A 288,358-nucleotide genomic window follows, 5' to 3' on the forward strand; every position below is an offset into this window, starting at 1 on the left:
ATATTAAAAATATTAAATGTCTGGGGTCAGGGTAATAGCTCTATTAGTAAATACTTGTTTAGCAAACATAAATACCTGTGTTTAATCCCCAGAACATATAAAACTGTCAGACTAGGTGATACATGTTTGTAATCCCAACACTGGCGAGGCATAAATAGAAGAATTTCTAGGGCTTACTGAAGGGCCGATCTGACCTAATTAGTGAGAACCAAGACAATGAAAGACTCTGTCTCTCCAAAGGTAAATGATGTTCCTGAAATGATCCCAAAGTTATCCTCTGACTCCACATGCTCACCTGCACATACACACACATGCCACTGTATGCACACATTAGCATGAGTGTACATGTGCGCGCGCGCACACACACACACACACACACACACACTCACACACACACATTTCTGAAAATGAAGTTTTTAAAGAAAATATTCTAGATTGAAGTGTTATCATTTAAAATTGTATTTGCAAGTATATTTATGGCTAGAAGTAATGATAATTTATTTCCTGAAAAAAGAGGGAGAGCCCATCTTACAGCTACTTTATTTTGTAATTAAAATGCATGGAAATTTCAAAGAAAGCAAATTAAAGTATATCTTTGAAGGTTAATGTTGAAAAGAGCCTCTACCCTGGATAATGGAAAATAACTTATATTTTATATAACACAATGGTTTTTAAAATAGTTCTTTGCCATAAGTGACTCCATTTTACAAGTCTTGACTCCCTTTTGGAGATGAAGGATGATAGATAGCAGTCTCTGACAAAATCCAGAAACTGCCAGTAACCATCCAGCATTGTCTGATAAGGTCTAATCCCTGGAAGTGGGAGGTGGGAGGGGTAATCCTATAAGTATACTGGGAAGAATTGAAACCATGGGGCTATGTGGTGATATTAAAAACAAATCAGGGAAACCAGGTCCAAGAATGTATTAAGCCCACCAGGGAGGAAGGGAAGGAGGGAGAAACAGAGGGGATAAGAGAGATGAGAAAAGAGAAGTAAGTAGAGGGGGAAAGAAAGAAGGGGAGAAGAGAAGAGAGGGGAAAGGGAGAGGAGAGAGGAGGGGAAAGGAGAATAGGAGAGGGGAGGGGAGAAGAGGTGAGGAGAGGGAGGGGGCACAGGCAGGCAGGACGGATATGCTACTCCCAAGTACTTATTCACAATACTCCAAAGGGAACACATCACAGAGACACTTGCATATCCAGTGCTTACTGTAGTACTATTCACAATAGCTAAGTAACAAAGCCTACTAAGTAAGTCTGACAACAGACAAGTGGATGAAGAGAGTTTGGTACATGCACAAAATGGAGGGGTTTTTTTCAGACCTGAAGAAGAAAGCCATGTATTACGTTGTTTTGGGAAAATGGATGCAACTGGAGATAATATTAATCAAATAAAGTCAATCTCAAAAAGACACATATTACATGTTTTCTTCTATATCTAGTTCCTGGATTTTATATAGACACGTAAAATCATATATGTACATATCGCATAGAAATAGAAGTGAATCTGCACATGAGTCCAAAGGAGTAGAGAGCGGTAGGTGTGCTCAATGCATTCTATATCTTTATATGAAATGTCCTTATATAATATAATGTATGTAGTACTATGTATTATATAATCTACCAATATGTGTATGTGATTACTATGAAAGGATATAGTTTGGAATAAAATATTATGATGATCCAGGTGTGTAGTGCATAAAGCTAGAAGTTAGGAAAATGAGGCAGGAGACTCATCATACATTTGATGTCATCCTAAGACATAGAACAAGACTCTGTTAAAATAAAAATAAAATAAAATACAGCCAAGCCAACAATAGAAAATTATAATACTTCAGTTTTTCTAAAATAACATTTTATATTATCTTATATTCTTGGTTTGGTTTGGTTTGGTTTGGTTTTCTGTTCTAATTTACTTCTCTGTTGTTGTAATAAAGCATTCTAACCAAGCACAGTTTGAGGAGAAGAGTGCTTCTTTCACTTCTAGGTAATAGTAACCGAAGAAAGTCAAGGCAGAGAGCAGGATTGACCACTGCTTCTTGGTTTGCCAGCCCTGGTTCATGCTCAATCTACTTTCTTATACAACCCAGGACACCTGCCCAGAGGTGGCACTGATCACAGTTAGCTGAGACAATTATTGATCAAAGTTTCCCACAGATGTGCCTACAGACTAATCTAATTGAGGTAATCCCTAAATTGAGGTTCCCTCTTCCCAGATGACTTTAATTCATGTCAGGTTGACAATAAATCCTAAGCAGTGCAGTACCTAAAATATCCCCTCTGGCCTCCCATCTTATTCAGAGAAATGAAAAATGCACATCAAGATGATCAGGACCATGGTGTTTCTAACATGATTTCCTGTCATTTTCATCACCACACACGGTGCTCCCACTGCACTGTTCCATATCCACATTGAAAATCTCTTACCTCAAGGAAAGTTCCTGCTTCCCAGATCCACTTTGCTTTTTTCCTCTTGTCTATTGAACCTTAACTCAAATGTCATTTTATTTTTTAAAAACTTTACTCTTCCTGCTCCATCAAAACTAGTAACTCAGTCAGGCAATGGTGGTGTATGTCTTTAATCCCAGCACTTTGAAGTCAGAGGCTGACAGATATCTGAGTTCCAGGCCAACTTGGTCTATAGCTCCAGGTCCAGGACAGCCAGTGCTACACACTGAAGCCCGGTCTCAGAAAACAAATAAACAAATAACAGCAACAAAAAACCTCTAGTAACTTCTATTGTCTTCTGCTCTTGTGGTATTTACTTATCTTCAAAGCATTGTTCAAATTTTCCCACAGATGTGCCTACAGATCAATTTAATTGAGGCAATCCCTAAATTGAGGTTCTCTCTTCCCAGATGAAATGAGAACCTAAAATGTTTTCTGCTAAAATATTTCCCTTGTTCAGGGCCTACTCATCTTTCGCCCATTCACAACACAATTAGAAGAAAACAGGCATTTTGTTGGTTCTGTGAGTCATTGTGTTTGTGACTAGTTAACAAAGAATCTGATCCAAAATGTTTTGGACTCATAAATGAATAAATGAATGCACAAAATGTGTGACACTTGTATTATGTAAAGAAAATTTTAAATTATAGAATTCCTAGTGCTGTATATTACAAGAATGACATATCTCCATTCCATAAAAAAAGTCCTGAATGAACCTGACAAAAGCAAGCTATCACAGTATAGACTTTAATCAGTGTCTCAAAGCCCATACCTCCCAGAAGAGCACCATGTGGAAAAGAAAGAAACTGAGTCCCTGTCTACACTGTATACAAAAGTCAACTCAAAGTGAATGAAAGACTTAAGCTATAGAACTACTAGAAGAAAATGTGGAAGACAGAAAATTATATCACATGAGAATAAAAACTATCTTCACATCAAAGGAAACAACAGTGAAAAACAATGTGAATTGGGAGAAAATATTTGCAAGACATAAATATGATAAAAGATTTTTGTGTAAAATATAAAAGTAACTCGAATAACTTTATAGAAAAATAATCCATTAAGAATGGAAAGGGAACTTTAATAACTCCTCAAAGGAAATACAAATGGTTAACACATACATGTGAAATATGTGTTTAAATGCTTAATGTCACTGACAATCAGGAAAATGCAGAACAGAACCAATATAGAGTATCATCCTGGTTAAATAGAGTGTTAAGGAGCAACAGGTGGGAGTTACTGGTGGGGATATGGAGAAGAAAATAACTCTTGTATACTTATGGTGATGTGACACAAAGTTAAATTTACAGAAATGTAAAATTACCTTAATTTGCATTACATAAATGTACCTTTACAGAAAGTATAATAAAGCTCCTTAAAAAACAAAAATTAGAATGTTAAAGAGGAAGCAGAAACATGCATATTTTCCTTATAGTGAATAAAGCAGCAATGAACATAGCAAAAAACATTAAAAAATAAAAAATGGACCCAACCTAGCTTTCTACCAACAGATGAATGGATAGTGAAAATTTTGTCCCTCTGGGAAATGGACTAGGCATCAGGCTCCAAGGAAAAATAAAATCATAAGATTTTCAGGAATAATAAATGAGGTCATACAACCTCAAAAAGAAAAATCTTTCAGTTCCTCTTCATATGCAGAGTCTGTATTAAGATATATGTAATAAACAATCAAATATGTGGATGCGTATAGTGTGTAGAGAGGAGAACAGGGAGGGGTACCTATCGGGGGATGGGTAAGGACTCGATGGGGATAACGGACACATATGTGGTGAGAGATGATACAAAACCTTTTCTAGTTCTCTGTCATGGGATTGTCAGGTTGGGCAGAAGATAAATGCATATAAATGTATTTGAGGGCTGGAGAGATGGCTCAGCCGTTAAAGGCTAGGCTCACAACCAAAAATAAATGTATTTGATAGTAAAAATGTAGAGTCTAATTTTTAGTTACACAGCTTCAAATGGCTATTTTAACTGTACTAAAGTACATTTGAGATGTACAGGTTTTAGCTAGGTTAATTTTGCTGTGTGTGTGTGTGTGTGTGTGTGTGTGTGTGTGTGTGTGTGTGTGTGTGTGTGCGCGTGTGTGTTTGCAAGTTCTTTATAATAAAGATTTAATATGATAGATAGATAGATAGATAGATAGATAGATAGATAGATAGATAGATAGATAGATAGATAGAATCGTCTACATGTCCATCTTCACTGCAGTGCTATTCATAAGAGTCAAATCATGGAATCGGCCTACATGACCATTAAAGGATAAGTGGATTTTTTTAAGGCAGCATAGAAATGTGATGATTTGCATTGATTGTCAACTTGACAGGATCTAGGATAACCTTGAAGCCAACCCTCTTGACACGCCTGTATGATTAATTTAAATGGGAAGCCCAACCCTAATTGTGGCTAGAGTCCTGGTCTGCATAAAAATGAGAAAGTTAACCTTCATCTTTTCTGCTTCTTGACCCATGCACGTACCACCATGTTGCTCCCCTGCCTCCCTCACCATGGTAGGCTTCTTGAACTGGAAGTCTACTATTTCATTAAGATCCTTGGATCAGGTATTTTGTCACAGTCACAAGAAAAATTACTAACACAATTTACAAGAGAAGGATGCTCAGCTTTTAAAAATGACAGGCTTGGTCATCTGTAAGAGTATAGATGAATCTCAGACACTGAGCCAGCAACCAGACAGCATACAGGAGCTGATCCGAGGCCCTTGACACATAGATACACTGCTGAGGACAGCCTGGTCTGGCCTCAGCGGGAGAAGATGCACTTAACTCTCAAGAGACCTGAGGCCCCAAGCCCTTAAGAGACCTAAGGTCCCAGGGAGTGAGGAGGTCTGGCAGGGGTATGGGGATGTGGAGGAATATCCTCTTGGAGATGGGGGAGAAGAGATGGGATGAGGAACGCTAGGAAGGTGGACCCAGAGGGGAGTAACAACTGGGCTTTTTAAAAAACAAAATACTGGAGAGAGAGAGAGAGAGAAAGAGAGAGAGAGAGAGAGAGGATGGAGCCAAGGAACACAGAAAACATAAATCAGTCAAGCACAAATGCTCTGTAATCTCACTCACACGGAGACAACAATCAAAGCTACAAAAAAATAGAGTAGTGATTGCCAGAGGCCCAGGAAGGAGATTATGATCAAAAGATATTAAGTTTTAGCTAGACATGAAGAATAAATTTGCCTCTTTTTTTAACCTCAGCAGCTCACGATGCCAGATAAAGCTAATAAGTGAGTATTTTACATTTTAAAATTGCTGTGGCAACAAATCCTAGTGTTGTTCCCACGAAAATGTTAAATATTAAGGTGACCAAGATGCCAATTAGCTTTAATCATTTCATTCTGTGTTAAAAAAATCAGAGCATCACTTTGTTCCCCAAAGCATATAAAATTACAATTCATCAGTCTATAAGTAAATAAATAAATGAATTATGAAAACATAAAATCAGCTGGCTATAATTTGTGCAAGTGGCTATAGAAAAAACTAATATTGGATATTAAGATGCCAATCAGAATGGAGTGGTCCAGCTACCCTCTCAAGATGCCCAGTCTGGGTATTTATTTTGTTTAAATTAGTTAAACTATACTGACCAACTTTGAATTATTATTTCCATATTTTTCCATTCATCTTTTCCAAACTTTTGTGATTTAAATGTCATTTGTAAGGAAGATATACCTACTTATAATTTTTGTTTTGTTTCGTGAGGGTTGTTCTTTGCTTAGTTTCACAGTGCTTCCTTCTATAACTCTGGCTGTCCTTTGACCTCACTCAGTAGGCCAGGCCGGCCATAAACTCAGAAATCTGTCTGCCTTTGCCTCCAGATTGCTAAGATCAAAGGGTCATTGTGCCACAATGCCCAGCCCTTGCTTTTGTAATGTTAATGTAGTTGAAGTCATTGATTTCTTTTTTTTTTTATTAACTTGAGTATATCTTATATACATTTCAAGTGTTATTCCCTTTCCCGGTTTCCGGGCAAACATCCCCCTCCCCCCTCCCCTTCCTTATGGGTGTTCCCCTCCCAACCCTCCCCCCATTGCCGCCCTCCCCCCACCAGTCTAGTTCACTGGGGATTCAGTCTTAGCAGGACCCAGGGCTTCCCCTTCCACTGGTGCTCTTACTAGGATATTCATTGCTACCTATGGGGTCAGAGTCCAGGGTCAGTCCATGTATAGTCTTTAGGTAGTGGCTTAGTCCCTGGAAGCTCTGGTTGCTTGACATTGTTGTATTATTGGGGTCTCGAGCCCCTTCAAGCTCTTCCAGTTCTTTCTCTGATTCCTTCAACGGGGGACCTATTCTCAGTTCAGTGGTTTGCTGCTGGCATTCGCCTCTGTATTTGCTGTATTCTGGCTGTGTCTCTCAGGAGCGATCTACATCCGGCTCCTGTCGGTCTGCACTTCTTTGCTTCATCCATCTTGTCTAATTGGGTGGCTGTATATGTATGGGCCACATGTGGGGCAGGCTCTGAATGGGTGTTCCTTCAGTCTCTGTTTTAATCTTTGCCTCTCCCTTCCCTGCCAAGGGTATTCTTATTCCTCATTTAAAGAAGGAGTGAAGCATTCACATTTTGATCATCCGTCTTGAGTTTCGTTTGTTCTAGGGATCTAGGGTAATTCAAGCATTTGGGCTAATAGTCACTTATCAATGAGTGCATACCATTTATGTCTTTCTGTGATTGGGTTAGCTCACTCAGGATGATATTTTCCAGTTCCAACCATTTGCCTACGAATTTCATAAACTCGTTGTTTTTGATAGCTGAGTAATATTCCATTGTGTAGATGTACCACATTTTCTGTATCCATTCCTCTGTTGAAGGGCATCTGGGTTCTTTCCAGTTTCTGGCTATTATAAATAAGGCTGCGATGAACATAGTGGAGCACGTGTCTCTTTTATATGTTGAGGCATTTTTTGGGTATATGCCCAAGAGAGGTATAGCTGGATCCTCAGTCAGTTCAATGTCCAATTTTCTGAGGAACCTCCAGACTGATTTCCAGAATGGTTTTACCAGTCTGCAATCCCACCAACAATGGAGGAGTGTTCCTCTTTCTCCACATCCTCGCCAGCATCTGCTGTCACCTGAGTTTTGGATCTTAGCCATTCTCACTGGTGTGAGGTGAAATCTCAGGGTTGTTTTGATTTGCATTTCCCTTATGACTAAAGATGTTGAACATTTCTTTAGGTGTTTCTCAGCCATTCGGCATTCCTCAGCTGTGAATTCTTTGTTTAGCTCTGAACCCCATTTTTAATGGGGTTATTTGTTTCCGTGTGTTCTAACTTCTTGAGTTCTTTGTATATTTTGGATATAAGGCCTCTATCTGTTGTAGGATTGGTAAAGATCTTTTCCCAATCTGTTGGTTGCCGTTTTGTCCTAACCACAGTGTCCTTTGCCTTACAGAAGCTTTGCAGTTTTATGAGATCCCATTTGTCGATTCTTGATCTTAGAGCATAAGCCATTGGTGTTTTGTTCAGGAAATTTTTTCCAGTGCCCATGTGTTCCAGATGCTTCCCTAGTTTTTCTTCTATTAGTTTGAGTGTGTCTGGTTTGATGTGGAGGTCCTTGATCCACTTGGACTTAAGCTTTGTACAGGGTGATAAGCATGGATCGATCTGCATTCTTCTACATGTTGCCCTCCAGTTGAACCAGCACCATTTGCTGAAAATGCTATCTTTTTTCCATTGGATGGTTTTGGCTCCTTTGTCAAAAATCAAGTGACCATAGGTGTGTGGGTTCATTTCTGGGTCTTCAATTCTATTCCATTGGTCTATCTGTCTGTCTCTGTACCAATACCATGCAGTTTTTATCACTATTGCTCTGTAATACTGCTTGAGTTCAGGGATAGTGATTCCCCCTGAAGTCCTTTTATTGTTGAGGATAGCTTTAGCTATCCTGGGTTTTTTGTTATTTCAGATGAATTTGCAAATTGTTCTGTCTAACTCTTTGAAGAAAGGGATTGGTATTTTGATGGGGATTGCATTGAATCTGTAGATTGCTTTTGGTAAAATGGCCATTTTTACTATATTAATCCTGCCAATCCATGAGCATGGGAGATCTTTCCATCTTCTGAGGTCTTCTTCAATTTCTTTCCTCAGTGTCTTGAAGTTCTTATTGTACAGATCTTTTACTTGCTTGGTTAAAGTCACAACGAGGTACTTTATATTATTTGGGTCTATTATGAAGGGTGTCGTTTCCCTAATTTCTTTCTCGGCTTGTTTCTCTTTTGTATAGAGGAAGGCAACTGATTTATTTGAGTTAATTTTATACCCAGCCACTTTGCTGAAGTTGTTTATCAGCTTTAGTAGTTCTCTGGTGGAACTTTTGGGATCACTTAAATATACTATCATGTCATCTGCAAATAGTGATATTTTGACCTCTTCTTTTCCGATCTGTATCCCCTTGATCTCCTTTTGTTGTCTGATTGCTCTGGCTAGAACTTCAAGAACTATATTGAATAAGTAGGAAGATAGTGGGCAGCCTTGTCTAGTCCCTGATTTTAGTGGGATTGCTTCAAGTTTCTCTCCATTTAGTTTAATGTTAGCAACTGGTTTGCTATATATGGCTTTTACTATGTTTAGGTATGGGCCTTGAATTCCTATTCTTTCCAGGACTTTTATCATGAAGGGGTATTGAATTTTGTCAAATGCTTTCTCAGCATCTAATGAAATGATCATGTGGTTCTGTTCTTTCAGTTTGTTTATATAATGGATCACGTTGATGGTTTTCCGTATGTTAAACCATCCCTGCATGCCTGGGATGAAGCCTACTTGATCATGGTGGATGATTGTTTTGATGTGCTCTTGAATTCGGTTTGCCAGAATTTTATTGAGTATTTTTGCGTCGATATTCATAAGGGAAATTGGTCTGAAGTTCTCTTTCTTTGTTGTGTCTTTGTGTGGTTTAGGTATAAGAGTAATTGTAGCTTCGTAGAAGGAATTCGGTAGGGCTCCATCTGTTTCAATTTTGTGGAATAGTTTGGATAATATTGGTATGAGGTCTTCTATGAAGGTTTGATAGAATTCTGCACTAAACCCGTCTGGACCTGGGCTCTTTTTGGTTGGGAGACCTTTAATGACTGCTTCTATTTCCTTAGGAGTTATGGGGTTGTTTAACTGGTTTATCTGTTCCTGATTTAACTTCGATACCTGGTATCTGTCTAGGAAATTGTCCATTTCCTGAAGATTTTCAAGTTTTGTTGAATATAGGTTTTTATAGTAAGATCTGATGATTTTTTGAATTTCCTCTGAATCTGTAGTTATGTCTCCCTTTTCATTTCTGATTTTGTTAATTTGGACGCACTCTCTGTGTCCTCTCGTTAGTCTGGCTAAGGGTTTATCTATCTTGTTGATTTTCTCAAAGAACCAACTTTTGGTTCTGTTGATTCTTTCTATGGTCCTTTTTGTTTCTACTTGGTTGATTTCAGCTCTGAGTTTGATTATTTCCTGCCTTCTACTCCTCCTGGGTGTATTTGCTTCTTTTTGTTCTAGAGCTTTTAGGTGTGCTGTCAAGCTGCTGACATATGCTCTTTCCTGTTTCTTTCTGCAGCCACTCAGCGCTATGAGTTTTCCTCTTAGCACAGCTTTCATTGTGTCCCATAAGTTTGGGTATGTTGTACCTTCATTTTCATTAAATTCTAAAAAGTTTTTAATTTCTTTCTTTATTTCTTCCTTGTCCAGGTTATCATTGAGTAGAGCATTGTTCAATTTCCACGTATATGTGGGCATTCTTCCCTTATTGTTATTGAAGACCAGTTTTAGGCCGTGGTGGTCCGATAGCACGCATGGGATTATTTCTATCTTTCTGTACCTGTTGAGGCCCGTTTTTTGACCAATTATATGGTCAATTTTGGAGAAAGTACCATGAGGAGCTGAGAAGAAGGTATATCCTTTTGCTTTAGGATAGAATTTTCTATAAATATCCGTTAAGTCCATTTGGCTCATGACTTCTCTTAGTCTGTCGACATCACTGTTTAATTTCTGTTTCCATGATCTGTCCATTGATGAGAGTGGGGTGTTGAAATCTCCCACTATTATTGTGTGAGGTGCAATGTGTGTTTTGAGCTTTAGTAAGGTTTCTTTTACGTATGTAGGTGCCCTTGTATTTGCGGCATAGATATTTAGGATTGAGAGTTCATCTTGGTGGATTTTTCCTTTGATGAATATGAAGTGTCCTTCCTTATCTTTTTTGATGACTTTTAGTTGGAAATTGATTTTATTTAATATTAGAATGGCTACTCCAGCTTGCTTCTTCTGACCATTTGCTTGGAAAGTTGTTTTCCAGCCTTTCACTCTGAGGTAGTGTCTGTCTTTGTCTCTGAGGTGTGTTTCCTGTGGGCAGCAGAATGCAGGGTCCTCGTTGCGTATCCAGTTTGTTAATCTATGTCTTTTTATTGGGGAGTTGAGGCCATTGATATTGAGAGATATTAAGGAATAGTGATTATTGCTTCCCATTATATTCATATTTGGATGTGAGGTTATGTTTGTGTGCTTTCATTCTCTTTGTTTTGTTGCCAAGACGATTAGTTTCTTGCTTCTTCTAGGGTATAGCTTGCCTCCTTATGTTGGGCTTTACCATTTATTATCCTTTGTAGTGCTGGATTTGTAGAAAGATATTGTGTAAATTTGGTTTTGTCATGAAATATCTTGGTTTCTCCATCAATGTTAATTGAGAGTTTTGCTGGATAGAGTAACCTGGGCTGGCATTTGTGTTCTCTTAGGGTCTGTATGACATCAGTCCAGGATCTTCTGGCCTTCATAGTTTCTGGCGAGAAGTCTGGTGTGATTCTGATAGGTCTGCCTTTATATGTTACTTGACCTTTTTCCCTTACTGCTTTTAATATTCTTTCTTTATTTTGTGCGTTTGGTGTTTTGACAATTATGTGATGGGAGGTGTTTCTTTTCTGGTCCAATCTATTTGGAGTTCTGTAAGCTTCTTGTATGTCTATGGGTATCTCTTTTTTTAGGTTAGGGAAGTTTTCTTCTATGATTTTGTTGAAGATATTTACTGGTCCTTTGAGCTGGGAGTCTTCACTCTCTTCTATACCTATTATCCTTAGGTTTGATCTTCTCATTGAGTCCTGGATTTCCTGTATGTTTTGGACCAGTAGCTTTTTCCGCCTTACATTATCTTTGACAGTTGAGTCAATGATTTCTATGGAATCTTCTGCTCCTGAGATTCTCTCTTCCATCTCTTGTATTCTATTGGTGAAGCTTGTATCTACAGCTCCTTGTCTCTTCTTTTGGTTTTCTATATCCAGGGTTGTTTCCATGTGTTCTTTCTTGATTGCTTCTATTTCCATTTTTAATTCCTTCAACTGTTTGATTGTGTTTTCCTGGAATTCTTTCAGGGATTTTTGTGTCTCCTCTCTATGGGCTTCTACTTGTTTATTTATGTTTTCCTGGAATTCTTTCAGGGATTTTTGTGTCTCCTCTCTATGGGCTTCTACTTGTTTATGTTTTCCTGGAATTCTTTCAGGCATTTTTGCGATTCTCTCTGTAGGCTTCTACTTGTTCTCTGTGGGAGTTCTTCACGTCTTTCTTGAAGTCCTCCAGCATCATGATCAAAAATGATTTTGAAACTAAATCTTGCTTTTCTGGTGTGTTTGGATATTCCATGTTTGTTTTGATGGGAGAATTGGGCTCCGATGGTGCCACGTAGTCTTGGTTTCTGTTGCTTGGGTTCCTGCGCTTGCCTCTCGCCATCAGATTATCTCTAGTGTTACTTTGTTCTGCTATTTCTGACAGTGGCTAGACTGTCCTATAAGCCTGTGTGTCAGGAGTGCTGTAGACCTGTTTTCCTCTCTTTCAGTCAGTTATGGGGACAGACTGTTCTGCTTTCGGGCGTGTAGTTTTTCCTCTCTACAGGTCTTCAGCTGTTCCTGTGGGCCTGTGTCTTGAGTTTACCAGGCAGCTTTCTTGCAGCAGAAAAGTTGGTCTTACCTGTGGTCCCGAGGCTCAAGTTCGCTCGTGGGGTGCTGCCCACGGGCTCTCTGCAGCGGCAGCAACCAGGAAGACCTGTGCCGCCCCTTCCAGGAGCTTCAGTGCACCAGGGTTCCAGATGGTCTTTGGCTTTTTCCTCTGGCGTCCGAGATGTGTGTGCAGAGAGCAGTCTCTTCTGGTTTCCCAGGCTTGTCTGCCTCTCTGAAGGTTTAGCTCTCCCTCCCACGGGATTTGGGTGCAGAGAACTGTTTATCCAGTCTGTTTCCTTCAGGTTCCGGCGGTGTCTCAGGCAGGGGTCCTGCCGCTCCTGGGCCCTCCCCCACGGGAGCCCAGAAGCCTTATACAGTTTCCTCTTGGGCCAGGGATGTGGGCAGGGGTGAGCAGTGTTGGTGGTCTCTTCCACTCTGCAGCCTCAGGAGTGCCCACCTGACCAGGCGGTTGGGTCTCTCTCTCACGGGGTCTGGGAGCAGAGAGGAAGTCATTGATTTCTAACTACAAATTTTAGGACACATCTCTATACTTATTGTGTTATTTCTTATTTCATCCTTGATATTTGTAACATGCTTATGTGGTTTACTGGTGCAGACAAGAATCCTACTGGCTGAGCATCCTTCCGACTAAGAAACTGAATCTTTGCTTTCTGGTTCCTTTGAGGTTCTTTGCTTGTCTTATAAATCGTAATCAAGTGGGTTATATTTTAGTCACTCTTAAGTATTTAAAGTGACTTTATTTCCTTAAGTTCTTGAGGTATTTTAAAATTCAGTTGTTTGTTGAATCTACTAATTCTTTATGTGGATTTCTTTCCTACTATGTTTTTATAGTTATGTACTTAAACCTATGTTTACTTTCACTTTATAGTGAGTAAGGATGATGGCTAATCTTGGTTGTCAAGTTGACTACACCTAGAATCAACTAAAAACCAAGTAACTGGAAGGTGTGTGATGGATTTTCTTGAGTGGATCATTTAACATGGCAAGACATACCCTAAACTGGTCTACACCTTCTTGTGGCAGCTCTCATAAAACAATGTGGAACAAGGAAGTTTTTTGGTTTTGTTTGCTTGCCCTCACTCTTGATGGCCAATTCACCTATCCAGTTCACTAGTATTCAACCCTACTCCTTTGGAAAAACTCTAGGACTTCTCAGGAGATTGGCACTGCTGAGACATGCTGTGTGTGTGTGTGTGTGTGTGTGTGTGTGTGTGTGTGTGTGTGTGTGTGTGTGTGTGTGTTTAGGGATTACATAAGTGATGGTACTGTGTTCAACTACAAGAATTCCATGTTTAGGGACTGGAGAGATGGCTCAGTGGTTAAGAGCACTGGCTGTTCTTGCAGAGAACCCAAGTTCAGCACCTACATTGTGGCAACAACTGTCTGTAATTCCAGGTGATCTGATGCCCTCCTCTGATTTCCATGGGTACCAGGCATGTATGTGATGCATCCATACATAAGCACAGATAAAATATCCATACACATAAAAATAAAATAAGAAAATTTGAAAAAAGAACCCTTCATTTACTGACTTTTCTGGCCACCAAGCCAGAAAAATTGGCAAGCACTGATCAACTTTACCATAAATTCTTGGTTCACAAATAATAAAATCATACAAGTATTTTAATAGGCCCATTTAAGGATACTTATAATCATATAGTCTTGCTTTTCCCATTTGGTATCCAAGTCAAAATCACAGAAGCAATGTTTTTATCAAACCTTCCTAGGCTGGCATGTTTGCATTTCCTTATGGTTGATTTCTTTGCCCAATATGTCTTTTACTTGGCCCATTCCCATGCAGTGCCTACACAGAGAAAGGCTCGGTTGCTCTTTCACACCCTCTCTTTACATGGTTGAGAGTCAGCTTTTGATATTAAAAATATATGCCGAGCAACTTTAGAACCAATGCCTTACCTCCAGGCCAACCAGACAAATCACCTTCCCCACCCCAGGAGTCACTCACCCTACCTCCCTCAGTGACCTCCTCATCAGTCCCCAGTGTTTCTTTGTCTTGAATGTTCACATCGTCATTTACAAATATGTTTGTTGATTGATTGCGTGTTGGCAAGAACGTTCTGCTACATATAGCCCTCAAGGCTGTCATGGGACAAAGATCCTAAGGACCATTCGACAAAACCAGAGTCCGAAGTTGAGAGTCTCTATTAAACCAGTGACTACCTGTGGAGATGAAGTTCTCACAAGGCAGCCCAGACTGCTTTCAGCAGGGAGTTTTTAAAGCAAAAATCATATCGTGTTGGCAGTTATAGGAGGAAGCAGAGCAAGCTAGCAGTTTAACAGGAGCAAAGAGCAGCAGTTACCTGCTTGACTTTAAGTCTCTGGGATGGGGTTGGGCAAATTTCTAAAGGACTTTTTCCCCATGGGAGAGAATGGGATGGAGATCAGCTCTGAGTCAGAACTTAGATGGCTGCAGCAGGGTCAAGATGGAGGAAAATTAGCCATGTCACAAAGCTATTATTGCTATGATTCTTTTGTCATTCGGTCTTCTACATTTTGCCAGAAATTGAAATCCCACTCAATTTTTATTAAAATCCAATATATTAGTCTCCCTCATAAATTTTTTGCTGTTGCAAACTTAAGTACTGATCCTGTGTAATTTCCTTTCATTACTGGTAGAAATGCTTTTGTTTGTGGTTGTGGTGGTCCAGTCACTCAAGTTTTCTCCACATGCTACTCTCAAAATGTGGTCTCCTTTCCTCTCCGTCTTCCTTTGTACGCAGCAAGCCTCAGCATAAACTCTGTATCAATCCTGTTTGTCTTCTGTGGACTGTTTCTCAGTATATCTCTGATAATGGCTAAGTCTACCTCTCTACTCAAGAGACGTGAAGTTTGCCTTTTTTAGTTACATGTGCCAGTATCTCACGTAACATTCACCTCTGCTTAGATTTTTAGTAACTGCTCTCACATTCATGTTTCTGAGAAGATGTTACCACCCATTCACCAGGAATTGAATGTTCCAAATTCTGATATAAAGAACCTACGGATTATAAAATATTCAAGGTCAGTGTTATTATTGTGAGATTCTTGAATGTATAGAAACTCATGGCAAGATTAGCAAATTAGAGCAGCCTTCTAGAAGCCCCCGTGGCAGGGTATGGGAGAAGCATGGGGAAGCACAGCTTCTCCAAAGAGGAAAGCTTTGAGCTGTTTGTCCTTCCTGAATTCTCCACACTAACTACCAAGGGGAACAGAGAGAGAAGGCCATACTTTCCTTTCAGAGCTCCTAGTATTTCTGAGTCCACACCCAAAACACAACATTTCCTCAAACACAGTCATTAGGAAGATTTTTCTCAAAACTTTGCTAAGTTATGTTTCAAGGTAAAATGTTAAATAATGTTTTCATAATTGTACAGTACTGCTTATATATTCGCATATCCCACTTTTCCATTCAGTTGAGGTTTAGATACTTTAATTGTTAGCTTTGTCTCTGTCTACATTATCCTGTGAGTACAGGGGATACAACTGTAGTTCTTTGTCAGAACAACACTGGAAATCGTCAAGTATAATGGCAAGTGAAACAAAAGGCTAAGAATTGCATAGTGGTGCACACCTTTGATCCCAGTATTTGAAAAGCAGAGACAGGCAGATCTCTGAGTGTAAAGCCAGCCTGATATACATAGCAAAAGTCAGGACAGCCAGGGCTACATAGAAAGACTCTGTTTCAAACAAAACAAAAACAAAAACTACTAATAAAACAACAACAACAACAACAACAATAATGACAAATTACTCACTTTCCACCTAATTTTTTCACTAGATATCTCCAAATTTGAACTGTTTTAAAAAGAGAATTGACCGTTTTATTAGATGGAAAAGCAAATCTGAAGTAAAAGAATTCTTTTTTATTTTATACATGTAATTTAAATTCACTTTCACATAAATTGATTATATTTTCATATTATCCACAAATGTTATCCTTTGCTGGGAAAGTACAATATCTATTAGTTTATATACAATTCAAAAAAGATACTCAATAAAGTAATCACATAATTAAATTTATTTCCTGATGTTAAATCATTTCAATATTAAACTGCCATATTATCTAATTGACTAATTTTGAATTAGAAGAATGCACTTTTAATTGAATAAACAAGAATTTAAATCTCATCAGCATGCCCAAATATGGATAAATAAAATACAAAAATAGGAAGGTGTAGGGACTAAGAGTGTTCATTAACCTTTAATATTATAATGAAACAAATGTTTGTTGGGTTTTTAAAAGTAGAACACCACCAAAAAGGCGTTAAGCATATTTTCAAAATTCAGCAAAAGAAAAAAAAGATAAATGCACTATGTAGAAGTCTCTTTTTATAGTCTTCAGTTCAGGAAAATATGTAGCAAGGTAATCTTAGCAGTCATAGTATTTCGGTTAAGTTCAAGGTAAATATTCACTATGGTTGCAGTATTTAGCAAATTATTTAACATAGATGAAATGAGATGCAGTCTAGAGTAAAAATACTAACTATAGTGTAATATATGAGATACTTAACATTAATCTTCTGAATATTCATGGATTCTCTTTTCAAATTTTCCAGGCTGGACTGAATTCTAGAGTTTCCCCTGACTTAGTAAAGTGAGAGGGCAAGGAAGTTATCCTTTATGTCACTGTAAGGGAGCTTCATTTCAAATATTCCTGGATGTGTCCTTCCCGTGGGATCAAGGTCAAACTTGTGCGTTACCATTGAAGATAAAAATATTGAGTAGGGAAGGAACAAAGTTCAAGGCCATAGAGAAGTTTCAACATTTAAATAAATTCAAACAATGCTCCTAAGCCCACAGAAATTAGCAGAGGTGAGTGACAGATGTGAGGATCTTCAACATTCAAGGAGTAAAGGGACTATAAAAATGACAAAATATAAGAGTTCTCTGATGTCACTTTTAAGTTGAAAAGTAGCCTGTTCTTCAAAACACAAGAGATGGGGTGGTAGAGATGCATGTTACAGGACTGCATTAGGAATTCAACATGGACTTATGGGAGGGGAAGGAAGGGAAAGGCAATGTCAATAAAAACATACTCAAATTCTTGTTTATTTGCCTTTGATCTCAAGACTGATAAGATTGAGTAGAGACCAGATGTTTACTAACTCATGGGCAAATTATAACTCAGAAATTCTGGTAAAATCTATACATATATACAGAACAAAATTATTGTAGAATTCCTTTTGGGATTTTTAATGTCTCCCTCAAATCTCATCTCTCCATCTTGTGCTTTTGTAGGGAGGTTTCTTGTATCATACACACAGCCTTCATTCTGTCTATGACCACTCTTTCGAGGGGTTGCAATCCTTAAGAATTCCCTGCTTCAAAGGGCCGTTGGCCATGTTGTTGAGTGGTTGTCATCACACAAAACAGTTAACACTTTGTATCCATGGATTCCACAAGCAGGGATTCAACTAAATTCCAACTGAAAAGATTTGAGGAAAATAAATTGTCTCCACTGGACATACACAGATGGTTTTTCCTTGTCACAATCCCTAAACAATACAGTCTAACAACCACTTGCCTTGCAAAAATAACCTAGTAGGCGCTGTGAGTAATCTAAAGATGACGTAAGTGCAGGAGCGCTGGGTGTCAGTTACAAGCAAGGCATTTCGATATCTGGGGAACATGTGTCCTAGAACCAATCAGCCTGAGGCACCAAAAGGCAGCTGTTTATCTTTATTGACTTATATAACCAAATGATTGATCATGCCATTTTCCCTTAATTCTGAGTCAAGCACAATCTGGAGTATGAATGCACAGTAGCAGAATTCAGTAAGGCTTTATGAAAGATGAACTACTGTGTCTCCCCTTGTTTTCACACTATATGGGGGATATAACAAACTTTCATTTCTCTTTAAACAGAACTCTCTACATGCCCTTGTAAACGAGAAAAACAAAATTAGAAGATGGGTACAGTTCTGTTTATTAAGTCATTCTTATTGATTATTTTATTTATTTACGTTTCAAATGTTATCCACCTTCCTGGTTTCCCGTCTGCAAACCCCCTATCCCATGCTCCTGTTTCTGTGAGGGTGCTCCCCCACCCATCCACTCCTGCCTCAGTGCCCAGACATTCCCCTACTCTGGGACACTGATCCTTCACAAGACCAAGGGTCTCCACTCCCACTGATGCCAGATAAGGCCATCCTCTGCTACATATGCAGCTGGAGCCATGGGTCCTTCCATGTGTACTCTTTAGTTGGTGGTTTAGTCCCTGGAAGCTCTGAGCTAGGAGTCTGGTTGGTTGATATTGTTGTTCTTCCTGTGGGGTTGCAAATCCTTTCAGTCATTCTCCTGACTCCTCCGTTGGGGTTCCTATGCTGAGTCCCAAGGTTGACTGCTAGCGTCCGCATCTGTATTGGTCAGGCTCTGGCAGAGCCTCTCAAGAGACAGTTATGCCAGGCTTCTGAGAGCAAGCACTTCTTGGCATCAGGAATAGTGTCTGGGTTTGGTGGTTGCATATGGGATGGATCCCTAGGTGGAGCGTCATGTGTATTCAGAGGTTTTTGCCTAATATCCACTTATCAGTGAGTACATAACGTGTATTCTTTTGTGTCTTGGCTACCTCACTCAGCATGATATTTTCTAGTTCTATCCATTTGCCTGCAAATTATTTTAAATTTCCTTACTAGGGAGGCAGAGAAGAAAACATACTTAGAAAACACTCTATTTCTTTGAGCTTTAAGGCTTTTATTGATCTTTTCATCTTATTTTCACTATTGTTTATTCCTAATTCCCTTAAAGTAGTCAAGTATTGTTTAAAATTCTTAATGTGTTTTAAATTTTTTAATAAATACTGACAGGAGAACTAGCTTGTGTAGTGATATTAATAAACATTAAATTTGGTCTTTCAAACATGTTTCCCTTTCTTAATAAGCAATATCATTTTGCTTCAATTTCATCAGCTGGTTCCAAGAAAATGAGAAAGAATTTTCCTCTTAGAATAAATCTCCTTCTTATTGCCCTCAGGGTGGAACACACAGCCTTGTGGCTTGTTTGCTGCTGTATATCTTTTCTTATGAAACTTTTTTTAATTGTTTGAGTTTAGCTTATGCTCCACATAAGCTGGACCTTAGAAAGACCCAAAGCCCAATACAATACAGATGCCCGGTACCATGAAGAAAGAATTAACACAGAGCCAGCAGTGCTCTGAGTGTAACATTCATCCACATTTTTTTTCTCTTTGCATATTTTGGGGTATAAAAAGAGAGGATCTTCTCGTTAGGTTAAGTCACTTTGATGAACTTTCCACAAATTGAGAAAACAAGTTTTAGTATAATGTTTTTTAGGAGAGTCATGGAGTCATCATGAACGTAAGTAGGCGCTGACACGAAATAAAATCCTCCTGTGTTATGTGTGGAAGGTGGGCCCAGAACAACAGAAATACCGAAATATGAAGATGCTCAAATCTTTTACTTCAGTTGTCATGTGTTTGAAAATCAACTCTAGCTTTCTTTTAACACAAGATACAATGAGAATGTCATACAAGTAGTTGTTAGGCAGTACTATTTACCAGATAATGGTAGGGAAATAGCTGAACATGGAGACAGAGACAACATGATTGTTGCTGTTGTACTTGCATCTTGCAAAGAAACGAATGTGTGCCCCTAACCACACCAGGCCCTCATTCTTGCCACAGCCTTCCATCACGAAGCTTCTGCCCTTCTCCACTCCAGCAACTTCACACTCTTCCACCTGCCCGTGCATCTCTACCAAACCAAGTGACATCAGCTGTTTCTCTTTGCCACAGCAAGCTCTGCAATGTTATGCTCTGGTTGCTTTTATTTTTGTGTTGTTTTTCCATACTGAAAAAAGAACAGAGCAAATCCAATGGTCAAACTGTAGAAGAATTTATAAAAGACAAAGTAATTTGGAAATCAAAAAGACATAGCATGAGCTGTTTACCTAAATTCAGTATACAAGGTAAGAAGCTCCCCTAAACACTAGGAAACTCATTTCCCAGCTCCTCTGTGTTCTTAATACTAGGCTTGAACCCAGAACCTTGAGCCAGCTAGCCTAGTGCTGTACTGTACGATTATGACCCCAAATTACTTTTAGATACCTATTTTTCTACACAGCTCTCCACTTTTTGATCTTCACTCAATGCATTTTTAGCAAGCATTCCTAATGTGCTAATACTCATACATATATTTTACATACTGGATTTTAAAACTTTAAAGTCTAAAATAAAGTGAAATAAACTTGTAAAATGTCATAAACCATGGTGAGTTCTATCCTGCTAGTCCATTGTTATGAGTACAAATGTGTGTGGTTTACTGATTATCTGCAAGCTTTCTGCCCAAGAATTCAATGACTGGTTGTTATTCTTTTTGCCTCTGAAATGACTAAACATAAACTCATCCTGGGGTAGATGAAATGTCAGTTATTGTCATCTTCATCCGTTTGTTACTAAGTGCAAGGTACCGCTATCTGGAAAACTGCCCAAAATGCCGGCTGTCAAAAAGAGAATGTTGGGACTAAAGAGATGGTTCAGCGGTTAAGAGCACCGACTATTCTTCCAGAGGTCATGAATTCAATTCCCAGCAACCAAATGGTAGCTCACAACCATCTGTAATAGGTCCAGTGCCCTGTTCTGGTGTACATGAAGACAGCGACAGTGTACTCACATGCATAAAACAAATAAAATCTTTTTAAAACAGTAGAATGTTAGCCTGGCAGTAGTGATGTGTGCCTTTAATCCCAGCACTTATGATTTGAGACCAGCCTGGTCTACAAAGTAAGTTCCAGGACAGCCAGGGCTACATCAAGAAACCCAGTCTCAACAAAACAGCACAAGAACAACAACAAAAATACTGTTAAATGCAAACAAATGGGCAATCTTCTATCACCACTCCCTTGATAACCAGTAAGCTAATATTAGCAAACAATTTATTTCCGATATTGTATTACCATATTAATAAAATAGAAGTTCTACCATTATTTCTCCATCTTTAATAGATCCTTCCATGGAGATATGCTGTAGAGGGTAAACAACCTACCATGATGGGTCCTTCACTTCAGGAAACAAAACATCTTTTTTCCCTTTTCCTTAATGTGGGCAGGACATAAGATAAAGTATGCCTGTTTCTTCATCTAAAACTCACCTTAAGTAAGGAACTTGGTTAAATCTTTTCTGACCTTTGACCTTCTGAGTTAAGAGAGAAGTGAGCAGAAAGAGCAGACGAAGGCACAGAGCATACATTCAAATATTTATTTCCCCCCTCTCTCTGCTTTCTTTCTTTGGAAGTTAGAAGTTGCAGAGCTCAGTGCACTTAGATATTTCGGTCATGCTGCCTCAACACAACTGTTAGATAAAAATTATGCATTCTAAGTAATTTAGTAAAAATAAAAAAAAATACATTAGCATTGCTCATGTCACCCAAGAGGAGGCACATCAGCCAGGTTTTCTAATATATCTAAGTTCAAATTCCACAAGTATTGACCATCACTTACTGAATATTTTTACTGGGCATGTTTGCAAATGTCTTCATTATTCATTTGGTGACCTAAATGTCCCCTTGTCCTTTCTCAGGTAAATACAGAATTAGACATTAACATCACAGCCATTTTAGAGGCATTTGTGTTTATGCCCATCTCTAGAGATCACTGAACTTGAAAAGAAAAAAAAAAAAACCTGCCATCTACTTCTTCCCTGATATATTTGTAAAAGTCCCATCACCATTATCTCCCTCTGCTAATAAAGTCCATTTGCTTTTTGGCTATTATCTTTTGCTTGTCAGTCATAACTAATGGCACAGAATCTTGTTTAATTTTTCCCCATCTATTATATTCCTGTCAGGCTTTTATTTCCCCCTACATACAGGTCTTAAAAGAAGTCAAAGAAACTAGTTCATTAAAAAATTATTTGAATGCTTCTCACAGCACACGGGCTTTCATTTTGATGCCAATTCTTCACCTCGTTTTGAATTCTCCCAATCAGGTCTTTCTTCCAGCACAGAAGGGAAGTCTTTAAAACAATCTTTCTGAAAGTCTGATATCCACTGTTATGATCTGTAAAGCCAATTTGTATGACAGTCAGCTTTAAGTTAGCCAAGGTAACTGGGGAGTTATTGGCCTGTTATAATTAACTGAACATTCTCAAAAGGAGCCAGAATTCAAGTAGGGCATGGCTCTTTACCCTTCACAAAATCTGCTTTTAATATTTATAAATATTTGCAGCCAAGCAGTATTATGCTGAAATTCTTCATGTTTTTTTTCTGCTGAGCATACTCATAAACATTGAGCCAATTACAAAGAAAAGGTCAAAACCAATCACCAAAACATGGGGAATGGACCACTGATCTCTGATTGTAAAAAGAGTTCTTTCCAGGAAAGGAGGTATGTGACTAGCCAACCAAGTAAAGGAGATAACTATTCAGCATCATATCCTTTCTGTATCAATAAAATACTTTGTGGAAAAAGGTGGATTTTCTATAATGCATAATAATATAAAGAGGGTAGTAGATATATTAAAATATAACATGGTTAATTGCTTGGTTAATCCATGACATTACATTATATGTGAATCATTAGCTATTTCAATACACAGACTGCTTGACTTAACCATGAATATCAAGCACATGGGCCCCACAAGACAGCAAGTCACCTGAACATCTGGCCAGAGGACAGTAAAGTCTGAAGATAGAAAATTAAGTTAAAATAATCAAAATTTACAGAGACAAAATTGTATGTTTTCAACGGGCCGGCTACTTGAGACTCATCACTGAAAATGCTTCGAATAGTCACCCAGAGTCGTTGCCCAGACTTCTTCCCTTTCTCAAACAAAGCAGACATGTTTGGAGCACTCCTGGTAGGGATGTGCTACTGCTAGAATTCAGTATACCCTGTGCATTCATGGAATCAAAGAGATGTTGTCTTCTATAAACCTGTTGTAGATAATTGATATAATTAACACATACCACAGAAGACGTTTTATCCTTCCTTCCCTCCCTCTCACCTGCTTCTCTATCTTGAGACCCATTTTCACTGCATAACCCAGGCTGTCCTTGAACTGGAGTTAATCCATCCCTAGTCTCTCACTGCTCAGATGACAGGTATGTATAGACATGTCCTGATCTTTCCTGGGAGATTTTTGCAAAGTAAATTTAGGTGAGGGAGACACTGGTAAGAAGGGGAGGAGCACTTTCCTACTGGCAACAGAATATTTAGAAAATTTTCTTAAGTCATATTGGACGTAGTCTCTGGACCAAGTGCTTTGTGGCACATTTTTAAAGTAAGAATGAACCGTAAGTCAGAAGTGCTGCAGCATGAGGGGGAAGCAAGTCTTCTTCTGTCAAAAACTGGGGTTCTGGCAAGTCTGTAAATTCATCTTTAACATGACATCTTCATTTTGATTGAGTGACAAATAACAGTTTATGAATTAAAGCAGAATTTATGTATGTGCTCCCAGAATTAAATTGCTCAAAGTATAACGTTTGGTAAGAAAAAAAATGATGTGTTTCTGGGCCTCAGCTTCAAGCACCTAACAGTGTTCTAAGCTTGATGGAATGTGCCTTCATAGTCTTAGGTAACAAAGAGAAAATTACACAGCGGAGTCATCGGGAGGATGATGGGTAAGTGTTCGGCTCCTCTGATTGATATGAAAGAGAAATGGGACTGACATAAAAAACAATTAAGATGACACCTCTCCAACTGAGTTGGGTCGGTATTTAAAACAGGACTGACTGGGAGCACACGGAACACTCGGCAGTTAACTCAGGGTCGAGAAACTCTCAGGGAGTGAAAATGTCTGCTCCATGTTACCAGCAGCTGCAGCAGCCTTGGCCCCTGCCTGTGTTCTCTCTTCAGGTTTGGCCTGTGCCTTTGTTTTCTCTTTGGGTAAGTCTATAGACTTACACGTCTATGGGCAGTATATCACGAATTTTATATGATCCTTACACGTAAACCTGTAAGACAGGTTTGGGTGATAATTTCACAGATGAAAATAAACAAACGAATAAAACTGGAGACGTTAAATACCTATATGTAGTTAATTAAGTGGGATAAACATAAGAAAAACTCCTTAAATGCAGCCATGTTTCTCTTCCCTGACAGTATCTGAGGCAGATTCAATAGTTTCCCGGTCATTTTTAGGTATTAGAACAGTTTCATTTTTTTCAGATGCAAGGTACAATCTTTTCAAAATCAAACCTTCAATCTCTGAACCAATGCAGAACTCCGTTTCTGTTCCCATGACAAGTTCAGGCCTATAGCCCTGGGAAGGAGAGTAGGCTTAGAGCCATGGGAAGGGAGGAGGGTATATGACCATACAGAGGGGAGAAAATGTTGTCTCTTCCTTTCCTCTGCTTGACCCAAGACTCAAACACTCAGTTGTTCATGATCAAGTAGATAGTTGGTAAAAGAAAACAACTCATAAAATTCTTTAGAGTCAAGCTTCCTATGTGAGTTACAAATCTTAAGAGTCTGCTCCATGTGCCTAATGGACCGTACACAGCAGCCTCTCAAATCCTGACTTCTGTGGGGCTCACACTACATTTCTCCAACATGTCTTCGGTAACTTCCTGGTTCTTCAGTTCTTCCTCCATTCTTGGCCTTTGTTTGCATACTGCCTGGAATCACTTTTCCCTCAGGGATCCATCACCCTAGAAGATGTCCCTTTAGCACTGAGCTGTCCCAGCAGGGCTCAGTCCTAGATGCCCTGCTCCTGGTGAATGTCACCTCCAGTAAAACTGACCTCCAGTAAACACTGATAGACTGTCCAAGTGAATAATTGAAGTTCAGGTCTTTTCTGGTGTAGCTGTGTTCTTCAAAAGTAGGGAGTAGGCTAGAGGCTTACTCGTCTGTACAGGGAGCTAGGATCCCAAGAAATGAGAGCAGGCAAGGGAGGGGAAACAGAAGAAAAATCCAAAACAGTATGTATGCTTTAGGAACTGGCTCTCATTAGGGCCAGCAAAAGCACAACTCCAACCTGCAGTGAATGGAGGGAAGAGGAAAAGTCCAACCCCAGTTTCTCACCTCCAGCCGGCCCTGTGGCTGATCCAAAGTCCTTATTATTTCAAACCGAGTAAGAACAATTCCAAGGTCACTGCCAACAAACTGTAGCCAGGAAGTGAGAACTCTGCAGTCTGGGTCTAGGAAAGGTTCCTGTCTTCTCATTGTGCTGCTATCAAGTAACAGTAGCAACTGGGACAGCGAACAAGTACATAAGAGGTGCCCGGCACACTATTCCCCCTGGTCTGTTTCTCTTTCCAAATGCTCTAGGATAATTAATTTTTCTAAAGTATAAAAATCATAGATCTCACGACAATATAAAAATCAGCTGGCATCCAGATAATCTTTAACTGCCTGTGTGATAAGGGAATAATATGATGCAAAAGCAGCCTAAAAAGAGAATTCCAAATGCAAGTGGCTGGCAGGGTAGCTCAGTGGGTAAAGCAGAAGCAGTACAATCCTGATAACCTGAGTCTGATTCCCAAAATCCATAGCAAGGCAGAAAAAGAGAACCAACCTCTAAACATCTTGCCTCACTAGAAATGTACACACACACACACACACACACACACACACACACACACACACACACATACATCCTATATATGATATATGCAGACACACATACAGAACTCTGGTGATGGCAGAAAAAAAAGTCATGGCTTACTGACACAGAGATAACCACAAACAACAAAAGAAATATCCCTCTTTCCTGGTCTCAAAGGATTTCACATTTTCTTAACATGGCTATCCAGAAATATCCTTATTTTTATTTTCTCAAATGATCATCAGCCATTCGGGAATTTATTTGTAGTTTAACCTAAAGAAAAACAAAACAAAAATATAAATCCTCTGGTTGAGGACCAGAAAACTATGGCCCTTGTACCAAATGTTACCAGTGTGATTTTTTTTTTTTAAATATAAAATTTAATTTGAATCCAATCACGTTTGCAAGTACTTTCACTCAGCAGCAACAGACCTCAGTGGTTGTAACAAAGAGCCACAACCCCAAATAGCTGAAATATTTACTGTTTGGGTCTGTACAAGAAATGTTTCTGAGTTCCACTTTGGTCATCAAGCAGCGGCAGCGGTGGAGGCGACAGCGGCAGCAGCAACAACAGTCAGCATAAAACAGTGGTGCCCCTCCCCTTCTCCAACCACAGTCTGGGGAAGCAAGGATCAGGACAGTGGGTGACACACCTAAGGACCCCCGTTCCGAGAGTCCTTTCGCTCTACTTCATCACCTGAAATGACAGAGCCCCGTAGTGCAGGCATAGCCAAAAACTAGGCAAGCCCTTCCCGAATGAAACTGGGCAGAAACATTCATCTTTCTTCAGACTGTGGGTGTTTTCACATTCATATTAATGAATCTGCAATGAAACGCCAGGATTACACCCTCCAATACTGTCCACGGCAAGCTGCTCAAGAGCTGAGATTCAAAGCCAGGACTTGTAGTTCAAAGCTAGCTTAGATGTCAGAATGGGCATGGATCACAAATTCAGAGATTCTGCTTCCCTCGCTGTTGTCCTGGCTTCACAGGCTTAAGTTATCTCTTTCGGAGCCATTTGCTGCTATTTTAAAAGATGTTAGATAGGACGAGAGCACGAGGGTGAGAAAGAATGTTTGGGGCAGAATGCTTGACACCTCCTTACTGCTTCCCCAGCATCCAGATGGAAGAGGAAACAGGGTCGGCTTCCACACCAGCCTGGCAGAGGAAATAGGCATCTGCCTCAGGACGGTATTTCTTACCGCAGATAGCAGCCAGCAGTGCTTTCAGATCCAAAAGAAAAATGTGCCTCTGCTAAGAAATGCGAGATTAGAACCCAACCATATTGAACTCAGCTTTGAATGCCTCTCTCTCTCTCTCTCTCTCTCTCTCTCTCTCTCTCTCTCTCTCTCTCTCTCTGTCTTTCTCTCTCTCTCTGTTCTCCCTTCCTCTCCAGCCCAACAATAAAAACAACAACAAATCTTCACACTGCAAAGTGTCCAGTAAGATGTTAAGAAGCTTTCACCAGACTCCCGAGAGAAAAGCATCAGGAGTCTGGCTACCAGAGGAAGAGCAATGTCCTCAAGGGTAACATATTCCTAATCATTTAGAATGGTCCTTCCTGGAAAAGCACAGAAAAGCCAGACATCGGTTTCCCCTTTCTTTGGCTTCAATAGGAGAAATAAGAGACTCCGATTCAGCAGCGATTATCTTTTGGTGTGAGTGGGGATTTTTCAAGCTGAGAGTTCAGACAGTTTCTCAGACCAATGCTTGAAGGCTTTGATGTGCTTCCCTTGTTTTCCTTGAAGGTATTTCCTATCATTTCTTATCCTTAGGAAGGTAACACTTGCAGCAATCATGGGGTTAGCTTACCATATTCTTCCTTGGGTCATTGTTAAACAAAATAAGCAATGACATTGTACTGAGTTTGATGTGTACAGTATATAGGGAGAGGAGCAGCGCTGGGGTTCAAATTGGGGTGCAAATCTTGGCTCTGCCTTTAGCTTGCTGAGTGACTTGGAACGTATGTTTTCTCATCTGTGAGTCCGGGACAGCGTTGTGTTGAGATTTAAGTGAGAACTGTCATGGATACTGGCAGGCATTTCTATGTCTTTGCCCTGCCTCTCTCTCTCTGCTATACTCAGCAGTACATGCCTGTGAGCAACTTTGATATTGTCCCCGACTGATGCTACACTCCTCTCTTCTGTTAGTTTCCACTGTTTTCTCTGCCAAGCTCCTATCACAGATACTCTTTTTTTCTGTTCAGAGGAGATGAAAACTTCTTAATGAAATCAAACCAACCCAAGCCAACAAGGCCACTGTCATAGTTAGAGCTGACCTAGTAACTACTTGAATGTTTAGTGCCAAAAGGTCCCTCAGGGAAAAGAAGGTCCCAGGGGAGACTCAGTGACTGAGGAAACATGAAATAAGAAGAGATGCTGAACTTTACAAAGTTTGCTGTGTCAGGCCACCGAGTACTTTCACGAAAGGTAATCTCAGAACAAAAGTCCTGATGGTGTCTTAAAATTCAAAGAAAAAAAAGTCTTCAAGAACATGATCACAAAACACCCAAACATTCTAGAGGCTATCGTTGACGAGATGCCACACCCCCCACCCCCCGTTTGGACAGATTCCCTTGAAGTATGGTTGTACTATCTGAATACATAAATAACGACTCTGGTGGGTTAGGGTTTATGTCAATTTTAAGCCCTTCGGTGGATTAAAAGTAAAAGCTATGTAGCAATTTTAAATGTGCTTTCTTGTATTTTCCAAACCAAATAATTTTGCAAGATACATTTTGAGTGGAATTGGTGGATGCCGAGAAGGTCCTTCAGTACAACGCATAGATGGTATAGTCTGTGCCCGATATAAATAACACCAAAGGCACCCGCTTTCAGCTGTGCGAATGATTTTAAGATGTTTCTCCAGTTATTACTCTGGAATGTATTCATGTTAACCAATAGTTCCAGCCCAAGAAGAAGTCATTCACGATACTCCAGGGTCCAAGCTTGCAATGATCCCATTTACAGCAATTTCTGAGAGCCAAGAAGATCCATGGAACAAGACAGTACTTCCTGGTCTTTCCTCTTGGCACCTACCTTGAGCATTTTTTCTGCCATCATAGAGAACATTCCAATTGCATCTGACCCAATGTCATATGCATCAAGAGGAAAAGTATTTTCTCACCAATTATGCTATTCCAATCCCATGTATAAACAGATACTCTCTCTAGGGTAAGAGGGGTGGGAAACAGGCTGACTCCAGCTTTCAAGCAGTTGTTACACTTTGCTACATCCTCATCATCTTCAGAACATGTATTTTATGTTAATCTATATTTACATAATATAGTGATTATTGCCATTTGTAAAGAAAATTCACAAGCGTAAAACCACGAGATAAGCTGTAATTGTATCCCTAATGCTTTTATTTTAAAATTTTCTTTAGTTTCGTCACTGGAAATTGAACTCAGTGCCTTGCACATGCTAAAATAGTGCTCTATCACTGAACCACACCCCAGTCACGAGTTATTTTAAAATACATACATTTGTGATAAATCTATAAAAAGAAACTTAAGGCAATTATATATGCAAAGGTCTGGATAGCCATTAATTCTAAATGACATAAAGATCAATACATATCACATAGACAGATACAAAAGTATTTGTAAAGACCAACATGGATACATTGAACTCTTATAGAATGCAGGCACTCAGAAGAAGCCAAAAAATTGTTTTCTGAGTCAATGAGAATAAATATGTTTATCCAAGGGGGAGAGGTAGGTCATCTAGAGAGGGAGGAGGGAGAAAAAACAGAAAATATAGGGAGAAAAAGGAAAAAAAGAAATGGGACCTTGGAAGTCACCACCAAAAAAAAAAAAAAACATAATCGAGGGGAGGGTAGAACAAAAAAAAAAAAAAAAAGTTACCAGTAAGACTAAGTAGAATTGAATGAGACAGAGAAAGCCCTCAAAAAATGAGAGACTCTGGAGCAACAAACTATAGACAGTTTGGGAGCAGGGGCCACCATTACCCTTCCTTACACTCTTTCTGTTTTCCTCTTAATAAGCAAATACATTCATTTTTAAACTAAGCCTTCATTCTTTTCCTTCGTATAAAGAAATTCATTCAATGATTCGGCTCGAATAATAACATAAGTAAAAGTAAAATAGAATGAAAGGAAGGGGAATCACAGACTGCTTGGCTCATCCTTGATAACATCTAAGTCTTTTCTATTGAAAGCACCTAAGTAAGACAAGTTTGTTCAAATAACAGGGTGGATGCTGCTTCACCCCGCATGCCTCCTTGAAAGTCACACAGCATCTCTTCCGAACGCTCTCTTTGTGCAAGCAGTCCTAAGGCCATCTCTCTGCGAAGAGAGAATTGCACTCAGCTTTGGAAAAGCTAGGAGATGAAAACCATGGCTATAGTCTTCTCTGGGAACTACTGTCTGCCACAGGGCTTTCTGAAGCTCCAAGTAGAGTCTAAAGTCTATAGCAATCTTTTGCTACAGTCGTACCCCTGATGCCTTATGACCCCAAATTTTCCAATCACCAGTTTCCTGCTCAGCTGGTTTCTTTATTTAATGTCCTCAATGTGAGTCCTCTTCTAACTACAGGAAGAAAAAAAAAGCCTTCCTTTTCCACATACACAGATAGTGGAAGAAAATATTGCCATGGACCCAAGATTCTTCTTCTAAACACAGAAGGCCTAACTTCTCCTGTTCCTGCTCTTAACAGAAGCAGCCATTGCTCCCCTAGAGCCAGTTCTGATTAAACACGGTTTGTCCCTCCGAAGCATCCTGTTGAGCTTTGCTGCCAATGTAATTGTGTGGAGAGATGATGGAGACTCTGGGAGGCATTTGATGTCACAGGGGATCTGCCTTCATATGTGGATCAATGCCTCTCGGTTGTCCGAAGCTGGCCCTTTTTGTTTCATTGGCATGTGCTCGCTTGTCTTCTACTTTCTGCCCTGCGTTAAAGCAGCACACAGCTCCAAACCAAAAACTGCATAGATATTGGCATAACGTACGCGGGCTTCCAGAAAGATAAGCCAAAAATAATGTTACAGAAACAGAAAATAGTCCAAGGTAGTGTAGCACTGTGCAGCTCTTGCAGTTGTCTTACCAAATTGCACTGCAAAGGTTTCGTGCATTGTAGTCTTCCAAATGAAGCTAATTCACTCTTGAAATCAAGGTGTCTCGTACTTCTTCACATGCTCAAGCCTGGCCCTAGACAGTCATTTCTGTCTTGACAATCATAACATTACACTGAAAAAGGCCTAGTTTGGACACCTGAACTTTGGGTTCCTAATCTGGTTCTGAAATTGCCAGCAGGATGACACTGGCTGAGTCATTATTTGCCCAGCATTAACGTGGGGGGATCTAGAAACCTGGTCATCGTGTACCAAACAGCAGTACTTCTATGAGTCAACCCAGGCTAAGCTGTGAAAACAAAAGGCACTATTTTCAATATATAGTTCCTAAATGTTTTCTAAATATGTAGATCTATAGATATTTAATATGTAGATAATTATTCTTTATAAGTAAAACTTGTAAAAAAAATTTAGTACCTCATATTAAATATTTCCTCTGCTCTATCAATGTGCCAGATTTGATACTCTACTGACTTTAAACCTTTAGTGTCATAAATCTAAACTGTTCAAAATATAATTATTAAATGCACATTTTGAGGAACAAAGTAAAGTTTTAAAACACACATTGAGTGGAATTTTAATTCTAAGCAGGAAAAACATCTAAAGAGAAAACACTGCTGCAAGGAACACTGAGCAAACAGAACACACTGCCTCCTACAACATCCTTAAGAAACAAGGTATCCTTGGAAGCTTGCTTGGATATTTACACGTGGATAGTCTTAAAAACACTCGTCAAGAAAACATCACCCCCCCCATCACGATTTTTTTTTCAGAGAAACTTAACAAGTCTCCCTCAAGCTAGTGAGTATTTGTTACTGCAGCAGCAGTCAAAGCAGAATAGCTTCCTTCTTTCATATCTCACTATTTCCTTGAAACAAACACTCAGATATCACTAAAAAGTGAGGTGCTGCACTTAACAAAAGTATGCTTGGAATTCTGAACATTTCAGAATATTCTGAAATACCTTTCTGGAACATCCTAGAGTATTTGGAGAGATGTTTAACTCAGAAATGTGAGTCAAATACATTGTTTGCGATCTTTATCTCCAACGACTAGACATCTTAATCAGAAATTAAAATATAATGGACAGAAATTTTTTAATAATTATGTACAACTAATTTTCACTTAAAATCTTCGGACCATTCTTCCTTTTAGTGGAGGAAGTTGTGTGTCCCTGCAGCATATGAATAAACTTCTAAAGGAACCAGCTAAGATCAGTTCACCACCTCGGAAACTGGTTTGCATGAGGAGTATCTCTTGTTCTCCCAGGATTCCCAGAATTAAGAGCATCAACACTGATTGCACAATCTGAGAACCACGACTGGAGCTGCCTCCTGCTTGCCTCCTTTCTGCTCTTCCTGTGTCTTTCCTTCCCAATCTTCCACTCCCATCTGACTGTTTGGCTCTGTACTTCTTGCTTCTAGTCTCTTCCCTTCCAGACTCCATCCCTTCTGCCTCATCGCCTTTATACTATACCTTAATGGTTTTAGAGATGACATATCTAGTTTTTAACTCCTTGGAACCATGAAGGACCAAAAGATGAAGAAATGTATCATGTCTGTAAAGCAGAAATCTTCAAAAGCATTATAAGACTATTGTGAGAACAGAGGTCACTTGAATAAGGAAATGTAACCATTAACTTTCCTCCAAAATATATTACACAGGCAATGTTTTGTTTCTCAAAGTAAAATCCATGATCACTGCAAGAAATCCAAGAACAGAGCACATGCAGATGTGGTGATTCTCAGGGAAAAAAATTCACCATGGGCTAGATTGTTCTACTTGCTCTATTCCTAAATCTTTCTTGTGTAACTTGCACGGCCTCCCAGGGTGAACAAAGCTGCCCTCTCCCTTTGGGATCAGCCATATAGTCATTAAAATAAAGCATAAAAATGTAAATTTTAGTAAATAAAAACACGAGGTCCCCAGATGGAAATGTGGTGTTCTCCATTGCAAGGCTAGACCCTAGGGGTCCTAGCATATTTCTGTCCACTGTTGCGCCTCTCCCAGATTGGACAAAACAGGAAACAGAACCAGAGAGCCACACCAGGTACATCTATATCAGTTTAAACCTATATTATCTTCATTCATGCAAATGGCCCCACCAAGATCTCACTGACCCTTGAGACATGAGAAATAGACATAATTTCTTATATCCCATTGAATCCATGGTTGCTTGTGAGATGCATTTCCCTCTTGAAAGGTAGTCAGTACAGCCTTCTAGGGGAAATATGTCAATATAGAACATAGAGGTGTGCTAACTGCAGAAAGAATCCTAGACATGCCTCTAAATGTTTATTAAAATGTATTGTCCCTTCCTACCTCATCCTGCATATTGAAATACATGGAGTGGAGAATGTTTTTGCTGTATATTTTTCCTCTTAATACAGAAAGCCAAAAAACCCTTGCAACATGTCTGTTGCCCTTCACATCACTGACTCCAAGAATTATGTAGACATATTAGCATTTTTTAGGGCTCCTAATGAAGGTCAGATTTATTCTCTGGTTTCTGGAGATGTCAGCCCCAGTAGCATGTTTAATATTTCTGAGAAGGGATAGATTAAAGGTGCATAACTGTCTAATCAGATTTGCTCACCGAAGCATGTGAGAAGTGAATTACTTCAGTCTCAGCTTCCACTGGGTGCAGAGAACTGACGCAGCATACGAAGATGAGTGCCTTCGCCTTCATGTTTGGTACCTAGAGGAAAGAGCTCCAAAGTATGGTTCCAGGAATCTTAAGCCTTTCAGACACAGAACAAATATGGAAGATCAGAGAAGTGGGGAGAAGTTGCCAGGTTTGTCTGTTGTTACTGGAGATGCTGTTGGCACTGAATGCTTTGCTTTAGAAGGGCTGAAGGATGATCGATGACAGCCATGCTTTCCATTTCGAATGAGTGGACTTACTAAGCTTAAAGCAAGCAAAAGCAAAAGAAGGAAGGGTAACCAGCAGAAATGGAAGCAGCAGACAGATAGCAGAACACCCAACAGAAAAGACCGGATAACCTGACTTGGAGAACAAACAAAGGTAACACCATCAAACAAGGGCTTACAAACACTGAGCAAAACTCAACTGGAGAAGCAAACAGTTGTGCTGGAGTAGCCAAGGATCTTTCCTATCCTCTTCACAGACCCCCTTCCAACTTCCTCTTCCCACTGTAGACAATTTGACACAATGGGATAAACACTAGCAACATCTGTTGGAATGTTCTCTAGCAGTTCTCAAAAAGACATACTGTGTCTTAATAACCTTGGCTGCTTGCTGTTTGCCTCTTTTTTCCTATCAAAACGGAGGTGGGAAGGGTTGGGCAACCTGCCCTAGAACAAGGTGATTTAGAGAACACTTGAAATCTAAGTGGACTGGAAGAACCAATGAACACTGGTATCCACTGACGTCACCCACATGAATGAGTGGTGTTGTGCGGCTCTGAGCCTCCCCTAGTCTTCAGAAGTGGAGAAGAAACCCTTCCTGAGGTCAGTACATTGTATCTCCATTTATATATTGTAAGACTTGCCACAAGAATGTTCTAGTGTGGTAAAAAGCCAAGCTCATCTGAGTAAGTAGAGGCGATGAAAAATAACATCAAGAGCTATGGATAAGGGTGCTGAATACTTTATATGGCAGAAGTTACAGATATGGCACATTCCCTAGGTCCCAAACCAGATGTCCCAAGAGAACATTTGGGCAGGAAAGAAGGTTCTCTCTGCTCATTTGCCATTAGACCCTACTCTTAGATGTACAAAAGTCATTTTAATTGTCAACTTTAAAAGAGTCAATGTGAGTTTTGCTTTGGGGATGCTAAGACTAAGCCACACCCTGAGGACATTAAAGGAATTTCCATTGTTTATATTACCCCATCTTTTCCTGGCACACCACCGGTGACATTTTGCCCTGTGGAGAGAGGAGGTCAGTACTGCATTCCAGAGGAAACCTCACAAGAGGAGAGAGGCTACAGCTTAAAAGCACTATTGGAGCCTTTTGTCCCTCACAAACCAAGCTATGCTAATGTAAAGCAGGGAGACTGGGAGAAAAAGAGGGCAGCTCCGTCATCTCGGGAAATTCGAGAGGGATTATGGGGTGGGGATGGGGGTTGGGGGGGGGCAATGAGAAATTGACTCTACAAAGATCAATTGCTCAAGGAAGGAACAAAGTAAAGTGGCTTGTTATGTATACTCACCCTCCCTGGAAGAGCTCTCTTAATCCACTACACGATCTGCTCTCTTGCAAAAACATTTCAAGTTCCCAGTTCAACCTGGATGACGGGAGATTTTTAAGCTACTTCAATTCAACAAGAAGTTATTAAGCATCCACTTTGTACAGGGCACTGTGCCAGGTGATACGGAGGCAGTGATGATGAACAAAACATGGATTCTGCCCTCAGGGAGCTTTTGGCCAAGGTAAGACATGAGCAGAAATAATAAAGGTAACTACAAGATACTTTGGTGTGTGCTCTAATACAAGAAGCACAAAGAGAAAAAAGATTAAAGGTAGCTGACATGGAAGATGCAAGCAGGATGCTTGGAAGCCTCATGAACCCAGAGGCCTCAGAAACGCATGCTGGGGGTGGATAAAGGAACCGAAGAAGTGAGGAGAGGGGGGAGTTGGACCACAACCCCTGGTTGGGCTGCCTAAGAATAACTACTAACATTTCCATCTTCATGAAACTAACCATCTCAAGAGGCCAAAGGTACCAGGATGAAATTGAAAATGCAATGTGTTGTCAAGGATGTCAAGGATGACAGGCTAAAAACAGGACGGGGGAAGACTCCCTCTTCGTTTCCCACCTGCCTTTTCCAGTTGTCCTAAATGACCATTTCCTTGGTTTATAAGAGTTCGGCACGGTCCAGCATAGTTCCCCTGTAACCCTTGCCTATGCTAGTTATTACTAAAACAAACAGGACAAAAGCAGAGTGTCGATGGTTGGAATTAACAGGCTGAATTTTGAACCACTTGCCTCACTCAATTTTATCTTTCCTCCAGATCCTCACCAACTCCCTTTGCTCCAGTTTTTAAGCTATCTATTGGCATCTGACGTCTAGTTTATCATCACAATACAGAATCTGACATGCTTTGGTAATTACATCATGTCTCTTGTAGCTTCCAGCTCCAGGCATCCTACCCTGCATACTGCCAGTTCAATTTGAAGCAGATTCTTCTGGGTTCAAAGGGATCTAAAACGCATCATAAAAGCTACTCCTATCCTTCAAAGATTATTAATGATGGCCAACGGGGCAATTGGGCATTTAATTGCATTTAGAAATCGTTTTATTTATTTTTAAGGTAATCATCCCAGTGGACAAAATAAAACGCGGGGTTTGCTGCACAAATGTATTCACACCGAATACACTGCTGGGACCCCTTTAAAAAATCCTTTAGAAAAGTGCATGTTGATGTTCCTGCTTTAAAAAGAAGCAAGACCTGGCTACCGAGGTGTGCTCTGTGTAAGTACCACCCAGGCTATGGGCTGCATGGCGTGCAATGGTCAAATATAGGTAGGGCTCCCTGTGGTACTCACCAATAGTCTATCAAAATAAACATGCTAATTGCTTAGTGAACAACTGGCTCTAGCTAGATCATTTAGCAAAGATCTGCAGAAATTGCTATTTTCTAGTCAACAGCTGCAAAACTGAAGCAAGTACTAGTGATGGAAGGTTATAAAGAAAACTGCCTCCCTCTGCCTCAGTTTCTTCCTTTGAGTAGTGGGGATAAACAACGGTTGCCTTAGGGAGGTGCGGTGAGAAATGAGTGCACTGGGTTTTGAATGCTTCAAAGCACCATTTCGTGCACAGTGAGCACTGAGTCAGTGCAGGACCAGTGTATGAAAGGCCAGCCATCCATCTCTCAGTGGCAACCCAGGTCCTGGACTCGATCCAAAGCATGCTGTTTGGGAAAACTGTTCTAAAGAAAGAATCCTTGGTTGGTAAAAGCCTCAGCCTTCCTCCATCCAAGCCCAACCCTCCCAAGCCCTTGAAACCTTAACCACAGCATAGTTTTGTGGCTTTTCAAATGACCACACACATCAGGAATTCTTTCCATGGCTGACCAGGCCACTTTCCTCCCTATAGGCAGGCAGACAGTAAGATACCAGCAGCTGTTGGAAATTTAGACACTTCACCTCCAGCCACTTCCCAACCTTAGGTCGGTCACTTCACCCTGGATCAGAGCATGTGGGAGAGCAATGTAGCATTACCCTGTCTGCTTTGGGGAATGAACTCCTCACAAGTCAATAAGCTTCAGGAAGGAAAATCCAACTGCACTCTTACTACATGTGAATACTCTGTTTTGCCTCCTCTTCCTTGATTTCCTAGGAACGTCTGTGAAGATCTACAGGTGCAAACACAACTATCAGACCCTGTAGAGGATTGTGTGGCAAGGGAGGAGAAGGGAACAACCTTGCCAGACCTGTACTGTACACTAATTTCAGTTAAGGCTTTCCTGGTGTTTAAAGCACAAGAGCTAGGTTTTTATGTTGGCCTCCCTTTCTGTTTTCTCAAGCAACTCTGACATACAGAACACTTGTCCATCCTTATAAACACATATGGTTTGAAGTCTCATGGCTTCTGTTGGCTCTTGCTGACTCAACTGATAGAGTGTTTCCTTCACAAAGACTCAATGTAGTTAAAACTCAAAGCAGTCACAGTCTCACTCACATGTTGTAGGTAATAGGTTCTTGCTTTCCAGTATATCACACTCCCTCCATCCTACCTCCACTGGAATCTATGGTCAAATGTGGATGGGGGAGACAGAACAAAAAGTAGTCACCAGGGCTCACCTGCAGGGAGATCTGTCACTCAAACACTTAGGTGAGGCTCTACTGGTCATTTTTGGAGCAGATCTGTCACTCTCCTTTCTCTCTCACTCTGTGTGTGTGTGTGTGTGTGTGTGTGTGTGTGTGTGTCTGTCTGTCTGTCTGTCTGTCTGTCTGTCTGTCTGCGTACACATACACTTTGTCCAATGTGAAGATAGAGGTGGGACAGGACCAGCATCACAGTGACTGGAAGAAAGTTAGTGAGCTAAGGTTTCGAGAATGAACAAAAAGGGCTGTTTTTCTCCCAAGTAGAAGCAACACTGGCTGCCCCAAAAGAAAAGCAAGTGAAACTCCTGAAGCTATCACACCACAGGATACTTGGACAGACCCAAGAAGCTGTAGGTAGGTTCAAGCTCCCTGATCTGGTCACAAAGTAAACTGACAGATGAGAACACAGTGCACGAGGAACCTTGGGAACAGAGCATCCTGCACCCTGTGGATATAAAAGGTGTTTGTGGCAACATCTGTATCAGTGATGCCATTTGTCAGATTGATTTTTTTTCCTCATAGATTCATCTTAGAGTCCAGGCAAAAGGTTTGTCATCCCCATTTTTCCTGGGAGTGGAGATCTCAAGAGCCTGAACTAGGACATGACATTCTGGCGATGGTACTGAGAACATCTCCAGCTTTGGTTTTCCAACCTGGTGTGGAGTCACTCATTTACCAGGACTTCTCCTCCCGTGCAGCTCCAGGAAGCAGCATGAGGCCATGATACAGATTGTGAAAGTGGATTTCTCCATAGATACATGAAAAAAGGAAGATGCTGCCTTCTAACACAGGAAGCTAGCTCTCCAGCTTTTCATGACAATGCACCTCCTAAGGACTCAGGATGTAAATGTAGTCCAAGCCTGGTCTCCCACTAGAGCCTCTTCATCTACCCTCCATGTCGTGAGATGTTAAAGGTATTTACTGGATATCTGACCATCTTCAGCAACTGGAGGCCTGGCCTTAAGGGCTCATAATTACTTAGTTCCAACCTTCTGCAGCGTCACAGAAATTCTGTAAGAAGCCAAATTGCCTAGAGTTAAGACTTTTTATAATGACGTTAAAAATACACAAGACATAAAGCTGTAAAGTACACAAGACATGGACTCTGGAATAGGAGGAAAAGGATCTATGTGAACTAAGCTAACATGTGATAAGGAAGAAATACAGATGGTGTGACCTTGTGTGAACTGGAAAGCCACTCCATTCCCTTTACTTTTGCCTTAGAAAACATTTCTGTTATTTTCTCAGGATATTCATATTGATTATCTCCTTTTGCTTGTTTTGCTTTTTCTTTTGTGATGCTGGGGATTTGAACTCTGGGCTATATGCCTGTAAGGCAAGTCCCCCTGCCACCAAGCTGTATCCCCCAGCCCTTATCCTAACTATTCATGTCAACACAGTTACACTGTAAAATTCCATCTATTTCATTTGGACCCAGGAGACACTTGAGCCCACATATCTCACTTTATGTAACAAATGGATTTTGTGAAAATTTGAAGTAAAAGAATTTGGACATAGTGCTATCAATGTGTAAGGAAATGGCACCATTTAAGAAATGAATTTCAGCAAATCATTAGGCATAAACCAAATGATTCTGAAAAGGGACCATACTTTTACAGAAGCATGCTCGTTCTAAATGTATCTGTATTTTCACACACCGAGGTTTCCTAGGATGAGGAAAGACTGCCCTTTATTGTCTTATTATGTCTGATTGGCTTGATATCTTTAGAGTCTTGTACAATTTGTACTGCTAGTGTGAGACATGAGTATATGGGGCCTGACCCTCTAAGTGAAAAGAGAACGAATTGGAGGCCACTGGGGTACAGTTTGCTATATTAACTCACTCCGCATTTAAATTTCAGGCTAATAGAATGAAGTCACAGTTGGGTGGAGAGAAGACTAGTTTCCTGCCGGTCTGTGTAGCTGCTGAGTAAGGCGACAGAAAGGCTAGCTGTTCCCCAGCGAGTAATAACATAATACTGAGCATGAGCAAAACAGCTACATGTTCCCAGATCATATACAACCACACAGACTCGCAAGCACGCCACGCCCACTGTGTTGCTTAGAATGTGAGTTAGTGTAGATAACGAAACTCCAAAATCACAGAGGCAATTAAAGACTGCCCGTAGCTTCCAGTTTGGGGGAGGACCTGAGATTCTTAGAGACTGTCTCTCGTCCATCACTGGGACAGGGTTACCATTATCCCAGTGCCAGCATATGGTTCCAGATGGATAATAGCAACCATTTCCCTACTTAAGCTAGCTTTCAGAAGAATGCTTGTGGACGGGACATCAAATTATTATATTTGCTCCTCTTCATCCAATTAATAGAAGCCACTTGAAATATTTTGTTTGTTTGTTTGTTTTTGTTTATTCGAGTCAGGGTTTCTTTGTGTAGCCCTGGCTGTGCTGGAAGACTCTGTTGATTATGCTGGCCTCTAACTCCAAGATCCCCCTGCCTCTGTCTCAAGGGCTGAGATTAAAGGCCTGTGTCACCAGTATCCAGTTCACTTAAAAAGTTTGAAACTATCGCTTCTCGGCCTTTTGGCTAAGATCAAGTGTAAAAAGTTTGAAACTTCACGTTTCCAGTCTCTGTTTCAGTGAGAACTTCCAGGCAAAGAAATATGAGCGACAGAGACATGTCCAACTTCCTGACAGTGTCAGTAAAACTTTGTTACTGCTCTGCTGCTTTCTGCCTTCCCACTGTCTGGGACCATGAACCTACCCACCCTCAATAACTAATCAAGTCTCTTTCAGTGGGGTAGTTCTGTTGCTATTCACAGTGGAAGTTCTTGGACATGCAATGACTTCTTAAACACCTTCACACATATGTATTAAATATGCTTTTTATATTAGACTAGAAAGCCATTTTAAACACACGAAGCACTAACATGAAGATCTATCCCACTTCTAACTTTCCACAATTTTTGTACAACTTTGACATGCATAGAAGCAGGAGGTTTCCTTATGACATTTTCATATGTGCTTGGGTTTTCTTGATCCTCCATTTACCCCTGCTCTCCCTCAATTCCCCCCTTCCATGGCCATCTAAACCCACCCAGCCCCTTATTCACCCTTTCATTTTTACATTGCATGTCTTCTATCACTCATATCCCCAATGCCCTTAATGTCTCCTCTCCCCTCTCTCATGGGCACCTTCCTAGCTCCTTGGCATGTATTAACTCCCCTTCTTTAATGTAAGATGTGCATATATAACAATTGGGTCCTGGGAAACTCTTGCTTTCCTGGCATCTGGGACTTGCTGGTGGCTACCCCCAGTTCTCCATCCCCCATTGTCACACACCTCTGTACAAAAGGCATGATGGTGAGATTAGCTGAAATGACCAACAAAGGGGAGAGAGAACCTGTAGAGACCATATCTGGAAGTTAGGCAAGGACCCTATTTGGGGAATGGGACCACCTACTCATCTCCAAATTTTTAACCCAGAATGACTCCTGTCTAAAGGAAATACACAGACAAAGTGTGGAGCAGAGACTGGAGGAAAGGTCATCCAAAGACTCCCTCACCCAGGGATTCATCCCATATACAGACACCAAACCCAGTCACTATTGGGGATGCCAATAAGTGTTTGCTGGCAGGAGCTTATTTTAACTGTCTCCTGAGAGGCTTTGCCAGAGCCTGACAAATACAGAGGCAGATGCTCACAGCCAACCATTGGACTGAGGATGGGGATCTCAATGGAGGAGCTAGAGAAAGGACTCAAGGAGCTGAAGGGGTTTGCAACCCCATAGGAAGAACAACAAAATCAACCAACCAGACTAAACTACCAAGCAAAGAACACACATGGAGGGACCCATGGCTCCAGCCAAATATGTAGCAGAGGATGGCATTGTCTGGCATCAATAGGAGAGGATCTTGGTCCTATGAAGGCTCTATTCCCTAGTGTAGGGGATTCAAGGGTGGTGAGGTGGGAGTTGGTAGGTGGGAGGGGGAGCACCCTCATAGAAGCAGAGGGAAGGGGATTCTAGAGTAGAAACCAAACAGGGAAAGAGGATAACATTTGAAATGTAAATACATAAAATATCCAACAAAAAAGGGGGGGACAATTGGAAGCCATTTTTATCTGACTACTTGGGACTCTAGTTCTTTTTCCTTTCTGCATGCATCTCTCACTTTCCCGCACATAAAGTTATATCTAGATCCTTTTGGCTTATGAGTATCATTTCTAATTTACCCTGAAGCAAAAAAAAAGAAAGAAAGAAACAAAGAAAAGAAGAAAGAAAGAAAGGAAGGAAGGAAGGAAGGAAGGAAGGAAGGAAGAAAGGAAGAAAGGAAGAAAGGAAGAAAAGAAAAAGGAAAAAAGAAAAAAAAGGAGTCTGGACAGACATTTACAGAATTAGTACACCAACTCTGAAGTCATATCACACTTTCTGCTAAAAATACTCAGCTCTTAGTATATCATTTGCAAAGGTAAGCCAATTTTCAAAATTACAGACTACCAGAAAATTCTTACATGAGATGAAATTTTTAAAATCAATGAGGCATGTACGTGTTTTCAAATTATAATACCAAATCTGGATGATCCCTCACCATGTGGGTGAAGTCTGGCTTGCCTAACCCACTTTAAGGCTTTCTAGAAAAGATGACAAGACATTCTTATGCACCAGAAAGACTTGTCCCAAAGAACTATCTAAATTCAGCACAGCAGAGGACCTTGCCAGCTGTAGCTTTGAAGGGCTGCGATTCTTCGCATGACTTATGGTTACCTAACACTAGCTGATAAAATTAACAACTTCTGGATCATTGAAGCTCCACAAAAATCCAAGTTTATTTCCTGCCTGTACCTTCATCCACTGGATTTCGGCAGCCAACCTTTAATGTAGTCATTAGATACTCAGACTCCTAGCATATGGTGTTTTCTCAGGGTAGTTGCTCCACATTGTCACTTTATGAGGAATATGGATATTACAGTATGCCTACTCTGTCCCGTTGTCTAGAGCACACAGCCTTAACCTGAAGGAAAAGGGATACAGAAGATATAGTTCTTCATTGTGTCCCGAACAAAAGTAAAAAAAGGGACCAGAGATGGAAGAACTAGACTCCCCCTACCCCCAGTTCACAATGCTGATGTACATTTTCCCACCCATTTTACTACATGGGTACAGGTGCACCTCTGAAGATAAACGGTCTGCTCCATCTGATACCCACAGAGGAATGGGGAACTCTTGGCCGGGAACCGTAGCGTCTAGTTGCTATGTTGGACTACTGCTGCTATGTTTACCAGGCCACCTCTTACACCACCGTGACATGCCTTTCATCAGTTCTGGGAAGGGGAGTGGTGAGCCTTTCCTCACCACAGATAACAGAGAGAGTCCAAGAACACTTACCCTGATTAGAAGAGTTTAGTTGGTGTGTATTAGCTTTTCTTTGAAATAAGAGCATTCTACCTCCAGGAGGGATTCCTTCCCAAGACCATCAAGAAAAAAAACCTTTCAACGCAGGATTTTAATTTTATTTTACAAAATCAGAGCTGTGACAGCAAAAACCCTGGGCTCTTCTGGACCACTAAATAAAGCACACAGTAATAACCTCAGCATTTCTCAACCTGGCTGACTCATCATGCTTCCCTTTTCCCCCAACTTACCCCTGTGATGATCTAGAAGTACAGCAAGAGTCACAGCAGCACTTTTCTCTGGCATCTCTGCCTGCCCAGGTCCTAGAGTGGCCACAGTACTCAAAAACAAGTAGCATGAGAGAAAAATAAATTTTGATTCCTTCACAAAGCTACTGAGAATTTGAAGAATAACCTACTACAGCCAAATAGATACTGGTTCCTTTTGAATGCTTCCGAAGCCACTGTCTTTTTCTATGTATTGGCATTATGTTATAAAGAACTTCATGTTTGCGTGTTATATAACTCATTTCTGCATTTTTTCAGCCATTCCCATGTTTTATTCTCTTAAGGTACCAAAGTACTAGTTTATTAAGAAAACATACTTTAGTGTAGGATATTTTAATGCAAACAACAAAGCCTAAGAAGTCAATAAAAATCACAACTCAAATCCTAACATTTTTACATGCTACCATCTACTATGAAGGTCAATCTCTAACCATAAAGTACACTTGGGCTATAGATTCTGTCTACTTGGAAGGCTACAGAACATAAGTAATTAAGCCTCCTCAGCAGGCTAAGCCACAAACTGGGCACTGGTGAGTGTATGAACCACAAGTTTCCATAGGTAGAAACATTTCTGAAGATTCTTTTAAGCTCACCATTTCAGATGCTTGATAGTATTTATTTCATCACGAAAATTCCATATATGAGGTAGTTGTACAATTCTGGAATGACAATCAAGAAATACTTTCTGCTAGAGCACCAGTTCTTAGGAAGCAGCAGCGTCATCCTCTGCAATGAACTGCCTGAGCTCTTTCACACAGCGTTCACTTATTTCATGTAAATTCTGCCTAAGTGCAAACTGAATGGACCTTTCTAACGAAGGGTCTTTTTCAACTAGCATTTTCACCACCATTCTGAAGGTCTCACAGTCTTGGTAGTAGGTTTGTTCAATTTCCTTGGTTTTTGACACTATTGCTTTACGGCGATTGGTTACTTGGTCATCAATAAACTCTGTGTGATCTGTTTTGTTTGACTCGGGTTTTTGTGTTTGCTCCATAACTTCAAACTCAGAAATTTGAGGTAAGTCACTTTCCTCTGCTATCTCTGGCTTTTTGACAGCTTGCTTGCCTGCAGCTTTAGGAAGTCCCTTTTCACCAAACCTTCTGAGTTTGTTTAAAATTTCCAATGAAAGAACTGCTGAAGAACTTTTTGGGTATGTGTCTCTTGATGTTTTCAAAGACTGGCCAGGCCTCTTTTTACCTCCTTCTGGCTTTTCTTCACTGCACCATTTGTAGGAGGAATGAGCATGCTTGGACTTCCTAAGCTCTGAACCATGGGAAGACTGCAGTTTGCTTTGTTTTGTAGAGCGTCTTCCACTGGATCTAGATCTGCTGTGTGGGGAGGTCTTTCGATCTACACCTGATTTTCTGGAAAAACAAGAAGCCCCTTTATGGGGAGACTGTTGTTTTGGATAATGGGAAGAGGAGGAACATTCTCTTCTATGGTCATCTTTCTTATCCCTGCACGCATGCTGTCGGCTTGCAGAAAGATCATCTCTTGTTTTCCTCAAGCCAGGCTCACCACTGGAAGCATTCTGAGGACCTTCATCATATGATCTGTTAGACCACATCTTGTCTCTTCTGTACACTGATCTTCAATGGTGACCAAGGAATGGAACATTGGGCTAGCCACAAGTTCACCAAGACAATCCCAGCAGTTCTTTGATGGTCACTGAGACACTAGCCTCAAAATGCATCTGCACTCTAGATAAGCTGGACTCTAGGAGACTTGGGCTTCAGTGTAAATTGATGGCTCCAGGTTCCAGGATGCTGGCATGCAGGCTGCCACAAGAGCAGTTAGAGGTCTGGTTGCGTGCGCTCACCACTAGTCCTGGGACCCACTCTGTCACCACCACCCGCCAGGATCCCGCAGAAGTAGAGGACCTTAATTCTGCATTTTTAAACAATGTCCATATAGTCACAGGATTTCAGAAATTTGCACAGAGCTGACACGATGGCGTATGTTTTTAAACCCAACATTTAGAAAATAGAGTTTGGGTCAGTCTGACTACATAGCAAGTTCCAGGTCAATCAAGGTGATATAGTAAAAGGCTGATTCAAAGGGGAGAGGCAGGATAGGAGGATGGCTCAATGATTGTCTTATTTTAGGTAACTATTACGCTGATGAACTACCATTACCAAAGCAACTTGGGGAGGAAAGGGTTTATTTGATTTACATTTCCACACAGAAACTCAAACAGGGCACAGCCTGGAGGCACAAGCAGATGCAGAAGCCATAGAGGAGTGCTGCTTACTGGCTTGCTCCTCTTGGCTTGCTCACCCTGCTTTCTTAAAGAGCCTAGAACCATCTACCTGACCCACAATGGGCTGTGCCCTCTCTGATAAATCACTAAGAAAATGTTCTACAGGCTTACCTAGAGCCCAACCATATGTAGGTACTTTCTCAATTGGAATTCTTTCCCCTCAGATGATTGAAGCCTGTGTTAAGTTGACATAAACTTAGCCAGCACAGTGGTTAAAAGTGCATACTGCTCTTGCAGAGAATCAGAGTTTGACTCCCAGCATCCACATCAGGCATGTCACAAACACCTATAACTTAATGCTCAAGGCATGTTATATCTCTATCCTCTGTGGGTACTTACCAAAGCATTCACAGACACACACAAATATATAATTCAAAACAATAATTAAATCATTGTTAACAAATGGACATGGTTTCTTCAACTCCACTGTGTGGTTCTCCATCTTTGCTGCTCTCTTCCCCCAAATGTAACCACTCTCTCATTTTGAGTTAACAATAATAGTCTCTTCATATTATTTAATCATCTTATCATATGGCCATATCTTTCTTGGTTTAGCTCATTATTTTAATTATTTAAAATCATTCAAGTGAAAATTTCTCATATGTAGTTTTCTGGAACACACTTTCTTAACCTTTTTTTAATTATGTGTATATGTGTATCTGCATTTGTGCATGCTATACATATACTCAATGTATGTGCAGGTGACTAGAGAGTCCAGAAGAGGGTATTAGATTGCTGTTAAACTGGAGTTACAGGCAATTGCACTGCCAAACATGGATACTGGGTCCCAAACACAGGACCTCTAGAAAAGCAGGAGTAGGATCAACTCCTATATTATCTCTACATTATATGAACCAAATATCACACAACAGTCATTTGGAGTTTCTTGTGAGCATTTTGATATTAGAAATTACATTAATGAAGAGATTCTTGATGCTCTTGGAATTTAGACACTCAAATCTGGTGGGATTACATCATGTTTTTACTTTGAATTTCCTTTAAGGCATACTTTAATCATATATGAATTCAACAAACCATCCTAGAAAAACAATTTATCATCCCTTAAGAACCAAGCAAATTCTCTTCTTAGAGAATAGGTATATATCTATCTTTAAAAAAAAAAAGTGTGTGTGTGGCGGGGGCAGTAGGAAAGCCCTAATTATTCGTTAGACTTTAGCCTTAGAAGACATCAGAGGCCTTAGGCTACTATTTGTTAGATAAACAGCAGTTCTTAAGCGGCTCCTTTTAGTTGGTCACAGTATTAGCCAAAGCCATGGGAAAAGCAAATACATTTCCGAGGAATCGTAAATATTTCTTTTATCTTTCCAGATAAAGACATTTAGTATGAGTCCTAATGCACAGGCTGAGCCATACACAATTTATAGCAGAAGAGCGCTTGAAACACTTTTGTGTAAACAAGCGTAGATAGTTTTTAAAGGTTGCTAAAAGGCCCCGTGGCAAGGGAGCCGCTCCCTGTGAGACCAGCTCTGGTCAGTGTCAGAGCCCTTCCCACTAGCGAAGCTGCTCCATTAAGCCCTGTTCTCATCTCTGTAACCCTTACTTTCATGTAATGTTTACATCATTGACACCTCCTCTTAGTGAGTCCCTAATATAAACAGAGGCTGTAACAAGCTGTAATGTATTTAACAAGATTTTAAAAGACCCGACTCTGGAACAAGGACAGCCAAACGGGGAAGAGATTAAAGCAAAAGTTTTACAACATTTCTGTCTCCTGTGACAAAAACAACTCCACAATTTATGTCCAGGAGAGAGAGAGACAGTCTCCTTGTGTTTATTCATAAATTAAAATTTGATGGACTCCAAATGTGCTGTGTCCAGTCAAAGTTGGCAACCTAACCTTTTAGCAGAAAATTATAAACCCAGATTATAAACTCGGGAGATGTGAGAACAAACTTGGTTTAAAATCCATATCAACACGCTAGCGGGAACTATGCCAGAATATGTGGCAAGTAAATCGCTGGAATTCACTATCTTGAAAGAAAAAAGAAAATGAACTATACAGATTAACACCTTGCTTGATGAGGTTCAGCTGAAGGGGGCAGTGTACTATGTGTGCAGTAACTTTCTGACCAATCAGGATGCAGATGTGACTTCCGGTTGACACTGCCTTGAGTGAAGCTGCCTGGAGCTCAGGCATTGTGGGTCAGAAGTCCAGGGCACTGGAGAGGTACCGTCGAGGTCAGGGCTTCTCAAAGGAGGTCTGTGGACTGGGTGTGGGGACGACACTTATCAGCCTCTGATAAGAAAGGTTACTGAGTTCAGAAGACTTGTTTCAGACTTGCAGAAATTGGACTCAGCTACAACAGACCAGAAAGCAAGCAAATCACTGGATTTGCCTTGTGGAGGAACCAGAAGCTTTACAGAAGGTTGCAACGGAGAAAAGATTGTAAAAGTGAGAAGGAGAAAAAGAAAGGGTATCGCATTCTATGTCTCTACAGTCTAGAAAGCAGAAGCCCTGTGTTCTTGTTAAAATGCAAGCATTTTTGTTTTTAATTGACAAAATTGTATATATTTATGGGGCACAATTTTTGTTCATATATACTGTGAAATGATAAAAACAAAGGAACTAATAGATCCTCTTACTGATTTCTGGTTGACACCATTTAAAATCTCCTATTAGCGCTTTTGGAATATTCACAATTTTCTAAACTCTGGTGAGCTGGCTACACGGTAGGGCTTGACCTGAGATGTGCATCTGCTGAACTTCGTGAACACAGCCCTTGTGCCTCCCTGAACTCTGCTGACTGCATTCTGCCCTCTCCCACTCCTAATCAGCCTGTTTAGGTTCCACAGAGACTCGCAAGATACCCATCTGTCTGTGCCTGGCTTGTGTCATCTAGCTTCATCCAAGTTGTCCCAAAAGATGAAAAAGATTCTCTTGTTTTTAAGGCTGAACACCATTGCGCTGTACGTATGCTCCTGGTTTATCAGGTTTTCCACCGATGGGCGCCAGGCTGGTGATCCAGTTTGGCTGTTGTGCATGAGGCAGTGGATACGAGTCTAGATGAGAATTTGCCTGTCAAAGATTCAGATTGTGCTGCTGCTGCTGGTCCAGACTGTGCTATGAGGAACACAAGTCTGTACTCAACAAAGCTCAAATCACTCCCCACCACCTGGCAATGATAATTAACTAAACTGGATACTTCTCTTTTGTGATCCTAGAGAATAACACCTATAGCTATCTCTAATTGACAGCTCTGGCTTTCAGGAAAGTGCAGAAGTAATGTTTGTTGTCCTTGATGGATTGGCTGTGTGGGCTTGTCCACCTTCTAGCCTTATAATTAAGCCAGGCTTTAAAGAGTTGCCTGTCCACTAAAGGATCTGCCAGTATTTGCCACACAGAATATGTGGAGGCTTACAACGAGTGCAGGCAGCATTTTCTGGAACAGATGTGGATTCTGACTAACTAGCAAGAGCGAGTTCTGACCACAGCTTTAACATGTTCTCATAAAAGGAGAAAGCTTTGGTCACTGGTGCAGTGGGCAGTGTTGCCTTCCCATCCAAGAGGCTAACTTGCATTTCTCTGTTGCCGTTTCTGAATACAAGCCATCCTCAAAACAAATGGAGCTCTCTCGCAGGATATTTGTAGTCTCTGTGCATTGGTCACCTTCCTTCTTCCTACTGTGGCTTTCTGGAAAGAGCAAGGAAGCAACTCCTGGGGGCCTCCAGCCTTTCTAATCTCTACTATACAGACAATTGCTCTGTGCCTGTCTGCTGGGAGGAGTAGACTTTTGGAGCAGGTGTTCCCACTCTTCTGAATAAAATGGACGAGCTTCCATGAGCAGCTCCTTTAACAAGCCCTTTGCTGTACCACAACTATACCCTTCTTGGTGAGTTATCTAGTTGCATCTGCATTGTTTAGTAAAACATTGACGTTCTCGGAAGGGATGCAGCTGACTGTGCCGCTGTACAGGAAACCTGGGCCAGGGTACTCAGCACATTCTCAAGCACAATGCTTGAAACTGATGCTCTGAATGAAGCGGTTTACAGACAGCTCCAAGAAGACTAAGTTTAAAATTCAAGACTATACACTGGCAGAAATTCCTCTACTTCGACATCGCTGCTCCTAAATATTTGTTCATGGGCCTCTGTCTCAGATCGTCCTGTGTAACGTGAGACAATAATAGTACCCATGTATAGGGTTGTGGTAAGGATTACATAAATTAATAAGTGCTGAGTCACAAAAGTAGTTCCTGGTATGTAGTGAGTGTTGAGAGGTTTGCCAGTGACTCAGTACACTGCCCTTCCACCCTACACCCATGCTCACATTCACTCCAAGGACCCTGGGAAGGGTACTGACTGACTCTGTACAACAGAAATAAAATGTGTATAGACGATGTTAAAATATCTTAAAAGTGGAGAGGAGTAAACCTAATTTTTAAAAGTGTGTGTGTGTGTGTGTGTGTGTGTGTGTGTGTTTCCTAGTACATGCCAGAAGAGGGAAGTGAGTCACCAGATGTGGGTGTTGAGAACTAAATACTGGTCTTCTGCAAGAACAGCAAGTGCTCTTAATCACTAGGCCATCTCTCCAGCCCCAATAAAAACCTTTTGATATTTGAAATTTTAGCCCAAAATATCCAAAATCTTAATCATTTTATTAATATAAAATTTATCAATACACTTTACTGTTCTTTACTGTATTCCAAATGTGTTTGTTTAACACTTACAGTTGAGCACAGTGCAGATGCTGTTTTCAACAGAAATATTTATTCTCAAATTATGGAAGATAGATTTACTTACAAATACACACACACACACACACACACACACACACACACACACACACATATTTTTCAGTACACCCCTGGAGTTCCCCACGAAGTGAGCTGAGTATCAGGTTTTCAGTTAAAATTTAAATTAAATTATACCCAGGCCTGGTAGCACACGCCTTTAATCCCAGCACTCTGGAGGCAGAGGCAGGGAGACCTGAGTTCAAAACCAGCCTAGTCTACACAGGGAGTTTCTACATAAAGAATCTCTGTCTCAAAATAACAAATAAATGAGTAATAAATAAATAAATAAAATTATAAACTCAGTTCTTCAGTCATATTAGCCATATTTCGAGTGCTCAAAAGACAAATGAAATGTTCACAAGTTAACACAGGGATAGCCTGAAAATACACAGACCTAACACTGAGGCTTGGTAAAACTGTTTGAGCAAATCCCTAATTAAGGAGAGAAAAATAATTTATTATAAATTGTTATCATCCAGATTATAAATAATATACCTAAAATACATAGACACTGGTCAGTAAATGATAGAAGATCGTCAATAAATAGGAAATAATTTTTGCTTAATATTTAATTAAGGAAAACGTCAAAACATTGTTAAATCCAAAGCCATAAACTGACTCCACATACCCATACCACTGAGATCTAAACAAGAGTTAACACTGAGCTCGTTTGTCTTTCTAGTGTTTTTCATGAATTTCAAACGTGTGGACATATATATCTTAACCCTCAAAACTCCATCAAGAGCGTGTAATAAACAAAGTTCAATATTTAGTATTCTCTGTCTCTGTCTCTGTCTCTGCCCCTTCTCTCTGTGTCTCTCTCCTCCCCCCTTCTCTCTCTTATCCCCTCCCTTTTTCTTTTTTTGTCTTTCCTTTCTTGCCTCTTCCTTTTCCCTCCCTCTCCCTTCTTCTTTGTTTACTAAGGGGTAAAATGCACATACAATAAAATTCACGTATACTAAGTAACCACTGGATGGGTGCTGGCAGAGAACCTCTGGCAGAGATTTGGCCTCTCCAAGCCAAATCTTGGTCAAGATAATGAATATTTTCTCTTTGTTCCCAGCTCTCCCCAGACTATCATTGCTCTGGTTATCCCTGATAGATTAGTTTAGCTTAGTCTAGAATTTTAAGAAAATGGAAGCAGACAATATTTGGCCTTCTGTAGAAGCTTCTTTTACTAGGTATGTTTTTGACATACACCTATGTTACTGTATCCTCTCTCTCTCTCTCTCTCTCTCTCTCTCTCTCTCTCTCTCTCTCTCTACTGAGTAGAAAGTATATTTACTTGTAATCTAGGAAAGTTACAGTATGGACACTCAAGGTATCTATTCCATTCTGTTCCAGCTTGAAGCCTCTTTAGTACTGTCAGTCCCAGCTCAGCTTTGATACTTCTTCAGCTCCCTAGAATTAATGAAACAAACGTGTTTTCATACAGCAAATTTAAACTTTACCTATATTTAAGTTCTTCTGAGTCTTCTATAAAGAAGGTAAAAAAAAAACTTACCAATCTCTTCAGGTTTTTTTTTAATTCAATACTTTTCAATTCTTCAAGTTTCTGATGTTTCCTCTACTTGTGCTCTTGAGCACAAATCCTTAATTTATAATAATGTGTGTTCTTAGTCATCGAGTATCTCCTATATTGATTTATAAGCTCTGCTAGACAACACTGTCTATTTTATGTGTACCAAAGCCTATTGCTCAGCAATTAGAAGACTATTAATAAATTTCTGTTGAACAATATCTGAAGGAAAGATCTCCTCAACCACATTAGAACTGGTCTCTACTCGTTTGGGGTGGTGGCCGATGTGGAAGGTGGGTAGATGCCCGAGTTAGACTCGAATGTAATTTCCCTCAGATTTACCTCAGGACTTGCAGCAGGTGAATTTGGTGGCTTCCTTTTTGGCCGGTAATGACCTGAGTTGCCATTTCCAACTCCTTCCTTGTGAGCCAAATGAAATCAAACCTGGAGTTTCCTTTCACATTTAAAATTGCTCAGAACTAGCTGAACTTGTTTCTTAGCTCCCAAACCACTTCAGCCTCAAAAATTAAGCAGATGTTTCTCTGTATATACAAATCCTACTGTGTCCCATAATGTTTTTAAGTATCTTTTTTCTTTTAATTCTTCTTGTATTGTTGTTTCACCTCTTTCCAGCAGATACTCAAATATTTTGGTTTTGTTCTCTGCTCTGGAGAAGTTTGTGACCCATAACAACCCAAGCTTCCTCACAGGAGGATTGGCCTAAGAGTTATGTTTTTGCAAAAGCACAGGATTCCTGAGGGAATCTCCCCATGGATGAAGAGGGAGGAGACACAGAAGGAAACTCTAAGAAGCAGAGACTTTGTCCTTAGATTGGAAAAGGCACCAGTCTCAACTGGTGGATCCAGACTCCTTTGGAGACAGACCAATCTTTCCACAGAGTCACATATCAGACATCCTGAATGTCAGAAACTTAAATTACTATTCGTCACAGTAGCAAAATTACAGTTATGAAGTAGCAATGAAAATCATTTCGTGGTTGGGGGTCACCACAACATGAGAAACCCTATTAAAGGGTCACAACCCTAGGAAGGGTAAGAACACTGGGTTAGGGGTTGGGTGTAGCCAGATTGTTGCAACCAGCCTGGAAGGTGGCAGGATGATATGTATGCCAGATCTGGGTGAGTCTGGACTCTTGACAAGCTCCCAACAGCAGCCTTACAAGTCACAGGAGTTCTTATCCTAGAAGCTTGAAATATGGGGATTCAACACTCAGTCTAATGCCTGTAGGTAAGAGGGCCAGCTCCTGATTTCAGTTTAAAATTACTGATTCTTATGTGACCCCAGAAAAAAAAGAAAAGAAAAGGATTCTATTCTCACCATGACAAGGAGTAAAGTCTCTTGCTCTTCAAGAGAGAGAGAGAGATGAAGGCAATGAGATGCATTTGGTTTAATGTTTAAAAGTAAAGAAACAGTATACTCTTAGACGCTTGACATAAGGACAAATAGGAAAGAAAGGGAAAATGAGAGAAACAACCAAGTATCACAGAGCGAGAAGGGAAGTGAAGGAAGCAGGTTGTAAAGGGAAAAGTGCGGAGAAGTAAAAATGTATGCCCACGCTGGCATAAATGGCTACAGATAAAAATGAGCTAAGAAGCCATAAGTAACAAACTTTCTATTTCCTTCCCCACACAAATATTTGCTTTCAGGATGATGGAATAAAATCTGCACTTAATCCTATAGTTTTGCATGACTGAGACCAGCTACCTCTCCAAACGACTCTCCTTAATTATATTACACATGTCTGCCTGTCTCCTTGATGGCCCACTGATGCTTGATAGCTATAAAATAATTGCTATTAATTCACAAATACAGCCCATAAAAAATTTAGTTTTCTTGCCTTTGTTTCAGCAACACCAATTATGTTATAATCAACACTTTTGCATATCTTACATTCAATTGATGGCAATGCCAAAATAGGCATTTTTCTTCAAATATCATTGTTGTTGAGTTTTTGATTTATTTTTATTTTTAATATTTCTTTTTTATTTTGAGAGACTGTATTCTGCTTGATACAATACCAAACTAAACCCATCCACAAAATTATCTTATGTACCATGTTCAAATATTGTTTTGGGGTCATGCATAGTAGACAATTTTACCACTGGTAAAATTACACACTCTTTTCATCTCTATATGAATATAGAAAAAGATACTTTCACCGTATCATAAAGAACATCTAGAGCTGTGTACTGAAAGCTACAGCTTCTCACATAGATATACAGCTACAACTTAGGAGAATTTAGATTATTCAATAATGGACAATGTTCTGCAGATTCCTTGCAGTTGTGTTCCAAATTGTAGGTGACTTGTAAATGCCTATGCACCAACAAACATAAATAAGAAAGCGGTGGCTTAGCACTTGGAACAATAGTGGATTTCACAAGACACTTTTGCATCCTTGCTCTGGGGGCAAAACAATTTGACAAGTGAATCTACCTATGTTTCCTCTGACCTAAGCACCTCTGCCTTTCAAATCTTCACACACTCCACAGTGGGTACGTCTCTGATGCGGTAGCCTGAGTGCAGTTCCTAAGTCTTCAAAACTTGTAAGTAAAGGTGGGGATTGGAAAGTAGTTCTCAGAAGTCAGCACAATGTTAATTATTTGGGTTGTGGCTTAAGGTTACTGGTTCTTCAGTCAGCCCCCCTTGGTCTCTGTGATAAGTAGGGCTCCCTAAGGTATGAGACTAGAAAATCCAGCATCACCTAATCGTGGCTTAGTATGGAGAAGAAGGAGGGAAAATGAAGAGAAAGAAGGAGTTTGGGTAGAGGAGAAACAACTGAAACTACTTTCCACATGCCAAAAGATTAAAACTTCTGACTTCTGATACGAACAATCTGCCTGAAGAGCTCTAAGCACTTCAGCTATCATGAAAAATGATAGTTGATCTGCGTGCAAATAATCTTCATAATACTGAATATATATATAAGACATCCTCATGTGTATGTATATACATAGAGTAACAAGCACACACACACACACAGACACACACAGATACACACACACAGACACACACACACACACACACACACACACACACACACACACAGGTTCTCTTTGGCTTGTCCTGCTTGTTTGTTCTGCAGCAAATCAGGTCATTTTCTTCTTTCTAGTCCCTTCTGTTCTTATATCCCTATAACCTCTCCACTAATGAGGTAGGCAATGTTGGTATAGGATCGTGAGACAGCAAACATCACATTTATAGTTGATCATTTGCACAGGAGGAGGGCAAATAGGTCATTAAAAGCAAACATTAGCTGTCTGCTGTCTCCATCGGGTATAACAAAGACTTTTTATGTTGGAAAAATAAATAAAATGCAAAGGTTTATTTTTTTATTTGGAGGTAAGGTCTCCTTATGTACTCAGGCTGGGTTTGAACCCAGTGCTTCTTTTTAGCTCCTCACTGCATGGATTACAGGTGTATGCTACCAGCTCAAGCTGAAATTTATTGTTTTAATTAAAAATAAATAAATTCTCTCTCTCTGAAAAAAAAAATTCTGTTGGCTCACCTTCTCTATCCATGGTTTCCAACACAAAGAGAACAAAGATATTTCTAACATATACAGACATCATCAAATGGACTAAAGGCCCCTTCTTTGAATTATTAGTTCAAAAACCTTATTGCTTTTTGTTTTGTTTTTATAAAACTCTTTTGCTTATTCATATTCCTTGCAGAGCTAGAGGAACAGCTGATGCTCTCGACCTCCAAGGGCCCAGGTCCAACTCAAAGTGCACCTTTTCTCTAGGAGGTGAAAGTAAAGCCATCACCCTGAGCAGTGAAGCCAGGGCCAAATCCAACACAAAGAGATCTGCACTAATCTCTTTGCTCTCCTAACCCTTGGTTTTCCCTGCTAACACCAACCACACAAAGTCAAATGTGGCTTCGTGATAAGGGCATGTTCAGAGATCCATGTAGTTCAGTGACTCCATCACTTAGTGAAGATCGTAGAGTGGACCTAATGAGCCAAGGGAGGTACGCTGTGTTTAGCAGCAGTGGCACTCTAGAAATCCAGTGAAAGGTTGTAGATGCTTTGGCTGGCCAGGGAGTTTCTCTGTAAACCAGGCTGACCCTGAACCCATCTACCTCTGTCTCCTGAATGCTGGGATTAAAGGTGTGCACCATTACCACATGACTTCATTTTATTCTTAAAAAATGTTATTATTTTGGTTCGTGTGTGCACACGTGTGCACAGGTGCATATGTGAGGGTGTGTGAGCACATATATGTGAATTTGTGGAAGCCAGAGGACAACTTTATTTGCTGTTCCACGGATGCCACCCACCTTTCTTAAAAAACAGCAATCCTCCTTGGTCTAGAACTCACTGATCAGTCAGGCTGACTAGTCATGAAGATCCAGGAATCTGCTTGTCTATTCCTCATTGTTGGGATGACACTGCCTATTCCCATAACCAGTCTTTTTAATGTTGGTTTTAGGAGTTAAACTCATTGGAGCTGTCTTCTAACTCTTTAAAAATTATTTTAATTTATAAATAAAAATAGTAATTGATGATGGACAGCATGTTTTGATGCAAGTGTGCACTGTAGAATGGCTAAACTAAACTCATAGTGTAATTATCACTTCATAGGTTGTTGGGTTTTGGACTCAAAACACCCAAAAGCTGCTCTCGTACCTTTATTGTTTTTAACAGCATATCAGTATTAACTATAGTTATTGTGTTGAAGTGTCTGCCTTGAACTACTCTCTCTTCTTTGTTAACTTAGATTTTACCCACATCAGATTATTTATTGAGAACAAACAAACAACAACAAAACAAAAGACAAGACAACAAAAAACAAAATCACTGTCTTATGTAGCCTGGGCTGGCCTCAAATTTGAAATGTAGTTCAGGCTGGTCTTGAACAAGTGACTTTCCTGTCTCCATCTCCCAAGTTTTCCACCATGACTGACTCAGGTCACACCTCATGCTTGGTTTATCCATTCTGTCACAAATGACAGAAACTTCTTGTCTTTTTAGGGTTAACTGGTTTTCTGTTGTGCATTTAATCACATTTTCTTTATCTAGTCATCCACTGATGGATGCTTAGCTCAATTCCCTTAGGTCACGATGATCATGACCATTGTGAATAGTACAAATATTGGCACATATTTCATTTCCTCTGGGTATAAACACAGTAGTGGGATGACCTGGTCATGAAGCCCTTCTACTTCTCATATTGGGAAGAACCCATGTGCTGTTTTCCATAATGACTGTATTATTTTCTCTTCTCTAAGGTTATTTTCCCACTTAAATATGATCATACCCTTATATTTTATACCTATAATACAATCCTCTCAAACTTTCTACCAGCCTGTAGTCTTGTAAAATGACTACCACTTCTGCAAGATAGCTACAGACAACTCTAGGGTAGTGTGGTATCTAAAAGTTCCCTTCTCTTCCCTAACAGAATTTGGAGACACTTGCATGAGGAAGCCATGAGGATTTCTGCCTCTGGAAACATCCTAACTCCTCTAGGGAGATCACTGGAGCATCCCTAGTCAGTGGGCCCTCTCTTCGTTCTATCACTACTTGCTGGCTCATAGCAGCCATGCTGTCCCATCAAATACACACTAGCTGCCCTCACACACATGCAAAACAATCAAACAGATGCTCCCCCTCGATGGCATGAACCAAGTTCCTTCTATTTATAAGCAGCCGCCCAACAGACCCACTCGGTTCTGTAACTTGCAGCTCTCCGCAAGCTGTACCAGAATAGAGATGTGTTCGTACTTTCCAGTCACCCAGATTGCCACTTCAGAAAGAGAGTGATAGACAAATAGGCTGCAATCCGTTTAGAACATTTCCCCATGTTTAACTTCCAAATTTGAGAGTCTTAAGACGGTTGCCAGAGCAAGTTTTTCTAAATGCAGTTTTTTCCCCCTTGGTCTCTTTGTAAATGGTAACCGAATATTTTCCCCCCTACTGTTTCTTTTCAGAGGCCAAGAGTTTTTTTCACTCCTAGTCTGCAATACCCTGCCTGGGCTGTCGCCCAAGTGGCTTTCACACCTAAAGTGAGAAAGAATTAAGTGCTTCTGCAATTCAGAAATGGTTCTGTCTGCCTGGGAGCTGCAAAGCTCTCTTGACTGAACTATTCCTTTTAGACTCCGAAGCTAAGAGTATGAAGGAACCCACAACGGTGCCAGGAAAGAAGCGAACGAAAGGAGTCCAGTCTGTGATCTTTCTATCTGGAGCTCTTGGAAAGGGGGCGGGGTGTGGCTCACGGCTGACCACTGGCTTTCACTCAGTATGTTAAGTGCAACCTCTCTTGCTTGGATCTTTCCCTGTATTACACAGAATGAATGTGTAAGCTGTTTGCTGACGTTATTTTCATATTAATTAATTAACACTGTGCCCAATTCACCATTGTGCTTGAATAATGGGAGAGGAAATGGGTTAACACTTGCCTTCAATTATTCTCATCCAGAGGTGTCTCTTTACATCTCAGACCTGTATTTTGTCCTACTATCTGTGAAAACAGATCTCAGACAAAGCAAGCTTACCAAAGGTCAGAAATGGTTCAATAGATATCCTTAAACATCTAACTGTCTTGCTATTTTTATAGGTTAAGTTCTGCTATGTGGAATGGTTCCCATACACACTGTAGACATTGTTTAAGGCCCGCCCTTCAGCCTGTGAGTGACAGGCTGGGCTGCTGCTCTTGGGATTCTGCAGGCCTGAAAGACATCATAAATCATGGTTTCTGTTATCACGTTTTCCTTTTCTTAAATGAACTGGAAAATTTCAACCATTGTTTCCTTTTGGTGTTTGTCCCTAGGTAACTTCAAAGCAAGGTTAACAATGTCTTTCACGGCAATTTAAGAGATTGGGCCGGGAACAGTGGGTATACTAAAAACTGGTTAAAAAGTAGAGCGATCTCTATTTGAAAAGGCTGAGAAAAGGGACTGTCCTGAAAATCACAGGGCAGTCAGTCTGTTTTCATACCTGGAAAATACTAGAACAAGTCATCGGAAAAAAAATCAATTTGCAAACAGCCATAGGATCACAGAATACCAGGTAATAATCAACGCTGCTTTGTGAAGAACAGTCTTGTCAGAACATCTAATTTCCTTTTAAAACAGAGTGACAGGCCCGCTAGATCAGAGGGATGGAGTAGATATCACTGAGCTTGAATTTTACAAAGCTCTTGATTCTCTCTTCAATGCAGTGCTCATCAGCGGGTGACTTCAGAGCAGATGAACTCTGAGGAGATAGATTTCAAAAAGGCACAGTTCACATGTGTCTGCGCTGACTTGACAGGTAGGCCCTGGGGAGGAGGAGACTTAGTTTAGCTTTCCGATGGGAATGAGTAGTTCCTTAGGCCTCTTAGAAGCCTATTGGCATCAAACAGAGTCCTAGCACATACTACATGCTCATTAAAGCAAAGAAAAGGGAAGTAGTGGCTGAGAACATTGTCACTACTCTATAATGAATGGCAGAGCAGAGACCCAGCATTGGAGGAGAAACATGTCCCTCCTTTCTGAAGAGTCAACTCCCCAGGGAGCTGAAACTACATTAGGTAAAGGCTCCACATTGTCTGCCGTAGATTTAGTTACAGATTATTTTGAGTGGTTTCATACATATGCAAATACAGTGGCATACCATTTATGTCGGATTAGAAAGAAGCTATACAAGTTCAAGCTTTATAAATGCAAGAGGAACGTCCTATGAAATGCTGGTTAAGTCAAAGGCAGGCCACACAAACCCTTAAGACATCTTGGACTGAAACTTTAAAGAAAGGCTCAGTGACACAAAGGACCCTGTGTTTTGTAGGCAGGGCTTGACAACGTGCTCTGGTAGTATTCATCAGTATGATTCTTTGCTGTGAGATGTTGGCTTAGCCTTTATTAGGTTTCCCCAGTAGATACACCGGTTCTCCTAAATCTTAGAGTTGAAATCAGAAAGAACATGCATGCACACACAACACCACCAGAATGTGTGTTTGTTTTGGTAGCTATATACTAACAGGCACCTGCCCCAGTGTCAGCCATATTGCAGAAAGGTGAAAAATAATAGCCCCTGCCCTCTATTCTCATGCAGGTGAGTGTACCCAGGAAAGCTCCTGATCACAGCTTCAGTGACATGTCTGCCAAGACCTTTTCTTAGTACATTCAGTCACCCCTGCCTAACTGTGGTCTATCCCATGCTTATTATTTACACATTTTAGACACGAGTTTCATTTAGCAACTGGCTAATCAGGTTGGGGGAAGGGAATCAAGTGTTTTGCTACAGCCTACTCTTCCAGCTTGTCCGAGTGACACCCTCGTTTTTTGTCACCACACAGGCTCCTCTCAGTTCCTCTGAAGTGGGCACCTGAGCCGAGACTGGAGCAGCGCCATCACAGCGTACTTACATCAGTGCTGCCGTAGCCCATTTTATCTTGCCACAACAAAATATCTGAGGTCAAGCAATTTATACAGAGTCCAAGTTTACTTATCTTGTGGGTCTAGGGCTGGGGAATCTACAAGCACAATGCTAGCATTTGAACAGTAGCAGGTAAGGGCTTCTTCTGTAGCATAACATGGGGGAGGGCATCACACGGCAAGACGAAGCCAGCTGCTAACTCAAATCTCTTGTCCTATTATAAAGCCACCGAGGCCATCATAGGGATCACACCCTTATGATTTCAGCTTGTCCCAAGTACTTTTCAAAGGCCCCACTCTCAGAGCTCTTTATAGTATGCATTTGCTTACTATTGCTCCTGGGGATGGATATTATCGCTCCTGAGGGAGCTCCTAAGGTTCCACACATGCTAGGTGTTCTGCAACTGAGATGCACCACCCACCTCTTGTCACTTTTTATTTTTAGACAGGATTCCACTAAAGTGTTCACTCACACTCCAGTCCAGGTAGGTCCTGAACTTGTGACTGGATCTTCTGGCTTCTGTTCTTCCGAATAGATGAAATTTAAGGCTAACGGCAAGAAGCCTGGTTCTCCAAATGTCATTCACATAGGAATCAGGGTTAGGCATTTGATGAAGGAGCTTTCTGGAGAGTACATGCAACCTGAATAGTAGCCCTCGCATCCAACCTTCCACCTCCACTGTCTTTTGTATGGAGTTGTTTCTGAGTTAGAACTGAGAGAAGTTGCGAGTAACTTCTCTTTTGCTGATACTGTTCACTAAAGTAATATTTCCCACCATGAGGATGAGCAGAGTTCCAAGAAAGCAGGAGACAGAAAAAAAATGGGATGAGATTAGTAGTATTCAAGCCTCTATTTCAATTGTTCCAGACAACAACTTGTACTCTTTTAGCTTAGTTCTCCAAACTCTACAACCCCAGGCTCTTAACTGTTATTATTTAGAGCTAGGTTCCAGTTTTTTAAACAAAAAAAAAATTTTTTTTTCTAAAAATCTTTGGCTTGGCAGGTATGGGGTCACACACCTTTGATTCTAGCTTCCAGGGAAAGAGGTAGGAGGAACTCTATGAGTTGTAAGCCAACTAGGACTGCATAAACCTTCTCAAATAAGACTGTTTCAAAAAAGCAGACAAACTAAACCAAGCAAGCAAGCTAGCAAACAAAAGCCCACCTTTGACCATACCCTCAAACACATCAAGACAAAGAAAAAACATATTGTTCCATCAAAGTTCATGGAGATTCGTGAGACTGGAACACCTTCCAAAAAGTTTTGCAAAGTTTTACCCATTTTAACTCTCATCTATAGTCCTGAAAATGTCTAATACTCATTCCTTTTAACAGTGAAAACATTTTTCCCTGGTTTCTTGAAATTGTGTGTGAAAGAATTCTCATTTTGCTTCCCCTTGAAACCTTTCTCAGTTCTCCTTTGGTGCATTTTTCCTATTGTTTTGAAAATCTATTTACATATAAAATATTTTAACATCTTTTATTGCATATTGCAAATGATTCACATAATTTTGTTATTTTCTTGGTTGCTATGCCCTTTACAAGAACAAATTAGAGGTTGAATTAATAATCATATCTATTCCTGACTTTTAATATGTACTAACATTCCATTCAGGGAATTCAAAAGCTTTAATATTCACTAATTCTTAAATATCATTAAGTAATTTAATCAGCACAAAATCGACATTTTAAAGCTTTTTTTTAACCATTGAAAATCCCTAGATTTCATCTCTTTTCCTACCCTTTTGAGGAAAAGTGATGCAGCCGCCATTGAGCGGATTCCTTTGTCTCAGAGGGAAAACTCAGGGCAAGCAAGCTTGCTGTCTGGTCTTAGATCTTTTCTTTGGACAATTCTTTCTTCTTTCTAGAAGTTCAACTTTCTTGGCCCTTCCTTTTCTCCGTTATGAGTGCAGTGTGTAGCATCCTTTGTGAGTGATACAACCAGGAGACTCCCAAGAAGTTAAAGTTATATGACCGTTAAGGAGAAAGTCAAGAGTAAGCATGACTAAAACTTGACAAGCAAACCTGAAAGCCATTACTGGTTTAACGATTTGATGGAAAGCCAAAAACAACTAGGTTACTGATTGCTGGTACTATTGGAGCAAGATATTGATGAGGCCTGAGTTTCCTGGAAGCTAAACAATTTCATTACGTCACTTCCACTTTAAGACAGCAATATTCTCTCAGTTTCTATGCAGTGAGATGTCCACTGTCCACATCACATTTAGCACTATTTTAAACTATGCTCCAATCAGAAAAACTGGTTAAGCACTGCTCACAGTATTCAATGAATGGTTTTTCCAGCCCCAAGTTCCAAACTCTTGCATATTTCTCGAAAACAAACCAAACAAACCCACCAAAATGACAATGCTCATCCAGAAGTTGGCTTTTCCTCTCCAGCTGTGCTGTCCCTGAATAATTCCACTTGCCTTGGCAGCAACTTCTCTTTTTGTTAACTTTTTTCTGTTGTTGTGATAAAATACCATGACCAAAAGCAACTTAATAAAGATTTTTAGTTCACCATTCTACAGGGAGAGTCCACAAAGCGTGTAGCACAGGATTGGTGACTGCACCCATTAACAATTCTGTGCATTTGATTAGATATGAAGACATGACATGATGTTTCTTTAAAAGTTAGATTGAAAATCAAACTTTCTTTTTAAACTTAAAAAAAAATTGTCATAGTTGTCAACCTGTGTCACTACCATACTTTACACACCACCTTTTTTAAAAATTGGATATTTTATGTATTTACATTTCAAATATTATCCCCTTCCCCCTTCTCCCATACCCCTTCACCTCCACCTATTCTATGAAGATGCTCCCACTCCCACTCAACACCCTGATTTTCCCATACACTGGGGAAACAAGCCTTCACAGGACCAGGGCTTCTCCTCCTATTGATGCCAGACCATGCCTTCCTCTGCTACATATGCAGCTGGAGTCATGGGTCCCTCCATATGTACTCTTTGATTGGTGGTCCTCCAGAGCTCAGGGGGATCTTGTTGGTTGATATTGTTGTTCTTTGGGGTCCCAATGCTCAGTCTGATGGTTAGCTGCAAGCATCCTCATCTGTATCAGGAGGACTCTGGCAGAGCCTCTCAGGAGACATCCATATCAGGCTCCTGTCAGCAAGCACTCCTTGGCATCAGCAATCATGTCTGGGTTTGATGGCTGCATATGGGATGGATCCCCGGGTGGGGCACTCTCTGAATAACCTTTCCATCAGTCCCTGCTCCACTCTTTGTCCCTGTATTTCCTCCCTTGTCTAGTCCCTGGTTTTAGTGGGATTGCTTCAAGTTTCTCTCCATTTAGTTTAATGTTAGCTACTGGTTTGTCATATGTTGCTTTTACTATGTTTAGGTATGGGCCTTGAATTCCTGATCTTTCCACGACTTTTATCATGAAGAGGCGTTGAATTTTCTCAAATGCTTTCTCAGCATCTAATTAGATGATCATGTGGTATTTTTCTTTGAGTTTATATAGTGGATTATGTTGATGGATATTGAACTATCCCTGCATCCCTGGGTGATCATGGTGAATGATCTTTTGATGTATTCTTGGATTCTGTTTGCAAGAATTTTATTGAGCATTTTTGCATTGGTATTCATGAGGGAAATTGGTCTGAAGTTCTCTTTCTCTGTCTTTGTGTTGCTTAGGTATAAGTGTAATTGTGACTTTAAAAAACGAATTGGGTAGTGTTCCTTCTATTTTGTGGAATAGTGTAAAGAGTATTGGTATTAGTTCTGCTTTGAAGGTCTGATAGAATTCTGCACTAAACCCAGCTAGTCTTGGGCTTTCTTTTTGGTTGGACTTTTAGTGACTACTTATATTTCTTTAGGGATTATTGGACTGTTTAGATGGTTTATCTGATCCTGATTAAGTTTTTTACATGGTTCTATCTAGAAAATGGTCCATTTCCTCCAGATTTTCCAGTTTGGTTGAGTATAATTTTGTTGAGTGTAGTAGGATCTGATGATTTTTTTAAATTTCCTTAGTTTCTGTTGTTATGTCTCCCTTTTCATTTCTGATTTTGTTAATTTGGATACTGTCTCTATGCCCTCTGGTTAGTTTGGCTAAGGGTTTATTTATTTTGTTGATTTTCTCAAAGAAGCAGCTCCTGGCTTCATTGATTCTTTGTATAATTCTTTTTGTTTCTACTTGGTTGATTTCAGTCTTGAGTTTGATTATTTTCTGCTGTCTACTCCTCTTGGATGTATTTGCTTCTTTTTGTTCTAGAGCTTTCAGGTGCACTGTCCAGTTGTTAGTATATGCTCTCTCCAGTTTCTTTTTGGAGGCACTCGGAGCTATGAGTTTTTCCTCTTAGCATCCCTTTCATTATATCCCATAAATTTGTGTATGTTGTTCCTTCATTTTTATTAAATTCTAAAAAGTCTTTAATTTCATTCTTTCTTTCTTCCTTCCTTGACCAAGTTATCATTGATTAGAGCATTGTTCAGCTTCCATGTTTGTTTGTCTGTTTGCTTTTGTTGTCATTGTTATTAAAACCAGCCTTAGGCCATGGATATCTGATAGGATGCATGGGATTATTTTAATCTTCTTGTGTCCTTTGAGGCATGTTTTGTGACTGATTATATTGGTCAGTTTTGGAGAAGGTACTATGAGGTGCTGAGAAAAGGGTATATTCTTTTGTTTTAGGATCAAATGCTCTGTAGATATGCTAAATTCATTTGGTTCCTAACATGTTTCACTGTGTCTCTGTTTAATTTTATTTCCATGATCTGTCCATTGATGAGAGTGAGGTGTTTAAGCCTCCACTATTATTGTGTATGGTTGCAATGTATGCTTTTGAGTTTTATTAAAAAAAATTTTTTTATGAATGTGAGTGCCCTTTAATTTGGAGCATAGATGTTCAGAATTGACAGTTCTTCTTGGTAGATTTTTTTTCTTTGATGAATATGAAGAGTCCTTTTTATTTTTTGATAACTTTTGGTTGCAAGTCAATTTTATTTGATTTTAGAATGACTACTCTATAGTTTGTTTCTTAGGACCATTTGCTTGGAAACATTTTCCCCAGCCTTTTACTCTGAGGTAGTGTCTGTCTTTGTCACTGAGATGTGTTTCCTGTATGCAGCAAAATGCTGGATCCTATTTATGTATCCAGTCTATGTCTTTTTGTCAGGGAATTGAGTCCATTGATATTAGGAAATATTAAAAAAAAATAGTGATTGTTGTTTCTTATTTTTTTTCTTTTGTTGTTAAATGTTTGTGTGGCTTTCTTCTTTTGGGTTTATTGAAAAAAGGTTAATTTCTTGCTTTTTCTAGGGTGTAATTTCCCTTCTTGTGTCGGAGTTTTCCATTTATTATCCTTTGTAGGGTGGATTTGTAGAAAGATATTGTGTAAATTTGATTTTGTCATAGAATATCTTGGTTTCTCCATCTATGTTAATTGAGAGTTTTCCTGGATATAGTAACCTGGGCTAGCTTTTGTGTTCTCTTAGGGTCTGTATGACATCTATCCAGGATCTTTTAGCTTTCATAGTCTCTGTTGAGAAGTCTGGTGTAATTCTGATAGCTCTGCCTTTATATGTTACTTGTTTCCTCTTACTGCTTTTAATATTCTTTCTTTGTTTTGTGCATTTGGTGTTTTCATTAACAGGAGGAATTTCTTTTCTTGTCTAATCTATTTCGAGTTCTATAGGCTTCTTGCATGTTCATAGGCATCCCTTTCTTTAGGTTAGGGAAGTTTTCTTCTATGATTTTGTTGAAGATATTTACTGGCCGTTTAAGTTGGGAATCTTTGCTCTTTACCTATTATCCTTAGGTTTGATCTTCTCATTGTATCTTGGATTTCCTAGATGTTTTGGATTAAGAGCTTTTTGTGACTTGCATTTTCTTTAATTGTTATATCAATGATTTCTATGGTATCTTCTGCCCCTCAGATTCTCTCTTCTATCTCTTGTATTCTGTTGGTAAGGCTTGTGTTTGACTCCTGATCTCTTTCCTAAGTTTTCTATCTCCAGGGTTGTCTCCCTTTGTGATTTCTTTATTGTTTCTATTTCCATTTTTAGATCCTGAATGGTTTTTCTCAATTCCTTCCTTATTTAGTTGTATTTTTCTATACCTCTTTAAGGGATTTTTGTGTTTCCTCTTTAAGGGTTTCTACTTGCTTACCTGTGTTGTCTTGTATTTCTTTAAGGGAGTTATTTATGTCCTTCGTAAAGTCCTCTATTGTCATCATAAGATGTTATTTTAAATCCAAATCTTGCTTTTCTGGTGTGTTGGGATATCCAGTACTTGCTGTGATGGAAGAACTGGGTTCCAATGATGCCATGTAGTCTTGGTTTCTGTTGCTTAGGTTCTTGGGCTTGCCTCTTGTCATCTGGTTATCTCTGATATTAGTTGGTCATGCTGTCTCTGACCGGAGCGTGTCCCTCTTGTGGGTCTGTAAGCCTGTGATCTTAGGAATGAGAGCACTCCTGGAAAACTAGCTCTCTCTACCAGGCTTTGGATCTGGAGGGCTGTGGGACAGCCTTAGCTGTGGGCGCACATGGAGACTGGAAGGATCCTGTCCCAGGTTGCTCGGCAGTTCCTGTGCTGTGTGAACTCCTGGAAGGTCCCTCTTTTGACAGTTAGTGGATCGAAAGTAGGGTTTCACCTGTGGCCTTAGGAGTGAGAGCACTTCTAGGAGACCAGCTCTCTTTGGGCAGGTTTTTCAGTCCGGAGGTCTGTGGGACAGGTGTAGCTCTGGGTGCAGATGGAGACCAGAAAAACACTGCAACTTTTATTCACAGGAGTCAAATAGTTACTAGAACAAATATCTGCTGAAGATGCTGTCTTATCTAACAGCTGGAGAGGAATAGCTAAATCAGGGGAAAAGGGAACATTTACTACTGGCTGACATTTCAGTCATTGGCATATGGTTATCGCCAAAGGGAAAGTAAGACTAGCCACGGGCCAGCATTCAGTTCTGGATATGACACCTCCCTAGATTTGGCAGAATTTATTTCAGAAAACATTTTACAGGAGCCACTGAGGAACAGGAGTTTAGGTGTGTGATAAACCTAAAAGATGATGCCTAATTCTCCTCTTGGGAGCCAATTCTGCATTTATCTAAACAGCCTACATCTTGTACTAGCCTTGCTGTCCTCACAGGAAAACAATTCGGATAGGAATTGAGTTGGTTCAGTTCTGGGATGACATGTTAACTAAAACCACAAAGTTATCTCTGCATTGCTGAAGAGTTTCTTTTTTAGTGGCAAAGAAAATGAGCTGGCTTTATTTAACACAAGTGTGGGATGCTAAGCTCTAAGGGAGCATAAATTTGAACCACAGGTAAAAACACCCCTGGGCAACCAGAATAGTGGCTTTCAGGTCTGCAAATAACCATGTCCTTTGCCTTGAAGCCCACCAACTCTTTGAGCATAGGACCTCTGTTATCTCAGAAACATTCTAATGTGACTCAAACAATTCTGTGTGTTAACTGTCATGGTGGCCCTTCTATGAGCTCATGAATCAAAGCCCAAAAAAGTCATCAAAAGTTCCAGGGTGACCCATTTCTCAAATAAGAGTATTGGACATGTTACAAAGTGCAAAAACATCCCCAAAACAGAAACCAAAACCAACCAAAACAACAACAAACCAGAACAGAAGAAAACACACTATTTATCAAGACTAATATAAACTTTTAAAAGAAAATCTACCACATTTTGAAATTTGGATGAGAAAAAACAAAACAAAACCAAACCAAACAAAACAAAATACACATTTTTCTACCAGAAAATTTGAAAGAAACTTTTGATGCCATGTATGTTTAAATGTCTTCATCAATATGAAAGTATATGACTTTTAACAATAGTACCTGCCTATATATAGGCTTAGTCATGTATTTTGGCTTTAGTTACAGGCCATCAAACCTTTCAGAGTGAAGACAGTGTCTGTGGTAAAACCCAGACTTCATTTAAAAGAAATATTCTAGCAGCCCTATTGGTCACTGAGGCACATAGACTAAAGCAGAAAGGCTATAGTTCTTTTCCAGGCAAGCTTCTATTAATTCCTCTTGATCATGGCACTTAACCTCAGTACATCTGGTACCTCCTTAGCAAAATAGTCTAAAATCCCTTCTCTTCAACTCCAAATTAAATATTGAAGGGTCACTGGAAGTTTTTCACGGTTGGGGACAAAGGTGACCAGTTCTGGAGCTGTAGGTTTCTAGTCAGTGCACACCCCATTTTGTAGACACAGTTGGGTGTCCTGTCCAGGACAGTCCTGTGCTTGCCTATAGAATGCTATACTGGCTGGTAGGCAACCTAAGATGCTACATCCTGTCTGTCTTCCTGGTTTGGCTTTGTTTGAGGCAGGGTTTCTCATGTAGCCCAGCCTGGTCTCGAAGCTCATGTTAGTTGATATGGGATTGGACTCCTGAGCTTCCCACTTCAACCTCTAAGTGCTGATTACAGGTGTGTGCCATCATGTCTGGATCATCTCTTAAAAGATCTAAAGCATTCTATGCCCTTAAATCCTTGTGGGCCTAATGATTTAAAAGCTGTTTGAGACCCTATTCCTTCACCTCACAGGATTGGAACAGAGACAGGAACGAGGGGAGTAAAACATCCTCAGTTGATGGGCATCGTGGCAGCTCAGTGCTTATCACTAGTACTGAAAAGAATAACATTACAGACGCACCGCACAAAATCTGATAGCTGTTTCTTTGGTTTTCTGCCAAGGGGACACTTCTAATGTCTTTTAAAGGGAATTAAAGGCAGGGGACAATTCAGTTCAGGTTTTTTTGTTGTTTTGTTTTTGTTTTTGTTTTGTCAAAGGTCACACTTTGGTTCTTCAGGAAGCAAATGGCAATTTTATGGAAATTTTAATGTCGGAGAGCATTTCACTCCTGGCAAAGGCGTAGCTGCCTGAGGTGAAAGGTACAACAAACCACTCCCATCTAAAACAAGACTTCAAAACATTAAAGAACCCTCCAGAAGCCGAAGCAACCCATATGCCTCATCTCATTTTCCTAGGCAGTACGTGCTCAGGTCAGGAACTTCTGAGCTTCATACATGTAATAGGATGTAATAAAGCACAAGTAACAAGACCCTTCGGTCCTCGTGTTTTTGAAGATTCTGGGTGTAGAACCCCAAACCACAACATGTTGTGAGATGGAAATGGTACAGAGTCCCAAGAAGCCAGGTGGAGTGGGGTTAATAGCTCCCACTTAAAGCTGAGGTTGCACAAAAACCAGTGTCTGCTGAGCTCAGACCACGTCAGACTCCTCCCACTCCACGGTAAAGAAAAGGTGATCTGACATGGCGCACACCCTCTGGGGGCTGCAGCAAAATCCGTTCACTGCTGACCACCCAAGCCCCCACTAACACTCACGGTGGAACTATGCACACGGCATCAAAGGGCATTGCTTACAATAGAGATTGCTTACAACCAAGGTCCAGCAAGTACCTCAAACTTCCTGTACTCAGGAATGTTCTTGTTCTCACAAACCATGGTGCCAAAAATTGTCATGGAGAGGGATTGACTACCACTAAGGAAACCATAACTAATTTTCCTGACCAAGCCATAAAAATGGAAATCAGATTTCATTAACATGACTGCTTAGAAGAAGCATGAAAGCTACTAACATGTGATTGATATTTAACCATAAGCTTGAACAGCTGATTTCAATGCATCTCCAAAGCTTTGCTTTTGGGGAGGGGGCTGCACTTCATTCAGTCACAGCTGCTGTACCTGGCTTCTCCTTATTAAGTTAAACTCTACTGGAATTGAAGTATTTTCAGTCCTTCAAGTTATGGGAAGTTATAACCTCTGGGACAAATCTAGGGTTGCAGGACACTAGCTTTGGCATCTCTCTGTTCCTTGCTTCCTGAGGGCATCTCTTCTGGTCCATGTTCTAGTAGCCTATGATGAGGCAAGTCCGTGCATCACAAGTCTCTCATGATGGGTTCCTAATGAGTAGTCCTTCTAGAACCTCAAGGCCTCCCAGGAGGAAAAATAATCAATCCTAGCTCAACTGTGGCCAAGAGTTTCCTAAGAGATACCAGAACATTTAACCTGCGTTGGGGTCACAGCACAGGAACTATAAAAACATCTGTGATTGATCAAAGGAGTTTTCAAGTTGTATGACTTGGGTGACACAGAGCAATGCGCAAATAGGAGGGGAGTGGAACTGACGCCTCTTCCCATTCCTGCTCCAGTTCTGCTGTACACAGGGTGATTCTGGACTCAACTGCAAACCAGGAAAACTGTGGTTTTGATCAGGTTTTGATTAGTCTCCAAACTCACACTAGTTTTGGTAAATAGTGTTTCCCTTCTAGTCCTTTCCTTTCTATGTAAACAGAACTACACCATTTCCTCTCTCCTTGCTGGGCCTACTGTGAAATCAAACAGGGCCCCTGTGCTCTACAGTACTCTAGACTAAGGTCAGTCCTGTGGGAATTGTCTGCAGGCAACTACGACAGCTGAGAATTCTGTAGCTTAGAAAGGCAAGCCCTGCTGTCCTGTAAAGTCCTGAGATGTACAAGATTCTATCACCCACATTACTCCTATTGTCAAACACGCAGTCAAAAGGAAACAGACATTGCAGCTTAACAGGGAAGAGTTCAGAACTGTTTGAACACTCTCATAAGACCCTCTGTGCTGTATTCAGGCTATTGAAAAAAGTCATTTCCACTGCCAATTTATGTTAGCACCCCAAAATGAATAAATGTAATTAGCTTGGAAGAACAGATAGCTGTTGGCACTGTTCTATGGCAAATCGCCCCCCTCCCCCGCCTCCTCCCCCAGAAGAACCTGAGACACGGCAGAACCCAGGTCACCACTGAAACTCCTCTGGAATGTAGCTGAATTAACACCTTTTTTTTGCACTGATTTTTGTAATTGCTCATTCAAGGATGGACAATGAATCTCAGGACTAATTTTCTTACTACTGCCAGAAATCAATCAACAAATACCCTAGTCAGTTTTCAGTACAGCACCAGGGCAGGAAGGTCCACCAAGGCACCCAAAAAGTAACCAATCCTCCTGGCTGATGTTCAGATTGCTTCTCAGGTTGGTTGGCCTGGGCACCACCTCTGTCCGGAATGCCATCCTTTGTTCTTGGTTGTCAGGAATTTTGTGATTGTGTGACGGAATTTGAAGGTGGAGTTTCATTCCCAGCACTTCTAAGTGTGACAGGCACATATGACATCCCAGGTATATCGCCCCAAGAAACCGTTTGGCCAAGTATCAACCCATTTGGCCAAGTATCAACCCAAAGTGAGGTGTGCAGCTTTGAAATCTTGAGGTCTGTCACTTTGTGCCGGATCCCCCCGAGTGTTAGGAAGGTCCCATGGCTCCTTTGACCTGACTCTTCTATTTACTGTTTCTACAGCTAGCACACTACTCTGTCCTCCCATTTTCACTAAATTTTCCCTTGCTTTGGGGAGATGCATCATCATTGTTCTTCAGACTCCGCAAGCACCACACACACAGCAGAATTTATGGTAAAAGCAACAACTGAGTCTCAGTAATCACCTCTCATTTTCCTTCTTTTCAGTGATACCAGGTCATTAGCATTCGCCATGCCACAAAGCCATAATCTCTGCCCCTTAAAATTACCTTTATAGTTCAACAATTGTGGCCTAACTTCTGTGCACATTAGGACAGGCCTCCAATTTATGCGCTCTATTCCCAATTTGGCAGTGGATTTCCTCTGGACTGTCACCCAGTCTCTAGCTTTTAGGGCTGACTCCCCAGCTGGTAGTAGTATTTAGGGGAGGCAGTGGAGCTTTTAGGAGCCCTAGCAGTAAGAAGTTGCTAGAAGGCACTAGGGAAGGGTCTTGGAGGCTATAACGTCCCTGTGCTTCCCAGTCAGCCCCATGTGATTAAGTCTCTGTCACCATGCCTTTTTTGCTGGGCTGAGACATCTCTGCAACAGTGAAAACAGCAACTGAACAAGCGACTTCCCCCCACCCCCCAAAAAGAACCCTACTCCCTTAAACTGATTCCACCAGATACTTTGTCACCGAGATAAGCATGCTCCTATAAGCCCCATACTGGGGAAGGGATAAGCTCTCAACATTATTTAGAGATATTAATTGCCACAGTCTGCTTGTAAAGCCAGTTCTCTGTGCCTTTCTGGCTAACCCCACCAGACTTGGACGTTGTTTTCTCATGTGCAGACTTGTTTTTCCTTCTGACTTTCTACGTTGTCTGAACCATACCGACGAGTAAATAACTCGTTAGTATTACTAATGAGTAATAGAAGAGAAGCTCGAGGCCCTCTATATATCCGTCATTCTTCCTTCCTTCCTCACCCAACAAAAACAGCATCACCCCGCCTAGCGTTGTCCTCTGTGGATGGCCACTTATTATCTAAGAAATATCTTAGTTCTCAGCAGCTTCAATGGATTTGCATAGCATCCTGCAATGCAGCCAGCTTATGGCATCTCACTGGACTTGCTGCTTTGGTCTACATGGGTGAACAGCGCTGAAATCCACTCACTTAGTACTGGGTCTCCTGTGGCTGATCACTGCAGATTACCTTGGTGCAGGTATCACTGCAGGTTCCCAAATCCTGTCCCACAAATTGGGATTCCTTTAAGTTCTTCCTTGCCTGAGTCTTTTTAAAACAAAAACAAAACAAAAACAAACAAACAAACAAAAACAAAACAAAACAAAACAAAAAAACGAAAAACACTAGCACAAGATGCTTCCAGAAACTTGTGAGTCTTGGAAAGGCCAAACCCCAACACTTGGCAATGGTCCAATCTGCCAAATTCTGAATGCTGTGTCAGCTCGAGAGCATTCACGACAGTGAGAAACATTACAGAAACCTGTGAGGTCCAGTACAATAGCTGTTAGCTCCTGTGGGGCTATGGAGCACTTGAAATTTAGTCCGTGTTACTGGCAAAGACTTCTGATATTAATTACTTCCAAAAGTTAAGTTTAAATAGCTGTAGGTGGCTAGGGCTCCAGAATGACAGTATACATCTAAATGGTTCAAATTTGAGTTTTCAACAGCTTCTAGATGGAAGACTTTCAACAAAATGAGGGGCTCAGGAAACATCAACTACTTGCCTTCTATAACTTTGATCATGCTTACTGGGTTATCTCAAAAAGAAAAAAAAAAGTAACAATTCAAAGCCCATAGTACTTAAAAATCTGACGAATATAACTAATGATTTTAATATAGAGAATGGCATAGACAAAGAAATTAGTAAAAATAATTAGAAAATAAATAAACATTCTAGAAGTTATTTATGTTTAATGCTTAAAAGTCTGAATGCACAAACAATCTACCATCATAGAAGTACTGGTGGCCAATACAATGCGTTAGAACTATGTACAATGCACAGTTTAGTATCAAAATCTTTCTACACTGTAGAGTTTTATGAAACTGTTAATGACATCAAACACTAAGCACTTAAGACACCATTTTTTTTTGCTACCACACAAAGAACGTCAATGACAGTCCATTTCAACTTGCAGCATCCACCCAATTCTAGTATGAAATTAAGTGATTTTTCTACTTATACAATAAAGTTTATCTACACAGTTCTTGATTTTGATCCATAGCAGCAAAGGCACTGTACATCAGCAGATCCACAGACTTAAAAGATCTTTTTAAAGCATTCAAACAAAAAAATAATAATAAAAAAGGAGTCACATGTTATAGTTTAACAGCAACAACAACAACATAAAAGATAACACAATGTTTCTGGCACAATGGCACAGCCTGTGTCCATTTCAGGGACATCCAACTAAGACATGGAAAGAACCAGAGGTAAATAAAGCAAGTCATCATCCCAGGAGAGTCTCTTCTTTGTGACTTTCAGAGGATGGGCTCTGCAAACCCTCCTCTGCTGGCCTTTGTGTATGTGTGTGTGAAAGACTTGCTTTGCACAGCGGTAGGCAAGCAGTGCTCCTGTACCTGCAGCTCCTACAGAGCATGCCACAAAACAGCCTGCCATGTCTCACAGCATCACAACTGCCCAGAGACACACAGCTCCCTCTGCCAGTAAATTTGGCAAAAATATTAGAAGAAATTAAGTTCTCTCTTTGAGGCCCAATTTTTTTTAATCTGTCTATAATACAATAAAAAAGGAATTAAAAACATATTACAAAGATACTTGTCAACAAGTAAAAAAGAAAAACATCAATTATTTTTGTTGAATGTAATCTAAAGTTATAGACATATTGGTTAAAGTTGCCCAAATAGACTCAAAGGAATAGTACTTGGCCTGTTATATTCTACTTGTTCAAACAGCCAAATTTCCAAATGTTTTTAATATAAGTAGAAAACAAAACAAAACAACCTCATAACAACACAGCAACATATTGCTTCCATGTGTAATTATACATTTCACATCTCTATACAGTCAATAGTCTACATTTAGTGACATTTAAATCAGTTATTTTAAACCTTCCTTTCCCCTCCCTTACCAAAAGGGAGGGTGGAGCATCAAATACAATGCACCTTCATTATCAATGCAGGAGCGGACAGCTTTATTTAGTCAGTCATTGTTAGAAAGCCTTCTTTAAACAAAATAAATATATTACAGATATAATACATAATTAAAGATTCCATTCACTGTTAGGTATTCCATGTTCTTCCAAGTCAATAGCTGAAGATTTGGTATCACAGGTTCTTAATGAGTATTCACAATTCAATAGCAAGGAGGACGTGGGGCTATGGAAGGGGATTAAACTCCACAACTGCAATGAGTATTGGAAATCCTTGGTTTTAGAATGGGAGAGGGGTGAACAGAAAAGTACAACAGCGCAAAGTGCTATGAGGAGGAGTCCAGTTTGCACGAAGATTTGTCCTTAATAAATAACTTCATAAACCGTAGCTTTCTTGTCCCCAGAGCCAGTGACAATGTACTTGTCATCCACAGAGATGTCACAGCTAAGCACCGATGAGGATTCTTTGGACTAGGGAAGAAGCATATCAAGAGTGTTACATACAGGAAGTAAGAAGCAGGACTGCTGGGTGCAGAGCAGGTACACAGTCCAAGTGCTCCACAGAGCATCCAGAAGAGACCATGCAGATACAGGGCAGTGCCACATTCCTAGACATGGCAGTACTACATCATCCCTAGCATAGGCTAATGATTCTTGTCCTAAGGCATCAAAGAGAAAAGTAACTTAATGGTCAGAGTACCCTGCTAATGAGGCAAGACCCTGTTCTTTACATTTTACTCCTGGGGCTGGAAAGAGCTCACTGGATAAGAGTACTGAATTCTCTTCTAGAGAACATGGGTTCAATCCCCAGATCCCACATGGCAGTTTACGACTATTTATAATGCCAGTTCTAGGGGTACCTTGAGTACCAGGTATGAAACATCTTGGAGACATACAGACAATAAAGTAAAAGGAAAACAAAACAAATAAATAAAACCCCTCTATTCTCTAGAAAGTAGAGTAGGACATTCAAGAAATGAGAAGACTTCAACTGCCACTGATAGGTGGCCTGGATCTCTGTGGTGCCACAGAGCTGCAAGTACAGCACAGGTCTAACAGTGGCAGACAATAGTAAACAGAGCCTCCACTACTAGCATAAAACATACATGTAAGAGGAGTTCAATATTTGGAAAAAGAAACACATTCCACTAAAGAGGGGTATGGGGTGACACAAGGATGAGGGAAGATTGCACACACAAGGTTTAAACCAGTACCGGAAGAATACTTGGAACATCTGAAACTATAAATGTAAGACGAGTACCTAATACACTGCATATCTAACTTTTTTATTGTAACTGTTAATAAAATACCCATGCCAGCATATACCTAAGATACAATACTTGTATTTAATAAAAAAATACCCAGTCTCATGGTTTTTTTTCTTTCAGTTTATATACCTACAAGGTTACAAAATCCCCAGTATTAAAATATAAGCTTCAGCCAGGCATGGTGGTGCATGCCCTTAATCCCAGCACTTGGAGGCAGTGGCAGGCAGATCTCTGTGAGTTCCAGTCCAGCCAGAGCTACAAAGGGAAACCTTGGGTTATATAAAGAAAGAAAGGGGAGAAGGGAGGTAGAAGTGTCATGACAATGACATCAGCTACTTTGACATGCCAAAAACCTTATATGGTGGTCTATTTTGGATCCACACAATTAATCGGCTCTATGATGACTTGTCATTTTGTTAAGGGTCCTGACAGTTTGTTATATTAGTCTGAAACATGAAACAAAAGATAAGAACATTCTAACTACAAATTAAAATCAAAAGTCATTAACTCAACTTTAAAATTCACACAAATCTGTTTTTAAAAAAAGAACTGGAGAGATTGTGTGTGCATGTCTGTTTGTGTCATGTCTAAATCTGGTGGTTTTTTTTCAGATAATTTCCAAAACTATACAAAATTCTATTGTGCCACTAAGAAGTTTATAAAATTAATCCAGTTTGACTAGATTTTTCTAGCAAATTTTTGGGAAAAAGAACTGATAAAAAGAAAGCGAATAAAAGAATTGGAAAAGAAAAGAACTGATACTACTCATGAAGTTATTTACACAAAATGCTCAAAATTTAAAACAGAAAATGTAAGCATAAACACAAAAATGCCACAGAAGACCTAAAACCCCTAGTTGAAATATAAGAGGATTGAGTCATGGGTAATTCAGGATCAGCTGTGACAGTAAGATCAGAAATCTCAGCAAATGACCCTTGGGCAACTAATCCTCCTCCCTGCTTCAGGCAGGGTCTTGCTCTGCCTGACAGAAATGGTGTCAGGTGCCCCAACATAATTTCAAAGCACTTAAACAAGTTCACCACTCATAGGATTCTCGGAAATGACACGGCTAAAGCCGGCAGGCAGGACACACCGCTGACCATCAGCAAGCAAAGCGTTACCTGGAAGATGCTGGCCCCATAAGGTGTCCTCCAAGCATTCAGAAGGTTGTCCTTTCCAGTGCTTACAAACCATTTGCCTACAGGAAGAGGGTACTGTGTTACTTTGTCATTTGCTTCATAGAGTGTTGAATTAATTCGTTCCACTGATAACTAATAAGACTATCTTTTCACTTCAGAAGTAAAGCCCACCCACCTTCTGGATTTCATGAGTCATTGATTGTTGTGATAAGAAATAAAGTGGATTAAAACCAAGAATTTACAAAGCTTGCTAGGAAAGCATGCTTGGTTAAGTAAATTACATAGTTGTGAAGAGAGACACATTAACAAAATAAAAGACTCAGTTTGGAATGAGTCAACAGAAGAACCAAACAATCATTCTAGATGACAGAAACTAGAATGGGGGGCTTGCTTACCACAGTGGGCAAACTTGAGTGACAGAACACAGCTCTCATGAAGATGCAACTGGTATTTGTCTGGCTTGGTGACATGCAACACTTCCACATTGCTATTCTCCATCCCCACTGCAAGCCACTCTCCAGTTGGGCAATAGCCCAAAGAAAAGATCTGGAATTAAAACAAATGATGGTCACTGAAGAGGACAAGGTCCTATTAACCAGGAGGTTTGCTCTTAGATATAGAGGAAACCAACAAAATTCAAAAACTACAGAAAGAACCAAGTCTAGGCGATGATCTCCAAGAGACCCACATTCAAGTCCAGCATGTTTTTTTTACAGCAGGTCACATTACCCACACAGTGCACACCTGAGAGGTGAAGTCGTGTTGCTGCAGTTGCCGCCCTTCACGCAGGTCCCAGGACCTCACAGTGTTGTCCAAACCACCTGTCCAGAGCTTGGTGCCATCGTTAGAAATGTCAATACAACTGGCTCCATCTGTGTGCCCCTGGAATTGCCTGAAAAATGAAAAATGGAGGGGAAACCCTTGAAAAGTTAAATTATTATTTGAATTAAATTAAGAACTTTTTGCTGCCAGTGGAAGGGGAAGCCCTGGGTCCTGCTAAGACTGAACCCCCAGTGAACTAGACTATGGGGGGAGGGCGGCAATGGGGGGAGGGTTGGGAGGGGAACACCCATAAGGAAGGGGAGGGAGGAGGGGGATGTTTGTCCGGAAACCGGGAAAGGGAATAACACTTGAAATGTATATAAGAAATACTCAAGTTAATATAAAAAAAAAAAAAAAAAAGAACTTTTTGCTGATCAACTTCGGTGACGAGTTATCTACAGCTCTCATTTGGTTTATGCTAATTACTCAAAATAATAACAAAGCATATCACGTATCAGTACCAGCTGTGCAGTGGGGAAAGGCCACTGTTACAAGCAACGTCTAATGGAAATACACTCTCTGTGTGATCTACTGCTAGGGACACTTCTGGTAAAATGTATATGAGACATGAAGCAAAGAGTTCAAAGTGGGTCCTCATTTCATAGTTGAAAATGATCTTGAGTATCTTAAGTTTACTCTAAAGCCACAAGAACAAATATTTTGCTTTTGGAATTGCAGCCCTTCAAAATAAGAGTGCAAATGGCTCTTCTCTTCCCATACACCCCCCTGCCTCACAGCTCAAGTTCCCACTCTTCTCACACCCTTTTCCAAATCATACTGTTTGTTATTTCTATAACCCTGCTGTCCACTTGTCCTTCACTATGAGAACAGAAAGTTTAGGCCATGTGAACAGAAGCAGCAAACCACCAGGACTGGGCCCTTGGCAAGAGGCATAGAACCACTGCTGTAGTTGTGACCCATGCATCGCCTAAACTGTAACCATACACTGTGGCTTTTCACCAGGGAGTAGAGGTGATGATGGGGGTTAGCAGGCAGAGTTAACAAATTACAGACATCTAATGAGCCCCTGAGCTCCTGACAACATTCATTATGTAAAAATGACCTTCACTTCATAGTGTGTGTGTGTGTATAATGAAATAAGATATAGTGCAGAAGCGAGATATAAAATTGGTTATTATATCTAAAATGCATCTAGTTCATAACATTTTTTAGAAAGTAGCTGCATTCTACCCAGACAGTCAGAGACAAACCCACAAACCCACAACCCCCCCCCCCCCCCACACACACACACTAAGGCAGATCCACACAGAGCCATGAGCACCATGTGGTAAATTAGCTCTCTCTTTCAACACAAAAGTAGATTCAGCTGACCTACCTCACCAGAGTCTGGTTGTGCAGATCCCACACTGCGATGTTGCCATCACTGCAGCATGAGAAGCAGACCTTGGAGTCGGGGCTGATGGCCAGAGCATAGCAGGCAGGGGCTGAGGACGTCAGCTCTGCCTTGATGCGTGGGGTTGGAGCTGCCAGGTCCCAGATGGACAGTGTACTGGCTTCCCCTCCAACAATTAAGGTGCGGCCATCAGGGAGCAATCTGCAGGAGCGGATGTAGTTATCCCTGTTCTATGGAGACAAGAGTCATTGTGAAATTACTCTGAGGAAAAGAGAACAGCACTGACATGAAAGCAGAATCCATAAAGTACTGTGTTCCCTTCTGGTTTAATGAGCCATGCACACTTATGACAATGATAAAGTAGATTAGTGCTACAAAATTACATGAAATTAAGGAAATATTTAAAATTGATCTACAAAATTTAGTATCAAGATATTCAATCTTAATTAGCACCCAAATGCAAAGATCTAGCTCCACTCCCACCACCAAATTACACAACTGTGGCTGTAATCTGAGCATGCAGATCCATATGGTCTATGCACACACCACTGCAGTTCTCCATACTCTGAAGCCCTGGCATACTCTGTGCTGAGGACAGAGGGTATTGGTATTAAAGCCACATCAGTTAGTCACTTGGCAGTTAGCTCTTTCGGCCCAGCCTTGCTATGTGTGACTAACAGGCATTATGAGTTCAATGAAGTGCCAACAACAGATAGCAAGACAGGAAAAGAAACTGTCTCCCCTGTTCATGAGTTTGTGGAAATTTTAGGTATACTTAATTAAGTTAGATTAAGTGATGCAGTAAAAGATGCTTCTGATATAAGGGAAGAAAAGTAGGCTTCAATTTCCTGTGTGACCAAAGACAAATGGTAACACACCAGTTAAGAGCTTGGTAGCCACATGAATAGTTGGACTTCAGAAAGTTCTCAGGTATGCGCGTAGAAACAATGGATGGAACTCTTATAATTTCTGAACCAAGTGACAGGGTGAATGCAGATTGTACAGGTAGATATAACACACATAAAGAACTGATCACTCTGAGAGAAAAACCCCACTTATTCCCTTAGCACTGCTATGATTTTCTCACAATCAGGGTCTTTGTCACTTGCTCACTTACCAGACAGTCCAGCTGAGAGACTGGGCTTTTGTTGCCAGGATGGCTGATGTCCCAGACCTTTACACAGCCCTTGCCACCTGTGTACACGTGTCTTGTGGGGTTGCTGATGGTCACTGCACACACTACTTCCCCATGGTTAAGGGTGTTGATCTGTCGGGCATGTCGGGGGATTCCCGGTCCAATGAGCGCATCAGGGGGAAAGGGGACCGGCTGCATCTGACCATCGGCACTAACGTGAAAGGAGTATGCTCTAGAGTATAGGAAGAAGGAGAAATAGCAGAACAACAGAGAGCATTAGCTTTTGCTTGTTTCCTTTTAGATCAGGGTCTTATGTGTGCATGGCTGTTCTCAAATTCACTATATAGTGGAGGGTGGCCCCGGATACCTGACCTGCCTAACTCTACTTATCATGTCTGGTTTAAGCAGTGATGATTAACAAACCCAGGTTTCATGCATACTAGAAACACACTCTATCTACTAAACTACCTTACTTGAAAATATATTAAATTGTCCAATATAACAAGACAGAGAAAACCCTTTCAGTGCCACTTGAGATGTGCATAAACAAACAAAAAGTAAAAAACATCAAATACTCTGGTACAACACAGTAACATTAACTTTCAAGACATGGTGCTAGGTTTATTAACCTATTGGTTGTTTAATAGCTATGTGACATCAGTAGTTACCGAGCCTCTTTGAATGCAATTCTATTCTAACTTCAAAAAGAAAGGACGAGTCTATAGTTTCCAGACAACTAAGTAGGATAGCTAATGTCATATGTATGGCTGTATGGCTGTATGTATGTATGTATGTATGTATGTATGTATGTATGTATGTATGTATGTATGCATATGAGACCTATTTTCTTCACCTAAATCTTCATTGCTTTGTATTTTCTGCAGTTCCATGGCCTATAGGTAACAGATTTTACCTATAGATGGATTCAGTCCAATCAAATTGAGTTACTAATAGAGATCAGTAAGCTAAAATTATAAAGCCCTGAAGAATTCAGATTCTGTGGTAAACAACACTGAAAGGGTATATGTAAGAAAATGGTTTTAAAACATTGATCAGACTCAAAAATCACAAATTCTAAAAGATATAAAAGTAATGGGACTTGAAAAGTGTCCTGTCCTGTCTGACAGCCCAAGGCCCACCTTACTGTATATAGCACTTCCATTTCCAGTTCACAGCCTTAAAAACCTATAGTTGTGAAAATATTAAATTGGACCTGAAGTCATCATTAAAGATTCTACTTTTAATAGACAACTGTTTACATTAGCAAGGGCATACATAGTGAGGCTTCTGGGATGCAGATCAACTTTAGGAGGAAACAGATCCCAATAGCAAGTGGGAAGGAGCTAAGATTTTCTTGGTAGCTCTTAGGGACTGAACCACAGCCCTTTTTGAGAAATATGTACCATACCAAAAAAAAAAAAAAAACCACATTTGTGGGTGTATGAAAAATAGGAGCTTGGACTAACTCAGGCACAGGATCAGAATCAAATAGAATCAGATAGTGTGGTGGTTTGAATGAGAAACACCACCCCAGGTTGTCAAGTACTTGACTATTTTTGTTATCCAGCCAGCCAGTGGTGCTACTTAGGGAGTTTTAGGTAGTGCATCCTTGCTGGAAGAAGTATGAAGGGCTTCGAAATTAAACTCCTCCAGCCACTACAGCTTTCTCTCTGCTTCTTACATGCATTTGAAGACTATGCTGTTAGTTACCTGCTGCAGCCACTACACCAGCCTCTTGCTGCTTCCCCACTGTGATAGACTCTTAGCCCTTTAGAGTCATAAGCCAAAATAAACCCTTCTTCCACAAGTTACTGTTAGTCTCAGTGTTTAATCAAAGCAACAGAAAAGTAACTGGAACTGATAGTTTATAGTTTCTTACTGCAAAAGTCTAAGCTTACAAAAAGTAAGTCCAGCATTGTGGGCATACCACAGCTGTTGAGGGAAGGTTGGGAGGCTGAGAAGTGAAGAGACAGATGGTATTTTCTCAGTCAAATAAAGTGGACTTGGAGACACACCAATGTGTGACCTCAACAGCGTGAACTATGAGGACTGGTGGGAATGCTGGGAGCAGGAGTTGTAATCACAGGACCTGGCTTGTAAAGTCAGCTAAGACTATACTGGATAGGACGTTTGATTGTGGACACAACATCTGGGGTGATGAGAGCTTTGAATGTAAGTGACTGAAATTGAGCAAGGCAGATTTTCACTAGAGATGATCCTGGAAACAGAAAAACCACCAGGGGCTGCACTTAGAGTAGACACTAGTCACACTCTAAGTCTCGTGTCTGATCTTTAAGGGAAATACCATCAAGGTAGAAGATAGGGTGGATTCAAGTAGCAGAGGTCTGAAAGAAGCATGGTTTTCACAGAAGCCAGAAATCTAACTCATCAAGAAACTGCAAAGGAAAGCACTTGAAACACCATTGGACTGGTGGTGGCCTGCAGGTTTTGAGTAGTCCACTTTTCCGGGGGAAAAAGGGGTGTGCAGAGGAAATGTTGATTGCAGGGAAGCCAGGTTCTAGTTCAGGCTTGTAAAGAAAGCTGGCACTCTGAGGATGGCCGAGAAGGCTAACTGATGTAGCAATCAAGGGGTCACAAAGACTAGGTCTTATAGAAAGGAAAGGAAGGTTAGTCTAAGCTCAGATACTGTTATACTTTTTTCTTCCTTTTTGGTTTTTCAAGACTGGATTTTGCTGTGTAGCACTGGATGTCCTGGCTGTTTGTGAATTCAGTGATTTATCTGCCTCTGCCTCCTAAATCCTGAGATTTAAAGGTGTGCACAACTAATACCCTGCTATTATACATTTTCACCCCTCAAACTATTTATTAATAAAGGGTAATGATCCACACAGATTTTATCAATATCCCATATCGATAAAAACTCAAGGCAAAGGCAGCCTGGGGCCCAAGCCCTCACTTACTGCCCAAAGTCTTCTTTCTTTGCACTCCTCCACTCCCTGTTTTCCAGCTGTGGCCAGCATGTCAGCAAGTGTACAACCTCTTCCACTATGCAGACCCTCCAGCCTCCCACCTAGAACTGATGCTGAAACAGCACTTTCACACCTTGTCACCCGCCAACACTGGGGGAACACCCTCTCACTGGGGGAAGGGTGCTCCACACTGCTGGGTGAGGCTCCCCAGGAAGGTGGAAAGTTGACTTTTCTAGTTGGGGATAGCTGCTAAACCACAGCCTCTGATCCCAATGTGGCAAGACTGACTTCTATCTGCCAGAGCCTCCTGAGGGGTTCCCAGCAACGATCAGGGTCATACTCCTTACTTCCTTACTGCCTGGGGGCTCCAACTCAACAAGGAAGGAGTTAAAGGCCTTCTCCAAGTTGGGACATTGTAGACTGGGCCCATTGTGGTAGGCAGCTACACAGAGATGTCTGGGAGTATGGGAGGAAACACCCTCAGAATGGCCCATCTCCTTGCTGTATCCTTGCATCTTGTCATATCCTGGTCCTCAAACAGTGTAATTTGTGTCAGCACATGTAGAGAAGACCCACTTGAATGTCTGCTCTTGTTCTCTCTGCCTCCAGTCAAGTCAGTGCAGAGCAATCCAGAGCTGGAGAGTAGACCTGAACCCTCTCCCTGACACAGACAGCATCCTGGTGACCAGTATCCCTATTTCTGTGCACACCTGGTAGGATGGGTCCCAGCAGAGCCCAGGCTGTGCTGAGTGTGTGTATCCTACATCTCCTGGTGACTGATGTCTGCTTGGCTACTTACTGTCCATTTGTCCTGTACCCACCTCATGTCCTCTCTGGCCAAAGAGTCTGTGTGATTTTGGTAGCAAGGACATGACCATGGGAAGTTAAGACTTGGTGCCTCCTTTCTGTATACAATGATTCAGAAGCTGAGGTGACCCTAACTCAAAGTGGTCACAGCGCCCCAGACAGACAGAGGCTGTCCCAGCATCAGACAGCATGTAACTTTCCAAGGCTATTTTACCTTCCTGAGGCTGGAGGTTCCAGAATTGTCAAACCAAGTTCTCTCTGTTCTTTCTTTTGTTTCTCTGAGCCTGCTTGCCTGTCATCAGCCTTGGAAAACCTGCTTTGAATGTACCTTGCCCTCCCTCTCCCCAGAACATGACAGCTAACCACCAGATCAATGAGACAGCTGCCAATGAGGACAGCCCACAGGCTATGACAGGCTGGTTCACTCACAGGCCCTGGGACATAGTCACCCTAACTGGGTTTCAGATGGATGTACATATCATAATGCAGCCACCCTCCAGTGAATGCCTGTACCTAGACACTCCAGTGACCAACAGCAATGGGTATATCTCCTACACCATTACAGAGACATACTGCCTAGAAGGCACACTTCTACCTCATCAAGATGGTGGTCTGGCATGTGTCTTTGGTGGGTCAAGCAGAGCAGGGCCAGCCTCCTGGGTATAGGAGGAGGTGAATGGGGAAGGGGTGGGTGGGTGGGTACTCTGGCTGGTTCTGACGAACTATACCTGACAACCAGGGAGACCATACTCATGCTCACAGCTACATCTGTGCTTCCCCAAGGGCACAGTTTGTGGTCTTTAGTATTAATGGAATTTTTGCTGTCAGTGTGTCTATCATGGGTTGTATTCCCAAGGTGCACACAAGGACTATGGACATGGTTTGCTGAGTGGCCCAAAGGGGCCTGATGTGAGCTGAAGGCCAAGTAGAAGAAGAAACATATTACACAGTACAGCCTTGAGGACCTGGTGCCATACTGACTGGTGTGCCCTTGAGCAAGCTGTTGTCATGCCTTATGCCAGTCCAGTTCCAAGGATGTTTCTTTGAGGGCACCTAGGATACCTGGCACAAGCTCAGTTATCAGTGAGGTTTTAACACTATCATTCACTGTTGTCCAACCCCTGGCCAAGATATACTTTGTATGCAGTGTTAGGCATCGGACCCTGGGCCTCACTCATACAAGGCAGTGTAAGCCCTCTACTGTGTGTTACATTCTACTTTTCCCTCTAAATTGCCCAGACTGCCATGAAGTTGCCATCCTCCTACCTCATGATTATCTAGGATGAGGGCAGCTGGCTCCACAAGACTCATCTGAAGACATACTTTTCAGAGGCTCAAATGAGCTCTAGCTGGGCAACAGAGAGGAAGGCTTTAGAAGAACATGAACAACCATGGGATACCATGCTTGCCCCTTGCCTACACAAACACTGTCAAGACCTAGGGTACCTCATCGTCTATGAAACCGGCCAGCCCCACATGGCCAGCCCCACATGCAGAAGTAGTGGCTGGCTTAGCACAGCTTCTCACACAACATGGTGTCCTTCTGTGATGGCCCGTTGTACAACCTGCTGTGGTGCAGGGCTAACTTCCTGAAGCTTCTCATCTCTATGATATATTCTTACTGACAGTTTCTTTTAAAAAGAATCCCCCAAAGCTTCATTAAATGGGCTTTAAAGAACTTGAAGAATTTAAATAGTTAAAAAAAAAAAGATTTATTTTTCTTCAGGGTTTTTAGTAAAATTTTCATCAATACAATACATTGAGTACCTACAATGTAACCATCTAGAGCCCAACTATAATGAATGACTAGGAAAAACAAAACAACAACCTCTTGTATATTTATTACCAGAAAAGCTAAGTTTGAGTTCAGGTTTCTGAGGAAAACATGGCAGCTGTCCATTTGCAGTGGTAGTGGAAACCTGTGGTGCTTAGTGTGAAGGAAGAAAATCAAGCACAAGGCTCATAAATATGGTGAGCCAAACAGACTGTAATTCTACAGTGGTCTAACAGGTACAACCCTTAGACCAAGGGGGACACTGCTTGTTTAAATATTCCAAACACTCCTGGGGCTTCAAGGTTGATCTGTACCAAGAACTCTCAACTTATCCACTCTAGTACCTCTAATGGTTACTTACTTGGTGCCCATCAACAGTGCCTGAAGAAAGGACTGTACCTCTTCCCTACAAGAGCCCTTCCACCTCCTCTCAGTTCATATGGAACTCAGAGGCATTTGAGCTGTTATTTGATTAATCCCATGACCTTGTTATTTAGTCACTGCCTGCAATAGACTAATCTTTCACCTTCACGGTTCTTGGTCAACAAAACTTGTTAGTCAGTCAATCACTATTTGCAGAGCATACACAGGTACATAAAATTTTATGGTAATTGATATTTATATCTTCAACTCTCAAGGAACTCAAAGTCTAATTTGCCTTGTTTCCCTTATTAATAAGCCAAATATTTACTGAACAACTTGGCTTATGGAGCCAGCACTGTTTGATGCAACTGGGACATTTGGGGTAGTCTGTAGTAAAGTTAGGTACAGAAGGAAGAACCTTGAGTTTTATTCAGCAGGTAGAAAACAAAAAACAGAGTCAAGGTCAGTCAGGTATGCTTACCACTAAAGGGCAGGTGAAATGGGGAGAAAAAGAGCACAAGGAGACACTAAGGTGACAAGCAAGTACCTATGTAACACTGAATTCACAAGCAAAGGAAACTAGAGAAGACATTAGCGTATTACATCTATTTACTCTTCCAATAAATAAACTTGCATTGTGAGCATCAACTGTGAACTATGCATTATTTAAGGCACTGAAAGTTACATCTTTGTTTGCTTCTTTGTTTTTGAGACAGGGTTTCTCTGTGTAGTCCTAGCTATCCTAGAACTAGCTCTGTAGACTAGGTTGACCTTGAACTAAAAGATCTGCCAGTCTCTGCCTCCTAAGTGCTGGGATTAAAGATGGATGCCACCACTGCCCCGCTTTGGAAGTTACTTCTATTAATGAATATTCATAGTTGGTGGGGAGTACTAACTGGTTCAGCCACTGGAAATTATTGTGAAGGTTCCTGAAAAAGCTGATCTATACCACCACTTTTGGGCTTATACCAAAGGGACTCTACATCTTACTACAGAGATACTATTCATCCATGTCCATTTCTGCTCTATTCCTAACAACCAGGAAATGGAAACACCCTAGGTGTCAATCAGTGAATGATGGATAATCAAAATGTGGTACGGTACACAACGGACTATTTACTCAGCTGTTGAAAAATATTATGAAAATTGAAGGTAAATACATGGAACTAGAAACAATCATCCTGAGTAAGGTAACTCAGACACCAAAAGATACAAGTACTGCAGGTTTTCTCTTATATATGAATATCAGTGTTAACATTTTAAATGTGTATGTGTGTTCTATTCAGAATAGCTAGAGTTAGGTAACTAGTAAGTGACTAAGGGTCTTCCAAGGAAGGGGAAATAGAAGGGAAAGGAATAATGGGGAAACTAGGAGGGTTAAATGGGGAAGGTGGTGGGAGGGCACAGTAGAAAAGGGAATATTGGAAGGGATAATTAACTTTGAAGGTCTTTTTATGTGCACCATATAAAAATACCATATAGAAGATTCCTAAATATATAAAATATAGAAAAGGAATTTAAATGGAGTCAACCATACGATAGCGGAGACAATGTTGCAACTAGACATTACATGCTTCCAAACAAAACCTGAAGTACCAAGAGTGGGTGTGCAACTTCTTGACTAAAGGTACCATAGTCAACTCCGCCCCCTGCTCAACATTAGAGGTTACTGTCCATGCTATTCGCTAGGCTTCTACAACCTGATGGGTAGACCCTATTGCTGAAGTACTTGTTATCACAACCTTAAAAATATGGAAAAACTGAGCTGCTATGCAACTAGAAGCTTCACCTCCTATTGATTATTGTTCATAATGCCGGAAGGCACTGTACATGCCGCTGAAGGAGAAAAGTAATCATAGACCTCATCCAGCTACAATCCCTTTGCACTGGAATGGCAACTTGCCTGAAAAATATACCCACTGATATGACAGAGGCACAAATCTGGTGGGAGTAACCAACTACTGTCTGATTAAAGTTAAGGTTCACACCAGAAAATGATCTCAGACCTGAAATTGTTGACATGGCCAAAAATCTAAAATGAGAATGGTCATGAGTCTTAGGGGAAGCCTACTAGTTATTTTGCTAAATGAACATAGCAGTAAAACGTCTCCTAAGGACATATTGTTATATACCCACAGATCAGTACATTGCTCAGCCCTCATCAGAGATGCTGTCTTGTACCAAGTGGTAACTAACATAGAGACACACAGCTGAACAATGTGCAGAGTGTGAAAGACTTTGGCGTGCTCAGGTGTCTGTATCACACCCCTTCCCTCAAGGCTCAAAATCTATGTGCAAGAGGCAGGAAGATTCTAAGAGCCAGAGGTAGTGGATGATTCCAAGGGAGCAGCACTTTGAGACCCAATAAAGCTGATAAGCATATGAACTCAGTGACTATGATGGATATGACCTGCAAAGTTCAACCCAGATAAAATTCCACCATGGAAAAGGTGAAGTGGGCACAGGCCCACAACTAAGTAAGATGCTATTTATAAACAACAACTTACAAAAGAGGAAAAATCGTCAGTGGAGCAGTACTAAGTGTAACAGCCATTTCTGCAGGGTGGGCTTTGTGCTCAGAAGCAGTTTGGCCAATGTAATATGGAATCTACATGCATTTGTATATATGTGTGCTTTCTTTTGTTTGCTTTGTTGAGAAAGACCATGAAGTTGGGTGGGTAAGAAGGTTCTAGGAAGAGTGAGGGAGGGCAAGATTATGATCAAAATGTCCTTTGTTTAAGGGGGCGAGGCAGCATCAGATATGGTATCTTATACCAACTAGACTTTTCAACCCCACAACTATAATCATTATTTCTGAACATTATACCAAAAAAAAAAAAAAAGGAAGATATGTTCTGCTTCTATTCTTACAGGACTCATATTCAAATAGAAGAGGCAGACAATGGCTATAAGTAAGCTTTCAAAAGCTGGGCATGATGGTGCCCCTCTCCAACACCAGTCTCTTTCTTAGGAGGCAGAGGTGGGACGATCAACAACTTCAAGACCACTTGGGGTACACGGTGAAACTCTATCTCAAAAAAAATTAGAGGAAAATGACAACAGGGAGGGAGGCAAAAAGGGATGTGACTTAATGACAAGAGTTATCAGGGCAGAATGCTCTGTTATAAGGGCATCTAACGAATATGTAAAGTGAGACAGTGAGTCACAGAAAGTGATAGAGGAGGATCAGTGTGAATAAATGTCTAACAGCCAAGCAGCCAGGGCAGCCTCTGGGAAAGGGATACTTCTGTGGCTACTCAGTGAAGTCTGGATAGTGCAGGAGACTGGGGATGCAGCTTATGTGTGGTATGTTTAATTTAAGGAAAGATGCCAATCAAAGGTTTTGTGTGTGTGTGTGTGTGTGTGTGTGTGTGTGTGTGTGTGTACACCCGCGCATGCGCCCCTGCCCCCGCATGCGCATCCCGCCCCCGCATATATCAAGGCAAGAATGTTTTCTAAGGGGGAAAAAAGTTCCTTCCTTCCTTCCTTCCTTCCTTCCTTCCTTCTTTCCTTCCTTCCGTCCTTCCTTCCAAGATTGAAATACTACTCTAAAAGTTTTCTTTTCCAATTTCCTAATCCAATTAGAACTGTGTTTAGGCGGTGAGAACAGAAGAGTACAAGTATACCGAAACTAAGACTGTGGAAAGGATGTGATGAAATTAGAATATACAAAGAGGCTGGAAGAGGTGTGTTGTACTTGGTCTGTTATCACTCCAGGGGAGTGTGAACAGACATTCCAAATGCTCAGCTCAAGTAAAGAAGCCAAATGAGCAAACTACCTTTTCTAGAAATAGAACGGAACAGAAGACTGTCCTGATTTTTTTGAAGTTTTAGCGTGTCTGTTCTTTACATGTTCAAATTCTAATCATGTAAGTTTGCATATAAACATCACACTTTCTGAACAACTGCCTTAAAATCAGCAACAGACAGAAGCCTTGACTGCCTGAGTTGCCTTCCCAACTTACATTTTATATGAAGGCTTGATTTTTTTTTTCTAAACAGGACACACAAAACTAAACCTTATTATGCCTTATCTTTTGCTAAGGGAAAATGAAAACTATTTTGACACTACTCAGCAAAGGCCCAATTCCAAAATGAAAGCAAGTACCAGAGCTTTGTAGACAATGAATCCAAAGGGACGTTCTTTGCTTCTCTGCTCTCTCCCCTCTGTCCCTGTCCCTTCTCTCCCCATCTTCCTCCCACCCTCCCACCCCCCGCCATGTGCCCATGTCTGGCCTCATTTAAGTACCCCACCCCCTTTCCACTCTTCTCTCATTAAACCTTTCCACGTGGGGAAAAAAAGTACTCACGGTTTTCCTCCTGGAATGCCTGTCAAGTTTGGAGGTATTGCTGGCACACGCATGTGATGGTGTGGATCAAATCCCACCTAAAATTATTCCCATGCAAAACAACAAATAGTTAGATTTATTTGTTATGCTTTGGACAATATGGTACCTAAAGCTTAGGATCACAGATAATTTGAAAATACAATTTCAAATTTCAGCAGTATCTATTGATTTAAAATGACAGGATTTAGTGATCCTTAATTCAGAACTGGAACATACAAAAATGTACTATTGATTATTGAGACTTATGACAGAAACAAAGGCTTTATTATGTTTATTCTCTTATGTGGTCGAATTTGGTAGTTTCAAATTTCAAAATGACCACGAAATTTTAAGAAATCATAAACTTTCTCATCCTCCCAAAGAAAATAGATCAAAACATAATCACATGTATCTTTATAACACTCAACCTTTTATAAATATATAGGCAACATTAAAAAGAATGCTGTGTGTTCTGAAACTCTAATTCTCAGAAGCATGTAAACCCACCACAGGTGATCTTCCATAGGCTGCCGCTGCCGCTGCCGCTGCCGCAGCTGCACTCATCTGTGGGGAGATGTTGTGAAGCCCAGCATAGGCGGCTCCAGGGCTGGTCAGCTCTCCATTCATCCCAGCATGGGGCACAATCCCAAAAGGGGTTGGATATGGACAAGGTACAGCCATTGGGGTCCTCAGGCTGGATGCTGAAGAGAAAGTCAAGACCACAGAAAATAGCAGTTGCACCTTCTTCAGTTGGTTAACAATACAAGCCATAGTTCGAATGAACTGATTTTACTATTCTCAAAATCATTCAAGCCTTTGAGGTGGTTCAATCATTTATCCCATTTTTTTTGAACACTTAATAACCTGTTAGACATGGATGGGGCCACATGCTTGATTCGGAATACTTACCTTCTCCAACATAGTCAGTGCTGGTCATTACTACTTTTAACAGATTGCATTACTTAAATTTTTAAAAAGTATAAATAAATATACACCATTTTTTCCTTACTAACCTAAGGGGTCCACACCTGGTGGCTTTCCAGGTACAGGCCTCAGTCCGGGAGTAGAGTTACTGCCAGGGGTAGGTGCATCAGTCCGTGGAGTAGGGGTATTGGACTTTGAAACAGGAGTAGTAGACTTTTCATTCTAACAAGAGATAGAACATATCAGCCATGAGAACATGATTTTAAGAGTTACTTTTATATTAAAAGAGCAAGCAAATCAAAACAGAGAAATGGGAGAATTTCTTTAGCTTCTCATATCTCAGTTATAAGATATCTCAGTCTTATATCAGTTAAAAGTAGCTGGCAAAGAACCAAGAAGACACAGTTTAGGGAAAATTGAACTGAAGTTGAACTCAAGAAGTTATTTATAAGAACCTGGTCCCAATCGGAGGCCAAAGAAATTCAAACATGCATCCCAAAAGTGGGCCATGGTTAAGTCAGGTCCCTAGTACACTGTTCACATCCTAAGAAGTTCCATACCTGACTCACTGCTCTCAGAAAACCCACACATGAATACCATAGATCCCAGAGGAGAAAGGAGAGGCCATAAAAAGACAACCAGAGTTCCAGAAGAAAGGACAGAGGTTGAACCCAAACCTCAATCTAGCCTTCCATCCATTCTAAACACATATATTCTTTATCTGCACACAAACTGAAGAATCCCCTGATCCGTCAGCTGTGAATTCAAAAGGTCACTGAAAAACACATATGGCTTTTTAAAAAATGAAAATGGGTGGTGAGGAGAAAAGGGGATTTACGACACACAAATGCAATCAACTCCACAGCCCTGTACAGGAGGAAGTGTGGGAAGATATGCAGACTGCTGGGAAGTTCAGTCTGGCATTTGTGTTGAGTCAAAACAGCCTATATTAGCGAGAGAGTACTTAGGCAGAGGCTGAGACTACTGCAGCTGTGTCTAGCTTGGCAATTCAAATGAAGCTACTAATAAAATGACAGTTAAATTCCAAAGAGAATTCACCACAAACCACAGGCAATCAGACCATCACACTAACTCCAGTGTGTACTTTTCAACTTCACTATAACATTTTCCTCTTATTTTCATCCACTTATCTTTCCCTTAAGCTTACAGACTCAGAAGCAAATACCATCAAGTTAGTAAACCTTTCTGGTCCAAACATCTTTTCTAATTAAGCTAGAAATCTAAGCCCCAGAGATAAATGGGAAATAAAAAAAAAAAAAATGAAAACCCAAAACCCAGTAACTATTTTGGAAGTGGTAATTGTGGTTAGGGAGTAGCTTACAAGGCTAAGCTCTTTGGATTTGGAGGAAGGAGTACTGCTGGAAGATGCAACAGAAGCAGGGCTGATGGGAGCATCTTTCTTGAGGAGGCGTGTCTTGTCCAGGCCATTCTCCCTTGGGGAATGTGCTGGGCTTCCTCGAGGGGAAGATGGATCCTACAAAGACAAACATGTAAAAGACTGGTAACTGACTCACAGCACTGAAGAAGTCCTTTACTGGGGACACTTCTAACTAAAAGCACTTAGTAACTTGCTTAAAAGTACAAAACTGAACTTTAATGAATTAAAGTTAATGAACTTAAAGAATTAACTGAATTTACTAGAGGAAACATCTGGTATTGAGGTGAACAAAGCAAAAATCATAAACTCCTTGAGTCTGCAAGGAATATCAATAAAATCAGTAGGATGAGTGGTGGGAAAGGACAGTGTCCGCTGGAAGGAAGGAGCAGCACTTTTGAAAGCCCAGCAATGTATAAAGTCGGTAGTAATTTCTCATAAGCACTCTGGACACTTGTCTTTGTCATAGCTGCAGAGGGCTAGCCACAAACATACCTCATTGGACACATCAACTACCAAGTTGTCATCACTCTTCTCACCATCACTGTCCTGCAGAGAGGATTGAGAGGCATCATTTCCAGCCCCAGGGAAAAAAGTGCTATCAATTTCAGCTCCATTATGTGTCCACACGAGGTCCTTATGTTTGATGAAAACAGTACCCAACACTTTATGCAAAGTATTCTTCTCTTTATTTTTCATGTTTATGTTAAGAGCTAGGTAATGATTCCATTCTCCATTTTGAAAACTGTAGTACAATGCCTTGCTTACTACTCTAGAACACAGAACACAAACTTCACGCCCACCTATGCACATCCTACAATGGTGGAGTGTGATTTGGTCTGGCAGCTTTTAATAAATCTGAGTAAGTCACTGTGTGGTTAAGCTGTAAAGTAAAAACCCAGTTTGAGCTTCTTGTGAAGCCTGCAGTCCTGCAGGGAACAGAACAACGAACACCTGCCTCCACACCTCCTATGCTGCATGTTCTCCCTTCTCTTCTGACCTGCTCAGACAGCAGAGGAAAACCAGATTCAAGTCACACCCAGGACACATCTGTACATGCATCTTCCAAAAATTTTCTCCCTTTTCTCAATACTCTAGGTACATCCAAACTTCTTGGGTTTTCCATTATTTCTACATCTCTAGCTAATCACATAAAGTTCTACCTACCCTAACAGAATTACCTAGTAGCAGTCTTAGATAACCTGCTACAGGAAAGCACTGGGGTCTTGCATACACATGTACACACACACGTAAACACAGATAATTGATGGGGAGAGCTTGATACACCAATAAAAATACAGTAATTCTTTTAAAAAAAATCTTGTAAAGAACAGGTATCCTGTATTCTAAAATTGTATGATAATGGTTAAAATTACCAATTGATAAAAGAACAAGACAAACTAGCCTCGCCCAAAGAAAAGGTGGATGAACTTACATAGCGAGCTGCAATTTCCTTCTCTTCTGTTTTCTGCTTCTTGCTCTCTGAGGAATAGTCTGTAGAGTTCCTGTGTTTCTCAGAACCTCGGAAACTAGCTGATGGGGATACGGAAGAGCTCTGGAATTAAAAATAGAACCAAGACTGAAAAAGATCATCAGTTAACAGAGCAGTTAGATAAATCTCTTTCTTCAGTAGTGTATGCCTAGAAAGCTAAGAGGAGACCGGAGAGACAGGAGATGAAAGGAGAGCACAGATAGAGAAGGAAAGAAGCAGAGAAAGACAAGGAAGGGCAGCAGGCTGAGCACAACTCCAAAGGGCAGAGCAGGTCGCAAGCACACACGCATGAGACGCTGTTCAAGGCTTTCAGGGAGTTGGGGAGCGGAGGGAATACAATAGAAAGCAGAGGGAAAGACAGGATGGTTTTCGTGTTTATTTTGTGTCATAAAGTTTACTGGTCGACAGAGAGTATACATTTGAAACTCCCCAGAGAAATTTTCCAGAGGAACTGAATACAGTTAAACATAAAGGATAATCAATAATTTTTCAATTAAAAACTAAAATAAGAGTAAAACTAACCATTAACGATTTGAGCAACCAAGTACGGTGGCCATGTGATATACAGATTGTATGACCTTATTCACAGAATATTTTATTCAGCCTACATCAACAGTCCAGAATATTCAGAAGTTAAAAAAAAAAAAACCCTTGCAAACATTGACTATATTTCTGCATATTCTTCATAAGCATACTCATTTTGTTTCTGGAAACCTTAAACTCACTGTGGCCAGAAAAAGGAAGAGGGCTCATGCCTCAGACTTCACGTTTGTTCTTTCAACACACACTTAATCTCAAGTGTCTCCATATTGGTGACAGGATTTGAAGCCTGATAAAGGTGGTTTTTTGTCATGAAAGTCAGCACATGTATGAGAGCTTAAAGCCATGGTTGAAAATGTGAGAAATGAAACTATCCTTCTATTTCTCATGAGTCATCATGTACGGCATGCTAAACGTTAAATGATGCTTTTGGGGGTGAGTTAGAGGGAGAGTAATATGAACCACTGAGTAAGGAGGTGATCACTGTTAGAGGCTGCCCATCCTAAGCCCGCCCTTACTCTAGGCACCCCTGCTGGGGTTCAGATGAATGCTCTGTAAACTCTATGTACTAGTTCCTATTCTAATATTCAGCAAACTATATTGCATAAAATTCTCAAAGAACAAAAACCACATTAGACACATTGCAGAAGGTCACTGAATGAATCCCACAGAAAATCATTTGAGTAAAACAGGCTGGGGTGCCTTGGAGAGTAAAAGGAAGTTCCGTGCTTTCTTCATCTTATTTCTTTACAACAAGATGTGTTTTCAGACTAATGTGGTGTCTTCCAATGAAGTCTGTGGTGGAGAAGTTGGGGGGTGTGTGTGTGTGTGTGTGTGTGTGTAACTCTGTTTCTTCTGATACTCTACTTCCAGTCATTTTCACTTTTATCAAAAGAGGAAAAAGCAATTTCTAAATAATTTTGAACATATCCTCAAATATTAATGCTAAAAGGTAATGCCTGTTCAGTCTTAGTACTTATTTACTGGCATATGTGTAAAATCAAATAGCTTTTTTTTTTCCTCTTAAGGTTGTCTCTCATTGTAAGGACAGCTCTTCCTTCCTTTTTGTGTTTGTGTGTGGTATGTGTGTATACTTGTATATAAGCCTGCATGGGTGGGTACAGGTATATAGGCACATGGCATGTGCTGTTGATGCTGGCTGTCTCCTTGATGTCTTCAGTTTATTCATTAAGGTAGGCTCTCTTGGTGAATTCAGGGCCTGTCATTTATGTTTGTCTATGTAGGCAGCGTCCTCTACAAATAGGCTGTCTTCCATCTGAGTGTTAGGATTACAGAGGGGCTACCATGACCACCTTTACCAATATGTGGGTTCGGGGGAATCTGAACTCGATGGACTGAGCTATCCATCTCTCAAGGCCCCTGCCAAAATTTTATTGGAGAACAGAGTTACACATTTGATTTTGCTAATAGTTGCTTATCACCAGCATTTCAAGGTTAAGCTGTGCAATGAGTACTGAGGTGATCAGTGATACCCAAGTAACATAACAACTCTAGAGTTAAACTTCACTGCAAAGCTTAGAAGTCCAGCACTCTGCTATTGGATGGGCACGTGGGTTTCCTGAGCATGAGAAAGATTTAAATGATGAATAAGACACTGGAAAAGTTTATTTTCATATCTCTTTGGTTATTATAAAAGTTTAGTTAGGTTGGTTATTTTCATAGTTTACTACCTAAGGCACTTATTGGAACTCAAATGTGCCACTGTATATATCTAAACATTTAGGCTTATTCAGAAAAATATTTTCATTACAGTTTATCATAATACATAAGCAAATACGTTACAGTGATCAATTTAGAAGCCAAAGATACTCTGGATGTTATGATTTTTTAAAGCTTTCCATTTTAACAAAACAAACATCCACTTTTCCCAAGAAAAGAAACAAAATGGTATGTTTAAGGGGGTGGGGAGAAATGGCAGCATAAAAAGAACCCAACAGAAAAATACAAACTTTTAAGTTTCATATGAAAACCCCAACTACACTGGCAGTACAAATGCATTTCAGATATGCCTAGTATTATAAACCAGGCATTTTTAAAAAAGGGAAAACTCCCAGGCCTTATTCTGAAATCCACCTTAGATTTTACTGAGGCTGTGGGCAAATCAACTGTAGAAGTAGCATCTCCAGCAACTTGAAGTGGGTGGCCCACACCTGTCCTCCTCCAGATCAAAGATGGCCATGTATGGGAAAGAATTCTATAAAGTACTTTCTAAAGAAAGCCATATTAAGATAATTAGCTAATTTTAATAACAGGGATACGGTAATAGCAGGCAAGAGCATCTCTCTGGAGTCAGTCAGACAGTATGGAGTCTTTAGGACTACAGTCAGCCTTGTAGCCCCAGGAAAGATGTTAACTCTCACCCAGTCTCTTTGTAGTTTGGGATTACAAGATACCATCTCCATCTACTCTGGGCTTCTCTGAGGATGAAGAAAAACAATTTATATAAAGCTTGAGAAATAGTCTTAGGCACACAGCCTAGCTCCTCAACTACAGTAACACTGCTGAGACATCATTGCACAGTGTGGGTCAGTCCATTCTATCTACTACACATGAGGAAAAGGAAGGTTCCTGTGAGGACTTATTCTAGGCACTTCTGTAGTGCTTCCCTTCAACATAGATATTTTAATGGTCCATAATTATAGGGTTTCAATGAACCAAAACACACCTCTCAACAATTATAATAAAGTTTTGATTCTACACTGCAGAGAAAGGACTATAAATACTATATTCACATGGGATTTTCTAATTTGATTTTAAATGTCTACCAAAGTAATTCTCCTTTCTATTCACAAAGGTACTACAGATAGATACCCCTGTCACTTGCAGATTACAAGCAGAAAGAATATGCTAAAGTTTGAAAGCACATCCAAGATAATGAACTAAAAGTGTGCCTTGGCAAGAGAGGTCAGCAGATAAAAGTGCTTACCACTAAGCCTGAAAACATGTGTTTTGATTCCTGGAACCCACATTATGGAACATGAGACAGTACTTCTTCAAGTTGTCCTCTGATGTCCTCTGTAGCAAGTATGCACCCCCTCCTACCCCAAACAAACAAACAAACAAATGTGGATAAAACTTCCTAAAACTCATTGGCCATTATTGGTATTGCCTTCATAGCTACTAGATATTAAAGAGCAACTCAGTTTCTTGACACGTAAACAGGGATAATGAAAAGCCAAAGGACACCATGAAAATTAGAGTTTGCTGTGTTTTCTAGGCTTTTATTCTCAACAATAATCATATAAATGATAAATTACATGTTACTCTAACTGCAGTGTAGTTTCAACACTCTAAAACCTTAGTATGAATGGGTCATGTAAGTTTATCTTAAGAGAAAAAAGAGAGGGAAGGCCAAGATACGCAGAGGTCCTTTACTGATGCTACAATGGAAGTCCTGAATCAACATTTTCTCAAACTGAAGACTGAGGCCTACACCAAAAGCAAACAATGCTGACTTAATTTCTTTCAAAAAGATTAGTTTTTAACTTACAAACATGAATGCTTTGCCTGAGGGTATGTATTACACTGAGATATACCTGGTGTCATGAATACCCTGGAACTAGAGTTGTAGATGACTACAAGCCATCAGGTGGGTGCTGGGAACTGTTCCCAGGTCCTTTGTAAGAACAGTAAGTTCTCTAAACTTCTGGGCCATGTCCTCCGGTCGCTGAATTCAGAAAAGCCATGGCTTTACTGTATCTCAGCAACGCAGCGCTGCACACTCTACAAATGCTTCTAGAGGCCTTGGAAACAAAGGCGACAACAGCCACAATAAATTCATGCACACCAGAATAACATGGAACCATATGCAGTAGCATTGATTAATATTTTTATTGAATACTATTGCTCAAAATGTTCACATTCTCATTAAGACTGCAAATGAAAATAATTGTCAATCGTGAAAAACATAACACCTTAAAAATAAAAAAAATGGTCAAAATACAAAACTCTTTCATGCCAACTCAAATCACATGTAGATTTATGTAAATTAACTAAAATCAGAGTATATTCTTGTTGACTGTGGCAAAGCTCGGAATCAGTAACTGGTGTTGGCTTACTGCTTATTACACCAAGACTTTTATTTAAATGGCCTGCTTGATTAAGGATGCCATAAAAAAGCATACTCTGCAGACAATATCACAGAATTTGCTTTTTCAAATTAACATAAATCAAAACTCACCTTCAAAAATGACTGAACTTTCTAAGGACCGGCCCTTGTTAAAAAGAATTCTTTAATACAATCTTCACATAATAAAGTCTATTGTTATCACAATCTTTCATCTTTGTAACATTTCCTTTGTAACATTTTAAGAGGACATACTCTTAAAAACCATTTGTTACTGTCTGTCTCTCTTCTGGTAAGAAAAACTTGACTCAAGACAAAGTGTACATATAGTCAAAAAACACCAAGCCAGGGAGAGCATTTGGAGTCAGAACCATCAGTTTCAGTGTGGACATAAAGTCAGACAGACTTGGGTTCAAGACCAGCCTGTATCACTTCTGTTATTATCTGGGACAAGCTACTAAAATTTCATTTTCCAGAGGATGGGAATTGGGTAGAGGCATGACTCTAAGGTCTCTGTAAGAACTGAAGACTTCATACTGTGAACATGGTACTTAGCATCTGTTGTAATAAGCCTGTATGAAAAGCCAGTCCTCAAGGACAGTGGTGGGAACTACTGTATAGTCTTCACTCACTGATGGGCTCACCCAACAACAATTTATGGAATATAATCTAAGTGAAGAAATAAAGAGGGAAATGAATTTCACAGCTTGCCCTTCCATCAGAAGTCAAAATATTTAACACAAAAGAGATATATACTTTTTTCCTTCATGAAATAGAAACAGTGCTTTGCTATGCAGTCTCTTGTGCTTTGTTTCTGTGGTCTTGGCATTTTTGGTCAGGATAAAATGCCTAATAATTTATAAAGTATCAATACAATTGATTTTAAATTAGAACATTATCTTAATGTCCTCTTGAGGTTTCTTGACTGCTATTTCCTCTTTCTGGAATAAAGCTGTTGGCTTTGCACCAGAAATTTCATTAAATAATTTATTTGTTCTTGCAAGTACAGCTGCAAGAACATGATACTTTGATGCTAAAGATATGGGTTTGATCTGTATACAGGTGACTTAGCTTCTCTCTCACTTGATGTCACTCTATATGTGGACCTAGTTGTGAACTGCATGAGGAAGCAGTGGTGCAGAGGGTGTGTGTGTGTGTGTGTGTGTGTGTGTGTGTGTGTGTGTGTGTGTGTGTGTGTGTGCGCGCTTTTAAATATCAATATAATTCCAACAGCTGCTTTAAAAAAAATTAAAGAAGGGTAAAGACTGAGCACTAAGCTTTGGATGGCCTTACCTTTTTCTTGCTCTTTCCATGTTACTATTTCTCCAGTAAACTATTTTAACCTATTTGAAGGCCTAACATATTTTTCTTCCAAGATTGTTAACTCCAAAGAACTTCATATATATGTTCTGTGGTGTGCATGCAAATGTCTAAACAATATCTGACAGCATTTCTGCAGGAACACTGAAAGAAATAACAATCGACCAATTTAAAGACCAGCTGCCTACCTAGTAGGTAAAATTGCTAATCTGAACTCTGGTCTTCATGTTGAGACAAAATGGCTAGTTTTCAATGATACAGCTAATTAGATTTTTCAATAAAAAGTGGGTTGTTTCTCAGAATAGAATTTGTCAATATAAATATAATATAGCCACATATGTATTTTATCTTTTAGTAGTCATAGTAATAAATGTAAAAGACCCATAAAATTAATTTCAATTACATACATAATCCCAGACATAAAAAAATACCATATAAATATAAGCAATATAAAATGTTTTGAGATATTTTATAATCTCTCTTCTTTAGAACTAAACTTTCAAAGGTTGGTTTGCAGTTTATACTTATAGTTTACCTTTTTTTGGACAGGCCATATTTCTGTTGCTTAAAATATGTGTATGGCTATATGTGGCTATCATAATTAGTCAATACAAATGCAAAAGTCGTCAAAGCCACAAAACAAACACCCATTAACACTTCAAGTCCCTAGCACTTAGATAAGACAGATGAACATGTCTACTTCCCTAATTTTATCCAAAAGTTTCTTCCTTAGAGTAAGCACCTAAGTCTTTTCCCTCTAGAGCAGCAGTTCTCAACCTGTAGTTTGTAACCCCTTTGGAGATTCGAATGACCCTTTTCAGAAATCAAATGGCCTTTTTTTACAGGGTGGCCTAATACCATCAAAAAAAAAAAAAAAAAAAAAAAACACTGATCTTTACATTATGATTCATAACAGTAACAAAATAAGTTATGAATTAGCAAGAAAAACAGTTTTGTGACGGGTTGTCACCACAGCATAGGCACTGTGCAGTGAAGAGTCAAAGCATCAGGAAGGTTGGAAAGCACTGCTCTAGAGGCTGAGGCAAACTCTGCCGAGAAGTTTCTTCTTTGCCTGTTTTTCAGTTTTTCTATTTCAGCAATATTCTGAGGGTTCTTGCCCTGTGAGAGCAGGCCAGGACCCACAGTGAATCCCACCTCAGCCTCTCATGTGCTCCTTTCCTGGCCTCAGTTACAGCTGATACACAAACAAGCACAGACCAAGCTCTTGGTCACATGGGATCTTCATTATCTAGACCAGAAATTATGTCTGTGTGGCAGGAATATACCGTTTGACCATATTCTTTTTGGATTGTTGATATTCAATATAATCACTCTGTCATCTCAATAGTTGGTGTGTGCGAGGGAGTGGGGTGGGCAGAAGTTTGTGTACTTACACACCAAAGAATGCAGGCTTTCAAAGGTGGTGATTTTGAAAGTGAGTGTGACAAAGGCATGAGACTAAAAAGGTATTAAAAGCAGAGGCAGTGGAAATCAGAGAGCTGAGATAGAGGTAAGAATGGTACTTAGACCACATAGAGAGTGACACATCAAGTAAGAGAGAAGCTAAGCCACCTGTATACAGATCAAGCTGATATCTTTGACATCAAAATATCACTCAAAGATATTTAACCCCAGAAATTGGGTTAATTCCCTATAAAGTCTGCAGGTTATAATCTTTATGTCTATGTTTCAATATAATTCCTATGTTGACACCTAAAACCTAATGTGTTTGTACCTGGAGGTGGGCCCTCTAAAATGCAATTAAGTCAAGAGTAGGGCCTTAAGAGTTGAATGAGAGATCTTATGGAAGGACAGCTAAAGCAAGCGTCTGTTCTTCCCACTTATATGAAAAGCACAGCCAGGTACTGCTTATGACTCAGGAAAGGTCCTTCCTACAGATTCTTAATAGGAGTTAACTTGACCATGACTTCTGAGTCTCCTGAACTGTGGGAGATAGCGTTCTACTGTTTAAACTATCCAGTTTATGTCATGGACTAAGGCAGCCAATGACATTACTTGAGAGAACTACATGAAGAGGCAGGTATACTGTCCTTTCTCTTTTGCTTACTTCTGGAACTTGTCCTGAAAGGCACAGGCCACAAGCCTGGGCCCAGAGTTCACACTGGGCAGCTAGAAGCCAAGAGACCTGCTATGAAAAGGTAAAGAGAACTGGAAAAGAACCCCTTATTTTCTTCCCCAGATGAAAATATCTGAAGGATGGTTGCACACTTCCCTTGGTGTTTCTTTCAGTTCTCCCTTCTCCTCATCTGGAGAACTCATGTTAATTGTGCCTCTAGAACAAGGTAACAGGAATGTGCCTTACACCTGGCACATCCAGCTTCATAGAACTTGACGAACAATTGTAACAAGAAATCAAGTACAATGGGAGGTGAGAGGGAAGCTGCACTACCTTGCTAATTATAATTAGTGAAGCCTATAGATTGCTAATGAGCAGGCATTCTGCTGGGCCCAATACAACAAGAAAAAGAACAGGCAAAGGCTCTTAATTAGGAGATATAACCTAAGTTATCAAAAAAGTAAACTAAAATTACAAGTGCAAACATTCTGTGCTACACACTGAGATACATCAGAAGGTGGAACTGAAGCACATGGAGGGAAGAGTGGGGAGGGCATCAGAGGACAGTATGGAAAAGAGTGGTGAGGCCTGGGTTTTATTCGACATGTCAATGATAGGCAGTGAAGACACTCTGATCTTAAAAATGAGTTTAAGATCTTGGAAAAGATTTAAATTCTCAATCATTTTCATCTGCCTCCTCAGTTAAACTAGAGTAAGAATTTTGAAAGCACTATGAACTGATATCTTCACAAACACCTTTTGCAATTAAAAATAAGAACAATTTTAAATGTACAATATAAATTTTGTATGCAAGTTTATTCATGTTAAGTTAAGTTAGCAAAAATCAGAATATCATGCAAGATGGTTTTAGTGGCTGAAGCAGGCTTGCGGTCAGCAACTACTACAGCTGGATCACAGAACAAGAAGGATGAGAAGACGGATCAGAGAAGGATGTCAGAGTTGATCTAAATGACTCCCTTTAGAGAAGTATGTATGTGAACACAAAACCGGGAACAGGTTGGTCAGTTATGCCAGTTTCATGCATTTTAAATAGAGAAGGAGTCTGAAGTACTTCATGAGAATACTCCTAGCCTCAAAGAGCTTATAGAGCCATAAGTCATGTGACAAACAGCATCCTTGCATTATCAGAGAAGAAAGAAAAAAATTCAGCGCAAAGGCTTACAACCACACTGGTAAAATCAAGCAGAATGAATTTTCACAAAGTAGTATGTATGCTAAGTATGATGCTAAACTATAAATACTCACCTTGCATGTGCACATGTGCACTAACAGACATGCACACATACATGCAAAACTTGAAAACATTGAGAAAAGGCTGTATTTTTTTTTTGGTCAATAGGAAAATGATGATAAGAACATAGTAAAACGGTGTTCTCAGGCTTCTAAAGGTGTAATTTAAATTTCCTATGGGTCAGGCACTCTAAGCTGGGTGGATAGAGTACTAAATCCTGGATTAAGGCTCTGTTAGGCATATGAAGCAACTGGGCCAAGTTTTAGAGGTCTAGAATGTTAAGACAAAAGGTTTTCTTTTGTTTAGGATCAGGTCATGGTGAAAGTAAGACAAGCTGGTAAGGAATACGCAATCTGAGGTCTCTCTACTGGCTCTCAGCCATTGCAGCCCGTAAAGAGAAGAGAGTAGGAGGGAACAAAGAGGGAGGGAGGAAAAGAGGGAGGGGAGGGTGTGTTGTGGTGGGGATGACACTCTGGCCCTATCCCAGAGCAATTATATTTACAAAGCTCTGGGGTGATTCTATAGTTGAGCACCTCTGACCTAAGGCAGAGTAAGCTAATGGCAAGCCCTGCTGATTGCTATCAATTAGAATGCCTAATCAACTGGAACTGCATACACACTGGCATGAGATCACCTTAGGGACCTCTGTAAGAACACAATTAGCTCAGGGAGTTCCTAGACTTTCTCACCCTACAGCCACTCCTGCCATTATGAATAACAGATAAGAAATTGCAAATTCCAAAGTCATAGTTCAGAGCTGTGAGGGAGCTTCAACCACAACCCTGTCCTGAGATAAAGTGAGGCACTCTTGCCCATTTCTGAATGCCTGAATGGAACGTTCCTATTACATTGTGTCACTCGACAATGCTAACGAAGAGATATATTTTGAATGTGATAATTAAAACAATAATCTGAATGAAGTGGGCATTATGAGATAATTGGCCATCCTCAGATTTTAAGCAAACTGTGATAAAAGCCAAGGACACTTATCATCAAGGTCAATTACAATAATTGCTTATCTGAATTACATTATTGCTATTGTAAATCCTTATAGGGGAAGGAAAAAAAAGAAAGAAAAACACATACTGGACTGGAATGACCTAGAAGGGGTAGTTCTTGTTGCTCAACTACTGTTAATTTAAAAATTCTGACAATCAATTTTTCTGAGCCCCCATTCACATTCAATGCATGTAAATACAGGATTCCTTAGCTAAAATGTTGAAATACATGCCAACACAGAAAAATGAAGTGGCTCTAACTTAACAACACTGGAGACTTAGCAGAACAGAAGTATGGTGATTCAGAGATGAGCTGACTATATCCTTGTTCTTTGGCCCCCAGTACGATGAAAGGTTGTAGGACCATCAAGAGATCAGACTTAGTGCAAAAGTAAATAGGCAGCAGAGAGAAGGCTGCTCTTTTTTTTTTTTTTTTTTTGGTTCTTTTTTTTCCGGAGCTGGGGACCGAACCCAGGGCCTTGCGCTTCCTAGGCAAGCACTCTACCGCTGAGCTAAATCCCCAGCCCCGAGAAGGCTGCTCTTAAAAGGGATTATTACACTTTGTGTAGCCCCTGAATCCCTCTAGTTTTCCACCTCACCCCATGTATGTTCATGCCACTGTCATGAACTCCCACTAAAGATGACAAATAAACCCACTCCACTTAAGGTTAGCCTCTAAAACTGTGAACCAATGAAATAAATCTCTTTCTTTTTAAAATACCTAACTTCAGGTATTTGTGACAGCAGAGAACAGAGAAATATAATCCATTATTATGTCTCAGCCTCTAAAACTGTTAGGCTTAAGAAACAGTTTTGTTTGTTTGGTTGCTTAATACATAGTCTTGCTGGACCATAGTTGTTTTATGCCTTTTAATCCCAGCACTCTGCAGGCAAAGGCAAGCAGAGTTCTGTGAATTTGAGCCAGTTTAGTCTAGAGTGAGTTCCAGGACAGTCAGGGCTACACAGAGAAAGTCCGTCTCAAAATTAAACAAACAAACAAACAAACAAACCCTAGCCTTGGATATTTATGGCAAGAGAAAAATAATAAAACCCATTATTATATGAGCTACACTTATTTCCCATTAGCATTTCTAAAAGCATTCATGGCTGTCTTTTGTGGAAAGTGGGTCTCTCAAGGAGACTCAATTTCAGTTTGTAGAAAGATGTCTTTTTGTCTTCCACATGCCACTTTAGCTTGTCTAGATTAACCTTTAGGCTCATGTACCAAGTGCAAACAGAAAATCATCTGGTAAAGCTTTGAAGACTAGAGAGGGGGAAACAAAATCTTTGACCTTCCTTCAGCTAATTGGAATGTGTTTGGCAATCGAAGAGTGTTAAGACTTTAAAATTGTTATTAAAATCAAGTCTTTGATGTTTTATATGGTATTCTTCCCCGCTATACTAATGAAGTTAATTAGTGGGGAAGAATGCCGTATAAAACATCAAAGTCTTGATGTTCAGTGTCGACATCAGTCCACTAACAGTAATAAAAAAAAATTAATTCTTTAAAATGCATTACCTTAAAAGGGCCACTTCTGCTTACACACTCAAACTATACAATAGGGATGTTTTCAAAATAACCCAAAGATACTATCCACACAGCAGTTCAATTGTTCTGCAGCAAAGTATAGCATTTAATGTAGTATAATTAATACCCAAGATGTCACATTGAGCAAAAGGACTGAGACATCTTACTATAGTTTTGTAGATGGCTTTAAGTCACTACTGCTGTGGGATAAAAGAACATGAAAAATACAAAGCAAAGAGCCATAAGAAGGAAACATGGGAAGACGGAATCTAAATTATGTATTACTTTAGATAGCGTGTTTAGTTTCAGCCTCAAAGCATCAACACCAGAAGAAGACAAAAAAGAAATCAGATGAGTTATAAAACAAGAACTGCAAGTAAGAGGTTTTCTCAAGCTCTAAATGCAGTTTTGGACCTTTTATATGCAGTATAAAGAGATGGAGCTACTGGACTATGAAGACAGCTTAGCTTGGGTAGGACTTCTCAACAGGAATAAAGCTTATAGTTCCAATGTTTTCCACTGAATGGCACAGGTAGGTCCCTTCTTTATCTGGGAGGGCCCAGAAAAACCATCTAGTTTCAGAGCGTGTGGTCCGGGCCTGTATTTCAGTCACTTGGGAAGCTGAAGCAGGAAGACAGCAAGCCAGTGTAAGAACTTATTAAGATCTCTCATCCCCATCACATTGTATGTGTGAGCACACACCCCCTCCACACACACACACACTCACTCCCACAAGGGAGTATAGCTCAGAAGTAGTAATTTGCCTAGCACACGCAAGCAGGGAGGAGGAAGAAGTGGGTTGGTGGTACAAACTTTCAGCAGTTCCCTATCATTGACTAAATTAGCATCTGTGCTGTAACCAAACTGTTTGGTTATTTATCATTCATTAAAATTTGAAAAGCATCTGTGAACCTTCTCCTTTTATATAGAAGGAACCCAAAATTCCTCAAATAAGCCAATTCATGTATAACTATAAATAAATGGCTGATAACTTCTACTCAAAAAGTACTACAGGCATTGACAACTTTTCATGGCAACAGTAACCCAGTCGATGAATGCCCAAAGACCACAGGCAAGCTCACTGCATCACCTACAGTTGGAACCAAGTGCTTCAGAAGAAATGAAAAATATAGTCTACAAATAGCTAAACTGAGGGGATCTGCTATAGGGAGAATTGCTCACAGGATGGTGCATACCTCCCTAGTGAAATGTGAATTGTACAATGGCTGGTACTCCTTGACCTTTTTACCACTTTTTATACATATGCTCAAATCATATGGAGCCTGCACCCAGCTCAGCACAAAGTGACAACTATAAAAGCTTTAAACATGTATCATTTGTGGTTTATTACTGTAAGTTAGCACCAACAGCAATTGCTACATTAATGAGACAAAACTGACAGATAAGCCTCACTCTTCAGTGTGACCAGCAAGATCCTACATCCACGTCACATTCACAGAGATCAGGAGTCAGAATTGTATGCCATCTTTTTGATGAAAGTAATTTAACCCATTACAAGAGCCAACATTATGTATGTAATAAGCTCCAAGTTTTGGTAATCAGTCTTTAAGCAACAAAGTTCTTGACAACAAAGAACTTAACTTGAAAAATGTTCTCACTTACATATGTATCTCTCCTAAGAGTGACCTATGTCACATGTCTTAGCACTTCCACTTCTAGACTGTTTTGCACACATGCACCAGCTTCAGAATCATGGTGGAGCTTAGGTCAAGATTTATGTACAAGTTCTGCCTTTCCTCTCATTCCTGCCGCATGTCTTTCTGCTTTGGAGGAAACAGAAAATTCAACTTGTATTAGTTCTTCAAAGAAATAAAATTTATATTGAAAACTTAGAGATGAAACTATCCAAAATATCCTGATTCCTGGATGAAGGAAAAGAGCAGCAGACAGGATGTAACAGACCCACCACAACAAAATTAACCAATTTAAACAAACAAACAAACAAAACATAAATAGCTTGAGAGATGAGCTGTTAGGTTGAATATGAAGAATGCCTAAATGAGCATTTTCCTTAAAAAAAAAAAAAAAACAAAAACCTAAATGGTATGATTGGTGTTTAAGTTCTTAATTGTAGTCAATTTCTGAACTCAGTACTGTTTCAATCATAAGATTATCTTTCATTTGACCGAATTTTTAAGTAGTAAACAAATAAAACATTTTTAATTCAAATAAGGTAGCTAAGAAATCATGTTCCCTTACATCCCGATGTCCTGGCAAGCAGTTAGGTGTGATAACTGACATTCAGACACATGACCTTCTGTTCCAACTTAAATGAGTTATATCTTTAGATAGTCTGTGATGACTATTCTTATGATTTAAGTACTGCATAATAAAATCCATCTTTCATTTGCTTTGGTTCAAGAAAGGCTTAAAATTCCCTCTCCCACAGTATTCTGGAAAACACTCTTAAATTATGTAATTCACCAGGTTCAACTGTGCTGCTACAATCACTTTCAAAAAAGATAGTTATAATACATTATCATTACAGCTATACAATCCATGCTGAATGTTCCTTGGCTGAATTCCTAACATTTTAATGCTGAAATTGATCTGTTTTAAAAACATCATGTGAAGGGTTTTTAAATACCATACAGGCCCAAGCTCTTTATTTTAAATGCCTTAGAAATGAGCTTGTATAAACAGGAAGAACAAACCCTGTTCTCTAATCTAGCATTAAGCTTACTTTAAAGAACAACAGGCATGTTTCCAAACAAACTACTGTGGTATACAAATTACTCAGCAGGAATGAATGTAACAATGCTTCTTTTTTGAAGTTTTGTTTGAGTTTTAACAACCAGAGAAAGCTGACATTTCATCAAAGTTGTCTTGGAAACAATATTCTTTGTGTTATCTCAAACATGAGAGGTGCATGGTTGGGCTCAAGCTACATCTGTGAAGCAGTCAAGTGCTGGCACTGCCAATGTTCCAATACAATGGCAGGGAATGGGAGGACAGAAGCACTGCATCCACACAGACATAAAGAAGAGCACCATGGGGGTTGGGGATTTAACTCAGTGGTAGAGCGCTTGCCTAGCAAGCACAAGGCCCTGGGTTCAGTCCCCAGCTCCGGAAAAAAAAAAGAAAGAAGAGCACCATGACTCACAAACGCTGAACTCCAAGCTGGTTCCCACTCAGGCACATACTCCCCTGCCTCCAGGATCACTGTGGGATATGGGCTGCCCTGGCATCCAAGACTTGTGACATTTACCTAGAGTCCATAGCTGGTAGTGCCTTGCCACACCACATGTTTTGGTCAGTAATCCAAAAACAAACCTAAGGCTAACCGAGTTTCTTCTAGACTACTGACAAAAGAATAAGTCTTAGCTAGCTGGCTGCTAAGGGGGTAACAAAAAGATACACAGGGACAATTATCATTTGAGACGAAGACATTCTAGACAGAGTTACACGAGCGAAGTCAATGTAGCTTAGCATAACCTGGATAAAATCTCTCACTCACACTCTCAGCTAACTGGAAGATTGCTGAGATTTTCCAATACTAAATTTTAGAAAGAAACTACACAATTCAAACTGACACAGCCATTTAACTTGGTGAATGCATTACCAGACTGTATGCCCCCTTTCTCTTTGTTAAGCATCGATACTAGGAACAGGCAAAAAGATAAAACTATTATAAACTTATTACTGTTTTCCCAATGCCTTCCCCATGTTATCACCATACATAGCCTGTTGCACAAAACTTAATTATTTGAATATTAGTATTATTATATTAGTGATTAAGCTGTAAAACTAGTAAGATTAAGTGGCTGATTAAGATGATAAAAGCTAACTAGGGATGAAATGAGTTTTAAAACACTGAGTTTCATATTCTGGATCCCAAATGATTTTCACTAATACCTGAACAAAAAAATAGAGTAAAATGACAAAGTCAGTCAGATTATCTATAGTTTTACCTATTCATGGACAAAGCACTAGAGTTTTTATAAAGCTATATACTGGTATAACTGACAAAATTTAGAAAAACTGCCTTCCTGTCTGATTTCTGAATTACGCTTGTCGCATTCCAGGATTATATAATCTAGGTTTGTAAAAAATAACATTTCTTTAAAGAGTAATGAAGTGCCTGGTATTTTGAAAATAATTCTTGGTAGTCAAAACATGTACAATTTTGTAAATTAGATGAACTCAGGAAGTAAAGGTACCAGAACAATGAAAGCTGGAAGTTGGCGGGTCAAACATCATGACAGCTCCATCATGGGGCTGGAGAGATGGCTCAGCGGTTAAGAGCACCGATTGCTCTTCCAGAGGTCCTGAGTTCAATTCCCAGCAACCACATGGTGGCTCACAACCATCTGTAATGGGATCTGATGCCCTCTTCTGGTGTGTCTGAAGACAGAGACAGTGTACACATATAAATCAAATAAATTTTAAAAAATTGTTCTCTCTATATTTGATAGTAATAACTGTTTAGGTTCAACTTAATTATGTATCTCATTTTCATTTACATTTTCCTTTGAGCACATTTTATATAAAATTACATTATCATATAGTTATTATTTTGTGAAAAAAGTAGGCCCTCTAAGAATGAAAAGTCTTGAAGACTTGAAGAAAAAAGAGAACAAGCATGCAAAAAGAAAAAATTAGACTGGAAGACAGAGGAATATAGGTGAAAATAAGTCAGTGATCTACATCACAAGCTGACATTTTTTCTGTAAAGACCTGACAATATTACATTTAAGGCTTTGCAGTCTGTATCATACTCAATGCATTTCCCATCCTGTACCTATACAAAAGCTTTAAGAGTATAAATCCACTCTCTCTTTACAGGCCACACAAAAAACAGTAGCAGTAGATTTGGTCTGAGGTCACCATTTGCTTCTTCCCTGTTTACACAACTGAAAGAGTATCATGAACTTTATATTTTTAAATAATCTGAACTCAATCACCATAATAGCTCTGTCAAATTGCCAGCACTATCTAGTTCATAGGACATACTCAGCAGAACCTCAACAGGTAAGATTCTGGCTGTTCTAAATATGGTGTCACCCAACTCTACCTTGACATACTACATACTCTAAGGTTTAAATGCATGCGGAAGGTCTTAAATAACCTTATTTATCAGACAACCAACTGTTGTGGCTTAACTTACTCTAGACCGGAAACTCCTGACTAAATGGTTTGGAGCAGCTGCCCGAACTTTCCTCCTTATCCTCCCTATTTAATAAGTGCAATAAGTAAGTACTGTAGAAGACAACTGTCACACAATACAGGGGTGGGAAAAGCTGAAATGGACAGGATTTGCGTTTTCTTTAAGACAACAAATGAGCAAATCCTGCGGCTAGACTTGGAGAATGCAAACCAACAAAGCCTTAAGGATCACATGTACTTTTTTATAAAAATTCTAGTATGCTCGGGGATTTGGGAGGGGCTAGTATAATCCATTTATTACAGCAGGGTCTAGTGTTAACAATCTATATTTTTTTTTCCTTTTTTTACAGAGCTGGGGACTGAACCCAGGGCCTTGCGCTTGCTAGGCAAGCGCTCTACCACTGAGCTAAATCCCCAACCCCAACAATCTATAATTTAAAGTTAGTATTTTAAGTTCTTTCAGGCCAGGTTCAATTTTTTACCAAGTAAAAGAAATACCAACATCTATGTTGTGTTAAAAGTTAATATTCACTTACAATGGTCACTTTAATATAGTAACCAGATATCTAATTCTCAAGAGAACACATAAAAACTAAGGAAGGCTAGTATCTTCCAAATATCTCCTACATGAGTGCTATCATTCTGGTAAGGGCAGTAGTGGACTTTCACCCCTACTGTAAGGTGCAGGACTATTTGCTCTATGATAAAAACGGTACACTGATCAGAGACTTGACTGACGATGACTTCCTTTCACTATAGTAGTTAAATCTTAGTCTTTAGCTGTTATACAAAGCTTAGTCTACTAGTTCAGTATTGAATACTAGGTTAAAATGGGAGGTGGGTCTTGTCCAAGGCCCTGCAACCAATAAGAGGTAAAATGATGCTGTGTCTACTTATGACTGCAATGGAATTTTCCTGGTAAGCACAAGACATCCCGTGCATTTCTTGGATTTTGATTGTAGAATGCAATTCTTACATTTCTAATGCATCAGGTTAATCATAAAGTTAGAGTCAGGATACAAAGGCACTAAATATCAAAAGGGTTTACACATATAAATTAAAGAGCATCATCTGTGGACCGCAGCACCATCAGAATTTTATATGTTTCTCCAGATACATCTTTTTGCCCTTGCTTCTTACGTTTTATAATATATTTTCCATAACAGAAAGACTGTATAAAGACAATATAGATAGTTCCCTGATCTATTGTGATAAGGATATGTGTATAAGTACATTATTTACTACTTGAGAAAAAAATACAGCAAAAACACTCACTGATGAGGTATCAAGAGTTTGGTGATGGATTAACCTCCTAGACAGCCCATTTCTGATTCACAAGCAAAGCATAGCATCCATGGTTTGATGGCATGCATACTATAGATAGAATGATGGGCAAACCTACAAAATTCTCAAGGACAGCTATGATGATGTCACTTCTTGTTAGTATTAGATAGTACAGTCTCAAGTTTGTTTTCAGAAAAAAAAACACCCATTAAAGTTACCTCTGATTAGATCAAAATACAGAAATGCCTTCTAAAAAGTTTAATGAAAAAAATTATATTAATTGCTGGTATAAAAATGACCAAATTGGAGACTACAGAAAGAGGGCCTAATACAAAGCACAAGGCCTCTGGACCCACAGTCTCCCTATTAATGTTTTTCTACTATTGATGAATGTACAAAAGAATAGAAAATCATCAAGATGTCATAACCTGGTTCATGCTAAGAACTTTAGCTTTCAGCACATTAGCCAGAGTACTAACTAGAGAAAGTGCTACTTACTGAGAAGTGACTCTGATGCTGGGTACTCTGCAAGGCAGTATACGTAAATCATTAAAGTAACAGAAATACAAGATGTATAGTAATTTGCTAAGTCCTCACTTCCAGCTTATAAAAGACCTTGTATAACCACTTTCTACTCTGTCTAACATTTTCTACTATGCCATGGTTAATTTGTGAACAGAACTTGTTTTCACATAAATTTAGAGGAAAGCAAGAGGAGGTAAACACAGGAGGTAACTGAAGTAGGGTTTGTATGTCTGAAGTAGCTCTCATTACTTCCAAACGGCCACATGAATAAGAGTAATATTTATCTTAAGCCGAGACAACAGGCTTATAAACAACAAGATAATTTTTAATACTGAATACTAAACTAGCAAATGTGCAAAAGGCTTCATCATGTGATCCAGCCCAGAGTCTAGGCTCACAAGCCCGATTCCTCAGAGAACTGTAAACATGCACAGGCTGAAACAGTGATGGCAGACACTCTCCATCCCAGTCTAGTGCTCTTACCATTCTACTTCTGGTTGACTTCTCTAATAAGTTTTATTAAAAATAACAAGCAAACTCTATCAGATTATAGTCGTTGAAAATAAAAGCAGTAAGTAATTCATTTACCTTAAAATAGTGAAGAATCCCACTAATTAAAGCTGCATCTAAAATGAGTATCAGTGGGAATTAACAGACTATAAAATATAGAAGTTAGAAAAAAAGACATAAAATAGCATTCCCTCTATTTCCATTCAACCAAGGCGGTCTAGCTTCAAGAACTCACTCTCTCTCTCTCTCTCTCTCTCTCTCTCTCTCTCTCTCTCTCTCTCTCTCTCTCTCTCTCTCTCTCTCTCACACACACACACACACACACACACAACTTTAAAGAGGTTGTAGAAATGGCTCAGTGGTTAAGAACATTGGCTGCCCTTCCAGAGGACGCAGGTTCAGTTCCCAGGAACTAAACCTGGTGAAAACCATCTGTAAGTACAGCTGCAGAGAGTTAAGACGCTCTGATACCCTCTTCTGGCCTCCAAGGGCACCAGGCATATATGTGGTGCTCCGTAAAACATTCATACATAAGGTAAAATTAGAAAGAAAGAAGAAAAAGACTTAACTTGAAAAATGAGGACCTCATATATGAAAGGTAGGCATTCTACTACTGAGCTGTTGCCCCAGCAATTTTTCCTTTTGTTTTTAGACAAGGCCTTGCTAAGTTGCCCAGGTGTTCTTGAATTCACTCCATAGTCCAGGTAGAGCTTGAACTTGGAATTTTCTTTCTATAGTCTTTCAAGTAGCTAGGATTACAGGCATGTAGCATGAGGTCTGGCATAAACCTTAATTTCTGTCTTAATTTGTTGGGAATGGATGCAGAAACCACCCAAAAGTGTTTGTCAAGCCACAGGCCTCAATTTGGTATTTACGAAGTGAAGCTCGTCCTTTAGCTTCATTCCTGAAGGCATTCTCCATAAACGGATACAGTGCTGGATCAAGCATTTCCCTTTGTCTGCCACTCAACTATCCCATCTGTTCTTGTTCTATTCTATGTGTATTAAGATTTTTTTTTTTTTTTTGGGAGAGACAAGGAGGTACCAGAAGGACAGAAAGGAAGGGCTCTAAAGAAAAACTAGCAACAGTATTTATCACAAGTAGTTGCTACTTCATCTGTGCCCTAAATCTCCATAAGTTAGCGAGCAGAAAATAAGAGCAAAAATGCTGGCAGCATAGATATGTGCTCAGCATTTAAGGAAGAGCGGAAAAGTTGAACAGACTTTTGCATTATGAGTAAGTATTGATACTCAGGTTATAAAGTATCACCAGTGAGTTCAGCTAATGGCTATACTTAAATATCAAAACAACCATCTTTAGTTGTTCATGAAATAAAAATGATACCAAACGATAAAACCCAAATCAGGGAGTTCTGTTATTATACAAACATTGCTTTTAACCTCCAACAAATTGATAAAGCTACAAGTTAAATGCTGTCAAGATTTTTTTCATTAGCATAAATTTTAATTAATCAGATAACAGACTCTAAGCTGCAAAAGAAAGATACATCTGCTGGAATGAAAAATATAACAGAAAACACACAAGGCTGTGTGATGACATTCTAAAATGCTGTAAGTAAAAATGGTCTTCATTTACCAGTTTGAGAGGTCCTTATACTATGAATTACCCACAAGATGTGTTAAAGATCAGTCACATAGAAGGAATACATTATAGGAACACAATCAAAAATACATGAAAGCAGCATCTATTTAACTTGAATTTTTGTTGATGTGACAAACATGAAATGGAAGCAGCTCACATAATAGTAAGTAAGTGCTTTTCTAAATGGCAGGGCCTCCTGGTGTCTTTAACTTCCACAGCCTAGGTTATGGCTCATGGAGATGAAAGTTTAAACTGAGCAGAAATGATGATGACAGACTGTACTTCAACTCTCCTCACTTGCCATATGTGCTTCATGACAGGAATCTCAAATGTTAACTGATGCTATTCTGCCTAATGGAATAGGATTGTGTTCAACATTGCTTTAAGTGGACAATGGGTTGAGGTCTAGAAATTACTTACGATAAATAGTATTTGTTATTAGATTTTACTTGCCTGTCTCCCAAAATAAACATTTAATTTCTAGATTTAATGCCAAACAAAACGAGCTTTTTAAAATTTAAAAATTTTCCATATGGGATCAATACACTAGACACTTCTCTTTGGCATTTATCCTATTTTAGGGATATATCCTCCAGGTTTTTGAAGGCCAAAGTTTTCTATGAGCAGTGCCCTTTTCACTGGCTGTTGACATTTAAAGCATGCTTTCACACATCTTACAAAGTTCTAAGTCTATCTAAATTGATTGGAAATACGCTTTTAAAAATACTATATTTTCATCACCTTACTTATTTATTTTGTTTGTGGGAGTGCATGCATGTACTGGTCTTCTTTCCTTCCATCATATGGGTCCTGGTAAATGAACTCAGGCTGTCAAGTTTGATGGCAGGTGACTCATTCTGCTGAGCCATTCCACTAGTATTTCTTACCTGAATCCTTGGGCTGAATGCTTTCTCTACTCTACCTACTCCCACTTACTCACCTTGGTTTATTTCCCGCCAAACTGTAAGGTTATATAAGGTTTCCACTTAATCCAGTCCGTCCTCTAAGTATTTCCTGAGCTAGCAAGGTATGATTTAACATAAAGCATATCTCAAAGAAACAAAATGGGTGCTTACTTTGATGACTGTAGAAATATGAATCCCTTTTAATAAAATTCTGAATTTTAGCTAAGCGTGTAAACTAGCATTCCAGGTAGTAGAAAGCACAAAACACAAAGATCTTTTATTGGGTGTTTTGGTGGATCTAATTTTCAAAAAAACAAGAATCTAGTGATTAGTAAGAAGAGGCTGCCCCAAATATGACCTGATGATTCTGATCCTTACCCAGATTATCCATGAAAAGGGCTTTCCACTTATGGATGAGGAAATTCTCTAGAAAACAGATCTTTGTTAGAACAATCCTGGCTTATGTGGAAAGACAAAAGCCTCACAATTCAGGAGCCTCTGAGAATTTGACCACACTAGAAAATTCAGTTACATCAACCTACAGTCTTAGTTCTCCTATCTGCCAAAGGCAAGTACCTCCCTATACCCAATATTCTATTTTCAAGAGCTCTGGCACTTCTATTAAGAAACATGGAATCAGCTATACCCCTGTTGGTTTGATCAATATGATTTTACATTTTGGTTATCCCGTATATGACAAATGCTCTCTCTCGTTCTGTAGCTGTGGATAATAGCTTCATAGCACAACAGTGATAACTAAAGGGAACACATGCTGACCCCTCAAAACCCCACAAGACTCCCCCTCCCAAACTCACATGTTACTTTTTTCACATAGACTTGTAATAGAAAAGTGAAGCTATGAGGTTACCTGGGAAAATATTCTGTGAAAGAAGGAGTCAGGATTCAGATTAGGATGGGGCACAGCCTTTAGTCTCCCCTGTTGGATCAAAGTCTGCTGTCCCCAAATGCCCTAAATGCTACAAAAGACCCCTTCCCTGCATAACACCATAGCTGATTCTTAATGCCTCAGGAGACTCCTATGTTAACTCAGCCTGAAGAAAAGGAGCTGCAAATCAATCAGTATTATAGTGCTGGGATGTGTGTTCCTTCCCCAAACAGCCAACCTTGTTGACAGGGATTAGGTGTGTGAGTAGTAAAATAATGAGAAGAGGCAAGAGTCTCTTCTGCTCAACAAGCTCTGCTGGGTATGCTCCCTCCCCACACAATTAGAGGAAGGAGGCACTGTGAAGCTTTACAGCACTAGAGGGACAAGTCCATTTCACAGATAATCTGACATGAAAATAAAAGAGGTACTCTGTAAAACACAAGGTAAACCATACTCCTCAGCCACTCACTTATCTCTTGAACAGGGAGTTGTTGGCCTTTCCTAGCTGAAGCCACATACAGTGCTAGCACAGAAGGTGAAGAAACCTTTTAAACCAAGATTTAAAATGCCAAGAAACTACAAGGTTCTCCCAGTTTGATATCTGATTCCATGTATTATGAGTGGCAAGTGATCTTGCTCTAAAACACATAAAAATCATGATCTTGCCAGAGGCTGAATGATTCTGAAACACAAAATTCTCTTACGAATTAAATAAGCACTCAGATACCTACACTTAATTATATACCATCAGCACCTAGAAAATCCATTTCATAGATTTGTTGTACCAAAATTTAATCCCAAAATAATTTCCCACACAGCCTCACACATTTCTAGTTTGCTTCTTTCTGCTGTCAGTCTGCCTGTGGAACACAAGCTAATTTAAATATTCCAAAGAATAAAGAAAACCAATTTATTTTTTAACTATTTGTATGGTATACTGATTTATCTTTAAAGAGTAACAATAAGCACGTGCTAAGAGCAGACACTTTGCCTCTTGGTTGTTACAGCAAGCATCCCTCCACTGCCTTCCTCACAAGGGCTGGCTATAGAGTTTACACCTTGACACATTCACAGAAGTAGACAGGCCCCAACATGTCAGCCAGCCGCCCACCCTTCAGAAACCAGGTTCAAACAGTATGTAAAGAGTTTCCTTGAGTCACTCTTTACAAGGATGTTATTTTAGCTTTAAGAGCAAAGCAAGTATGAATACTTGCTTAAGTAGTGGGAAAGGAGGAGGAGGAGTATCAGGAAAAGCAGCAGCAGGAGGAGGAGGAGGACTAAGCCTACAGAGAAGGCTGTAGAGTCTCTGTGAAAACATGCTTACCCTTGCAGTCCCAGTCACTGCCTTAGGCACAGTGTCCCAATCTATTTGTCTTGGCCTAAGTACATTTCCCTTGAACTCATTCTTTCACTTGTGTGTCTTTTATTGTGTTTTGCCTAAGGTCTCTCATAATTTTGGAATCTGGCTGAGGCAAGCATGTGATGTTTCGTATCCTCCTACTCTTATTTTTTTTAAAAGCTTGTTAAGGATGATAAAACTCATCTTGGTATTTTTCCTTCAAATTTTCTTTTTCTTTTTTCCCCCTTGAATACTAAACTTGGAAGAAATGATAATTCCTTAATCTCAGAGACAGTATTCCTACTCAATATATAGAACTCCAGGATCCTTTTGCTTCTCATTACTGGAAGACGAAACATCACCTGAGAACCAGAAGCCTGTGAGCTACATTTTATACCACTTTCTAGTAAACTGGCACATAATGTTCACCAATATTTACAATCAAGTCTCCAACCTTCAGCTGACTACTGATCTCCAGGACTGGATAAAGTGCAGAGCTGCAAGGTCCACCTTGATATGCCCAGTCAGTCAATACTCATACTTTCTTGACTAAAGATTTGATCCATGAAGTAAGTTAGCCAAAACCTCATTACAAAAAGAAGACAAAAAGATACAATCCTTTTATACTGGTAGGGAGTAAAACGCAGTATCTGAGGGTGGAAAGGAGAACAGGGTAGAGAGTCTCAGTTTCCCCCTTGCTCTAGAACGGAGAATAACAGTATCAACAAAACACCCTCTTGCTAGGACTAGAGCACCCTGGACCGAAACATAAATATCCAAGTTAGGGCTTAACTTTTTTTCACTAAAATATAATTTAGTCAATTTGACAAGCATTACATCATCAAAGTGTACTCTCCAGGAGGTATTTTAATTCCCTCAATACAGTTTCCATTTAGGTGTGCTAATGTTTCATAAACATTTTTCTGGCCTCACTAGTTATTCTAAATAAGAAAAAGATCTGTACAGTTTCCATTCACTACACTGTGGTTTGTTTTGCAGACCAATGCTTTTAGACTACATTCACAAAATTTCTGACAAGAATTTGTGAGCAGGGTTCCTTTCTCTAAGGATGATTCACCTCCACTGACAATCTGTGCCCTGAAAGCAAACTCATTGGCTTGTGAGCAAACAAATACTCAGAGCCAAAAGGACTACGTACTGGATTATGATAGGGAAAACACATATACAAAGAAGCTGGAGAAGATTTATTCAAAGTGAAATCTTAGAGCAGAAGGATGGTGTCTTCTCCAACACTCAATCATTTTCAGTCAGTCACACATGCTGTCCTGTAACGTGCATTGATAATTCCTCATGAATAAAATGCCAACATTATCATCTGCAGCTATGTTGTTGACATGCTTTTGCTATTTCACTAAAAATACCATTAATTTTCTGACTTTTTAACAGCTGAGCTACTCCACATTTGAATATACAAAAGAGTATTTTGTTTCAACCAAATTAAAAGTGTTTCAGCAAATGACTTCCATTTTCCTGGCTATACTATTTTAGCATATATGGTTCTTCCTAATTCCCCCATCATGACATCATGTCTGTCATCCCCCAATCCAAAGAACCTTTGCTATTAAAATAAAAAAAGTAATGATATGCCTATTGTTCAAGAGGAGTCCAGAAACTATTTCCTTTGCATGGTTACTGGTCAGCAGCACCTGACAGGAAGGTGATATAGCATTGTTTTAGCGCTATAGCACTGGTGGCCTTCTTGGTTCTATGATCTTTCAAATCATTTTCCAGTTTGTTCTCTAAAACGCATTATATATAAATATAGTATATATTTATATAATACACACACACACACACACACACACACACACACAAGGTTTCCCAGTTAGGTTCCAGCATCCTCCTTTAAGTCAGGATAAAACCTACAGCTCCCGCCAAGCCCTCCTGGCATCTCACCACTTTATTTGTTCCCATTTGTATCTAATGCTTTTGTCAACAGTTCAACAAAAGTCAAAGCAAACAACCCACTGCAAACACCAGGGTAACAGCAACAAGCAGGAATCCTTCACAATTATCCAGCCCAGCTGCTCAGAGAGGGCAGGAGCTGCTTTCATTTACAACAATGTCAACAAAAGGCTGAAACCCAATAACTAGATGGGTCAATACCACCACTGTATACCCTATGGAGGAAGAAACACTGTTCACCTTCTTAGCTGCTTCAGCAAACATGTAGCATAATTCAGTCAGATGGACAAGTCCTTGTCTAATCATTTGCTATGTGAATAATTCAACAACTTCCCACATAAACTACTAAACAAGGATCTTCAAATATTCCTGTGGCACTTCTAACTAGCCAACCAAAGCAGAGCATAAAGGAAGAAAGACAGAGGAAACCAGAAATCATGACCCCAGCTAGTTCTGAGTGATAGTCTCTCTTCTAAGAAGCCCAAGGCTTCATGGCTAATCCTTTTAGGTCTAACCTTTGCATGGCATTCTCACCACTGTCTAGAAGCAGGTGTCGTGTGTTGGGTAGGATGGGGTAGGATGGGGTGGTGGTGGTGGTGGTGGTGGGTGTGGAGGGTGTGCTGTGTGATGGTGTGTTTGTTACTGCGGAGTCCCAGAGAGCTCCATTCAACTGCCTCCTCTGTGCAAGCACTTCTGGATACAGCATGAATTTGGGGTTTGAAAAGAGTATGTTTTTAATCATAGTTAGATTCTGTTAACAAGCTATAAGTGTAGTTTAAAAGTACTGTTTCCTGAAGGTATCTTAGAATTCTCTGGCCTAGTTTTCATAAAAATGATGTTTATTCAATAAAACAGTATTTCAAGATGCAAAAGCTCCCTTTTTCTTCCTGAAGGGTATGATTTGTGAAATATAATAGAAACCAAAGAACCTGGCAAAAAGGCTCCTGACTTGAGGTAGGGCCCTCTGCCAACTGAGCACTTCCTGCTACCACGAAGACAGCATCCCCCACAGCCTTTGTACACAAAGATTATGCCCTCCAAAACTACAAGTCTGGGTATCATTTCCAGGATTTATGCAGTCCCCTTCTTGAGGCCTCCCAAATTGCTGGTTTGAGAGCACCTAGCCTTTACAGCAGTATTTAGGGTATAAAAATACTGCGAGGAACTCAGGTTTCTCTAAGAAAATATAAGAGAGTCCAACAGGTTCCAGTAAAGTATATCCTAAAAAAAGGTATAGTTAGTTGATAATGAGATACATAATTTTAAAATGCTTACACATGTGGCATTAAGATTTCTATTGATATTTTACCCTGACTGACAAAAGTTAAGGGCAGACTCAGCATTGCTGATATAAGTTTTCAGAAACCCATCTTAAAACACTGAACTCTTCCACAAAACAGTTCACCCAGTGCTATACGAGACTGTTTAAAGCTTGGTGGTAGAGCACTTGCCTAACACACGCATGGACCTATATTCAGTGTCCAGAATGTCAATCAATCAATCAACCAAGCAACCAATCAATCAATGATTAAGAAATAAGGCTGTTTGTCAAGCTAACACTAACAAAAGAGGTAAAATATCTAAATGTTAACCAAATTTCTACAGTGGTATTCTTTTTTTCTAGTTCTTAAACCTACAGAGCACTAAATTATACTTTTAAAGTACTCTGTCAAACTGAAGTGAAGAAAGCAGTAGAGATTCAAATGTATTGCCTGCCATCACTGTCACTAAACTGAGAGCTTGCTGACTCACTGACAGGCGCCAAGTCCATTTCATTCTGGGGTTTTCCTACTTACCACAAGGTACTACAAATCTATAGAGGTTTTGGCATAAAGAATTATGCCTAAACAGTAGTCTAGGACACAAAAGCCACATTTAAGATTTCTACTTCCTTCTAATGGTATCTTCTGGTTCCTGTAATTGTTCTACTTTTCAGGCTGGTTTCAAGTCAATAACTAAAGTTGCTCACTTTAGAGAGAAAGAAGAGGTCATCTGAACTACAGGCAGATAAGTAAGGAAGCTACAATGGTTACTCCCCAAACCCAAACTTAAGCAATCACCTGAAAGTGACAATGATCAAACACTGGCAAACCAAACAATAATAATTCCTTTAAGTCTCCACATTCCTCTTGTTTTGCTGATTCTACAAAAAGTTGATTTATGGAAAGAGTATCTCTAATCTTTACTAAGTAAAAAAAAAAAAAAAGCCAATAAAAACAGTACAGTCTTGTTTGCTAGATGGCAAACAATAAATAAATAAATAAATAAATAAAGTAAGAAAGAAAGAAAGAAAGTCAAGTTTAACTCTTAATATCAACAGGTTTCAAAGGTCAGGAACTGTTAAAGCAACTTTTGATCAGTTGTCTAAGCAAAATAAAGACCTTATCTCACTTAAGCATCTTTTAATACAAGATATTTGAACGGAAAGAATTAAGTAATTCTCTCTCAAATATTCTTCAACAATGCTAAACAAGTCAAATGGACTTTGAACATTCTTGTCTTCATGTATTTACTAAAGGTTTTACTCTCAAAAAAAAAAAAAAAAAAAGAAAAGAAAAGGAAAAAAGAAAGCCTACCTCCATCATGGTAGTATTTCCTGACACAGCATTCTCTTATTTCTCCCCAGAAAGAGAGCCATAGGAAAGGCTGTGGAGAAGGAAAGAGGCAGAGGTGGCAAACAAGGAAGAGTGAAAGGAACTGACAGTGACCTGGGTGCAGAACAATTTACATGTGAGCAGTTGGGAAGAACAGGAAGAGGGGTCTGAGGGGCAGACCAGTGTCAGCAAGGTGGGAGCAGTGTGTAAAAAAGAGACTGAAGCAGTCGATCCTGATGGTTGGTGGAAAACCTAATCTTGCTTATAATTTGTCCTCCAGTGGGCAAAAATGTCACTAGCCTATTTTGAAATTCTTGAAAATAAGGCCACACTGGGTACCAAATTTTATTATTAAAATAAATCCCAGCCTAACCATCCAATTGAGAAAGCTGATTTAGACCACTAATAGTCCAATACTGGGGCAAAGGCTAAGCCAAGGATAAGGTTATTTCAGAGCTTTCAAGTCACCATAACTAGTATAAACACAAGTGATTATTTTAATTTTCTCTGTAGATTATTTTTTTCAGGGCTGCCCAATAAACTCATTGATGTCCAGATTTACTAGCAAAAAAATTATTCAACTCCACATGCCACCAGGAAGTAAGCTAATAATATCCCACTGAGAGTGCTGTCAGGCTAAATCCCTCTACTCCTGCATGCACTACCTGGATAAATCTCCCTCACTCTTCATTCCACCACCCACTCAGGGCAAGGCCCTAGGGACAGCTCCAGACTACCCTGCACACTCAGTGTCACAGGCCCAAGCCCAAGTGGCCCAATCAGTGCCAAGAAAAGAACAAACCAAGAAAGATTAATTCGCAGATGTTCATGCATTTCACATACACTGTGCCCCATGGTCCGTTGCTAGGGCAACAGGAGACCACCAGTGTGAGCTTTATTGGCTTTATGAAGTGCATCTCAGGGACTATAGTCCAAGAAATGCTGCATAATAATAGTGTGACTTCTCTGAAGCCTTGTTGTGTGTTTATCCATGGTCAACCTTATAAGTATTATAAAGAGCACCCCTCCCTATAACCTCCGGCACTATCCACCCTCCATGCCATAGATTTCTATCTTGAACCATGAAAGTACATCTGCTACAGCTCGATTTCAGGAAGAATGCCTTTAAACTGACCATCCAATCTCATGGCCGAAAATGTAAATAAGTAAAATACTATACCAGTTTCGAGATCACCATATTAGTGCAGCCCACCACACCAGCACTGACCACCAAAGCCAATACACATATAGCCCTTGTCCATACTCTGGGCTGCCTTTTGCCTACCTTCCTGCCTGGCTTCCTCCCTCTCTCTTTCTCCCTCAGTTCTGTCCCCTAAGCCCTCAAGCCTGCCAGGCAAGTATTCTCTATCACATAGCTCCAGCCCAGCACAGCACAGCACAGCTTTTACTTTCTATCTTGAGACAGTCTCTCTAAGTTATTCAGACTGGCCTTCAATGGGGTGAACCTCCTACGTCTCCTCAGACAAGAGTCGGGTCTCCATTACCAGGCCCATCATGGTCCTTACTGTCTATACATCCAGGGAGACCATGCCTTTAAATATCAGCAATCTGCTTCAGCCAGATGGAATAACAGGACCAGTAAGCCTAATCAAACCCATCTCTTCAGTGTCATTAAGGGAGCTTCCTGCAATGATGTGTACTCTGTGTCTCCCCTGTTACAGTCACTGGGCACTTCAAATGTGACTAGTGCAACTACAAACTTGGGTTTTATATTCTTATTTTAACTAAGTTTTTTAAAAAAGCTTCATGTGGCTATAATACTGGACAGTGGAGCTTCATAATTCAAATATTGCTTAATTCATAAAAATATAACTTCAAGTACATATATATAAGGTCAGTCTTTCTGTTTGCAGCTGGTGCTCACAGTGCTGGTTCCAAGCAGACTTGAGCACTGAGTCCATCCAATTAGCCTGGCTCTTTGTAAAGCAGGCCTAGGAAGAAAGCTGCACTTCCTCTTTCAGGATCCCCCGCCACCCCCCACCCCCAACCTCACCCCCAACCCCAGGCTGGGAGGTTAAAATCACAAATGTCACAACTCCCAGGGCAGTAGAACAGATCAAGTGTTAATCTAGAGGGAAGTAGTAGGTGAAGGGGAGAATATGGGCTGGCAGGGACAGGGAAGATCTCTAATGAAGAGGAAAAAAAATAAAGCCAGTGAATAGATCAATAGAAGCAACAGCTTACATTCAGATTCACAGGAGAAAAAACACAAGGAGACAATCATTTCCTGGGAAAAGCTCAAGCCTAATGAGAATTTACTCTGCTCCTTTATGTGACAACCAGCCCTTTTGTGGCACAGGCTTCCTGACTGACAGGAACCCAGGGCCCCTTAATAGGATTTCCATATTATTTCCAACACCTGCCCAGAAGTTATTTGTTTACATTGAAGGAGGCAAGATTCTCAAATCAGACATCTGCCTCTCGTTCAGGCATATCTTAGGAAACCATCTAGAAAGCAGCTTTGTTACCATGGTGACATTTTTATTTTTTTCCTCCTTAGCTGGCTCAAAACATTAGCATTTCCAATTTTATTTTGTTTTTCAAAGGGGCAAATGTCACTCAAGACAACAGAAGTTTTTTAAAAAGCTAAACAGAATTTTCACAAATTTCAAGAATAATTAAGATTACCCTGAGGAGGCCTAAATACAAAGTGGTGTTATTAGACCGCCAGAGGCACTTTCTAAGGGTGACATCCAAAGCTTGTTTACTCTGCCCTCAACGGCTCTTTTCCCCCTCAAGTCTGGACCATCAGGGGCTCAAAAAAGTACCAAATTAAAGAAAAAAAAATGAAGAATTCTTCAGGATGTGATGCAGTTATATAATGAGCCCACTTCCATGTGAAAGGGTTCTTCACTCTTACCCTATCCACATTCTGAAATCTCACCTACAAGAACACTTAAGGATTTTTATGTCCATCTCACTGCCTGTAGTTCAGTAAGGAGTGAGGTAAGGAACACAGAAGCTTTGGTGGGTGCACAGGGGATGGAATATTAAACAGTGTGTGGAAAGAAGAGGGACAGGCTGCTCTGTCTCACCAACCTCAGAGTGGTACTGACCACCAATGAAAAATAACATCAAACAGACACTGCTAAAGTCAGAAACACAAGAGAGTGACTTAAATGGATTTCTGGTACTATATCTTCTCAAATTCGGAAATAGGAAACACGTGTTAATTCTGATGAATGAACTGCCTAGCAAATTTAAATCAATGTAATGAAAGGTCCACAGCATTTGGAATATTAAGTGCTTGTAATGCTTAGTTAGACTTGCATTATCTGACTAAGCAGTATCAATCCTAAAATGATTGTATTTCTATGACAGCAGCAAGCTTATATAAACCAAAAACTTGTTGAGAAGTACTACTTAGCCCTCAGTAAACTTCCTATCACTTATTACTGAGTCTACTAATTCTCTTCTGCTTTGTCACAGACGATTGCATGGGAAAGGTTAGGTATGACAGAAATGCCCAAAGATACAGTGCCTATGATCCTTGTTACTGGTGTCCCCATATGCAGAGGGCTGTCTAAGCCGGAAGCTATCTGAATTATTTCACACCATACCACCGACCAAAATACAAAGGATGAAAAGTGGTGATTATTACAGAAGCTCCAAAGAGAGAGATAAACACTAAGTGTCCTTCTAGGTAATTTTTGTGTTTCCTCCACCCCAAAATAGATGAATATTTTTAATACAGAAAAAGTAGCAAATAATACTTGGGAAATATTCTTCTGAAAAAATTATGCAAAGTTTGAGAAACAAATGCTTTAAAATTCAAGCGCCAAGCATTAACACTTCAATCTTAGGCTCCCCTGAAATACTTTTAAATGTTAAATATAAATTGATTATATAACATTTTTCAAGACAAAAATGCATTCTAATTAAGAAAATTAGAGATAATAAGCATCAAGATGAAAATGTCTAGTAACTGTTGGTCTAAGGAGGCAAAGAATTAAACTACCTTTGCAAAATCAGCTAGGGAAGGCAGATCTGACAATCAGCCTACCCTGTTAATTAATATTTGTTCTGCTTCAGCAATCGGTGGAGGCAAGTGCAGCAAAACAAGCATGACTCCCCCGTCACATCATTAATCCACTCATGCTCACCACCTGAGGACCAGCTGTGCCCTACAGACATTCATTCATCTGTTCCACAAACAAACAATTACAACACATTTTCTGGAATTAGGGCACCTGTTACATTTCACACAGCTTACATGCCTGGAGGCAGGGATCAATTAATATTGCACAAATTAGTGCATCATAAACCAACAGAACAAAAGTTCCTGATGGGTCTTTGATAAGGCAACTGTTAACAATAAAATTTATAGTAAAAACATGCCTTTACAAGAATTAGAAAACAATAATGCTAAAACATTTCAAGTTACTATTTAATTTTAGAAAACTGAAGGCACTACATTAACCAACCCTTATAGCAACCCACCCCCAAAAGAATTACAATTACCAATGTGCACATTTGGTTAATGACATGGTCAATTTCACTGCTCAAAACAATTGTGCTTTATGTCCTATACTTTAATAAGATTTTCATTTACAAATTCATTTCTAGAATGGACCTGAACAAAACATAACAATTACACTCCAAATATACCTAGTTACAGATCTGAGATGGAGGGAGGTTAAATGACTTGACACACAGGTTACCTGGTACTAAACAGAGAGATACCTATTCAAGAACCTGGCTTTGGCTTCCTATAAACTAGTTTACATTCTAGATGTTTCCATCTGCTTCCTTGTGGTTTTAAATATAACAGGAAGACCCTTTTACTGATGACTGGAGAAGGACACAATGAATAAAGTGTATTATTTCCCTGAACATGTAGGGATGAACAAAAAAGGAATGTTACAAAAAGTAAGATCAGTTTACATTTGTACTTGATTTGCCAGCACATACACTAACAGTGGGGGAGATGCAATACTGATCATCAATAAATAGTGTTCCAATGACTCCTACAGATTGAATTGGTCCTCGGTTTTTACATTTGGATTCACAGTAGTTTTGTCTACTACTCTTATCTTTCCAAAGAAGAGACACAGATGTCTACTGAGCATTCTAAAACACCAATATGTATATCACTTGTTAATAGATCAGTGATGGGGACATCTATCATCATCTTAGTCTGCATAAAAAAGTAACAATTTCAGAATAATTTTTGTGATTGGCATGTTATTATTGGCAAGCATAAAAATCAAATATATAAACATGTCTTTATATAGTATTCACTGGTATAATTCCTGATAAATTATTGTTCTGACTCAATAAATAAATAAATAAATAAATAAATAAATAAATAAATCGTGTTCCATTTGTGGTCTTTATATATAGACTACTGTATATTGGAAATATAAATCTACTTTCCAAATGAAGTATTGGTTAACTTAATTATATTTTAATATATGTTTACTGTATTCTATTTTAATAGGATTTTAAGAACACATTAGCTGGTACAACCACTCTGGAAATCAGACAGGTGGTTCCTCAGAAAATTGGACATAGTACTACCTAAGCACCCAACTACACCACTCCTGGGCATATACTAAAAGATGCTCCAACATATAACAAGAACACATGCTCCACTATGTTCACAAAAACCTTATTTATAATAGCCAGAAGCTGGAAAGAACCCAGATGTCCTTCAAAAGAGGAATGGTTACAGAAAATATAGGACATTTACATTTACTCAGCCATTAAAAAAAATGACTTCATTAATTTCTTAGGCAAATGATGGAATTAGAAAATATCCTGAGTGAGGTAACCAAATCACAAAATAGCACACATGGTATGTACTCACTGATAAATGGATATTAGCCCAAAAGTTTGAATACCCAAGATACAATTCACAGACACATGAAGCTCAAGAAGGACCACCAAAATTGTGGATGCTTCAGTCCTTCTTAGGAGGAGGAACAAAAATACTCACAGGAAGAAATATGGAGACAAAATATGGAGCAGAGACTGAAGGAAAGGCCATCCAGAGACTGCCACACATGGGGTTCCATCCCATATACAGCCACCAAACCCAAACAATATTGTGGATGCCATGAAGTACATGCTGACAGGAGCCTGATATAGTGGTCTCCTGAGAGGCCCTGCCAGATCCTTAAAAATAAGAGGCGGATGCTCGCAATCAACCAATGAACTGAGAACTGGGAGGAGTTAAAGGGCTGAAGAAGCTTAAGAAGTTTGCAACCCCATAAAAACTACAATATCAACCAAACAGACCCCCTCTCCCCGGAGCTCCCAGGGACTAAATTACCATCCCAAGAGTATACAGGGATGGACCTATGGCACCAGCTGCATATATAGCAGAGGATGGTCTTGTCGGGCATCAGTGGGAGGAAAGGCTTTTGGTCCTCTCAAGACTTGATGCCCTAGTGAGGGGAATGTCAGGGCAGGAAGGTGGGAGGTAGTGGGTGTGGGGGGAGCATCCCCACAAAAGCAGGGGGACAGGGGATGGGATAGCGGGTTTCTGGAGGAGAAACGAGGAGAAACTGGGAAAGGGGATAACATTTGAAATGTAACTAAAAAAATAACCAATAAAAGAAAAAAAACACATTAAATACATCTGTTCCCCCATAATACTACAAAGTTCTCTCCCACTAAATATTTAAGGTATTGAGAGAATCTAATCTGTGAGGCAATGAGAGAGAAGAGGGGGGAAAAAAATCAAAGTTTGGTTTGAGAAGGGCATTTTAAGTAAACCAGGTCCAGCAGAATTGATCAGCTGGTAAAGTTACCTATCACCAAGCTTAATGACCTCCTGAGTTCAAGTCCTGGGACCCACATAGTAGGACAGAAAAACAATCATCTGAAAACTGACCTCTGGTGTCATGGAACACATATGTGCATGCAAATACAACATAAATGTAGCTAGGTGTGGTGGTGAACACTGGTAGAACATGTTGAAGAGCAGGGGCAATCATGAATTCAAGACCAGCCTGGGCTATCCTTATGGGAATGGAGAGATAGCTCAACTGTTAAGATCACTGCTCTTGCAGAGGGTCTGAGTTTAGTTCCCAGCACCTATATCACATGTGGTCCAATTCCAGAGGACCCTAATGCCTTCTTCTGGCTGTTGTGGGAACCAGATGTACGAATGTAGGACACACACATAAATTCAGTCACATACACATTCACATGAAAATCAGCAATAAAAAAAATTATACCGTGTCATTAGAAAAAAATTAGAAGGGAAATCCTTTTAGATGAAGAAAGGCTTAAGAGTTATCACAAAAAGAATAATAAATTCTTATTTCAAGAAAATGAATTTTGTGAATACTTACAAGTTCAATTAATGACTATGTATTGTGCAGTCACAAAAACACAAATAGAACTCTATTTATTGATGAACAATATTGCATATCTAATAATAAACAAATTTGTTAATTATTTTTTAAGCAATGAAAGACGGTATGGTTATATTAAAAATGTCCAATGGAGTGGAGTGGGCTCAGTTAAGAGCACAGATCAGAGAGCTCTATTCCCTGCAGCCCTATCAGATGGTTCACAACCAAATGTAACTCTCGCTCAAGATGATCTGATGCCTCTTCAGGCCTACAAGTCTTCAATACATAAATACACGTAAGAATAAAGCAAAACTTTAAAAACATTATTATTTGGATGTGCACCTTCTCACCAAGAGCCAAATTCATGTTATCTACAATCTGCTTGGAGATACTTCAGTGAAAGAAGAAAAGTTCATAGAAACATGGCTAACCTACTGTTTTTATATAGAGGTTATGTAGACAGGCTTTCTCTGTACATTCTAGTATGTTTCTAATTTTTAACACAGAATATAAGACTAATTCACAAAGAGCTTTTCTTTGAGATGGCACTGGCAATATGACCTTGGGCAGGGCCTTCACAACACTAACTCTTTCCTAGGGTATGCAATAGGGTGAACATGGCACCTGCTTTTGCAAGTAGGAACTCAATGTGCAAGAAGGAGGTGTCTGTCTTCAAATACACCAAAGAAGTTAACTGGGGACAGAGTGGGTGTGGCTAAGGGCAACCATATGGTATTGTCTGTTTGGATAGCTTTCCTTCAGATTACTGTCTACTGAAGGAGAACAGGTCTTATGGCATGTCTACCACAGTCAGTCTTCTTTAGCTCTTTAGTTACTCTTTATAGTATTTTAGTAGTGCCTTCTATTCCTCCCTTTCAAATTTCACTTTCTATTCTTTTATGCCTTTAAGAAAAACAAAGGGGTTGGGGATTTAGCTCAGTGGTAGTAGAGTGCTTGCCTAGGAAGCGCAAGGCCCTGGGTTCAGTCCCCAGCTCGGGGTGTGTGTGTGTGTGTGTGTGTGTGTGTGTGTGTGTGTGTGTGTGTGTGTGTGTGTAAAAAGCTGGCGGTGATTGGTTCAGTCCCCAGCTCGGTGTGTGTGTGTGTGTGTGTGTGTGTGTGTGTGTGTGTGTGTGTGTAAAGAGCTGGCGGTGATTGTTCATGCCTTTAATCCCAGCACTAGGGAGGCAGAGGCAACCTGGTTGACAGAGCAAATTCTAGGACAGCCAAAGCAAAGAGAGGAAAACAAAGCAAAAACCATACACAAAAGAAAAGAAAACAATGTGTCTTTCTAAAATCTACAGTAATGCAAACTGCCCTACCATGCCTTCCAGAAAGCCTAATATCCATATAGTGATATGAAGAACAAAACTGCCCAAGGCATATATAGCTACCCCTTTCCTGGCCACTTCCTTCAGGTTCTTCTTCAGTGCTTTCTCTCACATAGGACATTTCAGAGAGGTAAACATGTTCAAAACACATGCCTTTTAAGCAGGCAGTCCTTTGAGACAGGAAAAATAGGTGTGCTTAGAAGCATATGCAGGCTACAGATCCTGGAACAGAACTTTGGCCATTAAATCTTAACGTGCAAAGTGAAGTGGCATATAGAAGTAATCACCCTGCTAATTCAGGCTCAAAAGCCACTCTCACCTGTAACACCCTGCTAAGGAGCCAAGAATACTCTCCTGGCCTGAACCATACATTTCAGTATGAACATAAAAACCCTTCTTCTAATTTTCCAGTGATAAACCTTTACTGCCAACACTGACTAACTGAGAAAGTAAACAGAAACATATGATGTTGTAGTCATCTGTGCAGAATAAGCAACTAACACACAGATGAAGCAGAATAAACAGGCATTGCCTTACACACAACGTGAAGAGATTACCATAAAATCATTTAAGCAAAACCAAAGAATTCTCATAGGATAAAAACATAATATATATACACACACACAAAAGCATTTTAGTGTGAAAAATAGTATGTAAATCTTTAAAATTAAGTGCAACATCTGTACTTATTACAGTGTAAAATATAAGCTCAATATTGATAGAATTTGTAAGATACAAGCAAATACTGCATTCGGCATGTGAAACGGATGTGGAGGTTAGAGATAATTGGACGATGTACAACTCACCGAGAATGACCATATTCTATGAAGGCATGAAGTATTTTAGGCAAGATATTTTGACAAAGTCACAAAAATAAAATCTTCACCACTTATAGGAAAAAATGTGTACTTCTGTTATATTTTACAGATTAAAAAATGGCAAATGCTTCAGTTCTGATACAGAAAAGTGCCATATTCAAGAGAAATCACAAGAGGACTATACTTACAAATAAAAGAATTTTAATAAAAATATGTTCGCTATGTTCTTGAAGAAATCATGGAGTTGGTCAACATTCCCTAGTGGTGGGTTCACCAATTTGTTTCAGTTGACCTTACCTTTGAGGCCCCGAGTATGTCCACAGTGGATGTAGAGACAGTAATGAGAGTAATTTCTCAGCCTTAGGTTTTCATGAAGTTGAGGCAGTTTGGTGGTGGCTGTTCTAAGTTATAAACCCCATTTCAGTCAGTTGAAAACTCGAGAGTGATGTAAGACCTGAATGGCTTGGAGCATTTGAACAAATGAACAAATACCTCAAGCAACTGGTTTCTTGCCATTTTCCAGCCTCACATGTTGGGCTTACTACTGGTCACAGTCAGCACACAGCCAAGACAAATAAGGAAGGTGGCAGGTGTGATGGCCCCTTATTTCAACACTACTACTGTACACAATGTTTTAGTTTCTCATCACCAAGTAAATTGACTCTAGGACTCCCTACAGTGCTTTCTCCTTTAGATCCGTATTTACATTCTCTATCAATGTCAAAAAACTTCAGATGGAAGTCTGCAAATAACAGGCTTTAGAATGAACTCAGCTACTGGAGCTGCAGAAGACTAGATCAATAAAGCCAACAGCATGTGATTTAGTGGGACAGAAACTTCAGAGAGGGGAAAGAAAAAGGAGGGAAAGGCCTAACAATTCAGTAAATGATTGCTCTGCTTTACTTGGTTTCTCAAGGAAAAACACCTTAATTACTTGGATCTTTACAGTGAGCCTAAGTGTCTGTTTTATAACCTGTTCTCAAATCTGCCCTGTTTAATAATCGGTAGCATCAAGAAAACATTTTTTAAGAGTGTTTCTCACAATTAAACCCACCCATAACTTTGTATAAATCAAAACTTTGCTACCATATCAAATGTTACAATGAAGCTGTATAACACTGCCCACAACCTTATTACATGCAACACTAATTACTACCAGCAGATTCCGATTTTTCTGCACATTACAGGCTTTTAGAGGAGCTATAAAATTTTCAGGCACCATTAATTTAAATTTGTATTGAAATTTCCTTTTGACAGATGGCCAAAAATTACTTATTATTTAGAGTACAAGAGCTGCCTGTTTGCAGATTAGAAGAGGAAAGGGAAAAATTTAGAGCCAGAAGGAAATGTATGTCACATTCATTACCTGTTAAATGTTAAGAAGAATTATTGTGTATGAATTATTTCATATTAGCCCAACTAGCAGACAACTGAATAACTGTTGCTACAAACCACCCCCAGTCACACATCAGCCAACAACCATAAACTGCCCTCTTAACCAGGAACTGCTTTAAAAGGGATAAGGATGCTCAATGGAACTGAGCAGCCACATGTGATGAGGAGCATCACAGAAACATGTAGGAAAAATGAGCCAACTATTCCATCTTGAAAACCTACTGGATAATCCCAGACCACACACAGCACACTTCAACCATGGACTTGTATCTGTCATCCATAATAAATCAGAGCAAAACATTAACTTTATTTCCTTAGTACTTTCTTCTGGCTATTCTGACATGTCCAGGCTCACTCTGATTATAGATGATTAAAAATAGATATCTTACTCTTTCTTGTGTGGGGTCATATGAACTGTAAATAGCATAAAGTATACAGTGGTGTATAAATATTTTCACAATCATCTGTGAGTGGGGCTGGAGAGGAGTCTTCTGTTTAGTCCACTAGCCTTCCTCAAGATATGTGTTCACCATAAGCCAGCAGGGAGTGTTTACATTACACCTCAGACAGGCTTCCCTAGCGTTCCTATCAGCCAGGCCTGACTACCTTATTTACTTATTACTTCTAGTGTACATGTGGAGGACGTGTAATTACACTCTAAGAAATTTTTTAATGTAGGTACTGATGTGAATAGTATACAACAAAATGTAGAATTGCAAATACATAATTAATATTTAATGTGTGTAGTTCTAATTGTTGGCAGTTGTTTAGGACTGCAAGTTCCCTTTTGAATTCAAACATTCTTGAAGGGTAAAATGGATATACTCAATATTGAATGTCTGTTATTTTACGGCTATGAAAATAATTTTAATTTTCAAAAGGTCAAAGAATAAAGTGATATTCATAGTCAAAGCAAAGAACTGTGTCTGTGAAAAAACTTTAGTTTTGTATATAGTTCACAAAAAACTGCAAAAGATCTAAATAACCCAGTGGCTCTCAATCCCTGGCAGTCAAATAACCCTTCACAGGGATCCCCTAAGACCACCCAAAACCACAGATGGTTATATTATGATTCATAACAGTAGCGTTATGGAGTAGCAGCAAAAAATAATTTTATGTTTGGGGGTCACCACAACATGAGGAACTGTTATTAAAGGCTGGCAGCACTAGAAAGGTTGAGAGCCACTAAACTAACCTATGAGCCACAACATTTAATTATTTAAAACTTAAAACAACAGCATCCACACTTTGGGCTAGTGACCCAGAACTAGGTTAATTCTCATGGGTAATACAATGGTATGTACTACACAATTATGCATGCACATGGCATATTTAACCTGACCTGACTCATAAGTGATTGAAACACATTCATAGTTTATTTTTTTCCTGCAAGACAGCCTGTGTAATTTGTTTGCATACTATGAAACACTGAAAAGGTGAAACAGATTAAAATCTCAAAGAATTACTTGCCACACTTCAAACCCAAATATTACAAACAGAAAATGCAACATCTCTGGGAAAAAGAAATATTCTTAAGGAAGGTTTCTGTCTCCTCCCCTTCAGGCTGAGCATGAACCTAGGGCCTTACACATACCAAGCACAAGCTCTCACCCTGAGCCTACACTACACATCCAGCCCAAACAGATATTTAATGCTTTGATTGTTGTATGATAAGTATATATTTCTTATAAATGAATACATTTACTTCACTGCAGTATCTTAAAGCAGTTATAATTTTTGCCTAATATGAGCAATCCAACTTATTAGTCAGCCATGCTGTACAAATTGATCCTCAGAATAATATGACCACTGTTCAAAGACTACTTGACTAAGCTGGCCACGATTTGGTAAATGCCGTCCATACTGGTCTCTAAAGCTCAAAGAATCCATTTTTAGACTTATTCCCATTATTCAGAATCCCTTTACACTAGCCTTGTGTCTGAATTTTTTTGAGTCCTACCTTGATGGAGTCTCTGTCTGTAGGCAGAACAGCAACAAGACAAGCAGACAGAGAGGCAAGAAAAAAAAGAAAAGTGCTAGTTAGTTTACATAAAATCAGTTATCAAACCTGACCCTGCTAAATAATAAATTGAACAGATGTCAACTTTACTGTAAAGTTAATTATTAATATTATTCTAACAACATTCACAAAGCACTGGCCCAACTTTGACACAATTTCAAATGAACCAAAGTTAGTCATTCTCATTTATGTATATCTTATTGACTTTTCCACTTATGACTTTATAATCATGAGTCAACTCTGTACCATGGCATTAACTCTAAAACTAATATTACAATATCCCTAGCACCATAGGAGATAAATTTATCTCTACATAATATGAACATTTTGCCCATGCTCTAAACTTTGGTAATGATACTGAAAGAGCAGTAGATAAGATGTTGTTATTACAAGCCATATCTTTCAAACCTTGTGCTGCATAAATTATCATAAAGGAATGGTAGAATTTCTTTTTCATTCTTGTGGTTACCTATTAAAAATTATCAGCACGCACTGCACAAACACACAGGAACATTAAAAAGCCTCTGGTACCATCATCTTCATTTAGAAGAGAAAGGAGACCAATCATGAGAACACAGTGAACTTCCTCAGTAGTTATTATTAAAAGCAATCAGTTAATCTCATGTTTCTGAATAGCAATAAGTTAAAGAAGTATTTAGAACAACAGATTTAATTAGTTTGAATTGAATCATCTCAATTAATAAGACAACTGGAATTCTTACTATGCTCTATAGAGCCTTCTAATTTACTAATAATAACTGACTTGGTCAAATATAAAGAAGTCTTTATTAAATTAAGTTTTCCTCTCCAACAATCTGATCAAAACTGACTTTTAAGGCTACACGCAATTTCAAACAAGACTTCACTACTGATTTAAACTTTGGAAGCAAGGGATCAAAGGCAACCAACGATCTGAAAAACGGATATGTAGTCCACAGTAGAATCCTTAACAAAATGTGTAAGGTCCCTGGCTTCTATCACCAGAAGAGTCAGGGTAGAAGTGGAGGGCATAGGGTGGCAAAATCTGCAAGCAGCTCTTTAGGGCCTTTTAAGCAACACTAGAATCCCATGTGGCAAATGACTCCTTCTAATAATTAATCTGCATTTTGGTGGGAATCATTTTATTTAGACACTGGCAAAATAAAATTCAGAGAGTATAGAAAATGACAGCATCTGGAATCTATCCCTAGAAGATCGATAATGCCACACTGATCCCCAAATGCTCACTCACCTCTTTGGTGATCATTGTCATGGTGCTTTTTCTCATCCTTAATTGGGAGGTGAGACTGACCTCCTAGTGCACTGGAGAGGGCCAGCAGTCCTGCACTGCTGCCGATGGGTGGAATGGCTGGGGGCTGAAGCCCCGAAGGGTGTGGTGTCAGAGGCACAGGCAGACCATGTCCATGTGATAAATGCTGAGCTTGGAGTTGTTGCTGCTGTGAAAAATTAGACACAGATATTGAATTTGTCCCTTGTAAAGTCTGCAAGGAAAACAGTAGGTATAAATAGATAATGAAAACAGTCTTGTACACAAGACAGAGGTACCCTCGTCCTTAATCATTTCAAAGTTGGGAGAAGGGAAGGGGAAGAAGAAGAGATGTATACTGTTGTGTTACTTTTCTTCTAAAATCTAGGGATTTTGTTGCTGTTGTTTTAATATGGAAGGTAAATAACCTGGATTTTAAAAACAGTAAACCTTAAATGCCTTTTAAAAGCTGAATGTTCTTTAACAAAGCCTCTGTATTTTATTCTAGAACAAAAGGCAAAGGTCCAGCTATCATGTTTTTCTAATCAAAATGTATATGTGAATAACTGTTAAAGCAGTGATGTTGAACAAGAAAAGCTGAAAATCGAGAAAATTAGTGTTAAACAGTTGTCTCAGAACCACTGCACAGCATGCAGGGAGAGTTAATTTGAAAGAGAAAACCTGAATTAACAACCCAGAAAAGGAAGCTGGTTGCAGCCACAGTTTTTTAAGCCCTTTAAGTGTCCTCAGCGGCACTTGAGCAAATTACTAAAGAAAATCCAATGTAGCAAGGCTTGGGTTCTCCTGTAGGCTTGCTCAATAATGCTGAAATAATTGGGCACTCTGTGCACGTTTAGTGATGCTCGAATGAAAAGCTAGAGGCCTGCCCTTGTACTCTTCTCTAGCAGCTGACTTTGTGTTGTGACAGGTTTATCTGAGTGGGACCGTGATGCATGCACCAGTAACTACGCTGACAAGAGTTTAAAGTCATTTTTACCAGCACACTGGCAACACACAGAGAAAGCCCTTAAGAGGCTGGAATGGGAGTGCTTGACCTTAGCACAGACTGAATCAAGCCTGACTACAGCAGCTACTATGGGTAGGTTTGCTGCCACTGCTGAATAGGCAAGAGAAGACAAGGGAAGATGTTGAGTTAAATGCACCCTTCAACAGGAATCTCTTCAACTCAAATCCTGCTAACAAAATTCTATCAGAACAATTGCTGGATAAATCTAAGACTAGCATTTATAGTCACTAAATATTAATTACTGCTTTTTAATAAACCTGTTTTATGTTAAATTTATAATAGACAAAGAACTATTAACTTTTTCTTAGCAAGATCACTAGTTCTCAAAAAATGAAATTATTCTCTAAATAGAAACTTTAAATAGCTTTTCCAGTATTTCAAAGAAAAGGTGAATTTTATTCTCTTCCAATTCCTTGCTTCCTCCTGTCCTGTGTGCCTTCCGCATGTGACTAGAGTATATCACTAACCAGTCCTTCTCTCTGTCTACCTTCTGGCTCTCCTGTGTGCCTTCCGTGTGTGACTAGAGTATATCACTAACCAGTCCTCCTCTCTCGTGTGCCTTCTGTGTGTGACTAGAGTATATCACTAACCAGTCCTTCTCTCGTGTGCCTTCCGTGTGTGACTAGAGTATATCACTAACCAGTCCTTCTCTCTCGTGTGCCTTCCGTGTGTGACTAGAGTATATCACTAACCAGTCCTTCTCTCTCGTGTGCCTTCCGTGTGTGACTAGAGTATATCACTAACCAGTCCTTCTCTCGTGTGCCTTCCGTGTGTGACTAGAGTATATCACTAACCAGTCCTTCTCTCTCGTGTGCCTTCTGCATGTGACTAGAGTATATCACTAACCAGTCCTTCTCTCTCGTGTGCCTTCCGTGTGTGACTAGAGTATATCACTAACCAGTCCTCCTCTCTCGTGTGCCTTCCGTGTGTGACTAGAGTATATCACTAACCAGTCCTTCTCTCGTGTGCCTTCCGTGTGTAACTAGAGTATATCACTAACCAGTCCTCCTTCTCTCGTGTGCCTTCTGCATGTGACTAGAGTATATCACTAACCAGTCCTCCTCTCTGCCGACCTTCTGGCTCACACACTTAGCACACAGCAGGTAAAACTGAACATCAAGAGCAAGTATATAGGGAATGGAAAATGGGGAGCAGATCAGACACTCCATCAACCTAACCTCACACTCCATGCACATAAAGCCTTTTCTAGCTGCCGGTTTTAGAAATTAAATGTCTCTTCCTTGGGGGCATGAACCTTGGGAGCAGCAACCCTTATTGGCTACTCAATAGAGTTGTCAACCTTAAAAACATACACATAAACAACAAAAATGGACTCGGCAATACAGAGATAGATATGTATATGTCTCATATATATTATATATAAGGCACATTATATATGTTTAATGTATAAATGTATAATATAAATATGCACATGCATATAAATGCATCTAGCTGATATACATCTCTCTATAGATAGATATAGATATTGTGCACCCATACACAACACATACATATCTGTGCAGATACATACATATATATGTAGATGTCACAATAATAATAGGCTATTAACTTGAAAGTAGAGGTTCTTGGGGGAAGGTAACTGGGAGAGGCTGGAAGGAAAGTATTAAAAAAATCATATAAGCATAGAAAGAAGGAAAGCATATAGAAAAAAATTAGAAGGTTCCTCATTGGAGTGGTCCATATCATTTCTACAATCCTTTAATCTATTTAATTGTGACCAAAAATATGCATGCAAAATTATATTTTCTAAATATGTAGAAAATTAAATACATAATGAATACAGAAATTTTAAGTAAATACATATTAAAAGTACTTTAAAATCTAGTTCAATTTATTGACAAAATTGTTCCAGTTTTCGTTTTCCTTCAAGTTCCATTAATATTGCTGTGTATAGTTTGGACCTACAGCCGCTTCTAACTCTAAGTTCAATTGTCAAGGAACTACAACCACCTGCCAATGCATTTCTTCTTTGACTGCAGGAGTCTCTATATGACATCAAACCTTCAGACACATTTGCACACTGCCTGATACTATGCTGAAGAATCATCCTAAATTATACATTCAGTGATTCCAATATATTGTTATTCTCTCTGCAGATAGTAAAGATTAAAAAACAAAACCAAAAAGTGCTTTAACTGCCTTATTTTTTCCATTCAACCAGGACATTTTCAAGGACAGAAAATACAGCCCAGTATGTCTTTCTGTACATGAGAACCACAGTAAGCTGGGGTCCCGTTTGGTTTACTCTCCCTCAGAATAGTTCATTCACACAGGGGCCTTATATCTCCTTCCTCTTTTATGTGTACCTTCAAAGAACAAGACTCACCCCAGTACAGTAGAGAACCAAAAGGGGTTTCCGGCCTTGATACTACTCTAATAAAATACCTCTGAAAAATATTCCATGGTTTTCAAAACAATAGCCACTCCCCAAATAAAAACAGTTCAGATTTCTTAGCACTCAAGATCTTCCATGAAGCTATTATCAGTTTTACTTTCCACTACTATACAATAGCCAGGGAACTTTGCCTGAAATACTAGGCAACTGAATTACTGCTCCAAACCTCCATATCTTATTAGTATTACTAGTCATCACCAACATGCACATGTACTCACTAAATCTGTCTCTGTATGTTTAAATTGTCCTCATCCTTCTATTCCAACCTTGTGAAAGGAATGCCTTACCCTGATTACACTCAATCACTGATTTTACATGCTCTAGCACTGCCTCTGAATTCTGATGGCACTTGAGGCCAAATCATATAAATAACACTTGATAACTCAAGAAAATAAAGAGATTTGTATAGGGATAGCTAGATAGAAAACATTTGCTATAAGTTGATGTATAAAGCTATTTCTTTTAAAAATCTCAAATTACTAGATATTTCTTATTCTTAGCATATATCAAATAAATTATCAACTAAGGTCAGCACCATCCTTTAAGCACATGAATTTGGGCTTTATTTTCTTCCAATGACACAAAGTTCAACATTAAAATACAATCAGAAGAAAGCTAGCTGACTCTTCTATATTTTTCATTTATGACAATTTAAACAACTACAATCTAAAATAAAGAAGATGCATAGTATCATGATGAAACAAAGGAGATTGGTACCTCTTCACATAAAAATTATGGGCTTATTTTTATTGTTACACTTTTAATTTTTAGTATAAATTTCAAATTTCTTAAAGAGAACTACCACCAAACTCTCCTTAAACCTATAAACTCAAGATAGTCATATGACTATATTCAAAGCTTTTATTGTTTCTAGTGAATACACGGAATTCCCATCTACTCTTTGCCTAGCTTCCACTAACATTTATATCATATATAATGTTTTACAAAAATTACCCAACTAGAAAAATTTACACCAGCACATCATTGTCACCAAGCTGCCAGTCATACTCAGAACCTGCTTACCCCACACCAATGTACATTTTCCAGTCCAGAATCAGACCATGACAGACTATGGAAGACATTTAAAAATGTGTTACTTTTTCACTTGTTTTTTTCTTTTTTTTTTTTAAGCCCTTAAAAATTTTAGGAACAGTAACAATCGATTATAGTTCTACTGTTAAATGGACCCTGGCTTGAATAGGTTTATAGAACAAAACAAAGGGAAAAGGGCTACCATAGCCTCATGGCACAAGTCACTCATCCCTACAAAATGTCTAAGCAATAAAAATAAATTCATCATGGTATTCTCTACAATGGAATACCTTTCATTAAGTGTTTTCAAAATATAAAACGACATATTTTCACGGCAACATAACAGGCTCCTTTCTACTTTTAGTGGCCATTTTTCTAAGTTTGTTTCTAAGTTCTCACCCTAAGAACTGACCTGGAATTACAGTCAGCATTAGACACCATCTTCTTTAAATAACACCCATTAAGCCAACAACTTAACTCCAATACTTTCCATCATTTAAAAAAAGTTTTTAACAGATTAATTATCAAATGAAATTCAAGTGTTAAATGTTAAAAAGAATCTGTATTATGGCTTCTTCTCAACAAAGCAGAATGTGTGGGAAAGGAGTAGGCTTTCTGCAGCCACCCATGACAGTCTTGCCAAACCATGAGTCCACAGCCCTTTCACCTCTGCCTACCTGTGCTTACTGCAAAGCATTAAAGGTTTCCTACTCTATCCTCTCCTTTCAAAGATTAAAGGAAGGACAATGAGGACACAGTAATTCAAGATAAATTACTGCCCTGGAAAATAAAAATCAAGCTGAATAATAATAATAATTAATAATAGTAATAATAATAGTAAACTTTAAAAGAAATAACTCCACATCAAGGAAAAACAATCACAGAAAAAAGCATAAACTGTAAAACCAATTTAACAATAAATGTATTTTCCACCATAACAAAAACCATGAGACAAAAAAAAAAAAAAAACACTTGGAAAAGTTCTTTTCACTAATTTTTTTTGTTAGGTCATACCTTTATATGTATGCCTTATTTCACTAAAATATACTAAAAACAAGACAAACCAGAGTTAGGGATGGGATTTAATGGGAAGCAGAGGGGGATAAAAGGGATAAGTGGGTAGATTATGATTAAAGATTGGGGGGGTGGAATATAGAAGAATAAATGCCTCAACAATAAAGAATAAATTATGTGTTTCTCTGCTAACTGGCTATTCAAGAAAATAAACATTAAAATACAGCAAATTTTAAACAAGTAAATACTCCATCCAGATAATTTCATTTTGAAAAACAACCAGTAATTATGACTGAAAATACCTAGCAGCAAGGTGGCACTCAGCCTTGCTGTGTGCAATCAATTCTGTTAATTGCCATTTTGCTGGCTATTCCTTAACAAACAATTATTTTCTTATAATCTGAAGTTCGGAAAGGAGAGCGGAAATCAATTTTACAAGAAATATCTTTTGATGTGTTGTTTATTAGGAAAAAGGAATTTTTTCTTAAATCAAAGGTTTCCAACTAGTTGATCACCAGCACCAGACTAGTCAAAAAAAAAAAAAAAAACCAAAACAACAAAACAAAAAACAAAAAACAAAAAAGCAGAAGCTGACAGAAGTAGAACAGCTCCTACACACCGTCCAGGCATTCTGCCCGTCACCAACTGTAAGCCAGGCAAGGTTTCCTTGCCCATTACTCCACCCTTCGTGTCTACTAAATTCTCAACAGCAAAGTTCTCAAACACCATGCATCTTCATTAGAAACAACAATATATAGTGCCTACATATTGGTCCCACCCCCTAGCTCCCTTTTATCTTGGTTTTTCAAAAGCAAGGGAAAGAGAATAAAGGGTGGGTGGGGGGAGGTTTGCTAGAGAGCAAGGAACCTATCCAGACAAATTGTATCAGAAAAACAACCAACTCACTGGCAATAAGGACACTGCTTCACAGCATCTTAAAAGACAGCTATAAAGGATTACAACATAGTGTTTATTGTTTGTTTAATTCTCACAACCTGAGAAAACAAGTGGAAGTACAGACACTTTGTGTCAATGACACAAAAGAAAGGCTCCTGGGTGTACTCAGAGGACAATGGCTACAAAGCACATGGGCATCCTACCAACCACTCAGAGCACAAACTGATCTGATCTGATGAAATGATCTGATCTAGCTAGAAGAAATTATACCAGGAAGGAAAGGCAGACTGAAACACACTTAAGGAGCCGGAAGAAAGCACCAAGCTATGAACTGGACAGAGGTAATGTAAGTGAATGGTAAAAAAAAAAAAAACTGTTAAATACAGACTACATTGTTAACCCATGTCCTAATTATGAGACCGGGCTGAGTCTGAGAAAGGTTATTCAAGAAGCATTACAACAAGAAACAGTCACCTGATATTTCCAAGCTTGTTTCTTATGTAAAAGTGGGAGAGTCATAACATCTACCTCTCAAAATAGCTGTGAATATTATACCTGTTATTGTTCCTGAAAAAGGGTATCTCCCCCCCCACACACACACAACACACACGGTGTATCAATTATTTTCTATTGCTATGATAAGGCCACCACAGGAGGGAAGTTCTTTTTCATGAAATATTAACTTAAAACGAAAATTACTTTCTCATCCTGAATCAATTTAAAACACATAATAAAATTATGGGGTACAAAGTTGTTAAACAGGTCATTCAGTGTCAAGAATCACTCCATAGATTACTTCTCCATGATGTGATACTTAGAAATATATAACATCACTTTGGTAGTATTTCTACTTAAAAACAAAATAAAAACTTTAACCTGATTTAATCCTTGAAAAAATTACAAACAAACAAAACTGGAATATGGAAGACTCCACAAGACAAGTCTAGAATCTTTGAAATGTAAACAAAATATACAGCAAAGTGGTTTGGGGTCTATTTCAAAGACAAGAATAGAGGGATGGAAAAAGCAGTGGTTATGTATGAACCCTGAATTGGAGAAAAACACAACAAACAAAAAAGTGTAACGAAAATGCTAAAAGACATTCTATAGACAATACACGATGATAAGCTCTCACATTGGCCAAAGGAATATGTATGTTAACTGCACTGTTCCAACACACCAGAAGTCACTTTTGTCCACTGACGATACATATTAAGTATTAATGGTGAACATTTCACTTTTGAGATGTTTAATACTTGAAAAGGAGGAAAGACTTCTTTTGGTTCTCCAAAACTTACTACAATGAAGTAGTTCACCAAAGCTTACTACAATGAACAATGGGGTTCTAGGACAGCATTTCATTCTAGCTATCGGTAGTAAAGACAGTCCGGTAAAGACATTCCGGTCGGACATCCTTATGTGTACATCAGAATGGAAGAGGGTCACCATTAGGGTATAAGGAACAGCTTATTTCTGTGAGATTTCTTAATTCCACCTGTGGCCAGGAGACCTTCCCTTTTAGTGTCTCTCTGTTTCAGCTTGAAATTTTAATATTCCTCACCAATCTCCTTGACCTGCTATTCTGACCCAACATGGTGCCTGTGTCCTTTCCCCAAACACTTAGGGGGTTGGGGGGATTTTATTAACCTTTCCTCTGGAAACTGTGCTGCACTTTTTTTTGTACCCTAATTGTTTTAGGCTTTACTGGGGAATCTAATTCTAAGCAAATTAATAATGAAGGTATTCAAAAAAGAAAAATCTAACACCTGAAACTGACTTTTCTATTTTGCGTTTTAGTTACTGAAGTCATCACATAAGGACTATGATGAGAAAGCTTTCTGTAGCTAAACATTTAAAAAAAACTTAAATATTTCATGTTCCCTGAATTTATCTGAGAATTTGAGAGGTAGAAGGAACTCTAGATGCTATCTCTAGGTAGGTTGCTTTTCAACAATTTGACAGTTTATATTTGTTTCACCTTTCTGTGTTGTGCATATATTACATATATTTATACATATAAAAAAGAAAACAAAACTGTAAAGTACTCATATCTGAAAGAGTAAGCACTTTTAATGCTGGTGTTCTTTTACTTTTGTTTGATTTTGGTTTGTTTTGAGATACGGGTCTCTCTGGTACATATGTATTGCTCTGGATTTTCTAGAACTCACTATGTAGACCAGGCTGCCTTAGACTCAAGAGATCAACCTGCCTCTGTCTCCCAAATGTTAGGGTTAAAGGTATGTGCTACCATCCTTGGCTACTAAGGGCTTTGTAACTAGTATGATCAGGATCATATTTGCTGTTATGTGCTATGAATGCTTTTCCCGCTTGCTGACTTGTCATCTCATTCTAAGGTGTCCTTTGAAGAAACAGTTGTGTTTGTTTTAACTGAGTAAAAAACAACTATTAACAATTTTCTCATAGTTTGAGCTTTCGTTGACTCAGTTAAGAAATTAAACAAAATATAATTTTTTGAAATTTTAAGATTCTCTCCTCTAGAATTGACTATTGCAGATAAGATATAAGAATCCAATATCCATGTTTTCCCTAAGAACAATCTGCTACCCCTAACAAGCTATTGGCATCTAGTAAGTTCTCTTACCTGCTTATACTTTTGATATAAAAGTTTATCTATGTCTGAGTACTTTAAAGATTTATTTTTATTTGGTGTGTGTTGGCTGCATGCATATACATATACCATGAGTAGATAGAGACCCAAAGAGGATAAAGGATCCCCTGGACTAGAGTTACAGAAACTTGTGAGCCATGATGCAGGCACTGAGAACCAAATTTAGGTCCTCTAACAGAGCAACAAGTCCTCCTAACCATTGGCCCATCTCTACAGTACATCTGAGTACTTTAAATCTTAGAATGGAAGTTCTTAAATAGGCCACAAGACGCTACAAGTATGACAAAAGGGAGTCATAGTACTTATTATTATTGTCACCTTACAGAAAATGAGAAGAAAAGCTAGAAACGGGGAACAGGAGTTTGTAACATATAACCAACAGATGCTCGTGATCCTGATACCTGTTTAAAAAAACCAGAATTTTGGCTGAAAAAGAAACCTTGCTTTTAAAAAGTAGCCTAAAAGGGCTATTTTAGGATAAAACAAGAAGGTATTTAATTATTTGAAGAAGAGAATACTATGCAGAGACTACACTGAAAGCAACAAGAATGAACAGCATGAAAACAGCTAGAAAGAAGGAGTGGTGTTGGGATGAGGGCTGTGGCAGTAGTGAACCATGAAAGTGAGGAACTGAGACCTTTTTATGAAGACAATGGTTATGTGAGCTGGATTTTAAGCATAACTTAGGGAACACAGGATACCTTGTAAAACTGGACCTCACATAATCAGGCAGATCTAACCAATTATACAGAGAAGAAGAGAAAAGGAATAGAATTTTATCTGGCTTTGCAATTAGAAATATAACAATAAAGAATAAAAAGATTTAAACTCAAGAATAATTCTACCAGCCAAAGTAAACACTAATATTGTATGTGTATGCAGTATATTTTCAACACGTATAGGAATTTTTACATGAAAACATCAAGATGTCTTTTAGTTTCAGTCTGCAGTCTGTATCTCTCAGTACTGCTGCTTTGTTGGTAATAGCCAAGTATTCACTGAAGTGATCACCAGTATCTACATATGCAGGCTATTCCCACTGTATATATAGACAAATGTCTGTATACATGGTATTAAAACTTCCCAAGTTATAGAATACCCAATAAAAGTGGTCTAAGTAACTTTTTATTTCTCATATAACAAAAGGGCAGCAAGACATTTTCTCCAAAGGAGAGAAAACATCTTTTGTTAAAGAAAACATACTTCTTTCTATCTTAATAACTTGAATAGGTCATGTGCCCACTCATCTGTAAGGAGGACAAGGCATCTAGAATTTTGGCCTTCATTGTAGAAGGTGAAACCCATCTATAAAGGAAAACCACAACTGTCTTTACTCTTGATCATTCTAGCAAGCTGTTAAAAACCCAAAAACAACTTCTCAATTTTCAATCCAAGTAACAAGCAATGTAGACTAAAGGGTGTTTGCTTTGTTTACCCTCAATGGTGTCTTCTCCTAGGTATGAAATCTACCAATTGCTTTGAGTTAATTCAGAAACACACCAGGGAAAGTAATAATAATAGCAACAATAATAATATCAAGAAGAGAAGAAGAAGAAGAAGAAGAAGAAGAAGAAGAAGAAGAAGAAGAAGAGGAGGAGGAGGAGGAGGAGGAGGAGGAGGAGGAGGAGGAGGAGGAGGAGGAGGAGGAGGAGGAGGAGGAGGAGGAGGAGGAGGAGGAGGAGGAGGAGGAGGAGGAGGAGGACGACGGGGAGGAAGAAGAGGAGGAGGAAGAGGGGGAGGAAAAGGAAGAGGAGGAAGAAGAGGAAGAAGAGGAGGAGGAGGAGGAAGAGGAGGAAGAGGAAGAGGAAGAGGAAGAGGAAGAGGAAGAAGATCCCTTTGCTTTGGCATCTAAGTGGCACTGCCTTGCTGCTCAGAGGACAAATCTGGGCAGAGATTACCTCTCCTATTTTATGGCTCCACTAACAAAATAAAGTAAGAAACTTAACAAACCTTTAAAAGGTTCCAAGAGTGATCCATCTTGCGTTTTTCTTAAGAGGATGGGGTGGTAGCACTTACTCCTATTAGGTCAACAACACTTTTTAAGTTTCTGTATTACTCTTATCTCACAAAGTATTTGCTCATACGCAACATATGAACACGAGAAAAGAAAATGAAACCACAAAAGAGGAACAAAGCTTACAATGAAACAATGGCATAATTTCAAGGAAAGAACTATTCAACCGTAAGGCAATTCCAGTGAGTTCTAACACTCTTTCTCACTGACTGGCCTTAACTAGTTCTCCTCCCTCAATCACCGGCTTCCTCGGCCATTGCTTACAATTAGCTAACAACCACCAGCCCTTACTAAGCCTTGTCTCTAACACCCTAGATAATACTTGCAAAGCCTTCACTGTAAACTCACGATTAGCAAACTTTGAATGAACTCTGCAATGCCCTATAATGTCATTTTCTTGGCCAGGCAGCACCCAAATAAGAACACATAGACCTTTTATTACTTAGCTTTGGCCTAGCTGACCCTCAGCCAACTCACCTAAGTAAAGCCACTCATCTATCTCTGTCTGTCCCTGCTTGTGGCTTGTTACCTCTTCTGTTCCCACACTCTGGCTGACTGGCAAGTCTCTCTGACAGGCAAATCCCTCCTCTCGGACTCTTTCCCAGAGTTTCATCTCTCCCTAGAAGTCCTGCCTTTCCTCTCCTGCATCAGCTCTTGGATAGTCAGAGCTTTATTAAACCAACCAGAAACTGTTGGGAGGAGAGTTTATGATGCAGCTACATGAATAACAATACAAAAGTGGGATCAGCACTCAACTTTCTGAGGCACAGAAATCAGCATTTGAATAATACTAAGACAATCTTTACCCAGTTCACAAAAAGATCATACCAAGAATGCCCCTTAAACTTCCAGAGACATAAACACTCTGTGTACATATATCCTATAATGTTTTACTATTTTGCATTTGTTTTGTTGTTATTTTCGTTACATAGTCTTTTCAGCACAAATTCAAGCATCATTTGCATTATGAGACCCTTTGTATCTAAAGACAAGAAACCTTTATCTTCTTAGTAGTGGTATTTATATATAATACAACTTTTCATTCTTACATGTAAGAGTAACATCAGCAGACATGAAGAAGTATGGTATGGATCAAGATAATGCAACCAATCTATAAAAGTGACATAAATCAGATAATTCATGCTAACTAATTAGTATGTATATATCAGTCACATTCATCCCACTTCCCTCCCAACACAGAGTCCTGAGCAATCTGATAATGTATGTGAAGCTAAGGACAATATGCCTACTGTAAAAGGGAGGACAGTCAAGAGAACAAATGAAGGATGACAGCACTCTGATGAACAGTAGCAAAGAACACATGTCTGCCCCTTCCCCCTTGTGTAACCCCTTACAGAAGTTACTTCGAGTCTAAGCTGTGTTTCATTATTATAAAGTTGGGACTATTTCAAACATAGAGTTAATGTAAAAATTAAACAAAACACATGTAAATGCTTATTAACAGTGTTTGAAACAAAAAAAAAAAACCAAGCATCTAATAAATTTGAGGTAAAGCCTAGAAATCTAATAAATCTAGAGAAATAACTAAAGTAAAAAGGACTCTAAATTTTAAAATATAAATTCTATAACCATTAAAGTAGAATTATAAGGTTAAATTAGACAAATTAGTAGCTATCAACTCCTGCCTTGAATTTTATAGAAAACTTAAATGACATTACTAAGATCCGACACTGGGGTTTGTATATTCTCTACTAGTCTACATTTCCTCTCTACCTTGGCTCAATGCTGTAGAGAAAAAGAAAAGTCAAATAACAGTTCAAAATCCAGAACATCTATACATTTATTAAATAGTTTAAGCCATATTACTTTTTTAAAAATAGTGCTTAATATTTGTTTTATAAACATTTATTGAGAAAATGAGTTACCCAAACGCTTTGGCACAGAGGCTAGACAGTGAACAAGACAAGAAAGTGACACACAAATCAATACTAAGTGCAATGAAGAAAATAATGGAACAGAGACTAAAGGGGATGGCACACCCGTAAAAAGGGCTGCCAGCCAAGAAGGCCTTTCCTGAGGGGAGGCCATCTGAAGGAACATCTGAAGAAAAGCACTAAGAAGGCATCATTACGACATGAAAAGGGCACTGTGAAGGACAGAAGACCTGCTACACACCCCTCCCAGGAACATGCTGGGAGCCGCTTCACAACTGTTAATGGGGAGGGGGGAGGGGGAGGTAAAATCTGTAGGCCCTGTGAGAGATTCAGATTTTGCTTAGAAATTTTCCTAAGCAACCCAGTCAATGCCAGAAAAATTTAAACAAAGAAACAATGAGATCTGATTATGTTTTAGACAGAGATCACTGAAGCCTTGGCCTGAAAATTAAAATAAACAACAACAACAAAACCCAACAAATCAAAACCCCCAAATTCCGTCCTATTAAGGAACCAGCTATAAAGGACTGGGGCAGTAAAGACAGGAATTACATTAGATACCACTTTTAACAAAAGGTCTGTATATTCAGCAAACAAAATAAAACCCACCGCCATAATAAGAATAAATGGGATCATGAATCTAAACTTAAAGCTTCTCAAAGAAAAATAGGAAAAACTATTTGTCATGAGTTAAGTATTACTTAGAGACAAGAATAAAGTAAAACCACACAAGAATAAAAAACAATTATCAAACTGAAATTATCTCAATGTTTAAAAAAATAATAAAGTATGCTCTTAAACATAGCAGCGCATGACAGTTACTTCAGGACTCAGAAAGCTGAGGCAGGATAATTCATGTTTGAGGTTAGTCTGGCCTACTTAGTAATACCTTGTCTTGTCTCAAAAAACAAAAGTGTATCCTCAGTGAATATATGTGACAAAAACATAAAATATTTAATATCTATGATACTAAATGACAACCAAAACTTATAAATGACTAGAGGAAAAAGGAAAAGATTTCATTAGACGTTTTTTGACGATAACAGAGAGATAGCAACCTACATAAAAAGACATCACTGTGGTGGTTTGAATATATTAGCCTCTTATAGAGTGGCACTATTGGGAGCTGTGGCCTTGCTGGAAGAAGTGTTTAACTGTTGGGGTGGGCTTTGAGACCTTGGCCCCAGCTGCCTGCAAGTCAGACTTCTCCTGTCTGTCTTTGGCTCAAGATGTAGAACTCTCAGCTCCTCCAACCCCAAGTCTGCCTGGGTGCTGCCATGCTACTGCCTTGATGATAATGGACCTAGCTAAACCCTGAACCTGTAAGCCAGCCATAATTAAATGTTGTCCTTTATAGAGTTGCCTTGGTCATGGTGTCTCTTGCAGCAATGGAAACTAAGACAATAATTAACATTTATGAAAAAACAGAACAGAAATGCACTGTGAGTACCACCAACTAAAAAAGCTGTGATCCCCAAGTGTTGGTGAGAATAAAGAACAAAGGCTCTCTAGACCTATCAGTAAGACTGCAGGACAGCAGGGTCACTGTGGAAAACAGTGCAGCACTTACAAATTGAAACACACTCAGCATATCACTTACCCAGCACTTCCACTTTTAAGTAATCACACAGAAGAAATGAGACATCTATTTTCAAAATTGTGGCTGTGACTATTTCTTATAGTACTATTCTCAATCACTCAAAATTGAAGACAATTCCTTTGTCCTCTAAAAACTGACTGAATAGGCAAATTGGACTACACTCCCAATGGAGAATCACTCAGCAGTACATGGGACCCTTGCTATGGACAAAGGCAAGTATGTGGCCTACTCTCCAAGGTCTTCTGTTCCAGGAAGAGGCATTTAAAAGGCCATATAATAACAAGACCACTTACATACATAATCCAACAAGCTCACTTGAGAAAAAGTAACTATTATTCCAAAGAGGATACAAGAGGAAAAGAAACTTGTCTACAAAAATAAAGAAGGGGAGTGAAAGTAGGGGAGAGCCTGCTCCCTGCCTAGGTAGCAGCTCTACAGCTGTCAAAATTCATACACCCGCGCTGAATCTTAAAAGAACACTAAATATCAATAATGAACATGTATTTTTGAATTCTTAATTCCAGGTATCCAAAAACTTTATCTACAAACATAAAAAGAACACATGAGTATTTTTAATTCTCATTAACGTTTACAGCCTCATTTTTGTCTTGTTTTAAGAGCCTTCCAAACTCAAGGAAATCTGATGCTCTCTTCTAACCTCAGAGGGCACCAGGCATAGACATGGTGCAAAAGACTCATGGAGACAAAATGTTTACATACATAAAATAAAATAAATAAGCCTAAAAAATTAAAAAAAATACTTATCTTTAAAGAGAGAAATTAGGGCTGGACAATGGTGGTGAAAAAAATGTTAAGATTTGTTACAGGAGATTTGTACAGTAAAATGTAAAACCAGAAAACTTAAACTCCCAAATCCCAAATAAGATAGATGTAATCTGAGGATTCACCTCAAATGAAAATACTGAACAAGATACTGTACTGTGATAGCACTAGAACCAGAGCGGAATTGACAAACAGAGATATGTGGCAACCAACTTACTCTCGGTACTCACAGAAGAGTTCTACTCTTTCCACAAGATCTTTAAGATAGCACTGATGACACAAATGAATTTTTGGGTAGAAGAAATTTAAATTGGTTTCTTAGGAATTCTGAGTGTTCAGATTAAAAGTCCTTAAAATTTTCCCAAAGTCCTAAGAATCATGCACAATCAGTAACACTTGTTTCAGGTGTTAGAGCCCATGTTTGCTCTGCCCTCTCAACTTTTTGAGGGATACAAAAGCCATAAGCTTATTGCTGAGCCCATAAGCAATAAGACTTCTGAATGGCAGTTGGTGATGCTGCATGGAGAAGTACCACGAAAAGAAGTCATCAGAGAAAGTGGAGGGCCAAAATACACACACACACACACACACACACACACACACACACACACACACACACACACACACACACACACACACACACACACACAAAATATATCTTACAAGCTAAATTGAGCAAGCCTGCTTTCTCTGTGTAATAGTGAACCCAGTCTATACACAAGTTGTCAAGCTCAGACTAGCAAATCTAGTGGCCTTTCTCCCAGTGGAATCCCAGGCACCACTTGGCCTTAATCTTCATCGGGTACCCGACCCTAGACAATTTCTGCAACTCTGGTGACACTGTGCTTATTTCAAAGTGAGCTATGCATATGCAGTTAGTGGTAGAAAGAAGGAAGGGAGGGAAGGAGGGAGGGAAAGAAAGAAGGAAAGTCCCTTCTTAAACAGAAAACATATATATTTCAGGTTACCAACAGTTTGGAGAAGAGATAAACTGACTGGCCTTCTAAATGAGACACTTTCTAATAAAAATTAAGTGAATACACACCACAAGCAACAAATCAGAAATCATACCCCTAACATAGAAAGTTTGTGAGCTCTTAAGTGAAAAATTGAGCTGAAAATTATTTAAATATATGAGATTCTTTGTTACAAGAGAAGAGAGATCAGAGCCTCTTAAGAGTCTCAGTCAACTACAGCACAAGATTGAATTATGACTACATCACTCGATAATGCAGCAGCTCCTTTTCCCAAGGGGGAAAGGAAGCAGAGAACCAACATAAACTACTTGAAATACTTGATGCAAAATTGCTTCAGTTGTAAGCATCATCACAGCTCACATAAGCAGAGCTCTGTAAGTGCACCAGGCCCAGGACAGCCACACAGTGCCTTTCCCAGCATAACCCACAATCGAGCTTCTTAAACTGTGGGTGAAAACAAACAAACAAACAAACAAACAAGCAAGCAAGCAAACAGCCACAGGACTAAAATGCATGATGGACCTGCGGTGTTTCTGGTAGTGCTCTCCTGTGTTGTGGCATGGAATTGCACTGCACCCATGCTTTTAAACACATCAAGTCACATACAACACCAGTAAAGACCACCTAAAACACTTCAGCTCATAATTAAGATTGCTGTATGCTACAAATTGCAGTATTTTACTAGACATAACAAAATTTTCTGCTCTTATAAACAATGGTCTAATTACAGAAAAATATTTTGAATATTTTCCTATTATTCTTCATCACAAATATCTCTGAATTGTATTATGTTAGAATATCTGATTTTCGCGTTGGCTGTTTGAGTTGCAGACTGGGAATTAGGACAGACTTCAATAGTTTCTGAAAGTCTTCCTGTGTTGATCATTTTGTTCTAATTATGTGGAGTGGGGATGCAAGCACTGAGTATTATAAAATCAGAATATTGACTAACTCTGAAAACTCTGAACTGCCCTACATCTTATATAATCAAATACACAGCCACTAATCTTTATGTAAAAATAAGCGTATGTACCTCATTGATATATAAATTTGCTTTCTTCTTTCTATTCATAAAACTATATACATAGATATACATACACACACCAAAGAACTCATTTATGATGACTTTCTTTATGATTTATTATTAGCAAATGCTTTGTGTATCTATATCCGGAAATGCAAAAAAAAATGCCTTCAGTGAAAGGGGTTGAAAATATAGCTTAAGGAGTCTTGGTCTCCAAAGCCTTTAAGCTCCAGGTACACTATTCAGTGAAGACAATAACCAAGTTGAAACAGCAATCTCTGAGAAAACACATATCTACTTTATAGCTCACTTAAAGTTTCATATCATATGCAATAACAAAGTAACAATAGTAAAGACAAGAGAAAAACAAAATGACTGGCCACACATTTGCTAATATTTTCCAAGTAGCTTAAGTTGTAAAGTGTGGTTAAAGACTGTTTACACACAGGCCTGACCTTAGAGAAAAGCCACAGTTCTTATATGGAACTCAATAATCTCCCTACATGATAAAGCTCATTCACAAAACTGAGACCTATGAAGCTAAATCCTGAGGTTGACACACATTCTATCACATAGTTGATGAACTCTTTAAACAATGGTGTTGGTGTTGAAGGAAAGGGGATTGGGAAAAGAGGGAGGTATTCTTAATGGCTATGGTGGGAAACTCAGTGGCATCCTCCTGGGATTCTTTGAAGGATCAATTTTTACAACGGACCAAAGGAAAGCAGCTCTCCCAATATGGCACCCTCAAATTTTGGGACATGTTTTAGCAACAACATATAGAGAGATATGTTAATGAAATAAGAAGAGCCCAGGAAAGATAACTTGAGTAGTGTAGTGTGGGATGATAGCCATGCTCAATATAGGAGGACAGCAAAACAAATCAAGACTTTTGATGGCTTGTTATTGAATATAAATAAAAGAAATGTTCTTGGATATTTACTATGTTTTGGCTTTTCATTTTACTTCAGCGTTTATCTTACTAGAGGTTATGTATTCACCAGTATATACATTATACAACTCTTACAAAAGGAAAAAATACTGTAACAATATTATAAATGTATGCAGTAAATAAGGCAACTTTTTCTTTATCTTAGCTACTTCCTCAATAACAACACAGAAAGATTAAGATTTATTTACAATTTAAAAGCACAATAACTTTGAAAAAATAAATAAATAAAAGCACAATAACTAGGCATTATAACTCTATTCTAACCTTCTAATATAATATGGCTACCCCTCAGCCAAAATCGCCTAGATAGTTGAATTTTTATATTGGTCTGGCTCTAAGCTTCAAGTGAGTTCTTTTTTTTTTTTTTTTTTTTTTTTTTTATTATTAACTTGAGTATTTCTTATATACATTTCGAGTGTTATTCCCTTTCCCGGTATCCGGGCAAACATCCCCCTCCCACCTCCCCTTCCTTATGGGTGTTCCCCTCCCCCCATTGCCGCCCTCCCCCCAACAGTCTAGTTCACTGGGGGTTCAGTCTTAGCAGGACCCAGGGCTTCCCCTTCCACTGGTGCTCTTACTAGGATATTCATTGCTACCTATGAGGTCAGAGTCCAGGGTCAGTCCATGTATAGTCTTTAGGTAGTGGCTTAGTCCATGGAAGCTCTGGTTGCTTGGCATTGTTGTACATATGGAGTCTCGAGCCCCTTCAAGCTCTTCCAGTTCTTTCTCTGATTCCTTCAACGGGGGTCCTATTCTCAGTTCAGTGGTTTGCTGCTGGCATTCGCCTCTGTATTTGCTGTATTCTGGCTGTGTCTCTCAGGAGCGATCTACATCCGGCTCCTGTCGGCCTGCACTTCTTTGCTTCATCCATCTTGTCTAATTGGGTGGCTGTATATGTATGGGCCACATGTGGGGCAGGCTCTGAATGGGTGTTCCTTCTGTGTCTGTTTTAATCTTTGCCTCTCTCTTCCCTGCCAAGGGTATTCTTATTCCCCTTTTAGAGAAGGAGTGAAGCATTCACATTTTGATCATCCGTCTTGAGTTTCATTTGTTCTAGGCATCTAGGGTAATTCAAGCATTTGGGCTAATAGCCACTTATCAATGAGTGCATACCATGTATGTTCAAGTGAGTTCTTGAATGATGTCTCTACACACCCCTTTCTCAAGGTGAATCCTCCCTCTCTCCCTCCCTCCCTCTCCTTCCCTGGCTGGTTGAAGACCCTCCCTATTCTTTTTATTGCCTAATTATTGTCTTTTCCAGCTTTTATTGACAAGGCAAAGAAAAAAATGGATTAACACTGTTTATATAAACTTGAGACAGGGAGATTTTTAACATAAGCGTTACAATGATTGAAAGGAGATAATGGGGGAGAGAAACCAGCATTTGAATAACACAAGGGTAAACTTTACACAGTGCACAATAGCACTATGCCTATAGCATAACCCACACACTTGTTTTTATGACTTATTTTAATTTTTGACTATGTATATGTGGGGGGTAGTGTGAGTGTGGTGCCCTTCAAGGCCAGAGACATGAGACCACCCTGAACTGTGGCAGTAAGTGGGTGTTGGCTGTCTGACATGGATGATGCTAAGAAGTCAAACTCTAATCCTCGCAATGGTTACTGCTCTTAATGCTGAGCCAGACTTTTATTTCACATACCCTATACATCTATGCCATAAGGTTTTTATCTAAAGACTTATTACTTGAAAAGACCTATGAGAAATTATCACAATGTTTCACCCCATGCATTTGAAATATAAAATGCTAATTTTGAAATTTATAATGGCAAAGAAGGGACATATTTTCTAAATTGTTATATGGGACTGTGCCCTAGAATGTCAATCTGAAACAAACAAATGAATATTCATGGACACATACACAAAAACACCTACACACGCACACACTATGAGGGTCAGCAGAGAAATAAGCACACACAATTTATACCTCAGTAAGGGTCAATCATACAACAAGGACAACAAAGTGTTAAGACAGAAAATGGAAACAGTAAATATTGCCTCTTTAAAAAAATAATTCAAACACACAGGATAGTAAAAGGCAAAGGCATTTAAATCATTTCTTTAGTAATACAAGTAATATTTAAATAGATTTAATAGTGCTGCTCCAAACCAATGAATTATGGGTTTAAAACCTATTAAAATGTAATGTTTTTTTCCTGAGCTGAGAGGAGAGAGATTTAAATCCACTGAATTTTAATATTTCAGCTTGAGCTGCAGGAGGTAGAGAAAGTCCAAATGAACTATTCCATCAGCACCATTCAAGCATGAACATTTTAATCAGTTTTCCTTCCTTGGAGTTCTCTAACACAGTTTACGCTGTCATTCTGAAAGCACTTAACACAGAAAGTGTGAAAAACCACCAAGGCTTGTTATTGCCTTCACAATTGATGGCAAATAATTTTGCAGACTTCCTATCATTAAAATGTCACTGCTAAAAATTGAGGTTCAGCGTTTCTAGTGCTAAACTGCATTTTCCCGCAACACCATGGCATACCTGTTCATAAAGGTTATTGGGATGGGGTGTTTTAATGCTTACATTTATATCATTTTCCCCTTAAAAAGTTAGCACAGAAATGAGGATGAGGAATTTTTTAAATACATTTTCTACTTTCGTAAGCCAAATTTCTTTTTTTCCTAATGTTCACATTAAGAAATTTTTTTCTTAATAGAAATTTGTTGGAATTCTTATGACTCTACGTTAGCCTCCTTTATTAAGCATAACCATATTCACACAGCATGCACTGATTATATAGTATAATGGATTTAAAAAGCATTTTAAGATAGTCAGATGACTCAATTTAATAATACAGGAAATGAAAACATCATTTCTAATTAGATCATATTACTGATTTAAAACTGCAATTTGTGTGTTGTTCCAACAGTGCAATCTCACAGAGATTCTAATTTAAAAACACAGTGGCTAGTAGGACACATGACAGGACCAAACTACATATATAACATTCCCCCCAGCCCATTTGGGGTAGCTCAAGGAAAGCTTAAAAGGAACATGAAACCAAAATACAAGACAGTAAGTATAAACAAAACAAAAAAGGAAATTTTCTGGTTTTCTTTCTTATAACTAAAAGATAAAATATTTAACTTATTTCAATCTATCAACACTTTTAAACTGAACATGACCTGTGAAAGAAATCATTATAACTGTGTTTCATTCCATTAAACACAACTAGCTTATTGTCAGGAGAACAGTCACCTCTCCAGGTTTCAGGCTCACTTCAGCATTCTGCATTTAAACTGCATGGATCACCGGTTTGGCTCATTTACCAATGAAGGTAGAATAATATTGCAGAGTTAAAAGGTGCTTCATCAGATTTCATTAAATCTGGGAACATTCCCTCCTGTCTGAATGGTGTGCATACATATAAAGCAGGTGCATATGGATGGATAAATAAATGAAGGTCTACAGTGGCGTACATGGGTCTTGTGTCTCCTAGATGAAATGATGTCATTTCTTCTGTACAGAAATTCACTGCCAATTCCATTCTAACATCTAAGTACAAAACTCTAAACCTGACTTGTCATCATTTTGGTAACAAATCAAAGCACTACCATTTCCTGGAAGGATGAGACAGCTCAGCCAATAAAGGCTTTTGTTACTAAAACTTCAAAATTAATCTCTAGATTAGAAGGAGAGACTGACTCCCATAAGCTGCCTTCTAGCCTCTACAGTGAACACGGCACAAGTATCCCACCACCCAACACAAATCAATGAATGGTTTTAAACTGTTAATGCTGCTTCTTATTAGTACCAAGCAGACTGAAAACATGGGTGGATTTAAATTCCAAAATCCTACATAAACTCTCTGAAACCTACTTATAGAAAACTATCACCTGCTGAGGATGAGGAAGAAGAAGAGGGGGAGGAGGAAGAGGATGTCAGCAGCAGAATTCATCATGAGTTTGTAACCAGGTTGCATTCTTCTCAGTCTCTGGTTGCCCAGAATGGCTCCATTCATTTCCTAAGATCTGTTTTTTCAGAATAGTCAAATTATGTGATTTTTAACTCAATTATTTGTCCAAATACGAATAGTTTAAAAGTTAAAAAAAAAAAAAAAAAAACTTCCATCAACACCAATACATGCTGCTTTGATAGCATGTAGCTCTACTGAATTAGTTTCAAGTAAGCTTTTAGATTATAAAATTAAATTGGCTTTATTATAATAATTAAATCTACATATAGAAAATAAGTCTATTAGTAACAGCTACAACTTACTCATGGTTTCTCTAAGAGCAATGCATTGTCCCAGTCAAAATAAAGAAGCATAAAGCAGCCTTAAAAATATATGTAAAATGATAAAGGTAAGGAAGCTTATTTAATTTCCATCTGTCTGTCCTCATTTTTAAGCAACATCTAAAACATAGGTCTGATTTAGCTTAACTTTTCCATTATACAACTGGGTCATCAGAAACTAGAAAAGCAAAAATAAATAACAAAAATGAGCTGTTTTCCTAGAAACAGGTGCTAATAAGATGCAGGTAGGAACTCCTGTCTGTCTTTTAGCTACTCATGAAATGACCCTACGATGTTCCCAGGCAGCACACTGTACAGTGTCACTGTACACATTATTCTGCAGAGAGTAACAACTGCAGGTAGGTTCTATCATGTTTGACATGTAAGAGATGATATAAAAAACAAAACCACACATATACATTCTGGCATGACCACACATTCACATGCAAAGAATTATTTCATGCAAGCAGAATCACTAAATACACTCAAACTAACATAAAACTGAACTCTCTTAATTAAAAAATATATATACTGCTATTTTCTAGAGTTTTATGAAAGAAGTACAAGTCATAAAACGCTCTCTTTCCACTGCCCTCTTCTCCCTACCTAGCATAAAAATGTGTGACAAAGGTTCCTGAGTCCACAGGCCCTTGTGATTTAGCCTTTCCTTTCTAAGGGGCACTTTTCTACCTCTTTTCCATTTACGGTGCCTGCTAATTTACCAGCATTTTTTCTTCCTAGTGGTCAGAGAGACAGAAAACAGACCTTCAAATAGCCCATTAAGTAACAAGCTACAATCAAGAGTACTGCTACCACACCAGTGCAGTGATCCTTGAGTTCTGATCTCCTTGTTAAAGGACAGTGGCATAATTGAAGCAGCATCTTCACTTCAGATTGATTATCAAGCGACCCTTATTTGTATCTTCACTCAGCAATTTGAATTTTAATGAAAGAAAATGGAATAATTAGCATTTCAAAGTGTGTTTGATACACTGAGGAAAAAAAGAGAAAAGTCTTTTGTGTATAATTTATACACAACAAAAAGCGTTTGTGAGGGAGCAGGAAGAAGGAAATGGAATCCTCTTTAGAATGTGCCAATGTGTGACTTGCACTTCTACACAAACTCTTCAGTTAGTACTGAATTGTTCACAAACAAGAGTTCTCCCCTTTGTTATTGTTTCTAAGTTTATTAGCTATTACATGTGAAGCTGGAGTGAATGCCTAAACCTGTGGATCCAGCAGGTTCTAGAAAGATCACTGTCACTACTGCCAGCTAGGGTTTTCCAACTGGGCCACGGATTTCCTTTCTTCCTTCCTTCCTTCCTTCCTTCCTTCCTTCCTTCCTTCCTTCCTTCCTTCTTTCCTTCCTTCTTTCTTTCTTTCTTTCTTTCTTTCTTTCTTTCTTTCTTTCTTTCTTTGTAAAGTTCATCTACTATTTCTCCTACAAATGGGAATAGCCTGTTAGAACCACTCCTCACAAAGGAGTGGAGAGGAGAGGAGATACAAAACTGTGTATTTTTCTATAAGTGGTATTAAGGCAATCTAAATCATTTGTGGAAAGAAAGATAAAGAAATCAGGTCATTTGTAACATCAGAGCAAACTGTATCTTTTTTTTCTTTTCCTGTCTAGTTGAGCAACACAAACTGATGGCACAGTAAAGAAACATGAGAGAGCTATCCAGTCTCCTCAGGGGAGTTTTCAGGAGCCAACTTAACTAGTAAACTGTGGTCCAAAGCTTCTGAGAAGCTAACAAATGCCTCCGGAGACTGAAGGAAAAGAGCTTAAATCACTGTGGTCATCTACTACTTTTTGCCCCTTTGTGGGAACAAAATTTAAAAAGAGAAAAGCAAGAAAGCTAAGGACACACACTAAGATCAGAGCTAAAATGGAAAGGCCACGTACCCCAATGATGGCGTTCAGTTCTGCCATGGTCACCTGCTTGGCCCGTTCCACAGCCTGCACCACTTGTTGCTGGTGCTATAAATGAAGATCAGAAACAGAATACAATTATTTGTTTTCTTCTTAGAACAACTTTTCCTAATATGTCCTCTAACATGTCCTTTACATGCAAAATAGCATTTGGGGGCCTCTAGATTTCCAAATAAAACCCCCAGGTGGTAGATGACTACCAGAGGTGCCCAGGGTCATTAGGAATAACAAGTTATCAAATGTACACATCATCCCTGTGCTCCTGGAAGATGCCTTCTACATCTGCACTGTCTTTACAGACTCCACTCTCAGGCCAAGAGAGCTCTCTAACGGAGTTACTAAACATCTAAACATCCACGAGTACTGAAGACAAAGCTCAGCTCATCCCACCTCAGTGCTACTCCCCTCTCTCTATGCCACCTACAGAGGGAAAAGATTCTTTAAGTATTCCCTACAAGTACTACGTTTTAAATTCTTCTCCAGGTTTATATTAGCATGAACACCAAAAGGTTATTTCTAATTCCATGTTCTATCTCTCCTGGAAGTGTAAAAGTCTATGTTTATATTTATGTCATGAAGGGTTGCGTGCTTAAACATATATGCAAATGAAATTAAAGTGCCTCATGTACATTTTAAAAATACAATAGAAAAACTAAAACCTAAAATTTTAAATTATTCTTTTTAGAAACACTAGAGTTTTTACTACTAGAAAAATCTTTCTACCCTTGATTCATTTCCAAAGAGAATAAGCAATAACTGACATTAATAAGTTTTGTAATAGTGGTAAAAAGAAAAAAACTAACATAAAAGTATTTACATGGAACATTTACAACTCTAGATATATACAAATGGTTATATAAGACACTCAGTGTAAACATCACCCCCAACTAAACCCACATGAAGTATCTGGTATCTACGAACTCACATTTGGTCTTTGAAGAAACCTTTCAAGTAGCTCTAGCGAGTAAAGGACAAAGAGCCATGTTATAGGCATTTCTCTGCGTGGTTTGAGGAGGCATGTGTTAGTTGATTTCTGGTAAAAGTTTAGCATGTACTCTTCACTGATTTTAAGTAAATATACGGTTCAACTATAAAACTGCTTACAACATACAGGGAGCTCACCCATCAAACATGGGAGTTTTCCCTTACTGTCAAGCTTCCACTTCAAAACTCTCAAACATAAATGATACTATCACTTACTTCTACTTCTGACCTGAATATTGGCATGAGAGAGAGGTTCTGTGGGAAAATAAACTGCCTTAAATTAGTTACATATTATGATGTTTTCATTCTTTGCTTAGTACAAAAATGTTAAATAACAGATTAATGCCTTTTGAGTTTTCACTAGAAACTAACCATTAAATGATATACTTGTGAATTGTTTTTAGTTGTAGGTGTTTCAGTTTTAAACCATGGCCTAAGAAGTAAGCTTGGTCTTTATAAATAGCTGTGTACTTACTTTTTCATATTTACTAAAATGAGATAATTTATTTCTCTCTTTCTGAAATAAAAATCTTCACATGGATAGTGAGATAGCTCAGGATACTAGTAAGATGCTTGTCGAAAAAGAGTTAGAGGATCTCACTGTGTTCTCCGATCACATGCTGGCCAGCTGAGACAGCACTAGCGAGACAGAGAAAGGATCTCTGAAGTTTCCTCACTGGCCAGTATGACCAACTGTCAAGTTCTGGGTTCAGTGAGAGACTATCTCAAAAAATGAGGTGAAGAGGGAATAAAGGACACCAGACCTCAACCTCCGACTTTCACGAACACATATACACATGCACGCACAAACAAGTATGTAGACACAAACACACAAACCTAGAAGAGAGATTACAAGTCAATGAAATGGCCAGTAATAACTTTATCTTATCTTTTAAGGAGCCTGACCACATGCCATGTTTACTGAGCATGTACTATGTTTCAAGCTCAAAGCCCATTTTAAACTTACAGTTTTCATGTAGTAAAAAGCAGCAGCACTTGCAAAGTTGACTCTGAAATTTAATACTCCACTCATTCTTGAAATGTGTGTGTATACATGTATGTGTGTCTGTCTGCCTGTGGGTGTATGCTCTGGGAGAACAGCAATACTGAATCCCTTGCAGGTACTGGAGTTACAGACAGCCGTGAAGCTTTCTCCTGAGTGCTCATGGGAACCACCCTTGACCACTGAGTTTTCTCTTTAGCTCACTCCATGCATGATTGTGTGCAGAAAGAGTTACAAACTTTCCACCTATTACCTGCAACATTCAACTATGGCTGCTTAAAATTTTCAAGAAAGTCAAACAGAAGATAACATCTACACTCATCCACAATGCATAGCATTCGCTCTACTCATGCATCCATTCACTTACCATTGTGTGTGAAGCTCCTACCATTGCCATCTCTATTTACGGAAATAACTCCTTTATTTAATAATTAAATATTCAAACATCAATTACCTGAGACAGAGATATTGAACATCTACATAAGTCTTTCTAGCACCAGGACCGTGCAACTATTGCTTAATAAGTTGGATCCCAACTGTTAAGACAGGTAAAGATCCTCAGGTAGCAAGGCTCTATGGCATTAAAATCAAGTGCATTTTTGAGAAAACTCAACTTACTGATCTGCCATCAGATATGACAGTAACTTGTTAGGAAGCTGACATACAAATGGAAGTCATGACTCAGCTTGTCTGCTTTGAAAGCAATGGCTAATAAAGTTTCTGGACTTTACTTGAAGATTGGAATTCAACTTCCCTATTTCTGTTCACAGTTCATGAAACATTCACTGTTCAAGCACCTTTATAATATAAGCTTCCTAAGACGAACACCGCCACCTCTCCTGCTAGCTCCCGAAAGCACCAGTAACACTCTACCATTACTCATTCCACATCACCACACAGCCTGGACACATCCACCAGGTACTATGAACATTAAAACTCATGTAGGAAGACAGGCAAAAAGATCACAAATGGGGAAAGGTAACTCTTGAAGCAGTAGCCCACACTATACCCCAAAGCGGGCCCAACAAGTATATATGTGTTTTGTTTTTTTTTTATTCTCAGATTCTAGCAAACAAGCTCCCAGGCTCAGAAAATTCATAAAGTGTTTCACACTTTCTTAGAATGCTGATGGCTTTCCCACTCTGCCCATCATCTCTTCATGCTCCACTCTCATTTTATTCTAGCACCACTTCCGGTTTATCCTTTCTGATACCACACCTCAAGTGGTGACACAGCCACTCCAGCCGCAGCCAGTCAGCAGAAGGAAACAGTCCTTTCTATGTTTCAGCAGCACTACCAAACAAAATGTCACTGAAGAAATATTAACGAGCAAAATAGATGACTGGGAATTAAGGGAAACAAAATATGTCTATTTAATCCTTAAAACATTGAAGCTCACACACTTTAAAATTTAAAGACAAACTGTATAGTAGAAATAATTTTATGACTGCAGTTACTGAAAACCATGGTATACATAAGGATACTGTGATTTAAAGAATGTAAGTGTTGCTGGAGAGGACAAAAATCTGTACACTAAATTACTTTTCTATTATTTTCATTGTTATAAAATTATTTTTAATATTAAGTTAAGAAAGCATTGGATGTTTCTTCCATGAAATTGAGGGAATATAAGCCTGTGTAGGTCCAATACAACTTACTGATAAACAGACCTTTATGAACTAGTTAGTAGGTTTTTCAGAAAGGATAGTTTTCAGAAAGGATAATGAGGCCAATGTCTATCATATCATTATTTTGAGGCAGACAAGAGATGTGGCATTAATAAAAAAAGTAATAACAAAAAATGTTACAACTTAAAAAAAGAATTACTGCACATATTGGTAGAAAAAATACTGGCAGAAATGCAAAGATAATTAGGATTCTTTTTTTTTTTCTTTTTTTCTTTTTTTCGGAGCTGGGGACCGAACCCAGGGCTTTGCAGTTGCTAGGCAAGCGCTCTACCACTGAGCTAAATCCCCAACCCCGATAATTAGGATTCTTATGACGAACACCATTCCTAGCTATAGAGATACAAAAGAAAGACTTCCTGTTCCCATTTCATAGTCACATACAGCCCACAGAGTACGAGGAACTGTAAGAAATAAAATATCAAAAGAGGTTTAGGAGGGAATCAGAAAAGCCTTTGTTTTTCATCCATCCATCCAAATATGTGTAAAGTTCCTAAAATGCAGCAGGCACCAAGGTTAAGATTATGTCAACAGAACAGACATCCTGATCTCAGTTTAAAATCTACATGGAGGGGCTGAAAGACAAGTTCAGCAGTTAAGAGCCCTTTTTGCTCCTGCCAAGGAGCTGGACTGATTCTCAGCATCTACATGGTAGCTCCAAGCATCTCTAACATCAGTTCCAGTGGATCTAACATCCTTTTCTTTCTGACCTCCATGGCAATGCATGAACAACACACACACACACACACACACACACACACACACACACACACACACACACACACAGAGGCAAAACTCTCAGAGATGGAAAAATAGATACATCTAACTTTTAAAGAGAAAGATGGAGAGCTAATACTCAAAAGGCTCTATATAATTACTACTGGGGAATAATTTCCCAGAGAAAATTAGAGGATGTTATACAATCATTTATCAAGGAAATATCTTAATCTAATCTAAGTACTCGAGGATGAGTCCCTAAGGAAGCTGACCTGACAGCTGAGACTAGAAGGGCTTCTTTGGATGAAGAATGAGGGGGACAAAAAGAAAAAAGAAAAAGAAAGAGAAACAGGCAAAACAAGAAACTTGACAAAGGTCTGTGAAGTCTAAAGCTTGTGAGTGACTGGGGGAGAGTTGGTTGAGGAACTCAGAGTAGGCAGAGTAAGATGTATAGGGCCTTTAGGGCAGGCAAATCTCTTTAAAATGGAAGAGGCAATTACAACAAACAAAGGCAGATGCATGGAGATATAGGAGTATGACAGAGGTATTTTCTAAATACACACATATTTGGAGAAAAATATGAAAGAATGGAATATGCCCATCAGTGTAGGGCTTTGGACAACAACACAAACAGCTGTAATTTTATCCTAGTAGAAGTGAGACATTATTAAAGTTTTTAAGCCACTGAATTCTATCAGTTCTGGAGTTTAGTAAGATGGACCTTACTGAAGACGGGGAGGGGAGCGAACAAAGTGAGGGCAGCTAGAGAGCCATGCAATACACCAGGTGAAAGATATTCAAGTCAGAACTTAAACCAAACGCTCTTCCTAATAGGAAGCATTAGTCATGTGTAGATAAACGCCACCCATTTATCATAGTTTGGACCTAAAATGAACCTTTAGAGATTCTGAGACCAAGACACTAGGCTTTATGAAGCACTGAACTGAAAACCAAATGCTGTCTGGGTTGGTATGGGAGAACTGCAGTACCATCCACAGATTAAAAACCATTAGTATATCCAATACTTTACTCCCCTCTGTAGCATTCTAGCCAGTTGTCATTTTCTGAAAAGAACTCATGATGCCTTACTAACAAGCTTTTTCTACTGGAAGATAATGAGTCCTAATACTGTACTTTAAAATCTACTTTCCCAAAGCTTCCCACTGGCCCCAACGTTTTCTCTGAATTTGCATCTGAAAGTAGTATAGTAGGTCTTCAACTTACTTCCCTTTCAGGTTACACATTCTTAGGTCATTCAATGGCTCTAAAGTTGTTCATTCTTCAGGTCATACACAATGTGGATAGAACACAAAACTCATGTGCAACTGACCAGATCAAGTTCAAGTGAAAGCACCACTCCACACTTTGTCTCACTGAAACCCTACTTTATCTACCTAAGATTTCGTACTAGGTCTACAGGTACATGTGCAATTTAAATACAAGTGTACCTCCGAAATCTGCCTGTCCTAAATAGTGTTCCAAAACTGTTTCACAAAAAATCAGTATAAAACATAAATAACACCAACATTTGGTAAAATGAAGAACTTCTCAAAGCCACAGTTCAGATGATGAACAGATATACACAACTTACCAAACAATTTTGGCTTGAAACAGGATCAAAGACTACAGATGTAAACAGAGTTCTCAAAAGAAGAAATACAAATTGCCAATACTTTTCAGTGTTCAACATCCTTAGCCATCAAAGAAATGCAAATTAAAATTACTTTGAGGCTTCATTTCACTCTGGCAAAGTGGCTATCATAAAGAGAAAAAAAATGACAACAATTCTGGCAAGGATGTGGCAAAAGAGTCTCCATCTCTGTTAGTGAAAGAGTAAATTCTCAGTCACTAAGGAAACCAGTGTGAGGCTTCTCAACAATGAGAACTGCAACTACTGCCAACACACACACACACACACACACACACACACACACACACACACACACACGACTCTATTTTATGCCAGAGATGCCATCACATAAATGGTGACTGCTGCTAGTTACAATACCGTCAGACTAGCTGTCCATAGATAATAATGAAACTGCACTAAATAAATAGTGGAATTTTATTCAAATGTTACAAAATGAATTTATAAGAACATGGATAGACCTAGAAAATATTGAGAAAACCCAGGTTCAGAAAAACATCTCATTTTTTCCTCTCATATGCAGATACCAGTCTCTTAGTTTTATATAGTGTACTTATGTGAAGTGTGTGTAGAGACCAAGAAACAAAAAGGGGTCCCATTAGAGGGAGGTGGGGCTTTAATGAATAGAGTAGGGTGGGTAACAGCACAGGTGATAGGAAATTGGAAGGGAAAGTACTAGGAATGGAAGGCTTTAAGGAGGAATGGGGTCAGAAAGATCAAGAAAAGAGGAAATGAGAGAGGGGAGGAGTTCAACCACAACTGAATATGTATGAAAATAGCATAAAGAAAACTGTTACTTTGTAAAACAATTAAAAAGTAAAAACAGCATTAAAAATAAGCTCTTAGGAACACTTTGGAAAAGTTGCTCAAATCTTTCCCTACTCATCCTTTTGCCTTGCCTCCTCTCTTCCTCACAGAAGGACAAGAATTCATTTTATTTGTATACCCAAGCTCTATGGTTCACTGCTGTCCAACAGAACCTTCTACAATATTCACACTGTTCCATTTGTACTAATAATATCTCAGCCACCAACCACAAATGAATAAGCACTAAGTACTTGGAATGTGTCTAATGTAACTGAGAAAGTAGTTCTTAATTTTAAGCCTTAATTATAATTTAAATTAACATTGCTACCTCTGTGTTAAACAATGCAACTCTGCTTATACTCAAAATACTTTGAAGTTTATCTTCACTCAAAGATGGTAGGTTTTTTCAAACATATATTAATTTTGGAAACAGGCATACAAGGCTGTCAATGCTGCCTTTGGAGGGAAGCCCACATTTAATTAAACCTGCAGGAGAAAAAGAAAATTACCTCCTGAGAGTCATCTTTTATTTCCTGAGGTCAAACAGATCATAATGCTACCATTATGCCACTCAATTGTGATTAAAACACATGGTCAGGTGAAGCAAGATAATTAGTCAACTAAAAGAGCACAGGGGAGCATTATGTTTTCTGATAGCTCAGGGTTTTGAGGGGAAAAATATTTTATATGATGTTTATCCTGCAAACACCTAAATGTAAAATTCACAAACTGGGACCAAATCTTCTTTAGAAACGCCAATGCACATATATTACGCACCCCAGGGCATCCTCTGCATAGAATCCACTGGAACCCATTTCCAAAACTGACAAAATGACTCCAACTGTGGAGCAGACCTTTGTGATACAGGCTGCTGAAACTCTGTTCTCCTAGGACAGTTGTACAAGCATCTCTGTTTGCCTGCCTGCCAGAGGTTCTCTGGTGATTTCAGCCAAGCTCACCTGCATTAAACCATGCTACCACCACAAGCCATTGACTTCTTAAAAACATTAACAAGCAACATGAGGAGTTAAGGTGGAGTCATTACAGACCGATAACACTGCTAGCAGTGCATGTAACCACTGTATTTTGTTCCTTTCCTCCCTAAGACATAGTAAGAAAGTGACTGATCACACTTTTCAACTTGCATTTCACAAATAGATGCAAAATATGATTCAGAGAAATGCAGTACCCACATGCTAAAATAAATGTGGTGGACAATACTCCTTAATCACATGACCTGAAAGGTTGTTTTCACATCATGGTAGAAGGAACAAATGTAGACCTATCTGAGACAAAAATGTATGTATCATTTGGAATTACAATTCCATCAAATTCATATGACCACTATTATGTAACTGTGTATTATTATCTAGCTTTTAAAAAGATTTATTTATTTTTAAATATGAGTGCTCTATCTGCATGTACACTTGCATGTCAGAAGAGGGCATCAGGTCACATTATAAATGGTTTTGAGTCACCACGTGGGTGCTAGGAATTGAACTCGGTATCCTAACCACTGAGCAATCTAACTCCTACTGTCTACTTCTTATAAATGCATGCAGAAAGTCCAAATCAATCTTCAGAATTCTGAGGAAACAAACAATGAAATAAATTTTGCAACATGATACAAATGGTTAGAAAACCTAACAGGGAAATGGGCAAAGGAGAGCTCTAAGCTGTAACTAATTTGTACCAGAAATCATTAAAAGATAAACTTACCTTTCTCCTAAGTCAGTGTTAGATGGAATAAAGGACTAGAATTTTTCACTCATAATTCAGCTTTTATGGTTTAAAAAGTCTAATGATTAGAACATTTCTATTAAATGTTGTAAAGAAAAAACCAATTAATTATTTAATTAAACCAGTATTTATTCAAAATAACAGATGCACAGAAAAAACTGCTCTGCTTCTTTGTGAGCCCAGCCTACAAGTAATTTCATATCAATGTGAGGTCCAGCCTACATGACGCCTCTACCTGCTCCCAAAGAGCTCTGCCTGTTTAAATAACTTACAAACAAAATACCTAGTTGTGGAATCTGAAAAGGAGGAAGGAACCAAATATCCATTCTCCTTGGCACTGAATGACTACAAACAAGCTGTTATTAATGGCAAGATTTAAAACAAGGACCATGAGTTTAAAAAATGGGATTTCAGCAGCCACTGCTCATAAGGAACCACTGTCTGCTTTCTCTCTCCAGGATTTTTTTAGGCTGTGGCCTAGAAATGGTTTGCAAAAGTGCAAAGAATGGGTCGGTGAGTACTCAGACACTGATGGGACATCTACATCACAACCACTCGAGAGGTTCAGTACTATCGAGACAGAGCAGCAGGAAATTTATGAGAAGTCAGCAAGAGCTCGAGCAAACCATGTCTTCTGGACATGACAGGGCCAGGCACTCATGAACTCGCAGCAGCTGAATCAGCAATCTAGTACAGAAGTGGAAGGAGACAGTGAGTCCCTGCCCCTAGCTGAGTAGCTATAGACAGAGTAGCTTTCTTTAAGGGTTTGGCCCCTACTAATTCAACCATACTTCACTGGATAGCCCGCTCTAAAGAAAAATTTGAGCACTACAAAGTGGATTTCATTATTAAATAAGAAAAGATATGAAGTTGGGGATTAGGGAAGTGAGAGTGGATCTGGGAGGCATTAATTAGGAAGATGGTATGTAAGAGTATGATCAAAACTCCCAAAGAATAAAACAATTATATTAAAAATGGTTTTCAATACAAGTCATTAAAACAGATCAACTTAATTCTGTAAAACAATAAATTTAAGCAGATTAATTAACTGATTTTGTTTTTTCAAGACGAGGTTTCTCTGTGTAGCCCTGGCTGTTCTGGTACTCACTCTATAGACCAGGCTAGCCTCAAACTCAAAAGATCCATCCACCTGCCTCTGCCTCCTGAGTGCTGAGATTAAAGGTGTGGTACTCCACACCCAGCTTAAGCAGATTTTCAAAAAAAAAAAAAGCATCTTAAAATCAGTGACCTACAGTATAATTCTTTCCTAATTTGAGGGAGGAAATCATTTTCCGTCCTACAAACTTGCTACAAAATACAGCAGCCCCACTATAATTTGTCATAGTCTGGTCTTTAACTGGAGAAGTATGTTTAAGAATCTTCAATTTTAAATGTTTAACAGGCATAAATAAACAGACTACAAGCTGTTCAGATAGTCTACATGGTCCATATCTGTTCCTACGTACTCCATTCCTTTCTATATTGTGTGAATATATCAAGCATAAACTACTTGATGAGCTATAGTCCAGCAAGGTTCGAACTATTGGGATTATATAATTTTTATAGCAAAAACTATACATTATTTTATATATTAGCTTATCAAAGTGGGTTTTGCTAAGTATATGGTCATATTTATTATGTAAAAACATACCACATAATAGCAATAATACCACGTAATAGCAAAAACAGTCATTATTTTCATCTTATGCATAGCACTGTCATCTAAAAGCTATCCATATGTTCCTCTCTTTTTACCTTACTATACGTTTTAGGTGACTATGGAAGACTACACTACAAAGTCTCCTTACATCTACATGGGGACAGTAACTAGGTCTAGGACACTGCACAGATGGCAGTAAAAATGAGCATCTTCCACATTCTGCCTTTTAAAGGAAAAATGAGATAATGAACATGTAGACCAAAATTTATAGCATCCTGAAGTTGCCAGGATTCTCTTACAGAATGACTATTACCTGAGAAGAATAATCTTTTTTTAATGAATAAATCAGCTAGGTAAGTTGCACCGTTGAAATGGCCAAATATCCACCTAGGTCTTTTACATTATCACCAACTGTTACTAATAAGCCCTATTATGCAGGCAATCCTGGAGCTTAGCACAGAAACCTGGGAACTGCAGCCTTACAAACCCAGGGATTCTGCTCAATACCACAAAGAATATAAAAACTGCCGAGCCAAATTCTGGTCCTGGGTCGGGATGAGCTCAGGTTCTTATCACATTGCCACTTTTTACATAATCTGCCTCTTATGGTGACTTCTGTTCCTTGTTGTCGATGCAAGTCTCAGAAAAATACAACTGTTCACTGAGGAAAGAACTTCAACTACAATATTATAAACCTACAGCCTATTAGGAGTCTGAAATTCTCAAAGGTCTTAGAACACTTGATTTATTACCATCAAGTATATGCTGATTGACTCAAAATAACCCTTATAGGAAAATAAAAAGGACCAAAACCACATCCGTTCTCCAAATTGGTTCCACAATTAGGTACTCAATTTAATACTTTAAATTTACTAAGTCAAAATAATGATATAAATAAATACTTCTTTCCTTCTGAAAAGCTAGTGTTTACAGAACTGCCTGCCTACTGGTAAGGCCTAGAGCACTGCAGCACCTTACCTTTAACTCTTCCCAGGTTTTTCTTCCTTGCCAAATGCCTTAGGACTCAGATTCCATTTCCCTGCAAGTACACTAGGAGAGGAGGAACTGGGTACTTACTATAACAGATGCTATTTCCATACATACAATACACATTTTAAGGCAGAGTTGGTCTCCCCACGACAGGTACACTGAGGCTTACAGAGATAATGTTCCCAACACACATCAATGAAGAGCTTTGATTCCACATTAGCAGAAATGTTGCCTCTACTTCTAAGATGCAACAGTATCAGCTAGATTTCAATTCACATCAGAGTGGCCTTAAAAGACGCAACCTGCTGGAAAGGGAGGTGGGGTTGGGGTAGGACAACACATACTAAGACAGCAGCTACTGGCATCATTCAATGTGACTGAGGACCTAGAAGCACAAAAGATCTATAGGTACGATCCTGAAATTGCTCAAGAAAAATAACCAGACATCCAGTTAGCTCCGATTCTTTGGACTTAGTTTTAACTTATAGGAAGGACATTAGAAAGACAGATAACCAATTCACATGCTTCCAAAACGCAATGATTCAAAAAGATTTAGACGCAGTTCCAGGTCTTCCTCCAAAAGAACTTACAGCCCTGTCTGCTGACACCATTGTAGCCAGAGCCACTATGCTGGCACACATGAAAAGTGTACTAACTACCAGGGTACAGAGTCGCCTCATTCCACAGATGAGAAAACTGAGGCTAAAAGAGTCAAAGTACTTGCTAACAGTCACACAGCTTGGGTTGTGTTAGACAAAGCCAGGGGATTTGTAGCTGGGAAGCCAGGATTTAATTCAGGTCCAAAAGCTAGCCACTACTGTTTCTTCTTTATGGATTGCCAGCTTGAAGGCAGTACCTTGGAATTCGCTGCCTGAATATGAGTTATAACATGAGAGAGATCAAGGTATTACCAGAACTACATCTTATGAGGACAAAAATGAGTGGAATACTGGTAAGTAACAGCCAAAAATGGGAGGAAGAAAAGGTTCAGACAGATGAGGTCTCATGGTTTCTAAATTGTAGTACTAGGAATCCTGTGAAACCCTAAAATCTAAGTAACAGTTACTTTACTATTTACTTTACCAGGAAGAGATGGCACTATCTTTGTCTAATGCCTAGGACTTTAGTTGTAGCTGTGTGCGTTGGCTCGAGTTTTTAATGTTAGAGTGAAATTCATTAGAAAATTGTTTTTTCTGTAATTTTAAAACTATTGATGAACCTTAACTATATTTGAGCTACAACTTGACTTTTAAAGAGATATTTTATAGATAAAACCAACCAAATTTATTTAATATTACAATTCACTGCTACATTTTTTGTAAGTTTGGGAAAAAGTAATAAACTATACACAAACAAAACCAATCAACACATAAAACTAAATTAAAGGCAGAAAATCTAGACATATGTAAATGTCCAGAATATGTCCAGAATCTACTTTCAGATGCTCAAAACACCTCCAACTACTGTCCTCCAGTTTGTCTTCTAGTATCCAAAGAGCTCTTACACACATTCATTCTCACTCCCTCCCCCCTCTCCAAATAGAATCATTTAATTTTTAAACAAAAATATTTAAAAATAAATGCTAATGCCACAGCTGCCTTCCTGGCAGCGACTGTCTCACAGAGAGCTGGTGCTAAAAGATCAGATTAAGAGCCTTCGGTCCTGGCACTAAGTGATGCCCTTCTCCATTCAAGAGTAATTTTCCTGCTTCTGAAAGAACAGGAAATAGAATCCTTCTTTCTCTAATAACCTGCCTCTTCCCCACCCTCCAGATTAAGGTCCATCTGGCCTAAGGGGAAAAGGGAGGTATCTACTTAACAGAATATCCCAAAGAGACAAGGTAGAGTGTGTTCAGCCTCAAACATAAATGCAATGCTAAACAAGAAGAATACATGTATTTATAGCTTAAACTTTAAGAGATATACTCCATCTCAGAAAATTAGAAAGAATAAAAGATATACACAGAATTAGGATTTAGGAAACTGTGATGTAGGCTCATTATGTATACTAAAGACCAAAATGAAGAACTTGTCAAAGCCTTAGGAAAGCAAACAGTTAAATGTTTAAAGGATGATGTTTACACTCCTAGCCCAGAGCACAAGAAAAGGGGTTGCTATTATCTTCCCCATGGCTTTCTTTTACAGGGCACAACATCCTCAACCAATTAATTCCAGTCCAGTCCTGCTTTTCGACCTGCTACCATTCCACATTCTGTTCCTACTGGCCCTACTCACACAAACAATATGAGTCATGTGGGAAAACAACTTATCAGTACCCTCAAGACCACCTTCCATTTCTGACCATAATCCACAGACTCTATGGAAATACTATGGAGACAAACCTGTCATAGTAATTGCATCTGCTGAGCCCAATGACTAACAGCACCCCTTGTGATAATTGTAGCTTTTTTTCTGCTACCTTTTGGTATCACATTCCAGTCTGCTTACAGCTTTGAGTCATGTATTCCTCTCACTATCTCCACAAGTAGAACTTCAAGTAATAATCACTCACTAGTCTACGTGAGGCCAACAGAAAGAAATGAAAATACCACCTAAAGAGAGGGCTGGATGTTACAAATACTTGCTTCAGGGGTAGAGGAACTAGGTCCTGTTTTCCAGCACTCATTAATTGGCTTATAACCATCTGTAACTCCAGTAGTAGCGATCTACTGCCTTCTTCTGGCTTCTGTGGGGACCAGGCACATACATAGCACACATACATATATGGAGGCACACACAGATATTAATAAAGATAAATATATCATAAAACAAGGAAGAAAGAAGGAAAGAGAGAAATGCAAATATGCCCCTTTGATACTCTTAGTCAAAACACACCTAATCCAGTAACAGGCAAACACTACTTAGTGTTAGATAAATGAGGATAATGAGGTTCAGTGGTCCCAACTAAAAGGGGAGAAAAACCCAGTATGTGAAATAGAAAATAGCAAAGTTTGTGAATAAGAGTGTCTCCTTTTTCAAGATAATAGTTACTCAAATCTAAAACTCGGTTTGGACAATGTAAGTCAGACAGAAACCCACATGTTGGTAATGCATGTACTAATTCAGAATACTGGTTTGTGACTAACTCAGCCTCATGCCATTGTTAAACAAGTGTGTGAACAGCTGTTCTAAAAAGCCGTGACAAAACATAGTAACTAAAAAGAATGGGAGGAAGGTTCCTTCTCTGCCTAAAACCAAAGAACCAAGTATTGTTGACACAAATTATCAGAAATAGTTCCTCCTTCTTACAGCTGATAAAGGAATCAGAGAAAATAAAAGATTCAATAATCTAACAGCAAAAGCATTCTTTTCCGGGATTCTCAATAGTATTCCCCCTACCCAAATCAAGCAAAGTAAAAGGAGAGGGGGACAAAGGAAACCGACAAGCACTAACAAGACAGACCTCCCTTCTAACCTGCATGAATTTGTCACAGTATGTACTTTTCCTAGTAATGAACGAAACAAGACTAGGGAGCCACATGCCAGCCACTGTCCACATAACAAGGCCCCTATCAGCAAAGCCGAAAGTGACACAGACACGAGTACTGGATTTACCTTGGTTGTCTTTTCTAAATCCAGTCAACATAATTAATCAGGTAAAGAAAAATAACTTTTTCAAAGCAGCAACCAAAACATTCCATTTGTTTATCCACTAGGTGAAGCAAGGCTTTCTAGATATATCTTTTGCTGAGTCTCAATGCTCAGTGACAGATACACAAATCAAGCTCTTGTCTTGCTGGTAATTTTACAACCACCATGATTAAACAGCATTATAATAACCAGGCATAACGCTGAGCAACACTAGTTTGAAAATGACAGTAAACTAGTTTATAATTAAATTTTACTTAATGCAAAATATTCCATTAGTAAACACATTTAAATTACATTGCAGTAAACATTAATAAGGTACAGAAGTTGAAATGAGAACATTGTATTTTAGAAATGTAAAATAATTTTTAAAAAAAAGGGGGGGAACTGAGTGTTGGGTCTGGCAAAATATGTATCTTCCAGGATCTGCAGGTGTGATTTTATTTTGTAATAAATATTCTTTGTAAGTTAAAAAAAAAAGAAAGAAATGTAAAATATGAACATCAAGAAAATGACAAGGCCAGGGTCAGATCTACAATCCCTTGTCTGCAAAATCAATAAAATGGCAACAACTCCTAGCTATCAGATCAACAATCTTACCTCTTGGGACAGGAAAGGAATGACCTGTGCACAGATAGCATTTAGTCGTTTAACAATCTCTGCCTGCAGAAAAGAGAGAAACACAATATAAGAAAATAGTCAGGTGGTTATAGATTCCAAAAATATTAACCGGATGATATTAAAAGGCACTTTGTACTCTGGCTGGCAGCGACTAAAGAAGAGGAAAACTACCTTCTCAGCAAGCCCATTAAGGGAAGCAGTGACAACAGAGTCACATTAACAGCAGGATTTATTAAACAGCATTCATCTTAAAATTTAATCTTCAAGCACCAGAGTAATAAAAAATGAATTTAATCTCCATGACTAGAAACCTGTTTTCAAAAGCCTTCAGCAGGAGGGACCCTTGCCCAATCTAATGTTTTCATAAAATTCCAAGTCTTTATTTAATGGGATAACACACATTTTTATTCTCTACGTATTCCAACTGTTTCCATAACCAAATGATTGTTGTGTATAAATATCTCACTCCCTTATCCTCTCTTAAGTTCAAGCAAGCCTTGAACATAACCACCTGAATGTGTCATCCTTTAGAATGCTTGACTCTAAGGCATGTGCAGCTGTACTTGGCAACCTTTGCTTGTAAACACTACAGTGGGTTTTTACACTAGCTCCAATCTCGTGAAACCAAGCTGACGTAATTATTAACTACTGAGTACTAGGATATTTTCAAGCAGTAAAGGTTTCTAAATCTGTCAGCCAAGGTTTTTCAGTGTGGAGGTCAGAGCATGCTAGGGTCCACATTCAGCAGAGAGCAATCTAGAGATCTGGAAAGGTTTTTAAGGAAAGGTAGACAATAGAAATTATTCTTTAACTTTTTTGGAAATACAGGGATCAAAAATGCACACATCTCTCCTACCTCAGAACTGAAGGTTTTTAAAACAATAAAAGAAAAATGTGCTGTTACATGTTTTCTTTAATCAGAGCTTTCTGATGTTCACCGTAACATGCATCTTCCGATAGCATGTTATACATCTTGTGATAGACATAGTTTTTAACATAGGTACATACATAAATACAAAATTGTTCACATTTAATAATTAATGACTGTTCATATTTTATTTCCCCTTGGTGAAAAGGGGAGGTTAAGAAATTTTAAAAGACTGAAAATTCAACGCAATTACTATTCCTGAGACACTCTTAAAATAAATTTCACCCAGAATCAGTTCATTTTATGAAAGCACACAAATGCTCTTTTTCTTGCTAAGTCATTATACAAGAGCAACAGTGCTTGTGCAACCTAGGCTTCCTTCTTTAAGTGGCAGCCCTTTTAACTCTGTGGCTATGCAATTTCTTAAATGCCAGCACCTTAAAAACTTCATCAGCAAACACACACACACACACACACACACACACACACACACACACACACACACACACACACACACACAATTTACTGTGAAGTTCCCAGTGTAGGCTTTCCATTCCAGTCAGCTCTCCTAAGGAGACAGACAAAGCCCAGTACCAGTAAGCAGCAGTGACTGAGACTCCCCCTGTGTTGACCTGATTTAATTTACTGCCCTGGCCCCATGGATCATTTAGCTATCCTTTAAGAATGTTTAAACCACCATGAAAGGCTGCAATGGGAACCGCCAAGCCCCTCTCCACCTGGATGAACATTCCACAGTGGTGATAGAGTTAAATTCTCAGGTAAGTTAAGAAAGCAGAATAGAATTCAGGAGGCTGAATGCTCAGTGTCTCAAAGGCATTTGGTGGTTAGGCTTTTTGTATGAGAGGTGGGGATAGAAATAAAAGATAATGAGACTTTGGGGCAGACCAAACTGATGATTCTTGTACTTAGAACCATCTGCCAAGCATATTTTCCTCATTATGTTGTTTACATAAATAAAATAGTCCCTTGCTAGGAGGGTTGAAAAAAAATATGTGGGCATGTAGGAAAACGGAGTTCTTTAATTTGCCTACAGAATGTAGGCAGTAAAAACTACTAAGGAAACTCAGTCATCTGGTAAAATAAAAAAATAAGAGGTATTTGGTGCTTTAATAAGCTATTTAAAGTCTGAGCACCTACTGAAGGCAAAACCAAAACCAAACAAAACCCACCAAAATAAAAAGAACAAGTCTTAGTATAAAAAAATTATGTACACAATATAATGCAAAATTATGTAAAAAAATTAACCTACATACCAACAGAAACAAAAAGAGTTAAAATCTTCAAACTTTTTCTTTAAAGGTCTCCTTTTGTTTAAAAGACTTCTTAATTTCTTTATGCTGTCATGCCAATAGATTTTCTTGGACAGGCTAATTGGCAGCAAGGGGGTGGGGTATGTCTGTGTGATTTCATACAATTAAGCAGGCCATTCCTCACTTTGAAAGCTAAAGTTGCCTCGGAAACACTGCTGCTTCCATGGTCATCTAATTTCACCTCTTTTGTCCCACAGGACCAAGCTTTGGGGAGGCATCATTTATTTTCAGGCCTTTCCACTGGGCTTCAGCGATCAACCAGTAATACTGTGGACACACACTTCTAATGGCCTATGTTTTGAAACTGAGTCTAATCTAATGGCGTGGGGCCCAAACTCCTTTTCTAGCACAGCCATTAAAGGATGTAGGTTATTGCTGTTGTCACCATTGATATTTGTCATTGTAATGTAATTAGGGCCCTAAAATGATGCATTACAGCCCTTGGCACAGCTTCTATTAAAATCTTTTCTTCTGCTCACTGAACTGCGACCTGCTTTCTGATGAATAACAGACAGACAGCTTTAGGGTAAGAAGCAGATTCATCAAAGAAGTATTTTTCAGCTTTGGGGAAAGAAGGAAAAAGACAACCGAGGAGGAAAAGCCACAATACACATTTGAATTGCATCTGACCACTTGAAATTCTGATTGCATCTGATGAATCTGGCTTAGACAATATATTTCCAGTCTTCGAATCACATGGTTAATCAGGACTCTAATCTGCTATCCATCAGCCTACGCCAGTTCTTTGGCTTCCAATCAAATTTATAGGTGATGTGGGTCACGCATCCCTAAGCAATGCATTCACAGATAGCCTATTGAAACAGGCGAAGATGCTGAAAGACTGTTCGTTGTTGGAATTACGTGGTGTCATTATTGCCTTTGATGCTTTATGGGCACTGCTAAACTACTGCCTTTAACACCCACGATACCCCAAATCAGTATTAATAGTCCTAATAAAAGGACAATTGTTCATGTCCAAAAATGACAAAACAAAAAAAAACAAAAAACCTCATACTCTGACAAATACATTAACATTTGACACTTTTACTACATCTTTTCTAGTCATAAAGATAGACATTTAAGAAAAGTAGTTTATTGGACCGAGGCAATGGTTCAGCCCTTAGGCCTGCTTGCTGCTCTTACAGGGAACCAGAGTTTCATTCCCATCACCCATATCTGGTAGGTGACAAAGACCTGTTACTTCCTGTCTAAAGAGATCAGACACCATCTTCTGTACATTGGCACATGCACACATATGTGCATATATATATCAGCTGCCCCACATAAAAATTTCCTTCAAATTTTTAATACAAGTGTTGAACATATTTTCCTACCCTCAGTTCACTATATTATTTTTTAATTTCAACCTTTGTATCATATTTCCAAAAAACAAACAAGAAACAAAAAGATTCAGTAACTATGGCAATCATTCCTACTCTTAAAAAAAAAGTGATTTGGTTTTGGCAAAATATCTTAGAAAAAGGTAACAAAAACAAGCCATTTTATGAAAATCCTTGACTATGTACCTGATTCTGAATCATACTAACTCTAGAGAAGAGATAAAGAACGGAACAGAGGTTTCACCAGTCAATAATGAAAGGTAAGAAAATGGGAAAATCTCAAATCAATCATTTCAACTCAGACACAAGACAAGTTGAAAAATTTATTAACTACCTTATATTATAGAAAAGACTTTTTGCAAAGTAATAAAGTTTTTTTTAAATGAATATTTATTTATTTTAGTTTTCTGGGAGAGGATCTCTCTACTTAGCTCTGGCTGTCCTGGAACTCACTATGTAGAACAGGCTGAGTAAAGACTATTTTTAAATGCTGTCCATTCTACTTCCTTCAGCAAGAGGAACTGTCTGTTGATATTCAATGTATTTTATATTAAACAATATCACACAATTTTTTTTTACTTCTCCACACATTCCTCAATGACTTAAACTAAACAAAGTCTCTCTGATGGTATGACAGTACAGCAGTGTTATCCTAACTCATGTTTGAACTCACTTGTATGCCATTTTAATGCACGATAAAGTGTGCTATCAAGTGCCATCGCACAACTCAGTTAACTGAATACTTTCAGGTATCTCATTTATTTGCCCTAACAAGATACATGGTACTACTGGTGGTGCTCACACAGCAATATGCAGGACAATGTCCTCAGGGAGGCACAGAGTCCCTACAATCAGAAAGCTATTTCAGTCTATGCCTATGGGTCTTATGAAAACTCTCTACCACGATTAAACTGTGCTCCTCCCACTTACCTCTACACATTCTAACAGTATTTCTTTAAAGAAAACCTTAGGTAGTCACCTAGTTGACTTTTGATATTATATTTAATACTATTCTAGCTTTAAGAGGGATCCAGAGAATGCTCTATTATACATGGATTAATGATCCATGTGCCTGACATTCACTCACTCATACAAGGTCAAATCACTGCAGTTCTCAAGTCTGAAAAAAAAAATGTAACTAATGTTATCAGTTATGCTCAGCAGCTCAAAGAGGAAGGGCAGGAAATACAGAAAGAAGAGTGAGAAAGAAAAGTCAGCCATCAGCAGAAGAAAGTAAGGAAAATTTCCTACTCTGCTGACTTAACCTGAGCTTCTAGAATAGGGTGGAGTTGGTCAAGAACCTGACTGGCTGTGCTCAGCAAGCTCTGAACTGCTCTTAACACTTCTTCTCTCAGGGTCACAGCGAGTTCTGTCAGCTACTTTGTTTCTTTCCTTCCATAAATATACTGGGGCCTTTGAATGCTAATTTACAATTACATTTTCATACCTAGACACAGACGAATATTCCTTGTGACAACAAATGGAATAATTTACCTCAGTTTTCTCCAACAGGACTGATATGACCAAAATGATGTGAGAAATAACAAGTGAAAAATTTTGGATGCAGGAATAAATAAAATAAAACCAACTTGTGGTCCTTCCCAAGATCTCATTAATGATGCCTATACTGTAAGCCCATCAAAGCAACACATCATCTCTCAAAGAAAGCCATGCCAGATGATTTGGTCATTTCTTTTTTGTCACATCCAGGTATGTCAAACCTGGAGGCCACAGGCCACTAGCCACACATGTCCTAAGGCAACTATGAACTTGCAGCCCAAGACATTTGCAGATGAAATTATGTTTCAATGTAAAAGTTTGGGCAATGCTTTGCTAGGTCAGCACTTCCTTATCTGTTTTCTTCTTGCCAGCATCATTCTTTTCAATAGATCTCCCTCTGTGGCTATATTCCTGAGCATTTACTTTCCTCTCTTCTTTCCAGCACTAGCACAGCCTTTTCTAATGCCTTCCTCATCCCTCTAGTTACTGTTGAATACAGTTGAAATCTCAACTATTTAAAGGCATCACTGCCAAAACATCCTTTCAGTCCTTTGAATGTTTTCTCATGGTGAACACCCAACGTGACCAAAATCAAAGCTGTGATTTGTTTCTGACCTAGAGCTACAGTGCTGAGTTAGCCTGGGCAGATGAGTCACAGCCCTGGCCAACTGGTACAGAAGGTACTAAAAGAACAGAGACAACAGAGACTCTTCCTTAAGTCTGTTCTTGCTGATCCTGCTACCTAAAACCACCTTCACCAGGGTCCCAGGACTCATTTCTCACCTCAGTCCATAAAATACCCTTACGCCAATGATTTCACAGCAGAATCCTTCTTCTCATACTCACTGACCCATTCCAGCCTTGTGTCCTAATCTGCTTACCAACTGTCTGGGGATCTCGGTATAAAGCAGATGGAATTGGGGCTGAAAAAGGTATACTCTAAACGAACTCCAAGACGATGCTGAGACCCTGCTGGTCCACAGAACACACAGACCTCAAGCAGAACAGCAAATTATTTTTAGGATTTTTTTTTCATTAATTTATTTAGTCACTTTACAACTCAATCATAGGCCCTCCCATCTCCTACCAGTCCCACCCTCTCAAATTTTTCCAACCCCCACTACCTCCTCCCGTTCTTCTCAGAGAAAAGAAAGCCCCTCTTGGATACCACCCTACCCTAGAATACCAAATTTTAAAGCACATAATCCTGATGACGGCAGCCATGTAGTCAGAAAGGCCATTCCATGTGCTTGAAGTACAGAAAGGCACTTAATATGTAATTTTGTAACTACAAATCCAGACCAAGTGATTGGAATTTCCTAACTTTTTTTTTTTTTTGTAAGCAGGCAAAAATTGTCATGGAAGGGCTATACTACATCAATGTAACAAACAAAAATGACTATCCATCTTGAAGAACTACTCACATTCAAAACTGGTTTGTTTGGCTTCCTAGCACCTATCTTTTCTGACATTTAAGAAGCCATGTCATTCAAAAAGTGACATATTATCTTCTAACTGGACAACAAGAAAAAAATACAAATTCATTCTGGACAACTCCTGTCTGGTGAGTCAATGATTAAAGTTTCCATTGTGAATTCTTGGCAGGATATGTAATTTAAAAGATTATTTAGAAACAGAATGCAAATGCAGCTTAATCTTCTTCTAATATTACTAACAACAGATTACTGATCATCTGAGACTTTGGCATTCCGCACATGCTAGAGTGCTACACTAGGAAAGCACTTTGTATGGAGAGTTCAAAATATATTCTGGAATAGTACCTGGAATAAATCAGTTTGGTTAGAACAGACCTTAGAAAGGCCTTAGTCATGCTGCAGAATCACAGGGCTCATAGGAAGTAAAAGAACCATTACTAAAAATTCAACGTGCAGTGTGTCATGGGTACCACACACACTACAGTATATTCACACCCACCTTGTACCTATCAAAACCCTGTTCAAAATACACCTTGAAAGTGAGGTCCGTGGAGTCATGGACATAGCTGCAGTAACAATACCTCCAGAGAACAGGGGCCTTGTTAAGAAGGCCAAGAACTGATTAGGTGTTCCTTGTTCCAACAGTCCTGGGAATCAGGAAAACAAACTTGGAATTCTACTTTCTGGTACCCAAACAAACTCCTCAATCTACTTGACAAGCTTGTTTGAATACACTCTTATTCAATATTTTAATAATTTCAAAATTTTGCCAAGAGAAAACAAGTATCTTGCCTAATGTTTGCTTCTTGCTGGAGTGGTATATTCCACATAAAGGGAGCCATCACTCACTGACTCCTCATCCAAGCTTCTTTCAGCAGCTCATGCTGAGGTATCAATCCCTTTTTCCTTGAGGGAAGCCATCTAGAACAGACTTGCCCAAAAATTAAGCAGCAAAAGAAAGTCCAATTCAACCAACTAAGATCCAACTTGCCCCAATAACCATAAAACCCACAAAATGTTGCCTGTAGTCTGACATCTAGCTACTCTTGGTTTTTTGGTGGCTTGTTTGTTTCCTTTTAATACTCTGCAAGGGAATTGAGAAAGTAAAGGTAAAGAAAACTACTGTTATCTATTTGTGTTTCTATAACCTGTTACTTTAAGAATGCAGTCATCTCCCTCAGTGTCCATGAGAGATTTGTGCTGAGATCTCCAAGTATCATACCTGAAGATACTTAGTATTCATAAAATGGCAAGAGATTTGAAAAGAACTCATATATCACCACCTGTCTGTTTTTAAGTCATCTCTAGGTGCTAGAACACCAAACAGAATGTAGATGCAACATAAATACCTTTAATACACTGTATTGTTTAGGAAATAAGACGAACAAACATGTGTTCAATGGGGCACATTTTCCCCGAATCCACTGAATCTACAGTTGGCTACATAAATGGACCCATGGACACAGAAGCTGACTATACTTCAAGTTACTTTTAAACTGCATCATGCATACAACTTAGATACTTAAATAAATGCGCCTTATAAAGATCTAAATCATGAATAAATGACTACCTGGATATTCATTCTCCAAATATTGATTAGCGTTCTACTTACTATTGTCAGGACTCTTAAGTGCTGAAGAGAGTGAAGAAAACAAGAAAATCCCTGCTGGCCTGAAGTTCAACGCACAGGGGTAAAATGACAAAGCAAAGTTTGTAGACATACAAAAGGGAATTTCAAGTATTAAAAATGTACTTACAAAGAAGATAATTTAGATAGAATCCTAGAGTAAGGATGAGTCTGATTTGGATAGGCTAGTCAGAAAAGGACAAAATAGTGGCTGAAAATATCATCTCCCAAAGCAGGTTTGGTATCGCACCTTGCAGAAGTCATTAATAAGTATATATGCAAAATGTTCTCTGGCCTTACTCTGTCTCAACAAAGGCTTCTCTATGAGACATCTCAGAGCCTTTCACTTAATAGTATTGGTTTAATATCTTTGGAATGGAGTACACAACCTACAATACTACTGAAACTTCCTTGAATATGAAACCCTAAAAGACAATATCCTCATAAACAGTTGGTCAGTGGTTTCATAAACCAGACCTTACCCCAGATATATTAACTGAGTAGGAACCAGGTCTCAGTGTTCCTTGTGTAAGTCTAATGTACAGGCAGGACAAAAACTAATCATGCTAGAATACAGGATACATGCAGTAAAAGGCAGTGGGAAGACATACAGAAGCCGTCCTTTGACAGAGCTTCAATGCCATATCCAGAGCTTGAACTCTGTTAGGTAGGTAGCAAGGATCTACTAAGGACAATTTCTAGGAAAGTGATGACAAATTACAAGCACGTTAAGATATCTCAATGTCTTTAGGGATCTAACTCTCTTCTTGCCACTGATTACATTTGAATGGCTGTGGAAAGAAGAGATTACAAGCACAAAACATACTACAAGAGGAAAGATGGAAATCGAAAGGTAATTTTAGCGTAAGAACAGAATGAATTCTCAAAGCACTCTCTAATTTAGGAAATGCAACAATATAATTTCAAATTCTGGCTATCTCCTGAGCTAGCAGTTATGACACACAGTATAGTGAATGCAGAATGGTCTGGTCTACTGAGGTATTTATGGTGTAGCAAATAATAATATCAAATAGAAATAAACACAAATGCTGGGCTCATGGCACAGGCCTGTAATCTAATGAGGCTGAAGAAGAAGGAGCATCACAAGTTCAAAGCCTGTCTAAGCAACAGAGTGAGTTCAAGGCCAGCCTGGACAATGTAATGACACACTATTCCAGGATATAAGGTAAAATATAGCTTGGGTTATATAGTTCATTTAAGCTCTCTTGCCTATCATAGGCAGAGCCTATAGCTCAATCCTCCACTCTGGGGAAAAGGGTCAGGGACAGTGGGGGAAAATAAAATTTTATTTATATATATATATATATATATATATATATATATATATATATATATATATATATATAGTAAGACCTCAATCTTTAATATTCTATTACTATGCTAGGTTCCATGTCACATCTAAAAGAATGGAAGAACAGATGGGATTTACAAAGCCCATAATATAGTAAATGAGAGGGATAGTATTTCTCAATGGTTAAGGCAAGAATATTATTCTAAGGAACCAGAATAAAGTGAGCCTCAAAGATGAAGATAGAAGGGAAGGGCAAGAAAACACTGATCTAAAGGGGAGCCTACCACACCAGCCCGGACATGTACAACACAGGAAAAGCAATGGCAGGAGATGTGGCTGGAGAAGTGGTTCAGAGAACCTAGTGGACAAGACTGCTCCCATCAGGTGAGACCACTTAGACACTACCTTACTCCCAGTGAGTGATTCTAAATATGGTAGCAAGGAGTGCTTCATCAGGCCACACCAACGATCCTAACGATCAAGGACAGCCTGTTTGTGTAAAGTATGTTACTACTTAACACTTAGAATAATTTAAGAGTTTTACTCTTGTCCCTATTTTAAGATAATTACAGTAAAGTGTTAAGAAATCATCATAATCAGAAAGACAGCAAGAGAGAAAGAAAGCAAGCAGAAATAGCAGGGGGACAGATTCTAGAAAACCTGTGCCCTGGATAAATGGTGTGGCTAATGAGTAAGAAGCACAGAGTTCCTGTCTTCCCCTGAGAATGTCCTGCCTGGAGAAACTGGGTAGACAGGTTCCTTTCACAGGCCCTCTGAACCTCAAGCAAGCTTTTGGGAAAACATAACATTTGAAAACAAGCTGGGTTTAACTACCTATGAGACACTCAAAAGAGAAAGACAACAAAAAAGAGGGAAGGCTCATCTACTGAACAGTAAATGAGACAAAGCACCCAGGAAAGAACAGACCACACTGAGGATGTTGGCAGATTTTCACTGCCCCTAAACATGACCCAGTAACAGAAATACAGAGACAGCAAAGGTTACCAGCAAAAAGTCAGTCAAGAAGCCAAGAGTCTCTAGCACAAAGTCTAATGGACAGTTATAGTAGCTAGAGTGACCATAAGCCAAGAAGACACATTGCATGGAAAGAACCACGTGTGGCTAGACTGGATTTAGACAGCAGAAGGTGTCTATAAAATAGAAAAGTCTGGATGTACAAATACACATCAAGGTAGGCAAATCAAAGGTTTGTGTCAGGGTTTGTTTGGAGAACAATTACAGGAAGGTATAGGAACAATTCGGCTTCAGGTGACTATAAACATTCTGAAAACACTAGATATCCATCTTCAGCTATGAATTCCCAGATCTGCAGGTGATTTCTAATTAGTCATCTAGTTGAGCCATAGCTAAGCAACCACCCAAGTGATTCCAAACTCCATTTCTACAACCTTGAATGAGAATGCTATCCCAGATATGAATGGCAGAGGGACTTATGTGGGCTGGTGTATGAATAAAATCCTTTAAGATAAATAGTTGCTTTAGAACAAAACTGAGATTAGATAGTACAACAAAATGAGTGGCTGTATTGTTAGGTATTGATTGAGGCTCAGAGCTCTATCTCTCAATTAACAAAGTATCCCTTGCTAATTTACACAGAACACAGGGGAAGGACTGTAGGGCTCAAGAGGAGACTAAAAAAGATCTAAAGCAGGAGACCTCAGACTTACTGGTACAGTAACAAAGGACAGACAGTGCTTCCTCAACTGACTAGGAGTGAGGTCACAGACCAACCCCAGAAAATCTGTTGTCTCTCTACTTTAGTGCACTAAGACCCAGAAAAGACATTCTTGGTCTTTACATTCTGCTACTGACAAAGGATCTCTCCTCTGTTTTCTCAGTAAACAGATACTTGCCCTGGGTGCAATATAACTTATCGTAGTAGTAAGGAGAAGCAGCAGCTTCCAGGTGCAGGAGAGACCATTGGAATTGATTTTAAAGCTTCTTTGATGATGACATGGTCCTAAAATTTAAAACTACAGAATAAAATTTATATGAGATTTATATAGAAATATTCTTTTCATTGAGTTGATGGTAAAAAGTAGAGGAAAGAAGAACCCTCTAAAAGAAGAACTTACCAGGACTCAGAAGAATTTAAACAGCTTTACATTCACAGAAGGACAACCTGCAATGCCCCGCCCCCCAAACCTGCCAACTTGTGAGTATGTCAAATGTCTTGGCCATGCAATGCATATCCATGCCACCTAGAATGTGATCAAACCTTTAACTTAACTTGCTTTTGTAAGTATTCAACATGACAAATTTTTAAAAAGCACACTTTATTCTATGAACTTCAATTCAGTCTACACTCATATAGATAAGTCTTATAGATAAGTCTGATCAATTTTTTTGATTAACTACAAATTCTAAAAAGTTGTCCACCCCCAGATTATCACAACAAAGTGCTTTTGGCCAGGATGTAAATCAACTACTGTTTAGTTCAGGTAGATGGATTTCTCTTGTTTTCTGGTTTAAAGATAATGATACTGGTCCACAAAAGAAGCTGCAAGTTGACTTACATTCAAGTACAAGATCCTTATCTCACTCCCCAATTTTATCGAATGTTCAGAGAGCTGCCTCAGTGCAGAGACCATGGGTGACTCTACTCCACAATAACAGTAGTCCTAAACCCCCAACTGTTAGCTGATGTTTCTCCAAGGCAGCAAGCTTCTCCAACATAGCTCCAAGAAATGAAACATTTCTTACCTTCTTTTCTAGCTTAGAGGAGCTAAATGGCCATAGGGAACTATGGGAGTAAAGGCCGAGAGTGGTGAACCTTCCTAAGGCTGCAACCCTTTAATACAGCTACTCATGTTGTGTGACCCCAACCATAAAATTATTCCATTGCTACTTCATAACTGTAATTTTGCTAATGTTCTGAATCATAATATAGCTGATATGCAGCCCACAGGTTGAGACCCACTGCCCTATAGTCATTCAGAGGTCTTCCTAGATTTTCCCACTAGTCTGGGGCTTAACCACAAACTATAAATAGTATTTTCTTACTGAATTCTATATGTTGAAAATAAAATGAAATTTAAGATTAGCATAGCTAATGAGATTGATATTAGAATTATTGTATATTAGCTTAAATATGTTTGAACTTCCACAATAAAATATACTTCTAAAGTGATAATTTTTGCTTTAACAAATATTTAATAAATTCTCCAAAAATGATTTTTTTGATTACTTACTCTAAAATGATGCTAAGAATTTAGAGGTCTATCTAGAAAATATATCACAATGAAAAAAGTATTTGAAAGTCATAGGTTAGAGTAGGGTATCTCAGTGAAGAAAGCAAAGAGGAAAAATGAAAAACCACCATCTCCTCTGTAACAATTTAACAGTCTACCAGCTAATTACTAGGCTGGACACTGAGTACCAAGTTGTGAAAAGAAAGTTCTAGAACCTCTAGGGTATCTGTCCACAGTGAACGTCTCCAGGACTTCTAGGGTACCAATAACCACATATATTTAAGTCCCTTATATACCTCTAAGCTATACACAGCCTCCTATATACTCTAACTCATCTCCAGATTATTTTAAATCCCTAATGCAATGTAAGTGCTTTATGAGTAGCAATTATACTTCATTGTTTAGAGAACAGTGAAAAGATAAGGATATCTGTGCATAATCAGTACAGACAAGTCTTCTCAAATAATTTTTAGCAAATTACCTTATCATATACTTTTTTGATACTTTAAAATGAAATAAAAATACACTACTTATTTTGAGTATTCACATTGGAATCTGACTGGTGAATTCACTGAAGAACATAGATAGCCTCACCAATCAGTGAAGAGAGGAAGACAGCAATCCCTGTCTTCAGCCTTAGACTGACCATAGTAACTTCTTTAGCTTGCTGAAATTCTGTTAATATTTAATTTCCTTTAACATTAATTTCGATAACCAAAACAAAGCATCTAAGCCCTATCTTTAAAGAGCTCAACCTAACTGACTGAAAACAAATAGGGCATTACTGTGTTTGGAGAAAGCATCCAGAAGCATAAAAGCCATAAGCAGAACACACAAGTAAACATTTTTACCACCACCCTTGACCTTGTTGTGACCATTCAAATGGTCCTAATTAACAGTAGATATATGAGGGCATGATAGGCAATGGAAAAGCTGTGCTCACATGAAGAGAACATCTTGCACCCATAAAGCAACGTATATTTCTGACGGTTACAACAGACTGCATGACAGAGCAGTAAAACCACACCCTGTCCCTCTCTAGACTAGATCTGTGGCTTCACACCATGCCACCAAGCAGTATGTTGGTTACCAAATGTTCTCTATGGGCTTCCTAATTTCATGTGTACTCAACTATCACTACTATTCCCACTCAACTACAGAAGCTTAAGAAATTTCTAAAAGGGTACTGTAACACATGCCCCATATTGAGGAAAGGGGTTAAACAAACACAGATAATTTATGTTTACTAAAGTATCTATTATAATTTGTGTTTAGCTCATCAAGAACATAATGAAAAAAAGTAATTATTTCTTTTGAAACATAGTTCTTCAAGCAAATTTAACTCAGTTTCATGTTACTAAACTTCACAACACAAGAAAGGAATCACTTATTCAGGAACATTATTCAAGGATATCAGAATTTTAAGAAAGACAATAATAACTGAAATATTTCAATGGCTGATAAATTATTTAGAGGATTTTGAACCTATATTAATATTCAGAATATCTCCAAAGAGAGAAGAGTTAAAACTGAAATTACTTAAATTCCTATCAATATAATAATTGTGGCAACAATCACACAAAATGATTCACAAAAACTTATAGTCACCCAACAGTCAAATGCTTTCCTTAAAAGGAAATGCTGCCCAAACCACTGCCCACAAGGATTGCCTGGCTAACTCTCTTGTGATCTGGGTACAGAATACAGGCACTGACAGTGGAATCTGTCTTGACAAGAGCATAGATTCAGCACCAGGAGAAATGAAAAAACAAACTCCTTTTCCTCCTTCTCTTCCTGCCTCCCTCTTACCTTCCTCCTGAGGCACTCATTTTGCAATACACCTGACACCAGTGTTTCCCCATCCAATGTCTCTCTGCTAATGTCCCACACTTCTCTCACCCCGTAGTGTTTTGGGCCCTCTGCAAAGCACTACCTACCGTAACCCTGACCCAATGGACTACTACTATAGCACATGGTTCCCTCCCTTCTAGTCTCACTGCTGTTCCTACTGCTCCTCTAATTCAGACTCGACCTCCTCAGTGCTGTCTCATGGCTTTAATCAACATTGACTGATATATTTGGTCTTGGACCCAGAGAAGAGCATATCAACAAAACAGATGTGGTCCTGGGTTTTTATTGACTTTCTCTTTATGTTTCTTTCAATTGTCCAAGCACTCTATCTAGCATGTGAGGCCTTACTACTAAACAAGACTGGAAATGGTAACCACAGTGTGAACATGCACAAAACATTCTTGATTCTGTGACTCCGCGTAGAATCCTCCCCATTCTGTTCTCCCTAAGTGGCTTCTCTCCTTAAACTTCATCTATCTCCTTCTGTAACAGTACCTTTAATAGTCCCAAGAGTCAGAAAGATGGTCTACTCTCCATTTTTTATCACAACAGTGTCTCCGCTGTACAGTTTACACTGATTCGAAGGAAATGGTGGTATTTTCTGAGGAGGCAAACCTCCTGCCTCTCCTAATTCCATAGGTCTCAAGCAGCACCTATGATGTAATGAGATTAAGTAACTGTTGTTCCATAACAATATAAAAGCCATCGCAGTTTTGATATGCTCAGAACCATAATAACTTCTTATCTAATAACCCTTCCAACAAAGGAATAATGTAACCCCACAAAGCTAGGCTTTCAAGCTACAATTTTAACTTTTACAAATTTAATCCTAGATACTTGGATGTAAGAAGCTAACTATGTCAATTCATAAAATACAATGATGGTGTCAGAGTACTTCCTAAATATAATATAGCAACCACTTAAACGGCCCTTGCATTGTATTACGTATTTTAAGCAATCGAGAGATGGTTTGAAGTATACAGAAGGATGTGCACAGTCACATGTTAAGTAATAGTAAACTTCAAATAAACAAAAAGAAAACAGCAAAAACATGGAATGTCAAATACCAAAGAATGCAGGGGCTTAGAAGTGTAATTTGAAGGCAGGGATGTGATTTATCTTACCAAATCACATCCTAAACTGAAATAAAACCACCTTCAAGCTCTTACTTAAAGTATAAAGAATTCTACCCATTCCACTTTTATCTGGGTGAAACAGAACCTTCACAGACCAGCTGTATCAAACACTTGGAACTATGTCCAACCCAGCTCTGTACAAATCTACCATTGCTATTAGAGCTACAGCATTTGGCTCTATACTCTATACCTAGAAGAGGCATTTTTATTTACAGTATTTTGGAGTTTTAGACCAGTTTCTCTATCAAAAACCCTTAAATAATCACCTGCCTCCAAAACAAAAGTTGAAACAATAGAGTAGCTATGAATTTGCTACTTTTTACTGGTCATTAATTTTTTTTTATTATTTTTTAGGTTAACCAAGGTAGACATGTTTTAAAAGCTACACTCTAAACATGTCCACCCAACCCAAACTTTAAAGTCTCCCATATTCACAGCATAATACAGGGGAAAAAAAAAGCAAACAAAACTCAGGAGCTTGCTGGTATACATCTTTTCTGGAGGCAGAAGCAGGCGGATCTCTGAGTTCCAGGACAGCCAGAGTAACACAGAAACAAACAAAAGTTTCTCAAGCTCACTGATTATGTATCTTGGTTACAGTTAATACCGCTGTGCTGCAACACTATGGCCAAAAGCAACTTGGAGAGGAAAGTTATTTCACTCACAGTTCTATAGAGCAGTTCATCATCAAAGCAGTGAGGGCAAAAACCTGGAAGCTGGAGCTAATGCAGTGGCTGTGGAAGTTGCTTACAGGCTTGCTCACCAAGGCTTGCCCAGCCTACTTTCTTATAGAAAGCAGGACCACCAACCCAAGAATGGAACCATCCACAACGAGCCAGGCCTTCCCCCACCAATCTCGACAAGAGAAATTACCTACAGCTAGATCTTAAGGAAACATTTTTTCAATTGAGGCTCCCTCCTTGCAGATAACTCTATTTTGTGTCAAGTTAACACTCATTATGTTTTAGACTTTAGCTACTTAGAAAACTCAGGATTTGATTTTATTTCATCAGGGCTGGACAATAAAACTTTTCCCTAAACAGAACCCAAGTGAATGAACAGAAGAGCTACTTTGCAGCAAGATATATCCTGATCCCTCTACTAGAGCGAATCAGGCAAAAGGGTCTACTGAAGTCTCAATTGGTCCAATCGACAATATTTATCTTGGTACTACCCAGATGGTGGCCCAGGATTGCTAGGACGACTGAAAATTAATCCTTCTGAGAACTTATGTAGCAATGGGTAATGATGATTCCAGTGCCTTCTAAAGGCCCATCCAGTATTGACAATGAAAAAAATATTCCATCTTTCGTAATAACAACATAACAACTATCTGGTTGGTTTTGGTAGAAATCAAGAATCCAACAAGAAGCTGAAAACTAAAAGGTCTCCACCCTTGATTGCAGACTGGTAAAACCATTCTGGAAATCAGTCTGGAGGTTCCTCAGAAAATTGGACATTGAACTGCCTGAGGATCCAGCTATACCTCTCTTGGGCATATACCCAAAAGATGCCTTAACATATAAAAGAGACACGTGCTCCACTATGTTCATCGCAGCCTTATTTATAATAGCCAGAAAATGGAAAGAACCCAGATGCCCTTCAACAGAGGAATGGATACAGAAAATGTGGTACATCTACACAATGGAATATTACTCAGCTATCAAAAACAACGAGTTTATGAAATTCGTAGGCAAATGGTTGGAACTGGAAAATATCATCCTGAGTGAGCTAACCCAATCACAGAAAGACATACATGGTATGCACTCATTGATAAGTGGCTATTAGCCCAAATGCTTGAATTACCCTAGATCCCTAGAACAAACGAAACTCAAGACGGATGATCAAAATGTGAATGCTTCACTCCTTCTTTAAATGAGGAAAAAGAATACCCTTGGTAGGGAAGGGAGAGGCAAAGATTAAAACAGAGACTGAACGAACACCCATTCAGAGCCTGCCCCACATGTGGCCCATACATATACAGCCACCCAATTAGACAAGATGGATGAAGCAAAGAAGTGCAGACCGACAGGAGCCGGATGTAGATCGCTCCTGAGAGACACAGCCAGAATACAGCAAATATAGAGGCGAATGCCAGCAGCAAACCACTGAACTGAGAATAGGTCCCCTATTGAAGGAATCAGAGAAAGAACTGGAAGAGCTTGAAGGGACTCGAGACCCCAAAAGTACAACAATGCCAAGCAACCAGAGCTTCCAGGGACTAAGCCACTACCTAAAGACTATACATGGACTGACCCTGGACTCTGACCCCATAGGTAGCAATGAATATCCTAGTAAGAGCACCAGTGGAAGGGGAAGCCCTGGGTCCTGCTAAGACTGAACCCCCAGTGAACTAGTCTATGGGGGGAGGGCGGCAATGGGGGGAGGGTTGGGAGGGGAACACCCATAAGGAAGGGGAGGGGGGAGGGGGATGTTTGCCCGGAAACCGGGAAAGGGAATAACACTCGAAATGTATATAAGAAATACTCAAGTTAATAAAAAAAAAAAAAAAAATTGTAAAAAAAAAAAAAAAAAAAAAAAAGGTCTCCACCCTTGAAAATATTTTATTACCTTCCTTTCTTTAGGAAAACAATGATTACAAACTGATCGTGTAATATAATGTCTCCATTCAGAACCTTATAAACTCCCATTAACTCCATTCTTGTTTACCACCATTGGAAAGGGAAGAGAAAGGACTCAAGACAAGAAGAGTTTGAAGGACTCTTCAGTAGTCATTCAAGGCTGACTCTTGGCTTATCTCTTTACTCAAAGAAGTCATAATGTGCCCAAGCATTAAAATGCAACAGAATTCACAATACTTTACTCTCCAGAGCTGTTTCTTAACCCTGACAAAAATGAAATTTTAGGATGGATACTCTTTGTTGTAGCATTGTCATGTGCACTGCAAGATGCTCAACAATATCCAGCTCCACCCACTAGAAGCCGCTGCAACATAAAGTATCAGCAGGTACCACCAAGTACGTCCAGGCGAGTGGTGCTGGTTTGAGACGCCTGCTCTGAAGCTACTGAACTAACTTTTGTTTGAGTCCCAGTTTTCTCTCCCTGGGAGTGAGACCATACAATTTAACATTTAAGTGTTAAAGAACCCCCATCCCATCCCCACTCCAGGTAGAGATTCAAAAGCTCTGCTGTTGTCTAGACATTCTCATGTGGTTAGAAATCACAATTGCAAATGAATAAGAATAGCCAAAACCTGTAATCATCAGGCAAACAAAAAGCTATTAAAAAAAAAATGTGCGGATGCTCACAGCCAACAACTGAACTGAGAACAGGGTCTCCAATGGAAGGTTTAGGGGTTGAAGGAACTGAAGGGGCTTGCAACCCCATAATTATAACAAAATATCAACCAACCAGACCTCCCAGAGCTCTCAGGGACTAAACCACCAACCAAAGAGTACACAGGGATGGACCTATGGCTCCAGCCGCATATGTAGCAGAGGATGGCCTTGTTGAGCATCAATGGGAGGAGAGGTCCTGTGTCCTATGAAGGCTTGATGCCCCAGTGTCAATGTCAGGGTAGAGAGGTGGGAGGGAGTAGGTGGGTAGGTGGGTGAGAGAACACCCATCTAGAAGCAGGGGCAGATAGTAGGTTTCTGGAGGGGATAAGCAGGAAAGGGAATAACATTTTAAATGCAATAAAAAGAAATATCCATTAAAAGAAAAAAATGTCAAAAAGTGTGATATAGGTAAAGTCACTAATTTAGCTCACTTGTTGACAAAAAATTTTTTAAAAATCCTGATCAGATTCTTTATCACTTATAATATTCAAGCTAGTTGTATACAGAGCATGACAGCAGTATACCATGCACATTTAAAATATAAAAACTTGGGCTACAGAGATGGCTCAATGGTTAAGAGTACTGACTGCTCTTCTACAGGTCCTGAGTTCAAATCCCACCAACTACATGGTGGCTCACAACCATCTCTAATGGAATCCGATTCCCTCTTCTGGTATGTCTGAAGACAGCTACAGTGTACTTATATATAATAAATAAATCTCTAAAACACACACACATACACACACACAAATATATACATATATACATATACATGTATATATGAGCTCTAAAGCCAGATTTCCTAGACCTGAACATTAATCCTTCAATTTATCAGCTGCACATCCCTTATATTCCTTAAAAATGGGGGAATTAAGTTGAGACATCAAAATCAACTCCTGCACCATGACAACCACGAGGTACTCAGTCAACCTGGATTTATGATCAATGATGTGAATCAAAAGTCTCTCTCTAGCTATCACAGTCAACTCTTGACATAAAAAGGACATGCAACAAAGCTAAACAAAATAGTCCATACTATACAAGATGATTATAGATCATGAATCACTGGCAACAAGTGATTATTAGAGCAGTCTACAATATCCTAACATTGTTCAGTTTCTACAAAAGCACAAGCAAACAAAAACAAGACAAATGTATTTCCTTTTGTATAACACTATCTTAAACCTTAACTTTCAGAACTGGTGTCATACAATAGAATATTAAAAGGAGCTGGAGAAATGTGCTCAGTAATTAAGAGTACTGGCTGCTCTTCCAGAGAACCCAAATTCAATTCCTAGCACCCACATAAGGGATCCGACACCCAGGTCACCTCTGTGAGCACTACATGCACATGGTGCACACAAACAGGCAAAATACTTACACACATAAAAGTTTTTAAAACTTAAAAAATTAGTGATAGAAAATAATCAACTAATTCTACCGTTCACTTTTGTTTGTGCTGGTAAAAACAAGCCCAACCGTGAACATTAGGTAAGCAAGTATTCTTAACTTCTAGATCCCTACATCTAACCCTACATTTGAAAAACCACTCAGAGACATGTGAAAGAATTAGGATAATGTATTCCAACCTATGACCGCCTATCAGAGGCCTCATCATAAAGGTAAGTTTTTCCTAGGAGCTCAGAAACAAACAAAACATAGTAGTGACTTTATACTGTTCGTGAAAGAAGTTGATACATGCTAAGTGTTTGGATCATAAAAGCCAAGATTAAATATTTCTCTATTATTTTATTCATCACTGTCATTTGTTTAATCACAAGCTCATTCTTAACCAAGTTCAATAGTCTAAACTGTCCCTAAGTAAAGACTCCTGGTGGCACACAGCACGAGAGCTCCAGAGGAGTTGAGCTGTCAAGGTCACTGTCAACCACATCCTTCCCCCAAGTGTCCTGAGATAAACCTCAGCTGAAGACCAGCATCTACATACTTCAGGAAGTAATCCCTGGAGCTCCTTACACAACAGTTAACAAACTCCTGTAGGCTCCTTTGCACTCATCCTAGGAAGAAATTATTACAAATCACATTGTAAGTATACAATTTTGAAATTCAAGCAGTATATGCCAAAGGAAAAATACAAATGCTGGCAACATTAAATCAGCTCTTGTGCATTTTAAACTACATATTTGACAATAATACCTGCTTGAACTAATTCTGCATGAACAAAACTTTAACCTAAACATGGGTCCTAAGAGACCACTCCAAACCATCTACGAATTAACTGTGGAACTTCATCTGTGTTTTAGTTTGCTCGTCAACAGGATAGGGATGATTCTGACATTACTGAGAGATGGAAAAAGCATCTTGAAGTTATAAACAAATACATAGTTCTTGGGCTAACAGGCAATTATAAATTTCAAAAACTAAGAGAATGATTTACAAGAAACTTTCTGGGCTGAGTATATTTTAGAAGCAGAGTACTAGCCTCCAAGGTGCACAGTCTGTTATATCCCCAGAACCAAAACAAAACAGCTGGAGATCCTACTGCAGTTCTTTAAATTTTCTATATCTTGCCTTGTCACAGGCTGAAAAGTTAGCTGAAAGTATTTCATAAGGTTACTGGGAAAAGAAGGTTACTTCCATGATAATCTGTAGAAACTCGCTTACCACTAGAATATCTTTTAACATTATTTCATCTCACTACTTACACTCTATCTCAAAAGTTCCCCAACCCCGTCTAAGAAGACAAGAGAAAGTGAGGTAAACACACCACAGTCAAGATCAGTATCTGCCCACATACATTCAAGCCACATGTACACAGTTATTAATGGTGGAACAATTCAAATATATACTGACTAGTAAAAAGTGTTCAACATGAATTCTAAATTCAGTTAGAAATGATTCCAGTTTTCAACTATAATATAAAGGGCTGATCCCACTAAAATACTTAGGTTCTAGTTTAACTGCTCTTCTTCCTGAACCCCATGTTCAGCTGTTTTCACTTCCTCTTTCCACACGTCATTTTCCTACAAACTTCACTAGTAAGAAATGCAAGACTTGAAGGTTCAGTATTGTTTGTCTATCCTGCTATCCAAATATTTCCTTAAAAAAATACCAATCACAGAGACTTAACTACTACCTGAACACAAGTGTTCTCTCTCCTGCCAACTATCCCATGGCAGCAGCACACTCTCATGTGCTGCAGAAAGCACTTCTAAAAGTGGAGCTTACATGGTGGCTGGGAAGGGGAAATGGGCAATAAACAAGTGTGTGTCTCTAATAGCCTGCTGTGTGACATGGTTCAGGTATGAGGGAGCAGCCAGTTTGGTTAAACACTTCGCTAAAAGTGGATCTTAGCTTTAGATTTCAATTTGCTGATGTCTGCCTCTTCTGGGCAGGGCACTGACACTGAAGGGTGGAGGGAAGGGGGAACAGTTGAACTTCATCACAAGCACACAGATCAGATCTCTCACTCCTGGGCTGCCGCCTATGGTACTTTACTTCTCCTACAGCAGAAAGCCAAGAAAATGACAGAAAAAAGCACATTTGTTATTTTAAAATGGTCAAGTCAATAGTGAGAACTCCAGAAGGGAAGTTAAGAAACTATTTCCCCTCCAACCACTGACTTCCTGTGTGACCTCAGGCCTATGCACTGACCCTTGTGAACTCTGGTATCCCCACCCATGTGCTGATCCTTTCTGACTGTCACACCAGGCTAGTCTCTTAAGCCCTTAAGCTTTAGTGTCATCTGTTAAAGGAGGCCAGAGGAATGACACTGCTTGGCAAACTGTAGGGCACATTACTGACAGAAGCTACTTAAATAAACACACAGATCCGAACTTGCTACCTGCTTTACAAGAACATCAAGATCACTGAGGTGAACATGCAAAATGCCTTAAGCTCTGTGCAAAGAAAGGTACTAGTGTTTTAAATTTCCAACTGCACTCACTATTCTTTCCAGTTGTATTTCCAGGCCTTTTAAAGATCTACAACCAAAAAACCCTACAAATCTTCAGAGCAGAACATAGAGTTGAAAAATAAGAATAAAATCAGCTGTGCACGCTCACACCTGTAATCCCAATATTCAGAAGCCTAAGACAGGGGGATTAAGAATTCAAGTCTGGTCAAAGCTACACAGTAAGATCTTGTCTAAAAAGAAACTAGCAGCAATGTGGCAATGAATCACTGCCAGTCTGCCTCCCAACCTCTCAATTGCCTAGGTGGCTGTAGTTAAGAGGGAGGGCCCTGCAGACTTCTGAATGCCCTGCAGCCAGCCAATGGAGCGTGGAGAGAAGTTATGCCTTTGTTCTAAGATGCAGAAGCCCCTACACACCACAAATCAACATGTATTAATGAACAAAGAAAAATCCCTAAAAGATAACAAGACAACTCATCTCCCAAAGGGCAGAGTGCCTAAAGGGTATCCTGGAGTTTTACCGCTCTGCTTTGACAAACCAGCTAAGAAAACCTATACTTTGCCTGTCTATCCCCCTAGATGGAATGCAGGTTACACACTACAGCTCTGAAGGTAAGTCTTGACTGTGTGATATAGAAATAGCAAAAGCCTGGCATCAATGTTATGGGCCAATTCCAATGAAAATAGAGAGGATATATAGATTTGTGGTGGTGAAGGCCAGCTAAATCCCTCTTCACAGGCAGAAAGCAACTCCCACTGACAGCTGTTACTAAGGCAAAGTCAAAACAGCTCTATCTTTCACTTTGGCTAAGACTTCTAAGGCCTTCGCCCTTAGTCTAACAATTTCATAAACTGTCTTCAGTGTACTGACTTTTAAGAAGTCCTAAGCCTTACAGACTCTCATCCATGTAAATCAGTATCCATGCTTAAATGTACTGCCTCACACTTCTTTCCATCAGCCATGTTTGCAAAACTGATAACCTAGCATGTCTCTACTACCAGAATGATACGTAGTTCCTTTTTTTCTATTTTTTTTTAAATTTTCAATTGTATGTGCATGTGTGTGCACATGGATGCATATAACTGCCGATAACCAGAAGTCAGAAGATGAGGGTCAGATCCCCTGAAGCTGGAGTTACAGGTAATTATGAGCTTCTTGATATGGGTGCTAGGCACAGAATTCCAGTCCTCTGCAAGAGCAGAATGCACTCTTAACTATTCTACTATCTCTCCAGCCCCCCTTCTAAATTTTTATTTATTTATTTACTTACTTATTTATTTTTAAGACAGTGTCCCACTAAGTGGCCTGGTCTGGCCTAGAATTCACTATGTAAAATAGACTGACCTCAAACTGACAAAGAGCTGTGTGCCTGCCTGTAAAATGGTTTAAAAGAAGGTATGGGGGGCTGGGGATTTAGCTCAGTGGTAGAGCACTTGCCTAGGAATCGCAAGGCCCTGGGTTCGGTCCCCAGCTCCTGGGGGGGTGGGGGGGGACCAAAAAGAAGGTATGAAAAATGACAAAGGACAGTAACTTTTAGAAATCGCATCTCCTTTTCCCTCTCTAACTAGCTAAACCATTATTAATCCAAAGTCACAACCCAGGCTATCAAATACGAAATGTAATAAAAGTTTCCCATTAAAAGCAAATACAAAGAACTTCTACATGTTTAACATATAATTACCAACTCCATTTAACTATTGTGTAGGGCAAAGGAAAAAGTAAAATTAAAAGAGAAATGTAGCTGTGAACCTTCACTGAGAAAGAGAATCTTAGATGCAGTTCATTCTTGTCTAGCTCATTAGTCCAACACAGCTCAGAGCTACACTGCCTAAATACAAATTTGTCAATCAAAGTGATAAGTAAAATAAACAATAGGAAGCAGAGACTGTGGAGCGGTGAGTAGGAAATATGCCTTTGAATGCTACAAAGAAATGCTCAGCAGGAAAAGCAAACCATCTGCCTTTATTTAAAAGTTTGAGCTGTGTGATTTCCTGCATCTAAGAACCTCTTTCTGAACTACAAAGAGGCCACAAAACATCACATTTTCCCCTCCCAGCTTCCCCCTTCAGAAACCCTGAGGTGATGATTAACAAACAGCCCCCTAGTCTTAGGAAGGTCTAAGAAGCCACAGGAAAAGATAAATTAAACAGAAGAACCCTTCGTAAATAAACAAACAGGCAGCCTGGAGAGAAGACAAAATTTCCTTACAAGCAGCAGCAAGTAAGTAGCTTTGCTTGCTGACAAGTGGGAGACCAGGGAAAGCCACTCAGGACCTCCCACCCACTGAGGCAGCCTGGATAGAGAGACCAACCTGAATGGTTCCAGCCTTGGACTCTAAGCGGCAAGAGAGACTCTTCAAGGGGTTCTGAGTGGAATTCCAAAGTTCAGGGACTCATGGGCAGAAATCAAAGTTTATTCTAGTAGCCAAGGGTTTCTCCATTCCAGCAATGAGCTAGGGCCCGAATCTCTAATTTATGGCCAATCTATTTCCTAACAGGGCAGCGTCCTAGGCAATCCACTCCAACCTACCACCTATTACTATACCACCATGAACAGATCTGACCCTGCTTAATCATCCTTTGATTGGACATAATCCTTTTCTTGGGATCTTTATAAGAATTAAAGATTTTTGGCAGCATGCCCAGATCTGTGGTAAGTACATGCCAGATATATAATAAATGTTCATTCTATTAGAAGGAAACTCTTAATTCCACTCAACAATCACTACTGAAGGTGAAAACAATTCTATAGATATTCTCCTATGTACCTCAAACTAAAAAATCTTACACAAGAAAGAATAACACAAAGAATTCAGAAAGTAGTCCCCTTAACACATATATACACCCTGGAGGGTTAAATTTCACCTTCTGGGTCCTCTTGCAGAACATAAAGAGCTCAGTGGGTCTTGCCCAAGAAACTGCCACCTGATATTAACTGCCACAATGTTAGATCCTCTGGCAGTTTGTGGGGGGAAAATAATCTTGACTAAAATTTATACCCATTTAGATTTAGGAGTAAAGTTGCCCCCTACTCTAAAATATCCAAATCAAAGAGGTAAAAAAAAAACCCTCTATTTCATTAATATTAATCAGATTATCAGTAATCTTAAATAATAAAATGCTGCTTCAAGCTCCAAACCTCAATGAAGAACAAAAATAAGGTAAGAACAATCAAGAGTTCCCTTTATTTTCTTTCCTCCTCCTGGGGTGTATGTTCAAGCATCAGAATTTTACTTGTGTATCTCTTTAAAACTTCACAGCCCAGTAGCCAGTAGTCCGCCTTTGTTCAGACATTCTAGGGGTTGTTTTGTTTTGTGTTTTGTTTTGTTTTGTTGAGACAAGGTTTCTCTATGTAGCCCTGGCTGTTCTGGAACTCACTTTGTAGACCAGGCTGTCCTCAAACATATACAACATAAGATCTGTAAGATATCAGTAATAACCCCCATGTGTATTATCTTAAGAGATATCTGCTCTACACAGAACTTTACATAATTTGACTTCCACTGCAAGCACTGTCCCCAATAAACTGACTACATCCTAGAATCAAGTGCACTGAAGGCTGGAATGTCAAGCCGACTGTCATATATTACTTCAACCTCACTAAATCCCTCCTTATTCTCCAAACCCTAGGCTGCTTTCTAAAATAGTTCACTAAAAAGCACCAACCTAATTAACAACTGCTTGCTCTGCAACAGTGGCCTTGATTTCACTTATTTACACATTAACTGCAGCCTCCTTTTGGCCAAGCCAGTCTATTCTCTGTACCATGCCGAGCCTTTTATCTGCCCTGGACAGCATTTTCTCCAGCAGATGAAGTAGATGCCGATTGATTTGCTGTCGAGCATGGTAAATTAATAGCAACAAATTGCTGAGGGCCCGTCTCGCTGCTCCACCATGCTTCGGCAGTTTTGCTTTATTTGCTCCATGATGGGCAGCAGTCGGCCTCTTCAAGTCAATTTCTTCTTAACAACCTGCAATACTTTTCAATGGTGAAAATAGAGCTGTTCCTTGTAAGTCAGAAATCAATATCCTATTGCCCTTAGAAAATGCTAAACAAGCAGTATTGGCAATCCACTTGGTACTAGAGGGTATCAGATATAATGCAAATCCATACTGCTTCCCCCCTTGTAGTTATTACAGTTTGCTAAAAGGTTCCTAATGTCATTTATCATCATTTACCATTGACCAAAGAGGCTATGATTATGATATCCTATCAGTTGGCAAAGCCTTTCATTTCTGTTCAATTAATATTTTAGCAGCACTCAAATGGTTGTGGCCCACGTCTTGTAATGAAATTTGCATGGCTTAGGATGAAATCAAATTTTTGTTGCTTAATAGCAAAAAACTTACACACAAGAATATGCACATAAGACAAACACCTATTTTCATATAATTGTGCAAGTTGCACACTTTAAGTGTCACAAATTCCAAAGGATTTCTAATGGTTTTTAAAATGCATGTACTAAGAAAGTAAATTTTAGAAGATATCTTCTGATTATAAAACACACAATGAGGAAATTGCGAGTAACTCTCATCCCCCTTTTCACTTCATAGCATATTTACCTATTTCATTTCACAGGTTGAATGCTCACATCAATGGCACCTAATCTACGTCCAATATCCACACTTCAGAGTGGCAACAGCCAGAGTCTGACTCCATTAGAGAGGAATTCTTCCATTACAAAGTTGCAGGCAAAGGATTTGACAAGCACCATCTAGCTATGGTATCAACTGCACACAGCACCCCATCTGCCTAGGGTCGCTGGCCCAACCAAACCCACACTATATAAAGGATCAGAAGAAAGTAAAGAACCCTGGACCAACTGTCCATCTAAGCAAAAGCAAAACCCTGTAGACAGAGAAATCCTCAAGGAATCAATGCTCTTTCATTTTTAAAAACTCTACTTTGAAGATATCACAATAAATTCCAGGCCATTTCTAACCAGGTCCTAATTATCATTCCCATATTCACACTAAAACCAAAGACAATGGAAAAGTACTAATTCCCACTGTGGCCTACAACATTCCACTTGAACTTCAGATGTTTTTTCCCCAGCTTCATCTGTCCAAGTCTATCAATCCTACTAAAGATTACTAAAAATTGCATTCATATTTTATGTTCCAATTCCATGTCACTGAGTTCCCCTTTTTAAAAAAATCCACTAGTTTTACCAGACTAATGCTATTTACTCAGTTACCAAAATTTAAATTAATTATGTTCTCAAACATAATTGTTAAAAATTGGCAACATTACGCAGGCTTAATTAAGATTAAATCCAATTTACTAAATGTACTTTAATTGGTACTAATTACATTAGCTTTCATTTCGGAATGACAAATTCCCCATAGGTTTCATTTTATGGTTCTCTATCAGAATCAACCGAGGGCGCCTGCTGATGAGCATCACCTAAGGGGAGGGGGAGGACGGAGACAGGGGACTGTCCCTGTTTACCACTGCTTGCATACTAGCATCCATTTATCCATTTACTAAGTCACGGAGTCATGGCTCCTTCAAAACCTTCATTTTCTGTCCCAGTGAAAAATCCCTCTAAAAATACTTTTGTGTGACTGGCTGCAGCCAAGAAGAATAGGAACACAGGAATATTAACAACAATAAAATAAAAATAAAAATAAAAATAAAAATAAAAATACACAAAGGTTTCAAATATCGGGGCCACCAATTACTAGAGTACTTCTCAGGGCTCCTGGGACTCCTACTCTTGAACCCTTTGAGACACAAATCTAATAAGTGAATAAGCCTAAACCGATCTTGAGAAATAGGCCCAATTATGCCTCAGGGCAACTTCCTTGCATTACTGCCCCTTTCCATTACAAGGGTATCCAGCTAGTGCATCTGGAAGAGAGGCTAAGAGAAAGTAAGGCTGTCTGCCTAGGAAAGCAAATAAAGACAGATCTGCCTCTGAGCTTAAGGCGGGGGGAGAAAGAAAATATAATAAGTAGGTGGTTTGCAGTGCTGTCTGTATTTCATAATGTGATAAACTGCCCTCAGGATTCTTGATATGATTGAATTCAAAAGCAAGGGGTGGGGGGGGGCAAAGTGTACTCTTCTCAATTTTAAGTGGATGGTATTTGAGGACAGCTGGACAAGATGACAAAATTCATAGTTGTATAAAATGTGTAAAATTAAAGGATCTTACATCTACCCCAACACCAAAATGAATACATAAAGACAGATGACACTTCCAGGTGCAGATGGGCCAAGCAAAGCCAGAGACTAAGTGAAACTAAGTGGTCAGGGGAGGAAAGTATATGAAGGGGGAAATGAAGGGCATTCATCGTGTCCATTCTTTAAGAGAAACTAGGACAGTACATAAGAACGAACAAACAAAAAGTATGTACAAGATACAGGCTGTAATCAGGTAATGGTATCCCTGTCAGGTAGAGCTAAAGGGATCCATTCATAAGCTGGACACATTTTGCTTAAGTAGTATGGGAATTACTAACCTAAACAGAAAGGCAAAAATACTAAAGAAAAAATGTAAATATGTGCCAAACTCAGACATCTATGTATTAGCATATACCACATATAATATGCTAACATTAGCACAACCAAATAGAACCAAAACAGAACATCAACAAAAGTCATCAACGTAAATACTGTTATAATTCTTCCCAACTTAATTTTTTCAAATACTATCTGCTTTAATTGTTTAAGAGATGTCTTTTTGAACTACTAATGAGGATACATTCTGACCATGTAGCGAATAACTAAGTTGAAACAATGACATGGTCATCTCATACTTTTTATTCTTAGAAGGTACATATATCATCCTGACCACAAATAAATAAGGCATGAAAAACAGAAAATTGTCCATCGCCTCAGCAGGCAAATAAGACATGTTATCTACTCAAAAATGGTTGATGAGACTCAAAGTCCTTCATAGGAGATGACTTCAGCTTCCTGGAGAAATTACCATTGCTAAATAGCATTTTACATACACACAGACAGACAGACAGACAGACAGACAGACACACACACACACACACACACACACACACACACACACACAGAACTAGTTTTTTCATTTAGGGAACTTAAACCAAATCATTCCTTTTGGTCTGTGGCCAAACAAACAAAAATCAAAACAAACCCATCCCCTGTAGCAGCTGGAGTGGGCTGCAGTGGTCATGTATACCTATACAAATGCCTTTCCCCCAACCCCAAACTAATTGCTAGGTTGCAAGACCTAGGACTTAACATTAATCACATCCTCCTATCAGGTTCATTTACTCTGCACAAATTTTGGGAGTCGAAGCCCGAGTTCCTGGTAGGATCTACTACGTGGGCCTGGGACTAGTGCACGGATTTTACATCAATTTCTTTTACAGCTCTGCAGATTTCATCTGATCCTCCCAGCTCACTCCTCTATTCTGTCACAGGGAAGCAATGAAGGTTCCACACAATTTACAATTTTATTCATTAATACTTTCCAAGGAAAGTTCTTTCATAAGAGAATTTTGAGCCTGAAATACATAAGGGAACTCTTTGCAAAAAAGAAAATACACATTTTAAAATTTGCATGCTGTTTTTGAAAGTGCAGGAAAGTTTAATACGCATTCTGATTTAATAATCTAAAATTATTAAAAGGTAAGATAATATGGAGCAGGGGGAACCACATGCAAAAGACTTGCTCTTTGACTCATACGCAAGTTTTAAGATATAGGTAGACATCTCAAATGTACAAGAGAAAAATCACAAAATACACAATTTTCTTTTCAAAGCACATGGGTATGACCGTCACTTAAAATGATTATAGAGAAATAACTTACCTGCTTGTGCATTTCTATGTTCAACCCATAGGACATTTCATAATACTGTCAAAGAAGGAAAAGCAATTAAACCTGTACCCTTCAAATCATCTCTCCAGTATATTCAAATTGCCCAAATACACCGAAAACAAAGCAACTAACACAAAGACCTTACCTTAACCAAAATATCCCGGGTCAATAAAGTAAAAAAATATCAAATTACTATCTTTAAAAAACTAGAAGCCATGCTAAGACACACACCCAAGAGGAAAACACACAAAACTAATAAAAATATTAAAATTCAGCATTCTTAATTTGTACAACTGTCTTTCTGCATCATAAGCAAATGAGTTGAAAAAGTGATGAAAATTTGGTTCCATGTGACCCTTAACTCCTAAGCACGGCAGAGATATCTCGCACAAGTGCTGAGGTTTTGAAAGAACTGCTAGAAAAGGTGATGTTACCTGAGAGTTCAGTTTCCTGTTTTTAGTGTACAATTCATACATGCAAAGCAGAAGAACTGGATAGAAAATTAATTAGTGCATCACCCTGCAAGTTCTTTCAACACCATATATACTTCTGAATCATAAAAATGCTTCATTATACTTCTGTAAACATAGATTTGATTTGTCCGAATGGGCGTATAACTACAGTACAGAAAATCTGGCAGCTCAAATCAACACTCTAAGAACCAAAATAACACTATAGAAATTGAAAGCATACACACAAAAATATAACCAGATTAGCATGATGAGTAGGAAAATTCTTGAAAAGGGGTCTGGTGTCATTTCTAGCCAAATCATTAATTAAAAGGCATAAAATGCATGTCATTTTAAGAGTATAAAGAAAAAATGTCTGGTTACAATTGGAGCAAAAGCAATAAAACAACAAAGAAAACCACTAACAAAAACATTTTGCTTGTGACTAAACAAAAAATAAATGAGTTCTTTTTTCCATTTTTTTTTTAAATCTGTAAAAACAAAGCTCGGAAAATTATACCCCATGCAACTGAACTTTTTGAAAATTTAAATCAAAGCTGGTTGCGAAGGCCAAGTTATAACCACCTAGAATTACAGGTTGCTAATGGACACAGACCCACAACCCCAACAACACTAGCAGGGCCACTGTGATGGAGCCTGCAGCCTGCAGCGGTTTAAAGCTTATTCTTGCTTTCGGTCTCCCCAGCTAATGAGCACTTTGATTCTGTGACACAGTCCTCTTACCATGACATAATGCCGCTGCATCTCTGTCTTCTCACTGGCCAGCTTCTCACATTCCAGCTTCAGACTAGTCAAGACACAAAACCGACTAAGTACAGTGTAGAACTTAACTTCTATCCTTCAACTCCAAATCCACATCCCTTCCTGTAAATCATCACCTCTTACTGTCAAATCAATGATATTAAACAGCACTTTACTATTGAAAGGGAGGAGAGAGAAATGAGTGACAAGAACCAGCTTGGGCTTGCCTCTTTGATAAGGTTAAACTGTGGGGGTTGGGAAAGAGGGGTTTATGTTTTAAAGAAATAGTCCCTCTAGCCAATTGAATTCTGCGACTTCACCCAGAATTGAATATTCTTCACTAAATTCACTTACTAGAACAAGGAAATAAATGTCGATAATAATTATATATATATACATATATATATATAATAAGCAAACTTAGGTCTATGAAAATGCTACAGGGAAGGTTTACCTTTAATAATCTATGAGATTAATGAAGATCAGAATCAACAGTCTTAGGACTAACATTTTTTTCCCTCAAAAAAAAAAAAAAAATACAGACAAATTGAATACCATGTGGGGGTGGGGAGGTGGTGATCTGGTCCAGCAGCTTGTTTGGGCTCTTGCATTTATGCATTAAGAATTCTGCATCATTAAGGACCCAGTGAAACAAACACGTTTCAAAAGCACTCCAAGTCGGAAGAACCTCGAAGATGAAAGCATTGGAGTTTTTTGTTTTGGTTTTGGTTTTTGGTTTTGTTTTTTAATAAAAGTAATGAAATGGCTCACTGCTTACTTCCCCTGGCTCTCAAATTATGCCACGGAATGGCAGAAGGAAGAAATCAAGCCCTGAGTAATAAAGAACCAAGAAGTCAAAGGGCCCCAGAATCTTCCCAACCTTCCATTCTCCTAACCCAATAAATCAATATCGAAAGTTTGGCCTCAGCGTTTTCCAAGTCTCCTCAGTTTCGATTGTTCTGGTTCCCTTTTCTGTTTACAGGAGAAGAAATGCTTAATTTCTTTACACCTGCCTAAAGGAAAAAGAGGCCCTGACTTGCCTTTTCTGCCCACAGTGGGGGGAAATGGTAATACCTTGGTGGGGGGGGGGGAGGCAAAGGAGGGGGAGTAGTGTTGGAGGGGGGTAAGACAAGAGCTAAGCAAACAGAAGGATCAGCTAAAGTCAATATCGTTACCTGTGGTATTGAGCCTGTAAAAACTGAAACTCTTCCTTAATCCGATCACAGGATTCTGAAATTGTAAATTTGAAGGGTTGAGCAGGCTGATGCGGTGCCTAAAGAACAACAATAAAATATTTAATTAGCCCACATCGCAGGTGGGGGGTGGACTGCCCGCGGCGTGGGGTGGGGGGTCGTCGCGCCGCTCCCGCCTCTCGCTCGCCGGTTGGGATCCGGCACCCTCCGGGCGGCCTCTCTCAGCTCAGCTTCTCAGCCTGGCCCCCGCACACCCCCCCCCCCGCACAACCCCCGAACCCCCGGCCCGGCTCTCCCATCCCTCTCTACCCGGAATCGAAAGTGGCCCGTCGGGGGCAGCCGCGCCATGGCGTCGAGCGGCCGTCAGCTAGCCGAGCTAGTCCGGCCTGTGGCCGCCGGCGCCCTCCACCTCGCAGACTCGCGTCGCCCGGCTCGCCCCCCTCGGGAGAGCCGCGCGGGCGGAGAGCGGCGGCGCGCGGCTTCCCGGGGCTTCAGAGACAACAATAAGAAAATGGCTACAAGTCGGTCGCCTCCCGCACCCTCGGAGCGGCCGGCCGCGGACAGGGGTGCGGGCGCGGCGCCACTCACCGGGTGGCGCGTCTGCGGGTACATCTTGCTCAGGTCGCGAATCATCCACGCCGCTTTAGTTGGCTGCGCCAGGCAGAGGCGCGCGGCTCATCCGCTTCGAGGGCCCCGCGGCGGCGTCCCGGGCCTGCGGGTCTCGCGTGACGCGGGCGGCAGGCAGGCGCGGCGGCTGAGCGCGGGCGGCCGGCTCCGCATTCCCCGCGGGCGTCACTGAGGGCGGCGGGCACCGTCCGTCCTGCGCCCGCCGAGCCCCGCGCCCGCCGAGCGCCGCCCGCCTGCTTGCGCCCCACTCCAAACTTTTTTTATTTGTCTTTTAATTGGCTGCTATTCCTCGGAATGAATGGTCGCTTCTTCCCTGAGAGCTAGCTCAAACTCCTTTGGTTCGGAAGAGGTCTCGCGGCGCTTGGGGGTTCTCTGGAGATTTTTCACTTCACAGCAACGATCTTTTAAAAGGCACCTTTTAGCTTCTTTTACCACATTTCATTTCCTTTTCTTCCTTCCTGTTTTTTTAGCCCCAAATTGAAGGGGATTATAAAAATAAAAGAGCGAAACGCTTGCGGCTTTTTAAAATTCTCTTTCAAACTCTGCGAACACCACCTCAAAATAATACACGAGTGTGTAAGAGGGGGAAGAAGGCAGCCAACAGCCGAACGCCCGCTCGGAACGGCTCTAACAACGCGCTCTGTGTAGGTGACTTCTTTGACCAAATTTAGCAGCAGCTAATCATTAACATTCTGATACATATTCACGACCATCCGCGGAGGGCCCAAGAAGCATCCCGGGAGATGTAGTCCTCGCGTGGCCACCGTGGCCAAGGATGCCTCCAGATTGACTACAGTCTCCGGCTAGCCCCGCGCGCTCTCCGCGGCGCTCTCCAGGAGCCCCACCCTCCCGCGGCGCGAGGGCACCGCATCAACCAATCGGAGATGGCTGAACATTAATCGCCGTTCTGTGTTACTGCCCATCATTTCACCGCTGACAAATGGCAAGCCAGGAGGGCGGGGCCTGACAGGCTAGACCCACGTGGGGACAGGGCGTGACGAGGAGCTCCGACCAATAAGTGCAAAGAATTGGTGCTGGCGGGGGCGGGGCGCAGCGGCCCGCCCAGGGCGGAGCCTCGCCCTGGCCGCTGTTCCCTAGCGCGAGCGTTCGAACCGCGGAAACATTTGTTCAGCTGTCAATCAAAGTAACGTGGGGTGGCGAGCAGCGGCGGCTGCTGTCGCTGCTGCCCTGGCTGCATCTTTAGAAGCAGGTTTCGGCGGCGATGGCGGCGGCCGTGAGCCTGCAGGCCGGTCCGAAGACGCCCTCCGAGGCTCGTCTCCCGCTCGCCGCGGAGCCCGGGCTAGGCGCCGCGCCGGGGTGCGCACTAATTAGGGCCCGATGTCTCCGTAAAGAGACAAGCTCGGCCTTGTGCAACGCGCCGAAACCCCTGTTGAGACAAGAGAGGGAGGATCGCGCTGATCCCACTCCGTGCGGTTCACATCCATTTTACGCGCTGCTGGAACCGGCATAATTTTCCGCGTGAGCGCGGACGCGGTCGGCCGGGTTTAGAGCCGCAGCCGGGAGGCGTGCGCTGTGCCGGTCCTAGGGCCTCCGGGCCCGCAGACTCTAACATTCCCTTTCTTCAGAGGCACCAGTCAAGTTACACTCAGGTTGAAAGAGGGTCCGTGTGTGGACAGTAGGGCCTTGAGCCTGTGATGGCCTAGGGAAGAAGGTCAGAACCCGGGAGAGGCAGCCCGCGGCAGTATTTTCATTTGAGTCCCACTCTAACTCGAATTCGGTGCTGTTGGTTCAACAAAAGTGGGAAACCCGTTTTTCCTAATGATAGCGCTTTCCTCGGCCCAATTCAAGGCATCCTGTGGACCTCAACTAATACTGCCCACTGAGGACACCAGGGCAAAGAAAGAATGCAGTAGTCTTATCAAAAATCCAGACCTGAGACTCATACAATGCTTTCGTTCTGTAAATAATTTTCATTTCCAAAATAAGAGGATGGAGGACTTGCTTCTGACCCATACCCAATTATTAAAATGTAGCCAATCCAGAATAAAGGGGATTCATATAAAAAGGATTTTGAACACATGAGGGGAGGTTTTTTTTTTTAAGCTCAAAATGATTGCATATTTGGACTGCATTTTTAAAAAATATATCAGTTAAGCAAAATGTCTTTATCTTGGCCTGTTTAAAAAACCTTCTAAATTTTGAAAATTTTTTAACATTTAGTGTTGGGAGTGGGTGAGTGAGTGTGTGTGTGTGTGTGTGTGTGTGTGTGTGTGTGTGTGTGTTCACAAACCCGGGAGATCAAGTGACAAGTACATATACCTGTTGAGCTATCTTGCTGGCCCTATGTTATTTCCTGAAGCTCACAGATAGCCATTGTACAGCAGTGTTCTGAATCGTTCTCAGAAGGCTTGAGTGATAACCATGTCTGCACTAGGACATTGAGTCTCAGAACAGGAACAGCCACTGTCTTTCTGAGGTTGCTTATTTGCTTTCCCTGGAACTTTCTAGTGGATTATTACCACAGTGTCTCTGTGGGAAATTCCATGTTCTTTCTCTATTTCAGTCCAAACGGTAGTAAGTTCCATGAGAACTGGGACTTGGTTTAGTCAGGGCTGGGCTCCAATGCCCTGGATGGTGCCTGGCATGTAGCTGGTGCTCAGTAAATGCTTGCTGATAGCCTTGGCAAATCCAAGCTTTGTGTTCTCAGTATAGAAAGTGTCTGGGTCATTAGGATCCAACTTACTGAAATTCCATGCAGTCATTTCCTGGGACAGGAAACAAGAAGTTTAATGCTAGAGCCTGAAGGGCTATTGAAAGGGTGGGAGTGGAAAGAAACTTTGCTGGTCAGAAATATCAGCTTATAGGAGAGACCTTTCCTCTTAACCTCTCTTACCAGTTTTCTATCAAGAGAAAGTGGCTGGAGAAGACAGGGTGTTTCTCATTTTTTAAGTACACTTTTAAACTGCAGCCTGTGTGTGTGTGTGTGTCACATTTTAGCCTTGTGACAGATCTACATCATTTGTAACATGGACCTAAGAGATGTCAAATGGGCCAACACATCCCTCAGCCCTGCCCCGGCACGCTGAATGTTGATTTTGTCCCTCTCTGTCCTACCCTTGCTTCTCAGGCTTCTCACAAACTGTTGACCCAATCTGGGAAATGGGTTAGCGGCTTATTCCATTCCCCCCACAGAGTGGGTGACTCCAGAGTTTTTGTATGAGGTGGCTTTGGTGGCACCAATGGTTTACAAAAGCCAGGCCTAGCCTGGTTCCATCTCAAAAGTGTCAGACGCCATCCCAAGCATACCTTTTACTAAGGTTAGAGGTTATAAACCATTTTTTAAAACCACTTTCCAACTGAGCACATAGTAAGTGCCAATATAAGAGAATTTGCCAGCAGACATGGCTCTGACTGATTTATTAACCCTCGTCCTAACTTTTTCCTTGTCTGCTCAGGAAAACTGAATCTGGGCCCTTTAAATATTTTCCAGCTGAGAGAAAGGGTTCATCAATAGAGAGCCCTGGAAAGATTCCAAGACAAAGAAGTTTGCCTCCTAGTCCAGTGTGTGCACAGGGTCATTCCCCAAAGGACAAGGAGCAGGAGGAGGCGGCAGCCAGCAGCTCCCTTCAATCCATGGTTAGGTGGCTTTGGAGCAAGTGTTCTCCCTCAACCGTTTCTCCTGATACTGCAAAAGATGCATTTTCAGCAGATTCTGTTGTGCGGACTTCTGGCAAATTCCAGAAAGCAGGTTTCCAGCTGGAATCACCTGTCCCTCTACCGGTTACAACAGCTTTCCTCCAAGGTTGGGTTCTAAGCTTTTAGACGTCCAGGGTCTTGCAGGAGCAACTTCTTTTTGGTGAGGGTAGGAGGGTAGGGGTGCTCTATCTCAGTACTAGAGGCAGATATTTCTCTTTATTCCTATTTTGCACTAGGGCCCTATGAGTCTGTCTCCCTCTCCCTCTCCCTCTCCCTATCTCTCTCCCTCTCCTTCTCCCTCTCTCCCTCCTCCCTCTCTCTCCCTCTCCCTCTCTCTCTCCCTCCCTCTTTCTCTCCCTCCCTCTTTCTCTCTCTCTCTCTCTCTCTCTCTCTCTCTCTCTCTCTCTCTCACACAAAGACTACAGTAAAAAAAAAAAAAAACTTCTGAACACATAACTAAAAACTACTTCAAAATCAAATGCCTAATTTCTGTCCCAATGTTGCACTGCAGGATTGTAGCCTTGATTCTTAACATACAAATGCATGCTACCGTGCTACACAGAGCCACTGAAAGCTTCTGGGAGCACCTTGGTATTCCGAGTCTAGACTGATGTAAGTTATGAATGTCAGGGGTTTTGGTGTATGTACAAAGTTTTCTGCTCTTATGGAAAAATAATTTAATTATAGAAAACAGACTTTTAATATTTTCCTACCACTATTCTTCTGCATGTAAGTATCAAATTAGTATGTCTTTGGATAGGATTGTGTTAGAATGTTTGATTTTTAAAATTGCTGTTTGAATTGCTGACTTGAGCTTCATAAAAAAATCATTCAGTGAATTTTGGCTTGAGATTAGGACAGAATCTCCAACAATTTCCGAAGTGGCCCTAAACATACTTCTGCCATTTATTTTATGTGTTTATGCAAAGTGGTGCTCTCTGAATTGATGGTGATCATCATAATATCTGACGACTCTGAAAAATGTTGAAGTGTCCTGTAGCTGCATCAAATATTCAGCCAGGATCTAATTCTTTGTGTAAAAATAAATAAGGGCTTTCATCTCATTGGTATGCAAATGTCCTTTCATCTTTAATGATTAAATTATATGTACATCAATGAGTTGTTTCACAACAAATTTATTTTTGGTTTATTATCAGTAAATGTTTAATTTGTATTCTACTTAATGGACCTTTTGATCCAAGGTTACCCAAAATTTCTCTATCAAAAAGGATTAACAAGTAGAAAAAATGTTGAGAGAAACTGATGTAGAGCTCTGTACCTTTTACCAATCATTTTTCTCTGCTTCCTTCTTGGATAATTTTTCTATATTGAACTTAACTTGTGCAGATTACTGTATGTTTCTCTTCTGAATGGACCCAGGCTGACAGTAAACAACAAGCAGTGTCTTCTCGGTTGGATCTTGCATCTCTCTGTTGGAGCATGATGTGGAGGAGTAGGCAAATGCAGTGCGAAGAAATGAAGTGGGAGTGAATCCCAACCTCTGCGGAGGTGGGACTGCATCAGATGGGAAGGCTTCTTAGAAGAAATGATGTCGGAAGCACATACCTGAATCTCAAGAACAAGTTGCAGCTGATGGAAACAGATGCCGAGACCCACATCGAACAGTAGATAGAACTCAGGGAGTCTTGTGGAAGAGTTGGGGGAAGGATCGAGGGAGCTGAAGGGATCAAAGACCCCAAAGGAAGACCTATAGAGTAAATTAACCCGGGACCAGGGGACCTCACAGAGACTGAACTACCAACCAAAGACTGTACAGGGGCTGGACCTAGGCCCCTACAGTTACATAGCAGATGTGAAGCTTGTTCTTCAAGTGGGTCCCCTAACAATTGGAGTAGGGACTGTCTCTAACTCTGTTGCCTTCCTTTGGATCTCTTTCCCATAGCTGAGCTACCTTCTCTGCTGTCCTCGGGAGAGGATGTCCTTGATTCTGCTGCAACTTGGTATACCAGGTCGGGTTGTTACCCATAGGGTGTGGGAGGGAGTTCCTCTTCTCTGAGGAAATAGGGTGAGGGAATGGAGGAGGGGTGTGATAGAGGGACTGGGAGGAGCGGAGGCTTGGATCCTGTGATCTGGCTATAAAGTGAATAAATAAATTAAATAAATAAATGAATTTAAATAAACTCACCATGGAATGAATCAGGTGAATGTAAAACCTTCAATTCCAGAAAAATTTGGTGAAAATGAGAGAAAAAAAAAATGACAAAAGACAAGTATGGGGCAGGTGGAGCAGTTTAAGATTAATTCGACATCAATAAGGATAGATCTATTGTTTTTATTTGTGGGCAGTTGATTTCGGAAACATGTGCTACAATTCACACACACACACACACACACACACACACACACACACACACTCAACGGAGACTCTGCCATTGGCTCACTAATGACTGGCAAGCAAATGTTAGTTTTGAGTTGAGACTGCCTGCAATGCAGAAATGCCAGGTCTGCTCTGAATGTACAACAGAGACAGCAAGAGTCATAGAGACCATTTTCTAGATCAGCAATAGATTTGCCACCCCTTCATGTACGGTAAGAAGGAGATAACAACACAGCAGTCTTATGATTTGAAACAACTTACCACATCAGTGTCTCAGAGAGGGCCAGATTTCTAGACTCTGGGGAAGGTCGAACTTTGTCCTGGTAGTTGCCTTTGTGTCAATGCGAGAGCTGTCTTTGGGTTACCACCTCCTTCTGAACTTGGTGGATACAAGGCAAGTAGACATTGGTTGCCGGTTTTACTGGGAGGGGAATGGTTTAGAAGTGGAATGGACAAGCTTACATAGGGACAAAGGAGACTTCAGGGAGAAGAGAGCACCCTTCGTTCTTCACTGAAGTGTATTATTTGAACCTCTTAAGATCACGCTCATCTGGTGGTAACTAAGGCCCTTCTCCCTCCTAAGGGCAGAGGTACTAACAAGGTTTGTGTGATGAGGAAGGGGCATCAGGTTTTTACATTGAATAAGGAGTGGACTAGTGAACCAGGCTCCTGTGCAGCTCAAGAAACGTTTCTTATGCTGAAAAAGGTTGGTACTATTGGGATACTTTGAACCCAATGACTCAGTGTGTGGGGATTAAAACTAGCAGCAATAGACATATGTTATGTCAGCAATAGTTCTGAAATCTGAAGGAGATCCTAGAAGTCTCACCGACCTGGGCAGTTAGTTACAGAGAATTGCAGATTAACTTCATGCCAATCGCGCTAGTCAAATATGAGAAATCCACTATCCAAAATGATCTCTTTCTGGAGAAAAGCTCATTTTCCTTGAATCTAAAAGGAATCCTAGATTCCTTTGAATAAATTGTTCTATTTTGTCTAGTGACAATACACAAACAGGGTGTCACTATTTTTACTTTAAAGGCTAAACCACTGAGACCCCAAACAAGTTACTTGTCCAAGGTCACACAACTTAGAAGGACATCAGAACTCCCGTCCTCTACCTCCTTATAGCAGGCCTTGAATAAACCCAGATTCCACAAGTGGATAGTCAATTCAAGTAGGCAATTTAAATACCATTCAGCTCACCTGCCTGGTTTAAGCCTTTTTAAACATATGTTTTATTGCTGGAATGTGGATGAATGGTGAATCCGGGAATGACTGTTGCTGGTGCCTCGGGGCAAAAGCAGAAACTGAGTATTCCCACAGCCACAGGAAGCACCACCCCCTCTCTGTTGCCTGCTTAAAGTGTCTGAAGGCTTGATAAGTGAGATTCAAGGGAGACGAACGGGTGCTGAAGCAGTACTTTGGCTTTCCGAAAACAGCGGGGTTCACACCTGTGCAGCTGATCATGGAGCCTTCGCACAGGCGCCCCACTCTCACTATCACAGCAACCTGCAGGGTAGATTTTACAGGAGCCAAACTGCATATTTACCTTCTGAAATTGGCAGTTTGAGAATGGGATGGGTGTAGGAAAGAACGGCTAAACCCATCATTCTAGTCAAGAAAGTAATTAATGGAAGTCCCTTACAGCCTCGCCTCTACCTGTAGCCCATTTCTTCATCTCTTATAATCTGCTCAACTTGAAACCTTTCTGATCTCATCTGCATGGAGTCTTTCCAGAAAGGAGATCCATCCGTGTGGTTTCTACACCCTTTCCTACCTAGATACAGGCTTTGACAGTTCTAAGAACATCATCTTCAAGTGGGATTCTTAATTCGGAGAGGACTTTTAGTCAAGATCATTTGCTAAATGTGACTATGTTTTCTGCCCATCTTCCTAAATTTCCCAAGGAATAAACTGCTGGAATGTGGGTTGGGGGTGGGGGTGGGGGTGGGAGGTGGGGGGATTAAAACAAGTTGTTGAAAAGCGACTGCTTCACAAAGTAACCCAAACTGTAAGGGTCTGTCTGTCATCATAACGCCAGTAGTATGTGGACTTCTAATGCTATCATTCAATTCAATGCTGTTCTCAATATTATACTGCTTGGGATAATTCTGATGAATCACATGGTTTCCTTTAACAGCAATCCCTGTATGAATGGGTACGAATCGTGAATCCATCCCATTGCCCTACTCCATTGAGTAAAGGCTTTGACACCCTAGGAAATCCTCACTCATAGAGCTGCCCTCCTCCTTCACTGTTTGCATCTACATAGAACAAAATTGTAATGGTTTTATCCTAGTTTTATCATTTATTTCTGCTTGATCCACTTTGCTGTTTTCTGTTTGCACATACGTCTGTCTGTGTGAGGGTGTTGAGTCCCCTGGAACCACAGTTACAGACCCTGTGAGTCTCCACGTGGGTGTTAGGAATTGAACCCTGGTCCTCTGCAAGAACAGCCAGTGCTCTTTACTGCTGATCCACCTTTCCAGCCCTATCCTAGTATTTTAAAGCTTTATTTTTAGCTAAATGTATATGAATGTGTATGTAACTTGAATATACACAGGCCAGAGAAAGGAGTCTCGTTCTCTAGAACTGGAGTTTCAGGCAGACATGAGTCACTCCGCACTGGAGCTAGGACCAGAACTTGGGTTCTCTCAATGAGCCTGTGTGATCCTAACAGTTAAGTCATTTCCCAGCATCTATTATGGGTATCTCTTAAACACAATGTCTTAAAGAGAGGTTGTTATTGAATAGATCATAAGTGTTTAGAGTGTCATCACTTGTTATTATATATCAATATATACCTAGCACCAAGAGCTAGACAAATCTTAAGGTGCCCATCGTATGGCCTGACAGAGCGTCTGTAAAACCAATAGTCCCTTTAATCTTATACAACTGTAGTAAGCAAACAAGTTAGAAATAAAGATTGAGCTTTTAGAATTTACATCTTTCCAGTTTACTGAAGCTGCCCTTTAATGCTGTACAATAGTTTTATTGCCTTGTACTCTATGAAGTGTTCCCTTATAAAACTGTTAGGTAGAAAAAAATGGCAGTTGTTGTGACTGTCTTGCCAAATGGTAAGCACAACTCAGAAAAGAGTGGTCCATGTGGTTCATATGCATGTCTAAAAACGAGACAAAATCCGAGGACAGTGGGACTGGCTTACGCATCCAGATACAGGTTGATCCTGTGCAGTGTATTTTATAGCTGAGGATAGATTTCTGAATCTGACTTTTGCAACATCTACAAAGAAGAGATGAAGAGAACTCACTCATGTCCCATTCTCAATTTGAAACTCAAAGCAAATCACCTTTTATAATTTAACTGGTGGGAATGTAAAGAAGGAATTTAGGCTTTGAAAAGGAAAATAATCATACAATTTCCGAGAATGATGTTCATGAAGGACCTAAATACTATGTAGGTGTGAAGTTATGTAGACAATTTTTCCTTCATGAGCTTAAGAAAGCTGGTACTTAGGGCTTCGAGAAAGGAAACAGTTTACTTTTAACTCCTCGGGGGCTCGTAGGTTCTTTAAATTTCTAGAATACAACTAATCATTTGGAAAATTATTTATTATGATGGCAATTGTCATGTATAAATATACTTTAATAAGACAGTGGAAAGGTAAAAGAATTGCCAGATATTTACTGCAAGTTCAATTTGGAGACTTTTTTTTTTGTAACACTAGACTATTTTATACAACAATCTATCTGTTCTCCAACAACTTTTTTCCCAAAAACATAAAGTAATTGAATCACAATGTAAAAAATAGTCACATTCAGAGACCCATACTAAGCTTAACTACTGTGATTACAAAACAAATGCTAACTATATTTCTCATTGGTTTGAGGTTGGAATGTTTACAATAATTTGATATAAACAACTGTATTTAACACTGACGTTGAGAGTTTAAGAAAACTAGTTTTTTGTCAAATGATGTATGTTACTCACATATATTTTCTAATTATTTATGCAATGCTCGGGAAATTTATAAACACCGTGTCAAGTATCTCTAATTAAAATATTATTATCTGTAAAACTACTGCACATACAACTAGAAGTCTACTAATTATTAAAGCCAAAATCATTTCAAGTCATCACTTAAGGAAGAAGGTTTGTCAAATGAGATATTAACTAGTCAATTCAGTGGGAATTTAAAACGTAATAAAAAGAGGACATGCAATTTTACTTCGACTTTTGAGTATTAAAAAGAAAGTATTGGCTGGTTGCTGCCGCCACAGAGAGCCCGTGGGCAGCACCCCGCGAGCAAACTGGAGCCTCGGGACCACAGGTAAGACCAACTTGTCTGCTGCAAGAGAGCTGCCTGGTGAGATCGGGACACACACAGGCAGAGTTCATCTAGGACCGGGCACGTCCTGTGTTTGCCCGAGGTCCCACGCCCTCGGATCCCGGCCCGCAGCACCTCTCTGCTCCCAGATCCCATGGGAAAGAGGCCTCACCGCCTGGTCAGGTGGCACTCCTGAGGCTGCAGAGGGGAAGAGACCACCAACACTGCCCAACCCTGCCCACATCCCTGGCCCAAGAGGAAACTGTATAAGGCCTCTGGGCTCCCGTGGGGGAGGGCCCAGGAGCGGCAGGACCCCTGTCTGAGACACCACCGGAACCTGAAGGAAACAGACCGGATAAACAGTTCTCTGCACCCAAATCCCTTGGGAGGGAGAGCTAAACCTTCAGAGAGGCAGACAAGCCTGGGAAACCAGAAGAGACTGCTCTCTGTGCACACATCTCAGACGCCAGAGGAAAACACCAAAGGCCATCTGGAACCCTGGTGCACTGAAGCTGCCGGAAGGGGTGGCACAGGTCTTCCTGGTTGCTGCCGCTGCAGAGAGCCCGTGGGCAGCACCCCATGAGCAAACTTGAGCCTCGGGACCACAGGTAAGACCAACTTGTCTGCTGCAAGAAAGCTGCCTGGTGAACTCAAGACACAGGCCCACAGGAACAGCTGAAGACCTGTAGAGAGGAAAAACTACACGCCCGAAAGCAGAACACTCTGTCCCCATAACTGACTGAAAGAGAGGAAAACAGGTCTACAGCACTCCTGACACACAGGCTTATAGGACAGTCTAGCCACTGTCAGAAATAGCAGAACAAAGTAACACTAGAGATAAGCTGATGGCGAGAGGCAAGTGCAGGAACCCAAGCAACAGAAACCAAGACTACATGGCATCATCGGAGCCCAATTCTCCCACCAAAACAAACATGGAATATCCAAACACACCAGAAAAGCAAGATCTAGTTTCAAAATCATATTTGATCATGATGCTGGAGGACTTCAAGAAAGACGTGAAGAACTCCCTTAGAGAACAAGTAGAAGCCTACAGAGAGGAATCGCAAAAATCCCTGAAAGAATTCCAGGAAAACACAAACAGTTGAAGGAATTAAAAATGGAAATAGAAGCAATCAAGAAAGAACACATGGAAACAACCCTGGATATAGAAAACCAAAAGAAGAGACAAGGAGCTGTAGATACAAGATTCACCAACAGAATACAAGAGATGGAAGAGAGAATCTCAGGAGCAGAAGATTCCATAGAAATCATTGACTCAACTGTCAAAGATAATGTAAAGCGGAAAAAGCTACTGGTCCAAAACATACAGGAAATCCAGGACTCAATGAGAAGATCAAACCTAAGGATAATAGGTATAGAAGAGAGTGAAGACTCCCAGCTCAAAGGACCAGTAAATATCTTCAACAAAATCATAGAAGAAAACTTCCCTAACCTAAAAAAAGAGATACCCATAGACATACAAGAAGCCTACAGAGCTCCAAATAGATTGGACCAGAAAAGAAACACCTCCCGTCACATAATTGTCAAAACACCAAACGCACAAAATAAAGAAAGAATATTAAAAGCAGTAAGGGAAAAAGGTCAAGTAACATATAAAGGCAGACCTATCAGAATCACACCAGACTTCTCGCCAGAAACTATGAAGGCCAGAAGATCCTGGACTGATGTCATACAGACCCTAAGAGAACACAAATGCCAGCCCAGGTTACTGTATCCAGCAAAACTCTCAATTAACATTGATGGAGAAACCAAGATATTTCATGACAAAACCAAATTTACACAATATCTTTCTACAAATCCAGCACTACAAAGGATAATAAATGGTAAAGCCCAACATAAGGAGGCAAGCTATACCCTAGAAGAAGCAAGAAACTAATCGTCTTGGCAACAAAACAAAGAGAATGAAAGCACACAAACATAACCTCACATCCAAATATGAATATAACGGGAAGCAATAATCACTATTCCTTAATATCTCTCAATATCAATGGCCTCAACTCCCCAATAAAAAGACATAGATTAACAAACTGGATACGCAACGAGGACCCTGCATTCTGCTGCCTACAGGAAACACACCTCAAAGACAGACACTACCTCAGAGTGAAAGGCTGGAAAACAACTTTCCAAGCAAATGGTCAGAAGAAGCAAGCTGGAGTAGCCATTCTAATATCAAATAAAATCAATTTTAAACTAAAAGTCATCAAAAAAGATAAGGAAGGACACTTCATATTCATCAAAGGAAAAATCCACCAAGATGAACTCTCAATCCTAAATATCTATGCCCCAAATACAAGGGCACCTACATATGTAAAAGAAACCTTACTAAAGCTCAAAACACACATTGCACCTCACACAATAATAGTGGGAGATTTCAACACCCCACTCTCATCAATGGACAGATCATGGAAACAGAAATTAAACAGAGATGTAGACAGACTAAGAGAAGTCATGAGCCAAATGGACTTAACGGATATTTATAGAACATTCTATCCTAAAGCAAAAGGATATACCTTCTTCTCAGCTTCTCATGGTACTTTCTCCAAAATTGACCATATAATTGGTCAAAAAACGGGCCTCAACAGGTACAGAAAGATAGAAATAATCCCATGCGTGCTATCGGACCACCACGGCCTAAAACTGGTCTTCAATAACAATCGAGGAAGAATGCCCACATATACTTGGAAATTGAACAATGCTCTACTCAATGATAACCTGGTCAAGGAAGAAATAAAGAAAGAAATTAAAACCTTTTTAGAATTTAATGAAAATAAAGGTACAACATACCCAAACTTATGGGACACAATGAAAGCTGTGCTAAGAGGAAAACTCATAGCGCTGAGTGTCTGCAGAAAGAAACAGGTAAGAGCATATGTCAGCAGCTTGACAGCACACCTAAAAGCTCTAGAACAAAAAGAAGCAAATACACCCAGGAGGAGTAGAAGGCAGGAAATAATCAAACTCAGAGCTGAAATCAACCAAGTAGAAACAAAAAGGACCATAGAAAGAATCAACAGAACCAAAAGTTGGTTCTTTGAGAAAATCAACAAGATAGATAAACCCTTAGCCAGACTAAGGAGAGGACACAGAGAGTGTGTCCAAATTAACAAAATCAGAAATGAAAAGGGAGACATAACAACAGATTCAGAGGAAATTCAAAAAATCATCAGATCTTACTATAAAAACCTATATTCAACAAAACTTGAAAATCTTCAGGAAATGGACAATTTCCTAGACAGATACCAGGTACCGAAGTTAAATCAGGAACAGATAAACCAGTTAAACAACCCCATAACTCCTAAGGAAATAGAAGCAGTCATTAAAGGTCTCCCAACCAAAAAGAGCCCAGGTCCAGACAGGTTTAGTGCAGAATTCTATCAAACCTTCATAGAAGACCTCATACCAATATTATCCAAACTATTCCACAAAATTGAAACAGATGGAGCACTACCGAATACCTTCTACGAAGCCACAATTACTCTTATACCTAAACCACACAAAGACACAACAAAGAAAGAGAACTTCAGACCAATTTCCCTTATGAATATCGACGCAAAAATACTCAACAAAATTCTGGCAAACCGAATCCAAGAGCACATCAAAACAATCATCCACCATGATCAAGTAGGCTTCATCCCAGGCATGCAGGGATGGTTTAATATACGGAAAACCATCAACGTGATCCATTATATAAACAAACTGAAAGAACAAAACCACATGATCATTTCATTAGACGCTGAGAAAGCATTTGACAAAATTCAACACCCCTTCATGATAAAAGTCCTGGAAAGAATAGGATTTCAAGGCCCATACCTGAACATAGTAAAAGCCATATACAGCAAACCAGTTGCTAACAGTAAACTAAATGGAGAGAAACTTGAAGCAATCCCACTAAAATCAGGGACTAGACAAGGCTGCCCACTCTCTCCCTACTTATTCAATATAGTTCTTGAAGTTCTAGCCAGAGCAATCAGACAACAAAAGGAGGTCAAGGGGATACAGATCGGAAAAGAAGAAGTCAAAATATCACTATTTGCAGATGATATGATAGTATATTTAAGTGATCCCAAAAGTTCCACCAGAGAACTACTAAAGCTGATAGACAACTTCAGCAAAGTGGCTGGGTATAAAATTAACTCAAATAAATCAGTTGCCTTCCTCTATACAAAAGAGAAACAAGCCAAGAAAGAAATTAGGGAAACGACACCCTTCATAATAGACCCAAATAATATAAAGTACCTCGGTGTGACTTTAACCAAGCAAGTAAAAGATCTGTACAATAAGAACTTCAAGACACTGAGGAAAGAAATTGAAGAAGACCTCAGAAGATGGAAAGATCTCCCATGCTCATGGATCGGCAGGATTAATATAGTAAAAATGGCCATTTTACCAAAAGCAATCTACAGATTCAATGCAATCCCCATCAAAATACCAATCCGATTCTTCAAAGAGTTAGACAGAACAATTTGCAAATTCATCTGGAATAACAAAAAACCCAGGATAGCTAAAGCTATCCTCAACAATAAAAGGACTTCAGGGGGAATCACTATCCCTGAACTCAAGCAGTATTACAGAGCAATAGTGATAAAAACTGCATGGTATTGGTACAGAGACAGACAGATAGACCAATGGAATAGAATTGAAGACCCAGAAATGAACCCACACACCTATGGTCACTTGATTTTTGACAAAGGAGCCAAAACCATCCAATGGAAAAAAGATAGCATTTTCAGCAAATGGTGCTGGTTCAACTGGAGGTCAACATGTAGAAGAATGCAGATCGATCCATGCTTATCACCCTGTACAAAGCTTAAGTCCAAGTGGATCAAGGACCTCCACATCAAACCAGACACACTCAAACTAATAGAAGAAAAACTAGGGAAGCATCTGGAACACATGGGCACTGGAAAAAATTTCCTAAACAAAACACCAATGGCTTACGCTCTAAGATCAAGAATCGACAAATGGGATCTCATAAAACTGCAAAGCTTCTGTAAGGCAAAGGACACTGTGGTTAGGACAAAACGGCAACCAACAGATTGGGAAAAGATCTTTACCAATCCTACAACAGATAGAGGCCTTATATCCAAAATATACAAAGAACTCAAGAAGTTAGACTGCAGGGAAACAAATAACCCTATTAAAAAATGGGGTTCAGAGCTAAACAAAGAATTCACAGCTGAGGAATGCCAAATGGCTGAGAAACACCTAAAGAAATGTTCAACATCTTTAGTCATAAGGGAAATGCAAATCAAAACAACCCTGAGATTTCACCTCACACCAGTGAGAACGGCTATGATCAAAAACTCAGGGGACAACAGATGCTGGCAAGGATGTGGAGAAAGAGGAACACTCCTCCATTGTTGGTGGGATTGCAAACTGGTACAACCATTCTGGAAATCAGTCTGGAGGATCCTCAGAAGATTGGACATTGAACTGCCTGAGGATCCAGCTATACCTCTCTTGGGCATATACCCAAAAGATGCCCCAACATATAAAAAAGACACGTGCTCCACTATGTTCATTGCAGCCTTATTTATAATAGCCAGAAGCTGGAAAGAACCCAGATGCCCTTCAACAGAGGAATGGATACAGAAAATGTGGTACATCTACACAATGGAATATTACTCAGCTATCAAAAACAACGACTTTATGAAATTCGTAGGCAAATGGTTGGAACTGGAAAACATCATCCTGAGTGAGCTAACCCAATCACAGAAAGACATACATGGTATGCACTCATTGATAAGTGGCTATTAGCCCAAATGCTTGAATTACCCTAGATGCCTAGAACAAATGAAACTCAAGACGGATGATCAAAATGTGAATGCTTCACTCCTTCTTTAAAAGGGGAACAAGAATACCCTTGGCAGGGAAGAGAGAGGCAAAGATTAAAACAGAGACTGAAGGAACACCCATTCAGAGCCTGCCCCACATGTGGCCCATACATATACAGCCACCCAATTAGACAAGATGGATGAAGCAAAGAAGTGCAGACCGACAGGAGCCGGATGTAGATCTCTCCTGAGAGACACAGCCAGAATACAGCAAATACAGAGGCGAATGCCAGCAGCAAACCACTGAACTGAGAATAGGACCCCCGTTGAAGGAATCAGAGAAAGAACTGGAAGATCTTGAAGGGGCTCGAGACCCCATATGTACAACAATGCTAAGCAACCAGAGCTTCCAGGGACTAAGCCACTACCTAAAGACTATACATGGACTGACCCTGGACCCTGACCTCATCGGTAGCAATGAATATCTTAGTAAGAGCACCAGTGGAAGGAGAAGCCCTGGGTCCTGCTAAGACTGAACCCCCAGTGAACTAGACTGGTGGGGGGAGGGCGGCAATGGGGGGAGGGTCGGGAGGGGAACACCCATAAGGAAGGGGAGGGAGGAGGGGGATGTTTGCCCGGATACCGGGAAAGGGAATAACACTCGAAATGTATATAAGAAATACTCAAGTTAATAAATAAATTAAAAAAAAAAAAAGAAAGTGTTGGAAGAGCTGGTTTCTTAGGATTTTGGAAGAGTGTTCTGTTATCCCCAACAAAGAACATGTATGTTATCCCTAACATTTATTGAGACTACAAGGCACTGGTGAAGCAATCAGTGATTGAACTCGGTGAGGGGTGGCGGTGGTGCAGGCCAATCGTAGGAAGCGGAGGAAGACTTGAGCCAGAGAGGTCCTGAGTGAATGTGTGCTGTTGTTATGGACATAGCCATGTCAAGAATCCCTGAACCTCAGACCAATGGCTGAAGACAAAGCCTCCGATCCTTGCTGCTTTCCTGCCTTGTGCTTCCGAGGTCTATGGCTAAGCCTTCTGTTGGTCCGTGTGTAAATGTTGATAGTGTGTGCTGAAATGTCTACCATAACTTTCTTACAGTCTGAAGACTGTTCCCCTAACAGAAACTGCACACACATACATTAGCTAAACCTGTCCACTTGATCCAGCTGTATACCACAAATCTTTCCTTATCATTTATCCGTATGTAATAACCTTGTCTCTTTGCCAGCTATACTCAATAGCATACACTTCCTCCCCTACCCCCTCCCAGTTCAACTCTATAATAAACAGGCCAAGCTCTGGTGTCCCACAGTTTCTCCATCAGAAAGCCCAGTCCAACAGACCCCAGCTTCCTGCAGGTGGGTCCATCTGTTTGTCCTTCCTTCATTCCCTTACTACCCCAGTCATGACCAAGTCTCTGAGAGTGTGTCAAGGACTTGACAACCAATAATCTCACCTACCTGAGAGAATGACTCAGGAGAAATTGAAAGGTCAAGGTTGACCTGGGCTACAGTAGATTGAAACCCAACCTGGGCGACTTGGTGAGAATCTGCCTCGAAATTCAAAAAGAAAGAAAAATTTAAAAGAGAACTAAGAATACAGCTCAGTGGCAGAACGTTTGTGTACAGCATGTGAGACCCTTGGTTCAATTTCTAGCACACAAAATAAAATGAAATAAAATAAAATAATAAAAAACTGAATGTGATACCTCAATTTCTCCCTCACTTGCCTTTACAAGTAAACCTGCGGGCTCTGGGGCAGGTTTTCTAATTTGCATAACTTCACTCAACTAGCAAATCACTGAGTCAGATTCAAATCCAAGACTATTTTCTAGAAGTTTATTTGTTGTTTCCAAACCACTCTCTTTGTTGCCAGAAACAAATAAGACACCTATGTATTCAATATTTGTTTCTGAGATAGGGTCTCATACTGCAGTCCTGACTGGTCTTAAACTATGTACACCCTGTCTCTGACTCTTGAGTGCTGGGATTAAAGGGATATGCTATTATGACCAGATTTCGTACATCATTTTGATATTTGTAAAAGCTGGGTGACGATGGCTCAGTGGTTGATGCCCTTGCTGCCTAGCATGAGGGCCCACATCAAGAGGCCTCAAGTGGCAAACGTGTCTATAATGTCAGTGCTGGGTAGCTGGAGGCAGGTGGATCCCAATGCTTATAGGACAGTTAGCCAAAAGTCAGTCTCTAGCTTCAGTAAGAGATTCTTATCACAGGAAAGAAGGTGGAGAATGATAAACAAGGAGTTCAACATCAACCTCGGGCCTGTATATGTATGAAGTACGTACACCCAAATCCTATACATACATGTTCGTGCAAACACTCAAATACTACATATACTTGTATATACAAGCACACACACACACACACACACACACACACACACACTATACAAACACTTATTTATTGGTTTTATTTTGCCTTAAAGGATTAAGTTGTGATTACTAATACATTTTATTTTGCTTTTGGAGACAGGGTCTTGCTAGGTATCCTAAGCTGCCCTAAACCTTGCCAGGTAGCTCTGGGTGACCTTGAACTTATCAACCTCTGGCCTGATTCTCCCAAGTCTTAGGATCCCAGGCATACACCACCACACCTAGTTTCAATGCACTTTGTGTAGTCATGCTGTGAGATCTTTTAGAGTTGCCCTATGAAGAGTAAATCAACAAATGGTTGCTAAATTTACGTTTCTTCCGACAAAGGGGAGTAAATTCTAATTCACTCAAATTGTTCTCGTGTACTGATGAGTAATCAAATGGGCCATTCTCTAAGTCATCATCTTAAGTTTTAATTCTCAGCAGAGGAATAATCACTAAAATTAGTGTTTAAAATACAGACAGAACGAGGGTGCATACCTGAGTAAGCACCCAAAGCTTAGGGTTTCCCTGACACCCCCGGGAATTTAGAAATGTAAGTTTCTGGCATGCAGTACCTCCATAAAGCTGTGATCAAATAATATCGACACGCATACTCCTGAGTGTGTGGAGCAGTTACTTCATGGACATCATTCTCAAATATTCCTTAGTCAAAGAGGGGGAAAAAATACTTAATATTCAAAAACATCACTTAGTTAGCTGTATGTCTTATACTGTACCAGCAAACAGCGTTTTAATATACATGCTTTGGTAAGATAAAAAGTTGACGCTAGAACAGGGGAGCTGTATTGTTTGAAAAGAATCTTAAGGCATTTTAGGGTGACTGCTCTTCTACCCTCCCCCCCCCCCTCAGCAAGATTCACTTGAGAGAGTAATCTAGAAATGTTTAAAAGACTACAATGTCTGCAGGGGTTCCGCCAACCAACACAGATTTGAGAGATACAAGCAGAAAGCAGAGTCAAAACTTCATTCCCAAGTTAAAGACAAACACAAGCTGAATTCAAGGGTTTGTTTTCTGGAGCGCTGCTGGATGTATCCTCTGGATTGTACCACAGAAGGCTGCAAGCAAAACACAGGCGGGTCTAGCAAACAATCCTAGACTGTTTATAACAACTGAAGCTGTGTCTTTCATATCAGAGTCCCATCAGCAAGGGGAGGGGGGACAGCAGAGATAAGCGCATTGGTAAAACAGTGCCCTTTAGCAGCAACCAGGCACTTCCTGCAATCCAAACCAGGCTAGCATGTGGCTTGTTCAAATAAAAATTACTGGACTGGAGCCAAATAGGGGGGAAAAAAGTAATTGATAATGTGGTTTTTAGAAACCGTCCTTCCATCAAACGTGTCAGCCCTTCATAATACTTTATTTCCTTCTGAACAAAGATCTTTAAAATTCATTGTGTGCACTTCAAAACAAAGTGTCCTTGTGCTGGTTTATGAAGATTCTCTTTTAGTTTGGGTTTGTTTTGTTATTTGATTACACTCCCTCCCATCCTGCATATTTTCCCCCAGATAGTTGCTAGAAATCTCTGCCACCCTTAAACAAAGCGTCTTTGTGCTACATCAGCTTGCATTTTCCTCGGATTATGTTTGGGTGCTGCCTTTTCCCTGACTTCAGCATGCAGTGCCTGAGCCACAGCCTCAGGAAGTGAACTGTAACCAACAGATTCCCTGGCCCTTTTTGTGCCTTGCGTCCTATTAACCTGCTGGTTGGAAATGCAGGACCTATTTCAAATGGTGGGTAGTGGAGAGGAAAAGCTACACTGCTTGTGCAACCAGAGGAAGTCATTCAGAGTGACCAAAAAAGAAAGGCCCTTCTTCCAGACACACGGCAATCATTTAACTAAAAACGTTCATTATTTTAGAATCTTAACCAGTTTGCAAAAGTTTTATCAGTTCGGATGAATGATAGTGGTGTTAGCTGACTATCAACATCCAAAAGTAATGTCTGTGATGTGAATTTTAGGGGTTTGCTCACCTCCATCCTGGACAACTTCGACGCTGAAGTCAGACTTAACGAGAGTCAGTGCAACGCTCACAATACACACACATACACAATTTCGCCCAATATGATACAGGTAAATACATCTCAAAATGAATCATTAAAGGTACCTGGCCCTCCCGAATATCCTTTCTGTTCATTCGTTTCACTTTATTTTAGTTTTGTTTCAGATAGTGTCTAGCTGTGTAGCCCAACTGGCCATAACCTTGCTACCCTCCGGCTTCCACGGAGGCTTGAATACTACGTTGATGCACCACTACACCCAGTTCCAAACATTCTATTCTACATGGGAGCTGCATGGTCAAAGCAGCTGAAAATATGACAAAGAGACTTCACAATGTGAAGGGAAAACTCGCCATCATCTTGAAAGACTTTACGCTTTACAAATCTAGGCAATCCTATTCAGTTCTCTTCTGAAATCTTCCGTGATCATATATCGACTAGCCAATTTAAGAGTCCTGTTTAGATTCTGTTGTCGGTGCCCTGAGGCCTGTACTAACGTCGGGCCTTATCAGACACCCTTCCTACTTAAGTAGCTGCTTCCTGGAAAGAGAAGCTCAGCCTCTTACTGAATCAGGATTCTCAGGAGAGTTTGTGTTTTTTTCTTCTTTTGTTCGTTTAGTTGGTTATTTTCTGCCTCCGTGATATGGGAGATTTAGCCTTACCCCTTCCTTCCACATACACACAGCAAGCAGTCTAGCACTGAGCGGAACTCTATCTCTAGGCTGTTTTAGAAAATAGCCCATTGAGTCTAATAGAGCCACCCATATGCACATGTATATACAAATCACCCACTAGAATTCGGTCAAACTAAGTAGGTCACACCCCTGGAGAAAAATGACTCTCTCTTCCCTTAGAACCAACTAGTGCCAGTAGCTCTTCAGGTGGATGTGGGGCCTCACCCCATCTGAGCCGTGCAGAAATGTAGACTGTCTTGATCTAGCACAGGACTTGTGCAGGCAGCCACAAATAGCTGAGAGTTCCTGAGGACCAGTCACATTATGTCCAGAAGACATAGTTTCACAGGAGTCCTCCCCAACCCCAATCTAAGATAGTTGTATATCTCTCTTCTTTCCTCTCTGCCGAGATGTTCCCTGAGCCTTAGGGATAAACTGTGGTACAAAGGTCCTATTTAAAGCTGAGCACACCACAATCATTTATTTTTTACCCTTAGACCAGTTGTATTACCTGCATCTGCTGAACAACGAAAAGAGCTTCTTTGATGAGGGTTGAGTGCTACCCTAATCAATACATATAAGGCAAGTATTTAGAAAGTCACTCTATGGTTTGATATTATGCCCACTTTGCAAAAATAATAATAGTAGGTTCTCCCTAGGGGCCTATGACTGCCCTAGCCATGGGTTCTTGGCCAGGATTACAGTACCGAGGAATGAGTCTCTTCCTAAACAATGTTCCTTTAATCTAATCTGAAAGCAATAGGTTATCCCGGTAACCATCATGAGATCAACTACTCAACCACATTGCTAGCTTTTACTCTTGAAACAGGGTCTCACAGGTCTTTGTTTGTTTTAATTTTTGCAGAACTTGATATACTCTATTTCGTTGTTTGACCTATAGAGTGTATGTGTGTGGGGGTCGGGGGAGGACAGGGATGGGGACGGGGAGGAGGAGGTGAGGAGGAAGAGAAGAAAAGGGGGAGGGGGAGGGAGAGAGAAACAGAAAGTTTGAAGATGCATGCCTGTGCAGGTGTGTGCATGTGTATAAGGCGGCCATGTGTCAACACCAAGTATCCTTCCTATTCATTACATTGCTTTTTGAGGCTGTGTCTCTCACTGATCCTGAAGCTTGCCCATTTGGGCAGGCTGGCTGACTGACCAGCTCCGGGTGTCCTCCTGCCTCTGCCTCCCTGTGTTGTAATGGTGCACATTGCCTTACTTAGCTTTTTGTGTAGGTTCTAGAAATTGAGCTCATGCTATCAGGTTTGTGAAGCAAGCACTTCTGGCCCTGAACCATCTTCCCACTTCTGATAGGTGTTTGTTTTTTTGTTTTTTTTTTTTTTAAGCTGAATTCCTCCTCATTTTGTTAGTCATCCAAAATTTCAAAAATTAAGGATTGTGCTAGCAATAATTATAAAATATGTTTTTAAAAGAGCTAATATTTGAATTGTGAGTACAAAGGGGGACTTTGTTATGAGTTATGGTATTCTTCGAAATCAGGCTTCTGAAACGAAGCACTTAGGAAAACCATCCCATGGGAAGTTGGGTGCAGTTAACAAGATGCTGAAGAAAAGCTAGATAGTGAAATTAGATGAGTACTAGATAATAACCCAAAATGCCCATAGCCTATCCCTCTTGTGCCACTAGTCACAGAACCTGTATCACCAGATGTAGGGATGGAGGGGGAGGAAAGCCAGGTATAGAGAGGCCACCATCTTTCCATTTGAGGCCAGCACTCTCTGTGTACATGAGTCACTCTGTTGACTTCGTAGGTACACATTTGCATACTTTCTCATGCCTCTGATGCGTCAGAGTGTCCTAATACAGAACACCGATATAACTAACTAGTACTGCCGTTAATTCAGTGAGGCGTGTTAAGTAGACTTCCACATGGGGCTCTTATAGGCAACCAGAGAGGTTCTTGTTATCATAAACGTACATGTACACTCAGGGTGGGGGTGGAACAGTTCTCATGCCTACTAAACTGCTGTCCATTTTCTGTTGCTTGAATAAAACCCAAAATGTGTGAAAAATTTCAGACTTCCAAAAGCTGCTTTTAGAAGGACAGTCACTGTGATAGAACAGCAGTTGAAAACTGGCAGGCCAGAGTCCATTCTGAGTCCTCTGTATAATCAAGGACAACTGCCGAACTCGACCATCAGAGGGATGGATAACAATGATCAAAGTAGAGCAGCCAACTGACCATCCTTCTGATCATTCTGCAGCAGACACTCCTAGAAGGGAGGACACTATTCTTCTTTGGTCATTCATTCCCCAGCCCAGAGATATTCTGCAGTAGAGTGGACAAGCATCCATAGTAAAGTCTGTGTCTCCGAGGACTCTCTCTTCACTGTTGGACAAAGCTCCACAGGCCCCTGCCTTCCCACTGTACCCAGAGGCAACGGTAAGCTGTAATTGGGAACAAAGGCAGAAATCTAAGGCTGAGCACTTCCTCTAAGCAGGCTGAGTGTTAACACAGTGAACTGGAGAGAGGAAAAAGTCTCCCAGTGATGTTCCTTTTTTTTTTTTTTTTTTTAATCTCTGTTACTTAGGTAGGTATTTATCAGTTCATAGAAAAATGAGAGAAACTGCTTCTATCAAGATCTGTTGGTAATATAAGTGACTATGTGACTCTTGGCCTCAGAGTAATGAACGCGTCATCCTCAAGAAGGGAAGACTCTGAAGAGTGATAGTAGGGAAAACCACATCAATATAACATAAGGTGTCCATTAACATGAAAGTTGGTGTAAGGCAGATCAACGTTCAATTATGAATGAGTCAACAAATTGTGATTCTGTGAGTGTCACTGTGCCATTAATGGTGTTTTCATTGAACCTAAGGATGGTATTATTAAGATTGCTCTGTGAGGAGTTTCCAGGGACTAAGCCACTACCTAAGGACTATACATGGACTGACCCTGGACTCTGACCTCATAGGTAGCAATGAATATCCTAGTAAGAGCACCAGTGGAAGGGGAAGCCCTGGGTCCTGCTAAGACTGAACCCCCAGTGAACGTGATTGTTGGGGGGGAGGGCGGCAATGGGGGGAGGATGGGGAGGGGAACACCTATAAAGAAGGGGAGGGGGAGGGATTAGGGGGATGTTTGCCCGGAAACCGGGAAAGGGAATAACACTTGAAATGTAAATAAGAAACACTCAAGTTAATAAAAAAAAAAAAAAAGATTGCTCTGTGAGGCCTTAATGCTGTTCCTTAGTCCTAGTTTAGAAGCAAGCAGGTATTTCAGTGGATTATAAACCTTTAATCACAACTTCCAGATACAGGTGACAATACAAGTTTCAGGACTGCAAGAAATTAATGTCTGCTTCTTGATGGAACTTTCCAAGAAATCATGTAAATCGAGAGAAAGATAAACAGATGGCAGAGATACCCAGAGAAGTGTGTTTAAGATCAGTATGCCAAAGCAGAGAATGACCAGAGGATTAACAGATTGGAACAGAAATAGAAATGGAACTGCTGCCTCTTTTGGGTGTGTCAACACTGTGGTCTACCCATGGCATCCTAACAGTCCGTGTGTATCTTTCTCACTGATGACACCAGGGCCTTCCAGCCTTGATATGCAACATCTGCTTGGTTTTTTTCCTTCACCTCAGGACCAGGATTCCTCCAGTTATCCTACTTCCAACCCGGCGTGTACACTAAGTATACATTGTGTACATTGGGTGAGCAGAGCAAGTGACATCAAATGAATGGACCATTGTATCATGATGACAGAGCACATTGGATCTTCCCTTTGAATTTGAATGATTCCTCTCTTTATGAAGCTGGGCTTATTGACTGAAGGCCATTATCATGGCGAGATGAATGAGAGGAAGTGGTTACATATGCTCTTTCCTCCTTTTGTGTTTATAGCTACCCAGAAGTGAACATCAATATTTAAATGTCTGGATTATCTGAGGCTTGTAAAAAACCAATTAGTTACTCCTCAGGCCCAGTGTTTGGAGCCTTTGTGGGGCAGAGCATGGAACTGTTTAGTTCTTGTGGTCAGAGGAAGTGGACTCAGAGAAAGGTTAGAGGAGTAAGGGTCATTGCTGGGTTAGTGAGGCCTTCGGGGAGAGCCCACACTGAAAGAAGAGGTCAGATACAGATCTTGGGTGGCCCTTGGGAGTCAGTTGGTGGGATGAAGCAGCAAGAATCCTGCTTGAACAGGATTCTTTGTGAACATGTGGGGGAACATGACTTTGATTCTGAACAGTTAGGACCATCTTTGCCTTCAAAAGGGGCCTGTCAGATTGGAAAGGCTTACTGAACTACAGTAATTCTGCTTCTTTGAAGTGAAGATGTCTTCTCCCTCGGGAGGTTATACACTCATATATAAATATAGGGCCTGATTTTCAAGCTGAAGTGATTCTCTGCAGGAACATATCTTCTTGGGCTGAAGCAAAGGGCCTTGACCCTTGGGATTAGGGCTCATGCTTATTAGGAATTCATTTCCTTAGTCCAGACTCCCAGGATGTCTGTCAGGAGACCAGAGTTCTTGCCTCATTGGTATTACTTTTCCTAGTTGGAGACATCATTAGCTGTCGAGGCAATATTCATTTATCTATTTCTTCTTTATTAATAGAACTTCCTTTCTGTTTCTGGGTGATGGTTTCCAGGAAAGAATTTACCTCCTTCATCAAGGAGAACAGGTTTAACCAGCATAGCACTTCCTGACTTGAGCTCAGACACATTGTCTGGAGCAATGGGATAAGCAAGTGGCTAATTAAAGTAAAGAGGACAAGGTCAGTTTTTTCAGCAATTATTGTTGAGCACATGCTATGCCTTTTGTCCCATGGACTGGACTTTGCCACTATCACAGTCTTTACTAAGGCTGAGGCCAATGTAAGACCCCATCATCTGATTCTGTTAGGCTTTCTTACATGCCCACACACTGGCAACTTCAGAGAGTTAGTGGAAGGATTAGAGCCTCTACTGGACCATCTCTTCTTTATGGATGGAGTGATGGAACCATCACTTTGCTGAAATATGGTCTGACAACTGGCACAGGAGATTAGAAAACTCTGGAAAGAACAGGTCAACGCTAAGTCACCAAAAACATAAAAGTGCACAGGGCTAAATATAACATACCCATCTATAGATAGCTACAGTTTTCAAGTGCAAAACAGTAAATGTAACTTTTATCATGATTCTAACAGTTTTAAAGAGTATCTGATCTTTATCAAACACATTCAGACAGAGTACATATTCTGAGCCTCAAAACATTAAGATTGCTTTTATGGAATATGACTATTATCTGAATTTTTATTTAAAAAGAAAAATATGTGTGCCTATGTGACAGTTTCAGCTGGGAATGGTTATGGCATATTTGAATATAAACAAACTCTGAACAGGATTGAATTTTCTATACAAGTGAATCCGTTTTCTTAAAAGTGATGGTATTCTGTTGGGAGGTTAAGGCGATTCTTTTTCATTAGACTCTTTCTAGATTTTATTTCAAACGCTTATCAACATTTAAATTCTCATTCTGTAAAGACAAAGCCACATAACACGCTTGATTTTCAGTTAAATTTATATTGAACAAAAGTATCAAAAATGACCCAAATTGTGTTCCTCTGCTACCCCTTGACCTTAGTAGATAGGACTGACTAATCGAGAGTGTCTCTTACATACTACCTGGGCATGACCTGGGTTTCTCTCAGTGCCACGCCGGATGCAGCTCAACAGCCAGTTCTGGAACAGTCTTCCATAAGGAACTGTGCTCAGGAATTTGATGTGTTTACCCAGACTATGCTTGTTCTAGAAAGAGCACCCTGCTTCTGGAAAACAGCCTTTCAAATCTTGGAGTTCAAATCTAAAGCGGCTCCACAGATAGGTGCTATTTGCTTAAACTCTTGCTTGTGGTATCTTGGAATTCATCCATCAACCTAAAGTTCTGAAGGAAGTGGTGGGACAATGTCGCAGTAGTGGCTTTTGGGTCTTCCTCTTGGGACATTCTGTACAATGCTACAAGAAGCGGCGGACTTCACCCATTTGGAAAACACACCAGCATCAGAGGAGAGATATCACTGTCAAACAGAGCCATTTGCATCTGTCAGCAGTGGTTCTAAACTGCTGAAGATCTGCCATTCCTGTCAAATTTCAAGAAACTATTTCTCAGTCCAATGTGATATGGAATTCCAGGGAAAACCCTGGAGAATTAAGAAATCTAATGTGCCTTACTTCCATCAATCCTTAGCTAGGGTTAGGAGAACAGTTCGTTTTTATCCATTACCCGCCCTTGCAACCACACAACATAGGCAAAGATCTGATTTATTAAACTAAACCCTAAGGAAAACAGAGGTTAAGAGCAAAAGAGTGTGGGTGATATTTAGCAGGACTATATTTCTGGCAATGATGACTAGTTGATTGTGATGTTGCAAGAGAAATCCCAAACCTAAATACAGGAGCCAGGAATTGCTTAATCCCCAAGGAAATCCAGGGCCCTCTAAGTTTTCCTGAGTCAATTGTAGTTCGCTAGAGGGCTATGAAAAGTCCCCAAGTCACTTTCCTCTAGATTCCTGTTGCAGCTGAAGAAAATGGAGGAGGGAAATTGCCCAGCTGGCAAAAGCTGAGTTTCCAGATTGGCCAATTAAAGAGCTCAATGTATTGCCAGGGAAATGATTCAATGCTGTGATGCCAATGACACCTACTAAAGCCATCATTTATCTTATTATTCTCATCAAGCTGGATAGTGTGTGTGTGTGTATGTGTGTGTGTGTGTGTGTGTGTGTGAGAGAGAGAGAGAGAGAGAAAGAGAGAGAAAGAGAGAGAGAGAGAGAGAGAGAGAGAGAGAGAATGGAATTATCTTCTTGCTAAGGCTACATACCACACACACACACACACACACACACACACACACACACACACACACACACACACACTGGAGGGGACAGAGGGAGGGAGGGAGGGAGAAAGGGAAAGGGAGAGAGAGAGAGAGGTGAGAGAGAGAGAGAGAGATCCCAAATTACACAGTATTTGGGAATAAGAATCAGTAACCTGGGTCCTTGTCTCTTCCCCATTTCTAAGTGAGAAGTCTCAACTGTGGTTGTAGTAATTTTCTACCAGCATTAACTGTAAGTGACAGAAGAATCACATTTGCATGCTGTGGATGGGATCAGACCACACTCTGATTCTGGATATTACACTAGTAGCATTGAGGTAGAATAATTATATCTGTGGTTAAATGTGGGATTATTCTGTTTTGTAAATCCGTGGCTATATTGGTTATCTATTTCCACAAAAATTCTGTTAACACGCAACCACAAGATCCAGTAGCTTAAAACAACAATCTTTTTCTCTAGCTCCTGAGTTTGTGGCTTCGTTGGGCAGTTCTCATCTTGGCCAGGCTTGGCTGATCTTGGCTGAGCTTACTCATAGGTCTGTGACTCAACTGGTGGTTTGGCTGGTGGCTTACTGGTCTAGAATAGACTCATCTAGAACCATCTGGCTCTGCCTACATTATCTTTCCTCCTCCACAAACCAGCTTGGGCTTGTTCTGATGCTAGTGGCAGGGCTTTGAAAGAAGGAAAAGCATGTAGGGCCTCTTGAAATCAGATTTACTCTATAATTAATCCCTTGTATCCTATTCTGCTGACCTTAGCAGATGTGAGAAAATAGAATCTACTTTCTTTTTTTCTTTTTCTTTAGGTGGAACAACTCCTCCTCCTCCTCCTCCTCCTCTTCTTCCTCCTCCTCCTCCTCCTTCTCCCTCTCCTTCATTATTATTTTTTAATCTTTTTTTACAGACCAGTTCTTATCCCCCTCCTCCAACAGTTCCTCATCCCATTTCTCCTCTCTGGTCTCCAAAAAGATGCCCCCTCCCACCCCACCAGACCTCCCCACTCCCTGGGGCCTCAAGTCTTTCAAGGGTTAGGTGTGCCTTCTCTCACTGATGCCAGATGAGGAGTCCTCTGCCATATATATGTCAGAGGCCTCATATCATCTAGTGTATGTGGCCTGGTTGGTGGTTCAGTGAGAGATCTCAGGAGTAAGGGTTAGTTGAAACTGCTGGTCCTCCTCTGGGGTCACCTCCTCTTCAGCGTCTTCGAGACTTTCCCTAATTCAACCACAAAGGTCTCCAGCTTCTGTCCATTGGTTGTATGTAAGTATCTGCCTCTGACTCTTTCAACTGCTTGTTAAGCCCCTCGGAGGGCCACCATGCTAACTCTTGTCTGTAAGCATACCATAGTATCAGTAATAGTGTCAGGCCTTGGAGCCTCCCCTTGATCTGGATCCCAATTTGGGCCAGTCAATGGGTTAGCTCTAGAATATACCAGAGACCTGGAAGGTGACAGACTCTCAGGACTCAGAAGGAGGAACCTTAGATGAAGTGCCCAACAGTGGAGAGAGGGAACTTGCAGAGTCTACCTCCAGTAGAAAGTCAGGTCATCAATTGGAGGGATGGGGTTGCCATCCCAGAGTCAAAAACTCTAATCTAGAATTGTCCCTGTCTAAAAGAACTGCAGGGACGAGAATGGAGAAGAGGGGAAAAATGTCCAGTGACAGGCCCAAATTAGGATCCAGCTCTATTTTCTTTTTTAGATTTTGGAGATGAGTGTTTCAATATTTGGCTGGAGCTGGCTTTGAGCTCACAATCATTCTGCCTCAATTTCTTAAGTACTGATATTATAAGCACATGTAATTATGCCCAGCTTACACTTCCCCTCTTGATGGAAGTTACCACAAAGTCAAACAGTAAATACTGTGGCTGTCGGCAAAGTGGAGAACTACAAACATTTTTGCAATCAGTTAAGCACAAAATCACTTGGGAAATTATGTAAATAAGAGGAAAGAGTATTTGAGAAAAGGTGGTGGCCAAGAGATGGCAGGATCTCTTTATCGCTCAGATCTTCTCAACGCTCTTGTTTTATAAGCAGCACACGCCTCTCTTCTAAGAAGTTCCTATTTTAACCGTAGACCTTACTATCAGAAAACTTTCTGTAGACTCTACTTCCCTGGCCATAGTGATTATCCCGAGATGGGCATCTGTCCTAACGTTGGTTAATCAGCTATCTTACACCTAATCCCATAGTTCATCTTTATGGTTTTTTTTCCTCTCCTAGGAGTTGATCCAGTTTAATGAAGGCCACTCAAAGTGCTTCTGACAGTGAAGAAAATCCACGAATCCAGGAACTGACATCACCCACAGCCTCATGGACAAAGCAAGCCTATTGGCACTAAAATTGACACCTGGAGAGTACCTAGACAATGGGCAAATAAAACCTCAGGTCGATCTAGTCCTTTTCACAATAGTTCAAAAACTTTGTCACACCCATTGTTCCTATGCATTGGTTTTAGAAGGCAATTCTTACTCTCTTCTCCAATGCAAGCAAGGAGCTGGTCCAGAGGAGCCAGTCCGACAAACCCAGGAAACATACATCGAATGAGATTTGGGGAATAGCTTGCTGGTTTTTTTTGTTTTTGTTTTTTTTCTAGCATCTTTTCACTGTGGTCTTATTTACTCTATCAGAAAGATATATGATCTGAAACACTTTAACATCTTCAATAGTAGCTCAATGTCATCCACATTTTGAAGTTCCCTTCGTGTCTTTTCCGCCACACCAATTTCCTTTTATGCTTCTGATTTACCTTGGAAGTTATGTTAGAGGTACCCATATCACGTATGTTTACAATTCTATCTGCATCCATCTAGTTAAGTTGTGATTCCTTCCTTGAGGCTAGGCATTTTAAAAAATCTTATTTACCTTTGTATTCTTGGATCATAGCATTGCATTGATTTTAATAAAAATGCAAGTATTCTAAAGATTAGTCTATTAAAACTTTAAGCCATTAATATCCAAGCTTGAATTCATTGATAAACATTATTTAAGAATGTACTTACTCACCCACCAGTAACTCTAAATCTTGGCTGCACAGTTGAATCACCTGGGGAGCTTTATAAATATATTGGTGCTTGAGCTTCACCCCAGACCAATTAAATCTGAATTTCTGGGATTGGGGCCCAGCCATCAATATTTTTAATAGATTTCCAAGTGGTTCTAATATGCAGCCAGGATTAAGAAGCACTGCCCTGAATGTAGTTTCTGTCTGACACAAAGAACCAGAGTCAAAGGAAAGATTGCATCCAGCTGGGAGTAAGGCATCACGAAACGGGGAGTTTTGAATTAAATGTTAATGGATGGGTAACATTTCAGTTGCAAAACATAAAGGAAGAAAAAAGACCACATAGACATTGAAGGCACTGTGAATATGCCAGAAAAGTGTATCCAGCTGGTCACAGTGGAGGCACTCAGGGTAGGGTGAAATAGCATTTACTGAATGCTTTATGCCAAGCACTGGTCATTCATTTGTCAATTAATCCTCACAATTATAATTTAAGAAGAGAAATCATTTGTGGATGAAAAGAACAGAGAACATAAGCATTTGCTTAAGATCATACAAGTGGTAGTTAGTAGTGGCCGTAATGCCATGTCTAAGTTGGTCTCTAGGCCAAAGCATCCAGTCCTAACCAGGAGTGGAAGATGAGTGGGACCTGCTGACTGCTACCTTGTTTCCTGTTTTCTGTCTCCTCCAATTGAAACTAATGAAGGGCTTGTGGGTTCAGCCCAGGACTATCTGTTTTCATGAGTAGATATCAACAGCGTTAGTGCTTTTGGCCATGACCTACATTCCCTCACCAGGTAGGATTTAACCTGGTTGCTCTCAGACATGAGCTCTGGTGGCCTAGTCACATGCCTTGCTCTCTGTGTACCACTTATCCGACTCAAGGGTTAAAGGACGGAAGGAAACTTACTTTGAGCTGCAATGATTTCCAAGAAGGATGCCTCTAAGAGATTTGTTTTGTGCCTCTAATATTTCCTACTTATTTTACTTCTGAGTTCTGACTGCAATATTCTATTCTTAGCCCCCAAATCTACCTTTTCCCCAAGGAGACCACAACATCTTGACCACTTCCCATCTAAAGCTTCTGTCTCCTCTCTCTCAACTGGCTTCATGCTGCCACAGCACAAGTTGGATGCAGCCAAGTTAAGGCAGAGAACAGATTGTGATCTTCAAACTAAACACCAGAGATTTATTGTCCAATTTTTTTTTAACACAACAGTGCTAGACCAAAAGGGAAATCAATAGAGAGATTTTTCTAGAGCCAGTGACACTAGATGGGTTAAGAAATGTATTATCTAGAACTTTCTTATTGCAAATGGAAAAAAATGAAACTACTTCAAACTAATTTAAGCAAAATGGAAGAAGGAAACGACTAACACTTTAAAAATTTATTGCTTCTATCTTCAGGGAAGGTTTGACCAAGAGTCTCTGCTTTATGTCCATTATATCCATGGATATCATTCTTAAACTCTGGGTGAATTGCTTTTAGTTATAAGATTGATTATATCATAGTTATTGCCAGTCATGTTAGGAACAAAATATTCTTAAAAGTTTAAACGTACTCAATACTTATAATCAACACTGTGATTAGATTCGTCTGGATTTATGCCGGTTTACAGATCAATCAATGCACACAAAGAGATGGTCTACGTCATCTACCTATCTGTGAACAGTCAACATGACTAAGGAATCTCAGTGCTTCAGTACGATAAGCATTGATCACATGAACCATCTCAAACAACTTGATCTGAGATTGGGATAAAAATAACTCCACAAAGGAAATTGAAAATATGAAAATCTGAGAGGTGGAAAGACAGAGATGTCACAGAGACAAATATGACAGTGACCACTACAGTAGTTCAAAAGCTGACATTTGGAGCGAATGAAGTCTTTTCTGGAATGTAGCTAAGATGAGGGCCATAATAAGATTGGCCTCATCAGGCTACAGCTCACTCATCTATCCCCATGGAGACTGCCATACTGCCACCAGACAAGTCGGATGAACCACGAGCCAGGAGATTGTTGCTCATCTCTTCTGCTCGATGCTCAAACTGTGAAGCATCCTGTGTTTTAGGAAGTTTATAACAACTTCCTCATCTTCATGCTGATGGATTCGGTGGTTAATTGAGTTTTAAGTGTTAACCTCAATGCGTCATTTGCATATGTATTTCAATTTCATCACCAACCTTTTTGTGTCCAAGCTTTAATGAATCATTCATTAAATGATTCATTTAATCATGAAATGTCCTACTTTTACAGATTATTCGAATTATCACATAAGTAGAAAAATAAACCAGTAAGTCAGAGATAGAGACACATCTTGTTGTTGGGGAGAAAAACCTATTGGGGGTAAAAATTGTTTTTGGTTAACCATGTTTTATAAAAGCTACCTTAACACATTAGAGTAGCAGTCAGGACATACAGACTGATACAATGGCTGTATTCACGTTATACAATTCCATCATACTTCTAAGCATGTTATTGAACAAAGCTGGCAAAGAATGAGTGTAAGGCCTATGGCAATGATAGTATGTTAGACCTTTGAACATGGGCATTAACATAAAATGTTTGCTTCTCTCTTTTACATGTTTGCAATAACCACTAAGGACAAATGTCTAGTTCAAATGAAAAGACACAGAACAGAGAGCATTCCTGAGTGGCAGGAACTAAAAGTTCACTGGACTCAGTTTAGGATCTTCCTTGTCTTGCATCTCAGCTCAGTGCATCCTGCTTATAGTGACATTTCTCTTGTTTTTCCTCCATCATTGACAGTTTTATATTTTACTGATTACCTTTCAAGAAAAAGTTTGAAAGCTATCAACTGTCTTCCTCAATATTAAAATAAAATATATTTCCAGAGAGAAAGGCAATAAAGTATTTAAAATTCTGATCTTTGTAGATTGACTCACTCCAAACCATCAATCAATTTTGGCAATATGATTTGGAGAAGTTAATGGACTTACTTTCGCCTTAGCTTTTTATCCATGTAATGTTAAAATAGAGAAAATAATAGTGCATGCATCTTAGGAACTTCTACACAGAGTACACATTTAACATATGACAGTTATGATCATTAACATCATCACACAAAAGAGAATTATGTGTGGAGGAAGTTACCATGGAGACTAAGAATGATTGATTAATCATACATATAATACATGTAAAATATGCCATAAGGAAATGTGATTGGGACAGGTTTTTAAATCATAGTCTGATAAGAGCCTTCTCATTTTTAAGATCCTTGGCCCTTGCTTTTAATGCAGACGTGAGTGCAGGCTGCTTGAAACCATTTTATTTTGGCCAAGCAAGCACAGCCTGGTTAATCTCACACACAAGGAGAAATGAAACATGCAACACGCTGTTTTTCTCTTCACTTTCATTAGCTTGAAGTCCTTGGCCATGAGCCTCCTGTGTACCTGTATACACGGCTCGCTTCCTACACTGCTGTACAGCTCGCTCTGCTTCTTATACAAGTGTTCTACTTGTTCATCCCACCCCTCTCTAGACCTTCTCTGGGCATGGAGGTTATCTTCACCAAGTAATGTGGGCTTAGGCTAGGACCTAGAATTGGAGTTTAGCAGAGATGTGCAGTTGGAGTACCAATTCCTTAGGGTCTTCCTGTCCAGCTTCTATTCATGAGCTACATCTATCCCTTCAGTAGTTCTTCCCACTGACCATTCCAAGCCAGATGCCACTGGATGCTCCATTTTTTTTGCACCTCCTCTGTCAACAGCTTTTTACGTCCAGGCCCTTCTCCCTTGGAACTGCACCATCCCTTGCTGTTTTCTCTAAGCCCTGCTCGGTCTGTACAGTCTATTAAACTTTCAACTGTTCATTCTGGGCATGCCATGTGCTTCTTACTTTACTTATTATCTACTTCCGATGTATAGTTCAGTCTTATGCATTAGGACAAAGTTCTGACGAATCAGAACTTTCTTCCATCCTACTACATTAAATAAACTAAAGAAACAAAAACTTCTAATCAAACAAATGTGGCACTGTTCCAAGTTCTTCTGACAAAACCAATACTACTTCCGAAGGCACATTTGCAAGCGCCATGCTGTTAGGCATGAATACGTTTCTACCACTACTGGAAAAGAAATATTAACACAAATGAAATTGAAAGGGAAATTCACTCTTGAATTTCTGACCCTCATGCTAAATACCACCTTTAAAATCATAGAAAGATACATTTCCTTTCCTTTTTATTTCGCATGCTATGTTGAGAATTTTCCTTGATGCTTATAATTTCAAATATGGTATTTTCCCCATTAAGATCATGCAGGGTACCTTTGACATCTTTCATCTATATGTCATAAAGGTTGCAAATTATTTTTGTTTAAGGATTGGTATGAAATTTTATTCTGGGACCAAATATGTTACTCTGGAAACAGGTTCAAAGAATTCATTATTGGACTCAGATCTCATAATTGGAAACAAATTCACACATCTCAAACTCCTTAATTAGCACATGCCAGACTCCCCTTCATTTTCATTGTTGGAAGTCACTCCGTCAATAGTAAGTTTTTTATTCTTCTGGAAAGCTCATCTCCTTGTAACCTTTCTACATGATCTTATATGCCTTCTATCACACTGAAAACATTCTGCCACAGAACAGTTAGAGCAAAGCAGGAAAGACAATTCTTGAAACGAGGGCCAAGGGAGTTCAAACCTAAGTTGGGAGAAAACAAGAGAAAAAAAATTTTTTTTCTTCCGGCAAGAACAGTTTTTAGTCACATTTATCTCTGAGTATATAAGGAACTATGTATGTAGCCCTCTCTGGTGGGTCTGCTCACAAGCTCATATTAGTGTCTGGATTGGTTGCCTTTCATGCTCCTCTCACAGGGAAGTGGACTGCATGGGGGTGCAGAGTCCTACACTAAATCTAAGCAGCTTTCTACTAAATCAAAATGCCTCCGAATTCATTAACTGTAACTGAGAAATTCTGAAATCGCTCCTATGCTGTCTGGTAGAGATGATTCTTAACATGCGTTTACAACCAAGTGTGGTGGCTCATGCCTGCAACTGCAACACTCAGGAGGCAAAGGTGGGAAATTATTGTACATTTGAAACCAGCTTGGGATTCGAATGAGTTCCAGAACAGTCTGGGGCTACAAAGTAAGACCCTGTCTCTCTCTCTCTCTCCACCTCCTCAAAACAAAACAGCATCAAAAATGTATTTGCAATAATGTATCTTTGTCTAGGAACGTGTTAAATAGTTTTAAACTGTGCTCAAGAGTGTAACTATTATTTTTCAAGATCCTGCACTGTCAATATCCTTGCTACTCAAAGTGTTTGGTGGAGAAGGAAGTTGACGTCGCCTGAGAATTAGAAATACAGAATACCAGGCCCTGTGGAGATCTTCTGAACAAGAATGTACATTTTATGTAGATCACCAGATGACCTGTGTTTAGCCATATTTGTTTATGAAGTTAACTTACACGTTTCAGACCTTTGAATCATAGAGGGATTTTAGATATCTCCCAGACCAACATTCTTCCCCTTTGTAACTGTACTCAGTTCTTATTTCACAGCCTGTCAGTGTCTGTTGGGTTTCATTGAAAAGGTTCAGAAAGTCCTGCTGGTGAAAGAATATGAATAGTTGACATCAGGGTTTCTCAGAACCATGAGTACATTCATAGGCATTTTGATTCTAGGGAGGCATAGTGAGATTATAAAACAGTATTATAATATACCTGAACCTGGCACATCATTTTCACAAACATCTTATAAATAGGCTATCTGTCTTAGTCCCATTCTGGGTAATTCCTTGGACTTGATGTTTAATCAGCAGTAGGAATATATTTCCTGAAGTTCTATAAGTTGAAGAATGCGAGGTTAAGGCATCAGAAGAGTCCGTGTTTGGTGAGGACTCTGTGAAACAGGGTCTTGACATCCCCTGGGGCTGATGATTTGTGAGGGTCTCTGCTCCCAAGACTGTACTTTGCTGACCTGGCAGAAGGGTGAAGGATAAAAGGCACAACAGACCTCACCAGCTCAAGTCTGAAGTCACTATTCCCATTTATGAGAACTGAGTTTTCAGGATGAAGTCCTGAAATCCATACGTCTTCACACCATTGCATTGAGGATGAATTAAGTTTCAGCAACAGAGGGAGGAACAAGTGTTCAAACCATAGCAAAACCCTTTAAATTTTTAGGAGGGGCCAGGTGTATTCAGTTTTAATCACCTGATTAAAGAGACTCATATTCTTTAATTCTTCACTTCTTTATTTGGCAGACATTGGTACTTTAATACACTATTGTTTGTCCTTTAAATCTGCAGTGTAACTACTGCTGTTCTACTTATAAGAAGCTTCTTCCCCCCGATCCCCCGGAGCTGAGGACCGAACCCAGGGCCTTGCACTTGCTAGGCAAGCGCTCTACCACTGAGCTAAATTCCCAACCCCTGTTCTACTTATAAAAGATGAGCAGAATACAACGACTCCTTATTCTATTCTTTGCTGTTTTTCTGATGTGAAAGAGTGAGCCAATGCTAAGAACTGTGAAGGTTGGAGATGTTCTCTTACCTAAGAGCTCATGGGTTAACTGACTCCGGGCTCATGGAAGCTGAAAGAAGACACAAAACTCTTATGTGAGAGAATAATGTCAGTATCACTCATTCTGTAGCAAGCAACATCTTGTTGACCCTCAAGTCCTTTAGATATGACATACCTGTCGAAGGCTGTTCATGGAGTGAGCTTGAATTGGAGATGAGAATCCTTGAACACAGGGTACCCAAATCTGCCCTTAGCTCCAAAAGAAAACATTATCTTTATTTTAGTGGGAATAAACAAATTTCTCTTTTACTTCTGAGGGTGACTTTCTCTTTCAGCGTTGTTTGCTATACAAATGTCCTTGGAGAGCTAGTCTTGGATCAAGGCATTTAATGTTTATGCTCACAGAGTGTGCAGTAAAATGAAGGACCTGTGGAGTTTATCTACTACTTTTGTGGAGTGCCAGCGAGTATCTGTTCTTCTGCATGGGAAATTCTGGCTGATGAAGCTTTAGTATGTTCAAAACATAGCTTCTAAAATAACTCTGAGCATATGGTGGTGGTGGTGGGGATCATCCTTTGAGACAGTAGGAAGGGTCAGAGTTTGGAGAAATACACATGAGTGTAACTTGTCTTTGGCTATTTTGTGAGTTGCTCTTTCTATCACCCTTCTCCACCCCCTTTTCCCTCCACCATTTCAACCCACTAACACAAGATAAGAAAGAAAAAAAAAAGATGGAAAAGAAAAAAAGATTCCTGAATAAAATCAGGGGTCAGAAAGAAGATAACATTATCCTTAGACTACTTCCTGGCGATTAGGGCCCTCAAATTCCTTGGGAAAAGTTTGATTTTCACCTGCCAGTATGTTTAATTTTTTCTTGTTGTTGTTTCTTCTTTGTACATGACAACTTAACAAACCGTGACCAGCCATGACCAACAACAACCAACGACCAACCAATAGCCCAACATGCCTCTCCGGGCTCTAGCATTTATACACCCTCTGAAAGGCCTTCAGACTTCCCAATTCCACACAGTCTTAGAAACTATCTGCTGCGGGAAAAGTCATGCCCCTGCTAGAACACACAGCAAATCATAGGTAGCTGCTGTGGACAGTCTGAAGCAGCCCTATATCCCTTGCCTGAGATTAAAATGAAAACATATTCATATAAATTTCTGTGTTTTTTTAAAAGAAACCAAAATTGCAAAATTGTCACTACACATGAGAAATTTAATTAGCCAAAGTGCCCACTCTTCCATCAATTCCCCAGAATGTGAACACAAGTATGCACTTCGCTAGTTTGTGTGCATAGGAAGAAGAGAGCATGGATTTTGAAGGAAACCCACAGTTACTATCACACTGCCAATTTTGATAGTGATTTTGATAGTGTGAAGAGACACTGTGACCAAGGCAGCTTACAGAGGAAAACATTTAATTGGGGGTTTGCTTACAGCTTCAGAGGTTTAGTCCATTATCATCATGGCAGGGAGTGTGGTGGAGGGCAGGTAGGCATGCATGGTGCTGGAGATGTTACTGATAGCTACCTCCTGATCTTCAGGCAACAGGCAGAGAGTGAGACTGGGCCTGGTGTGGGTTTTTGAAACCATAAAGGCCATTCCCAGTGACACATCTCTTCCAACAAGACCACACCTCCAAATCCTTCCAAAACAGTTCCACTAGCTGGAGACCAAGTGTTTAAACATGAGCCTAATGGGGCTGTTCTCAGTCAAATCACCACATATGGGAAACACTATTCAAGTGAGAAATACCACTATGAATCATTCAGTTAAAGTCACTGTTGTTATCAAGGTAACACTGATGTAAGAAGATTCCATAAAATTTAGATGATTGGCTTTTCAATATGACAGATGTCAAATAGCAATTACATATGGATTCAAGGACATTTACAATTTTTGCCAACTTAAATCAAACGGCACAGATTTTAACAGCTTTCTATTTCTTTACAATTAGCTTATGGTAAGTCTTTCTTTGTAGTTTATCTAACTAACCTTTTAAAGTATGCCTTATGCATTATTTCTCAAAAAAAAAAAAAGAATTCTGTTGCTATGGTTAGGCTAATAGATTTTATTGTGTTAAAGACCACACTTTATTTTAAGTCTCAAAACAGACTGGGACATTTTTAAGAATTTCACTCACATGTTTTGATTTATCAAAGCATTTTACATTTACTTTTAAAAATTCCATTCCCTAGAGAAGTCCATAATGTACTCAGTGCAAATTGAACACCAGAGATCTAATGCAGTCAAATGACAGAACAAAACTCAAAGAAATTGTCGAGGCTTTGCACTTTAAAAGAAGAAAAAAAATATGTTTTTGTGTAACATTATGTTGTAAGTATTATGAAAATATCTGTAAGCTGCACATCACCTGTGTGCAAAAAACATTGTTTTGCACAAACATATATAATAAAGTTTATTTTAAAAGGGTTTAGTTTAAAGTCATAGTGAGTGAAAAAAAAGCATAGAGTGACATGATTGCTAAGAGATTAAGATTGTGATCCCCAAGACCCAAGATTTAACTGTGAGGGCTACTTAAATTGTAAAGTCTAAAGATTTGAATTTCATTTTGTGTGCAACAAAGACATGTTTTAACAAAAACATTTATTGAGCACATACCGTATGTATACTTAACACAATGATGTCATTTCTTCTTTCAATGCCTCAAGAAAGTAATAGCTTATGTCCTCTTTGTCACCCCACTCCCCAAACCCATCTTCCACGAGAATATTAAGGACAGGTCTACTTAGACCCTTGTCATCTTGGAGACACTAAGGTGTGGCCTGTCTCCTTCCTGTAAATGACTGTCTTTCTAGGTTCTGTTCCAGTCCATGGTGCTGACCAGGCAGGCATGGAAGCTACACGGGTACTCTGAATACTCTCCTACATGACTTCTTAGTTTTTCTTTCTCATCGGGGCAACAAGCAACTACACAGGTCCCCAGTTTCCCTATAGTTTGTATCTGAGAAGGTTGACTTATTTTCCAAGCCTCTTATTTTGTCATGTCTTATGATTTCACTAAGATTCTGGCTTAAGATAATCTTTCCTGTAGCCACCTGTGAAGTCCCTGGTGCTGTCTGGTTACATGCCCAACTTAAAACTGCACATCTGCTACTTCCTATTACCCTGTCACTGTATGGCATAGAACAGCTTTCAGTTCTTGTTTATGCTTCTTGACACCAGTGGAACCTTCCGAAGAAGCAATCTCAATACTATTGTGTTATGTTTTTAATTTACTTACAGGCATGTGCAAATTGTTTATGCGTCTACAGTCAAAACTGTGTAAAGATTGAAATATTTATTTCTCCAATGTATACCATTAGTTTCTTCCCAACAATCCATAATGTCTTGCTGCATGCCTGATCTTTTGAATGTTGTCTCCTTATTTCTCAGTTACCATTGGACCTGCCACCTCTACCCGCTTCCTCTCTCTCTCTCTCTGCCTCTCTCTGTGTCTCTCTCTCTATTTCTCTCTCTCTCTCTCTCTCTCTCTCTCTCTCTCTCTCTGTCTCTCTCTCTCTCTGTTGTGTGTGTGTTTTGTGTGTGTGTGTGTGTGTGTGTGTGTGTGTGTGTGTTTAACCCTTGGATAAATGTCATTATATTACAATGACTTTAGGATACCTGTTTTTTACTTTTTTAAGAAATATCTTTAAAATCAGGATGTAACTCCAATTGTAATTCTTAGATTTGTACATTTTTAGTATTCCATGGCTTTTTGGGTATACTGACATAAAGGTAAAATAACCATAACAAGTGAGGAGCCTGAAATTGAAGAGAGTGATTTACTTCTCCAAGATCCTGATTGACAACAGGTGATGCTTACAGGGCTCATCCTCAGGAGAGCAGAACCCAGAACTCTTGCCCAGTAGACAATACCTAGTGATAAGGAAAGAGGAAGATGGGTGAGAAAAAGTTCTTAGCCCAAAGTTACCGCTGCTGAGAGCATTAGATTTGAACCCAGACCTCATTCACTCTGTATTTAATACAATGCTTTGGTTTTCTTTTTCCTCCTTTTACACTTTTTGCTTTGTTTGTTTTTTTGTTTTTGTTTTGCTTTGTTTTGTTTTTGAGGCGGAGTTTCTGTTGTAACCCTGGCTATCCTGGAACTCACTCTGTAGACTAGCTGGCGTCTACTGCCTCTTGTAGTGCTGGGACCATCATACCTGACTCCATAACACTTTATCCTGTGGTTTTGAGTAGTGTTCGGTTATACCGTCTTAAATACAAGAATTTAGACTTGGGATTTTCTGAGATATCTGATATCTCTAGCATTTTGATCCAAAACAGAATTAATTTGAACTTCTAAGTGTTTAAATATTTTAAGTATATGTCTTCTTAAATGTGAAGAGAGGGTAACAGGAGCACGTGGCAAAAACTGTAAAAGTAGCAAAGGACAGACATAGAACAGTGTTGATTCCCTCTTGTGCTCCCAGCTGCTCAGCAGTATTCCCTGGAGGTTAGACTGTTTGCCCCTGTACGTGTTTGGGAGAATTCCATGTACAGGCTACACATGCAAGTCTAGACCTTAACTATCTCCTACATTGATGATATATCAAAACATCGAATTGTAAAAACAGATACGTGTAATTACAGTCAATTAAAACAACAACAACAACAACAACAACAAAAACCCAACAACAACCAAAGTTCAGGAGGATTCTCTCCCTCTCTGTATATCTAAAAGTGGACAATAGCCGAGCGACAACACTCAAATGGCCAAAAGTGAAAAGCATGGTGGGCAGGACATCCTCAGCCTACAGAAATACTTATGAAGTGTTGGAAAGACCCAAGAACACTGGGCTGACTCCCTGTGCACTCGCCTGTACTGTCTGGGACACAGTGCAAGTCCGGGAGGCTGGGATTCACTGGAGAAGGCATTGAAGGCAGATGGTGTTCACAGGTCCCACAATTCCACACACTGTATTTCCTTCCCTCTAAACCCAAGTTACAGGAAATATTGAGCAAATGCGCATGCAGTTTCTGGACAACCTTCAGGGCTAGAATGAGAAACTGCAGCTTAAGGCATTGAAATGATGAAAAGGCCTTGTTACTGGAGAAAAGGAAACACTGAAGGCCAGGGAGGTCCATTAAGTGCACGTCACCCTTAGATGCTGCAGGCAGTTTGAGTGATGGAAAGAGCTGGCTCGCTTTAGCTCCACTGTCTCCATGAAGTCTCAGCCGTGGAAGAAAAGGAACCGTGGGGGTAGCACGGGCTTTTTCTCAAGATAGCAAGTGGAAGTTAGGCTGCTTCCGGCTTACTAGTTGCTATATGGAAGAGCACCATTTGCTTAATTCTCTCATTGTTAGACAGTTTGCGGTTTGGTTTCCGTCATACTACCCTGCCAGGGTTTTGGGAAAAGTAAGGTAGAATAAATTAGAGCAGTGCTTTTCAAAAGCTGTCCCAAGGATCAACATCACGGACTCCCAAGGGATCTTGTTAAAAATGCAAATTATTGGCCACATTCCTGGCCCTTAGCAGAATTAGAGTTACCCAGTCTATAGCTTAATAAGCCTCCCAGTGGATAACTGCAGGATAAAATTGAAGAACACAGAAACTAGAAAGCCTGTGGCAGAGTCCACGTGTGAAAGTGGTAACTGCCTTTATCAGTGCGATCCCTCTCCATTTGGGTCTTCAATTATCTCTCCATGCTCCAATATGATAAATTGGAATAAACTACTATCACCCTTTGACTTCTCCATTAGAGAAGGAAAGGGGCAGAGACAAAACCCTGGGGAGAAGCCAGACTGTCACAGCCAGATTCATACCCCAGAAACCTTGACACTCATTCCTTAATGCTTTCTCTGTTTCCAGGATTCCTGTTTAATAAACACCCTTACTAGGTTCACCAAAGAGACAGAGGAGAAGAAAATTCACTGGACATTTTTGGTTAGGCAGGCAGGCTCCATTTGGATTTGTGGCTGTGCTACCCTGTCTAATTGGTCCTTACTGCAGCAGATTATCTTCTTAAATATAAATCGCAGACCCTGTCTTTCTTCTACTAAATCGTTCTTTAGCCTTTTTAGATTTAGTCCTGTTTTGAGTATACCTCTGTGATATAGTGTTTATCCAGAATATTCAAAGCACTGGATTCAATCCAAAGAGGACGAGAGACGAATGGACATATAGAGATAGATAGATAGATAGATAGATAGATAGATAGATAGATAAGATTAAGTTGAAGTCTTTAGAATAGCATCCTTGTCAAGCTGGCCTGGAAGGACCCCCCCAGGCTTAGCCTCATCTCTCATTTCCTGCTTGACTCCTCCTCCAACATGACTTCCTCTTCTCAACTCCTAATACACACAGGTCTGCAGGCTCACAGGCATATGCCACTGGTGAGCAAGACCAAGCTTGGTCGATGTTACCCTGCAGCTGACCATGAGGGAAACAGAGTTCCAACTAAAAGGAGCATGAGTGAGAAACAATCGTGGTAGAAAATGGGGGCTGTGGGCTTTTTCCTAGTCTTCCGCAGGATGCAGTGAGATGCTAGCTCATCTGGGTCTTTAATGAAGATGTTAACTAACAGGATCCCTAATGTAAAACTGGCAAAGGGCTGCAAACTCACCAGGTGTCAACACCAGTGATTCTGCCTGTTGAGGTCTCTCTCCTACCTCTATGATGGAATCTTATGTCAAGTGTTTTACCCAGATAAGAATCAAAATAATCACAGCCAGGGACATGCCTTCCACTCTAAGTCACCACAGCTGAAATGTAAAGCTATCAATGCATTCTGGCATACTATCCCAATCCTGTCCTGACTCAGACCCTCTGTAAAGATTGTAGTCAGCTTGCAAATTTGGCTGAGAGCTCTGACTGCAACCCTTGATTTAGAAGAATTATTTTCCTAACCTTAAGAGATTTTGTTTCCTTATAATTGTGCCTTAATTGTTTGTTATTATTTATTCCTTAACTACTCTGACTACAGATACTCTGAGATTTGCGGTTGTTTATTTTGTAGCTCTTTTTTGATAAATTCTTGGTGGAGAGCTTCCTCTGCACAGCTGGTATCAATATCCATAAAAGGCCATTTGAGCAATTTGTCAGCTCTCTAAGTATCAATTTCCTGGAGTGAGTGTCTTCAGTGGCCTCCACTTATGTCTGAAATATTTTTATGAATGTTTTTGCTCCTGAATTATTTTTGGAAGATATGTGGGGAAAAGAAACCTGAACAAGTACATTTAAAAAAAAAGAATGAGACCCGACTGACAAAGCTTGAATCCAGAAATCCCTGTGGCATACTATAAACTAGTCTGGTTAGAAATGACCACCACACCAGCAAGGTAAGTGTTAATAGCAACACAAAGACTGCATGTTTGCTCAGCTATCTACTTTTCAAGCATTTCCACATTGTAAATGGAGTTAAAAGACTCTTATATTTTTTTAACCTCCATTAAAAATTATTAGTGTTAAGACATACTTTATATCAGCAAACGTAAATCATTTCCATACTGCTTGATTTCTTAAGCTTTTGTTTCCCAGTAAGGAAATGGTTTCGCTTATTTTAGGCCTCAGAGAGACCCAGGAAAGTCTAACTCAATACCTATGGCTCTTCCCAGCACTTCCAACCCTGTCTTCTACCTAAACCTCTCCAGCACAGTGTATGGCCTTCCTGTTTCTTCCTCCACCTTCGGATTTCTATATAAATTAGCCATTTTGGCCACTTGCTTTCTTGGCTTTTGGCTTGCTCTTCTTGGTTCTTGGTTAGAGGCTCTTCTCTTCCTCTGTTCCTCCTCTTCCTCCTCCTCCTCCTCTCCCTCTTCCTCCTTTTCCTCCTCCTCTTCCTGTTCCTCCTTTTCCTCCTCCTCTTCCTCTTCCTCTTCTTCCTTCTCTTCTTCTTCCTCTCTCTCTCTCTCTCTCTCTCTCTCTCTCTCTCATTTTTCTCTCTTGCTCTCCCCCTCTTGCCTCTCATACAAGTTTAGTCTAGATCCTTCCAGCTGCCCTTTCCTTCGTATCTACAATAAAACTCTTCTCCCCAACCATACCTTAGCTTAGTCATGTCCTCATTTCCATTCAGCTATATTCCAAGACTAAAAAGTTTGCTATAGAGGACTGAACAAGGAAGAGTCAATGAATCAATGAACTAAGATATTGCTCAACCAGATCCATCAACCTAAAAATCCTCCTAGCGAATTTTGCCCTATTGTATTCTGTGCTATTTATCTCGGAACATTATCTCTTTCTTAATATTTTCAATGATAGAATAATAGAGACCAGTAACTTATAATTGACAAAAATGTATTATTGACCATTCTGGACACTGAAAAGTCCAAAATCACAGGGCCACAACTTGGTAGGACAAAGAAATGAAGAGAGGCTAACATGTTCTTTTATAAGGAAGCCATGGCCCACACCACTACACTCCCATAGTAAGGTACCAACTACCCACAGAGGACAGTGTCCTGTGACCCAGACATCTCAAATTAGGCATTCCTCCCAGCAGCTGTACTGAGAATCACAATTTTACACATGAACTTTAATGAATACATTCAAATCATAGCAGTGTTTCACTAACAACCAGCTAAAGTGAGTCCTGTCTGAATATTTACCATATAAAGCAGTACGAGGAAATAGCACAAGGTCCTAGATCACCATTATGGCACAGGTTATAATAGCTCAAGACTGAGGGCAACCCAGTGCCACTGATAGACAACTACTTCCTACTACACAGCAGAATACTACACAGCAGACTACTACACAGACATTACTACACAGCAGAATACTACACAGACATTACTACATAGCAGAATACTACACAGACATCACCACACAGCAGAATACTACACAGACATCACCACACAGAAGAATACTACACAGACATTACTACAGAGCAGAATACTACACAGACATTACTACACAGCAGACTACTACACAGACATTACTACACAGCAGACTACTACACAGACATTACTACACAGCAGAATACTACACAGACATTACTACAGAGCAGACTACTACACAGACATTACTACACAGCAGAATACTACACAGACATTACTGAGATTCTCATTGGTGATTATCAATTGAATGGTAATGGAGTATGTTTTGGTTTGCTTGTTTTGGAATGGTCTCAGACTCAGAGGAAATTTGCAAGAATAATGAAAAGTACATTTCCCCACTTGAGTTAACTTGAAAGTATGCTGTGGCTATAGGGTTCTATCACCTCAACACTTTGGTATGCATTTTCTTTTAAAAAGGCATCCTCCTATGAAACACCAAAACAAACACATGAATATTACCAGTACATCTTTCCCATATCATCCCCAAATCCCTGTCAAACATTGTTATTTTGTTACTGTTCTTTCTTAGGGCAGGCAAGGCATTCAGCAGCCATTAAATTTCAGTCTCTGCTCAGGTTTGCTGCCAAATCCTGTCCTCCTAACCTGTATGACCTTCACACTTAAGATGACTGAGAGCAGGCAATTTGTGGCCTGCCCCTCATTTAGGCTTGATTAGACGCAGGTTATTCACGTCTGGCACGATAATCTTCTCTTTGCAGTTTATCCAGCAGCACATGACTTCAATTTGCCTCATTGCTGGGGTGGGGGGTGGGTTAAACATGACTCCTTGATTAAGGTGATATCTACTAGGTGTCTTTGCTCTGAGGTTGTTCTTTTCTTCTTTGTAATTGGTAAATATTAATAAGAAGGGAGATAACTAACATTGCGAAGTTGCTCGAGGAAGGTTTCCTTCAATTCCAATCCCTTACAGATATAGATACATATACACATAGCCACTTACATATACACATATACAATAGATATACATATACTTTATATACATATCATATCTGTTATCCTTTGGGATAATTGTAATAAATGACCTGCTTGTGAGGCTGTGAGGCTTATATTTTGAAATAACTTTAATATAACCAGGTTTGGAAGCCTGGCTTTCCTGGCTTCATCTCACATGTGGATGTGATCTAACATCTAAGATATTACTCACCTCATTTCTTCATTTTCTTATTTCATGTAAAATTTTCTCTAATGTTTTAATATTTATGTCCTTAAAAGTATTTATTAAAACAAAAGTACATAATTGGTATGCTTTGGGTAAGTATCCCCTAACGTCCCACATGTGGTTCCCAACCCACATGCTATTAAGAGGCCATGGAAACGTTACAAAGTGAGGCCACAGATTAGTCCCTGGGCCAAATCTGAGTGCTCTAGAAGATCCATGAGATCCCAGTCCTTCTTCTGCACTTTGTTTCCAGGATGCCTCAGGGCGAGCAGTTTGAGCCTCCATGGCAGTCCTTATTGCAACAGGCCTCAGCTCAGACCCAAAGCAGCAGCTCCCACCCCCACCCCACCCCCAGCACAGAGCAGAACCTCAGAAGCTGTGGCCAGAATGACTTTCCTCCATGTGCTTGTTATAAATGGTAGAAAGCTGGCTAAAACACTAACTAATGAAACCGTGCTGTGGCTTGTAAGAAGATATACACACCCCTGCTAGTGCAACTCTGAGTCCCCATAGTGCACAAACTGCTAACAGTGGACTCATTCTCCTGGGAGTTTTAGGAGTTGGTGGCTGAAGCCCATGTAGTAATTACTTGGGATTTCTTCTTGCCTGAAGGAGTAGTGTTTTGCTTAAGGAGGGGACAATGATCCCTGGGAGGGTGGGAGTTGCCCACAAGCCCCTGGGGCTGACTGATTGTTTTTTACTTGGTTTAGAATCTGTCATGTGATGTGGTATAACAGAAGGACTGGCTTTCCCTCTGGAATAATGATGCAGAGATGTAGGAGAAACGGATCTTTTCACCCACCCTATACCCCTTCTGAGGCTCAGAGTACTTAAAAATGTAGTAGTCTTTTACAGTTGAGAGGCAGTGACAGGCAGAAAGCTCAGAGACTTTGAACAATGGCGGCTAGAGAAATCCAGACACAAGTTCCTGACTCACCATAGACTGCTGAATCAGAGCCAGCACATGACTAACTCCAGGCTTTTAAGACAAGAGTCTGTAAGTCAGATTTTATTATCCACAGTCAAAAAAACAAAACAAAACAAAGAAACAAAGACCAGGAAGACACACACAACATTATACAGAATTAGCAGGTTGTGTTTAGGAATATCTATATCTGTACCTAATCTATATCTACATCTAATCTATATTTATATCTATATCTATATCTATATGCAATGACAATTAGTGACAACAGAGGCCATGATTTTGAAAGAGAGCAAGGAGAGGTGTATAGGAGGCTTTGGTGTTAAAAATGAATGAAAGTCCAACCAAAAGACTAGGGCTCATCTCGAGAAAGTGAGAAAATCGCATCCTTCATGGCAAGACTGCAATGGAGGAGTTTCTCTTAGGAAAGGAGTTTCTCCTGAAAGTCAACCAGATGAGCAAAAGCAAAAGTACAGAGGAGTGTTTGCAGGTACTTTCCGGTCTCAAAGAGAGTATGTAATATGCATAGTTTCGTAATTGCAAAAAGAAATGCACACACAGCACATCCCCCCCCCCCCCCCACACACACACCTGAATAGCCTGGAACAAGGTGCAGAGAAAAGGGAGAGAGGGAAGAAGGAAAAAGGGGGAAGGGGAAAGGGGAGAGGGGAGAGAGCAGAGGGTGAGAGGGGAATTGGCAACACTATAGGAGGGAGGAATGAGAACTAAACAGTAAACAGAAAATTAGTCGTCATAAAATTTTATTTACAAAATAGTTTTTTGATACAATTGTTTCAGTTCTCCTTAGGCCATTTATTGGCTCCATGATTTGGAGCTTAATCGCTAAAATCTTAGGCTTTAATTCCACTATCCAGGAGATAACTTTGCTTCCTTTAGAACTTCTGAGTTCTCTAACTCACCACTCAATTGTGCCACCAAATGCAAGGTTATGCGATTCAATTAATAATGTAGGTCACTCCAGTTAAATTATTTTCACTTGAAATTTTCATTCTGCACAAGTTTCTGGTGACTTATTGGCAATGCATGTGGAAGCAGCCTGGGAACAGGTTAGATGAAAGAGTTTGGACTGATTCCCATGACAACACCTTGAAGCTATCTATCCCTGATTCACACTCCAGCCTGCTGTTTAGTCCTTGCCTTTCATTGATCACACCCTTCACTCTTCTCTCTGTGGGAAATAAATTAGTAAGTAATTTATTAAGCTCATGCCCCTCCTGCACTGATCTCCATGAGAATGGGGAAATCATTGCTAAAAACAGAAGAAAAAAAAACTTTTAAAATAATTTTCGTTAGCTTTCAAGAAGTAGGTTTCATTTTGGCATTTTCAAGCAGTTCTTTCTGTTGTTCCTTTCCCTGTCCTCCTCCCTCTGTGGTGCCTTTCTACTTCCGGTAGCTACTTTCTACCTTCACATGTGACCTTCCCCACCCCCAGGTCCTATTCCACTCTCATTGTTTCCTAGTGTAACTCTGGAGTAGGAAGTCTTTGCTCAGTTTACAGTATATTTACTGAGGACTTGGCACAAGTAACTCATTCCACAAATGTTTGCTGAGTGAGTGAGTGCTGTAATGGTAGGTGCACTAGACCTGTTCAAATACCTGAACAGGCTTCTCCCAACCTGTGAGAAGGGTGAAACAGCAGCTTGTCCGTGTGACCTATAATGTTCGAATGCCTGTGTGGTCAGGAAAATGCACATAACCGCTGGTCGGGTTCTCCTGGCTCACCTTTTATTGCAGAAACGTATAGAGTTAAAGTAGAGGTAAAAGGCAACAGCAGAGGGGTTGGGGATTTAGCTCAGTGGTAGAGCGCTTGCCTAGCGCAAGGCCCTGGGTTCAGTCCCCAGCTCCGGAAAAAAAGAAAAAAAAAGAAAAAAAAAGGCAACAGCAGAAAACAAACGATTCTTATTAAAAAACAGATTAGCTTCTTCACTAGTGCTGACTCAAGTGCCCTTGTGGGCCTAGGACCTGTGACTCTGAAAATGTGTAACTGTAAGGTTTTAGGTTTAAACCAAAGCCGTCTAGAGCCTCCACGCTTTGAACAGAGATGGGGAGAGCTAAATGATGCGTGAAAGTTGAGGAAATCCTGCAACATCCACCGGTACTTCACAAACCCTGTTGGTGTACGAGGGACATTTTGGCCTGGGTTTGGAGCTCGGATCACCTTTTATTTATTCTGTGGCCTTTGACAAGTGACTGTTCTTGCTGGAAACCAAGTTCTCCCACTTAATAAAACAAACATAATTATAGTACCTACTCCACAGAGTTACGTAAGGCTAACTAAGCTGCGAGCCGCTATTGCATCGCCTCACCCCATTCTCTGCAGTGTAGGTTTCTACCCAGATTCAATTGTTTCATCTTTCCCACACAGTATTTAGTTCATTTCAGGGGGAACTAAATTCCTCAAACACATTATTTTGAAGAATCTTAAACGTTAATATGAAGATGACAGAACTGCTTATTGTAATCCATAACTTAGATAAATTTTAAGACCAAGATTTGCTTCTTTTTTTTTTTTTTTTTTTTTTTGGTTCTTTTTTTCGGAGCTGGGGACCGAACCCAGGGCCTTGCAAGATTTGCTTTCTTAATAAGAGGTTTAAGAAATAGTTTCACAGTTAAACCATGAAGCATAATATACAGAAACAGACAAGACCATGAAGAAAGATGGGATTGCATGTTAAATCTCCTGCTTCCTGAGAACCACTTCCAACAATGCCTGTCTTCTCTACCTCATTTAAGTCCAGATGCTAGTGGGAGAAAAAAATCATCTACAATATCTCAAACTAATACTCGTCGTTGTCTAGGAATTTTCTAGAAATTTAAAAATCTCTCTATTTTCTCACACAGGGGAGATATATGTGCCACACTGGGGACATTTATAAAACCTTAGGCAGAGCATTTGGAAGGTGGCCTCACTAAGAAATATTAGAAAAAGGACACATCTGCCAAAATAATTCTCCAAGGAACTACGAATCAATACGCTGAAATAGAGAAAAGTGCATATAAATTTGGAACTCAAATTTTGAGATTCATCTCTTGGGAGATAAAGCAGTATGAAATAGACAGTGTTTTTATCTTGTTTTACTTTACTATAACCCTGAATTATTTTTTGGTCAACTCTCTGAGCCATTGTTTCTTGTGTGTGTTTCTTCCTTTTAAAACTATATTTTCTAGCTCTTTTACTTGATACTGGAGAAAATGGAGGTTTTGCACTTATTCTTGAGTGAAAATGATTTTAAATTTAAAAACTTATTTTAAAACATACAAAATGAATACACAGACCTCTGGCATAACATATGACTTTATCTGTTTTCTGTTACTATAACAGAGTATTTGGATTCAGGTAATTTATAAAACATAGACATTTATGGACCTAGACAGGGTAAGTCCAATATCACATGGCTATAGCTGATGAGGACTACATGCCACTTCGTAATGGCAGAAAAAAACCAGAAGAACAAGCAGGCATATAGGGAAGACTCAGGCATGAGAGGCACCTTGCTTTATGGCATCCTACTCTAGTAATAACACTAATCCAGCTCAGGGAGAAAGGCATTGACCCTCTTAAGATCAGAATCACCTCCTAGGGGTCCTACTTCTCAACACTGCCACAAGGGCACAAATGTGTATATGTATGTGGCATGACTGGGTCTATGTCAGGTTTCCATATACCTGAGGATAACATTGAACTTCTGATCTTCCTGACTCCCTATCCTAAGTGTTGAAATCATAGTTGTGTACCACCTTGCCCACTTATATACAGTGTTGAGGATTCAACATAGGGTCTCTATTATGCCAGACAAGCACTGTACCAGGCCCACAGCATATTTTACAACTTTGTGGCTGTATCGTTCTTCATATGCACATAGGCAGATGTGTACATATTGCTATTTTTCTGAAGCTAAAGAAACTACAGTTGAGTTCATTACCTCTAAATACTTACTATTTCCTAAGTCCAAGGTCATTCCCCTACACAATCCCAGATAACCCTTTAAAGCCAGGAAGTGTTACCATTTAACACATTTGAGTCCCATTCAATTTTGTCAACTTCTCAATAAAAAGGTTTCGTAGATCTCAGGATCTTATAAAAGCCTACGGGCTGTGCTTAGCCATCATGGTTCTTCAGTCTTCTTCACAAAAAGGAAATTTCCAGAGTATTTTCTTGGCCTTATGACTTCGATATTCTTGAAAATTACAGGTTAACTATTTTGAAGAATATCTATAAATTTAGATTAAATCTAATTTTTTACTTGATACTTATGCATTTTGGCAAAAGTATGATAGAATTACTATGTGTTCCTAAAGAGGTATTTTCTCTTGAAGTTTGGGATGTCAGTATGCTTCAGGTTAGAGGCATTTTAAATCTTAGCCTTTAGTTTAGAAAGGTATTTTCCAGGTTTTTACACTGTCACATTATTTACAGCTATGTTGGGCAGGAGGGTGTCGAGACAAGGTTTCTCTGTGTAACAGCCCTGTGTCTTAGAACTTACTTTGTAGACAAGGCTGACCTTGAATTCACAAAGATACACCTGCCTCTGCCTTCTGAGCACTTGGATTAAAAGCATGTGCTGTGAGGTTTCGAAACTATGTGCTAGTCTCAGTTCATTCCCTCTGTTTCCTGCTTGTGGCTCAAGATATGAACCTTCGGCATTCTGGTTAAGCTGACTGCTTCCTGCCATGTTGCTCTGCCAAGTCCTGTACTCACCTCCTGGAACCACAGCCCAAATAAACCCTTCCTTCTATGAGTTGCTCTGGTCATGGTGCTTTATCATTGCAACAGAAAAGAAAACAACATATAATATAATAGTACTTATATTATTAACATTATTGTATATTTATTAATTAATGTAACTATATATAATATAATTGTTACAATAAGTATATTATTAATAATATTATTATTAATTACTACTATTATATATTTCAAAGATTGAATTATCCCATATTTTGCCAATGAAAGTGTCTTCACGATAAATTTTACGTTCTTTTGACTTCTGTTAACAACTCTTTAAATACTTTCTTACTTTCTGGCTTAAGTTGTTCCCAGCTCATCTCGTTTCTGTGTACTTATTCTGGATTCAGCTGCTTTCTTCCTCAGACTCTTCTTTTATTTAGAAATCAAGAAACAAATCTCTTAACTATCTCTATGCTATTGTATTGAGGCCATCTTTGTCCTTGTAGAGGAGATCTGTGTGAGCCCAGGTATCTACAGGCACACTTACAGTTTTATTTCTTTTCATGTTTGTTTAAAAATCATGACTCAACATTGACACTTCTCATTCCAGTTCAGCAGTACCGGAAACTCCAGTGGTAACTTCTACCCTTTCTATATGTGTAATGCCTGCAACAGTGAGAAGCCCACTTTCAATTATTTTCAACGTATTTATTATTTCAATACTCTAACTAATCAATATTCTTAATTCATGAGCCCTTTCCTCAGGCCTAATTGTATCAGCCACTTCTGCCCAGTGAATATGCCAATTAATTTCCTTAGCTTCAAACAGAGTGAGGAAGGTCAGCTATTATGTGTGCTGGCATTGTTCTAGCATCATATCCTAGGGATAGGATGCAGAAAAGTCCTGAAATACTAGTGGAAAATGTTTATCTGTATCAAATACTAAATACAAGACTTCAAATATTTTGCCTGGTTTATGTTAAATAAATATGGTTATAAGGGCTTGTCTCAGTTAGGCTTTCCACTGCTAAGAAGAGACATATGACCAAGGCAACATTTAATTGGGACTGGCTTACAGGTTCAGAGGTTCAGTTCATAATCATCATGGTGGGAAGCGTGGCAGTGTCCAGCAAGATGTGGTGCTGGAGGAGCTGAGAGTTCTACATCTTGTTCTGAAGACAAACAGGAGGAAAATGGCTTCCAGGCAGCTAAGAGAAGGGTCTCAGAGTCCACCTCTACAGTGACACACTCACCAACTAGGCCACACTACTGTCACTCCCTGAGACAAACATATTCAACCCACCACAGAGCTCTCTCCTGTGTTTACATTTATAAAATTCTGTTAGCATTACAAAGGACAATTTAAATACACATAGCTATGTCCTAATAAATTTATAATCAAGTTTATCATGTTTCATCGACAGATGAATTTATCTGGAGCAGAACTATGATTCCACTGTTGTAGGAAAGTATGGAAGGTGGACAGTGGAATCATAGTATGCCATGTTTCTGTTGTTAAAATTCCTATAATTAATATCTGTCTCTTCTACTAAAGTCCTAATGACAGACCAATGGCTAATTCTGCTCAAGTTCACTTTGAGACACAGATAAGCTTATTGTAATTCTTTAGGTGAGAGGTTACATATAGTGGTGTGGATGCTCCCCACTCCCAACAGACCAAACTTGGAACGCCCTTACTCAGCAAGGATGAAGGCTTCCCCATAACTTCCCTGTTGTGGCATAGATAAGGCTCCCCTTCCCTATCTAAGACACAGTTGCATACAACAGGTGGTAAGGGGTAGACGGATACTCAGGTAAGGGTCTCTGATCCTCTCTACCCCTCCGTGAAGAATCAATAAGCTCAGATGGGACAATTCTTTTGCCCTGAACTCTTAAGATGTCAGTTGTTTGGCTCTGACTGACTTGGCTCTTGGCTGAGGACAGTAACTCACAACTGTTTCCCAGGAATATGCCAGGCTGTTACAAACAGTCTAGTTCTTTCTTTTATGGAACAAAGGTACTTCAGAGAAGAAAGAAATGCCCCTTGAAATTTCACCCTTATCTAGCCCTTTTCCACAGAACAGTGCTTTTTATTTTTTCTCAAAGCACTAGGCATGTAAGGATAGAAAATATCACCCAAGGACACCTGTGTCCCTAAGTTATATGACTTAGTTCTCCCTGCCTCTCTTCCTCCTCCTACCTCCCAGGTGTGAGCCTCTAAGGAAGTGTTTGCTAATGATGTCACAATATGTAAGAAGTATTCTCCATCTTGACCTTTCTATACCGTCATTTTTAAATAATATTGTTGGGAACTGAGACATCTAGAATTATATAACATAGCCAAGAGTGATGATGGACACCTTTGATTCAAACCCTTGGAGATAGAAGCAGACTAATCTCTGTAAGTCTGAGACTAGCCAGGCCAGTCAAGATTACATATTGATACTGTTTCAAAAGATTCAAAAGAAAAAAGATTTTGTATAAATATATCACATATATGTACATATATGCATATAAATATATGCATACATGAACATACCATATACACATATAGCATATATTTATATGTATACTTTTATATATACATATGATATGTACATATATAAATATATAAATCATGTATATGTGTACACTTGTGTATATGTATATGATGTGTATATGATATATGTGTATAGGTATATGATGTATAAATGTGCATGTGTGCACATATGTATATATACATGTATATATGTATATATAATATAAAAGGTTTTGCTCAGCTAGTATGCAGGCTTCCTCATAACTTCCCTGTTGTGACTTAGATGAAGTTTCCTCTCCTATCTAAGACACAGTTGCATACAACAGGTGATAGGGGCAGACAGATACTCAGGTAAGGATCTCTGACCTTCCTTACACCTCCATGAGGGAGCATAAATAACTAGTAGGCCCGGCTTATATATGTATGTTTATATATATGTACATGCCTATATATGTATATACATCATATACACATGTGTATTCACACACATATGCATATACATTGTATAATAAACATATACATATATTACAAATACATATACATATGCATCATATATAAACATCATGTACATATACTATATATACATACACATGTACTATATATACATGTACATTTGTGTATACATACACTCATACATATACATAATGGCAGCTTGAATGAAAATGGCCCCAATAGGTTCATAGGGAGTGGCACTATTAGGCCTTGTTGGAAAGTGTGTCACCATCACTGAGGGTGGGCTTTGAGGTTTCAGAAGCTCAACCTAGGCCCAGTGGCTCAGTCTTCCTTCTTGCTGACTGAGGACACAGATGTAGAACTCTCAACCCCTCTCCAGCACCATGTCTGCCTTCACTCTACCAGGCTTCTCACTGATGGTAAATGAACCAAATCTCTGACCTGTAAGCCAGCCCTCAGTTAAATTCTTCCTTTTTTAAGAGTTTCTGTGGTCATAGAGTCTCTTCACAACAATAGGAACCCCTAGGTAAGACACACATGCACACACACACGTAAGCACATTGATGTAGAGACTTCCACATTTCTAAATCATAGTCGAAAAGCTTAGGAAAATTAACACTATATGACCAAAGATCTCCAAGTACGTAGTCATTTTATAAAAGATTTTACAAAATTATGCTAACAAATGCAAATTTATGTTTTATCTTTTTATCACACAGCATCGCAATGTTGTTCTAGTTACTAACAGCCCATTGGAAGGTAATATAGTAATGACATTGTTACATTCTTTGAATATTATTTTCCCAGTTGAACCTTCTCTGCATCACCAGAACAAAAAGTAAAAACATAGTGAGTTTGTTACTCCAGTGCCTGCCTTCCCTCTTTCCCTTATTTCTGTAACCCCCACCCCCTCCCCAGAAGCTGCTGGCTATCTGAACTGGAAAGTTAGGTCTGCAGTGTGTATCACTGTATCACAGACACTCATGTCAAGAATATATAAGGGGAAAGATTGGTCTATTACAGTAGCTATAAATAACTGTTGTTTTAGTATTCACATAGGTAAGGGAATGTATGTTAGGGAACTTCTCTAGTAGAAATCTTTCCCAAATGGATTAATAAGAACCACTTGAAGGACTTTAACCAAAGAAAGCTACAGGCTGATTGCTTGTGGCATGTGTACTCTAAGTGCCAATCTAGAAATGTCTTATTCATTAGTCAAAAAGAAAAGGCTTCAGACTCAGTAAGGAGTTGTTACAGATGGATGAAGGAGGGCTGAGAAGGAATATTTACAGTGGATTTTTTTTTAATTGAAGAGGTTTTTTTATTTTTAAAAAAGAGTATTATTTTGTTTGTCTGTCTATCTGTATGTTATATATATATGTATATGTATATATATATGTGTGTGTGTGTGTGTGTGTGTGTGTGTGTGTGTGAGAGAGAGAGAGAGAGAGAGAGAGAGAGAGAGAGAGAGAGAGAGGCACAGAAGAGGGTGTTCATTCCCTTGGAGTTACAGATGGTTGGTTTTAAGTGACCTGGCTTGGGTACTAGGAACAGAACTCTGGTTTTCTGCAGGAGCAGCAAGTACTCATAATTCCTGAGCCACCCAGAGATTCTCCAGCTCCCGTTTCATGCTTTTTGTAAAAACTTATACTAATAATATTAGTATATAAAGTTACACAGCAAAGCAATTTATATACATTATCTTGTCTAAATCTGCACTATCATATCCTTACCAGGAAAGGTGGATTCAAGCTTGGCAAAAGGTTCAATTCAAACAGAAAGATCATCAAAGTAATATAATAATTCATGCCTACAAAATATGGTAAAAACACAAATATTTTCTGAGGTATAGTACATTAGGGCTAGAAAAACATTTGTAAAACTTTGTCAATTTAAAATATTTTTCTTTTTTTTCCTTTTTTTTTTTTTTTTCCGGAGCTGGGGACCGAACCCAGGGCCTTGCGCTTGCTAGGCAAGCGCTCTACCACTGAGCTAAATCCCCAACCATTTAAAATATTTTTAAAATTTTTATTTTAATGGGAATCTTGTTGTTACCTTGACCTAACTAGAAGAGCTCATTTAGTTTTTGATATATATATCTTACTGAAGGAGCTTTTCTTCAGCATGACAAAAGAATGGAGTTAGGTTTTATTGTGTTATTGGATTTTTTTCATGGATATTAAGTAAATTTTTCCTCCATAATGGACCATTTATGGTTGGCAGTATCATCACCTTTATTGTCAATGGGGTCAAATTATTTGAAAATGTGATGGAGAGCCTGTACCCCTGGTCCTTAGGCTGAGGAATGGAGTTATTGAATATTCTGTGGAGTCTGGTTCAGGCTTGATCACTGTGGATAGTGGCTAGATGGGCCTGGTGCCGAGTAATTGGGTAGAGAGGCCTGTAGGCACCATTTCAAGGGAAACATTGCAGAAGTTAAAATTGAGGAGTTGCTTCTATTTTTATTTCAATAAGCATGCCTGGTTTCCTATCCCTTGTGCTATAAGCAAGAAGCTGCAAACTTTTCCAATTAAAATGGAAAATGCCTAGGCAGAGTCTATGGGCACCAGGTAATTGGATGAGAATTTCACCATGGATCTTGCCCCTGCTCATCCAAATATCCAGAGTGTTTTCTCCACAACCTGCTAAACACTGGAGCTGTGGGAACATTAGAAATGCTTGACTGAATGTGTCAGTTTCCAGGCAGGTGCTTTCAATTTTTGCCCAAAGTTAGAGGATCCCCAAGCAAGATAATTTGTAAATAATTATCTTGTATATTTGATTCATGCAATAACATATTCTTCTCACATGACCTTAACTCTGTCAGCTAAACCAATGGTTCTCAAACATTTGTTCTCAGGACCCACTTATATTGCTAAGTCTTTCTGAGAACTCGAGTTTTTGTTCCTATAGTCTTTTATCTGTCGATAATTATCATTGTAGGACTCAATGATGGAAAATTATTTATTTATTAAATTGTTATAAAAAGCATCAATAAATGCTTACATGTTAATGTGGATAAGTACATTTTATTATTGTGACTACATGATTTATTTATTTTTTTTTGGGGGGGGTTCTTTTTTTCGGAGCTGACTACACGATTTAGATCAAAACTGTGTAAAGAATGTTACTATTAAGTATCTGCAAGTGTCTCTATGTCAGATTCAATAAACGACTGTTTCTTCATGTGTAGTTCCTGGAACTCTCTCTCATGCTCTCATGAAGTAATGAGAAAAAGAGGCCAGATAATCTTTTGTTGCTATCTTAGCATTATAGTTTTGACCTCACAGCCCCTCTGAAATGAGGAACCCCTACTGATCCTCAAACAACACTTATTACAAAAGCTCTGAGATAAACAAACGTGAATGGAATTACAATCTGGTTAAGTGCCCCAGTGTACAAGTACGGAAGGGTCAGGATCTTGGCTGGCTCCTTCTTTTCCAGAAGTCAGCGGGTAGCCAGCACCATGGAGCAGCCACCATGATGATTCTGACCTACATACCTTTGCCCCTGCTCTGTGTTTTGCTGACTAGTACAGGTTTCCATGTTTAGAACTTATTAACATAGAGGTAATAATTCCGAACAGAATCTGCACATTAAATGCTGGAATGTGTAAAAGGTATAATAGAGTCAGGCCTGATAACATAGGCCTGTAATGACTGGCTACTTGGGAGGCTGAGGGGCTGAGACAAGGAGGCTCATAAATTAAAAAAGCCGACTTTAGTGAGTTCAAGGCCATTCTATGCAATTCAGTGAGATCTTGTCTCAAAGGGAATAAAACAATCAAACTAGGATAGAAGCTGTAGCTTGGTAGAGTACTTACCTGGCATTTGAGCAGCTCTGCATTAAATTCCTAGTGTTGGGTGGGGGGGAGGAAAAAAAGAGAAAGAAACAAGAGGAGGAAGGAAAAGGAGGATCTGGAGGAGGGAAGGGAAAGCTAGTTCCAATTTTCCTGATATGGAAGATCGATTTAACAATTGACAAGACAGCCTGCTAGAGCTTTGTGGAGAATGCTTTTAATCCCAGCACTTGGGAGGCAGACACAGATGGATCTCTGATTTGGAGGACAGCCTGTGAGTTCCACAGGACTAAGTGAGTTCCACAACAGCCAGCCTACACGGAGAAACCCTGTCTCAAAAGACAAAACAAAACATACAAGCGAGTAAGCAAAGAGAATAGGACCCCCGTTGAAGGAATCAGAGAAAGAACTGGAAGAGCTTGAAGGGGCTCGAGACCCCATATGTACAACAATGCCAAGCAACCAGAGCTTCCAGGGACTAAGCCACTACCTAAAGACTATACATGGACTGACCCTGGACTCTGACCTCATAGGTAGCAATGAATATCCTAGTAAGAGCACCAGTGGAAGGGGAAGCCCTGGGTCCTGCTAAGACTGAACCCCCAGTGAACTAGACTGTTGGGGGGAGGGCGGCAAGGGGGGGAGGATGGGGAGGGGAACACCCATAAAGAAGGGGAGGGGGGAGGGGGATGTTTGCCCGGAAACCGGGAAAGGGAATAACACTCGAAATGTATATAAGAAATACTCAAGTTAATTAAAAACAAAAAACAAAAAACAAAACAAAACAAAAAGAATCGACAACATAATCAATGGAATTCCCTTCATTGACTGAGTAAAGGAGAAAAGTCATAGGATCGCTTCCACAGACGTATTGACATTTTTACACAAGCAACATTTCTTTATAATTAGGGATTCTGAAATTGGGATAGAAGTGAACATGTACAGTCTGATAGTCTGTATCTCTGAAACATACAAAACACCCGATGACTTTGTCCTCCTTTGTCATATCAAGTATTTGTGACTGTATTCAGCAAACATTGTATAAGATATCTGCATAGAAAATGCAAAAGAAAAATTCCTAACATAAAATTTAAAGTGTTCAAGTAAAAGGGTTGGCATAACTATGTGAAGACCCATTATAATTATGACACAAATCCTAACTTTTCCAGCATTCAGTAATATCACAACCCAACTCCAAGATACATTTTATTTTATTTTATTTTATTTTGTAGAAATTGGCAATCTGACTCTTAAGTTTATTTGGAGGTGAAGAGAGAAAGGACTAGCAGGTACCATTGAAAACAGGAGAGACTGTTTGAGGTCTACGTATATTTATTCCAGGTTGGCGTCTCACATCTGTCACCTCAGAACTCAGAAGGCTGAGACAGGGGGATCACTGTGTATTTGGGCTATGGTTTAAAGAATGTAAAGCAAACTTGTTACTATTTAGCTTTGAAAAACTCGTGTATTTAAGACTTTCCTATAACACTCACTGCCTCAAAACAAAGAAAACAACAAAAATTAATGTATTAATTAAGGTTGTATTCATGAACATTGGACAAACAGATAATTAGAAAAATATTAAGTTCAGAAAAAAAACCATTTCCAGCAAATGTGCAGTTCTATTATAATACAGAGCAGAGTACATTTTGAAAATGGTGCTGGATTCATTTATAATTCTAAACATAAAAACATCCTGCAATTACTACAAGATTAAAAAAAAGGTTCTGGAAAGATCATAGAACAAGATTGAAAAATTAAAGCTTTATGGCCTCTTAGAAGGTCACAGAAAGATTCTTTTCCACTTGGGCAGCTAGAAGCTTCTCTTAAATGGCATTCTGAGACAACTAGCCATAAAGGAAAAACTGACAAGCTTGAATCATATTAAAATTAAGAACTTGGCAGTTCAAACGACCATTCAGGTGTAGGAAGGCCTAGTGAGAACACTTATTTGTTCTATGTCTCCACCAAAGAACTTATAGAGTTATATAAGTGTGTGTGTGTGTGTGTGTGTGTGTGTGTGTGTGTGTGAGAGAGAGAGAGAGAGAGAGAGAGAGAGAGAGAGAGAAATTAAGCATATCCATCTTAATAAGAATAGTTAATGATAAAGTGGCCAATAATTCAAGACATCCTTTTAGGAAAATGACTTCTATTAAAGTATCTTTTCTTCCCCAGATGCAGTTGCCATCCTGGAGGCTTTCTGTCTCCATCTGCTAACCTAGACCTAGTCCTGGAAGCTTCTAGCCTCTGAACAATCTTATCTAGGCCTAGAATGTTTTCAGCTTCTGAGACTTGCTATTGAATAACCTCACCCTTTCTAGTGCTTTCTGAACTTTTACCCACTAGTCGATTCAACTGTTGTGGCTCAGAACTTCTCTCCACACTAATTGATTCCATCTGGCTTCTCCTGAATCGCTCTGCCTGGCTTCATATTAACTTTGCCAATCTGTTCTAATCTTCTGGCTCCTTCTCATTCTCTGGCTCGTTCTGTCTTCACCTGTGTCTAATGTGTTCTCTCCACAACCTGTCTGTACAACTGTCCCAGTAAAACTGCCTCTTTCTCTCTTTGCACTGCCCTTCAAATAGCTTTCCTCTCCCCCTCTCTTCTCATAAGTTGAGCATATTCTATTCTGTCAACTCTTTCTCTGATTCATCACTTTGTCTGCCACTCAATTAGACATCTCTTTTAGACATGGGTGCTTCCTTCTACAAACTAACTTTACCCTCATTGTTTGGGTTTAAAGGTGCACACTAAGGGTAAGTCTCTATTCCAGCCAGAGGGATTAAAGGTATGCACTGAGGGTCAGCCACCCTACAACTAGAAACAGTTTTTCCCCCAGTAAATGACAGGATCTTGGGGTTCACAGTGTGATCAAATATCCTGCAACAGACTTCAATTACCTTGAATATGTTAAGTGACAGTAAGTGTTTGGGAAATAGAGAGTCACACTCATGCCTCTGTCCATCCATAGAATGACTAAAACAAACCCGAACCACAGGAAAACAAACAAAACAGCAAAGAGAACAAAGTCTTACTAGACCACAGCAAGGTTCAGCAATGGAGTCAGAGTACCTGGAATTCTCATACATTTTTGCAAATTCTTTAGTGTTACCATCCAAAAATTTAAAAAATATGTTTTTCCAGAATGGGAGGAAAAGTTTGCCTGCAGGTATGAGGACAAATTTGACTTCTAGAAGATTTTTTTTTTTTTAAGTTAGGTGGGATAGTACACACTTGTAATTCCAGCATGGGGAGGTGAGGGAGTGGGAGGGAGCAGAAGGCAGAGGGAGGAAGAGAGCAGAAACAGGTGGATCTCTAGGACTCAGGGCTTACTGGCCAGCTACCCTGGCCTGCTAAGCAAGTGCCAAGGCAGCGCGTGAGACCCTGTCATAAACACCCATCCTAAAATAACCAACAGTGCCTGAGGAGTGACACCTGAGTTTGTCCCCTCCTTCTGCATGCACATACACACATGAGCATGTGCACACACAAACACACACACACCACATGCCTTTCTTTGCTTAGGTATCTATCAACATAAGTGCTATCTACCAACACTATAAGAACGTACCACAGTATTGAAGACAGTGTAATTTATAATAGCCCAAAGTCAGAAAAACAAAACAAAACAAAACAAAACAAAACAAAACAAAACGATGGCTATTATTTATTCATTTTGCTTTAAAAAAATCTTTTTAAAGATTTATTTATTTTATGTTTATGATTGTTCTGTCTGCCTGTATGACTGTGTATTACGTGTGTGGCTGGTGTTCTTTGTGGTCTGAAGAAGGTATAGGTTCCCCTGGAACTGGAGTTGTGGGTGGTTATGAGCTACCATGTGAATGCTGGGAATCGAACCTGGGTCCTTTGCAAGAACAGATGCTTTTAAAGGCTGAATCGTTCATCAGGCACCATGGTTTTTCTTGTTTCGTTTTGTTTGTATTCTGCTTGTTTTGAGACAGGGCTTTCTGATCAGGTGAGACTGGTTGGTTCCAAATTCTCAGCAATCCTTCTGCTTCAGTCTCTTGCTTTCAACCACACCCAATCCTAGACAGATGTAATGGAATGATGCAATGGGTCACACCCCAGCAAGGAGCAGGAATGAGTCACAGCTACCTGTAACCATCCGCAGGAATCACATAGATAAAGGATTGGATGAAAGACATTGGGTGAGTTTATATTGCACTAAGAGGCTTTACTGGATAAACCATTGCTAGTAAGATAAGCAAGGGGTGAGTAATGGCTGCAGGCTATGAATAAGACCACTGGCTTGTTGATAATCTGTATCTGCATTATGTGGTGATTTCCTCACTTCTGCCAAATTCAGCGAAATAAATTCTTTAGATTTGTACACTTTCTGATAAGTGTGTTGTATTTAAAAAAAAAAAACTGTCACACAAATCTCTTACTTTCAACTAGAATATGGGAATGCAGTCTCCCCACTGACTGAAATCTTTGCATTTAAGCTCAAGGTACTACCGAACAATGGAATAAGCTCACTATTTTGATAGTCAAAGTACTCTGAGTTGTCCTCAACTAAGAAAGGGTTTGTCAGTTCATTGCCTCTGTTTACCCTCTAGTTCTGCTGCCCCTTTGTGTCCACCGGATCAAGGTTAATGCCTACCAACTGATAAAAGGCATGTTAGGAAACGTGACTGAGATGGGGCGCGGAGACGGAAGCCTATCAGTTGTCATTTTAACTTGTGAGGGTGATCTGAGGCACCCTGGGGGAAGATCCACTGTGCAGAAGGAGAATGCAAAGATCAGATAGACATTTCTGCGGGCTGGAGGGCAGGCTCCAAAGGTGTGTCTGCTACACAGAACAGATAATGTCCTAAGGCATGCAGGTACTTCAGGGAAGCTGAAGTCAATGGATAATCCATTCATTCAAGTATTTATTGAGTGTCTGTTCTTGAACAGGGATGATTGTTAGACCCTGTTAATGATTGAGCAAACATCTCAGGGACGTAGCTTTATATGGGCTGTGCCACAATGAACAGGGTTTTTTTTTTTCCATTTAGCACTCCCTTTTCTGGGAATGCATCTCCCGTGTTAATGAGTGTATGCCTATATTTACCTTATAAAAAAAAAAAGTCACAGTCTTTATTTGTAAATATTGTATTCTGCTGACACAAGGCCTGGTAAGAGAGTCAGGGAGTCTTGACAGATTCATTCACATTTCCGTTTCCTTCCTCTATAAGCAACATTATACATTTGTAAGAAATTTGGGCAATAAATAGCAACCAGGAGTGTAAGCTTATACGTGACTTGTACCAATGCCAGCTGCACGCAAGCTTTGCCCATACAGTGCGGCATGAATTATTCAACACTTCCATGTTAAATGGCCATTTTTGGAAGCTAGTCTGTATATTTGAAGTTTTTGCATTTTAAGTGGTAGACTTAATTTGTGCTTATCCTGAAATTATAATTGCTATTCTGACATGCTGCCTTTAGCAAAGTACGTATTCTTATGCATGGAAAGTACATTTTGGAATGATGGCACGACTTTTACACACGTGCGCGCACACACACACATACACACACGCACGCACACACACACACACACACACACACACACACTGATATCATACAGTCATATAGTCAGTCATATTGTGACAATCCTGTGTACATGCCATACATAGAAATTTGCTTCAAACTTGAAGATCCAGAGATCTCACAAGTAAAACACAAGCTGAACTTAAGCACATAACAATATAAATTAAGGGTGTAAAATCAAAAGAGTCATAAAATAATATAAAGTAGTGACCACAGGCTGGGCTTGAGGTCAGGTCAAGTTGAATGCAGAACTGAGTTCAGCTACTCATTAGCTGTGTGGTCTTGGTCTTGGACAATGTACCTGGCTAAGCCAGGCTCTGAGTCCTTCTCTGTGAACCAGGGCTTATTATATTCCGTGTCTCCTAGAGATTATTGGGGAATTCAATGTGGTAAAACATACAAAGTTCCAGTCTCGTTAGGAGATTTAAAAGAGGACTATCAAATTTTCAGCAGAAACTTGTATAGCAAGCACATTTTCAATATTGCCTGCTGACTTGGGGTGTTTCTTCTTAAGGCGTGGTTATGACCCAAAGCTTTGGAAACACCAAAAGACATGTTCACCTTGCCCAGTGTGGTGGAAGATACTGCAGACAGACACACCCCCACTTACAGCCGATGTGTCAGAATGAAGAGAGAAAACTATGTGCCAGGGCAGCATTTGTTGAATTGCTGAATAAATAAAGATATAAATCGAAGGGGGTTGAAGCATTGAGAACTACAGTTATTCAAATATGTCTCCCATGGATGTTTCTGGCAGGCAAGCCTTGAGCTTTTCAGGGGCCAGTTTTATATATGTTTTCAAATTTATTCCTGTGTCAGGACCTGTAGATGAACAAATGTGTAAAATTTAGTTAAATTTTCCTAGGGTGTAGTCACATAACCCAATACCCAGTTCTACTCAATGCCCTCCTACCCTTAATCTATTTGGCAAGCATCAGTTGGATTGTGCACTGTCAATGCTGAATGAGTAGGCTTTCGAGTCTGTCTTTATAGTGAGTTCCTGCAAGTTTATGGGGAAGCTTTCTGTCTGTATGTTCCCCTTTATCCCTTCCGGTCTTTCTCTACTCCCTGCTGTAGGAATTTCCGACTGGGTTTCCTCTCCCAAGGTGAAGCTTGTTCTGCATTATAAAGGAGTCTAAAGTGCCCTAGCTAGTTGGTAGAGGTCTGAAAACATTTCAGCCATTTCTTACCCAATCAGAAGAGACAAGGAGACAAACCTGCTGGCATCTGAGAGCTCAGCTGGAGGACTCGCCATTACCCCTCTGCTTGCTTCTGTCAGGTTTCTGCCTCTTTCTGTAAAATAATTAAGATTTCTAAGCAACCCGAATGCTTCTACCGCCCACCACAACAAACCCCAAATACAATTATTGGGAACACTTGTTTACTCCCTGCTAGTTGGTTCGTTGGAAATGGGAACAAGCAGGAAGAGACACAGATAAGAGTGTTGGTTTCGGAAACATCTGGCTGCCACCCAGCTGAGCCTTGTCACGTGGGCCTCATTCTTCCTTGTGTGCTTACTCACCTCAAGCTTTCTCTGCAATCCGAAGATTTCCAACTGAAATGCTCTTTGAATGACAGGCAGTGAAACCCAGGATCTAAAGTAGCTTTGATGTTTGCCAGGAGTTCCAGAAGATGGTGGGTTTCCACAGAGCTAACTACTTCAGTACAGAGAATCTATCAGAAAGCTTTGGTTGAATATAAAGACTTGACTTTGATTAAAACAAAACAAAATTAGTACCTTTCTGGAGGGCTCACCTGGAAGATTCTTCAAGCCCTTTTCCTTAAGATGTCTGCAGGCCTGGAGCTCACTTCTTATTTTCATAGAACATTTATATGTCAATTGCAAGAAATGTGTCGAGGGGTGCAGTTGACTTTAATATCTTCTTGAGCAATGTGACAAGAATTTGAAAATGTACAAACTAACCATGGGATGACCTTTCAAAACTGAAATGCAAAAGTGGGGATGACATTTTCTCATTCAATTACATATTTTGAAGTCTAAATTAAAGCACACACAACACCAAATTAAACATCTCCTCCCCAGAGTGAATACCCCAATCATTCATAACTAAGCAACATAAGTGCCTGGTAATCAACAAACATTAACATGTAAATACTTTGTTTTAATAAGCCACGCACATTAATATGCACGTGGCTGAAATTATTTCTACTGAAATTCTTTATCTGCAACCCAAAATATCAGATAGGGGGCTACAGAGAAAGAAAACTGTTAAATTTAATTCTGAAAACATTCATATGAGTTTGCATAAATCCTCTTTATTTTCTAGTGGATTTTTTTTTTCTTCTGGATTTTTTTTTTCTCTCTGCCCCTGCTAGGAACCTTATGAAACTGAAATGTCAAGTGAGGGTTGCTTTATATCATGTTCTGTCAATCAAAGGAAGGAAGGCTTTCTGCATCTGTTGCTAGTATATTGGCACTTTTTGAAGAGTGTTTCGGCGGGAGCGAGAATAAATAAAGATCCTTCAGGCACTTTCTCATTTATGGATGAGGAATCAAAGCAGTCTGAAACTTCATTTTCAGCCTGATACCCTGAAGATTGTTGGCTGATAATTCTGGATGGAACAGCTTATCTTGGAGGATTAGGGAGAACATGGCCTTCCTATTACTTCTGGCTTCAGCCTATTCAGCTGGGTAGGCTTTGTCACACAGTATCTGGGCCTTTACATATGTCACTAATCTTATCTATATCTTTTCAGCTCCTTCTGTTGGAGCTGTGGCTTCCCGTGCCTAAACCTCCATTTCTTCATTACACCAGCTGTATAGGCATTAGCCTTCCCTAACAGCCTTTTTACACCGCGCGGTTCAGTAATGGCAAGGTTTGCAGACTTTTCGGCTTTTCTGAGCAGACCGGGCAGGATTTTTTATCCCAAATCTTAAGACTTTCACATCAATTATATTAAAAAGCTTCCTATGGTTCCCAAACAAACTCATTTCCCCTCTTTACCAAATCCGCTTAACAAAATGAAATAATCTGTGCCGTACATTATCTTTGCAACCATTAATGATAAAAATGAATGTCTCCCTTCCACGCCTGCGCACAGACACCACACTGCCACACTTAGCGGGAGGCAGTGGCCCACTCAAGAAACAAATATTAAGGTTGTCATGTATGTAAAAAAACTGGAGACCACGAGTGTGATTTCAAAATCATCTCTGACCTCAAGATGCCTACAGTTTAAGGGACAAAACGTGAACAGACAAAAATTCACCAAGATGTAGGATACCGATGAAGTCTCAGGGAGGGCAGGTCTGTGTGCCCGAAACTGCGAGAAAGGTGGTAAAAACAGTGGCGACTGCAGACAAACTGATTTGAGAGAGTGATGTTGGTCAGGAATTTCTCCAGTGCTTTGCCAATTGGTTTTCAAAGAGCACATGTCACAAGCATCCCTGGACTTAGAGAGTGAGTGAGTTTGGAGGAGCTCTGGGTCAAAGGTGTTCCTTTCCCATCAGGCACCCATTCTCCCTGTCTCCCAGCAGTTAGCCTCACAATGAGCTGATCTACTTCTCACCTGAACACATGTCAGCCCTCCGTGCAGCTGCACAGAGCTTGCCAGCTCTTCTACACAAGCAAGCTCTTTACGGTAGAGTGGACTTTTCTTTTTCTTTTGCTTTGTTTGTTTATGGAACGGGGAGAAGAGGGCCTATATCCAGCAAACACTTGGAGTATGGGGATGAAGCCCACTGCGAGGAAGGCAGGGAACCATTAGAAAAGTATGGATCTCTGGGAACAGAGGCTGTGCATGAGACTGCCCTGTTGTTCTTCAGCCTGCTTTCACACAAGAGATAAGTCAGTGTGTGTGTGTGTGTGTGTGTGTGTGTGTGTGTGTGTGTGTGTGTGTTGTGTTGGAGGCAATGATTTCTTCCCTTCAGCATCTTCATCATCAGTCTTCATCTCACAATCATGACTTAGGAACACACATTGGAAATGACAGAGCTTCGAATTTCCCAGCACAGCACAAAGCGATATGGAACGCTGTCTGCCAAATATGTACTGGGTTCTTAAAATTCCAGATAAAAATATAGGCTACCCCATGAATTGAATTTTGGTTTCTAGAATAGCTTTGGGTTTAACTACTTTTCAACTATCACACAGGATATACTTTGGGAGGTAAAGGCAAACAGAGCTATGAGAGCTGAGGACACCCTGGTCTGTATAGCAAGTTCCAGGACAGCCAAGGCTACGTAAAGCAATCATGTCTTAACACTCTTCCCTAATTAAAAAAACAAAACAAACCTAGGTTATATTCAAACTCTACATGTTAATTGTCTCAAATTTTACATGGCATACTTAAGAAGTATTTACCAATTTTCTGACATACAGATTTGGTAACACATCTGAATTTTATTTGATAATTCTTCCCAGCCCTTCGCTGTGAGCTCCTGGGATGTCTCTAGAGGAGGATGCATCCCCGTTGTGGAAAGAGTGGATCAGTGGGAAGAAAGGCATGGGCCTTCCTCTCCAAAGCATGAAGCAGAGCTGGGGTCACATCCCAAACCCAGTCACCCAATGAACGTGGCATTTATTACTAGTGTCAATTGTACTCAGTGAAAAGAAAGAGAAGTAAAGCAATGTTACATGCAACAAGGAGAGGGATAACCTGTTTGTGGGGATGTTAATATAGTGTAGAAGTTCTCAGGGTTTGAGCTGACCACGTCCTTTGTTACTGGGTCCATATGTGCAAGACAGGGTAGTAAGTGCCACTCCAGCTTCTATCTCCTCTGTGCATGCTTTCAATTGGTATAAACAAAAGTGTTTCCGACATTGCCATGTGTGTTGCCACATATATCCCTGGAAGTATCAGGGTCACAATCTTCTATGCTTTAAGACATGAGACACATCTTAAAGTTGCTAGACTACAGTCAATTATAGGCTTCCTCAACATCTTCCTCATCACACGGATTCATTTGTAGACCATTTGTCTAAAGAGGACAACTTTTTTGGGGTGGGGGTCTTGTTTCAAGTCTTGTTAAAAATTTATTTTAACTTTACATCCTGACCTCCCCTGCCCTTCTTTTCTTAGTCCTTCCTTCAACCCCGTATCCCCTCCTCCTCTCTTTTTCTTCAGATCACCGTGGATATCAACTAGCCTTGGCATATCAAGTTGCTGTAGGACTAGGAGCATCTTCCACTGACATTAGAAGAGGCAGCCCGTAGGGGGAAAAGGATCCTAAAGGCAGGCAACAGAGTCAAATCAGAGATGGCTCCTGATGTTAGGAGTCCCATATGAACACTAAGATACACAACTGTTAACATATGTGCAAAGGGCCTAGGTCAGTCCTATGGCAACAACAACAACAAAAAAGGTTAAAGAAATGTGTGTCTCTCTGTGGGTTTGCACATTATGAAAGCAGGTTCCCTCAGAGTCCAGAAGATGGTATTGGATTCCTTGGAGCTGCCATTACAAGTGGTTTCAAGCTGCCTGATTGGGTGCTGGGTCATCCTAAGATGATGTCTTCTGATGGTGACAACAATTAGCACTTTAATACTAATTTGAGCAAGGATGTGGCTTTCTTTTTAATTTATTACTCTTTTGCATTAATTTTTAAACTGTAAACTCCTTGAGTTAAGTACTATTCATCTCTGAAACAGCCAGATCTAGCACTTGACATATAATCGATGAGATATAAAGTGAATTCTGGGGTAAAACCTTCAAGTTTGTGCAAGAAAGAGAAAAAAGGTGGAGAGGCAGGTAGCCTTTAAGGTGACCTCAGGTAAATTGCTACAACAGGTAGGATTGATTCCTAGAGGAAGACTTTAACCTGCATGCAGTCTTGCCAATAGATTCCCCCAGGGACTTTATTGTCTGCTGTTTAGACTCATTGATTATTGTCTGCACTTCCTGTTTCCACCAATGAGTTATCACTCTCATACCCCCAACCAGCAGTAGCATTGTCTAGAAGCTGTGTGCCACTGTGGTCACCCCAGCTCTTAGTCACAGATGCCTATGCCACTATTTGTAACCTGCTGCTAACTCTGCTCTCTTGGCAACAATTCCCTGGAAAAAACATCTGTAGACCTGCACAGCATACTGATCAACAAGCTGCCAAATTTTCCACTGGGAATTGTATAGCTAGTGTTTTAGGATGATGGGGATTCTGGATAAGAATGAAACTCTTAAGTTTCAAGTTCCAAGCTGAAGGAACTCGAATAGTGTAAAAAGATAAGTCTCTCTCTCTCTCTCTCTCTCTCTCTCTCTCTCTCTCTCTCTGTGTGTGTGTGTGTGTGTGTGTGTGTGTGTGTGTGTGTGTAATGATGATGTCTTTGTACAACCGAGCATGTGTGTGGGTAATTTTTTCCTTAAGAATAGTTTAAGTTCTGTTCTCATTGACATCTTGGGCACAGGGAATTGCGTTCACTGGATACCAGATGTACTGACTGACAAGAGTTCCTTCGGCTCCGATGGTTCCCCATTCAGTCCTTTGCTTCTTTCTCCAGTTCCACTTTTTCACTGTCTGTGTTCTCTGTCCATATTTGATTTCAGTGCATCTCCTGTTTCTTTCTCTTTCTCTTTCTCACCTACCTAGACTGAAAAAATGTCTTGTTGTCAAGAACAACTGATATCCCAAGCCCTTCTTGCTATCTGAAGTCCTTCACTGGCTGTGACACTAAGGACTGTGGTGATTTGAATAAGAATGGCTCCTATACGTTCATATGTTTGAATGTTAGTCAGTAGGGAGTGGCACTGGGGGCTGGGGAGTGGACTTTAAGATTTCAAAAGCCCAAGCCAGGCCCAGGCTGTCTTAGCTATTGTTTACTTCTGTAAACAGACACCACGACCAAGGCAAGTTTTATAAAGGCTAACATTTAATTGGAGCTGGCTTACAGGTTCAGAGGTTCAGTCCATTATCATCAAGGTGGGAACATGTCAACATCTATGCAGGCATGGTACAGGCAGAGCTGAGAGTTCTACATCTTCATCTGAAGGCTGCTAGTGGGGGACTGGCTTCCAGGCAGTTAGGGTGAGGGTCTTAAGCCCACGCCCACAGTGACACACCTACTCCAACAAGGCCACACCTCCTAATAGTGCTACTCCGTGCTCCAAGTATATGCAAACCATTACACAGGCCCAGTGGCTTTCTTTTCCTTCTGCTTGTGGATCTAAAGATAGCTCTCAGTTACTACTCCAGTATGGTGTCTGCCTTTCTGCCTCCAATGCTCCCCATCATGGTGTTAATGGACTAAACCTATGATACTGTGAGCAAGCAACAGTTAAACACTTTCTTTCATAAGTGTTTCTGTGGTCGTGGTGTCTCCTTGGAGCAGTAGAACACGGACTAGGACAGGCTGAAGCTCTGCAGAGCTCAGGAAAATCAAGTATCCCTTTCTGAGGACCACCAGCTCCCTTTACATCCAAGGCCAAAGTGTTTTCAATACATCTCCTCGGGCAGCTAGTACAATTCTATTGAACCTGCTTTCTAGAGAAAACTCCTTCATTCCTCTCTGACCTAATGGAACATGGGAAGGAGAAAGACCTCAGAAACTGGTCTGTAATGAGTCTGCAATTCTCATATGAACTGTGCTATCCATGTAGATCCTGAGTCCATTTGAGTAAAGATAGAAAACCAATCAAGATATTAGGGAAGCATTGATATGGCTACCAAAAGCATTAAAGTAATAAAGACGGGTTATCAAATGTGTGCTTTCCTGCATGATTAATAGTAATTATAGCCGTGTATAAGAGCTACTTCTCTTTCTGTCTCTTTACCATGCAGCCTGACAAATAATGAACATATTATTAATGGAACTGTTAAATATTTTATTTGATGACAACATTGAACTCATAATACATGATCTCAAGAATTAGACACAAAAGACATTCATTGCTGTCTTTATTGTTCCTGACGTAGCTTCCCTCATCTTACTCACCGGGTGTGGGCTCCAGTGCAGAGTTCAAGGCCACGGTTTACTAGGTAGAAACGACTGTAATACACTCGCACACATATATCTTATAAAATGAGGGAACCCAAAATGAAACCTCTAAATTTTGGTAGTTGGAAACCTAGCTTTGAACTACTGCTTTTAATTGTGTACATGTGCACAAATATGCCTGTGGAGGTTGAAGGACATCCAGTGTCATTTCTCAGGTGCTATCTGCCTGTCTCTCTCTCTCTCTCTCTCTCTCTCTCTCTCTCTCTCTCTCTCTCATTTATTTATTTGTCTTTGTTTTTTGTGTTATGTTTCATTTTGAGACAAGATCTCTACTGGTGTGGAATTCACCAAGTATGCTAGGCTAGCTGACCAGGGAGCCCAGGGGATCTGCTTGTCTTAGCTTCCCCAGTGCTGGGACTATAAACACATGACTTTATGCCTGCATTTTCTTTTAGTATGGTTTCCAGAGATCAAGTTCACATCCTCAGGCAAGACATCCGCTGTATTGAGTTATTTTCTGATCCCCAAACTGCTGATTGATGGAGTGTCTCAAATATAAGTATCTTTTCTAATTTTTTTTGCTGGCATTTCTTTTGAATGTTTTCAGACACCCCCTCATCATTTATAATCAGACAGTGGTATTTTGTTGTTGTTAGCTTACTAGGACGCAAAAGACTGCACACGATCTTTCTATTCTACAGAGAATCCAACAATACCAAGCGGTCTGGGTGTGGAACAGACATTGTTCCCAGGAGAGCTTTGGCCTCCCTTCCAGGTAAAGCTGAAGGTTTCCTGTGTCATACAGTTCATGGGCTGTCCCCGTTCTTATTTCTTTCAGTTTTTTCTCTTCTTGTTGTCTTTCCTTCTCCTTTGTTTGCTAACTGGAAGACTTGTTTAATACTATCTGTCAGTCTTCATTTTCTTAAATACCTCAAGAACTACAGACATGTGATAGGCATAGGCACCGTAATGAGTAAGACAGCAATACACAGACCTGGAACCTGCTGGGGATTTTTGTTTTTGTTGTTGTTTTGTTTTTGTTTTTGTCAATGTACAAGATAGAAGCATTAATTCTCCCCAACCCTCAACCCCATATTGTTGGTAAGTGAAAACATAAAGACACTTATGAGAACATAAAGTTTCGTCTTACTTGCAGTTGGTCTCTGCCTCAAGTTCCCACAACACACTGCTCCTGTCAGTGTAGACCCTGTGTAGACAGGCAGACCCTGTCAGTGACTATGGCAAAAGCCATTACTTCCATCTTGCTTCTGGAATCCCAGTTCTGCTTGGGTCAACCAGACATAACTTTGTATTTTTTTGCAATGCAAAAATGTGCTCACATCATCCCCCTTTAATAAAAGGGTTATCTGAAGTCGGGTGTCTGAGGAAGCATTTGCTTTCTGACAAAAGAAACTAACATGGCAGAGACAGAGAGAGAGAGAGAGAGAGAGAGAGAGAGAGAGAGAGAGACACTAATCTTCTCTGTCTGCCAGGTGAAAATGCTCAGGTGATACAGTGCTTGGGCCTGTAGCCAAAGTCTTCAGGATATGCATAAATATGAAGGTCCTTGTGCTGAGTGTGGAAGGGCAACTGATAGAACTTGGCTCTCCAGTGGCATTTAAATTTCTAAATGAAGCCTGCCGTCTCTACATTCAAGTGTCCTGTTCAGCATATTGTAAATGTCTTTATAGTGCATTGAGATGTTTTTGTGATTCAAAACACCCCAGACTAATACATTTTGTTGTTGTTGTTGATGATGTTGTTTTGGCACACATGCATGTGTGTGTGTGTTTGTGTGTTTTTTTTCCCAGATAGGGTTTCTCTGTGTATCCCTGGCTGTCCTGGAACTCACTCTGTAAACCGGCCTGGACTTGAACTCACAGATATCCACTTGTCTCTGCCTCCTGAGTGCTGGAATGAAAGGTGGGCATTACCACCTCCTGACTCTAATATGGTTTTGTAATCTTCTTCATAATGAAGTTTAGTGACAAGGTATTTCCTACCAAATAGTATTTACCCAAGTCAGCCATTTTATCATTTCTTTTGTTCTATATTAGAGATCTATGAACTATGTCTTGTGGGCTAAATAGGATCTGTTGGAGGATGCCCTGCAATTTAAAACTGTCCTTCAAAGCATCTTTAAATGATTAAAACGAAGACCCCAAGAAAAATAATGTTTTATAAACATGAAGATGATATGAAATTCAAATGCCCGTGTTCACAAATAAGGTTTTATTGGACGCCAGCCATGCTCACTTATTTACATATTGCTAAAGGCTGCTTCTAATTGCAGAGTTGAGCATGTGAAATAAAACAAATGGGCCACGAAGTCTGTAATATTTACTCTTCTTCTCCTTTATAGGAAATAGTTTATACTTCTGGTCTGCCACAGGACACTCTATTATAGCCCCTGTGATCTTGAGTGCAATGTATGCCTGACATTCTCTCTTTGTTCTTGACTGTGGGATTTCTGCCACTATAACTCGTTGTTATGATTTGAATGTGAAATGCTCTCAGAAAAGATTGGTAGTCAAAATCTAGGCCCCAAGCTTGTGGTGCTATTTGGGGAGGATCTGAAAACAGGAGGGGAGCACTGACAGTCAGTCACTGGGCTGTCTTGTTCCTGGTCCTTTTCTGTCTCCCTTCTCTGTGTTTCTGTCTGCTGGACATAAACACTTCTCTTCTGCAACAAGCTCCTGCTGCCATGATATATTTCCTAAGCACCTGGGGCCAAGTGACCAGAGACAGAGCCCCTGGATTTCAGTGTGATGTCTCAAGTATTTGTCATAGCAGAGAGAACGGTAACTAATGAATGGCCTTCTTTTAACTTCTAGGTATGTTGATGTTATGAATCATTCACGAATATTAGTATGTTTGTCCATTTCAAAAAAAAATTTAAAGAAAAGAGCAGAGGTGATAACAAAGAGATGGCTTTTATGAAGAAGAAACTGATGCCCGGATGCAGGCCTTGGATTTGTGAAGATATTCTAAACCTCAATACTAGAGTGACTTTGGGTAAGTCTCTTAAGGTTTTGAGTCTCAAATTACTACCTAGTTCTGTTAATTGTGGTTTCCCTCCTTCTCGTTTTTATATTGATAAAGATTGAACCCAGACCCTTGCCTGCTGGACTGCGGAGCCATCCCTCTGGTAGTGGTTACAATTCCTGATGCTTTCTGTGTTAAACTACTATGCGGATGGAATAAGCTCCCAGAAAGAGCTAAGGCTAGGTGGTGAGTGGGACTGCCAACCCTGTGTGTGTGTGAATTCATTATTGGTGCTGAGAAATAGCAAATTGGGTGAAACAGACCTGCTTAGTAAGGAAGCAGGAAATGCCCTGAAATGTTCAACTTTCAGACTATCAGTGGTTAAGAAATCAGGAAAATACTGCAAACATAGTGCCTTACAAAGAGAGAGGAAGCGATAAAGGGAAGAAAAGGGGGACGAGCAGAGAGGCAGAGAGAGATGGTGGTGGTGATGGTGGTGGTGGTGGTGGTGGTGGTGGTGGTGGTGGTGGTGTGGGGAAGAATCATACTTGCATCAGATGAGTCACCAATGGTCTCTGGTTAGTGGCTTTCAAGACACTATGTATGCAAAGCCCTCCAAGGTCTCTGCCATTCCTCCTTATGTAATTATTTTAGTATTAAAAGTAATTTTTCTGAAAGTGGAGCTGACTCTCTCACTGACCTCCTTGGTCTACCCCTTCCCCCAACCCTGACTCCCCCCAGCCCCCCAGCCTCTGGCTCTCCACGAACTCCCAAAGCATATTTTGAGATTGCATATTTCAGTCACCTGTACTGAGTAATGAGTGTCTGGAAGGTTTGCACAAGATTATTAAAAGTTTCTTAATCTGCCACCAACTTCTCTTTTAATATTGTTTGTGGATTTCCTGAAGCAGAGGAATAAATCCCCTTGACCCTCTTCCTCATTAACTTGGAAAGTCTGGCAGAAAATCAACAGTAGGAGGCTGTTAGGGTATTTGGTGCCTTTTAATAACCTATTGACTACAGCATGGAGGAGATAAGGCAACCACCACTGTTGATCAAAAAGACCAAAGGAAGCAACTCTCGCCACAGATACCTCATTGTGCAAATAGTGCCTTTAAAGCCTTGGCCTCTCAAGTCATTGTCCTCATAGTATCTGTTAATTAGGGGACATTTTAATAAAAAAATGAGATAGAGAAAATGACAACTTTAAAATGTTTTCATAAGGAGGACTCTGTGCTGATCCTTTTTTAGGGGGTGTTAGGGACGCAAGGTGATGAAATTCTCCTTTCTCTAACTCTTTCCTATGAAGAGAAGAGGAAAAAAAAGACCATTAGACCAAAGCAGGACTGGTCTTTGCACCTTGACCTGTGTCGATCTATGAGTAGCTGTAGTAGTAGTAGTTGATTTTCTTACAGTCCAGTTTCCTCATTTGTAAGTTGAAAATA

At 39.8% G+C, this 288,358-nt stretch overlaps 1 protein-coding gene and 1 pseudogene across 7 annotated transcripts; both read right to left on the reverse strand.

Moving 5' to 3' along the window:
- Positions 1-44,116: 44,116 nt before the first annotated feature.
- Pphln1-ps1 (periphilin 1, pseudogene 1) lies at positions 44,117-44,980 on the reverse strand (annotated as a pseudogene).
- A 28,545-nt stretch (positions 44,981-73,525) lies between these two features.
- Tle4 (TLE family member 4, transcriptional corepressor) lies at positions 73,526-211,266 on the reverse strand. 7 transcript variants are annotated; one of them, NM_001414041.1, is made up of 20 exons: positions 210,586-211,266; positions 209,980-210,077; positions 208,787-208,850; positions 207,585-207,629; positions 176,987-177,049; positions 161,539-161,613; positions 137,091-137,292; positions 135,800-135,816; positions 94,417-94,536; positions 93,477-93,530; positions 92,928-93,080; positions 91,675-91,807; positions 91,169-91,362; positions 90,644-90,720; positions 80,442-80,691; positions 79,307-79,554; positions 77,893-78,040; positions 77,544-77,694; positions 77,131-77,207; positions 73,526-75,212 (listed from the first exon to the last, which is right to left on the reverse strand). In NM_001414041.1, exons 1-20 carry the CDS (start codon positions 210,628-210,630, stop codon positions 75,105-75,107), a joined length of 2,322 nt encoding a protein of 773 aa, NP_001400970.1. In that variant the 5' UTR covers positions 210,631-211,266; the 3' UTR covers positions 73,526-75,104. The 7 variants fall into 7 exon arrangements, with proteins under 7 accessions (NP_001400970.1, XP_087491730.1, XP_087491821.1 ...); XM_087635604.1 differs by having other exon boundaries at positions 137,091-137,295; XM_087635695.1 differs by lacking the exon at positions 210,586-211,266 and adding an exon at positions 210,307-210,417.
- Positions 211,267-288,358: the final 77,092 nt, after the last annotated feature.

The sequence above is a fragment of the Rattus norvegicus genome, chromosome 1 (genome assembly GCF_021556685.1).
Source record: "Rattus norvegicus strain SHRSP/BbbUtx chromosome 1, alternate assembly SHRSP_T2T, whole genome shotgun sequence".
NCBI classification, from domain to species: Eukaryota; Metazoa; Chordata; class Mammalia; order Rodentia; family Muridae; genus Rattus; species Rattus norvegicus.

Bases quoted from the DNA above. Each gene is read 5' to 3' on its own strand.
- Tle4 (XM_087635604.1), bottom strand. From the start codon at position 210,630: ATGATTCGCGACCTGAGCAAGATGTACCCGCAGACGCGCCACCCG. The intron at 90,721-91,168 runs GTGGGTTTACAT...GAATAATTTTAG, and splicing joins CCTATGGAAGATCACCTGTG to GTGGGATTTGATCCACACCA. The intron at 77,208-77,543 runs GTAAGCAAGCCC...CTCTTCCTGTAG, and splicing joins ACTCAAGTTTGCCCACTGTG to GCAAATGGTTTGTAAGCACT.